This window comes from Hypanus sabinus, chromosome X2 (genome assembly GCF_030144855.1).
Source record: "Hypanus sabinus isolate sHypSab1 chromosome X2, sHypSab1.hap1, whole genome shotgun sequence".
Taxonomy (NCBI): domain Eukaryota; kingdom Metazoa; phylum Chordata; class Chondrichthyes; order Myliobatiformes; family Dasyatidae; genus Hypanus; species Hypanus sabinus.
The window spans coordinates 35,913,443-36,201,800 of record NC_082739.1 but is presented as its reverse complement, the minus strand read 5'-3'; the positions used below and the strand labels follow the sequence as shown (position 1 = coordinate 36,201,800).

Below are 288,358 nucleotides of genomic sequence, written 5' to 3'. Positions count from 1 at the left end.
TCCTCTGAGATTCTCCACACCAGTGTTCCGGAGGTCAAATTGCTGAAGGTGTTTAAGTAGGAGTTAGATCACCTTTTGAAAAGTTGGTAATTGAGGGCGGTGGGATAAAAAAGTTAACGCCGGGGACTGATGAGCTGCGATCAGCTTAAACGACAGGGCAGGCTTCAGCGACCAGGAAGTTTCCTCCTGCTGCTACTTTCTTGTGCAATCAAAAACTACAGTTGCTTTCAATTTTGAAAGTGCACAGGAAGTTTTTTTAAATTGTTGAGACTGATTAGGGTCGTTCTTTTACAGAGTTGGCAGTTAACATGAGGTCAGACAGTACATAGGAATGTGCTTCCAAGGAAGGGATTTGCCTGGGAGTAAGATTAAAGCCCAAACTGAATCCAACCTAGCCACAGCCAAACCTAAGCTGATCCAAACTGAACACTTCACAACAGCTTGAATACCTGCCTGTTTTATCGTAAATTTTCTATAATTCTGCGATTCAGCATTTTTCAGTAATTTGCACAACTTGGAAGCAGAATAGTTGAAAAATATACAGTGTATCCTGTACACATGTTGCCTGCAATCAGCACACCTGAAAATCCAAATGAACGGTCTCAGCCCAAGCCATCAGCTGCATAGATACTTCTGCAGAAACAAGAGCAATATCAAGTATCCCATCAGGCTTTGGGAGGATATTCTGTTGCCGAGGAAGAGATGTTGGAAACCACAGAACAAGGGGGTATATTGAAGGAAGGTCATGTAATGGACACAGGTCAGTCTCAATTGAGATCATAGCTGAGACAGCTATTCAGCCCTGAGGACTACCTCATCATAAACATCCCAAAGTCAGCTATCCAGACAAGCAGTAGAGGATAGTTGGGACCTTGTATCCTGTGAAAAAGCATTAGAGACATTGGACTCTGGCATAATTCCAGAGGGCTGGAAAACTGCAAATGTTACTCCACTCTTTCAGAAAGGAGAAGGCAGCAAAAAGAAAATTATAGATCAGTGGTTGGGAAGATGTTGGAATCAATTGTTAAGTATGAGGTGATGGAGTACTTGGAAACACAGAACGAGATAAGACAAAGTCAGCATGGTTTCCTTAAGGGAAAGTCTTGCCTGACAAACCTGTTGGAATTCTTTGAGGAGATTGCAAGTAGGATAGATAAAGGGGATGTAGTGGATAGTGTACATTTGGACTTTCAGAAGGCCTTTGACAAGGTGCCACACACGAGGCTGCTTACCAGGTTAAGAGCCCATGGTATTACAGGAAAGTTACTAACATGGTTAGAGCATTGGCTGATAGGTAGGAGGCAGCGAGTGGGAATAAAAGGATCCTTTTCTGGTTGGCTGCCAGTGACTAGTGGTGTTCCACAGGGGTCGGTGTTGGGACCACTTCTTTTTATGCTGTATATCAATGATTTAGATGATGGAATAGATGGCTTTGTTGCCAAGTTTGCAGATGATACGAAGATTGGTGGAGGGGCAGGTAGTGTTGAGGAAACAGGTAGGATGCAGAAGGACTCAGACAGATTTGGAGAATGAGCAAGAAAGTGGTGAATGAAATACAAATTGGAAAATGCATAGTCATGCACTATGATGGTAGAAATAAGTGTGCGGACTATTTTCTAAACAGGGAGAATATCCAGGAATCTGAGATGCAAAGGGACTTAGGAGTCTCTGTGCAGAACACCCTGAAAGTTAACTTGCAGACTGAGTCGGTGGTGAGGAAGGCAAATGCAATGTTGGCATTCATTTCAAGAGGTTTAGAATACAAGAACTGGGATGTGATGTTGAGGCTTTATAAGGCACTGGAGAGGCCTCACCTTGAGTACTGTGAACAGTTTTGAGCTCCTCATCTAAGAAAAGATGTGCTGGCATTGGAGAGGGACCAGAAGTTCACAAGGATGATTCCGAGAATGCAAGGGTTATCATACGAGGAATGTTTAGAAGGATGAGGGGGGATCTCATCAAAACCTTTCAAATGTTGAAAGGCCTAGACAGAGTAGATGTGGAAAGGATGTTTCCCATGGTGGGAGCGTCTAGGACAAGAGGGCACAGCCTCAGCATAGAGGGGCGTCCTTTCAAAACAGAGATGCGGAGAAATTTCTTGAGCAAAGGGTGGTGAATTTGTGGAATTTGTTGCCACATGCAGCTGTGGAGACCAGGTCATTGGGGGTATTTCAGGCAGAGATTGATCAGTTCTTGATTGGATATGGCTTCATAGGTTACGGGGAGAAGGCTGGGAACTGGGATTGAGGAGGAGATAGAAAAATGGATCAGCCATGATTGAATGGCGGAGCAGACTCGATGGGCCAGATGGCCTAATTCTGCTCCTGTGTCTTATGGTCTTATAGAAAAGGACATTAGGCAGATTATAAATTTCAAATGAACATTCTGATGATTCTGGAAACAAATAGCTAAAATAATTAGAAGCAATGCACACAAAATGCTGGAGAAACTCAGCAGATCAGGCAGAATCTATGGAAAAGAGTAAATACTTTGGGCCGAGACCCTTCCTCAGGACTGAGGAGGAAAGGAGGAGATGCCTGAATAAAAAGGTGTGGGGAGGGGGAAGAGTTAGCTAGAAGGTGACGGGTGAAGCCAGGTTGGTGGGAAAGATAAGGGGCTGGAGAAGAAAGAATCTGACAGGACAGGAGGGTGGACCACAGGAGAAGGGAAGGAGGAGGGGACCCAGAGCAGAAGTAATAAAAGTAATAGGCAGATGAGAAGAAATGAAAAGTCAGAGTGGGGAATAGATGAAGCAGGGGTGAAGGTGGCGAGGGATTTTGTCTTCTGGAAGAAGATAAGGAGATATCAATATTCCCACCATCATTTTGGAAGGTACCCAGACAAAATATAAGGTGTTGCTCTTCCAGAGTGAGGGTGGCCTCATCTTGGCACAAACAGAAGCAGTGGATTAACATGTCGAAGCAAGAAAGGGAATTGGAATTAAAATGTTTGGGCACTGGGAATTCCCGCTCGTGGCGGAGGTACTTGATGAAGCGGTCCCCTAATCTATAACGGGTCTCGCCATTGTAGAGGAGGCTGCATCAGGAGCACTGGATACAACAGACAACCCCAAAAGATTCGCAGGTGAAGTGTTGCCTTACCTGGAAGGACTGTTTGAGGCCCTTAATGGAGGTGAGGGAGGAGGTGAATGGGCAGGTGTAGCACTTTGGCGGCTTTCAGGGAGAAGTGCAGGGAGGGAGATTAGTGGAGAGGGGCGAATGGACAAGGAACGATCCCAGCTGAAAGTGGAGTGGGGTGGGAGGTAAAGATGTGTTTAGTAGTAGGATCCCATTGGCATTTCACAAGTATATGAAAAGAAAGAGGATAAGACATGAGAGAGTAGGACCAATCAAGTGTGACAGTCAAAAAGTGTGTATGGAACCGGAGCAAATAGCAGGGGTACCTAATGAATACTTTGCTTCAGTATTGACTATGAAAAAGGATCTTGGTGATTGTAGTGATGACTTACAGCAGATTGAAAAGCTTGAGCATATAGATATAAGGAAGGGGATGTGCTGGAGCTTTTGGAAAGCATCAAGTTGGATAAGTTGCCGGGACTGGATGGAATGTACCCCAGGCTACTGTGGGAGGTGAGGGAGGAGATCGCTGAGCCTCTGGCGATGACCTTTGCATCAACAATGGGGATGGGAGAGGTTCTGGAGGAGTGGAGGGTTGTTAATGTTGTTCCATTATTCAAGAAAGGGAGTAGAGATAGCTCAGGAAACTATAGACCAGTGAGTCTTACTTCAGTGGTTGGTAAGTTGATGGAGAAGATCCTGAGAGGCAGGATGTATGAACATTTGGAGAGGCATAATATGAATAGGAATAGTCAGCATGGCTTTGTCAAAGGCAGGTCATGCCTTACGAGCCTGATTGAATTTTTTGAGGATGTGACTAAACACATTGATAAAGGTCGAGCTGTAGATGTAACGTATATGGATTTCAGCAAGGCATTTGACAAGGTAAACCTTGCAAGGCTTATTGAGAAAGTAGGGAGGCATGGGATCCAAGGGGACATTGCTTTGTGGGTCCAGAACTGGCTTGCACATAAAAGGTTAAGAGTGGTTGTAGATGGGTCATATTCTGCATGGAGGCCAGTGACCAGTGGTGGGCCACAGGGATCTGTTCTGGGACCCCTACACTTCGTGATTTTTATAAATGACCTGAATGAGGAAGTGGAGGGATGGGTTAGTAAATTTGCTGATGACACAAAGGTTGGAGGTGTTGTGGATAGTATGGAGGGCTGTCAGAGGTTACAGCAGGACATTGATAGGATGCAAAACTGGGCTGAGAAGTGGCAGATGGATTCAACCCAGATAAGTGTGAGGTAACACACACAAAATGCTGGTGGAACGCAGCAGGTCAGGCAGCATCTATAGGGAGAAGCGCTGTCAACATTTCGGGCCAAGACCCTTCATCAGGACTGTCCTGACGAAGGGTCTCGGCCCAAAACGTCAACAGCGCTTCTCCCTATAGATGTTGCCTGGCCTGCTGCATTCCACCAGCATTTTGTGTGTGTTGCTTGAACTTCCAGCATCTGCAGATTTCCTCGTGTTTGCCTAAGTGTGAGGTAGTTCAAATATGATGACAGAATATACTATTAATGGTAAGACTCTTGGCAGTGTGGAGGATCAGAGGGATCTTGGGGTCAGAGTCCATAGGACACTCAAAGCTGCTACGCAGGTTGATTCTGTGGTTAAGAAGGCGTACGGTGTATTGGCCTTCATCAATCATGGGATTGAGTTTAAGAGCTGAGAGGTAATGTTGCAGCTATATAGGACCCTGATCAGACCCCACTTGGAGTACTGTGTTCAGTTCTGGTTGCCTCACCACAGGAAGGATGTGGAAACCATAGAAAGGGTGCAGAAGAGATTTACAAGGATGTTGCCTGGATTGGGGAGCATGCCTTATGAGAATAGGTTGAGTGAACTCGGCCTTTTTTCCTTGGAGTGACGGAGGATGAGAGGTGACCTGATAGAGGTGTATAAGATGATGAGAGGCATTGATTGTGTGGATAGTCAGAGACTTTTTCCCAGGTCTGAAATAGCTAGCACGAGAGGGCACAGGTTTAAGGTGCTGGGGAGTAGGTACAGAGGAGATGTCAGGGGTAAGTTTTTTTACGCAGAGAGTGGTGAGTGCATGGAATGGGCTGCCAGCGACGGTGATGGAGGCGGATACGATAGGGTCTTTTAAGAGGCTCCTGGACAGGTACATGGAGCTCAGAAAAATAGAGAGCTATGGGTAACACTAGGTAATTTCTGAGGTAAGGACATGTTCAGCACAGCTTTGTGGGGCAAAGGGCCTGTATTGTGCTGTAGGTTTTCTATGTTTCTATGTTTAACAGAATTTCCCAGTGCCAAACATTTTAATTCCCATTCCCGTTCCAACCTTGTGCCATAATGAGGCCACATTCAAAGTGGAGAAGCAACTCCTTATATTCCATCTGCGTAGCCTGTAACCTGATGGCATGAACATCAACTTCCCCTTCTGGTAATTTTTTTAAATTTTTCCTCCCCCTTCGCTCTCCTTCTGTTCTGCACTCTAACCTCTTAACTCTTCTCACCTCCCTGTCACCTCCTCTTGGTACCCCTCCTTCTTTCTCTTTTCCCACGGTCCACTCTCCTCTCCTATCAGATTCCTTCCTCTCCAGCCATTTATCTTTCCCACCCACCTGGCCTCATCTATCACCTTCTAGTTATCCTCCTTCCCTCCTGCCACCTTTTTATTCTGGCATCTTCCCTGCTTCTTTCCAGTCCTGAAACGTCTCGGCCAAAAACACCGACTGTTTTCTCATTTCCAGAGGTACTGCCTGACCTGCTGCATTTTTTGTAGTCTTCAATCTCTTGTCTTTATTCATCATGTTGGATCTGAATATTGTTCGGAGGTTGATCTGAATGTTGTTCCGAGTTTCTTCTTGTGGTTACAGTCATTTTATTTGGTATTTATAACAAAAAAATAACAGTAAAGCAGAGCAGCAGGTACAATAACTGACTATAAATTATTGTAAGTAACTACTCATTACTGTAAGAATGAGAGACCAATGAAAAGGGACCTTCACGTTAAGCTTTGTACTGAAAATAGGTAAAATTGGATAGATAAAGGTTTGATACATGATACAATGATACACAATACAATTTTGTCGAGGCTCTGAAACAAAGACAGTCTGTGGTTTACTAACACTATCATGCCACAAGATGACAAAAAATGAAATTACTAAAGATACAGAAGCAGCTATATTACAAACTGCAAGAAAATCAACTGAACGCTTAGACAAACTCTATACTCAGTGCCCACTTTATTTGGTACCTCCTATACCTAATTTGGGTGGTGGGGTGGAGATGCACCTCTGCCAAAGGAGGTGTAAGACGCTCCTTCCCTCCACTAGCCTGCAGGTCACCCTTGGGCAAGGTGCAATACCTGCTTAGCCAGCCACTCTGGGTCACGTGAAGCCATAAGAGCAGGTGGTGGGTGATCGTATGAGCAGCTGGTACATATCACAAGTCCTGATTATATGACCACTGACTCTTGGCAGACAATCTCTGAAGGGTATTGATAGTGGTTGGGGTCACATGTCTTGAAAAGACACTGCCCAGAAGAAGGCAATGGCAAACCAGTTCTGTAGAAAAATTTGCCAAGAACAATCATGATCATGGAAAGACCAAGTTTGCTCATGTCATATGACATGGCACATAATGGAAAAATGTACCTAATTAGGTACCTAATAATGTGGTCCCTGAGTGCATGTTCATGGTCTTCTGCTGCTGTAGCCCATCCACTTCAAGTTTGACGTGTTGTGTATTCAGAGATGCTCTTCTGCACAGCATTGTTATCACGAGTAGTTATTTGAGTTAGTGTCACCTTCCTGTCGCTTGAACCAGTCTGGCCATTCTCCTCTGACCTCTCTCATTAACAAGACATTTTTACCCACAGAATTGGTGCTCACTGAATTTTTTTTCTCTCATACCATGCTTGGGAAAATCTAGAGACTGGAGTGTGTGAAGATCCCAGGAGATCAGCAGTTTCTGACTCAAACCACCCCATCTGGTACCAGTAACCATTCCACGGTCAAAGTTACATAGATCATATTTCTTCCCCAGTCTGACATTTGGTCTGAAGAACAACTGAATGTCTTGACCGTGTTTGCATGCTTTTATACATTGAGTTGCTGCCACATGATTGACTGATTAGATATTTGCATTAATGAGCAGGTGTACAGGTATCCCTAATAAAGTGGCCACTGAGTGTATAAGCAATCATAAAGAAAATTAAACTACAAAAAATGACAGTTTGGACCCTAATCAAACAATCATGACAAGCTTTTTTTATAATTCAAGAATAAAATTTATTCATCATAAAAATATTATACAAAAGCAGAAACAATTTGCATTCAAAGCCCTAACACACCTAATGCTCCTCATCAGTTCAAATGATCCCTCTCCATCCTGTTAGCTCAAGGTCATCTGACCTACCAGGGTCATGTTCTTATTGGCTCTGGTCTAGGGCTACAACCAGCAATGTTCTATGGTCTCTGCCCCCAGCTTCATGCCTTTGTTCTTTTCAATTCTGGCTGGTTCAAAGCAGTCAAAGCAGGTCACTCAGACAGTGGGTAAAGATAACGAGATTACTTCTGCAAACCTGCTGGGGTACCCAATACACAGTTTATCTCAGGTTTGGCAGATCAGTAGCAGAAACTCCTTGTGTCCATGTTCAATTGCTCTGATTAGATTATCCTAGAGCAAGAATCAGTTCTCAAATAGTTCACAAGATGGGGGGTTACAGTGCAGCTTCACAAAATGCCAGTCTCAACCCCTCCATATCAGACTCCCAGCACCCTCAGGTAGTTGGGCCTGACAGTGAAAGAGACATTGGATTGTTTGGGGCTATTTGCCTCACTCTTCCTGCAGTTGACTCCAGCCACTGAAGAAATCTCAAACTGGTCACATGCTGTTCAATCTGCAAACTGACCGCTGTTCACAGCAGAAGACAGCAAAAGGTCATGTACTGGGAATTTTTGACCTAGGTGCCTCCACTGCCTGGCAGCATCACCCCTCTAGTGTTCTCATCCTTCCTGATGGATACAGCAAAGGGTTCTATGTGACACACAAACAAAACAGGAAAGAGTGAATAAACCTGCCTGAGAGTCCTGATGAAGGGTCTCCGCCCAAAACATCAACCGGGTATTAATTTCCATAGATGCTGACTGACCTGCTGAGTTCCTCCAGCATTTTGTGTGTGTTGCTTTGGATTTCCGGCATCTGCAGAAGTTCTTGTGTTTATGACCACAGGCTTAATGGGGAAGCTATCTGGCTCTCACCCATCAATTTATACCACACTACAGATATCTAAGTAGGGCAGTTGGATTTAATATCTGATTCCTTCCATAAAACCAATTTTAGAGAGTATATCCATCATGTACCTGTGTGATAACCTATTGAAGGACTTCACCTGGTCCAATGTGATCAAGCAAGCATCCATTGAATATCAAGCTGCTAATCCTAGAGAACATTAAGAAACTAAAAAGGGATACACAGGTTGAGGAATTGGAAAGGCCCTCGCTAACTCCAATTCAGAAGTGGGAAGCAACCCAGGAAAGCTTCAAGATGTCCTTCATCCTCAATTGTATTTGGAAAGCAAGAAAAAGCCAGAAGGAATTGTGTCAACTCCAGGCAGACTTGCAGCAACTTTGCCTTCTGCAGTCAAGTGGTGGGGGGGTGGATGTGAGAGAAGACCTCCGAGAGGTAAAGAACTGGCAAGCTGCACTCTGCATCTGGATCCTCTGAAAACATCTTCCAATCCAGAGTCCACTTTGCAGACCGAAACATAAAATTCTAGTTAGGCTTCATTTGGAGTTTATCATTCAGTCTGGTCACTCCATTGTAGGAAGGATGTCAAGGCTTTGGAGAAGGTGCAGAAGAGTTTTGCCAGGATGCTGCCTGGATAGGAGGGCATGTGCTACAAGGGGAGTTTGGAAAAACTTGGGCTGTTCTCTGTGGAGCAGCAGAGGATGAGGGGAGATCTGATAGAGATTCACAGGACTATGAGAGGCATAGATAGAGGAAAGATAGATAGCTAGTATCTTTTTCCCAATTTTGAAATATCTAATAGCAGACAACATGCACTTAAGGTGAAAGGGGGCAAGCTCAAAGAAGATGTATGGGGCAAATATTTTTACAAAGAATGTGGCTGTCTGGAATGCACTGCCTGGGATGGTGGTGAAAGTAAATACAACCAAGGTGTTTAAGAGGCTCTTAGGTACCCAAGAGCTTAAACAGGATGTCAGGTATTTCATTTCACAGTTTAGAAGCATAGTTCAAAAGAAGCTGACCTACCAATTATCTTTTGAGTGAAATAATTTAAATTTAAGAGACCTCTTGGAGAAGACCTGAGAGCTTGAGCAGGATTATAAAACAAAAATGATTTTGTGATGTACTCTGGTAGCAGACTATTAAGAGCGTTGAAAATGAGTAAGAGAGTTTTAAAATCAATTCCAAAATATACAGGAAGCCATTGCAGAGTAGCTAGAACAGGAGAGTTATGTTCCCTCATCCTGGTTTTGGTTAGCAGCAGCATTCTGAATGAGTTGAAGTTCACCAATAGATTGCTTTGGAAGGCCAGTAAAAAGTGCATTGCAGTTATCTAGTCTATTCAATATAAAGGCGTGAAAAAGTTTTTCAGCATCATTACCTGATAGAAACTAATATACCTTTGCAATATTTCTTAAGTATAGAAATGCTGCTCTTGTCACTGTCTTTATGTGGGATTTAAAATTCAAATCTGAATCAAGAATATCACCAAAGCTTGTTACTTTTGATTTCTCAAAGGGAGCCAAGTTTCTAAGTTTATCAAGAATTTTATCTCTTTTGGCTTTTGGACCAACCAAAAGTATTTCAGATTTAACTTCATTTAAGTTTATGAAAATATTGCTCATCCATTTGCTTATTGCAGCCATTCAGAAGTCAGAGAAGATAAGGTGTTAACATCATCAGGCTTAACCGAGATATACAATTGTGTGTTATTTGCATAACTGTGGAAATCAGGTTTATGCCCTCTAAAGATGTCTCCTAAGGGGAGCACGTATAAGGAGAAGAGTAGGGGACCAAGACAGCTCCTCTGACAACATCAAAAAGTATGTTGTATTGCTTAGAAAATTGGTCTCCAAGACAGAAAAATAACTTTAAGATTTATAAACAAAACCAAATAAGTTTGATAAAGAACATCTCTGTGACTGTTGTTTGCTCTAAAACCGGACTGAAACTTCTCTAGAGTATTGTTCTCATTCAGAAAGTTATTGTGTTGATTGACAATGACTTTCTCAAAAGTCTTACCTAGGAAGGAGAGATTTGATACCGACCTGTAGTTACCTCATACCTTACCATCAAGATTTGGCTTTTTCAAGTAGGAATTTAACAGCTGCAGTTTTGAATGCATCTAAAAAATTTCAATTTGAAGGAATGTGTTAATAATTTTCCAAACAGAATTGAAAAAAATATAAAAATTGGAAAACATGATAGGAACAGGGTTGAGACAGAAGGTAGACAGTTTACTCTTTATTAAAATCTTATACAGCTTTGAATCCGAAATATTTGTAAATTTTGACATGGTTGCTATCTTTTTTAAGAGGTTGGTTGTAAAGGTTGTCCGGTAACTATACTCTCCTTAATGCAGGGGTTCCAAACTTTTTTATGTCATGGACCCCCACCACTTATCGAGTGGTCCGTGAACTACAGGTTGGGAATCCCTGCCCTAATAGAAGTAATTTTGTTGATAAAAAATTACTGTGAATTCATCACACCTTCTGGCAGAAGCTTGACTGAGGATATTATAAGTTGGAGCAGGGTTATCTGTCGGTTTATAGTTGAGAACAATACTCTTGAATCACCACTATTCTCTGCAATAATCTTGGAAAAATGAGTTCTTCTTGCAGAACATATAGAAGCGTTAAAGGAGCCTAGTTTTTCCTTGAAAATATTATGGTGGATATCTAGTCCATCTTTCCTCCATTTTCTCTCAACTACTCTGCATGATCTCGAGTTTGCGGACAAAATTGTTTAACCATGGTGACAATTTGCTAAGTGATTTCTTTTTAACCCACTCTGTTGAATATATTTGTCAAGTTATTGTTGAAAGAATCAACCTTTTCATTTACTGAGCAGTTTAGGTCACGTGGGTCAGATAAACTTAGCAACTCAGAATTTAAATTCCATAGCAGCATAAGGAAACTTTTTTTTTACTGTAATTTCCTTTGTGGTCTTGATTCTGGGCAGAAGGCTATCAAAAATTCACAAAATGATCAGAGGTAGTGGTAGCAGACAGAGATACATTAATAATATTTAACACTTTTGTTATTACTAAATCAAGTTGATGGGTGGGCTGGGTGATGAGCTAGAAAAGATCTCTCCAGTAAAGTAAACTCATGAATTCAGCTGCCACATTTGAGAGATCAGTAATATGAATGCTGAAAGCACCAGAGATGAGAATCCTGTCAGAATTCAATATAATAGAGGATAAGAATTCTGAGAATTTGGAGAGAAAGCAGGCAATGGATTTAGGAGAGCAATAAATGGTAACGAAGAGGACAGGCTCCGCACTACAAGTTTTAAACATATGCACCTGAAAACTAGAAAAATTATTGACAGACACCCAAAATGTTTTTAGAACATGGTGGCAAGCCCTCCACCTTGTCCACTCTGACTTGGAACGCTGAAAATGTCATAGGCTGGGGGGACACTGTTCAGATAATTGGCTGTATTCATTTGGCTTTAACCAGGTCTCGGTTAAGAACATAAAATCAAGGTCTGTAGAGGTAATAAAATTACTTAAAATAGAAGTCTTGTTTGAAAGGGATGTCACGTTTAGAAGAGTTAGCTTAATCAGAGGAAACTGGAGTGCTGCAACAGGAGAGGTAGACTTTAAGTGTAAATGTTATTTCTGTTAACACCTTTAATAGGATAATTCAATCTGGGGGCCCTTCCAGTGGCAATGGTCTGAATAGGATGGGTAACATTTACAGACCTGGCGGACGGTGAAGAGGAAGTTGTTTGGGAAGTATCACACACACTATTGACTGTAAATGGTCGTACACATGGGCTTGTCAGAGTGCCATGGAATATGTTTTCAGACAGCGTCCGTGAGCCCAGGCTGTTTGGGTGAAGACCATCACATTTGAAAAACATGCGCTATCCCAAATTAGATTAAAATTGTGAACGAGACCAAAGTTCAGTGCTCTACATTGCATCTGAAGCCAATCATGCAGACTGAGGGGCCTGAGCAGTTAAAAGACCCAGAGCCGTGACCCAGTATGGGAATTGATCTGGAGATTAAAACATCCTTACCACTGATTTTTAGAAATTCAAAGAGACCTCTAAGGTCATGTTTGAGCAGTTCAGATTATTGCTGAACAATGTCATTTGTGCTGACGTGGATAATGATCCTGTTCATAGAGGAGTAGTCAGTTAGCGGGCAAGGGAGCTTGGACATTTTATCAGAGACCTTAGCGACGGGAAAAATCATGTTTAGCTTTGACTTGATGTTCCTGGTGATAAAATCACCGATTATCAGTGTTGTTGGAGGCAGGGCAAAGAATGCAGGACTGAAGGTGTCGAATTTAAATGCATGTAGCATTTGTAATAATGTGGACGAACTCGTGGCACAATTAGAGATTGGTTGATATGACGCTGTGGGCATCACTGAGCCATGGCTGAAAGAAGGCCATTGTTGGGAGTTTAACATCAAAGGATATACTTTGTATCAAAAGGACAGGCAGGAAGGCATAGGCAGTGGTGTGGCTCTGTTGGTAAGAGATGGAATTACATCTTTAGAAAGAGGTGACATAGGGTCAGAGAATGTTGAATCTTTGTGGGTGGAGTTAAGAAACTGCAAGGGTGAAAACAACATATGGGAATCATATATAGGCCTCCAAATAGTAGCCAAGATGTGGGGTTTAGATTGCAAAGGGAGCTGGGAAAAGCACATAATAAGGATAATGACACAATTGTAATGTGAGACTTCAATATGCAAGGGGATTGGGAAAATCAGGTTGGTGTCGGATCACAAGAGAGGGAGTTTGCTGAATGCCAATGAGATGGCTTTTTAGTGCAGCTCGTGCTTGAGCTTACTCGGGGAAATGCTATTTTAGATTGGGTGTTGTGTAATAACCCAGATCTTATTAGGGAGCTTAACATAAAGGAACCCTTCAGAGACAGTGATCATAATATGATTGAATTCAAACTGCAGTTTGAAAGGGAGAATCAGTATCGCAATGGAATAAAGGGAATTAGAGAGACATGGGAGAGGAGCTTGCCCCGGTGGATTGGAGGAGGATACTGGTGGGGATGATGGCAGAGCAAAAGTGGCTGAAGTTTCTGGGAGTAGCAGGATCGATATGTCCCACAGAGGAAGAAGTTCTCAAATGGCAGGGGTAGGCAACCGTGGCTGACAAAGAGAGTTAAGGACTGCATAAAAGCCAAGGAAAGGGCATATAAGTTTGAAAAAGTGAGTCGGAAGCTGGATGATTGGGAAGCTTTTAAAATCCAACAAAAGGCAACTAAAAACTATAAGAAAGGAAAAGATGAAATATGAGGGCAGACTAGCCAATAATATAAAGCAGGATACCAAAAGTTTTTCAGTTATATAAAGAGTAAAAGGGAGGTGAAAGTTGATATTGAAAATGATGCTGGTGAGGTAGTAATGGGGAAGAAAGAAATGGCAGATGAACTTAATGTGTACTTTGCATTTGTCTTCACTGTGGAAAACGCTAGCAGAATGCCAGAGCTCCATGAGTGTCAGGGAGCAGGAGTGAGTGTCATTGCTATTACAAAGGAAAAAGTGCTAGGCCAGCTCAAAGGTCTTAAGTCACCTGGACCAGATGGACTCCATCCCAGAGTCCTGAGAGAGGTTGCTGAAGAGATAATGGATGCATTGGTCATGATCTTTCTTTCAAGATTCACTTGATTCTGGCATGGTCCTGGAGGAATGTAAGATTGCAAATGTCACTCCACGCTTTAAGAAGGGAGGAAGGCAAAAAAAAGGAAATTATAGGCCAGTTAGCCTAACCTCAGTGGTTGCGGAAGTGTTTGAGTCTATTATTAAGGATGAAGTTTCAGGGTACTTGGAGACTAATGATAGAATAAATCAAAGTCAGCATGGTTTCTGTAAAGGGAAATCTTGCCTGACAAATCTGTTAGAGGAAGTAACAAGCAGGGTGGACAAAGGAGGGGCAGTGGATGTCATTTACTTGGATTTTCAGAAGGCATTTGATAAGGTGCCACACATGAGGCTGCTTTACAAGGTAAAATCCTATGGAGTTACAGGAATGATACTGGTGTGGATTACAGAATAGCTGTCAGGCAGGAGGCAACATGTGGGAATAAAAGGGGCTTTTTCTGGTTGGCTGCCGGTGACTAGTGGTGTTGCTCAGGGGTCAGTATTGGGACTACTATTTTTCACATTGTTTGTCAATGATTTGGATAATGAAATTGATGGCTTTATGGCAAAGTTTGCAGATGATATGAAGATAGGTGGAGGGGTAGGTAGTGCTGAGGAAGAAATGTGATTGCAGCAGGGCATGGACACATTGCAAGAATGGGCAAAAAAAGTGGCAGACAGAATAGTGTTGGGAAATGTATGATAATGCACAGCATAGTAACGAAACCCAGTTTTCCTCGGGATCAATAAAGTATGTCTGTCTGTCTGGTAAAAGGAATAATGGTGTGGACTATTATCTAAGTGGGTAGAAGGTTCAAACATCAGAGATGCAGAGGGACTTAGGAGTCCTTGTGCAAGACTCCCAGAAGGTTAATTTACATGTTGAGTCTGTGGTAAAGAAGGCAAATGCAATGCTGGCATTTATTTCAGTGGGAATAGAATATACAAGCAAGGAGATAATGCTGATTCTTTATAGAACACTAGTCAGGTCGCACTTGGAGTATTGTCAACAGTTTTGGGCCCCATCTCAGAAAGGATGTGTTGTCATTGGACAGAAACCAGAGGAGGTTCATGAGGATGATTCTGGGAATGAAGAGGTTAATATATGAAGTGCGTTGGCAGCTTTGAACCTGTACTCACTGGAATTTAGAAGAATGCAGAGGGAATCTCATTGAAACCTACCAAATGGTGAAAGGACTAGATAGGGTGGATGTGAAGAGGATGTTTCCTGTGGTGGGGTTATCCAGAAAACTAGAGGGAACAGCCTCAGAATTGAGGGTGACCCTTCAGAACAGAGGTAAGGATAAAAAAAATTTTAGCCAGAGAATAGTTAATCTGTGGAATGCTCTGCCACAGACTGCAGTGGAGGCCAAGTCCGTGGGTATATTTAAGGCAGAAGTTGATAGTTTCCTGATCGGTCAGGTATCAATGAATATGGTGAGAAGGCAGGTATATTGTTGAGTAGGATCCGGGATCAGCCATGATGAAATGGTGGTGCCGCCTCAATGGGCTGAATGGCCTAATTCTATTCCTATATCTTATGGTCTAATACATCTACTATATACAGACAGCCACAGCATAGTAAATTTCCAATTGTCCCATTCAGGCCAAAACATTTCATTGCTGTGGAGAATTTGTTACTCTTGTGGGATAAAGATTTAATCTCTGTGAAGGATTTCTTACTCTTGTGGGATATCATCTTTCCTGACAAGGGGGATCCCTCTACTTGACAGGTGAGACTTGTGGCTGTGGAACAATCTCAGGTTCTGGGGTATCCTCCATGGTTGTAGGAGTTAACTCTGAGATGACAGGAAGTGGTTCTGACAGCTCTGGGCACCTTTCTTCTCCTTTTATCTCTCTGGATTTACTTCAATCCCTTTTTCTTTCTCATGTTCCTTCACACCATATTAATCCTTCAATTGTTGCCTTTATGATCTAATCTTTCCTCTTTGTTTCCCCATCCACAACATCATCTGACAAATCCTCTGGTTTTTATATCTCCATTGACTCCTTTTTTATGGTCTTTCATTTATCTAGCTGGGCTTTGGTCTTTGCATACACTTTTACAAGCAGCTTTTTGTCTCCCCCTTGAAGATTCCGTCCCTTTATACTCACAGAATCTGAGTGCTTGCAACTTTCCTAAAGCTCCTTGAACTCTCTTCCAGTTTAAAACCAAACCTAATTTCGCCTGTTTAACAGATCAGAAGCTTTCTCAGATATGTTGCCTGCAAAAACTGTTGTAGCTGGACCACTGCTTTCTTCACTTTCATGATTCTTCTGAGCAGCATGGTCTTTTCTTGGTCCAATATAGTTTCCAACCAGAGGTACTGAGGTTGGCACCAACACCTGTTTGTCCTCTGTGGGACAAGGGTTCATGGTGTCTGGCATGGAGGCAATTATGGCATCACCCAGTACGTTCCTTAATTGCTTTCATATGGATTCATTGCAGGGGACGTGGCTTGCAAATGGTGGATGGATCTCCAATCAAGTTGTAGTTGTCTTAGCCAATCACATCCCCACAATGCTGGTCCTTCTGTTTCTTTACTACATACAAGCTCAGTGTGGCTTGTTGGTTGTTGTATTTCACTGTTACAGATGTCATTCCCACAGGCTTTACCTTTTCTCCAATATAAGTTCTGTAGGCTTCAGTTTAATATCTTTGAAGAGCTATTCAAATTCAACTTGTGCAATAATTGTAACAGCTGAGCCAGTGTCCAATTCCATTTTAATTAGCTTGCCGTTCACTTCTAGCATAAGCCAAAAACAAGAGAAAGTTGCAGATGCTGGAAATCCGAGCAACACACACAAAATGATGTTGCCTCAGTGGGCCAGGAAACATCTATGGAAAAAAAAGTACAGTAACATCTCGGACTGAAATCCTTCCAGATTGCTTATCTATTGTTAGTTTCCATATTGATTTCACATTGTAAATCTCAAGACTACCCAATCCCGCATCACTCTCACCATTATCAGATTTTTCATCAAGAGTATGCAGATAAGTGCTCTTTTTCAAACTGCAACTTGTCTTTTTTATCTTTTTCTCTTCCCGGAACAGTCCATTTATTTTTGTCTGCCTGACATGCTCTTTGGACGTAACCTACTTTCTGCAAGTTTCACTGTTAAATCTGAATTTGTTTGGCGTATGTGAGCCCCTGCCACAATGGAAACACGATTTATTTTACCAATTTGTGAAAGTTCTTCCAAATTGATATATTAATTCAGTTTCCTTTTCCACAAATGATGACCTTTAGTTTTCATTTTCAACTCTCATTATCACTGTATTGGAATTAATCACGCTAAAATCCATCCACAATTAATTACGTACATTTGAAATAGCAAAGTGACTTGCCTCTTTAGTACTCTGATGGGCACCCTTAATTTTCCAGCTTAATTTATTAAAAATTGATCATTAGCAATTAGTTTATTATTATCACATGTACTGAGATACAGCGAAAAGCTTCTGTTTGAATTCCAATGTTGGCCAGAAGAAACTGCAGTCTGATTAAGGACAGGAGAAGCAGACAAGTCAGTTGTCTTTGTTCCCTTCCATTTTTTGGACTCTGAAGTTTCTTGCTCTTGAATAATCTAATCAGGGCAACTGAATGTGGACACAGGAAGCTTCAGGTAATGATCTGCTAAACCTGAGATCATTCCCAAACAAATAGCGATTTATCATGTAAAGGGAAAGGACTCTGAATTGATCCTTGCTCTGGGACAATTTAATCAGAGCAATATACCTCAGGCTACATCCACACTAGACCGGATAATTTTGAAAACATCGGTTTCGCATAAAAACAATAGGCGTCCACACTATGCGTTTTTGGAAATATCTCTATCCACACTGAAACAGAGACTTTGGCAAATCTCCTCCTTCTGCGCATGCACAGGACACATCTACTGAAAACAAGCGACATGTTTGATGTCGAATCTCGCCGTAAAAGTGCGCGTTAGTGTAGTTACAGACTAGAAAAACTTAAAACGACGGACAGCTGTTGGCTCTCATGCAGGAGAACTTAAAACTAAAAAAAAAACAAATACTGGAGCATACGGTGGCAACAAAAAAGGAGTTCACGGACAGATTGACCCAGCTGACGACGAACATTGAAAAACTGGCTAACTCTGTTGCATTAATAAAGCTCCTTGTTAAATGTGCATCAGTGTTGTCTTGCATTTCCATACAATGTTACAGCAGGCTGTTAGACATCTATTGTCAGAGAAGTACTTACATAAATAGGTAAACCAACTTCATACGAGCAAGGACAGAAAACAGGGCAAAGTGAGTACAGTATATTTATTTATTCAGTAAGTTATGCGTCAAAGCATTTGGTGAGTACATTTCTAACTCTTCTGGCTTCAGTCTCGTTGCTGTCTGCTCTGAATTTGTTAGGTTGCGTTCAGGAAAACAATGAAATAGCGCACTGCCATCTGACAGGGTTTTCAGATTTCTCCAGTTACCCCGTCCTCACTGATCTGCCCGAGCAGTGTTTTCAAAAATACCCACCCTGGAAAGCATTTCTGAAAAGCTCCATTTTTGGGGGACGAAAACGCCATTTTAGTGTGGACGGAGGGTAAAAATGAAGAGAAAAAGCTTTGGTTACAGATTTATCCGGCATAGTGTGGACGTAGCCTGAGACCATTCTCAGAGGAGTAGCTACTTGTTACGTAAAATGCCAGACCTGCAATCTGTAATCTCGTTAGACTCTGTCTGCGTTGCCTCATTTAACTGGTTTGGACCAGTCAGAGCGTAAAGACACAAATACACGAGGCTGGGGTGAGCAGAGCCATGAAACAATGTTGGTTGCATCCCTGTGCAATAACCAGTAAGGAACTGACCTTGAGCCAATGGAACGGAGATCCAATGGTTCAATTGATGAGAAACAGTATAAAACTCAGGAGCTCCAAACACACAGGGGTGATAACTCTCCAGCGGCCAGAGACCAACCATCGCGGATAAGGAGGACCCCACAGACACGTGGAGATTGGGACCACGAGGAACGCCTGGCCAGTGTAGACTCCTTTCCCAGGTAATATCCTTTCCTCTTCATTGACTCTTCATCAACTGTCAGGGGTTCTAGAATGGAGTATACAGGGACAGTTTGCGAACCAACGTGCTTCTGGTTGAAACAATAAAAGTAACTTGTCAGTAACTACAGATTCTCTGTGCCTCACTGATCATTATTACAAGGGGTGATTCTTGTAACACCATCCAAACAGATCATTCCAAACACAAGTACGAGGTAGTACGAATGGAAAAGGAATAACAGAACGCAGAATATAGAGCTACAGTAACAGAGAAAGTGCAGTGCAGGTAGACAATAAGGTGCAAGACCATGATGAGATTGACAGTTCAAGAATTCATCTTTTTTACAGAAGAGGTCTCTTCATGAGTCTTTTAACAGCAGGAGAGAAGCTGTCCTTGTGCCTGGTGGTACAAGCTCTAAGGCTTTTGTATCTTTTGCCTGGTGAGGGAGGAGGGAAAAGAGAGAATACTGGAGTGGAAGAGTGGAATTTGATTATGTTCTCTGCTTTTCAGAGGCAACACAAAATGCAGACAGATTGGTAATGTTGCCTCAAATAACTGAGCAATGAATTAGAATGCAAAGCTATAAAATGGCCTGAGGTTAATCTATTTAATTAATAATTCACAGACAATAGGAAAATTAAAAATGTAATAATTCACATTTTTTTGTCGTGGTGTGCACAGATGTCACTGGTAAAAGACAGTGACTTTCTTCAGGCTACATACAATACATACTTCTAAATATACCCCTTTTGAATTACTCTCACTGCAATCTACAGCATGCAATTGCCCTTTAAGCAAGTCCTTCTAAATCAACTTAATCAACTGCAGATTTCACAATCTTCTGAAGGACTGGGCAGACTTAACTCTCAAGTGAGTGGGTACGGCACCTCTAAGTGGACAAAGGTTCATTGCCATGGTCAGAAGCAAGGCTGGTGGGGGTGGGGCTCCAAGCCAGGTTGAAACAGAGGAATGAGGCCCCCTCTACCCAGCATCTTGTTAGCAAATGAGCAGTCACTGGAGAACAAAATTAAAGACCTGAGGGGAAGAGTGTATCGGAAGGAAATGAGAGATTGTTGTGTTCTGTGTTTAACTGAGACGTGGCTTACTCCCAACAAGCCAGATACAGCAATCAGACCTGAAAGCTTCTCAATTCACAGGATGGGCCGAACTGCTGATTCAGAAAAGGCAAAATGTGGAGGTGTGTGTTTCATGATAAACTCTTGGTGGTACTCCAATGTGGTGGTTTTGTCAAACTTGTGTTCCCTTAACCTTCAACACCTAATGATCAAATGCCACACATTCTATTTTCCTAAGGAGTTTGCATCCGTAATCCTAACCTGAGTTTACATACCACCACCAGCTGACTATAATCAAGTGCTTGAGATACTATATCATGCCGTCTCCAAAGAATAATAAGTCTAGCCCAGCACATTTCAAATCATAGTTGATGACTTCAATCAGGCTTATTTGAAGAAATCTCTGCCCAATTACCATCAGCATATAACCTGCAGCACCAGAGGTCTCAACACACCAGACCACTGTTATACTAAGATAAGGAATGCCTACCTTTCCATGCCCAGACCACATTTTGGTAAATCTGATCACTTACCTGCCCTTCTCCTACCTGCATACAGGCAGAGGCTAAAGACCAAAGCTCCAGAGATTAGGACAACAGAGGTGTTTGTGGGAGGAAGAGGGGTGGCTGCAGGATTGCTGCAAGCTGGTGGACTGGACCACGTTCAACAACTCATCTGTGGACCTGAATGAATACACCGTTTTCGTCACGGACTTTATTAAAACAGTTGTAGACGAGGGTGTCACCACAAAATCATTCAGAGTCTTCCCCAACCAGAAGCCTTGGATGAACCATGAGGTCCACAATTTGCTGAGGACCAGATCAGTGGCGTTCAGGTCTGATGACCAAGAAAGTTGCAAGAGGTCCAGGTACGATCTCTGGAAAGTCATCTCACAGGCAAAGTGGCAAGTCTGGACTAAACTTGAATCAGTGAAGAATGCTCGGCAGCTGTGGCAAGGCTTGAATGCTATTACCTATTATAGGGTAAAATCAAGCGACATGGGCAACAACAGGGATTCACTTCCAAATGAGCACAGTGCCTCTATGGTCGCTTTGACTGTCAAAACATGGAGAAACCATCACATACTTCCACAGCCTCTGATTATCCTGTGGTTGCTGTGAACCCACAAAAAGCATCTAGACCGAGTATTAAAGACCTGTGCTGATCAACTGGTTGTAGTGTTCAGTTTGGCAGTATCTCTTATCCAGGTGCCTAGCAAGAACATGGTGATCTGCTTCAATGACTATCATCCAGTAGCACTTACATCAACAGTGATGAAATATTTTTTCAGAATCAGAATCAGGTTTATTATCACTGGCATGTGATGTAAAATTTGTTAACTTAGCAGGAATGCAATACGTAATATAGCAGAGAGGAAAAAAAAAAATAATTAATTAATTGATTGATTGATTGCAGTCTACGTATACTGAATAGATTAAAAACCGTGCAAACATCAGAAATACTGTACAGTAAACTATACTGTTTACTGTATAGTAAACAGTAAATGTACAGTTTACTGTACATTACAATACTGTAAATGTACTCACATTTTAAAAAGTGAGGTAGTGTTCACAGGTTCAATGTCTATTTAGAAGCTGTTCGTGAATCACTGAGTGTGTGCCTTCAGGCTTCTGTACCTCCTGTCTGATGGTAACAGTAAGAAAAGAGCATGTCCTGGGTGCTGGAGGTCCTTAATAATGGATGCTGCCTTTCTGAGACACCACTCCCTAAAGATGTCCTGGGTACTTTGTAGGCTAGTAGAGATGAAGCATATCAACTCCTGCTTGAGAAGTGACTTGAATCTACTCAAATTTGCCTACTGGAGCAACAGGACAACTGCAGATGCCATCTTATTGGCTCTTCACACAACACTGCTCCAATTCCATATTCAAGTTTGCTGACAGCACCATTGTCATAGGCTGAGTCAAGGGTGATGACAAATCAGTCTCAGCAAATGCACAACAGAGAAAGCTCACAATTCCAAGAGCAGACAAAGTTCAAATGTGACACAGGAACGCCACTGCCAAACTAACAGGGTTCAAAACCCACAATTGACATTAAGGGACATGACAGTGAATAGACAATCACTACCATTTTTAAGGAAAAATGTTGTAAATGCAGCAATTCTAAATTACTGAACACAAGAGATTCTGCAAATGTTGGAAATGCAGATCAGCACACAAAAAATGTTGGAGGAACACAGCAGGTCAGATACTGTGTGACCCACTGAATTATAAATTACTTTCCATTCATGGCTTAACAATAGTATTAGATCCAAAGATCTTTAGTTGCTGGGAAAAGTATCAGGCCTGATTTAGTATTCAGCAAGAAAAAGGACCAGAAGTTTGATCTAAAAGAGTGAACTTGCAAGGAATATGAAAGTGGACTATACATGCCTCTACAGGTATATAAAGAAAACAAGTTGCGCAACAGCAAATGCAAGTCTATTCAGTCAGAAATAAGAGAATTTGTAATGGACAACAAAGGATTGGCAGAGTAACTAAACAAACAAAGAACCAAAAATCTAATCAAAAGCAGGAACTAAAAGAAATTTGTATTAATTAAAAATAAAGTGCTGGAGTTATTAGTAGCATTGTTTATAGCCCAAAGTATTGTAAGAGATAGCCATGAAATAATGGATGCACTGGTTATCATCTTCCAGGTTTCTATAGATTATGAAATAGATCAGTGGGTGGTAAATATAAACCCTTTGTAGTTCAAGACAAAAGAGGGAGAGCAAACAGCCTAACAGTGTTATGGAAAATGCTCAAGACTGTTATGAAGAAAGTAATGAGAACATTAAAAAAACACATCTATGAGATTTTCAGACATTGTAACTGCACCACTGGTGGGATTCACTTCCGGGCTGGTCAATGGTCAAGTAGCTGATCCAGTTCAAGTCCTCACCCACACCAAATTTTACCACCTGTCTTTCTCCAATACCACAAATGGGGAAATGATTTAATATTGTCATATGTACCAAGGTACAGCAAAAGGTTTTGCATGCCATCCATAAATAACATTTCATCACATTAGCATATCAAGATAGAACAAGTTAAAACAATTTACAGAATACAGAATGAAGTGTAACAGCTACAGGGAAAGTGCGGGCTCTTCATCTCATGGTCTGAATATTTATTTCTTATTTTTTCTTTTGTATTTGCTCAGTTCTTCTGCACATTGGTTGTTTGTCCACCGTGTTGGGTGCAGTTTCTCAATTATTCTATTCTGTTTCTTGGATTTACTGAGTATGCCTGCAAAAAAAACACATCTCAGGGTTGTGTGTGGTGACATATATGTACACTGTAAATTTACTTTGAACTTTGAAGACAGCACAAGGCCATAATAAGGTAGAATGTGAGGTCAAAATTGTCAAAAAGACTGAGTGCAATCACTCTGTGTCCCTCACAACTTTATATACCTCTGTAAGATAATCTAGTCCTAGCCAGTCCAACCTCTCCCTATAACTCTGTCCCTCAAGCATCCTTGAAAATCCTAACTACATTCTGTTCAATTTAATAACACCTATCTTATGACAGGGTGACCAAATCTGAACACAATACTCTAAGTGAGACCTCACAAGTGCTCTATATAATGACACAATGCCCTCCCAACATTTATATTCAATGCTCTGACTTACAAAGGCTAGTGTGCCAAAAGTCCGCTTCACCATCCTATCTACCTGTGTCTCCATCTTCATAGTCCTTCTGTCCTACAACATTCCCCAGGTCCCCATTGTTCATTATGAAAGTCCTACTTGGATTTGACTTTTTAAAATGTAGCATCTCACACTCATCTGAATTAAAATCCACTTGCCCACTTACTCAGCTGATCAAGATCCACCTGTTATTTTTGATAGTTTCTTCAAAGTCAGTATTGTTTATTTAATTTGTTATTTGTACAGTTTGTCTTCTTTTGCACATTGGTTGTTTGGCAGTCTTTGTGTGTAGTTTTTCATTGATTCTATTGTATTTCTTTGTTCTACTGTGAATGCCTGCAAGAAAATAAATCTCACGGTAGTATATGGTGACATACACATACTTTGATAATAAATTTAATTTGAACTTTGTCCACTATACCACCTATTCTAGTATCATTTGCAAACGTTCTAACCATGCCTTGTACATTCTTATCCATTTTATTGATATAGATGACAGACAGCACTGGGCCCAGCACTAACCCCTGAGGTACACCAGTCACGGGCCTCCAGTCTGAGAAAAAACTTACAATCTCTGCTTTTTAACAACCTAATTGTCTATCCAATTAGCCAGATCTCCCTGGATTCCATGAGCTCTGACATGCCACAGCAGCCTTACTTACAGTTGGAACCCTACTGAAGCCTTACTGAAATCCATAAATGACATTAACCATCCTGCTCTCATCAACTAGTTTGGTCACCTCATCAATAAACTCTATTAAGTTCATAAGACAAGACCTCTCATGCTCAAAGCCATGCGGATCAACCCCTATCTTTACAGGTACGGAATACTCTCCAGTAACTTCCTTACCACAGATGTCAGATTTACCAGTCTATAGGTCCCAGATTTTTCTTTGCCACCCTTTTGAAATAAAAACACAACAGCTGCTACCCTCTAATCTACTGGCACCTCTCTCATGGCTAACAATGTTGCAGAAGTCTCAGCCAGGGCTCCCGTAATTTTTTCTCTAGCATCCCACAATTTTTTCCCTAGCATGGATAAACCTGGTCAGGCCCTGGAGATCTTTCTGCATTCGTACCTTTTAAGACATCCCACACCTCCTGTACTGTAATGTGGGATTATCCCCAAGCCCTACCCATTTATATTTCCTAATTGAAACATTTCATGTCTTTCTCCACAGTAAAACCTGAGGACCTTACTGGCACTAAGGGTGATAAGATAATTCTGGATAGCGTCAGGACCTTGTCCATCTTGTGCGTCCCCACACAAAGGTGCCCTTATTGTTCTTTGAGGGGGTATATCCTCTCTCTAGCTAATCCTTTTCCCCTAATATACTTGGAGTATCTCTGGATTTTCCTCAATCTTCTCTGACAAAGTTATCTCATGCTGCCTCCTGATCTCCTTATTGAGTACGATTCTGCATCCCCTAAATGCCCTGAGGGATTCACTTAATCGCAGCTGCCTGTATCTGATTCATACATCTGGCCAGGGTTTCAATAACCCTTGCCATCCAGGGTCCACTCCTACTGGCCTTTTCTTCAGTCTAACAGAAACATGCAGACATTGAGTGCCATCTCACCTTTAAAAGCTTCCTATTTGCCTGTTGTCCCTTTGCCCATGAACAACATGCTCCAATCTTTGCAAGCTCCCCTCTCATACCATCAAAATTTGCCTTGCCCCAATGTGGAACTTGGACTTGTGGGCTACTTCTGTCCCTTTCCATAACTGTTGTAAAGCTAATAGAACGAAGGTCACTGGTCCCAAAGTGCTCCCTAACTGTCACTTACCCACCAAGAGTAAGTCAAGCTTCATCCTTTTCCTAACAAAGCCCTCAAAGTATTCCAAGAAAAGAAAATGATCAAAATCGCCAGAACAGAAAAATACTTTATGTCCATAAAACCAGTCTAAAATTGATTCCTGTCATCAGATTCTGCAGTATCTGGTGGACCATTGGGCAGTTGTGACCTTCAGGACTTGACCAGCCTTCATAGGTAGAACCAATGCCTCCAATGACAGACAATGAAGCTTGCCACCCTGAGTACATTCTGAACACTGCAGATTTATACCTGAATGACAATACTTGTTTCATCCATGTGTTGTTAGATATGCAGGAACACTGTTCCATTAGCTAAAGAAAGGTAGGTGGGAAGCAGGAAGAGGTTTCCTTGCCCATGTTTGACCTGATATCAAGAGGTTTCAATATTAAGTTCCATCCTATGCTCCTACCAAAGGGTCTGCCCTGACAATAGAGCCATGGAGCACTACAGCATAGAAACAAGTCCTTCAGCTCATCCAGCCCATGCCAAAATATTATTCTGCCTAGTCCCATTGACCTGACAGGAATATACAAACACTTCATTTTTTGAATGTATCCCACTTACAAAGTACTCATTTGCCAGAGGACAACCTATCCCAATCCACCCTTGCCAGATCCTTTCTAATGCCAAAAAAATTGGCCATTTTCCAATTTGGAATTGGAACCCGAGGACCAAACTTATCTGTCCCCATAACCAGACAGGATATACCCAGGCCAGTGGTTATCTGCAAGGTATGTTTATCTGAATGTGACAGTGTAAGATTGTTGCTTGACTTCTCTTTGAAAGTCATACGGAACCAAAACAAACCACACGAAACAAGCAGCAGGAGCAACAACAAGAGGACAAACAACAACAAAGCAAACCCCTTATACCACCCTCACACACACACAGGCCAACTCTGGACCTCCAGTCCAGAATCTCAAACTTGTAGAATGGGGTCTTCAAATTTTCCAGTCTCTGACCAGAACTCATCCTCCACGTCCAGACTCACTGACTTCAGTCTTCGCCCTTTTGGGCTCATCGGCCTCTGAACTTTGACTTTCAGCTTTACCCTCCAGATCACTGATCTCTGGACATTGACCCCAGGACTTGCCAGTCACAGGTTTGACCTTCAGGTCTCAAACCCGGGACTCACCAATAATGGTTTTGACCTTTGGGCTTCTACTGACAAAACCTCTGGGGTTGACCTTCAAGGGGTGGGGGTGGTCACCAGACCTCGTGACTCTGACACTTACCAACCCCCTTTTGAACTAACTTAAGAAACCTTAATACTACCTCATACTACATTTCTCTCGCCCTCAACTTGTACTAAAATAATTATACCTATTTTGCCGTGTAAGTTATATACAATTTATGTTAATTTATACTTGCCATATATGTAAAGTACTGTGCGGCTGCATAAAGCTAATTTTCATAGCATTCATACCTTGTGTTTCTGTAATAGGCTCGGTCAATCAGACCTAAAAGACGTAAAACTATTTAAGTGTCCAGGAGGCGTGGTAATAAGTGTACAAGAACAACAAAATAACTTAAGCCTAATTTATTTTCATAAAATAGACAGCACAAATAACCACACCAAATACTACAAAGATTCCCACAAAGACTTCAGAGATCATGGTTCTCAGCCGCCACTAAATGTTGCCGTCGTTGGGGGAACTTTGAATCCTGACTTGTGAAATCATCCTGGGTCCGTCCAAGGCACCTATTGATCACGACCCTTGGTCTAGGTGAAGTCCCAAGAACTGAGTAAAATGTGCCTCTATAAATAGGGGTTATTCAGCGAGTTTTGAGAGAGATGTAGAAACAGATAAATTCTTTGGTACTTTTTTCTCATGCCTCTTGTGCTTGAGTCCAAAAGCTGTTAGCAAACATTTAACAAGCCTGTGGTGTAAAATTACAACCGCTATGACAAACACTTAACAAATCTACATTGTACAGACACCTTACATGCTGCAACCTCACAAAGAGTTGTGAGGTGTGTCACTTGGAGTTGTTCAGACTTTCTTCTAATATTTTTTACAAAATTTAATACACCACAACACATCCCACCCTTTTGAACATAAGAAACAGGAGCAGGAGTCGGCCATCTGACCCGTTGAACCTGCTCCGCCGTTCAATAAAATCATGGCTGATCTGACCATGGACTCATCTCCACCTACCTGCCTATTCCCCCATAACCCTCAATTCCCCTACCATGCAAAAAATCTATCCAACTTTATCTTAAATACATTTACTGAGGTAGCATCCATTACTTAAATGTCTGAACAAGCCAAAGGCACATAGAACTCTTCCTTTTGCTTAAAATGAAGAATACATATTCATTCCTCTTGGATGATTGAAAACAAATACTATCTTGAAAATTCAATAATCAACCTCAACTTTCACATTAAATGATACAGTGGTATGCAAAAGTTTGGGCACACCAGTCAAAATGTCTGTTACTGTGATTAGAAGATGAACTGATCTCCAAAAGTCAGAAAGTTAAAGATGAAACATTCTTTTCAACATTTTAAGCAAGATTAGTGGATTATTTTTGTTTTGTACAATTTTAGAATGGAGAAAAGGAAAGGAACATCATGCAAAAGTTGATTTGAGTTCTCAGATAACTTTTACCAAGGTCTCAGACCTTAATTAGCTTGTTAGGGCTATGGCTTGTTCACAGTCATAGTTAGGAAAGGCCAGGTGAAGTAAATTTCAAAGCTTCATAAATACCCTGACTCCTCAAACATTGTCCCAACAATCATCAGTCATGGGCTCCTCTAAGCAGCTTCCTAGCACTCTGAAAATTAAAAAAAAAAGATGCCCACAAAGCAGAAGGCTATAAGAAGATAACTAAGTGTTTTCAGGTAGCCATTTGTTCAGTTCGTAACGTAATTAGGAAATAGCAGTTAACAGGAACGGTGAAGGTCAAGTTGAGGTGTGGAAGACCAGGAAAACTTTCTGAGAGAGAACTGCTGGTAGGATTGCTAAAAAGGCAGATCAAAACCCCCGTTTGACTGCAAAAGATTTAGCAGACTCTGGAGTGATGGTGCATTGTTCTACTGTGCAGTGACAGCTGCACAAATATGACCTTCATGGAACAGTCAGAAGAAAACATTTCCTGCGTCTTTACCACAAAATTTAGCATCAGAAGTTTGCAAAGGAACATCTAAACAAGCCTGATACATCTTTGGAAATAAGTCCTGCGAACTGATGAAGTTAAAATAGAACTTTTTGGCGGCAATGAGCAAAGCTATATTTGGAGAAAAAAAGGTGCAGAATTTCATGAAAAGAACATCTCTCCAACTGTTAAGCACAGGGTGGATTGATCATGCTTTGGGCTTGTGTTGCAGCCAGTGGCACGGGGAACATTTCACTGGTAGAGGGAAGAATGAATTCAATTAAATACCTGCAAATTCTGGAAGCAAAATCACACAGTCTGTAAAAAAAAGCTGAAGATGAAAAGAGGATGGCTTTTACAACAGGATAATGATCCTAAACACACCTCAAAATCCACAATCGGCTACCTCAAGAGGCACAAGCTGATGGTTTTGCCATGGCCCTCACAGTCCCCTGACCTAAACATCATCGAAAATCTGTGGATAGAACTCAAAAGTGCAGTGCATGCAAGAGGGCCCAAGAATTTCACAGAACCAGAAGCCTTTTGCAGAAAGAATGGGTGAAAATCCCCCAATCAAGAATTGAAAGACTCTTAGCTGGCAACAGAAAGCGTTTACAAGCTGTGATACTTGCCAAAGGGGATGTTACTAAGTACTGACCATGCAGGGTGCCCAAACTTTTGCTTTGGAAATAAAAAAGTAATTTTGCTTATGTTACGAACCCACAGGTTTTATTTACTGTGGATTGTCACTTTAAAAGAGCACTTCAGTGAGGTAGGACTATGTTGCTGTTCACTGACAGACTCTCAGCTTGTTTACCTTTAAAACAAGGACACAGACAGTCACAGTCAGCAGTCAGAAGGAGAGAGGAACGAATCGGGAAAAGGTAGCAGCTCCAGCTTGTCGAAGCTGGGGAATTTGGAACTCTGCTGTACCCACAAGGGTATGTGTGGTTGTCACTTCGTATAATCCATAGGAGTGGATTTAGGAATGTCCTGTGGGACCACTCGAAGTTAACCCTTGCCTGGGTATGTTATGTGGTAACCCCTTGAAGACGACATCCCTGTGACAGATCACGTTGGTGGTAATGCGTATGTGGATTTGGAATGGCGCAATGGAGGATCTTCCACCACTTATATTTATTAATCACCATTGTGGAACTCGATGTAATTGCCTTCTCTCTGCATTTTACCTTGGATTACAAATATCTCTCTCCCATCATTTATTCCTTGGATTACTGATCTTTCCTACTACCATCTCAAGACTCTAAGCCTTGTTCCCACAAGCTCAATAGTTTGGGAGTTTACACACACATACACATAATATTCTTAATTTTTGTTTATCTTGGTGAGCAATAAAGTTACTGGCGTTAATGTCAAAACCAGATACCAAGTGGTGAGGCCCCATGTGATACCTGGGACTAAGGATTCAGATGACTAGATACCAAGAGTGAACTCTATTGTTCTGTTGATTCATTTCTAAATTGTTACAGTTCGTAACACTTAAAATATTAAAGAAACATGTCATCTTTAATTTTATGCCTTTTGGAAATCAGGTCACTTAGCTTTTCACAGGAACATAAATTTTGACCACTGTATGTCCTCATCCTTAAGAGGCGTTAACAACATTCTCTCACACATGGGCCCCCAATTAGTACAATTAGCTCATATCACATAATGTACATTTTCATTAAACAATAATATCATTTTATTGCTTGGTGGGTCTCATCAGAACACCTACATCCAACAAAACACATGACAAGCACTAAAACAGAGCAAAGCAACATTCCAGCAGGAACATTCAAAAGCAAAATCAGGGAGATACTTAGAAAAATTTTCATTCCCTCTGAGCGCGCGCGCGCACACACACACACACTCTGTCCTTGCACCACCAGGTTTATGTATTTTCACCCTGCACTGGAGGGGAAGACGAGTATGTCACAAACATCACCCCACCCCCTTCCCTGCGGAACTATATCGGCTCTATCAGCAGGTTCATCTGTGTCATCAGGAACAAAAGGTGCCTACACGGTACCCTGCAATCCCCAAATGACCGGAATATTCATGGCCCACTGAGCAAAATATACTTTATTCAAAAGTAAAATTATGTACAATAAACCATTCAATGACTTTCAGTCCTTTACAAATGTTTTCATTACAGTCTTTACATTCCCACACTTTTGCCACCCAGGTGGCCCTCTGTTACTGAGAGCAATAACGGTGAGTTTGTCGGCCACGTTTGTTCATTCTTGTTAGTGGCGAATCACTTTTCAAATGGGGATCGACATGGTAAACTCCAATGGACCGGTTCCAGATGTCCTTCCATAACTACGTTCTCCCGTTCTCCATAAGGAACGTCCCATAACAATATAAGACCACTGGTTTCATCGGGACAACCAGACAGCAAGTTCGTTTGCAACAGCCCAAGAGCTTCTTTGGTTTTATGCGTAAGGACAGTATGCACTGCTACAAGCTCTGCAAATTGACTGAACCCATCCAAGCCCTCCTTTTTTCAGAACTTGTTGGGTGAGAAGTTAAAGGCAGCAGCTTTCAAACAAGAGAAAATCTGCAGATGCTGGAAATCCGAGCAACACACACAAAATGCTGGAGGAATTCTGCAGGCCAGGAAACGTCGACTGTATTTTTTCCACAGACGCTGCCTGGGCTGCTGGGTTCCTCCAGCATTTTGTGTGTGTTGCTCGGCTTTCCAATAACGATGACCATCCTTCCATATCGCAGAGCGGTTGGTGAGCCAGGCGGCCCTCGCAATACGCTGGAGGAACTCAGCCGGTCAGATTGTGCGGTACTTTAGATTTCGACTGGAGTAACTTCAAGCGTGGATGAAATAGGCGGAGAGGACTCAACAACCAGTTCACAAAGTTTACTAATTCAGTCCAGTACCTTTGATGCTCAGAAATACACCACTTCCAGCTGACCACTGCACTCCGTTGTGCATCCCCTACCTTATGGGTGAGGGTCAGAGAGTACCCATCCCATAATAGGAAGATCATGGCGGAGAGATCAGAGTGCACCCCCGCCGGTGTTTCAGTCTCTACTAAAGCCCAGGAGCAGGCAAGTTGTTTCTAAAACGCAGTGTATCTAGTGGCAGCGTCGGGAAGCTTTCAGGAACAAAACCCAGAGGCATATTCCTTCTTTCATACTTCTGCCATAGGCTCCAGATTGCCGCATCATCTTTAACAGAAACTTGCAGTTCAAAGGGGAGGATTTCTTTCTTGACGAGGAGACAAGGGCCACGGCCTCCTCTGCAGCCTCAAAAGCTGATTGTTGCTGGGTGCCCCACACAAAATTAAATTTCTTTCTGGTCGCAGCGTACAAGGATCGTAGGAGCATAATTAAATCGGGTAAGTGACGCTGCCAGTATCCCGAAAGGGCAACAAAGCGTTGGGCTTCTTGTTTTGTCGTAGGAGGAGCAATGTTTAGGATCTTATTTCTGACCTTATCCGGAATTATTCTATCGCCCTTAGTTCCAAACGCAAATTTGCCAAAGGGTGTCGTGATAGAAGTTCCCCATTAACAAAACAATTCCAAAATGGTTTCAGGTATCTGGGAGATGAGCACGGACACAGTCCGTTGCCAATAGCAAGACGGAACTTTGTTCCTATAGCATCCGTAATCGTTACCCCATAACTCTGAATACCCACTCGCTCCCCTGTATATAGATCCGGATTCCCATATAACAAGGAAACCCAGCCCCAGGGCGATTCGCCGCTGCTCATTGTTTTTTTTTTGACCACCAAAGTACGTACGGCCTCAAGTCTCCCTCCGAGACGCCGGAAATATGAGTTGCCATTACAAGATCGGCGGTCCTGGAGCCCAGATCATACGACGGGCTGAGTAACTCACCGTCCAGGGTCCAGTTCGCCCAAGTCTGGATATAGCCGGGGAGCGTCCTGCTTTTTTGGATTAACATTATCTGGGCTCGATAATGCAACCCGCCTGGGCTGCACTTGCTCCTATATCACGGAGGAGTGTTACAGCCTCCGGAGGTTTTCCAGGAACAAGGGGACACATCGCTATCCACAGAGATAGAGTAGCGAGCAAGAACAGCTTGAAAACCACTGCCCACAGGGAGCGTACAGCTCCGTCAGTCTAACCAGTCCATAATTCAGCCAAGACCAATAGGTCCGTCATTAACTAACCTAGCTGACTCAATTCATGCACATTTTAAAAACTGCTATGAGGTTTCTAAATCCTATCGGCGGGTGAGCCGGCTAACGTAGTCTTTGGGCTAAATCCTGTAAATCAGTGATGGTGTAATTACGGATAGTGGTCTCAGTACTGCTAGGGACAGCCGCTACAGTTTGATTTTGTTCATCTTTAACTTTTACATGCCTGAGCGGGCGCGCGTCGATTATATTGTTCTCATCCCCATCCAAATCATCATCATCCCAGATTTCCCCTTCCCAGGTATCTGGGTCCCAATCCTGTTGGACCATAGATCGGACCTTTATATGATCCGTATCATATAAAGGTATCATATGAGCCGCTTTTACATTACAGGAGGCAACCAGCAAACTTGTTTTAACTTCAAAGCGCTCAGCACGTTCTTGCGATGCCTGTACCGTTTCGTTTGAGGTGGTGTTCTGAGAATTCAAATAGGCCAACTCACGCCATATCTTCTGATATGGGCTGGGTGAATCAGACCCAAACTAATTCCACTAATTCCAGTGTCCTAGAGATGTGGTAATCAGAGTACAAGCACAAAATAATAGCTTAAGCCTAATTTCTTATCATAAAACGGAAAGCAGAAACAAAATACACAAAATGCCACGTGATTTCAGGGCTCAGATTCTCACCAGCAGCTTGAGGTCGGTTTGTCGGGGAACTCCGAATTGTGAATTGTGAAAAGTGTCCGTCCTGGACACTCAAGAACCGAGTGATTTGTGCCTAATTAAATAAAGATTCAATCCACAATCATTGGAGAGAGACACAGAAGCAGATAAAAACCTTTGGTCTTTTGTTCTCAAGCACGAGCAGAATCCAAAAGCTATTAACAAACATTTAACAAATGTACGTTGTTTAACTTGTACAGACAACTTACATGCTGTGAGTTCACAAAGAGCTTGGAATTGTTCAGACTTTTATCTAATATTTTTACAAAATGTAATACACCACAAGACAGTAGCTATGCCAATGACAATAACCTTAAACGTCGATTTCTCAAACTTCGGTAGAAACATGGAAACATAGAAAATAGATGCAGGAGTAGGCCCTTCGGCCCTTCGAGCCTGCACCGCCATTCAGTATGATCATGGCTGATCATCCAACTCAGAATCCTGTACCTGCTTTCTCTCCATACCCCTGATCCCTTTAGCCTCAAGGGCCATATCTAACTTCCTCTTAAATATAGCCAATGAACTGTCCTCAACTGTTTCCTGTGGCAGAGAATTCCACAGATTCACCACTCTCTGTGTGAAGAAGTCTTTCCTCATCTCGGTCCTAAAAGGCTTCCCCTTTATCCTTAAACTGTGACCCCTCATTCTGGACTTCCCCAACATCGGAAACAATCTTCCTGCATCTAGCCTGTCCAATCCCTTTAGAATTTTATACGTTTCAATAAGATCCCCCCTCAATCTTCTAAATTCCAGTGAGTATAAGCCTAGACGATCCAGTCTTTCTTCATATGAAAGTAATTGGTCCCCTTGCACTCACCATTCCTCAATCAATACACACAAAATGCTGGAGGAACTTAGCAGGCAAGACAACATCTATAGAAAAACGTACAGTCAACGTTTCAGGCGGAAACCCTTCTGGCTCAGATTTCCAGCATCTGCAGATTTTCTGTTGCTTGTGCCCATTCCCCCATTTCTGTTTCCCTCCCTCACCTTATCTCCTTACCTGCCCATCAGCTCCCTCTGGTGCTCTTCCCCCTTCCCTTTCTTCCATGGTCTTCTCCCCTCTCCCATCAGATTCCCCCTTCTCCAGCCCTTTATCTCTAATGACTTCCCAGCTCTTTACGTCAACCCTCCCCATTCTCCTAGTTTCATCTACCATCTTGTACTTCTTTCTCCCCTGTCCCACCTTCTTGTTCTGATTTCTTATCTTTTTTTCCCAGTCCTGATGAAGGGTCTTGTCCCAAAATGCTGACTGTTTACTCTTTTCCATAGATGCTGCTTGACCTTCTGAGTTCCTCCAGCATTTTGTGTGATCCTTGGATTTCCAGCATCGCAGATTTTCTCGTGTTTGTAACCTTGAACTTGTTTCTCATCTACTTACAATAACCCTACGTGAACACCATTTTATCTTCTCCCTATTCCCCTCAACTGCTGCAGATTCTCCACTCACCCACTCAGTTGAGGCAATGTACTGGCCCATTACCAATAAATAACCCTGTCAGTGGGATTTCAGAGGGAGATAAAGTACTCAGAGGAAGCTAGTATAGTAGTGAAGAACATGCAAACTCCACACTGACAGTATCGGAGGTTAAGGTTGAACTCTCAAGTGGTGAGGCATTAGGTGTGTCGGCTGCATCACTGTGCCACTCACAATACAGGTCCACAATCCCTTATCCGTAATCCTTAGGGCCAGTTGCATTTCAGAATTCAGAATTTTTTGGATTTCAGAATCCCTCTTTATTTAACCTGTCTCAGTGCAGGTGGACTTTAGGACGCGGGGGAGCTCCGGACCTACGCACATCCGCCCATATACTTTAAATCATCTCTAGATCACTTATAATACCTAATACTTTATTGTTTAGGGAATAATGACAAGAAAATGTACATGCTCAAACAATGAGTGCTGGAGAGAGAACTTCCGGGTTTTCCCGATCCGCGGTCTTTTTAACATTTTCACAGTGAAATTAAACACAAGGTCACCAGTGAACACAAAATGTATAGTTAAATGTTTCATCAGCATTGTAAATTTGTTCAGGGCTAAGGTTTTCATCAGATATTATCTTGGCAAATTCATCAATGTAAGACGCCGCACAGACACACCACGATCAAACTTCTGCAATAACTCCACTTTCTGCATTATTGATAACAATAGATGCTTCCTTCTCTCCTTTCTCATTGTTACCCATCTGCAATTCTTTTTGACATTTTTCACTATGAAATTAAACACAAAGTCAACAGTGTACACAAAATATCAGCGAACAGCAAATGCACACATTACCAGTACGAGCGCTGGGCTACAACTGACGTCTGGTGGCCTCTGCTAGTGCTGCTACGTCACACCTGAGTGACGTCAGTTGTTGACACGGCAAAAACTTCTGTTTTTGGAGCTTTTCGGATAAGGGGTTGTGGACCTGTACTGGGTCAGCTCTCCTCGTTTTAGTACAAAAGTCAATACTGGCATTCCTTTCATCCTGTTTAACTTTGAATGGGGCTATTACTGCAGGGCTAGAGCCACATAGTCCGCACTATAAAGAAGCCAGGTTTCTTACTCTGAAAGACACTGGGGCAAATGGCTTTTCTTGATCTCAGTCGAGTAGTTTTATGGCCTTTATGTTCTGAGACAGACTTACTTATATTCAATCTTATTTTGTTATTCATCCAGGTTCAAGGTTTTCTGCTTCAGGAATTTATGTTCCAAAATGGATAATTTAATTGGTCACTCAAAATCACCCTTAGTCTGTAGATGAGTGGTAGAATCTGCAGAGGGTTGGAAGGAATTAGAGGAAGCGAGTTACAGGGGAAATTAATGGTGAATGGGGTTTCCCTGTGAGTTTGCATTTACTCGATAGGCCAAAATGATCTTTTACAGTATGTCGCAATAAAATGCAGAAATAGGAAAGCTCCGAGTGAGAATGATTCTCTGGAATTGCTTGACTCACTGTAGAATCCAGATAGGTGTGAAAATTATTATCTTCAAACCTCCCTTGAACTTCAATAATAGTCAGAAACTGGTGGAAGCTCACAGCAGATCCAGTGACATATGTAGAAACAGAAATAATTAACGTTTTGGGCCCAAGACTCTACCAGAATTAGGAAAAAGAAAGAAGTTAGTTTTCAATGGCAGACAGGTTGGTGGAAGGCAGGACAGAAAAAGAGGAATGCCTCTGATATTGTGATGCTAACTGGGTTAATGTTGGGAGTTAGAATCAGAACAACACATATAAAATGCTGGAGGAACTCAGCAGGTGAGGCTCCTCGTGTTAGAATGATTCTTCTTTGTCTGCTTTAATGCGTTGCTAATGATATGGCTGCGGGACTCTGCTAACACTGTTCCCACAACCTGTGGACTCACTTTCAAGGACTCTTCACCTCACGTTCGATATTTGTTGCTTATTTATTTATTATTATTTCTATTTTTTCTCTTTTTCTTTTCGTACTTGCACCATTTGTTGTTTGTTGTTGTCCGCCCTGTTGGGTGCAGTCTTTCATTGATTCTATTATCTTTCTTCTACTTACTACGCAATAATATGGTGACATATACAGTATGTACTTCAATAATAAATTGCCTTTGAACTTTGAAAAGTGAGACAAAGCTCAGATGGATTATTTGAAGAAATGGCTAGTTCGGATACAGTCAGACAGTGAGTTATCTAAATCTACAGAATTGAATTCTTCAGTGTATGTTGCCAGATGGAAGATTAGATGTTGTTCCTAAAGCTTGTATTGGGCTTCAATATTACCCTGCAGAAGGCCACAAAGAGATTATGAGTAAGCATGGGACAAAAAACAAAAGTGGCAGGCAACAGGAAATTCAGCAGGTGCTCCTCAAAATGATCACCCAGCCTCCATTTGGCTTCACTAGTGTAGCTGAAATTATATTGTGAACAGTGAATGCAATACACTAGATTGAAATAAGTCTTAGTGAATTTCTGTTTCACCTGGCAAGACTGTCTGAGTACCTGGCAAAGGGGAAAGGAAGAGCCAATGCACCTTTTGTGATTGCATGGGAAAGTCTCATACAACAGGGAGGGATGAAACATATCCTTTCCTGGAATGACACTCAACTTATTTCATTTCTTGGATATTTTCTGTTTTTATTTCAGTTGTTGGCCTCCTTTAAGTTTCCCGGGAAGATGGCAGGCCCACTGGTGAGAATTGGTGTGAAAATTGCTGAGTTATTCTTGTTGAGTGGATAAGGTTTTCTGCAATCTATTGGTCATTTGTAATGTTCATCCTAAATAACTAATAAATACACTAAACCAAGAAAAGGGTAAGTAAATTGCTGCTTCAAAAAGGGAAAAGATCTCCAGATTCAGGGAGTTTGAGGTAAAAAGCAGTAAATGTTAGAAAGATAAAGCATGTCTGGCAGAATTCGTGGAAGGAAAATCAGAGTTAACAATTCAGATTAATAACCTTTAATCCAAATTTGTTTGGGCTCCAGAATCATGGGAAAGGAGCAGATATTCTCAAGTCACACACCATACTGATGTAGAAAACAGTGCAGTTTCTCCAACATTGATGACTCTAAATTTTGAAATTCTCTACCCAATAGTCCATGGTTTGGCAGATTTATCATGAAGGGAAGAACTGCTGGGAAATGAATGTTGATTTTGCCAGTAATATCAGTGTGTAAGAGAGGAAACGGATTCAATCAGTCTCCCAACCCTATTCAATGCACAACTCACCAACAATTTCTCCAGTGCCACTAGAGTTCTTGGCCTGGAGTGAAACAGGGTGGTCCCCCAGGGACTGCAAAAACACGTGGCACCCTTTATAATGCAGCAGGGCTGGAGGGTTCCACCCAGGTAACTCACAGGAAGGCCAATGGCTCAGTGCCAGCAGACTTAAACTGATTACAAAGGCCAATTACCCAAGGCCAAGTACAAGGCTAATTAAAGGGGCCAATGGTTAGGTGTGCATTGATGGGCGAGGAGGGCAGTGCTGTCACGTGACAGTCAAGTCACTTTTATTGTCATTTCGACCATAACTGCTGGTACAGTGCATAGTAAAAATGAGACAACGTGTTTTCAGGACCATGGTGTTACATGACACAGTACAAAAACTAGACTGAACTACGTAAAAAAACAACACAGAAAAAAAACTACACTAGACTACAGACCTACCCAGGACTGCATAAAGTGCACAAAACAGTGCAGGCATTACAATAAATAATAAACAGGACAATAGGGCAGTATGGTGTCAGTCCAGGCTCTAGGTATTTAGGAGTCTGATGGCTTGGGGGAAGAAACTGTTACATAGTCTGGTCGTGAGAGCCCAAATGCTTTGGTGCCTTTTCCCAGACAGCAGGAGGGAGAAGAGATTGTATGAGGGGTGCATGGGGTCCTTCATAATGCTGTTTCCTTTACGGATGCAGTGTGTACTGTAAATGTCAATGATGGCAGGAGGAGAGACCCCAATGATCTTCTCAGCTGAACTCACTATCCGCTGTAGGGTCTTGCGATCTGAGACAGTGTAATTCCCGAACCAGGTAGTGATGCAGCTGCTCAGGATACTCTCGATACAACCCCTGTAGAATGTGATGAGGATGGAGGGTGGGAGATGGACTTTCCTCAGCTTTCGCAGAAAGTAGAGACGCTGCTGGGCTTTCTTTGCTATGGAGCAGGTGTTGATTCTCCACCAGGGGAACTACCAAGAAATTTGGTGCTCTTAACGATCTGTACCGAGGAGCCGTCGATGTTCAGCAGGGAGTGGTTGCTCCATGCCCTCCTGAAGTCAACAACCGTCTCTTTTGTTTTGCTCACATTCAGAGACAGGTTGTTGGCTCTGCACCAGTCCATTAGCTGCACCTCCTCCCTGTAAGCTGACTTGTCGTTCTTGCTGATGAGACCCACCACGACCCCTCCAATACAATTGGTATATGAATTAACAGCATAGCAGTGAAGTGAGTACATATTAGTGACTGAAAACTGAAATATGATGTAATGGAAGGAAATTTCAGCAAGCTGGAAGAAAAAAATGCCTAGGGAAATTTTATGATGACATTTGAAAAGGTTAAATGGCGAATCTAACATAAGTGAAAGAAAGAATGCACTCGAGCCATATCCCACAAAGCACAGAGTAGGATGTGACATGTTTTCAATTCCCTTTTCAAAAGTAATTAAAATATTTTAAATATGTTTGTAATTATAGATTATTGAAGTAGGACATTGCCACTTTAAATACGTCAAATATATGACAAAGTTTATGACTAACAACGGCAGCAATAACAAAACTAAGGTGTTTGTAATGAAAATCACAGTATATGTACAAATGATGTCATGCAATCAAAATTAATCAGAAACACAGTAAAATCTGCAGATGCTGGAAATCCAAAGCAACACACACAAAATGCTGGAGGAACACAGCAGATCAGGTATTATCTATAGAAATGAATAGACAGTCAACATTTTGGGCCTTCACTACAGTCAACCCTTCTTCACGACTGAAGTGGAAGGGGGAAGACACCAGAATAAAAAGGTGAGGGGAGGGGAGAGGAGGGAGGATAGCTGGAAGCTGATAGGTGGATAGGAAAGTTAAGGGGCTGGAGAAGAAGGACTCTGATAGGAGAGCATGGACCATAGGAGAAGGGTTAGCAGGAGGGGGTCCAGAGGGAGGTGACAAACAGCTGAGAAGTAGTAAAAGGCCAGAGTGAGGAATAGAAGAAAAGGGGAGGGGGACAGAAAACATTATTGTAAGGAGAAATTGATACTCATATCATATGTTGAAGGTGACCAGATGGAATATAAGGTATTGCTCATCTTGGCACAAGAGGGGGCCATGGATCAACATGTTGGAATGGGAATCGGATTTAAAATTTTTGGCCAGGGGAAGTTCTGCTTTTGGCAGATGGAGTGGAGGCGCTTGGCGAAGCGGTCCCCTAAATTTTCAACAGGCCTCACCAATGTAGAGGAGCATCTGGAGCACTAGACACAATAGACAACCCCTGTAGATTTGCAGGTGAAGTGTTGCCTCACTTGGAAGGACTGTTTAGGGCCATAACTGGAGGTAAGGGAGGAGATGAATGGGCAGGTGTATCACTTGGGCTGCTTGTAGAGATCAGATTTGACTTTTTAATCATTTTTAAATAATCAGGTTTAATATCACCAGCACATGTTGTAGAAATTGTTAACTTAGTGGCAGCAGTACAATATAATACATAATAATAAATGAAAAATGAATTACATAAGTATATATGTATATTAAATGGTTAAATTAAAAATAGTACAAAAAATAAATAATTTTTAAAAGTGAGGTAGTGTTCCTGGGTTCAATGTCCATTTAGGAATCATATGGCAAAGGGGAAGAAGCTGTTCCTGAATCACTGAGTGTGTGCCTTCAAGCTCCTGTACCTCTTTCCTGACGGTAACAATGAGAAGTGGGTATGTCCTGGGTGGTGGGGGTCCTTAATGATGGATGCCGCCTTTTTGAGGCACCACTCCTTGAAGATGTCTTGGATATTATGAAAGCTGGTACTCATGATGGAGCTGACTAATTTTACAACTTTCTACAACTTACTTTAATCCTGTGCAGTAGCCCCCCCCCCCCCATCCCCTATACCAGTTGGTAATGCCGCCAGGCTGAATGCTCTCCATGGTACATCTATAGAAGTTTTCAAGTGTTTTAGGTGACAAACCAAATTTCAAACTCCAAATTAAATATAGCCACTGTCTTGCCTTCTTTATTGCTGCATCAATATGTTGGGACCAGGTTAGATCCTCAGAGATCTTGACACTCAGGAACTTGAAATTGCTCACTCTCTCCACTTCTGATCCCTCTATGAGGATTGGTTCATGTTCCCTAGTCTTACCCTTTCTGAAGTCCACAATCAGCTCTTTTGTCTTACTGATGTTGAATGTAAGGTTGTTGCAAAAACACCACTCAACTAGCTGGTATATCTCACTCTTGTACACCCTCTTGTCTCCATCAGAGATTCTGCTAACAATGGTTGTATCATCAGCAAATATATAAATGGTGTTAGAGATGAGCCTAGCTACATAGTCACGGGTACAGAGAGAATAGAGCAGTGAGCATCCCTGAGGAGCACCAGTATTGATCACCAGCAAGAAAGAGATGTTATTAGCAATCCCCACAGATTGTGGTCTTCCAGTTAGGAAGTCAAGGATCCAATTGCAGAGGGAGGATACAGATGCCCAGCTTATCGATCAGGACTGTGGGAATGACGGTGTTAAACGCTGATCTATAGTCAATGAACAGCATCCTGACATAGATATTGTATTGTCCAGGTGATCTAAGGCTATGTGAAGAGTCATTGAGATTGGATCTGCCATAGAGCCATAGTGGCGATAGGCAGTCAACACCTACATAGTGTAGGTGCAGGGGGCAGGGCTTTGGGTTCCTGGATCATTGGGGCCTCTTCTGGGGGGAGATACAACCTGTACAAAAAGGACGGTTTACACCTGAACCCAAAGGGGTCCAATATCCTAGCAGGCAGGTTTAATAGAGCTGTTAGGGAGGGGTTAAACTAATTTGGCAGGGGGATGGGAACTGGAGTGATAGGGCTGATGAAGGGGAAAACAGAAATAAATCAAAGATAGTGTGCAACAGAGGTAATAGAAAGGACAGGCAGGAGATGAGGCATAATCACAGCCAGTGGGATGAGTTACGGGGCAATAGAGGTGTGGTGCAGTTAAAACAGAAAGCAACAAATACTGGATTGAAAATGTTATATTTGAATGCATGCAGCATAAGAAATAAAATGGACAATCTTGAAATTCAGCTACAGATTGGCAAGTATGACGTTGTGGCTATCTCTGAAACTTGGCTAAAGGACGGCTGCCACTGGGAGCTGAACTTCCAAGGATATACAGAGTATTAGAAAGATAGGTTAGTAGGCAGAAGGGGTGGTGTGGCTCTGTGTTTAAGAAATAATATCAAATCATTAGAAAGGGATTACATAAGATCGGAGGGTGTAGAGTCTCCATGGGTTGAGTTAAGAAATGACGGGTAAAAGGACTGTAATGGCAGTTGTATACAAGCCTCCAAACAGCAGCTGAGACGTGGATTACAAATTACAGCAGGGGATAGAAAAGGCGTGTCAGAAGGGCAATGTCATGATAATCGTTGGGGATTTTAACATGAAAGTGGATTGGGAAAACCAGGCCAGTACAATTTTGTTCGCAGAATTTGTTGTTGAGCATAGGGGATCGGCTGTGCTTGAATGGGTGTTGTGCAATGATCCAGGGGTGATAAAAGAGCTTAAGGTTTAGGAACCCTTAGGGAACAATGATAACAATATGATCGAGTTCTCTTTGTAATTTGAGAGAGAGAGAGAGAGAGAGAGAGAAGAGAGTATAGGCCATTAACTTTTTTTGCTGTTGATGTTGACGCTCAACCCAGCACAGATGGAAAGCATGCACGGGAGCCGGCTGGATTCAAACTCGGGACCTTCCGCCCCAAAGTCCAGCGCTGATGCCACTATGCCACCAGCCAGCGTTGAAATTTAAGAAGGAGTAGCAAAATTCTAATGTGTTGGTATTTCAGTGGAATAAAGGAAATTACAATGGCATAAGAGGGGAACTGGCCAAGGTTGACTGGAAAGAGACACTAGCAGGAAGAACAGCAGGGCAGCAATGGCTGGAGTTTCTGCAAAAAATGAGAGAAGTGCAAGACAGATATATTCCAAATAAGAAATTTTCGAATGGAAGAAGGATACTACCGTGGCTGACAAGTGAAGTCAGAGCCAAAGTAAAAGCAAAAGAGAGGGCATACAAGGAAGCCAAAGCCAGTGAGAAGATTGAGGATTGGGAAGCTTTTAAAAACTTGCAGAGGGAAATTAAGAAGGTCATTAGGAAGGAAAAGATGAATTATGAAAGGAAGCTGGTGACTAATATCAAAGAAGATACTAAAAGCTTTTTTAAGTATATAATGAGTAAAAGAGAGTTGAGGGTAGATATAGGACCAATAGAAAATGGCACTGAATATATTGTAATGAGAGACGCAGGGATGGCAGAGGAACTGAATGCGTATTTTGCATCGGTCTTCACAGTGGAAGACATCTGCAGTATACTGGGCATTCAGGAATATCAGGGAAGTGAAGTATGTGTAGTGAAAATTACGACTGAGCAGGTGCTCAGGAAGCTTAATGGTCTGAGGGTGGATAAATCTCCTGGACCTGATGGAATACACCCTCGGGTTCTGAAGGAAGTAGCTGGAGGGATTGCAGAGGCATTAACAATGATCCTTCAAGAATCGACAGATTCTGGCATTGTACCAGATGACTGGGAAATTGCAAATGTTACTTCACTATTGAAGAAGAGTGGGAGGCTGCAGAAAGGAAACTATAGACCTGTGAGCCTGACATCAGTGATTGGGAAGTTGTTGGAATCAATTGTTAGGGATGAGATTACGGAGTACCTGGAGGCACATGACAAGATAGGCCAAAGCCAGCATGGTTTCCTGAAAGGAAAATCCTGCCTGCAATCTTTTGAAGAAATTACAAGCAGGGTAGACAAAGGAGATGCAGTAGATGTGATGTACTTGGATTTTCAGAAAGCTTTTGACAAGGTGCCGCACATGAGGCTGCTTAGCACGATAAGAGCCTATGGAATTACAGGGAAGTTACTAGCATGGGTGGAGCATTGGCTGATCAGCAGAAAACAGAGAATGGTAATAAAGGGATCCTATTCTGGCTGGCTGCCGGTTACCAGTGGAGTTCCACAGGGGTCAGTGTTGGGACCATTGCTTTTTACAATGTATGTCAATGATTTGGACTATGGTATTAATAGATTTGTGGCTAAATTTGCCGATGATACAAAGGTAGGTGGAGGAGTGGGTGGTGTTGAGGAAACAGAGAGCCTGCAGAGAGACTTAGATAGTTTAGGTGAATGGAAAAAGAAGTGGCAAATGAAATACAATGTTGGAAAGTGTATGGTCATGCACTTTAGTGGAAGAAATAAACGGGCAGACTATTATTTAGATGGGGAGAAAATTCAAAACGCAGAGATGCAAAGGGACTTGGGAGTCTTTGTGCAGGATACCCTAAAGATTAACCTCCAGGTTGAGTCAGTTGTGAAGAAGGTGAATGCAATGTTGGCATTCATTTCTAGAGGAATAGAATATAAGAGCAGGGGTGTGATGTTGAGGCACTCGTGAGACCACACGGAATATTGTGTGCAGTTTTGGGCTCCTTGTTTTAGAAAGGATATACTGACATCGGAGAGGGTTCAGAGAAGATTCACGAGAACGATTCCAGGAATGAAAGGGTTACTGTATAAGAAACGTCTGGCAGCTCTTGGGCTGTATTCCCTGGAGCTCAGGAGAATAAGGGAAGATCCCATAGAAACATTCCGAGTGTTAAAAGGCCTGAACAGATTAAGTTATTTCCCATGGTAGGGGATTCTAGGACAAGAGGGCATGACTTCAGGATTGAAGGATGTCCATTTAGCACAGAGATGCAGAGAAATTACTTTAGTCAGAGGGTGGTAAATCTGTGGAATTTGTTGCCACAAGCATCTGTGGAGGCCAAGTCATTGGGTGCATTTAAGGCAGAGATAGACAGATAGGTTCTTGATTAGCCAGGGCATGAAAGGGTATGGGGTGAAGGCAGGGGAGTGGGGATGACTGGAAGAATTGGATCAGCTCATGATTGAATGGCAGAGCAGTCTTGATGGGCTGAATGGCCTACTTCTGCTCCTACATCGTATGGTCTTATGGCATATACATGTAGTGGGCCCACAGATTGCAACGAAATAACAAGACCAAAAATATATTTTGGGTATTCCCAAACTGTCCTGTTTAAAAAAAAACATCCGTTTCTTGCTAATGTAGAGGCAGTTGTACCAAGGGAGGTAAATGTAATTTATTTTAAAACTGGATTGGTGTTCACCCAGACAAGTATTCTGCCCGTGAGTGAGAGAGTTAGAGCTGGCAGTTTATTGTGGAGCTTCATCTGTCGGATATGGCCCAAGCGCAGAGAGGGAGAGGGGAGAGAGCCACACTGACACTAACCGTTTCTCGACTTCCCCGAATTTAAAGGAAAAGAGAGAAAACAATAAGGCCAACAGGGCCGTTGACTAAAGCTCTCAAAATGAAAGTTAATGACAACTCTGCGGGTACAAGCAATAACTAATTTTTAAATGAATACAACTCCGTTACGGCGTCTGTCAAAACGGTAGTCTTATTTCCTGGACAAGGACGAGGGTAAGCCTTCGCTGTGCTTTCGGCCAAGCCTCAGCAACACAAGACCAGAACGAAAAGAACGAAGAATACCAGCTTAATGCGACTATGAGGTTCTGCAATTGCGCTCGGGGGTACTCAGGAGCGCAATTGCGGAACCTGGCGCGCAGTTCGCCTGCGGTGGCGCAGAGCCCCTGCAGCAGAGTCCGTGGTTGTGACAGCATCCTAACCAGACTAGTCCCTCTCTTCAACAGATGGCCACACGTTAGTGATTTCTAGCTACTCATTGAAGAGGAAACCGGAAGTCCATGAGCCAGTCCTGATGGCGGATCAGAGGTGGAGAGGGTCAACAACTTTAAATTCCTCCGTGTTTTAATATTAGAGAATCTGCCCTGGGGCCAACGCGGTCTCTACTTCGTTGGAAGTTTGCTAAGTCATAAAACCTAAAGCTTTGACAAGCTTCTACAGATGTGCGGTGGACTGCGGTTTAACTGGTTCCACCACAGCCTGGTATGGAAACACCAATGCCCTTAAACGGAAAACCCTACAAAAAGTAGTGGGCACGAGGAAATCTGCAGATGCTGGAAATTCAAGCAACACACACAAAATGCTGGTGGAACACAGCAGGCCAGGCAGCATCTATAGGGAAAAGCGCAGTCGTGGATGCGACCCAGTCCATCATGGGTAAAGCCCTCCCACCATTGGCCACATCTACACAGAGCTCTGTTGCAGGAGAGCGGCATCCATCATCAGGGACCCCCACCATCCATAACATGCTCTCTTCTCGCTGCTGCCATCAGGCCAAAAGTACAGGAGCCTCGGGACTCACACCACCAGGTTCTGGAGCAGTTATTACCCCTCAACCATTAGACACTTGAACCAAAGAGGGTAACTTCATTCATCTTCCCTTGCCCCGTCACTGAACTGTTCCTGTAACCTATGGGCTCACTTTCAAGGACTCTTTCATGTTCTCGATATTTATTTATTTTCCTTTCTTGTATTTGCAGAGTTTGTTGTCTTTTGCACATTGGTTGTTTGTCCCTCCTGTTGGGTACCGACTTTCATGGATTCTATTGTGTTTCTTGGATTTATTGTGTATGCCCACAAGAAAACGAATCTCAGGGTTGTATCTTGTGATATACTTGTGTGTACTTTGATAATTAATAAATTTACTTTGAACAACCCGTGGCCTCTTTATCCACCCTGTTTGTAATGAGCATTTATTTAGTTGTAAAATCAGGAGGAGGCTATTCTGCCCATTTTATCTGCTAGATCTTTGAAAGAGCTAACCAACTAATTAACCTCTCCTATTTTGCAGTTTGTTTTTTTCAATTTCAGTTAGGTATTCAAACTTTGTCGTCAGTCATTATCAAAACTGTTTTCAGCAATGCTTAGCCATTATTTCTGCAGCACAATGAAGGTTCACTTTGTGCATAAAAATCAAGCTTCCCACAAATACATCACAGCGATTGTCAGAGAGCTGGAGTGTGGTCTTATTGTGGTGTTAGTACTAGAAGAAAGCCATTTGGCCCATCATGTTGTTGCTCCCACATTGTCTGAGCACTTTGATCAATATCCCTTGAAGTGAGTTTTACCCAGACGTTTTATACTTCCAAAGCAACTGAAAGGACACATGTCAGATTCCAGTACAAGTAGTTTTATTCTCCTACGTTGATACACACTTACACACTCAAACACACACATATGCACACTTAATCGTGCAGCGAGCCTAATTCATTAAGAGTTTGAAGAGAGTTAATCAAAGACTCTTACAAATTTTTATCGATGCACAGCAGAGAGCATTCTGACTGGTTGTAACACGCATGTTTTGGATCACAAGAGGCTGCAGAGGGTAGTAGACTCAGCCAGTTCCATCCTAAGAACAACTCTCTCCACCGTTGAGGACATCTTCAATAGCTGGTGCTTCAAGAAGGTAGCATTCATCATTAAGGACATCTCAAACATGGCCTATTCTCATTAGTACCATTAGGGCGAAGGTACAGGAAACTGATGAACCACACTAAACAATTCAAAAACAGCTTCCTCCAATTCAACATCAGATTTCTGATCAGCCCATGAATACTGTCTCATTATCTCTCTTGTTGACAAGTACAGTACTTATTTATTTTTGCAGCTTATGGTGATTTTATCTTTGCCCTGTACTGCTGCTAGAAAACAACACAATTCACAAGATCTAAGTCAGTGATGATTCTGATTCTGATACAGTATGAACTGTCTGTTCAAGTCCCAAACATATCGTTTACATTTGGGGCAATTGCATGTGCCTTCTCTGGGCTTCTACTGTTCAGAGTTCTCAGCTGTTCACAAAGGTAGGTCTCCTGCCTGAGGTGCTTCTCGTCCTGACTTCACTTGCTTAGTTGGAGCCCTCAAAGGCAGCCTTCGCTGTCTGTAGTCCTCCCTGGCTTTACTGGCTCCTGCCAAGGTTTTCCACTGCTGATAACCAGGGTAGAGTTATCACTGCTGTGGTTTGCCAAAGGAGGGCAATTACACCCCAGAAGCTTCTCTCCCTCAACCAATTAGATGGCGAGGTTGGAGTCACGTCAAAGGATGATGCATTTGGCACAATCTTTGACTGCAACCCTCTAAATATGTAGGGATGGGAAACCTGAGTTCCTTTCAGTCTGTCTCACTTCTATTTTTCTTTCCCTGCATTGATAATTGTGTTAAGCAGTCAAACACTAATCTTTGGTACCTGCATTGTGTCACCTATTCTTGCCATAGTATCACTACCTGTGAACTCAGACTGAATGTCTGACCCAATTGGATTTGTAGATTTGGATCTTCGGGACTAAGGTCAGCTTGGCTAATTTTCCCATAATTCCCAGATCCCTGTTCTGAGACCAGCTTGGCCACAATCACTCATCTTTGGTTGATAGAGTGTTTGCAGATTGAACCAAACGAGGTACCCCGTGTCTTTCCCAGGGATCCATTGGTGTCTTAGGCTTAGAATCAAACAGTTAGGTCTAACATTTTAAGCAATAATCAAAAGTTAAATATTGCCATTGGAAACATTACAGAAACTAAAAGGAACTAAAACTACAGCTTGTGAATCACAAGCTGCATTATCGAAACATTCAGTAACAGAAGTAACCATAGTGGCATTTTATTTTGTTGCACCTGGGAGTTACTTCTCTGTCCTGTCACCCTGTGATGTTTGCTTGTGGAACACCGTAATTCATTTTACCTCTCAGGTCAATTTTCTCTTTCGCCTGATAAATTTTGACTGTTAAAATGGTGAAGTACGCAGGTGACGTGACCGTGAATACGAAAGCTAAGTGGGAGAGGAGGGAGACCCATGGGTGAATTTAAATAACACATACAAAAAAAAACTGAAGGAACTCAGCAGGCTGGGCAGCATCAATGGAGAGAAATAAACAGCCGACATTTTGGGCTGAGGCGCTTCATCAGGACTCGAAAGGAACAGGGAAGAAGCCTTAATAAGAAGGTGACGGTGATAGGGGAAGCCAGCGGAGGGGAAAGGTAAACGGATGGGGGAGGGGGGATAAAGTGAGAAGCTGGGAGGTGAAAGGTGGAAAAGGTTAAAGGGTTGAAGAAGAAGGAATCTGATAGGAGAGTAGAGTGGACCATGGGAGAAAGAGAAGGAGGAGATGAGCCAAGGGGAGGTGATAGGTAGGTGAAAAGAGGTAAGAGGGGGCCCAGAGTGGGGCAGTGAAGAGGAGGGAAGAGAGAAGGGGAAGAATTACTGGAAGTAATTGATGTACGTGCCAGCAGGTTGGAGGCTACCCAGATTTTATATGATGCGTTGCTCCTCTAACCTGAGGGTGCCCTCATTGTGGCAGCAGAGGCAATGGACTGACATGTTGCAATGGGAATGGGGATTGGAATTAAAATGGTTGGCCACAGGGAAATCCTGCTTTTAGCAGATGGAACAAAGGTGCCCAACAAAGCAGCTCCCCAATCTACATCGGGTCTCACCATTGCAGAGGAGGTCACATCGGGAATACTGGACACAATAGGTGACTCCGACAGACTCACAGGTGAAGTATTGCCTCACCTGGAAGGACTGTTTGGGGCCCTGAATGGAGGTGAGGGAGGAGGGATATGGGCAGGTGTAACACTTAGGCCACTTGCAGTGATAAATGCCAAGAGGGAGATTAATGGGAAGGGATGAGTGGACAAGGGAATCATGAAGAGAGCAGTCCCTGTGGAGGATGGAGATTGTTGGGGGGATGGGTGGTAAAGATGTGTTTGGTGATAAGATCCCGTGGAAGATGGGGGATGTTGTGGCGAATAATGTGTTGGATGTGGAGGGTCATGGTAAGGACAAGAGGAACTCTATCCTGTTAAGGCGGCGGGAAGATGGAGCGAGGGTTGATATCCGGGAAATGCAGGAGATGTGGGTGAGGGCAGCATCAATGGTGAAGGAAGGGAAACCCCCATTCTTTGAGGAAGGAGGACACCTCTAATGTCCTCAGAGGTGGAAAGGAATGCCTCATCCTGGGAATAGATGTGGAAGAGGCAGAGGAACTGAGAAAAGGGAATAGCATTTTTACAGGAGACAAGATGGGAAAAGGTGTGGTGAAGGTAGCTGTGATAGGCAGTATTTTATATAAAAGATGTCAGTAAAAAGTTTGTCTCCTGAGGTGGAGACAGAGATTGAGAAAGGGGAGGGATGTGTTAGAAATGAATCAAGTGAATTTAAGGCCAGAGTGGAAGTTAGAGGCAAAGTTGATGAAATTGACGAGCTCAGCTCGGATGCATGAAGCAGCACCAATGCAGTCGTCAATGTAGTGGAGGAAGAGTTGGGGAGCATTACCAGGGAAGGCTTGCAACGTTGACTGTTCCACATAGCAAACAAAAAGGCAGGCATAGCTGAGGCCCATGTGGGTCACCTCCCAGCTTTTCACTTCATCCCTTCTTCCCCCACCCACCTACCTTCATCCTTCATCCTCAGCTGGCTTCACATATCACCAATTCCGTCAACTTTGCCTCCCAAGCTTGTATTCCTTTCCCTCCACCTATCTTCTTATTCTGGCTTCTTCACCCTTCCTTTCCCATCCTGATGAAGGCTCTCAGCCCAAAACATCGACTGTTTTGCATCATTTCCATCGATGCTGGCTGACCTGCTGAGTTCCTCCAGCATTTTTTATATATTACTCTGGATTTCCAGCATCTGCAGAATCTCTTGTGCTGGTGAATGTTTGAGCCTCGGTTCCAGAAATCGTCCCATCATTTGGTGAATTTGATTCCTTTTGTCTTGTCCATCATTTCCTTCATGTTTTGGATGACTCAGATAAAAGTCTAATGGGCACTTGCTAGCTGTGTTTGAACCAGATTTACCTCCTCCAGCAGGAGTTCTCTCCCTGTATCATACTGTTCAAAATATTACTCCAGAATAGGACAATGAAGAAGGCTAGCAAAAATTACAGTGGGTTCTTAATTAGCTTGGTACGTGGGCTGAGGAATAGAAAATGGAGTTTAATTTATCTTACTTAAAGATATAGCACAATAACAAATTCTTCCAGCCAAATGAGCCCATGCCATCCAATTACACCTATGTGACCAATTAACATAATAACCTATTTATATTTGGAAACTGAAGCACCAAGAGGAAATCCTCATGGTCACAGGAAAAACATACAATCTCCTTACAGGCAGCAGTGGAATTGAATCCAGGTTACTGTTATTGTAATAGTTTCATGTTAACCACTACGCCACTGTGCCACCTCATTTAGGTAAATTATGCTCAGTTTTTTTTAAACTCTGCTATAGCAAAGATATGCTTTGAAAAGATTGCAGAGAAGATTTGCAAGAACTAGTGGGACTGAGTTATAGGAGCAGATTGGACTGGCTGGGACTGTAGGAGAATGAGGGGTGACGTTATAGAGGTGTATGTTATCTGCCTGCACTTAACCAGTCTCCCTTTCGCTGCTGCTGGTGGGAGGTGCAGGAGTCATATTCAATCACCTCAGTGGCTCGTGGCTATTGACTCACTTTCGTCTGCAGCTTAATGTTTGATGTCCTCAGTGCTGAACACACTTTACTATTTGCTGGTTTGATCAAGCCACTTCAGCAAAACAATCTGTGGCTGTGGCTTGCTGCCTGCAGCCATTGACACAGCGTTGACTCAGTGGCTGTGGTCAGGGCCATCAGCTTCACTTGCCCCAGAGGCTCGTGGCTGTGGACTCACTTTTGGGGATTCTGCAGTTTTGATGTTTAATGTTCTGTATGTTACTTGTTTGCTTTTTGCCATTTGTGCAATTTTTTTCCTGTACATTTGATGGTCTTGTGCGGGGTTTTTCTTTAAACGGGTTCTGTGGTCTTTCTTTTGCTTTGTGATTGCCTGCGAGAAAACGAATCTCAAGATTGTATACCATATACGTACTTTGATCATAAATGTACTTTGAACTTTGGGCCATCAGTGCAATGGTTGAGGGGGCTACAATAACAATTTTTAAAAGACAGTTGGATAGGAAAGGTTTTGAGGGTTATGGACAAACACTGCCAAATGGGACCAGTTTAGATGTAGTCAGCATCGAGCTGTTGGGCTGGGGGGCACGGTTCTGTGCTGCATGACTCTATAACTCTATATCTGCCTAAGTAACTCACCTGGATTGATGAAAGTTATCTCCATCTTGTGATGTCAACCATTATGATTTGGACTGTCGCAGCAGGATGTGAGGCCTAATACATGAGGTAGTGTTGGTAATGTTGCGTATTGACACCCCAGTTCATAAGTGAATCTCTGATACAATATTTTCCCTCCATCACCCACTGTCCCCCTCAACCCTACTGACATCATGATCAATATTTAGGCCTCTATAGTGCAATTTAAGTCAGCACCTGTCTGGAAACCACACAAGGTGTGCTCATTTGGGTAAACAGGTTGTGAACCTATAACAGTTTTGCCCCTCTGCAGACACTAGTCCAGAGTAGCCCCAGTAAGCTTTGCCCCTTTCTCAACTGCAAGGTCATCATACAGCATCCATACCCCTTCCTGGATAGTTTCAACCTCAAGGGCTTTTTACCATGCTCTGTTACTAGGAACAATAAGAATCCCAACAACATGCCCAGGCCAGCCCTTCTGGTTCCTTTGCAGCTTCTGTTAAACCAAACCTTTGTTAACCGACAGCTGGAGATGTTGGCCTGTTTCTTACTCATCACTCATCCTTACATTCTTTGGCATAACTTAGGTCCTCCCTTACCTGCTCAATCATCCACTGTCCCTAGCTGCTGCAGAGGTTCCCATTCTGCTGCCTTCTCTTGTTTGATTTGACTTATGGCATTGCTGTGCTTTTGTGACACTGCCACCTGAATAATGCTAGCCTGCTTCCCAGTTAACTGGCCCACAGAAACCCGCTAATTCACGACTGTGCTCCACACACTGTGTGTGGCTGGATCATTAATTAAGTCTCCTCCCCTGGTGACTTTTTGGTGTTGGAATGGCCTCAGTCTCATACCTCTCTGTTCTGCTTCCCAGTAACCTACAGGTTAGCTGTACAGTAGGTATAACTCCTTTTAGTTGGGAAAGGCACATACTGGTAACAGGATTCCCACAGCCACAGGTACCAGTTCATGGTGGATGTTGCATTCACTACCTCAGTTTGATCACTTTGCACTTTTTTTGTTTCAAATTACGTTCTTTCTCGTAAAAGTTATGCAGAATTTATATTTGATTTCTGTTTCCTTGTGAATGCTGCCTATCGGAATGCTATGTGCCTGTGATGGTGCTGCAAGTAAGTTTTTCATTGCCCCTGTACACGCAGGTATAGACATGTGCATTTGACAATAAACTCAACTTTGATTTTTGTTTTTTTTTCAGAACTGGTGCATTTCAAAGGCCTGTTGTATTTTCAGGACAGATTGGTGGAAGTGCATTCATTATTGATTTTGGACCATTTGCAACCTCACAACTTAGAAATTCTCCACAATTTATTTTGCCCTGCCAACAGTGCTCTAACTCCAACCCTTTCTCTAGGCCATTGTTCTGAACACCCATTTATGGAGAATTCCACCAATTGTCCATGATCGCCATGGTCCTATAATAAAAAGTGGAATTCCCAACAGGTCTTTTGTACACTGCAGTGATCTTATCACATTCCACCTCATCAGGATGGCTAAACTACAAATATTCAGGATATCTCCACACTGGGCAAAAATACAATAAATGTGTATAACTGTATACACATTTATACAGTTGTGTATAATGTGTACACAACTGCGTCATCACTGTGTCACAGTGAATCCCATCTGAACATCCCAGAAAAACATCAAAGTAATTTCTGTTAGTGCCTTGGCTTAACATCTGGATTTATCTCTTAGTAATCTACTTTTTTATATATAAATCATTCCCTACTCTTTTCTATTTTTATTCTCAGAATACAAAGAAAACAGTTCATCCACGGTGCAGGTAAATAATAAGGTGAAAGGTCATACTGAGGTAGATTGTAAGATCAAGAATCCCGCTTCTTCAACTATGGAACTATTTAATATAATATTGTCACAGTGGGGTAGAAACTGGCCTTGAGCCTGGTGGTACGTGCTTTTTTGCATCTGTTGCCCGATGGAAGAGGGAGAAGAGATGATGTCCAGGGTGGCTGGGGTCTTGGACTATTCTGTCTTCTTTACTGGTGCAGTGAATCCACAGTAGGAGGCTGGTTTTGATGATGTGCTCAGCTGTGACCACAACTCTCTGCAGTTTCTTGCGGCCATGTGCAAAGCAGTTGCGATACCAAGCCGTGATACATCTAGATAGGGTGCTTTCTATAGTGCATAGATATAAATTGGTAAGGGTTAATAAGGTTACATCAATTTTCTCTGGCCTTCTGAGGGAATAGATGCATTGGTGAGCTTTCTGAGCCATTGTGTCCATGTGATTGCACCAAGATAAGGTATTAGTGATGATCACTAACTTGAAGGTCTCAACCCTCTCAACCTCGAGCCTTGTTGCACTTGGACTTGTATTTGCTTTCTTGTGGATATTGGTTGGGGCTTGGTATTCTCAGCCAATAGTGTTGGAGAGAGCGGTGAAGGTTCATTGTCAAGAGCTAGGAAGGAAACATGGTTCAAGGTCAAGGCCTCGAAACCTAGGATGGAGGTTATGTTGAGAGTACATGCCTTCGTTTGATTGACATAATACCACCCATTTTTCCTACATCCAACAGCAATTTATAAACTGAAGGGCTTACATTGTCTACCATGGAATGGTGTCCTGAAAATTATGGGTTCTATGTTTTGTAACTTCAGACCATTTAACTAACTCTAAGGAAGGCACGGGAGTCCAAAATGCGGGTCTAACTTTGTGTTTACTTCAAGTGAGGCTCGCGTGTATCACATGGTAGCATGATTACGTATGCAATTCACGTATTTATACAAATAACCCATAATGTTATTTAAACAGACAAGAATGCTTAATCAAATAATATATGTACAAGATTACTCAAATATTGTTGAAATATTAAATACACAACGTTCCTTCCTGCTTAGCTATGAGCTCCAACTCAGTGCAGAATGCATCTCAACTATATACACAGTATACTATATAATACAACCACTATATACAGATATGCACAGCATTGTAAATTTAAAATCGCCCATTCACATCTAAACATTTAATCACTGTGGAGGATTTCTTATTCTTGTGGGATAACGTCTTTCCTGACAAGGGGGATCCCTCTACTAGAAAAGTGAGACTTGTGACTATGAAAACAATCTCAGGTTCTTGGGCCTCCTCTATGGTGGTTATAGGAGTTGACTCTGAGATTGTAAGAAGGGGCTATGACAGGTCTGGACACCCTTCTTCTCCTTTTTCCTCTCTGGATCTATTTCAATCCCTTTCTTTTTCTTTCTCACATTTCTTTGCTCTTTCACACCTTTCCCTTTCTCATTCACACTGTTTCTTTACACCTTTTCCCTCCTTTTAGTTTGTGCATCTTGATCTTGGTAAGGTGCATTAAGTTTACTGGAGTATTCTATTAATCCTTCTATTGCTTCCTTTACGATCTGACCCCTTCTCTCAGTTTCCCCATCCACAGCATCATATGACGAATCCTCTGTTTTCTTATCTCCATTGACTCCTTTCTTTTAGGCCTTCCGTTCCTCCAGCTGGGTTTCGGTCTTTGTATCTACTTTTACAAGCAGCTTTTTGTCTCCCACTTGAAATTCACTCAATAACCTTAATGCACACTGAATAGATTTTCGTTCTTTATACTCACAAAAACCAAATGCCTGCAACTTTCCTGAAGCTCCTTGAACTCTCTTCCAACTTAAAACCAAGCCACATTTCACAAGTAATTGCCGAATTAACATATCAGAAACTTTCTCAGATACGTATGTATGCAATTCACAGGTTTATACATATAACTCGTACTGAATTATTAAAATGAACAAGAATGGTTAAACTAACAATATATACATACAAGATCATCAGGTCAGAAGACTGGATGATCTGCTGTCTACCTCATATGCAGAGGGGTTCATCCTGCCATTGAACTATGTCTCGCTTTGTTTCTTTTGCTGGCCCACATTTTTTAAATTTATTGAGGTAGAGCATGAAATAGGCCCTTCCGGCCCTTCAAGCATGCCATTCGGCAACACCCTCCCCTTTTAACTCTAGCCTAATCACGGGATAATTTACGATGACCAATTAACCTACCAACTGACATGTCTTTGATCTGTGGGAGGAAACCGGATCACCTGGAGGAAATCCACATGATCACGGGGAGAATGTACATACTCCTTATAGACAGCAATGGGATTTGAACCTGGGTCGCTGGTACTGTAAAGTATTCTGCTAACTATTGCATTACTGTGCCACTACAGTCATGCCTTCTGCGCAGCCTGAACGTTTTCTAGTAACATCAGCTGCTTTGCAGGTGAGGGCCATGACTTCAGGCTTCAACAGGTGTAGGCCAAGCAGAAATTGATATTTTTCATGGAAAACCAGATCACTAGGACACATGGGGTGAGAGAGGTGGAACATGAAACCATGTTCTGAACCAGCATCAACACAGGGCAGCACCATCTTCCTGGCTTCCCCTTCAGGGACAGTTCATCCATTCTGAAGTATTAACGGTGATATGCTACATGGATTTTTTGGTTGATGTCTAACGAATTGGTGAAGTGGTGAAGTGAGTACCCTGATCTGACCCAATACTGTGGTGAAAGCCTGCTGGATAAGGATCTTAGATATGGCCTTGTCTGTATTGTGTCAGGTTGGAAATCTTTTACCCATTCTCTTCATTCTCTTAAAATATCCATTATTACCTTGCTACAGGGTGGTAGAGGTCCAATGTAATCTATCTGTAAATTTGTCCAGAGTCCTTCTATGGGTGAGGTATGTTTAAATTCACCTTTGCTGGTGTACCTATCCAGATTATTTTGTACATAAATTAAACCATTGTCAATGTAATGCTGCAAATTCCTGTCCACCCCTGGCGACAAACCACATTCCTTACTTCTTTCCCCTCTTGTTCTGTTCCTAGACATTATCTCACTGATAAATGTTTTGATTCACTGCTGGGACATCTGTAACAAGCCTGGGTGTTATCCTTGATTCAGATTTGAATTTCAAATCCCACGTAAAGAAAGTGACCAGAGCAGCATTTCTACACCTAAATATTGCAAGGGTATGTTCATTTCTGTCATGTAATGATACTGAAAAACTAATTCATGGCTTTATATTGAATAGACTAGATTACTGGACTTCCAAAGCAATCTGTTGACAAACTTCAACTCATTCGGAATGGCGCTGCTGGACTCTTAACCAAAACCAGGATGAGGGAACATATCTCTCCTGTCCTAGCTACTCTGCATTGGCTTCCTGTATCTTCTGGAATTGATCTTAAAGTTCTCTTACTTGTTTTTAAAGCTCTTGTGGCGGCTCATTTCCTAGCGTATGCGAACCGACTCACAATTAGATAGCCTACGGGGGTTTGCGAGCACAGAGCTTTGGAGCCTCTTCGCCATGGGGGGCCGGTTGACAGAGGCTTAAAAGTGAGGCTGAAGTTTTCGAATAAAGTTTTTCCTTCGACTGCAGTTACCGACTCCGTGTCGTAATTTTAGCGCTGCTTGTAGCACACCGCTACAATTGGTGACCCCGACCGTCCAAACGATTTTTGGACCAGAAATGACCGACGCCGCCTCTGTTCATGCGGTTTCGTTGAAACTGCCGGGTTTCTGGACACAGCGCCCGGACCTATGGTTCCAGCAAGCCGAAGCCCAATTCCACGTTCGCCGGATCACCTCAGAAGACACCCGCTACTACTACGTGGTGAGCTCCCTCGACCAGGACACAGCTGCCCAGGTCGCGGAGTTCGTACAGTCGCCCCCGGCAGACGGCAAGTACACGGAATTCAAAGCCCTGCTCCTCAGGACTTTCGGACTCTCACGGCGCGAGCGAGCTGCCCGTTTACTGCACCTGGATGGCTTGGGCGACAGACCTCCATCGGCTTTAATGAATGAGATGTTGTCTCTGGCCGACGGACACACACCCTGCCTCATGTTTGAGCAGGCATTCCTGGAGCAGCTGCCCGAGGACATACGCCTGCTGCTGTCCGACGCGGATTTCAGTGACCCCCAGAAGGTGGCAGCCCGGGCGGACTTGCTGTGGAACGCCAAAAAGGTGAGCGGGGCGTCCATCGCACAGATCTCCCAGCCACGCTCCCGGCAGCAAACCAGTCCAGGCCCGGCCGCAGAGCCCACTAACCCCCGGCCCAATGACCACTGGTGCTTCTACCACCAGCGGTGGGGCGCAGAAGCCCGCCGTTGCCGCCCGCCCTGCAAGTTCCCGGGAAACGCCAGGGCCAGCCGCCGCTGATGGCTACGGCGGCTGGCCATCGGGATAGCCTCCTGTATGTGTGGGATAGCAGGTCGGGACGCCGCTTTTTGGTCGATACTGGGGCTGAGGTCAGCGTTTTACCTCCGACGGGTTACGACACCCGCAGCAGGGCACCGGGTCCCCCCCTGAGGGCCGTGAATGGCAGCACAGTAAGGACCTATGGCACCCGTCAGGTGCAGCTACAGTTCGGCCCCAGCCAGTTCACGTGGGACTTCACACTGGCCGCCGTAGCCCAACCGCTTCTGGGTGCGGATTTTTTGCGAGCTCACAGCCTGCTGGTTGACCTGCCCAGGAAGAGACTGGTACACGCCGAGACCTTTCAGACGTTCTCCCTGGGCGCGGCCCAGTTGCCAGCCCCTCACCTCGGCTCCATCACGCTGTCCGACAACGACTTCACCAGGGTCCTGGCGGAGTTCCCATCGGTTCTGGCACCGCAGTTCACAGCAGCCATGCCCAGGCACGGCGTACAGCACCACATCCCGACACAGGGACCACCCCTCCATGCCCGTGCTCGGCGGCTTCCCCCGGACAAGCTCCGACTGGCGAAGGAGGAGTTCCAGAGAATGGAGGAACTGGGGATCATCCGGCGGTCCGACAGCCCCTGGGCTTCCCCCCTGCACATGGTGCCCAAAGCGACGGGGGGCTGGAGACCGTGCGGCGACTACCGCAGGCTGAACGAGGCTACCACACCGGACCGCTACCCTGTGCCGCACATTCAGGACTTTGCGGCAAACCTGCACGGCGCCCGGATCTTCTCCAAGGTCGACCTTGTCCGAGGGTACCATCAAATCCCGATGCATCCTGACGACGTCCCCAAAACGGCTCTCATCACCCCGTTTGGCCTCTTCGAGTTCCTCCGCATGCCGTTCGGCCTGAAGAATGCCGCACAGACGTTCCAGCGGTTAATGGACGCGGTGGGACGGGACCTGGACTTCGCATTCATCTATTTGGATGACATCCTCATAGCCAGCGGCAGTCGTCAGGAGCATCTGTCCCACCTCCGTCAACTCTGCGCCCGACTGAGTGAGTACGGTCTTACAATCAACCCTGCCAAATGCCAGTTCGGACTTGATACCATTGACTTCCTGGGCCACAGGATTACTAAAGACGGGGCAACCCCTCTGCCCGCTAAGGTAGATGCGGTCCGCCACTTCCCCCGACCCACCACGATCAAAGGCCTTCAGGAATTCGTAGGTATGGTCAATTTCTACCGCCGCTTCCTCCCTTCAGCTGCCCGGATCATGCGCCCCCTGTTCGCCCTGATGTCGGGTCCGAGCAAGAACATTACCTGGGACGAGGAGTCCGCCGCCGCTTTCGTTCAAACGAAGGAAGCTTTGGCTGACGCCGCAATGCTAGTACATCCCAGAATGGACACCCCTACCGCCCTCACAGTGGACGCATCAAACACGGCAGTCGGTGGGGTGCTGGAGCAACTCATCGCAGGTCGCTGGCAACCCCTGGCGTTTTTCAGCAAACACCTGCGGCCACCCGAGCTCAAGTACAGTGCTTTTGACCGGGAACTGTTGGCGCTCTACCTGGCAATCCGGCATTTCAGGTACTTCCTAGAAGGCCGGCCCTTCACCGCGTTCACGGACCACAAACCGCTTACCTTTGCGTTTACGAAAGCATCCGACCCCTGGTCATCCCGCCAGCAACGCCACCTGTCCTACATCTCTGAATACACAACGGATGTCCGGCACGTCTCGGGTAAGGACAATGTCGTGGCGGATGCGCTCTCTCGCCCTACCGTTCATGCCCTTTCCCAAGGGGTAGACTTTGAGGCACTGGCAGAGGCACAGCAGGTAGATGAGGAGATTCCGAGTTACAGGACTGCAGTCTCTGGTTTGCAGCTCCAGGACTTCCCCGTGGGCCCAGGTGAGAGGACCCTACTCTGTGACGTCGCCACCGGCCGGCCCCGTCCGGTCGTCCCCGCAGCCTGGCGGCGACGTGTTTTCGACTCCATTCATAACTTGGCGCATCCCTCCATCCGGACAACTGTCCGGATGGTTTCCAGCAGGTTCGTTTGGCACGGACTCCGCAAACAGGTCAGTGAATGGGCCAGAACGTGCATGCACTGCCAGACGGCCAAGGTGCAGCGGCACACCAAAGCCCCACCGCAGCAGTTCCATCCCGCCCACCGGCGTTTCGACCACATTCATGTGGATATCGTGGGCCCCCTGCCAGTGTCGCGCAGAGCGCGTTACCTCCTGACTATCGTGGACCGGTTCACAAGATGGCCAGAGGCGGTCCCGCTCACCGACACCACCTCCGAATCTTGCGCCCGAGCCCTGCTCGCCACCTGGATATCCCGCTTTGGTGTACCAGCCCACATTACCTCCGACAGAGGCGCCCAGTTCACCTCCAGCCTGTGGTCAGCTATGGCCAGCCTTTTGGGGACTCAGCTGCACCACACCACTGCCTACCACCCACAGTCGAACGGGCTGGTGGAGCGTTTCCACCGTCACCTGAAGTCGGCCCTCATGGCCCGCCTGCGAGGAGCCAACTGGGCGGACGAGCTTCCCTGGGTCCTACTCGGCATTCGCACAGCGCCCAAGGACGACCTGCACGCCTCGTCGGCCGAGTTGGTATACGGCGCGCCCCTGGCCGTCCCCGGGGAGTTCCTACCAGCCCCAAGGGGGCAAGAGGAAGCTCCCGCAGCAGTCCTGGGCAGACTTCGCGAGAAGCTCGGTAACCTGGCCCCCATACCCACTTCACAGCATGGGCGGCACCCGACCTGCGTACCCAAAGACCTACGGAACTGTAAGTTTGTGTTTGTACGAAGGGGCGGGCATCGGCCGCCGCTGCAGCGGCCATACGAGGGGCCGTTTACGGTGCTCCGGAACAACGGGTCCACGTTCGTGCTGGACGTTGGGGGGAAGGAGGAGGTTTTCACGGTGGACCGCCTCAAGCCGGCCCATGTGGACCTGGCGCAACCGGCCGAGTTTCCGGCGCCTCGGCGCAGAGGCCGACCTCCCAAGCAGGTTCTGGCCCAGGCTGTGGACATTGGGGGGTGTATCGCCGGTTCTGGGGGGGGGTTATGTGGCGGCTCATTTCCTAGCGTATGCGAACCGACTCACAATTAGATAGCCTACGGGGGTTTGCGAGCACAGAGCTTTGGAGCCTCTTCGCCATGGGGGGCCGGTTGACAGAGGCTTAAAAGTGAGGCTGAAGTTTTCGAATAAAGTTTTTCCTTCGACTGCAGTTACCGACTCCGTGTCGTAATTTTAGCGCTGCTTGTAGCACACCGCTACACTCTCAATAGTCTGGCACCAGAGCACATCACAGAATCGTTTTTGCTTTATAATCCCTCAAGCTCTCAGGTCTTCTCCTGGATGTCTCTTAAATTTAAACTACTTCCCTCAAAAGATAATTGATAGGTCAGCTTTTTTGAACTACACACCTAAACTGAGCATTTAAATACCTGAAACTATAATGGATGCAGACTCACTTGACACTTTGAACACCAGCTCAAAACCTATTTATTTAACCTTGCTTTCAACTAACATTTTTTGGTTTTTTTTCATGGTAGCACTTTATCTGATTGTAAAGCACTTTGAATTACATTATCTATATGAAAATCTCTATGTTGTTATTATTATGTAATATATAAGAATGACCTGGATGAAAATGTGGGCTGACTGATTAGTAAGTTTCCTGATGACTCATAAATAGATGGAGTTGTGGATAGTGAAGACTGTCAAAGGATACAACATGATATACAGTAGATCAATTGCCAACATGGGCAGAGAATTGGTAGATGGTGTTTAATCCAAGTGTGAAGTGCTGCACCTTGGGAAGTTAGGTTTAAGGGGAACATACAAAGTATGTGTTAGATCCCTTAAGAACATTGATGTACAAAGGGATTTGAGATCCAATCCATAGTAAACAAGGAGGTAAAGAAGGCTTATTCATGCTTGCCTTCATTGGTCAGGGCACTGAATATAAGAACCAAGAAATTATGTTGCAGCCATTTTAACTTTGGTTTTGGCCACATTTGGAGTATTGTGTTCAGTTCTTGTCACCTTATTACAGGAAGTCTGCGGAGGATTTGGAAAGGGTGTAGAGGAGGGTCACCAGGATGCTGACTGGATTAGAAAGTATTAGTTATAAGGAAAAGCTATACGCATTTGATTTGTTTTCTCTGGAGTGTCAGGGGCTGAGGGGAGATCTGATAGAAGTTTATAAAATGTTGAGAGGCGCAGATAGCGTAGATATTTACAGTTTTTTTCCCCCAGGCTAGAAATGTTAAATACTAGCAAACATAGGAAGGTTTAAGGGAGATGTGCAGGGCACATTTTGTTTTTACATGGAGGGTGCTGGGTGCCTGGAACACGCTGACAGGGACATGCTTCCTGGTGGAAGCTAACATGACAGTGGAGTTTAAGAGGCATTTAGACAGACATGAACACGAAAGGATTGGGACAATACAAATTATGTGCAGGTAGATGGCATTTGGTGTCATGGTCAGCTCAGATATAGACACCATAGTAATGTAATGGTTAGCGTAATGCTATTACAGCTCAGGGCATCAGAGTTTAGGGTTCAATTCCAGCACCGTCGGTAAGGAGTTTGTATGTTCTCCCCCGACTGTGTGGGTTTCCTCTTGGTGTTCTAATTTCCTCCCACAGTCCAAAGATGTACCAGTTAGTAGGTTAATTGGCCATTGTAAATTGTCCAGTGATTAGTCTGGGGTTAAAGAGGTGGGTTCCTGGGCAGCACAGCTCATTGGGCCAGAAGGGCCTGTTCTGTGCTGTATCTCAAAATAAAATAAAATTTATAAAAATCTTGGGCCAAAGGGCCTGTTCCGGTACTGTACTATTCTATTCTATGTAGCACTTGTTCCGCTTGCAAGGATAAGTGCCAGAAGAGAGATCAGTGCGGAGGGGCAGACTCCCCACTGATCTCTCTCCTAGCACTTATCCTTGCAAGCAGAACAAGTGCTACACCTGCCCCTACACCTCCTCCCTCACTACCATTCAGGGCCCTGAGCAGTCCTTCCAAGTGGGGTGACACTTCACCTGTGAGTCTGTTGGGGTCACTTACTGTGTTCGGTGCTCCCAGTGTGGCCTCCGGTACATCAGTCAGACCCGATGTGGATTGGGAGACCTCTTCGCCGAGCATCTACGCTCTGTCCGCCAGAACAAGCGGGATCTCCCAGTGGCCACCCATTTTAATTCTATTTCCCATCCCCATTCCAATATGTCTATCCATGGCCTCCTCTACTGTCATGATGAGGCCACACTTAGGTTGGAGGAACAACACCTTATATTCTGTTTGGGTAGCCTACAACTTGATGGCATGAACATCCATTTTCAAAGTTCTGGTAATGACCCCCACTCCTCTCTCCTTCACCATTCCCCATCCCCTTTCTCCCCCTCTATCACCTTATCTCCTTGCCTGCCCATCACCTCCCTCTGATGTTCCTTCCCCCCTTTTCTTTCTTCCATGGCCTTCTGTCTCTTTCACCAATCAACTTCCCAGCTCTTTTCTTCATCCCTCCCCCTCCAGGTTTCATCTATCACTTGGTGTTTCTCTCACTCCTCCCCCCCCCCCCCCCCACTTTTAAATCTACTTTTTTTTCTCTAGTTCTGCCAAAGGGTTTCGGCCCAAAACGTCGAAGTACTCTTTTCCATAGATGCTGCCTGGCCAGCTGAGTTCCTCCAGCATTTCGTGTGTGTTGCTCGGATTTCCAGCATCTGCAGATTTCCTCTTGGTTGTGAATTAGCCCCAGGGGTTGTAGCTGCTGTGGCTGTGGTCAGCTGGATGGTTGTGTCTAATTCTCCGTAATCAGTCGTCAACCTCCATGAGCTGTTGGGTTTTCTCACTGGGCAAACCGTGGAATTATTGGTGAAGCTCTCGGGTGGAGAACTCCCTGCTTCAGCTATTTATTAGCTCGGCTACCTCACCCTCAGCTTGCCGAGAGAAGTCCTAAGGCCTTTAGGGTCTTGGGTTGGGGTCCTTTATCACTGCTACTCCCTACCATGCAATCAAATTCATGCTTCTGGTTCACGAATACCTGAGCATAGTATGCGAATGTCCCCTGCCCTCCTGGGTCATTTGTCATCGCCACCTATTGCTCACCAGGGCTGCAGACCCTATCCATACACTAAGAAGCCAGAAGGAGAGAAAAGATTAAATATGAAAGGAAGCTACCCAATAATATCAAAGAGGAAAAGCAAAACTGGATATCAGATCACTGGAAAATGTCACTAGAGGGGTAGTAATGGGGAGCAAAGAAATAGTGGAGACACTTAATAAGTATTTTGTGTCAGTCTTCACTGTGGAAGAAATGCAAGTGTGTCAAGGTGCAGAAATGAGTGTAGTTGCTATTACTAAGGAGAAAGTGTTTGGGAAGCTGAAAGGTCTAAAGGTAAAAAAGTCAACTAGTCTAAATGGTCTACACCCTAGGGTTCTGAAAGAGCTGGCTGAAGAGATTTTGGAGGCATTGGTAGTGATCTTTCAAGAATCATTATATTCTGCAAAAGTTCTGGAGAAGTGGAAAAATTGCAAATTTCACTCCACTGTTTAAGAAGGAAGAGAGACAAAAGAAAGGATATTATAGGCCAGTTAGACTGACTTCAGTGGCTGGAAAGTTTTGGAGTCCATTATTAAGGAGAAGGTTCCAGGGTGCCTGGAGGCACATGATAAAATAAGAGCGTTAATGGCATGACGAACAAGAAAACTGATACTATTGAATGGATTTGCCAGACATTTATAGAAGGGCTATGGGGCAGGCCCATTTAAGTCTAGATCTGATCCAGTGTGTCACCACCCAACCCTTTTAGTTGACCTCCAACCAGCCACAACCTGAACTCTAACTACAGGTGAGAATGCAGGCTATCTTTCAATCCAACAAATCAGTGTATTTGGCAAATGACCCCAGTGGATCTTCCTACAGGGATGTACATAAGACCATAAGACATAGGAACAGAATGAGGTCATTCAGCCCATCAAGTCTGTTCCACCATTCTATCAAGTTTGATTTATTATCTCACTCAACCTCATTCTCCTGCCTTCTCCCCGTAACCTTTGATGCCCTTTCTAATCAAGAACCTATCAATCTCCGCTTTAAATATACCCATTTATCTTGACCTCCACTACTATCTGTGGCAATGAATTCCACAGATTCACCATCAGCTAAAGAAATTCCTCCTCATCTCTGGTCTAAAGAGACATCCCTGCATTTTGAAGCTGTGCCCTCTGTTCAAAGACTCCCTCTCTATATGAGATATACTCTCCACATCCACTCTGTCTTGGCATTTCAATATTCAATAGGTTTCAATGAGATCCCCCACCATTCTTCTAAACTCCAGCAAGTTCAGCCCAGAGCCATCAAATGCTCTTCATACGTTAACCGTTTCATTCCTGGAATAATTCTTGTGAAACTCCTCTGGCCCCTCTCCAATGCCAGCACATCCTTTCTTTTCTCACTGTTACCATCAGATAGGAGGTACAGAAGCCTGAAGGCATACGTTCAGCGATTCAGGAACAGCTTCTTCCCCTCTGCCATCCAATTTCTGAATGGACATTGAATCCATGAACACTACCTCACTTTTTTAGTGTATATTATTTCTGTTCTTGCACGATTTTAATCTATTCAATATACAGAATCTGTAATCGATTTATTTATTTATTTATCTATTTTAACTTTTTTTCCTTCTATATTACGTATTGCTTTGAACTCTGCTTCTACGTTAACACATTTCACGACACATGACGGTGATAATAAACCTGATTCTGATTCTTTGATAAGGGGCCCAAATTGCTCACAATACTCAAGTGCATTCTGGCCAAATGCCTTATAAAGCCTCAGCATTACACCCTTGCTTATATATTCTAGTCCTCTCAACATAATGGCTAACATTGCATTTGCCCTCCTTAAAACTATCTCAACCTGCAAGTTAACCTTCAAAGAATAAATATAAGAAAAAAATTATAAAAATTGCATTGGCAGTAGCCAAAAAAGCTATTGCAGTTACTTGGAAATCAGATTCATACTTAACTATGGACCGTTGGAATAATGAAATATATAGCTGCATTCCACTTGAAAAAATTACTTATAATTTAAGAACTGAATATGATATATTTTTGAAAATTTGGCACCCCTATCTACAAAAGATAGGATTAAGTATATAGGTCCTTTGAAGATAAAATTATTAGTTATTTGGGAAAAAAATAAAGATATATACTAAAGTTATTTTGAACTCCACGGTACATGTGGGGATCCTCCGATATCCAGGCAATTCTTCTTTCTTTCTTTCTTTTTCATCTTTTTTCTTTTTTTTTTAGACGGGGATGTTAAGGGGGGAAGGGTTAAAGGGAGGGGGAGGGCTAATTTTCATTACTCTATTATTCTATTCATTGTATGGAATTCTCTTAAAAATTTAATAAAAAATATATTTTTAAAAAAGAATCCTACATGAGGATTCTCAAGTCCCTTTGCATATACTGAATTTTCTCCCCATTTAGAAAATAGTCTGTGCCTTTATTCCTTCTACCAAAGTACACTTCCCTACACTATATTCCATCTGCCACTTCTTGGTTGAGAGCTTCAAGATCCTGGGTGGTTAACATCACCAACAACTTGTCCTGGTCTAGCCACATAGATGCTACAATAAAGAAAACACACTAGTGCTCTTTACTTCTTCAGAAGGATAAGTAAATTCAGCATGGCCTCAATGACCCAGTGACCTTGAGATCTCTGCCTCGGAGGCTGGCATCAGGCTGTCTTTCAAGAGGGTGAACCTTCACAGGGTGACTGGCCCTGATGGATTACCTGGTAGGGGATCTGAAAACCTGTGCCAACCAACTGCGGGGTGTATTCAAAGACATTTTCGATCAGAAGTTCCCACCTGCTTCAAAAGGGCAACAATTACACAATGCCCAAGAAAAGCAGGGTGAACTGCCTTAAGTACTATTGCCCAGTAGCACTCACATCTACCGTGATAAAGTGCTTTGGAAGGTTGGTTATGGCTAGAATTCTGTCTCAGAGACTCCTGTCTCAGCAAGGACCAGGACCCACTGCAATTTGCCCATCTCCACAATAGGTCTATGGCAGATGCAATCTCATTGGCTCTTCACGTGGCTTTGGATCACCCAGACAGTACAAATACTTATGTCAGGGTGCTGTTTATTGACCAGAGCTCAGCGTTTAATGCCATCATATGTCACCAAAGGCACTCACAAATTTCTGGACATGTCCTGTGTGGAGCATTCTAACTGGCTGACTCATTGTATTGTTGGATGAAGACATGGACCCTTGCATCCTTCTCCACACCCTGTTAGCGATCCACAGTCTGCAAAGAAGCGGATGACCATCCCTTCCCCACCTCAATCTTTCGGAGGGCAACGTGCATTGGAGATGACATGGTTGACACAGACGTGAAGGGTCCTGTCCTAGTCCAAAACATCCACTGTTTATTTCCCTCCAAAGATGCTGCCTGACCTGCTGAGTTCCTCCAGCATTTTGTGTGTGTTACTCAATGTCATGGCTGTATTCTCCTGTTTATTCAGCTGTGGTGTTCTACCATCATGGCTAAACAATTGACCCTTAATTTGTCAAAATATAATTAAAGCTGAAGTTTGGATGCATTTTTATAAATTAAAAGCTAGAAACCTGAGAGGTTCAGATTTCTGAACCAATTAACTATTCGCTATTCCTTTTCCACTATTTATTTATTTTATATTTTATTGTAACTTTTATGTCTTGTACGATACTGCTGCCACAAATTCTACAATATGTATGTTAGTGACCTGATTACCTTTCTGAGGAACAACACATGATCAATGACGTCATGTACAGGAAGTATCTTAAAGCGTCTCCAAATATTAAAAAGTTTTTCAGAGTAAGAGGCAGAAGTTTGGTAGGAGCAAGTTGTTCAGCATTAAAGAGAATGTATGTGGCTTTAGTAAGATCTGTGTTGGATTATGGAAGTGCAGCATATGGATCAGCAGCTAGGTCTCTTATAAGGAAACTGGATGTGATTCAGGCTCAGGTTTTGAGAGTGTGCAGTGGGGCTTTTAAAACATCACCAGTATCTGCCCTGCAGGTAGAAATGGGACACCTATTTGGAATTGAGGAGGATGCAATTGATGGCGAACTACTGGGCTAATTTGCAGGGACACAATGATTCTCACCCTGCTAAAGGAGTGTTGCAGGAGTCCTGGGAAAATGGGAGGTTTTAGAGGGAAAACTTTAGTCGAGTAGGGAATGATATTGCTAGATCATGTGGAGTGTTTGATCTAAGGATAAGTCCTTCAGTAGTTTATCCAGTTGTAGCTCCATGGAAGCTGGTATGGCCTGACGTAGACTGGCATTTGTTAGAGGTAAAAAGGAAAGTATAAAACTGATTTGGTAAGTGCATTTAACTGTCATGTGATGGAAAAGTATAGTGATTATACTCAGGTCTATACAGATGGAGCTAAGGAACCTGAAACAGGAGAGACAGGGTTTGGGGTGGCTATACCAGCAAAAACAATTGCAATCAGCAGAAGAACATCTGATAAGTTAGTGGTGTATACAGTGGAGATGATGGTAGTGTTGTTTGCGTTGCGGTGGGTGGAGAAAGCTAGATTAGTCAAAGCGTTGATATGCTCAGATTCATCTTCAGTTCTAGCAAGTTTAAGGTCTTCTCACTCAAACATTTAGAATGTGAGTCCATCGCATACTCCGGAGCAGGAGGTGGCGGTAATGCACCATTAAGCTGGGTGCCAACCGCCGTAAAACAAGAACGAGAGAGGGAGACAGACAGAAGTTTCTGATCGTCTGAAACTTTTAAATGTTTGAGACCTTGTGCGTTAATAGTTATTTCTGGCGTTTTCGGTAAGGTCTTGGAAGTCGCTTGTTTGTGAAGGATTAACAATTCATTCAATCTGTTTATTTATAGCCTATTTTTAATCGTGCTCTGTCATTGGCTTGCGGAGGAGGAGTGGTTTAGCATTCTCTGACACCTTGCAAGCATTTAGAATAGTTTTTCGGCATACTTAATGCATTAAGAGTGTAAATCTATTAAAGTGAGTTTTGTTGGAGATACAAGAGACCGCAGATACTGGAAATTTGGAGCAGTTTTTTTTCTCTCCAGGAAGTCTTTGGTTTAACAGACTTAATTTGTATTTTCAAATTAGCGTAATAATGCTGGTGATTTGAGTTAAAATTCAGCTACGGTTTATGCAAAGAAAAAGCGCGTGGAATCGTCTGGAAGTTCATCTTTAAAACTATTTTCTCTGCAGGCCGAATTCATTCATCGCAGTCCCGCGAGAAAATCGATAGTGTGAAAGCCCAGGTAAGAGGATAGATTCGTTTTTTAAAAATAATGACTTTTATGGAGTGGAAAGGGGTTCTAGATTTTGTGTTTAGAAAGCTACAAATTGCCAACCAATAGGTCGAGAGAGAGAGACGCAAGAATGCACAGCAGTTTATTACGGTTAGTGTATTGGGTACCTCGGAAATTAGCTCAAATGCAGCGTGCAAGATGTTAGAGGAGTTTATAAACGGGAATACATGACCTGTAATTTTCCCGTTTGATTGAAGGCACGTGTGAATTTTCACCGTCGAAGAAAACTGCTTGTAAACTCACAGTAGCCGAGCAATCGAGACACGAGAGATTTTGGAATGTGAAGCATGCGAACTCAGGACAACATCTGTCAAGGGAAAGGAATTTTCAACAGCAGCCCATGTTCTGAGGAGGAAATATACGGGACAGCTCGCTTCATAGGAGGGCATGTGGAAATCTTGATGAATTTCTTGCCCCATAGCGAGATCCAACCCCTCCCCCTCCCCTAAGGGACGAGACCTGTCGCACCCTCCATTTAGCGATTCTGACTGGAGATAGTACTGAATTGTTGGAATGCGTGATAAATCACGCAGAAAAATGCTATCTTCGCGAGAGATGCAGACCAGAAAATAGGTTACGGATGTATTCTCACTCTTATTTATTTATCGAGATACAACGCAGAGTAACACGCCCCCCAGCAATTCCCTAAATTAATCTGAGCCTAATCATAGGACAATTTGCAATGACCAACCGGTAGGTCTTTGTACTGTGGGGCACCCAGAGGAAACCCACACGATCACGGGGAGGACGTTCAAACACCCGGAGGCAGTGGCGGGTATTAGTTTCCTGTACTGAAAAGCATTGTGCTAACTCACTAAGTCAAAGTAAAATTCATTATCAGAATACATACATGTCACCACATACACTCCCGAGATTCTTTTTCTGCCGGCACACTGAGCAAACCTATAAAACGGGAACTGTTAACAGAATAACTGAGCAACAAACTGTGCAAATGCAGATATAAATAAATAACAAGCATGAAAAAAAAACAAGATAAAAGTGTCCTTAAAATATTGTAGTTATCATCTTTTGTTCAAGGGCCTATGGTTAAGAGGTGGTAACTGTTCTTGATGGCAGCAGCAAGAAAAGACATGGTCTGGGTGTTGAGGATCTTTGATGATGGATGCTGTTTTTCTTTGGCAACATTTCACTTGAGATATTTTAAAATGTGATTTAGTGGTGCACATTGTAAGTTCTTCTACTTGCTGCATCAGTTACAGCGATGAATAGACACGACTGATGTTCAAAAGCAGGTTTAAAATGCCCAAGCACTCTGTCACCAATTTAACTGAGATCTGAGTTTTTCAAAATGGTGACAATGAGGGACTATCACTAGATACTTGCTTACTTGGCTTTTCACCAAACAGTAATCATCCTTTAGAGGTCTGCGAGGTGTGCACTGCAGAATTAATGTAGGCAAAGATATTTTTGGCAATTTCATCTCCTCTGTGGTACTTTTCACCAAGGTTCTGGTGCTTTGATGGCTCTTGTTGTGCCTGGTGTGGTTGGAGATGAGCACAGACTTGTAATTGACCTTCTGCCTTTATCCGGACCTCTGATCTATTCCTTTGGGCAGAGCCAACCACTGAAAGTATCTGCCCCTTCAGGACAATAGAGTTAGCTTGGAAAGGTAATATGCATCTTAAAACATAATAGAGTACAGCACAGGAACAGGCCCTTCAACCCATTATGTCTGTGTGTCAAACATCAGAATCGATTTTAATATCACCAACATACGTTGTGAAATTTGTTAACTTTGCAGCAACAGTACAATGTGATACATGATAATAGAGGAAAACTGTGAATTGCAGTAAATATATAATAATTAAATAGATAGTGTAAAATATAGGATATAAAAATCATGATGGCAAATTAAACTAATTCTCTTCTGCCTGTATATGATACATATCCCTCCATTTTGTGCATATTCATGTATCTTCAGAATCAGGTTTATTATTACTGGCATGTGTTGTGAAATTTGTTAACTTAGCAGCAGCACTTCAATGCAATATATAAGATAGAAGAAAAAATACTAATAAATAAATCAAATACAGTATACGTATATTGAATAGATTAACGCCTTATTTGCCTGACACCGGCCCCCTAGGCCTGAGTCGACGAAAGAAAGAAAAAGAATAGATTAAAAATCGTGCAAAAAAACAGAAATAATGTACATTTAAAAATTGAGGTAATGTTCAAGGGTTCAATATTAGTAATATATAAAACATAATAATAAATAAAGTAAATCAATTATGTATATTGAATTGATTTAAAAGAATGTGCAAAAACAGAAATACTGTATAATTACAAAAAGTTAGGTAGAGTCCATAGCTTCAATGTCCATTTAGGAATCGGATGGCAGAGGGGAAGAAGCTGTTCCTGAATCGCTGGGTGTGTGCCTTCAGGCTTCTGTACCTCCTACCTGATGGTAACAGTGAGAAATGGGCATGCCCTGGGTGCTGGAGGTTAATAATGGATGTTGCCTTTCTGAGACACCGCTCTCTGAAGATGTCCTGAGTACTTTGTAGGCGAGTACCCAAGATGGAGCTGACTAGATTTACACCCCTCTGTGGCTTCTTTCAGTCCTGTGCAGTAGCCCCTCCATACCAGACAGTGATGCAGCCTGTCAGAATGCTGTCTTTCTAGACGCTTCTTACATGCCAATATTATATCTGCTTCCACCATTCCCCCCAGCAGCCCATTCCAGGTACTTGTAAAAAGAAATTTGCCTTGCACATCTTTTAAGCTTTACCCCTCTCACCTTGCATGTGTTCTTGTCCTTGACATTTTGACCCTGGGACAGAAAAGATCTGACAGTCTACCATATCTATGCCTCTCGTAAACCTGTAAACTTCTATTAGGTTTCTCCTCGACCTCTGATGCACCTGCAAATTCAGTTAAAGTTTGTCCAAGCTCATGCCTTCTAATCCAAACAGCATCCTTCCTTCCTTTAGTGGTAAACTTCCTTCCTTTAGTGGCTTCACCATAGTTTTATTTGTCTGCATAATGACTTGCAGACTGTTACTGTCAATGCCCTGACCGATGAAGGCAATTATGCCATATGCCTGCCTTACGACCCTCTCTATCTGTGTAGCCACATTCAAAAAGCTGTGGACTTGGACCTTAAGATCCCTCTGTACATCAGTGCTGTTGAGGGTCCTGCCATTAATTGTATTGTATACCCTACTACATTTGACCTCCCAAAGTGTAACACGTCACATTTGTTTCAATTAAATTCCATTTGCCATTTTTCAGCCCATATCTGTATGGGCAGATATTCTTCTATATCCTTTGACAGTCTCCAACACTGTCCATCACTCCACCAGTCTTAGTCTGCCTGCAAGCCTGATAACAAATCCATCTCCGTTTTTATTCAAGTAATTTATATATATCACGAACAACAGAGACGCGGCACTGATCCCTGCAGAACACCACTTGCCACGGGCCTCCAGCCAGACTAGCATCCTTCCACCACTGCCTTCTGTGGGCGAGCCAGTTCTGAATCCAAAATCACCATGAAGAGTATTTCCTTATGACCCACATAGATCTGCATAGTCGTGGCAGTGGAAACCTTTCCTATTTACGAAGGTGCAGGTTATTAAGGACACGGGAGTGATGGATGTTATCAACAGTGGCAAATCCCAGTATCTGAGATACCATTTTCAGGGAAATTAAAGTATTTGGGATAATTCCATTCTGACTGTAGTGACTTGGTGACCTCTGTCTAAGGCATTGGGTGACATGCCAGCATGCCAGAGGTCTGCAGTGGCCAACTGGAAGGATCTTGTGGTGAGCATGTTAACAGCTGATATGACTTCACCAAGGACAGCAGACTGGCTAGACATACAGTTGTGACCCAGAGGCTTCCAGCAACATTTCTTACATCTCCATGGCAACAGCAAAACACGTGCCCGCACACATGCTGTTTATCAGAGGGTCCAGAAGGATGTGGAGTCTCCAAAGATTCTGTTGGATAGGCTTCTCACTGATGACCAACTTCCTGCTTCATGGCTCAAGATCCCCAATCTAGATGCTGGCCATGCTAAACCAATAACAATTAAGAATAGTCAATCTGAAGGCTATTCTGAAGCTGCACAGTCTGCAAAAAAGGAATAAAGGTGTGCAATGCTTTACAGTGTTAGCCACCCTAGTCATTTCCTGCTGCTATCTGTAATGAGTTTGTACATTCTCCCCGTGACTGTCTGGGTTTCCTCTGCGTGCTCAGGTTTTGTCCGACTGTCTAAAAACATAATGGCTTATAGATTAATTGGTCATTATAAGACATGAAGCCCTGAATTTTTGTACAGGTACTGAGAGCTCTGCTGAAGTTACATATAATTCATTTTATTAAAGTCAAAGTCAAAACTGAGTTTATTGTCATACACGTAGGAGCATTAAATAACTTTTTAATGCTATCTGAGGCAGGGACGGAAGGATATTTTAGGATATGTTATCATGCATGTTATAACTAACTGTGATTTGTGAATGCATGCTTTAATATTGTAAAGGTTAGTTTTATTTATCACACGTACATTGATTGAAACATCAAATACAGTGAATTGCATTGTTAATCTAATCTAATGTTACTTTAATTATATATTATATAAATATATCATTAAATATAGATTTTCTTAGTTGTGTTTGGAATCTGGAGCCATTATTAAGGTCGGTATTTATTGCCCATCACAAGGTGGTGGAGAAGTAGTACTCTCACAATGCTGGGGAAGACTAGCAATGCTGAAGCAAGGTGCTGTTTTGAGCGGATTCTGCAGGTGGTGCTGTTTCTGTGCATGAAGCTCTGGTTCTTCTTGATGCACCAGTCTCCAGATGTGAGGTGGACTTTGCAAGGTTAACTGGCTGGAACTTTGCTGTGTACTAAATTGGTGCCTAGATTGATGCTATGTAATCGGATTGCCTTATTTGTCTTAAGTTTCGTTTAGTTCCTGCGTCAGCTGCTAAAATAGGAGTATGTATTTAATGGAAGAGGCCCTCTCAGTTTGGCTGCACTCACACTCCTCTCCTTCACCCCTGAATTGGAAATCATATCACCTCCCAGCTTATCACATTAATCGCATTCTGCTTCCCCTCACCTGGATTCACCTATCACCTGCCTGCTCGTGCTCCTCCTCTGGCCACACCTACACCACGTACAGCAACCCTGAGAGCACATTGCATCTTGCATCGAAGTTCTTCCCAGTTTTTGACAGAGTTCACTGCTTCCATAGGTCCATTTTTTGTTTTACCTTGCTAATTTGCTCCAGCCAGTTCTTGTTATACATCTCAGCCTCTCCAAAACAGATCCCAGCACCTTCAGGTACTCAGACCTGATGACGAAGCGAGACGTTAGATCAATTGTCCTGGTGCTGGAGAGCATGGGCTCATTCTTCCTGCAGATGACTCTAGCCCCGGATGCCAACTCAAACTGGTCACAGATGCTGATTGATCTGCAAACTGACCATGGATACCAGCAGAATACAGTGATAATCCACGTGTACAAGGAAGTTTTGACAGTGCCTGCTGGTGTCACCTCTCTTATACTCATCCTTCCTGACAGATTTAGCAAAAACATCTATGGAACACGGAAACAAGATAGGAGAGAGTGGACAACCCTGCCTGACTCCAGACTGATGGGGTAAAATATCTGTCTCCCATGCATTAATCTGGACTGCAATACAGATAATCTGCTTAAAACAGTTCGATCCAATTTTGAATCCCCCCCTCCCCAAACCTATTTTCGAGAGCACATCTATTGTGTACATGTGTGATATCCCTTTGAAGGCCTTCTCCTGGTCCAAGCAGACCAGACAGGCATCCATCCCATTGTCCTGCATGCAGGTGATGGTGTCAAAGGCATCAAATATTTTACAGCCAAGCACAGCACAGGTTTAGTTTGGGTGGATCACCTGCCTCAGAGCTGATGCTACCTGGTTGGCAGTGGCTTGGACAGGATCTTATAGTCCACATTCAACAGTGAAATGGGTCTCCAATTCCTAATGTCCTTTGTCTCCCCTTTCTGCTTGTTGAAGAGGTAATGATGCCCTTCCTCATAGAGTTTGACACATTGCCAGCCAGAAGCACAGCAGTGTACACTTCTAGCAGATCTGGGCCCATCCAGTTCCAAATTCACGTTTATTGTCATTCAGCTGTACACATGTAACGAAACAGTGTTCCTCTGGATTAAGGTGCACAACACAGTATATATAACTCATACACAATACGTAAAGCAATATTACCGCAAATAAATTAACAAATAATAAGGTGCATTTATGACACATGTTTAAAAAGTAAAGAAGTATAACACTGCTGGCACCTCATACTTGATGAGACCAGTGTGGCGGCAGGGAGTTCGGTTGACTTGTAGTCTGGGGGAAGAAGCTGTTTCCCATCCTAACAGCTCTTGTCCTAATGCTACGGTACCTCCTGCCTGCTGGAAGGAGGTCAAGAAGATTGTTGGACAGATGGGAGGGATCAATGACAATGCTAACGGCCCTGCACACACAGGGCTCCTAATAAATATAGTACTGTATCTCTGATGGTTGGAAGACAGACCCCGAGGGTCCTCTCAGTGATCCTCACAATCCTTTGTAGGGACTTGCGGTCTTATGCCTTGCAATTCCCGTGCCAGACAGTAATACAGCTGATCAAAACACTGAAATGGTGCTGCTTGGGCAAACAGATGATGATGGCTGCCTTGAAGCCTGTGAGGACAGTGGATTGTTCCACAGAGATGTTGAAGAGAGATGTCCCACAGAGCAGAGTACAAATCTGTGATAAGTTCAAACTTCAAAGTAAAATTTATTATACCACATACAACCCTGAGATTCTTTTTCTGCGGGAATACTTAGCAAATCTATAGAACAGTAACTGTAAACAATAGACAACAAACAGATATAAATAGTAATAGAAAATGAGCATGAAATAACAAGATAAGAGTCCTTAAATCAGTGTAGTTATCCCCTTTTGTTCAAGAGCCTAATGGTTGAGGGGTAGTAACTGTTCTTGAATCTGATTGAGAGTGTCTTGAGGCACTTGTACCTTCTACCTGATGACAGCAACGAGAAAAAAGCATGGCCTGGGTGGTGAGGATAGCGCACCCAAGTGTTTACAAACAAAAGAATGGAATGGCCATGGGATCTCCTCTATCTCCTGTACTATGCAATTTATTTATGGACAGCCTTGAAACAAAAGCTTTGCTACAACAGACTTATGTCTGCGCAATGTGAATGATACATTTATCCTGTGGAAACATGATCAGGAAGTATTAGAGGCATGTTTAACACTTAAACAATCAGAACAAGACTATACAGTTTACCATGGAGGTAGAAAGTGAGGATACTTTGCAAATTTTAGATGTTATGCTAAAATAGACAGTAGGCAAGCTGGAGTGCTTACAGGAAAAAGACTCACACAGACTAGTACCTGAATTTCCAGTTAAACCATCTAAAGAAGACAAGACCTGGCATTGTTTGAAGCATGGCACTAAGAGCAAGTACCTTGTGCACAACTAGATCTGCAAAGGAGGAAGAGTGCAAGAAGATCAGAGAAGCATTCAAGAAAAATGGCTACCCTATGCACATAATTACAAAAGGAATTGAGTGCAACACAACACCACAGCAAAGACAACCTCCAGATCGAACGATTACTGTGCCATACAGTGGCAGCTTCACTGAAAAACTGAGGTGAATTTGCCAAAAGTATGGTGTCCAGTTAATAGTAAAAAGTGAGGACACAATTAGAAAAAGGCTAAGCAAAGAGGCACCTAGTAGACCTAAAGAACTGTGTCAGGGAGTTGTGTACTCAATACCTCTATCACCATGCCAAAAAGCATATATTGGTGAGACTGGAAGGCTATTGAAGACCAGGACAGCAGAACATCTGAGTGCCTTTTAAAAAAAAAACTTGAGAGTAGAACAAAGTGGGATTGCTGAATACTGCCTATCATGCTCTGTAGACCAAGGTTTGATAAGGCCAACAACCTTGGTGAGGAAGAGGATGCCTACAAGAGAAAGATAAGGGAATCACTGGAGATGGAACATATGGGGACCTAAATGTAGAGATGGCTCCAGTCTGGGACCACACGTTCCTCTTTCCTTGAGTTTTTACGGCGGTTGGCATCCACACTGTTGCATTACTGCTGTCTTCAGGATTTACTGTCCCTCATTGTCCATTCACTTGACTGCCTAAAGTCGTCTTTCCAGTCCCGTCGCCCTTAAAAAAAACTAAACAACCATTTCCTCCCCTGATCACTCTCCCCACATTCCAATAAACCTTTAACACTGTTCTCTACAAGTCCTATTTTGTGTAATCGTTATAGCATTTGTTTGTCTTTCCTGTGCAAATTTCCTGCATGAAGTAAGGATTTGTAAGATAAGTAAGAAACTACTGTTTCAGTCTCCTGACATAGATCACAAAACCCTGTCAGGTGTTTATTTATGATGGCCAGAGTACCATTAAGGTTGCTGTGCCCAATTCTCAGTCTACATATAATTACTTGTTCCTTCCACTTTACTCCCCTACTCCTTCCCATATCTACTCTGCTCTAAATTGAATGTAAATGTCTTCCTTGTATTGTTCTATCTCAATGCTGCTGCCACTGTTGATTTATCCTTCTCCACACTATGCTCTTCCTCTCTGATTTTGATAGTTTAATATTGACCTCTCCAGTTCCTTTTTTTGACTGCTGCTTTTGCCAGCTTATCTGCTGTCTCATTTCCCATAATACCCAAATGTGCTGGAACTCACATGATTGCGATATTTTTGCCTTGTCTAGCCAGTCTTGAATTTGCAAACAGGATTTCATAAAGCAGATCCTGGTGTCTTCTAGCTGTACCCACCTTAATGCTTGCAAGGGCCAATACAGAATTGCTACACATCACAAAATTACTGCAGTCACCCTGCTCACTCCATTCTAGTGCGAACAATATGGCAAACATTTCAACTGCATAAACACTCAAGCAATCTGGCGTTCTCTTGCTAATTTCCACTTGACAACTTGGCACAACAATTGCAGACCCTGTTGCACCCATTTCTGGATCCTTTGATACATCCGTAAAAATCTGTACTTCTTTATATTTACATTCCTTATACCTATGATATTCACTGAGTATATCAGCTGTTTTATTACTGCATTTGATCTTAAGCAATTTCCAAATCTACAGAGGGATTTTCTAATACCCAGAAAGGTCTGGCAGGCCACACCACACTTGGACAAAACTCTTTATCATATATATCCATATCTTTTGCTGTTTGCTCTCCTGTCCAGCCAACACTTTCTTTTTGTGTCCTTTCCTTCTCCCAGCATGTCTGCAACACCCTTCTTGTAGGATGGCTATCACCATGCCCCCTTGAGTTAATCCAGTAATTGGCCTCCAGCTGTTTATGTCGCAGCCCCAATGGCATTTCATTTGCTTCAACTTGGAGTGCACACACTGGGGAAGTTCTAACTGCTCCCAAACACACCCTTGGAGCCTGAGCTTGCACGATATCCAGTTCTGCTAACACAGATTTTGCTGCTGACCCGTATACAATACTTCCATAATCTAATTAATAATCTTATTAATACTACATAAATATATTTCAGTGATGCAAAATCAGCACCCCATTCCAAACCAGCAAGACACCTCGTGACATTTATCACATTTTTACATTTAACAACTACATATCTAACATGTTCTGTCCATGTTAATCTCAAGTCAAAGTGCACTCCCAAAAACCGAAAACTTTCAACTCTCTCCAGGTTACTTCCATACAGAGTCAGATTAAGTCCCCTGAGCTTTTTTCTTGTAAAGAACATGGTTGTTGTCTTCTCCACTGAGAATTTAACACCCCATTTGCCCCCCACTCTTCAACTTGATTAATTCCATCTTGCATTTTCATAATTACCGTAGATTCCGGACTACAGAGCGCACCTGATTAAAAGACGCACGCTCTAATTTTAGAAAGAAAATCAATTTTGTACTTGTACAGGCCGCACCGGATTTTAAGCCGCAGGTGTCCCACGTTGTAATATGAGATATTTACACAGAAAGATATTACACGTGAGGATTTTTTAACTTTTAATTAAATCCGTATGGTAACATAAACAAATACATATTGCAAATGCTTTTTTTCGAACAGTGCCTGTAACACAGCTACTTTTAAATATACATACGTATCGGTAACACACAAATTACGTTGCGTATACTTTTTTACTGAACAGTGCACGAACAACATTCCAATATCTCCTTAACGACTGGTTAAAAAATATATATATACTGCAGCCTACCAGGAAAAGTTATTGATCGCCTTCTTCATCTTCCTCCTGCGCACTAAAACCATCAAAGTCCTTCAGTGTCCGAATTGAACAACCTCAGGATCTCGTCACTCACTTCAGTCTCTTCGTTGTCGCTCTCACTTGAGCGCACGCGGTCCTCTTCATCACACAGCAGTCCAGCCTTTCGAAACCCGTTGGTGATGGTGGATGTTGTGACACGGCTCCACGCATTTAGGATCCACTGGCAGACTTGAGTTAAAGATGCTCTTCGCATGCGTCCTGTTTTGGTAAAGGATTTCTAGCCGCTCGTCATCCAAGCCTCCCACTCAACACGCAGCGCCACTTTAAATGCCCGGTTCACGCTGATGTCCAGCGGCTGCAAATACTTCGTGGTGCCCCCAGGAATCACAGCTGGAATTGAGTTTGTACTCTTGATGGCAGCTTTCACTGAACTTTCATTGTCAGCCGCTTAAAAATCACCATCGGTGGAAGCTTTAGTCCGGATGCTGTGCAGCTCAGAACACAAGTAAAATGCGTTCTCTCATGGCTACTTGTTTTCAGTGTGATGGACGAGTCACCTTTTTTTATTAACAGTCCGAGTGAGAGGCAGGTCAAACGTCAAAGGTACTTCATCCATATTTATGATATCATCTGGCCTGATGGAATTCTCCGCTATCTTTGTTTGAGTGAATGTGTGGAAGTTAGCAAGTTTTTCCTCGTGGTCGGGAGGGAGCTGCTGACACAGAGTCGTGCGTACCCTGACAGACAGGCCTTTTCGTCTCATAAATCTAAAACACCACGATGGCCCACCTCTAAAATCTTCGATTTTCATTTTGGTGGCGATTGCTTTAGCCTTCAGTCTGATCTGCACGGTGGAAACACTGCGGCCGCCTGCTCTCTGTGTGTTAACCCAGTCTTCAAGAAAGTTTTCAAGTTCGGGCCATCTGCTATGATTACCTCTGAAAGCTTTTGTCGTCTTTTTGCATTGACTCAGTTCTTCACGCTGGCGTCTCCACCGTCTCACCATCGATTCATTTATGCCAAGATTATGTGCAGCAGCTCGATTTCCTTCTTCAACCGCCAGATTGATCGCCTTTAACTTAAAAGCTGCATCATATGCTTTTCTTCGAGTGTTTTCCATGTTGATGAGGGTGAGTACAAATGACTGATTTACAATAATTTAATTGTGAAAGTGCGCTTGATTTATCGTACAATTTCATTGGACCTCTGTGAACTACTCTTCAATTTTATTGGTCTACTGTTACGAGGCAAAATGTTTTTGGCGACAATAAAAAAAACATGCATTAGCCGCACCGTAGTATAGGCCGCAGTGTTGCCACAGTGTTCAAAGCGTGGGAAAAAAGTAGCGGCTTATAGTCCGGAATTTACGGTATATGTTCAATATTTCTCCCTCTTTTCCACAAAGCCCCATCATCTGCAAACAATGACCTCCCCACCTCCGTTGGTATAGTTACGAATATCATTTAACAAAATGGAGAATAAAGTTGGACTCACTACCCTCCCCTGAGGCATCCGGTTTTCTACAACATACTGGCTTGATAGCACTGATCCTATCTTCACCTGAATAGTTCTCCTGTTTAAAAAGTCCTTAACCCAATTGAACATTGCCTCCCCCAATTCCCATTAAATGCAGCTTGATTAGGAGCCCCTCCTTCCATAACATATCATAAGCTTTCTCAACGTCAAGAAAAACTGCAACCACTGTCTCTTTATTTACTTGTGCTTTTCATATTTCGTCCTCCAGACACACCACTGGATCCATAGTATTCCTTCCTTTCCTGAACCCACTTTGATACATAGCCACCATACCTCTACTTTCTGGAAAGTTCACTAACCTCTCATTTATCATACGTTCCATAAGTTTACATATATGAGACGTCAATGCAATTGGCCTGTAATTTCCTGTCCTGCTGGCATCTTTTCTAGGTTTCCTTATTGGAATAATTGCCTCTTTCCAGCTCCCTGGTACTCTCCCTTCAACCCAGACTTTGTTATACACAAGCAATAGTTTCTCCAGACTTCCTTCACTCAGGTGTTTTATCATACTATAGCATATTTCATCTTTACCTGGTGCAGTCTTTCCTGTTCTATCTAGTGCCTTTCTTAATTCTCCCATGCTGAAAGGGACATCTTGCACACTGTCAAGGTTAGTTTTCCTACATAAAGCCTCCATACTTTCAGCGTTTGTTCCCTCTCCCTCTCCCTCTTCTTCCCTTCTCAGGCAAATTATCAGAACTATGTACCATAACAAAAGTACTTGCCAACAACTCTGCCTTTTCCTTATTTGTTACTGCAGTCACATTTCCTTCTACCAGAACATGGTACCTCCACTCTCTCCTGTCCCCTCCCATCCTTTTTATCATCCCCCACACCTCTCCTACTTGGGTTGTGATTCCAATTGAATCACGATACTTTTTCCAGTGTGTCCTTTTAGCATGCCTTATTGTCCTCCTTACCACTGCCTGAGCTTGTTTGTACTGAATCATATGTTGGAAGTTATGAGTTATTTTAACCAATTTAAAAGCCTTTTTTCTATTTCTCACTGCTTCCTTACAATTATCATCTGACCATGGTATTACTCTCTTCTTTGTTCCTCCTTTACTTTTAGGAATGGATTCTAATGCAGCTGATGTTATACCTTGCTTTAATATGCTGTCAAGTGTTTCTATGTCCATCTCATCACTAACCTGACTTAGATATCTATCACTTTTTTCCAGAAACTTCTCCCAATTGGCTTTCTCAAGGATCAATTTCCCACCTACCTCTCTGTGACCAATGAGGCAGAAATATTTATCTTGCACCAGATTGGGTAATGATCACTCCCTACAGTTCCTTCTTGGTACAGTAACCACTCACATACTGATGCAATAGAGTTTGATACTAATGTAAGTTCAAGCACAGATTCTTTACCTGTATTAACATCAATTCTATTACTACTGCCGTCATTTGGGTACACTAAATACTTCTCATCTAGCAACTCCTCTATTACTTTACCATTGATGTCTGTTCTGTCACTCCCCCATAATACATTATGTCCATTAAAATCACCACACCAAACAACGTTACTACTATTCTGCCCTTCTGTCTCCTCAAGCTTGTTTAACTCTAGCCTTTTGCATGGATTATAATAATTTACAATCACCAACTTTTTCCTTTCAGCCCATACTTTTACTACCACATACTCTTGTTCACTTCCTATATCTAGTATTCTAAAAGGAATACCTTGCTTTACATAAGTTGCACATCCTCCTCCTCCCCCCTTTCTCCTGTCTCGCCTTACTGCCTCATAACCATGTAAAACAAAATCTAAATTAGGTTTTAACAAGGACTCGTGGGTACACACAACATCTAGCTTTTCTCTCCTACTAGCTATAAACTGCTTGAAATCTTGTCCATTACTAATCAGGCTTATTGAATTTCATTGAAGAAGTAGCATTATTGGTAATATCAACCCACACATCCTGCCTCTTGACTGTACCCTGAGTTCATCATTTACCTCTTCCCATTTTAATCCTTCATACCCAAATGGTGCTCTGCAGCTTTCACGATAATCTGAATCCTTTCAGTTTTAGATTTGATCTCACAAGTTGCATTTACCACTCCTGCTATAAAGGTAATCAATTTCTTCTTCTCTATCCATGCATTCTTCTTATCTTGCCTTTCTTTAGCTGCCACTTGCTCTTTGCTACATCCTCCCTCATTTATTTTCTTCTGTCCTGCCAACTTGACTGCCTCAGCATATGAGACTTTTTCCTTCACCCTTATCTTCTGCACCTCCACCTCTTTTTTCACCACTTCACATCCCCAGTATGTTACACTACGGTTACAGCACTTTGGTCCCACTCCCTCTCCACATTTTCCATATTCATGTTTCCCACCACAACTTGCACATATTCTCTTTCCTTTACACACTTTGGCCACATGCCCAAAGTCTTGGCAATTGAAACACCTCATAGGTTTTGGTGTATATTCTCTTACATTGCATCTCAGAAATCCAAAATATAACTCCTTTGGAGGCACCTTATCCTCAAATTCTACCAGAACAGTTTCAATCTCCCTTTTCTCTGCTCCCCTCGTCATTCTTTTCACACTCTTCACTGAACTATTCCTCACCCTTAAGTTCTCCACTAGCTCCTTCATATTAACACTGAGGGGAACCCCAGAGATCACCCCCTTGCAACCATTGCCCCTTTGTGCTCCAACTCTTACAACCCTGGACACTGACTTTCCCAACATTAGTCACCTTCATTGCCTTCTCCATCTGCTCTTTAGTTTTACATCCCATCAGTAGGTTCCCATCTCCTAAAACTCTCATATGGTTTACTTACCCTACTTGCCCTCTGATGATTTTTGTTAGGTTAAGCGGACTGATTTTCTTTACTTCCCCCTTCGTCCTCAAATCTTACCACTACATTTAGCAATTTTGCCCTCAGGCCCTTCTCAACTTCTCTTCCCTCATTTTCTCATCCACCTACACTAGACCCACCTCCTTTCTTTCTCTTCCGACCCATCACCTTCCTATTCTTAGTCCCTCTTCCCACTCAAACTCCGTGCTGCTGCTGTCACCATCAGTCTCCCTCCCTGCCATCCTATCAGAGTTTGCCAGGAACCATGTACGAATATCGTTCCGGACCTATACAGGTCAATATTCCCACAGAATGTTCCCCACAACACCCCAGCAGTTCCTCAGCCCCGAGTCGAGTCGAGTCCAGTCCAGTCCAGCACACCGCCACTCGCTTCAACTCCTTACACCCCCAGCCACCCCACACATTCCTAAAGAGGGTTTGGCCTAAAAAATAGACCAAACAGAACAAGGCCAATTCAAACTAACCAATCAGGAATAGGCAATTTGGATCTAGCCAATCAGGATCGAGCATTAAGCCCTGCCCATGCCCTGCTCCTTTGAGAGAGCATATAAGGAGGTGTGCCTGACATACCTGAGGAAGATGGTTGGGTTTACCATTGAGATAGTGTAATCAGTATTTGTAAGTATGTGACAGCCAAAGGATAGAATGGATAGGTTAAATAAGTAATGCAAAAAGAGTTTTAAAAAAAAAAGGAAAAATGAGGAAAGACTACCTGCAACAAACAGATCCTGAAAACATTTAATACCTAGTCTTTTAAAAACTAAATCAGTCAAAGAAGTTAAATATAAATATAATCTTCATAAAACTCAGTTTTAGATATTTACAAATTAGAGACTTCTTGCGTTCTCAACTTCATACATTTCCTAAATGTCCAGATAAGAATCAAATTGATACCATTTTTACTCTGAAACCTTTTCATAATGGATCTATTTCTAATATTTAAACTATGTTGTTGGCAATGAGAAACATTCCATTAGACAAAATTAAAAACCTCTGGGAACAAGACCTACAGATTTCAATTGATGAGGATACTTGGAATGAAATTTTTAAACTTGTTCACATCTCTTCATTATGTGTGCATCACTCTCTTTTACAATTTAAAGTGGTTCATAGAACCCATATGGCTAAATATAAGCTCTCTCGTTTTTACTCAGATTTTTCTCCATGCTGTAATAGGTGTAATATCAAAGAGGCCTCTCTAATTCATATGTTTTGGTCCTGCCCATGACTTGATACATTTTGGAAAGAAGTATTTCAAACTTTCTCGAAGCTTTTTAAAGTAAACTTTAAACCCAACCCTCTGACGGCCTTGTTTGGCATTGTTGGAAGAAATTATTTTATTCTTAAGCCAAATGATTTGCATATTTTGGCTTTTATTTCTCTTTTAGCCAGAAGAGTTTTGTTGCTTAAATGGAAAGATGCCGCTTTGCCTACTCATGCCCATTGGTTGATTGATGTTATGTCATGTTTAAATCTAGAGAAGATTAGGTGTTCTATTTCTACACCTAGACAAGATTTTTTCACATTATGAGGACCTTTTTGGAACTACTTTCACAATTTTTGACTTGTTCAGCAATGATGATGGCTATTATATGTTTGAATTTATGTCTATATGTCCAAGATTTTTTTCTTTTTTTTGTTACGGGGTTTTGATTAAAGTGGGTGTTGTTGATTAGGTTCATGTGTTTCCTAATAACCAACTTGACCACATATTGCTGATAATAACTAATGCTGTTTATTGTTCATAATTTGTGCACAGTGAGAGTCTGGGCAATTTCCTGTCTAGTTGTTCAGTAACCGCCTTTGTTGCGATAGCAGGAAAAACAGGTTATTCTCTGAAATGCAGGTCTTGTTACTTATTATAGCTGGTATTTATCTGGACCCAGAACCTTGAGAGTGGAAAGACAATTCTTAGTTATACAAGCTTTTTTTTAAATGGACATAGAAACTCCGATTTAGTTCCAGTAAACAATTATTCCTATCCATAGAGGCTGCCTGGCCTGCTGAGCTCCTTTGGCACATTGTGTGTATTGCTCTAGATTTCCAGCATCTGCAGTATCTAAAAAAATAATTAAATGCTTGTTTTCTGCAATGCGTTATGACTTACTGGCATTTGTGTTGTATTTAAAATAAAATATTAGAAGCAATTGTTTAACCTATGTTTATTTCTCATCCTCATGCCTTATGTGGTTTGCTGTGTGACTCGTCTTGTGGAAACTGTTCCCCCTCCCATTTAGCCCCTTTCCCAGCAGTTCAGCAAATAACAGTCTCAGATTGTCCTTGTTAGAAAGAGGAAAGAACTTGCATTTCTATCGTGCCTTCATGCGCTAAGCTATTTTGGGGCAGTGTACAGCAAGATCCTACAAACTGTCCTGTAGTATTGGTCCAATTGTCAGTATTGCTGATATTGACTAGGTGATTTTTGTTAGTCAAGTCATATCTAGTAGTCTCTGCCTGCAGTCCCAGTCTGGTTGATTGCTTAATGCAATATCAGAGAAGACATCCTGGTCCGTGCCAGATCCTAGCACAAAGAACCATTTTCCCTCTTAATTCCCCTTTCACCCTGCCACTTGTTCTCTCTTTCACATTCCCATTGACACCCCTTCTGGTTATTCTGCCACTAAAGGGTAATTTACAGCAAGCAATGATTCCAAATGGTAGCATCCTTTGGAACATTGATGTGCAGAGGGACTTGGGTTGGTAGTCCATAGCTCTCTGAAAATGGCAACATGAGCACAGCATGGTAGTGTAGTGGTTAGCACAGTGGTGTGTCGGAGTTCAGAGTTCAATTCCAGCACCATCTGTAAGGAGTTTGTACGTTCTGCCCGTGAACACGTGGATTTCCTCCAGGTGCTCCTGTTTCCTCCCATAGTCCAAAGATAGATCTACTGGTTGGTAGGTTAATTGGTCATTGTAAATTGTTCTCTGATTAGGCTAGGGTTAAATAGGTGGGTTGTTGGTTGGTGTGACTCGTTGGGCCAGAAGGGCCTGTCTGTGCTGTGTCTCTAAATAAATAAGTAGATAAGCTGGTAAAGAAGGTCAATGTCATACTTGTCTTCATTAGTTGGAACACTGAGTATAAAAGTTGTCAAGTGATATTGCAGCTCTATGAAACTGGTTTGGCCATATTTGGAGTATTGTGTACATTTCTGCTTGCCCCATTACTGGAGGGATGTCGGGGCTTTGGAGTGGGTGCAAAAGAGATTAGCCAGGATGTTGCTTGGATTAGAGAACACTAACTATACGAAGAGACTAAATAAACTGGAATTGTTTTCTCTGGAGCATAGGAGGTGGATTGGTGACCTAATAGAAGTATTTCAAATAATGGGAGACATGGGTAGGGTAGATAGTCATTTCCCAGGGAACAAATGTCAAATACTAGAGGCGTAGCTTTAAGATGAGAAGGGATAATTTTAAAGGAGATTTGAGGCAAATATTTACATAGTGGTAGGTGCCTGGAAGGTGTTGCCAGGGTGATATGATGGAAGCAGGTATACTAGCAATGTTTAAGAAGAGTTAAAATAAGCACATGAACAGTCAGGAAATGGAGGGATAAAGAGCATATCCAGAAATAGTGACCAGGAAAGAAATTGTGAGCCAGAAGGCTTGTTCCTGTCCTGTTCTATATTCTTTAATACAGCAGCAGAAATAATGTAAGTCAAAAGTATGAAAGCTGAATGGCAATAAGCAAAATCTAATGGCCTCCCTCACCCTCGTATGTTGCAAAATTTTATTTTCCCATCATTGTTGGGTTCAATTTACACTTTCCAAATGCATAGAAAATATTAGCCTTGTACCTTCTGGTTATTCTTAAATATAAGCGATTCTGCAGATGCTGGAAATAACCTTCTGACTTTTGTTGTCAATCTGCAGGTTTATTGAAGAACTATGGGACTAGTGAAAGTGAGGCACTAAGTGTTAATCACTCAACAGTGTGAGACCAGTTGCTGAGTTTGAAAACTGATAGATGCCAAGGTCATGATAGTCTTAATTCCAGAGTTTTGAAGGAGGTTTGGGAATGCTTTCATTATCTTCTTTCAAAGTTCCACATTCTCTGGAACTGTTTCTGTGGATTGGGGGGGGGGTCAAATGTGACCCTAATAATATAGGATGCACACAGAGAAAATGGCCAACTGCTGACCTGAAAATGAGCTCCTATCTAAAGCTCTGCTCACACTTACAAGAGCAGTTGAAATCGTTGTATCAGTGGGAACAGCAGACAGGGATGCACTTGAGCTGAAGTCAGGAATGAAAGTGAGCGTGAACAGAATTGTAATATCACATTGGTTGGTAGAGTTAATGCTATTAAGATGATGATACTACCTAAATTCTTATATTTATTTCAAGCATTACCAATTTTTATTCCTAAAGCGTTTTTTTTTGATACTATTGACTCTGAAATATCTTCTTTATTCGTGGCAGGACAAAAATCCTAGATTGGGTAAAAAATATTTACAGAAGCCTAAGAAGGAGGGCAGCTTGGCTTTACCAAACTTAAGATTTTACTATTGGGCAGTCAATATACGGTATTTAATATTCTGGACACAAGAATGGACTATAGCTACTTGCCCACAATGGGTACATTTGGAATGTAAATCTGTGCAAGATTTTTCACTAATTTCAATCTTAGGATCTTCACTTCCTTTTTCTTTATTCAAATTGAATAAACAGATAACTAATCCTATAGTCAGATATACATTACGAATTTGGTTTCAATTTCGTAAATTTTTTGGTTTGAATAAATTTATTTGATCATGTCCTATAATATCTAATTATTTTTTTCGGCCTTCATCTATGGATCAAGCTTTTCTTGATATAACATGTTTTCGTGATCTGTTGCTGGATGATAACATTATGTCCTTTGAACAGCTATCTAATAAATATAATTTACCTAAAACCCATTTTTTTAGATATTTGCAAGTTAGAAATTTTTTGTATAATGAGTTACAGTCTTTTTCGAAAGAATGTCCATTGGACATTACAGATAGAATTTTAGCCCTTAATCCTTATCAAAAGGGTTTAGTAGCCATCATTTATAAGATGGTCATGAATTTACAGTTAGATGTATCAGAAAAAATTAAGAAGGAATGGCAAGAAGAGTTGCATTGTCCTATATCTACTGAGCAATGGGAAAAATTTTATTATTGGTAAAATCGTCCTCTATTTGTGCTAAACATGCCCTAATACAATTTAAGGTTGTACATAGAGCTCATATGTCTAAGGATAAACTGGCTCGATTTTATTCTCATCTTAACTCAACCTGTGATAGATGTCATTCTGATGTTGCTTCATTGACTCATATGTTCTGGTCTTGTCCTTGTTTACAAACTTATTGGAAAGATATCTTCAGTATTATTTCAAAAGTCTTAAATATTAATGTTCAACCGCATCCTCTTACTGCAATTTTCAGTTTACCAGTGATGGATAATAATCGTTTATCTGCTTCATCTCAACGAATGATTGCATTTGTTATATTAATGGCTAGAAGATCTATTTTATTGAATTGGAAAGAAATTAATCCTCCAACTGTATTTCAGTGGTTTTCTCAAACTATTTCTTGTTTGAGTTTAGAAATAATTAGAAGTGTGGTTTTTGATCCTTCAGTTAAATTTGAAGAAACTTGGAGACCTTTTATTCAACATTTTCACATGAGTTGAATTGTCTTTTCCTAAACCTTACTTATATTATCCTTAATCAATCGGATGGAGGTTCGGAGTTATTGGCACTACTGAATATGTACTTAATATTATTCAATGGCCCATGTTGGTTAGTGGGTTTTTTTTGTTTTTTTTTCTCTCTTTTTTTTGGGGTTTTTCTTTTTTTCTCTTTTTACTTCTTTGTTCATTATTGTTCTGGGTTTGAGAGGTTATATATTTTTATTATTACATATCTGAATGTCTATTTAAACTATTAATTATGTACTCAAACATTTTGTATTCACGTTTCATTTATGTTTGTTTAAAACTAATAAAAAGATTTAAAAGGAATTGTAATATCAAAACAGAAACTAGCCTGGCTGAACAAATTGTGTTCCTGTTGTGGCAGGGGCTTTTAACGGTAAAACTTGCAGAAAATTCGGACATATACAAAGAGTATGTTGGGCAGACAAAAATAAATTGACTGCAGGGGAAAGAGTAAAAGATTAAAAGTCAAATCAGTTTTAAAAAGGGCATGATGAGAATGACACAGGACTGGGTAGCCTTGAGATTTATAGAAAAGCAAATGGCTTGTATCAGAAGTGAACGGCAAATTAACTCAAATGGAATTGAATACTGGCTCGGCTGTTTCAGTCATTCCACAAAATGAGTTTGAATGGCATGAATTTGAAGCACGTTAGACAAATAGGTTCACAGAATAGGCAAACAGGTTTAGGATTAAACTTGATGCTGGGAGGTGTGAGGTGCTGTGTCTCTCCTTGTTAATTTTGCCAAAATGCATTAGGCTGCAGATGCTGAAGTTAAACACAAATTAAATGATTAGCTTTAGTTGTCACCTGTACATCGAATGCATGTCAATGCCCGACTGTCTTTGGATGTGCTGGGGGCAGCCCGCAAGAGTTGCCAAGCTAGTGATGCCAGCGTAGCATGCCCACAACTTGCTAACCCTTACTAACTCGTACATCCTTGGAACATGGGAGGAAATGGGAGCACTCAAAGGAAATTCTCACAGTCGCGAGAAGAACTTACAAACTCCTTGTAGACAGCAACAGGAATTGAACCCCAGTCACTGGTGCTGTCAAGCAATGCACTAATTGCTCTCCTACTTCGCAACCAAAAGCATGATAGCAACAATTTGGAGCAACAAACAATCTGCTGGAGGAACTCAACGGTCAAGGAAATGTGAGAAAAGGAAGTGTTGATGTCTTGGGTTAAACTCTGCATCAATGACATAGTTTCAGCCTGAAGTAGTGAAGATTCCTTTCCCCTTTCAGATGCTATCTGTCTTGCTGATGAGTACCTCCAGCAGATTGCTTGTAGAACAAGGAGAGATCTAGTTTTATCTTCTAACAGTATTGAAGGAGATCTTTTGAACATCACAACCAAAGATTAAATGGAGTGGTTCTAAAGCAGGGGTTCCCAACCTGAGGTCCACAGACCCCTTGCTTAATGGTATTTGTCCATGGCATAAAAAAGGTTGGGAACTCCTCTGCTCTGAAGGGTGAGCAGGAATGGATCTTTGAAAGTGACGCTGCATATCCAGAGAATGCTTAGTAAAGCTTTTGGTATCTTGTGGAAAAACAGAAGGATTATGGTGAACTTTCATAAAATACTCATTAGGCCACAAATGGATTAGTAATCCAATTCTGGTTGGCACCATTTAGGAAAGTTATGGAGAGGAAGCAGGGAAGTTTTAAAAATAATTACAGGGCTGAGGATTGTATTGAAGTGGTTGTGTCATACCCTGGTAACCTAAAAGCCTGGACTAACAATCCAGAGATGTGAATTCAAACACACCATGGCAACTGTATAATTTAAATCTAGTTTATACTTTCTCTCCACTGATGAGCATTTGTGTGTTTGAACAACCCTTGGAAGGAACATTGAAAGCGGCAGTAGCAGGGAATCTATTTGGAGGGTGGAGGACTTCAATGAGCAACACCAAGAATAGCTTAATAGCATTATCACTGACCAAGTAGCAAAGTTCTGATGGAAACAGAACATGCTGGAAACACAGCAGGTCGCGCAATATCTGTAGAGAGAAACTCTTCAGGTTATTGGCCCATTAAGACTGATGGTCTTCATTATCTATTGAAGAATTGAAGCAAAGAATTTTATCTTCATGTGAGGTTCATCTTTAATTCAATGTGCCACTCTGTATGCCAGAAACATTCTCAAACAACTTCATTTCATAATAGCAATCAAAGGAAAATATTGTAGGTAATGGAAATATGAAATTAAAATGGCAAATACTGAAAGTTATGAAAGACCATTGACCCTAATCGTTAACTTCTGCCACACAGACGTTGCCCAACATACTGAGAATTTCCAGCATTTTCCGTTTTTTTTTTTAACTCAGCTAGTTAAGTTTTGTACATATGATTTAGATAGCTTTTAATGCATATGTGGGTGGGGTTCAATCAGATGCCTCTGTGTGGTGATATTAAATTCAGACGCCTACATTTCTTAGAAATTTACTGACTCAATCTGCAAGTTAACATTTAGGAAATCATGTACAAGGGCACCCAAGTCCCGTTGCACTCCAATTTTTGAATTTGCTCCCCTTTTTAAAAAAAAGTCTGTGCTTTTATTCCTTCTATGAAAGTACATGACCATACACTTCTCTGCACTGTATTCCATCTGATACTACAAGACCATCAAGTGTAAAGCCAAAGCCACACAGGAATGGCTTAATAACAACAAAATTAATGTCCTGGAGTGGTTAAATCAGAGTCTAAACCTCAATCAATTGAGAATTTGTGGCTGGACTTGAAAATGGCTGTTCACTCGTGATCCCCATGCAATCCGACAGAGCTTGAGCAGTTTTGTAAAGAAGAATGGGGTAAAATTGCAGTGTTCAGATGTGCAAAGCGGATAGAGACCTATCCACACAGACTCAATACTGTAATTGCTACCAAAGGTGCATCTGCTAAATACTGACTTGAAGGGGGCGAATACTTATGCAATCAAATATTTTGTTTTATATTTGTAATTAATTTAGATCACTTTGTAGAGATCTGCTTTCACTTTAATACAAAACTTTTTTTCTGTTAATCAGTGTCAAAAAAGCCAAATTTAATCTACTGTGATTCAGTGTTGTAAAACAATAAAACATTAAATCTTCGGGGGGGGGGGGGGGTTGTGAATACTTTTTATAGGTACTGTATAACATGAAACGAAGTGGTCCCAACACCAAGCCTTGTGGGTAACCACTAGTCACTGGCAAACATAGAACATTACAGCACAGAAACATTTTTGCCGAACCATTTTTCTGCCTTGTCCCACTGACCTGCACCTGGCACATATCCATCCATACACCTCTCATCCATGTACCTGCCCAAGTTTTTCTTAAATATTAAAAGTGAGCCGGCATTTACCACTTCTTCTGGCAGCTCATTCCACACTCCCACCACTCTCTGTGTGAAGAAGCCCCCCCTAATGTTCCCTTTAAACTTTTCCCCCTTCACCCTTAACCCATATCCTCTGTTTTTTCTCCCCTATCCTCAGTGGAAAAAGCCTGCTTGCATTCTAGAATACCCACTCTAGAATAGCTGATCCCCTAGTGTGCTCAACCAGAAGCTGCTCTAAAAAGCTATCTCATCGGCACTCTAGAAATTGCCCCTCCAGTAAACCAGCTCCAACCTGATTTTCCCAATTTACCTGCATATTGAAGTTCCCTTGACTATTTCAACATTGCTCCTTTGGCTTGCATGGTTCAGTGATGCCTATAACATCATACCTGCTAATCTGCAAGGTGCTGCAAGTTCATCTACCTTATGTACCTGCGCACATTCAGATACCACACCTTTAGTCCCTTTTCGATTTTGTCCATCTTTTACCTTGCAACTCATCCTGTTGACTGCAATTTTGCCCGATCAGTAGCCTCTCCTCACTACACATTACCTCTGTAAACCAGCTACCTCATCCTCAGCACAATTATCTGTCTTTCCTGTGACACTTCTTCCATTGAAATTCAATCAACCACAGATAAATCCTTTATTCCCATTTTTTTTGTCTCCTGCCATTCAACCAATCTTCAGTCCATGCTAGTATGTTTCCTGTAATGCCAAGGGGTCCTACCTTGTTAAGCAGCCTCATGTGCATCATGTTGACAATGGCCTTCTGAAAATCCAAGTAAACAGCATCCTTTGTCTATCCTCCCTGTTATTTCCTCAAAGAATTCCAATAGATTTAACGGGTAGATTTCCCCTTAAGCAGACCATGCTGACTTTGGCCTACAGTATTTTATCACGTGCCTCAGCCCGAGTCCGAAAGGAGATCAGTTTCCGTGTGTCGCCAGTGAGGAGGCACTACATGAGGCTTGCTGTTAAGAGAGGCAGAAAGAGACTTGCAAATTCAGCTCTCCTTTTTGCAAGACTGCTAACCAGTGGAGGAAGCTGAAAGTGAGAGTGTCGAGCACTACTCACTACAATACCACACTGGACGCATCACAACAACCATTTTGACAACAATGGAACAAATTAAGACACAATAAACACATAATAGATTTTTAAAAACACAAGAAAACACTGATGAGGAAAAAGCAACTAGGCAGAGCCCAACAGATTCACACAAACTTTTAAAAGGTAAAGTACACAAATGAACACGTGCAAACTGACACGTGTGGCCTCACGTATTTCTCCACATTCAAATCATTCACAATCTCTTTACAGGGAAGAGGGATCAAATGACCACCCCCCCCCCCCCCCATGACAATGAGTGCAAATGAACTAGCCACCCCCCAGTTCCCACTGCTGACGAACATTAGCCGATCTCCTTTGCAGGGAATCCTGAATGGAATGCGAGGAATCTGATGGAGGACAAAAGGAGCCCTTATCAGGAGAGGACTTGACAAATAACCCTTCCTCCTCAACAGTCTCCGTTTCTTGCTTTCTCCACATTGTATAGAGGGTGGTGGAGGGAGCCCCATTTACCTGCTCCTCCGGAATCCCAATATTGAGCAATGCTTAAAACATTTCTTTATGAGACAGGCAGAACCCCCCACTCCCCGTCTGCTTATCCAACTTCCACAGTGGGCTGCGTGCACCCTCTTCTACATACTCTAAACCTTGTAATAATTGGTTCGTGGTACTTAAAGGATGGCGAACAGCTGGTGGTATTAAAGACAGCACTACCCCTTTTATTTGAAAAGCCATGTCCATGTGTCCCACCATTCCAGAAGTTAATTCAATATCCTCTGGTGGGATACCACTATTACGATATATTAAGAGCCCACTGGCGTAGAACTTTAGTATCCTCCATTCTGCTTAGGGTTTTAAATTCCATCTATTATGCTGAACCACTGCCATTACCGGATCCCATAGTAATGCGTTTTGCTCAGAGGAAGCAAGCAGTGTCCTCGGTGTTATTGATTATGTTTTGGGATAATAGGCTCCCTAAGGCACCCATCTCTATTATATAGGCTTGCTTTGGTGGTATTCTCATCCCATATACTCAATAACCACACGGTCAAAGACACCCCAACCTTTTGTCTGTACCTATCCCCTAAACTTGCTAATTCCTTAGCAGAAAACTCTCTGATCAGTCTTGAAGCTGCCTGTTCTTAATCCTCCTAACCCGCCCCCTCCTGAAAGGAAGAAGCCACGGACTGATGCCCCCCCTCCCCCACCATGGTGCTTGTGGGAATACATGATCACTGGCCTAGCCCGCATTGGTTCAAACTCGCAGGGGAGAGGGCAGTCACCTTGAGGATTAAACTGAGGGGTCCACGCTACACTCTCTCTCGCACATTTTCATGATCCAGCCCAAACATCTCCATCCCCAGCTCCACCATAGGATCGTGGCTTGAACCTTAACATGGTCATGCTGCCAACCAGCTCAGCATGCAGCATCTGAGTGCTGCAGCTTCATTAGCTGATAAGCTATCTCTATAATTCTTATCTAACTTTGCAGCCCTACCCTGAGCCATCAGTAGTGATTCTCTGAGAATAATACAGTGCTGACTGAGATCATCCAATTCATTCTTAAGACTCACTACCGTTTTATACTGATACCTTACAACTGCTGCAGACAGCCAGAATGCATGCTGTAGGCTATCCTTTCTCCTGTGAAAACCCAATAATTAAGTATGGAAACAATGTGGTGTCCCATTTCAACTCCTGTGAAATCTATTTGGTCTGACCAATCTTCCAGCGTCCTATAACCCATCAGTAGGTTAGCAAGATTTAAGACCATAAAATATAGAAATAGAAGTAAGCCATTTGGCCCAGCAAGACTGCTCCGCCATTCAGTCATGAGCTGATCCAATTCTTCCAGTCATCCCCACTCCCCTGCCTTCTCCCCATACCCTTTGATGCCCTGGCTAATCAAGAAACTTTCTATCTCTGCCTTAAATACACCCAATGACTTGGCCTCCACAGCCGCTCGTGGCAACAAATTCCACAGATTTACCACTCTCTGACTAAAGTAAGTTCTCTGCACCTCTGTTCTAAATGGACGTCATGCCCTCTTGTCCTGGACTCCCCTACCATGGGAAATAACTTTGCCATATCTAATCTGTTCAGGTCTTTTAACATTTGGAATGTTTCTATGAGATTCACCCCCCCCCCCAATTCTCCTGAACTTCAGGGAATAAAGCCCAAGAGCTGCCAGACGTTCCTTATATGGTAACCCTTTCATTCCTGGAATCGTTCTCGTGAATCTTCTCTGAACCCTCTCCAATGTCAGTATATCCTTTCTAAAATAAGAAGTCCAAAACTGCACTCAATACTCCAAGTGTGGTCTCACGAGTGCCTTATAGAGCCTCATCATCACATCCCTGCTCTTGTTTCCTATACCTCTAGAAATGAATGCCAACATTGCATTTGCCTCCTTCACCACCAACTCAGCTTGGAGGTTAACCTTTAGGGTATCCTGTACAAGGACTCCCAAGACACTTTGCGTCTCTGCATTTTGTATTCTCTCACCATCTAAATAATAGTCTGCCCATTTATTTCTTCCACTAAAGTGCATGACCATGCACTTTCCAACATTGTATTTCATTTGCCACTTCTTTGCCCATTCCCATAAACTAAGTCTCTCTGCAGGCTTTCTTTTTCCTCAACACTACCTGCTCCTCCACCTATCTTTGTATCATCAGCAAATTTAGCCACAAATTTATTAATACCATAGTCCAAGACATCAACATACATTGTAAAAAGCAATGGTCCCAACACTGACCCCTGTGGAACTCCACTGGTAACCGGCAGCCAGCCAGAATAGGATCCCTTTATTACCACTCTCTGTTTTCTGCCAATCAGCCAATGCTCCACCCATGCTAGTAACTTCTCTGTAATTTCATGAGCTCTTATCTAGCTAAGCAGCCTCATGTGCGGCACCTTGTCAAAGGCCTTCTGAAAATCCAAGTACATCACATCTACTGAATCTCCTTTTTCTACCCTGCTTGTAATTTCCTCAAAAGAATTGCAGTAGGTTTGTCAGGCAGGATTTTCCTTTCAGGAAACCATGCTGGCTTTCAACTATCTTGCCTTGTGCCTCCAGGTACTTCATAATCTCATCCTTAACAATCAATTCCAACAACTTGCCAACCACTGACGTCAGGCTAACAGGTCTATAGTTTCCTTTCTGCTGCCTCCCACCTTCTTAAACCATGGAGTAACATTTGCAATTTTCCAGTCATCCGATACAATGCCAGAATCTATCGATTCTTGAAAGATCAGTGTTAATGCCTCTGCAATCTCTCCAGCTACTTCCTTCAGAACCCGAGGGTGCATTCCATCAGGTCCAGGAGATTTATCCACCCTCAGACCATTAAGCTTCCTGAGCACCTTCTCAGTCGTAATTTTAACTGCACATACTTCACTTCCCTGACACTCTTGAATGCCCAGTATACTGCAGACGTCTTCCACTGAGAAGACTGATGCAAAATACACATTCAATTCCTCTGCCATCTCTGCATCTCTCATTACAATATCTCCAGCATCATTTTTATTGGTCCTGTATCTACCCTCAACTCTCATTTACCCTTTATATACTTAAAAAGGCTTTTAGCATCTTCTTTGATACTAGTCACCAGCTTCCTTTCATAATTCACCTTTTCCTTCCGAATAACCTTCATTTCCTTCTGCAAGTTTTTAAAAGCTTCCCAATCCTCAATCTTCCCACTAGCTTTGGATTCTTTCCATTCAAAACGTCCAAAGCCCTCACTATTATCTGTTCAATCTGGGACTCTGTATCACTCAAATGGGGGGGGGGTCCTCTCTTTTAAATAACCTCTTAAAGAAGTGCATTTTTGCTCAAATAGCCATATCCTGCTCACAGCACCAAAATGTAACACTGAATCAGGTTCGCAGGTGAGACAGAAAACACTGACTACAAATAAGTAAAAATTCAACTAAACACTGATGTTCCCCAAGTTACATCACTACAAAGCTGAATATTCAACCAACATACTTAGCTAAAAGCATATGCAGAGCATACCTTCCCAATGGCTATGTGCACCACTTACCTTAAATAAAGATAGAGAGAGCAAGCCCCCAGGATATTTGAAAAAAGATACCAGGCAGCTAACCAATGGGGAAAAGCAGCTGCAGTTTCTAAACTAGCCAATCACAACAAAGCAACTTTTGATAGGCAGAATAAGCCATACCCCCCATAGGACAAATTATTATAATTATTTTATAAGTAACATTGTTGTATAAGCAATATTCATATAAAAATATACACACAAATTATGTACAATTTTTAAAGGAATTTTTGCACAATTCAAACTAACTATAGTTCATATTGACCTCTTTCAGTTCTATTTTTCACTTTCATGTTTTTGCCCATTCTTGCTTGTTGTCAATCAGTTTGGGGTTTGATGTTCTTGTTGCTCTTTCTCCATGTGGGCTACCTGTTAATTTTTTGTGTGTGAGAGGAGATTGAGGGGTCACTGTTATTTTCCTTGTGGGCAATTATGTCAGTTTTCCCGTCAAGGGAGGGGATTCGGGGTTCACAAGTTTTTGGTTTTTTTTTCTTTTTCATATGGGGGGATGTTGATGTCTTTTGATGTCTTCTTTCAATGACGTCTATGGTTTTTCTGTATTTCGTGACTACCTGGAGAAGATGAATCTCAGAGTTGTATTCTGCATACATACTTTGATAATAAAATGAACCTTTGAACAATTAAACAAAAAGAGTCCAAAAATACCATCAAAGTGGTCATAGTGTTCCAAAACTGTAGTGTCAGGGCTTTGCTTTTGGTTCAACCATCACTGTGTCTTCATTGTTACCTCCTTGTATCGACATACATTGCTGGTTTCCAGTATGTGTAGTTTGACTTAGCTCTAGTTTTGGAGAACAGTAATAGCAACTTATGAAAAAATATTCATCCGAATGCTACTTGCTTTAAAATAAATAAGTGACTAAATAAATATATTTATAGGATCTGAAAGACCCTGCCTTGTATTTGAATATGGCTTGCATAGATTTTAAATTTGTTGAGAGTTCATTTAGTTTCCCAGTGATATGGTACAAAAGTAGAGGAGGGGTGAAGAAATGGAATTTAAAGAGGCAAAAGTACCCATGTAAGATTTTGGAGAAATCTTGTGGAACAGAATATTTTGTTCAATGAAATATTTCCACTGACTCTGTCATTGTAGTGGTATTATTGACTGTAAAGAAGATGCTGGAAGGAAACTTGACCTGCATAGCCCTGAGGTGCTTTTTTTACATGTATTGGCTGAAGTCAAGCTTATGGAACCGCAAAGAGTAGATGAAGTCTTACTGTTATTAATATTTCTTTCAAGGTGAAGCGAAGGTGGAGTACATAATTCATTATGTGGCTTCCTCCAAAGTTTGAATTTTACTGGACTGAGTTAAAAGAATGCATCGTCTGCAATATTGAAAGCCAGCGGTACACAAAAATGAGGAAGTATGCAGACAGTGGAAATCCTGAGCAACATACACTAAATGCAGGAGGAACTCAGCAAGTCAGGTAGCGTGGGTTCAGTCGATATTTTGGGCCAAGACACTTCTTCAGGGCACCAGTTTTGCTATGTCAAGTACCTCCAATCCATCCTCCAAAAGTGGGACTTCCCGGTGGCTAAACATTTTAATTCTAATTAATTTTAATTGTTGGTAGAATCTCAGGTGGTGACGAGAGGGTGTACAGGAGTAAGATATGCCAACTAGTGGAATGGTGCTGTAGCAACAACCTGGCACTCAACATCAGTAAGACAAAAGAGCTGATTGTGGACTTCAGGAAGGGTAAGATGAAGGAACACATACCAATCCTCATAGAGGGATCAGAAGTGGAGAGTGAGCAGCTTCAAGTTCCTGGGTGTCAAGATCTCTGAGGATCTAACCTGGTCCCAACATATCGATGTAGTCATAAAGAAGGCAAGACAGCGGCTATACTTCATTGGAAGAGATTTGCCATGTCAACAACTACACTCAAAAACTTCTATAGTTGTGCCATGGAGAGCATTCTGACAGGCTGCATCACTGTCTGGTATGGAGGGGCTACTGCACAGGACCAAAAGAAGCTGCAGAAGGTTGTAAATCTAGTCAGCTCCATCTTGGGCACTAACCTACAAAGTACCCAGGACATCTTTAGGGAGTGGTGTCTCAGAAAGGCAGCGTCCATTATAAAGGACCTCCAGCACCCAGGGCATGCCCTTTTCTCACTGTTACCATCAGGAAGGAGATACAGAAGCCTGAAGTCACACACTCAGCAATTCAGGAACAGCTTCTTCCCCTCTGCCATCCGATTCCTAAATGGACATTGAAGCTATGGACTCTACCTCACTTTTTGTAATTACACAGTATTTCTGTTTTTGCACATTCTTTTAAATCAATTCAATATACATAATTGATTTACTTTATTTATTATGATGTTTTATATATTACTTTTTTTTCTCTCTGCTAGATTATGCATTGCATTGACCTGCTGCTGCTGTTAAGTTAACAAATTTCACGTCGTATGCAGGTGATAATAAACCTGATTCTGATTCCCATTCCTATTCTGACATGTCAGTCCATGACCCCCCTCTTGTGCCGTGATGAGGCCACCCTCAGGGTAGAGCAGCAACACTTGTATGCAATCTGAGTAGCCTCCACATGATTGCATGGATATCGATTTGTCTTTCCAGTTTTAAAAAAATCTTCCCTCCCCTTTCTCTCTTCTTCTATTCACGACTCTGGCCTCTTACTACTTCTGAACTTCCTGTGGTTCACTCTTCTTCCTCTCCTTTTTACCTTTCCTACCCTCCTGGCTTCACCTATCACTTTCTAGCTAGCCTCTTTCCACCTCTTTTTACCTCTTTTTATTCTGGTGTCTGCCCCCTTCCATTTCAATCCTGAAGAAGGGTCTCAGCCTGAAACATCAATAGAGGCTGCCTGACCTGGTATGTGTTGGGCCTGTTCAATGTTACATTCTGAGCTTATGGGTTGCTGTTTTAATATTTCTAAGAATATTTTGTTGCAGGCAAGCAGCCATGGAGAATGCTGTACTAGAATCAAGTACCCTTTCATCTGATCAGCATGTGGACCACCAGGGCAACAGTGAAACTACTGTTAAGGTAAAAATGGCAGATAGAATTCATTGACCTTTATTTTGTTAACCAATATTGTCTCCAAAAACAGAATTAACACCTGAATTAACCTGAATTAACAGAATTAACTCTGTGCAAAGGTCCGGATGAGCGTTATTGAGACAATGAAAAATAATTGCTGTCAGTATTCTGTTCAAGATCGTTTAGCTTGACCTAATCACATTACACTATTAGCACTAATAAAAGTTACTGAAGGATTAACTCAAAGGGTGCCTATGTTATGATGGTACTGTAAATATAGCAGCTCTGGGTAGTCAGCAGAAAAGATGTCAGGCCGTTCCCCCCCCCCCATTCTCTCTCCCTCCCTCGCTGCTCTACACCACACATTTGATGACTCATTCAATGATTCCACCCACAATGACTCATTCTTAATAACTTCCCAAAAGAGCATTTAATACGCCAGTTAGACCATGAACCTCAAATTTAGAATAATACTGCACTGTACGATGTTGTGCTGACATTTTAACCCACTCTAAGATCAATCTAACCCTCCCCTCCCATATAGGCCTCCATTTTTTCTATCATCCATGTGCATCTCTTAGTCTATTAAATGCCCCTAATGCTTCTGCTTTGACCACTACCCCTGGCAGTGTGTTTCATGCACCCACCAGTCTCCGTGTGTGTAAAAAAAAAACAAATTTAAATACCTCTGACATCCCTCCTATACTTTCCTCCAATCACCTTAAAAGTGTGCTCCTTTGTGTTAGACATTTCTGCCCTGGGGAAAAAGTCTCTGCCTGTCCACTCATTCTATGTTTCTTAAACAAGAGAAAATATGCAGATACTGGAAATCCAAAGGAACACACACAAAATAGTGGAGGATCTCAGCAGGCCAGGCAGTATCCATGGAAAAGAGTAAACTGTCAGCATTTCAGGCTGAGACCCTTTTCCAGTCCTCCTGAATGTGTATGTATTGCAATCTCTGCTTCTAATCATCTTGTACATCTCTATAAAGTTACCCCTCATCCTCTTTTTCTCCAAAGAGAAAAGCCTTAGTTCATTCAACCTACCCTTATAAGAAATGTTTTCCAATCCAGGCAGCATCCAAGTAAGTCTCTGCTGCACCTTCTTCAAAGCTTCTATATTCTCACCACCCTCCTCTATGCCAGCGAGACCTGGACAGTCTACAGCAGTCACGCTAAAAAGCTCAACCACTTCCACTTGAGCTGCCTCCGCAGACTTCTCCACGTACGATGGCAGGACAAAGTCCCAGACATGGAGGTCCTGGAGCGGGCTAGCACCCACAGCGTCTACACCCTCCTACAGAAAGCCCAAGCCAGATGGGCTGGCCATGTCATCAGGATGTCTGACAGTCGACTACCAAAACAGCTGCTGTATGGAGAGCTGAGCCAGGGCAAGCGCTCAGTTGGAGGGCAGAAGAAACGTTTCAAAGACTGCCTGGAAGTGTCCCTCAAAGACCTCAACATCAGTCCCAGTAGCTGGGAATCGCTTGCTCTGGACCGCCCAACCTGGTGGAGCAGGACCACTAAAGGAGCGTATGCAGCAGAAAACCGATGCACCGCAGAGGCTCAGAGGAAACGCACCACGCGCAAGTCTCGAGCTACCTCCACTTCCACTGCAGCACCTACCCTCATGTGTCCCACATGTGGGCGAGCTTTCAGGGCCCGGATTGGCCTCACCAGTCACCTCCGGACCCACAGTCACAAACCCTCCACCTGACAGAAGTCGTGGTCGTCTTCGACTCCGAAGGACGAACAACAACATATTCTTTGTTGCAGATAGTTTAATTAACAATTCAAATTCCCCCAGTTCCTTTTGTGGGACACAGAATCTTGTCTCTAAGAGAAGCTCTACTGCTTGTGAGGAAGCTTCCAGAGACTGCCTTTGCCATTTCCATTTGTATTAAAAGTACATGATATATAGCTGCAAGAATGTCATGAATTTCAGGGATTTATTATTTGGCATTTAGTAAACAAAATTACTAGAAAAATACACTCATTGCTGAGCAGTGCTCTTGTCAAAGTAAATATGATGTTAAAGTATGTATGTATCACCATTTTCTATCTTAGATTCATTGTGTTTATGTGAGATGCACTGAAACATAAGACTAGCAAGGTATGGGCCTTCTGGAGTCGCCCTTCTCATTCAGCCCTGTCTTTAAATGAGGTCATGGGTGAATCTTTACCTCACTGTCACTTTCCTGCACTAATTCACTGTCACTTGATCGCTTTTAACATTCAAAAATATGTTGTTTTCTTGAATGCACTCAATGACTCATTCTTAGCAGTTCCATTGGGTGTAGAATGATAAAAAGTCATCCAGCTGCTGATGAAATTTTAAAGAATTTTCCTGAATGAACAATGAATGATCTTGACATATCATTTTTGATTTCTGGCCATTGGTCAATTCTCAATTCAGTCAGTATATTGTCCTCTAGTAGCATGTGGTCAAACACGAGAGTTTCTCCAGATCCTGGAAATCCAGTGCATCACATACAAAATGCTGGAGGAACTCAGCATGCTAGGTAGTATTGATAGAGGGGAATAAACAGCTGACATTTTGGGCTGAGACTTGTATTTTCGATAGTGACACCTTATCAAATGCTTACTGAAAATGTGAATACTTAACACCCACTACTCTGATCAGTTATGTCAGAACTTCAAAGTCAAAGTTCTTAACATATTAGTCAAATATATTGTAATCTCTCTCAATTTTGGAGGCACAAGAAGGGCTGCAAATCTTGGAATCTGGAGCAACAAGCGAAAAGCTGGAGGAACTCAGCAGGTCAGATAGCATCTTCGTCCATTTCCAAACACTGTCCTTTTTCCTCCACAAATGCCACCTGGCCTGCTGAGTTCCTCTAACCATTTGTTTGTTCTTCTTTAATTTTTCCTACTACAGACCTACTACTACTGATTTGTAGTTTTCTTTCTCTTTCTTTTCTTAAATAAAGGGGTTATATTTTGTATTTTCCATTTTGTGGGAACTGTTTTAGAACCTCTGGGATGTTGGTAGATGTCAGCTATTCTTCCAAGCATATTGTTGGCTAATGTACAGTCACTCAAGAGCAAAATATAGGACCCAAGAGCAAGATTGCTGTATTGGAGTGAAATGAGGGATTGCTGTGTTCTGTTTCACTGAGATATGGCCCACCCTCAGTACCCTGGACAGGAAGTTCCAGCCCGAGGGGTTCTCAATCCACTGGATGGACCAAACTACCGATTCAAAGAAGACGAGATGTTTTGTGGTGCCCAGACGCAGTTATGTTGCCGCAATCCTGTTCTCCCTACCTGGAATATCTAATAATTAAGTGATGACCATTCTACTTGCAGAGTGAGTTCTCTGCCATGATCCAGACTGCATTTACATACCTCTAAAGGCAAGTGTTAAGCAAGCACTGGATGTATTGAGTGTCGTGATTCACAAATAAGAAACAACTCACCCTGACGCCTTTCACATCCTTGCCAGGGATTTCAATCAGGCTAGTTCAAAGAAATCTTTGCCCAATTGCCATCAGCATATCACCTGCAGCACCAGGGGTCCCAACACACTGCTACATTACTGTCAGGAATGTCTTCGGTTCCTTCCCTAGATTGCATTCCGGGAAGTTTGATCATCTGCAGTCCTCCTCCTACCTGCATACAGGCAGGCCAAAGAGCAAGGTGCCAGAGTTAAGGACAACAAAGACATGGCCGCATGGGACAAAGGAGTGACTACAGGATTGCTTCGAGTCGGTTGACTGTGTGATGTTCAAGGACTCTTCAGAAGACATGAATGGATATGCCATGGTTGTCACTGGACATTCAAGGACGAGTGTGTCCTCATTAAGACTTTGCCCCAACCAGAAACCCTGGATTAACCGAGATCAGGAATCTGCTGAGGGCCATTTTGTTGGCATTCAGGTCAGGTAACCAAGGCAAGTACTAGAGGTCCAGGTATGACCTCCAGAAAGCCATCTCACATGTGAAGTGGTAGTACTAGAGCAAACATGAGTCACTGGGGGATGCTTGACAGCTGTGATAGGGCTTGAATGTCATCACAAAGTAAAACCAAGCCACATAGATGACAAGGAAGTTTTAATCCCAGGTGAGCTCAATGCCTTTTATGTTCACTTTGACCGTCAAAACATGGTGGCACCTTCATGAACTCCCACAGCCCCGATGACCCTATGATTTCAGTCTGAGGCCGACGTGAGAGCATCCTTCAGGAGGGTGAACCCACGGAAAGCATCCAGTCCAGATGGGGTACCTGGCTGATTACTGAAGATCTGTGCTGAACAACTGGCTGGTGTGTTCACTGACATCTTTAACCTCCTTGCTTCAAGCAGGCTTCTATCATACTCGTGCCCAAAAAGAATGTGGTAACCTGCCTCAATAACTATCACCCAGTTGCACTTGCATCCACAGTGATGAAGTGCTTTAAGAGGCTCGTGATGAAACATATCAACTCCTGCCTGAAGAGTGGCTTGGGTCAGCTCCAACTGGTCTACCAGCACAACAGGTCCTCAGCAGATGCCACTTCATTGGTGATTCACTCAGCCTTGGAACATCAGGACAGTGAAGATGCATACATCAGGATGCTCTTCATTGACTACAGTTCTGCTTTCAACACTATTATCCCCTCAAAACTAATCAATAAGCTCCAAGACCTAGGCTGCAGTACCTCCTTGTGCAATTGGATCCTTGATTTCCTCACTTGCAGATCCCAGTTAGTTTGGATTGGCAACATCTCCTCCACAATCTCCTTCCACATAGGCTTCAAGGCTGTGAGCTTAGTCCGCTGCTCTACTTACTCTATACCTATGATGCTGAGGCTAAGTACATACCCAATACTGATGCATATCCACAAGAAATGAAACCTTTTTTCTTCCACAAAAATCTTTGAGGCAGGCATTCAACTCTGTCTTTGAGCATTTTTTGAATTACTGGTAGCTCAAGTAATGTTTCAGATTATTACTTGTGGTTCTGGTCAGGTCACTGGTTTTCACCATGGCCTCTGCTTTCATGCACACAGCTTGCAGGAATTTTGTACCTGACAAGTGCAGGGGAAGATATGCTCCAAACATCATCATCTTGCTGATATTCACACTATGTCATGTTATCCATCATGACTGACAACCATGCAGCTGCGTACTTAAAGAGTTCAAAGAACAAATTTGCTCAAACCAATCTCTCCATTCCACTCTCCAAATCTTGAAGTCTGTCTTATGGTGAGCTGCCAATCCTAAGGATGTAGACATTTATCATGCTACAGATCTCAGTGATGCTGGATTAGAGTGTAAAATTGGTATTTCTCTTGTAGTTTAACTGTTTTTGCTCTTGCTCATATTTTTTATGATGGCTTATATACTGTATGTGTAATTGCTCAGTGAATTTTCTAGAAATTGTAGTATAGCTGATTCTGTATTTTTGTAGGACTGACTTAGTCTTTTCTGCAGCCATGCCACTTGAATCAAGCTATTTCATGGGTTATTTGTTACCATGGAAGGTCTTGCATATTTTTGGTTTGAGCTAGTTTTTACTATAGGCTGAGCACCACGTCTTTGTTCTTACACCTAATAAACTGCATAACCAACAAGTTTTATGCCTGCCTTGACTTCTGGAGAACCTTTAGACCACAGATTCACCAAGATCCAACAGTGGTTTCTGTGATTTCTGCAGACTACCACTTAAAACATAACCTCTCCTGCCTTGCCATTTTTAGCTTAATTTATTAACCATTTATTTCTACTGGCTAGTTCAAACAATTGGTTTTAGTTAAATGTGCATAGTGAATTGTAAATTAGTAAGAAAACAAAGATAGAAAATAGTAAATCTCAACAATAAAAATTAACTTGCTGAACCAAAAATAAGTAAAGGAATTTTAATTCTCAGTGTTTAAAAACCCCCATGCACTTGCATCCCAAACACAAACTCCATCAAAATTTACGCAGTAAACTCTGCACAAACATGTTGTGCCTTATATCCCCACATTTCACAAGTTCTAAATCAGCTGACAGTACCTTCAGTTAACAGGTTCCAGGAGGTTACCAAATTAACATTTTTTTTATTAGCCATAGCATTGCAGTTTACCTTTGTAATGGTACAGAAAAACAAACAATAAAATTAAACTAACATTCCCATTCGGAGTCAGGTTTATTATCACAGATGTGTTGTTTAATTTAATGTGGTGTGGCAGCAGTACAATGCAAGACATAAGAAATTACTATACTATACAACAAAAATAAATAGTGCAAAAGACAAATAGCAAGGTAATGTTCATTGACTATTCAGAAATCTGATAACAGAGGTGAAGAAGCTGTTCCTAAAATGCTTGTGTGTGGATCTTCAGGCTCCTCTACAAAACCCCACCAATGAGGAAAGGGCATGATTGATACCAGCATCCTGAGGCACCACCTTTTGAAGATGTTCTTGATGGTGGTTGAGGGTTATGCCCGTGCTGAAGCTGGCTGAGTTTACAGCCCCCAGCATCTTAATCTTAAAATAATCCTTCGCCAAAGGCTGTACTAAGAAGGTGTTCCTAAAGCACTGAGTGTGTGTCTTTGTTGGTAGTAATGAGAAGAGGTCATGTCCTGGATAGTGAGGGTCCGTAATGATGGGTGCCACCTTTTTCGGGCATCGTCTTTTGAAGATGTTCTTGATGGTGTGGAGCCTAGTTCCCATGGTGGAGCTGCCTGAGTTTATAACCTTCTCTAGCTCTTTTTCAATCATTTACATTAATGCCTCCATACCAGATGGTGATGCGATCAGTCAAGCTGCCCGTTATGGAGTTTAAAATCCAACAGAATTTCTACTCCTTATCACTGTGCATTGGCTCTTCTTGGCACATAGTAAAGGGACAATAGGTTAAACAATTGGAACAGCAGCAGATCCAATCATTTAATGACACACTCAGAGTACAGATCTGACTTTAAACATGCTGAGCATTTTGCAGGAGCTTTAGGTTCAGGGAGGCTGCAACTGATGGCAACTCTACCAACTTAGAGGAGGACACAGCATCAGTGACCAGCTACATCAGCAAGTGCATCGATGACATCACTGTGTTCAAGACCATCACTGCACACTCTAACCAGAAGCCATGGATGACTGCAGAGGTGCTTGCGCTGTTGAGGACCTGTGACTCCGCCTTCAGAGCAGGTGACAATGCAGCCCTAACAACAGCAAGGGCCAAACTGTCCTGGGCCATCAGAGGGGCAAAGCGTGCACACGTCAGCGAATCCATAGTCACTTCCAGGACAGCGGCGACACACGGCGCATGTGGAAGGGCATCCAGGACATCACCAACTACAGGACAACAACACCTGACTGTGCAGGTGATGCCTCCCTCCCAGATGCGCTGAATAACTTCTACGCTCATTTCGAGGGGGAAAATGATGTGGTGACGAGGAAGACCACTCCTCCTCCCAATGACCAGGTGCTGTGTCTTACCGTGGCTGATGTGAGGAAAACTCTATGCAGGATCAACCCACGGAAGGCTGCTGGACCAGACAATATTCCTGGCAGAGTGCTCAGAGGATGTGCAGACCAGCTTGCAGATGTTCTCACTGACATCTTCAACATCTCCCTGAGTAATACCATTGTTCCAACATGCTTCAAGGCCATCACCATCGTCCCCGTGCCGAAGAAGTCTTCAGTGTCCTGTCTCAATGACTACCGTCCCGTTGCACTCACATCCATCATCATGAAGTGTTTCGAGAGGCTCATCATGAGGCACGTCAAGACCCTGCTGCCCCCCTCACTGGACCCCCGGTAGTTTGCGTACCGTCCCAACCGCTCAACAGATGACGCCATTGCCATCGCCTTCCACCTGACCCTCACCCACCTGGACAAAAAAGACACGTATGTTCAGATGCTGTTCATAGACTTTAGTTCAGCATTCAACACAATCATCCCTCAGCACCTGATTGGAAAGCTGAGCCTAGTGGGCCTGAACACCTCCCTCAGCAACTGGATCCTAGACTTCCTGACTGGGGGACCTCAGTCAGTCTGGATCGGGAGCAGCATCTCCAACACCATCACACTGAGCACGGGGGGCCCCCAGGACTGTGTGCTCAGTCCATTGCTGTTCACTCTGCTGACCCACGACTGTGCTGCAACACACAGCTCAAATCACAGCACCAAATTCGCCGATGACACAACCGTAATGGGTCTCATCAGCAAGAACGACGAGTCAGCTTACAAAGAAGAGTTGCAACGGCTAACAAACTGGTGCAGAACCAACAACCTGTTTCTGAATGTGAGCAAAACAAAAGAGATGGTTGTTGATTTCAGGAGAGCATGGAGTGACCACTCCCTGCTGAACATCGACGGCTCCTCCATTGAGATTGTTAAGAGCACCAAATTTCTTGGTGTTCACCTGGTGGAGAATCTCACCTGGTCCCTCAACTCCAGTTCCATAACAAAGAAAGCCCAGCAGTGTCTCTGCTTTCTGCGAAGGCTGAGGAAAGTCCATCTCCCACCCCCATCTGCACCACATTCTACAGGGGTTGTATTGAGAGCATCCTGAACAGCTGCATCACTGCCTGGTTCGGGAATTGCACCGTCTCGGATCGCAAGACCCTGCAGCAAATAGTGAGGTCAGCTGAGAAGATCAGCTGGGTCTCTTTCCACTATTACGGACATTTACACCGCACATTGCACCCGCAAAGCTAACAGCATTGTAAAGGACCCGACGCACCCCTCATACAAACTCTTCTCCCCGCTGCCATCTGGCAAAAGGTACCGAAGCATTCGGGCTCTCACGACCAGACCGTGGAACAGCTTCTTCCCCCAAGCCGTCAGACTCCTCAATACCCAGAGTCTAGACTGACATCTACACCATTTATTATTATATTGCAATTTGTCCTCTACTGTGCCTATTGTCTGGTTTATTAATTATTGTACTGCCCTGCACTGTTCTGTGCATTTTATGTAGTCCTGTGCAGGTCTGTAGTCTAGTGCAGTTTTTATGTTGTTTTACGTAGTCAAGTGTAGCCTTGTGCTGACTCACATAGTCTAGTGTAGTTTTTGTGTTGTTTCATGTAGCACATGGTCCTGGAGGAACATTGTTTCATTTTTACTGTGTACTGTACCAGCAGTTTATGGTCGAAATGACAATAAACTTGACTTGAATGTGTTGATTACTATGGGAATTTCCATCTTGAAAAGTTAAATTTTTAATTTTGTTTTGCAGGAAAGTTCCTCTGATGAAAAAGTTGTTCAGCAATGGTATATTTTTTGTATTCAATACAGTTCGAAATGATTTTGCTTGATATGCTGTCTACCATGTTTGTTGTGTGTAAAACCATATTTGGTTGGGTGGAAAATGTTAGGGTCTGCATCACAAAATTTCCTATATACAGCCACGTACCAGCATTTCAAGTAAAAGAAGATAACTAAACCAGTTAATCTGTTCCCCTCCATTGGTACCACAGTGTTGCTACATATCTACTGTGTTCCAACTGCATCCCCAGCCATTACTCAGTTGTTTTCTGTTTGGGCAAATCAAGTGGGAGCTCCAAGGAATCTGTACAGAGAGATGGGGTTAGTTAGATTGGTGACAAGGTGGGCCAGAATTGTTAAGCTGTCCTATGACTTGGATCCCAAACACCGAGATTCCATCCTTATCGTGATGGAGGTTCCCAAGACGTGCCACAATTCTATAACTGCAATAGTCACCTAACTGCAGCTTATTTAAGGCACTGTTTAATTTATTTTGTAATCTCTTTTATTTCATTTATTTTTGTGATATCTGCCTTTTCCCACTCCCCAAGCAAGATTAGGCCATCAGGGTAAAGAATATATTTTAAAAATGTAAAGTCTTTTTTCTCTCTCCTGCTTTCACCTTCTGATGCTTAATAAATAAGGCTAAAATTAAGGCTTTTATCTCTTACATAAAATCTACAGTTGATGTACAGCTCTTTAGCAGACATCTTCATACCTTAACAAAAGTCTTTATTGTTTTACAGTGGTCATGCTGAGCAAGAAACATCTGAGTAAGTGTTGAAAGTGGTAGTAGGTTCTTTAAGTCTCAAGACTATTTATTGTCATTCTTCAGTACTCGAGTGGAAAGGAGAACAAAATGATTGTTACTCCAGATTCGATGCAGCACAAAAATACAATAAGCATAATAAAGGCACAATAAATATGAATGTAAAATCATTTCTATAAAATACAATGTATAAGTAATTATTGAGCCTGACCATATGTACATAAGATTAGATTATATACATAGACAGATTGTATGCCCATAAAGTATGGGTGTTGTGGGTTAATGGGTGGAGGTGTTTGTTTGAGGAAAGTAACTGTTTTGTGTGGATCCACTGTCGACCTTCCCCACATGGGAGTGTGACAAATGGTTACATGCAGGGTGCAACATCAGAACTTCCTGTTAACAAATAGTTTAGGTTGGTCTCTTTATATATTTTACAGTCACATGTTGGTATAAATAAATATTTGGAAAATAGTTTAGAGTAATATTCAGAGCCTAATTATTACTGTCTACTTTGATTACAGGGAAAAGATTCAAATATTCTGCAAGCTCCTGAAGAAAAGCATGTGGTAAGTATAGAAATGATACACTTTTGTTTGTAAGGGACAATGGGAGGCTTACAAGTTTACTCAACTAAGGCAGAGGCAAATATACACGAGGTGCCAATGGAGGAAGTTACCTACAGGAAATTTAGGGTCAAAATTCACTGACGGAATTGTGCTAGGCTTACAGAACAAAATAATCCTGAGGTGTAGGACATCAGAATCGGGTTTATTATCACTGAAATATATGTAAGAAAATTTGTTGTTTTGTGGCAGTAGTACAGCACAAGACATAAATTACAAGTTATAATGATAGACAGATAGATACAAAGCAAAAGAGGAATAGCAAAATCATGTTTATGAACCATTCAGAAATTTGATGGCAGAGGGAAAGAAGCTCTTAAAATGCTCAATGATGGACTTCAGGCTCCTGTACCAACTCCCTAATTATAGTAATAAGAAGGAGGTATAGATGGATAGATACTTTATTGATCCCAAAGGAAAATGTACATGGGCTATCAGCGGCATCGACAGAACTCTACCAAGAGGCATTTCTCACAGGTCAGCAGCGGCCATTTAAAAAGGGAGCTTTGAGGGTGTTTGTCCATTGTACATGGCCTATCAGTGGCGTCAACAGACCTCTACAAACTAAATAAAGGTACAGAAGGAATAAGCGGAGCAGCCATTGTCGGGAGCAGGCCAGTGGCGAGAGTAGAAGTGAACAGGCTTTGGTTCAAAGGAGGCTTCGGCTTGGAGGAGGTGTCGGCTCTGTGTAAAGTGTCTGTTAAAGTTTTTTTTCCCATCTCTCACTGTACCATTTAAATGGATGTGGTGTGCTCTTCGTGCCAGATGTTGGAGAACTGGGAGACCCAGAGTCTCCTGGGGAACTACATCTGTGTGAAGTGCATCCAGCTGCAGCTCCTTGAAGACAGTGTTAGGGATTTGGAGCAGCAATTGGATAATCTTCGGCTTGTATGGGAGAGCGAGGATATAATTGATCAAAGCTACAGGGATGTAGTCATCCCAAAGTTGCAGGAGGCGAGTAGCTGGGTGACCATCAGGAGAAATGTGAATAGGTAGTTAGAGCAGAGCACCCCTGTGGCCATTCCCCTCAAAAACAAGTACTGTATACTCCTTTGGATAGTTTTGTGGGGGATGACCTCCCGGGAGAATGCCATGACGACCGGGTTGCAGGCATTGAGCATGGGTCCGTGGTGCAGAAGGGAGTGGTAGTGATAGGGACCTCAATAGTCAGGGGAACAGACAGGAGATTCTGGGGACGTGAACGGGACACCCGGATGGTATGTTGCCTTCCAGGTGTCAGGGTCAGGGACGTCTCAGATCGCGTCCACAACATTTTAAAGAAGAAGGAGGAGCAGCCAGATGTCTTGGTACATATTGGTACCAATGACATAGGAAGGAAAAGGAATGATGCCCTGAAAAGAGAATTTAGAGAGCTAGGTAGAAAACTGAGAAGCAGGACCTCCTGGGTAGTAATTTCTGGATTGCTGCCTGTGCCGCACACCAGTGAGTGATTTGGCAGGTAAATGTGTGGCTGAGAAGCTGGTGCAGGAGGCAGGGATTCAGGTTCATGGATCATTGGGATCTCTATTGAGGAAGGTATGACCTGTTCAAAAGTGACAGGTTGCACCTGATCTCGAGGGGTCCAATATTCTCGCGGGCAGGTTTGTTAGAGCTGTTGGGGAGGGGTAAAACTAACTTGGCAGTGGGGTGGGAACCAGAGTGAAGGGACTCAGGCTAGGACGGATGGTAAAAAGGTAAACATAGCGTGCGGTCAGATTGTCAGGAAGGGCAGGGGTGATGGGACTTTGTTGGAGCCACCAGGCTGAGTATCAAATCATTGATACAGAATCAGAAAGGATAGCAAATATGGAATATGGTACTCAAGGTGTTGTATCTAAATGCACATAGTGTAAGTAAGTGGATGATCTTGTTGCAATATTACAAATTGCCAGGTATGATGTTGTGGCCATCACTGAATCCTGACTGAAGGATGGTTGTAGTTGGGAGCTGAATGTCCAAGGTTACATGTATCGGAGGGATAGGAGGGTAGGAAGAGGGGGTGGTGTGCCTCTACTGGTAAAGAATGGAATCAAATCTGTAGAAAGATGTGACTTAGGATTGGAAGTTGTTGAATCCTTGTAGGTTGAGTTAAGAAACTGCAAGGGTAAAAGGACGTTAATGGCAGTGATATACAGGCCTCCCAACAGTGGCTGGAAGGTGGACCACAGGTTTCCAACAGGAAATAGAAAAGGCAAGTCAAAAGGGCAATGTTATGGTAGTTATGGGAGATTTTAACATGCAGGTTGACTGGGAAAATCAGAGTGGTAATAGATCTCAAGAGATTGAGTTTGTTGAAAAGATAGCTTTTTAGAGCAGTTTCCCATTGAACCAGGGGTTCAGCTATACTGGATTCAACGTTATGTAATGATGGCAACGTAGTCATTCATGGCTTGGGTCTCGGGTGGGTAGCAGAAGAACAGACAACACAGTTGATCAAATTTAATGATCTTGCTTGGATGACGACTATGTGGAAAATAGATCTTGCATTCTCAGAATGTCTGGAATAACCTCAATGTGTTAAATGAAGTTCAATCATTTCTGTCAAAAGACTGATTTCAAGTTCCTAAGTACATAATTCAAATTGTCATACTTACACTGTTGGAGTTGTTGCCTTCCAGCTGAACTGTTAAAGCATAAACTCAATGTGTCTTGGATGGATGTAAAGGATGTTCTGGCTCCTGAGTTTAAAACTCAAGCAAACTAGCAGATTCTGACAATATTTCACGGTATTAACTAACATCACTAAAATGTGATCTCTCGACACTATCTCATTGCTGTTTTAGACTCCTTTGCAAAGAGCACCCATTTGCCACACTACGATGAATATATATAACAGTACTTAATTATCTTGACTGTGGAACATGCTGCATAAAGGAAATCTTTCTTATTGTGCTTTCTTATCCATTTGTTTGATGTTCTTTTGTTTGGTCTTCTGTTCCTCTCCAGTATATGGTCACTGTAAAGGACCTTCAGTGAAGAAATGTTACCAGAACTAACTTGGAAGCAGATTCCCTGAACTTAGGCTAAGAAGTGGTTGGATGCACAATGCTGGTACATTTTGGTGCTCCTGCCTCACAGCTCCAGTGACCTGGCTTTCAACCTGACCTCTGGTGCTTTGTGTGGAATTTGCACTTTCTCCATGACCTTGTGGATTTCTTTCAGGTGCTCTAGCTTACTCTAAGATCCTTAAGACATGTTAATTGTTTGCTGAATTGGCCGTTGTAGATGACCCTCCAGTATAGGTGGCTGGTGGCAGCATTGTGCTGTGTTAATGGATTGTATGAGAGACTAGGTTCTGGGGAAGTAAGGAGGGAATGGAATTGATGAGATTGTTCTGAGAGTCAACATAGTCTTGTTGAGCTAAATGACTACCTACAGTAGATAATAAGGAAATATGAAATGATAAATATGAAAAATACCATGAATAAACACTCCAAGGGGCTATTGTGTTTTTCTTGGTAATTATTTCCAAAAACCTTTTCTTAGTTTTTAAGCAGTGTTCAGGTAAATGGTCCTACTGTGGTCTACATTGAATGTTGATTGGATTTTTCCTTAGCATTTGCCATGGAGCTGTCTCTGCAGTAGAATCCAGTCAGGACAGTGGTGGAAATAGCAACCAATTTCAGCAGTAAGTGATCTTTGTGTATTTTTTTTACCAGCTAAAGCTAATACTCTGTCTTACTCTTGATGCTTCTTGAATGTGCATGTGCTTGTGAACTATGCTGTACTGTACATTAATTAATGTGTATACAGAATTCTGTTGGCCATTCTGCCCAGAGTGATTGTAATCTTTCCCATAACTCAGTATTTTTCCATATATAGTGCATTCCAATTAATTGGACTTTCAGTTTATCGGGGAAGCCGATTGTTTGGGACAACCCTTAAGAACAAAAAATAATCAAGAAAATAGCCAGGATTCCTCCCTTGTTTACTTGGGACACTATGCCAGTTAATTGGGACGGGGGACTGTTGCCGAACATTTGCTCATTAATGCACTTGTATGACCGTTAGACACTGCGGAGCAAACAGTTTTTAAATAGCATCAGCATCAGTTGAGTGTGCTTATGCTGTCCATTTGGGCCAATGTGCTGATTCAAAAAGCACTCATGTCCGCATTCCTCAACTCCGTTCTATCCCACTTGGTTCAATCACTTCCCATTTACATCCACGACACTTCAGATGCTCTCGATCTCCTCAACAACTTTCAATCCTGTGGCCCTGACTGCCTGGTTTTCACCATGGATATCCAGTCCTTCCACACTTGTATCCCCCGTTAAGAAGACCTCAAAGCTCTCCACTCCTTTCTCAACAAAAGTCCCAAACAATTCTCAGTACCCTCCTTCCCCACCACCACCACCAGTCTCCATCTGTCCGAACTGATCCTTGCCCTCAACAATTTCTCCTTCGGCTCCTCCCAGTTTCTCCAAAGGGTAGCCATGGGCCTCAGCTATGCCCGCCTTTTTGTTTGCTATGTGGAACAGTCAAGGTTGCAAGCCTTCCCTGTTAATGCTCCCCAACTCTTCCTCCACTACATTGTCAACTGCATTGGTGCTGCTTCATGCATCCGAGCTGAGCTCGTCAATTTCATCAACTTTGCCTCCACCCTCCCCTTAAATTCACTTGGTCCATTTCTGACACTTCCCTCCCCTTTCTCAATCTCTGTCTCCATCTCTGAAGACAAAATTTTTACTGACATCTTTTATAAAGTTACTGATTCCCATGGTTATCTTGACAATACCTCTTCCCACCTTGTCTCCTGTAAAAATGCTGTTCTGTTTTCTCATTTTCTTTGTCTCTGCCGTATCTGTTCCCAGGATGTGGCTTTCCTTTTGCTTTCTTCAAAGAATGGGGTTTCCTTTCCTCCACCATTGATGCTGCTTCACCCACGTCTACTCCGTTTTCCAGACATCTGCACTCAAACTATCTCCCCACTGCCTTAAAAGGAATAGACCCCCCATCACTCTTTTTGACAAAGAAGAATCCTGCACCAGCTGGGGAGTGGGATGCTTGAATGAAGCTGTTCCGTAACAGTTTGGCAACAGAGTTATTCGTGGCTTGGGTCTCAGGTGGGTAGCAGAAGAACAGACAACCTCAGGAGGAGGTCAATCACGCAGTTGTGTGGTCTGAGGCAACAGAGTGTTGGCATCCCTTTTACTGAAAGTGATGACTAACTTGTGGTATTCCTGCAGGAGTTTGGTGAGGTCAAGGTTTCCTCCATTTCCATCAATATAGGGTAAAGTCCTCTGAGATTGCAGGCAGGTGGGTCCCCAACTCAGCAGTGAACTGGATGACCAGTTGAAGAGAGGGTCGTGAGTGGAGAGCCAGGGGTGACCCAAGATGAGAGGAGTGCTGAGTGAGTCGATCAGGAGGAATTGAATAGACACGCGACGCTCTCCAATGGTCATCTGCACAAGCCATGTGCACCCTCTAACCATCCCAGACCCCAAGGACGTCTGTCATGGCCATTATGCAGAAGGGGTGCAAGACAGGCTCAGTAGGGAGTCCAAGTCGCACGCATAGTCAGATCCAGAAAGCTGCCTGTTGCGCCAGAATCCACCAGAGCCAACAGGGTGTGGAGGAGTACAGAGAGACTGAGGTAGGCTATGGTGCTGGAATGAAGGGCTGGGGGAGCTTACCAGATAGAAGGCCCCTCATCTCTACATGGTGGTGCCGTTTTCCTGGACGCCATGGGTATTTGATGCGTGGGTGCTTGCAATAAGTGCACAAGTTGTTTCCCCAGCAATGCTCACACTCTTGGGGTGTTAAGGGAGCTCTCCCTAACTGCATGGATTCTGAAAGCATTACTGATGAGGGTTCTGCGGCCTGAAATGGAACTGGGGTTCTTGATAATGCTCTGGAGGGTTGTTCCAAAAGACACTTGTCAACACAGGGCCAGAGTGATGAGATTTTCGAGGTTGATGGGCATCTCGTGGGGACACAGCTCATCTTTCAAGCACTCCAAGAGGCTGTGTTGGTAATGGGCCAGCAATGCTTCTGCATTCCCATCACACTCCGCTGTGAGGGTCTTCCACAGACCCTCCACAGTGTAATCCAGCACCAAGCATGAGCTTTGACGCAGGTGAAGTATCTGATCCACTGTCCCAGTTCCACTTCCCAAATGGTCAAAAACTGGCGCATCTCAGCGGTGAATTCCTCATATTTATTGTAGATGGTGCTTTATTGTCCCAGTTAGCGGTGGTTTAGGCCAGAACTTGCTCCGTTGAGATGCAATCTTGGCATGGTCTGTAGAATACAGGGATGTATGAAGCTTGAAGTGCAAGGTGCACTGGGCCAGGAAGTTGCAGCATCAGGTTGTTGATTCCTGTTAGCTGGGTGGAGACTGGGAGGTGCCTCCCTGTGCAGGTCTGATAGGCATTCTTGGCTTCTGACTAGTGCCTGGTTTCTGACAGAAATTTATTTCTGGTCTTCTTTACCTGAGCTGGGGAACTGGTATTTTTAAGTATAGACAGCCCATGATTACATAAAGGTTCAGATAGCTGTTAAAGCTGGTTACTCAAATTGAAAGGACTGTTGGCTGAGATAAAAGTAGTAACACTGGTTTATAGAAATTAGTACAGATCTTAGTCAGACTTCAGTCAGATTGAGATATTTAGCATAGCTTTGTACTACAGTTTCAAAACATGCCTTATCATAGGAACTGCTGGATCACAATAGGCAAACTAGAAAGTTTCAAAAAGCAATTTAATTAAAAACTAATATTCAGACTTCTGGTATCCTTTTTGTTTAATTACAGGAGCATACAAATGTACATCAGGATCCTGAAAGAAAGTATCTGGTGAGTATAAAAATGATACGTCTCTGTGTGTGTGAGGGGCAATGGAATAGATACAAGCCACATATACGTAGAGTGAGGCACTATTTGCACCAAGAGAAGTGTATAACTTTACTGGACTACAGTATTGACAGTCATACATATGTAAGTGTTGACAGAGGAAATCAACTGCAGAATACTTTATGCCAAAATTCCCTAAAGGTATTGTGCTAGACTGACAGAACAATAATATCCTGAGGTGTAGAATATGCTTATCCAAGATGGTACGCATACGGGGAGATGGGGAAAATTACTTTGAATCTGTTTCAAATTAAACCCAGCTTCATGGGTTGCAAGTTTTCTGTCTGCTGTTCAGAGGAAAATTTGACATTAGTAGCCCCAATTCAAACACAAAGCCCACAGAAAAAAAGCCAATTAGAATTACATTCAGTGACCTTACAGACCAAAAAGTAGCTATTGAATAAAGGTATTTGCTGTTAATTTTCCCCAGTAATTTTTTTTCAAAAATCTTTGGTTTTTAAGCAGTGTTTAAGATATTTAATCCTACTCTGGTTTATAATGTGTGCTGGTTTGATTCTTTTTTTCAGTAATTGCTGTGGAACTGACTCTGGCATAAATCTCAGCCAAGGCAGGAACTCCAACCAATTGCAGCAGTAAGTGCCTTTGTATTTGTTATTAGTTAGCCTAATTAGTTTGGGAGAAAGAGGGGATGGGAGCATGGAAAAATTCAGAATTGAAGGAAAGGAGAAAAAATGTTGGCCTGTCTTTTTCTTTCAAAAGATTCCGCATAGGTACGATTAATATTTTTTCCTTTACTGCATTTTGTTTATACTGTAATAGAAACACAGAAAACCTACAGCACATACAGGCCCTTTGGCCCACAAAGCTGTGTTGAACATGTCCATACCTTAGAAATTACCTAAGGTTACCCATAGCCCTCTATTTTTTCTGAGCTCCATGTACCTATCCAGTAGTCTCTTAAAAGACCCTATCATATCCATCTCCACACTGTCGCCGGCAGCCCATTCCACACACTCACCACTGTGTTTAAAAATTTACCCCTGACATCTCCTCTGTACCTGCTTCCAAGCACCTTAAAACTGTGCCCTCTCGTGTTAGCCATTTCAGCCCTGGGAAAAAGCCTCTGACTATCCACACGATCAATGCCTCTCATTATCTTGTACACCTCTATCAGGTCACCTCTCATCTAGTGAGGTCTGACTAGGGTCCTATATAGCTGTAACATTACCTCCCAGCTCTTGAACTCAATCCCATGGTTGATGAAGGCCAATACACCGTAAGCCTTCTTAACCACACAGTCAATCTGTGCAGCAGCTTTGAGTGTTGTATGGACTCAGACCCCAAGATCCCTCTGATCCTCTACACTGCCAAGTGTCTTACCAGTAATATTATATTCTGCCATCATATTTGACCTACCAAAATGAACCACCTCACTCTTATCTGGGATGAACTCCATCTGCCACTTCTCAGCCCAGTTTTGCATCCTATCAATGTCCCGCTGTAACCTCTGACAGCCCTCCACAGTATCCACAACACCCTCAACTTTTGTGTCATCAGCAAATTTACTAACCCATCTCCCCACTTCCTCATCCAGGTCATTTATAAAAATCATAAAGAGAAGGTGTCCCAGAACAGATCCCTGAGGCACTCCATTGGTCATCGACCTCCATGCAGAATATGACCCGTCTACAACCACTCTTTGCCTTCTGTGGGCAAGCCAATTCGGGATCCACAAAGCAATGTCCCCTTGGATCCCGTGCCTCCTTACTTTCTCAATGAGCTTTGTAAGGTTTACCTTGTCAAATGCCTTGCTGAAATCCATATAGACTATGTCTACTGCTCTACCTTTGTCAATATCCTCAAAAAATTCAATCAGGCTCATAAGGCACGACTTGCCTTTGGCAGAGCCATACTAACTATTCCTAATCTGTAGAAGTACTTTTGTTTCATGTCACCAGTGCTACATGTAGAGCAGGATCTAGACCTTGAATGTATCTGGTGTTGCCTTGTCCTCCAATTCCAATCACTGCCATCTCTGTTGGGAATCCCTGGGTTGAAGCATACATCTGTTCCATTACTGAGTCTCTGATGCCCCCCCCCCCCCCAGCCCCTGGGAGCGCTGAGTAGATTTGGAACACTGGTTGGTGACATTTTGCCAGCCCCTCTTGTAGTATTAACCCTGTTGGAGTATTAATCATCTAGTGGTTCATAGGTGGTTTATATTTCCAAATGCATGACAAGTATATGGAGTGGGTGCAAGTATTTTAAGTACAACAGTGGTAGCTGCTTGAACCCCTTTCCTCTATATCTGTTTTGTGGTTATTTTAATAAGAATATATTGATTTCAGTCCTTGAAGTGGGCTTCTTTGAATCTGCATTACATGACATTTGGAAAGCCATCTTTTCCCATTGATATGCCCTTTCTCTGGCCCTAATGGCATCTTGTCACCTCTGCTCACCAGGCCCAATAGAAGGAGCACTGCAGAATAAACACAGTGTCAGTGACATAAACACATTCATTCTGTATAGAGGCAAGAATCTGAATCAGATTTATTGTCAACTGACTTAGATGATGTGAAATTTGTTGTTTTGGAGCAGCAATACATTGCAAAGACAAAGCAAAATTACTATAAATTATAAAAATTAGTGTAAAAAATTATGCATTTCCTGGGTTCATGGATGATTCAGAAATCTGATAGAGGGGAAAAAGCTGTTTCTGGATTGTTAAGTATTAGGTCCTCAGATTCCTCAAGAAGGCAACATCAATCACTAAGGATTCATGCCAACTGGGACATATGTAACCTCATTACTACCACCAGGAAGAGGTTACATATGTCCCAGTTGGCCGGAGTCCCTAGTGACAGACATTGCCTTCTTGAGGCATCTCCTCATAAAAGTACCCTTGATGGTGGGGAGGGTTGTGCCTGTGATGGAGCTGGTTGCAAGGATTTTCTTTTAAACATTCCCAAAAGAGTGGCTTGTTGGAAGAGAACTTTAATATGTAGCAGCTGACATAGGATTAATACCCCTCTCCCCCACCATGTACTCATGTTAGATACAAGTTACATTGCTTAACAAAGTTTACTGAGGTATGTGCTTTGGCAGATTCTGTTGCTAGTTTTGAAACTGCAATATGTTTGAAATGAGTGTGTTCTGTTTCTTAGAACTTTGGAAGACCGCAATCGTCGAGTTTGGTATGTTTACATAAAGATATATCTTCAAAAAGATTTGTCTGCAGAATAAAAATATTGGTGCAAAAATTGATCACATGCACTTTCTATGTTCTGAATCCCTAGGTCTGAGCCATCATACCAGTGAAAATAACAGTAAAAGATGAGAGAGTATGATTGAGAATTGGGAAGGGCTGCGGAGAATCCTCAAGTGGTTGTGTGCAGCAATTCGGCTTCCGTTTGTATTTGGTTTATGATGGCAGGTAGTGGTGATCCTAAACAACAGATCTAACCATGCAAGGCTGCATCATCACCCCAACATCGACTTCCTGAGGAAAAGTGTGTTTGAAGATCAAGACTACAAACTACAGAACACTCATAGTCCAGCAGGCAGCTGTGACCTCAGAAGTGTATATAATTATGAGCTGGATGGTTTGTAGCTGTTTTGAAATGTTGGTTGTTCCACTTTCCACATTTGCAGCCAGTGAAAGAGGTGCTGTTGTGCCTTTTTCATCACACAGCTGGTGTGTGCAAGCCACGTGAGGTCCTCAGTGATGTAGATGCTGAGGAACTTGAAGCTGTTAAGCCTCTCAACCTAAGATCCATTGCTGTCAATATGGATCAGCCCGTCTCCATTCCTCCTGTAATCCACAACCAGCTCCTTTGTCTTTGCAACATTGAGGGAGAGGTTGTTTTCTTGACACCACTGTGTCAGAGAGATTACTACTTCCCTGTACGCCATCTCATTATTGTTTGAGATGAGGCAAATCAATGTAGCGTTGTCAGCAAATTTAATTACAGTAGTTCCTGATGAACCTCTGCTACTGTTGTGTTATATTTACCTGGGAGTTAACCTGGCTCTTCAATGCCACTGCTCCTTTCCATCTCTAAACTCTCTCATCTGTGGTGCTATATCTAATCATTTGCTGCTATTGTTACAATAAAAATATATTTTAAAATGTTTTCAATTACTTTCCAAACAATTTCAGACTGATAAGGTTCAAAGTACTTATTATCAAAGTACATATATTATATATTTTTTTCTATTCCATGCTATTCAACTAATCATCTACCTTCAGCAACCAGCCTTCATTACAGAGCACCATTACCATCACACTTTAGCATTCTATTCACAGGTTTCTGTCAAGCTGTCAGTGTCCTCTGCCTTCTCGTTTGCTGTGGGTCTTTTTCCATCAACTGTGATCATGTCTGGTGTGACGGCTAGTGTTCATCTCTTCCGTTCGCTGTAATTACACTGTTACTGGATACACTTGATCTCCCGCTCTGTGGAGTAACAAGAAGGTGAGTCGTACAATTTAACCTGAGTCCAGTGTTTCCACTGACTGCCTCACCGAGTCAGCACAGACACGAGTGTCATTTGTTAACAGTACCACCTGTGGTCCTATCTATCGGGGAGCAAACCCCGTTTTTTCAGACAGCAGCCTCACCGTGACCTGGTCACCTGACTGTGGGGGGACTATCTCCTTTCCCTGCTGCTCTCTCTCATTAGCAATACACTGTTTTCCTTGGTCCTTTATGTCTCCATGTAATCTTACTAAACTGGCAGTTGTAGTTTCTTTCTATCCACCTGTAATTTCTGTCTTTGTTCTTCCACTGCTCACCTCACACTGATGCCTGGCCACACTCATTCTCTTTCTGGTCCTTACTATCCCCTTTCTGGTGAGCCTTTACTGTAATCACCTCAGGCAGCTGCACTACCTCTAACAGCTCCTGACTGTGATTGACCCCTATGCTTGGGACCTCCTGACATGATTCCCACACATCTCCCTGTCTCTCCACTCTGCTTGTGGCTGCTGTCTCTCTGTGGGCCACGTCAGCTACTTAGCAGGCCACACATATTCACTGTATATGTCTTGTCCATGTTATTTCTCCCTTTCCTGACTCTATAGTGGCCCTACTTCCCTTAGGATGTCTGTTCCAAGGATAGTACCCTCATTATTCCAGAAATGCACTGGAAGCTGCCCTCAGGGGATTTTGAATACATGGAGCTGACTTCTCTCGACCCTCATTGTTTCACCTCCTGCACCGGCAATGTAAATTGCGTCTCCAGTCACAAGCAAGGATAGATCTGTTATCAATACTGATGAACAGCACTGGTAAATACTGAATCAAAGTACTCATTAAATACTTCTGCTACCTCCTGCAGCTCCATGCATGATTCCACTATTGCTCCTGATTGGTCCTATTTGCACACGGCTCATCCTCTTGCTCTTCACATACTTGTAGAAAGCCTTGGGGTTTTCCTTAATCTGCTCACCAAGGCCTTCTCATGGCCCCTTTTAATTCTCCTGATTTCATTCTTGAGCTCTTCCTACACCCTTGTAATTTTCTAGAGCTCTAACAGTACCTAGTTTCTTGAACCTTTTGTAAGCTTTTCTTAACTAGATTTTCTACATCCTTTGTACACCATGGTTCTTTAACCGTACCATCCTTTCCCTTCCTCAATGGAACATACCGATGCAGAACGCCATGCAAATGTTACCTGAACATTTGCCACAGTTCTGCCATGCATTTCCCTGAGGACATCTGCTCCCAATTTACATTCGCAAGTTCCTGCCTAATAACATCATATTTATCGTATTTCCCCCACCCTAATTAAATGTTTTCCCAAATTGTCTGCTCCTGTCCCTCTCCGGCGCTATGGTGAAGGAGATAGAGTCGTGGTCACTACCTCCAAAATGCTCTCCCAGTGAGAGATCTGACACCTGACCAGGTTCATTTCCCAATACCAGATCAAGTACAGCCTGTCCTCTTGTTGGCTTATCTACAGATTACATCATGAAACCTTCCTGAACACACCTAACAAACTCCACACCATCTAATCCTCTTGGTCTAAGGACATGCCAGTCAATATTAGGAAAGTTAAAATCACCCATCACAACAACCCTATTGCACTGTTCCAGAATCTGCCTCCTTGATGTCTCTGTTACTATTGGGGGCGGTCTATTTAAAAAAAACACCCAGTAGTATTATTGCCCCCTTCCTATTTCTGACTTCCACCCACAATGACTCAGTAGACAATCCTCCATGACCTCTTTTCCTGCAGCCATGACGCTATTCCTGATTAGCAATGTCACACCCCCACCTCTTTTGCCTCCCTCTGTTCTTTTTGAAACATCTAAAGCCTAGCACACTCAGCAGCCATTGCTGCCCCTGAGACATCCAAGTCTCTGTACTGGCCACAATGTCACAGTTCCATGTATTGATTCACGCTCAAAGTTCATCTATCTTTCTTATTATACTCCTTGCATTTAAATAGACACATCTCAAACCATCAGGCTGAGAGCATCTTTGCTCTAATATCTGCCTTTCCTTCCTCACAAACTCCCTACAAGCTGTCTCTACTTCTGCACCAACTGTCCCATCCTCAGCTGCTTCACTTCGGTTCCCACCTCACTGCAAATCTAGTTTAAACCCTCCCCAATAGCATTAGCAAACTTCCCTCCCAGGATATTGGTTCCCCTCCAGTTCAGGCGCAACCCGTCCCACTCGTACAAGTCACCCCTTCCCCAGAAAAGGTTCCAATGATCCAAGAACTTGAATCCCTGCTGCCTGCCCATCTCCTCAGCCACTCATTTGTCTGCACTATCTTCCTGTTCTGACCTTCCCTAGCTCGTGGCACCAGGAGTAATCCAGAGATTACCATCTTGGAGGTCCTGCTCTTCAGTCTCCTTTCTAGCTCCCTAAATTTACTGTACAGGACCTCTACCCCAGTACCCTGCACTGACTTCCTTCTCCCTTTACCTCTTGGTGTTCAACAATCTACTCCACGAATTCTGCACTCTGGGTGTAACCACTTGCTCAAAAGTCGTACCTATCAATTGCTCTGCCTCCTGGATGATCTTAAGTTCATCCAACTCCAGTTCCTTAATGCGGTCTTTCAGGAGCTGGAGTTGGCTGCACTTCCCGTAGGTGTAGTCATCAGGGAGACCTTCAGATTCCATGAATTCCCATGTCCTACAGGAGGAGCATTTCACTGCCACATCAGCCATCCTGCATGCACTGTACAATGGGCAACCAAGATCAAATCAGCAATAACAAAAGGAAAAACTAACCCTTCTAACTTGTCTCTTTGGCCTCAGCCTCTTCTAGTCGAAGTCTCTTGAGTCAAAGCCCAACGCTCCTACTCTCACTGCTAGCCGACTCCCAACAATGGCCTTCCCCCTGCTTGTTCCTTCTGTACTTTTATTTACTTCAAGGTGCTCTGCTTCTGCCACTGATTGGGCCTCCAGAATGTCCAAACACCCAATAAACTCAACTTTTATACAAGCTTCACCAACCTGCGAGTAACCTTTTCAAAGTGCTCCGCTCCTGCCACTAACTGGGCTTCCAGAAGGGATCTCAATGATCCAGAAATCTGAATCCCTGCCCCCTGCACCAGTTCCTCAGCCATGTATTTATCTACCAAATCATCCTATTCTTACCCTCACTGGCACATGACACAGGCAGCAATCCAGAGATTACTACCCTGGCGGTCCAGCTTTTCAGCTTTCTATCTCCTAACATCTCTCCAGGATTTCCTCACCGTTCCTACCTATGGTCGTTGGTGGCAATATGTACCAAGATTTTTGGCTGTGTACCCTCCACCTTTCAAATGCAGTGGACCCAATCCGAGACATCCCTTACCCTGACATCTGGGAGACAACAATTTATTGCATCCATAGAAACTCATCTCTATTCCTGTAACTGTGGAATCTCCTATCACTACTACAGTCCTCTTTGTTTCTCTTCTGAGCCTCAGTGCCAGAGATCCAGTCGCTGCAGCTCCCCCAGGGAGGCCATCCCCCCCAACAGTATCCAAAACAGTATACAGTACTTATTATTGAACGGAACAGCCAAAGGGATACTCTACAGTGGCTGCCCATTTCCCTTCCTTCTCCTGACAGTCACGCAGTTATTTGCCTCCTAAAACCCAAGGGTGACTACCTTCCTGTAGTTCCTATCTATCACTTCCTTAGTCTCCTATATGAGCCAAAGCTCATTGAGCTGCAGCTCCAGTCTCTTAACATGGTGTGTAAGGAGCTGCAGCCGGATGCACTTCCTGCAGATGTAGTCATCAGGGCCACTGGAGGTCTCCCTGCCTTCTAAATCCCAGAAGAGAAGCATCCCACTATCCTGCATGGCATCTCCACTGCTCTAACTACAATAGGAGAGAAAGACAAACTAAACAAAAAAAAAGTCACCTACAGCCTCTGCCTTTCCTTGCCGAAGCATCTATGAGGCATAGCCTCAATTCCCTTCCCTAACACTGACCCACTCATACAATGGCCATGCCGCTTAAATCTAACTTTTTTATTGGGCCTTGCCAAGATCCTAATGATGGACCATCCAATGTCTCCTCGTGATGTGTGATGCACCGAATGTCCCAACTGTACCCTCTTGCTTCGTTTAAAATGTCTCTCTCACTACGCATACTCCAAAGTCTCCTCGTGATGTATGGCTGGGAAATTACAATTCTGATTGCAGAACATAGTATTTTGTCTACCTGCATTCCACTTTCTCAATATCAGTTACATTTTATCCTGCAATCTGTTCTCCTCTCTGCTATTTCTATGTATTTATGTTTGGAATTAGCTGTCTGAATGGTGTGCAATCATGAGCTTTTCACTGTATATTGGTATATGTGAGTAATAAACCAGCTATCACTCTGTTTCTGGAAAATGTCAAGAATCTAACACTAAAAGCCAAAGGAACAAGAGTAACCTATACCCATACCAAAACTGTAAAATCTCAATTTATTGCTCATGATAACAAACAAGAAGCTCCGAGATTATTATCCGCTTTCTATTTTTTAGATAAGATAGATTCTGTTAGTAGCATTTTGCTTTGAACTGTGGAATCCAGCGTATGCAAAAATGAGGCACACTACTCTGCACAGTGAGGCAATTCTCTGTGCCTTAAAAAGCCACAGAAGAGTACGACTGCATAAGCTGCCCTCCTTCCCTATCAGACATCTATTGCACCATCTGCAGGAGAGTGTTGTTTTCATGTTGCCTTAATCAGTCATCTTGGAATGCAGAAAATGAGCAAATGCAAGCCATCCACAATTCCAAGGGAATGACTAAGAAGACTATTAATACAAGCTTCCCTATTAATTTTAATTCCACACCTTCTGTATTTTATAAATACATTGCAGTAAGGGTTTCTATTAAAATCTGAAAAACTCAATTTGCTATGTCGGCACAATCTTTGCTGATTTGATCTGACATAAATGACGCATTCCACTATATATTTCTATGTACATGTGTTCAAGTTTAATTGTCATTCAGCCAAACAAAACAGGGCCAAGGTGCAAAACACAGTACCAACAGTCATACACAGTACAAGGCACATATAGGATAGCAGTAACATACAGTCACACAAAAAAATAGCTCAAGTCCCTGAGTCCATGGATGTTGCAACAATCCGCAGTCAAACACAATACACCTTGTCTTCTGCCAAGTGAACACTGGGGGCAGCACTGATTCCAGCAATATATGCAGTGCCACACAGCCTCTGGCATTCCCATAGAGCACCCGACTCTGATGCCTCTCTCCTGGGCGGTTGCAAACAAGTGACACTGTGGCTCGAGGCCTAGTGCTCGCTACGACCGACGCCATGCAGCTTCCCTGCCATTCACCAATAAACCAATGAATTGCACTTGCAACATTCCACACCACAAATGTCCAACAGTATCCAAAAGCAACTAAAACAATTACTCACTGTTAGACTGCACACTTCCTTCACGCACTGATGCCTCTCTGTCACAGTCAGCATCATGGTGTGCTCAAAGTCCAGCTCCTTCAGTTTCTCCGCCAATGAGCAACTCACTGATGGAGTAGACCTGCAGTACCTTAAATTCTTAATGTCCAGCAGGATATTGCGACTGCAAAGAAAATGTTAAAATGCTAATAAAGACAATAACACTTTTGATGGACCCAATAGACACTGCTGCATCCAAATGCACCACCATTTTACCAGAAGGACAAATAAAGCTGATCTATATTTATTTCCAACGGGCTTTTTATTTCCCATTAATTTCCTTATTATTCGGTATCACTGCTCATGCTATTTAATTTTGTTACTTTTACAACAATGCCAGGTGTAAAGTTTTGTTAATTTGCACTATGATGCTCACTGGGGGCTCTTCATTGCTTTTCCTTTCTCATTTGCTTTATCGCTCAAGTTAAGGAGTCATTGTGTAGTAGAATTCTGTTAAAAAAAATGCTCATATAATTTGATAGCTTGCCACGCTGCCGAAGCTTCAGATGCACCACTCTAGCACTGATGAACCCACCTTTTTAAAGACAAATGAGATGCAGTTATTGCTGGTTCTGGCAAACTTGACCCTATTCTCTAAATGAGCAAACCAAATACTGAGTCAAATCCCACAGTAAGTCTGGAATTCTCACATTTCACTTTCAGAGTTACCGGTAAGTAGTTTACAAAATTAATCCAACTTCTATTTAATCAATTAGTTGTTCAGAATCACTTTCCTTCAGAGATATGTAAACTGGTGTTTTATCTAATGCAGGGGGTATAGTGACACAGTAGATGAATAAACATGAGTAGACAGGGAATTTAAATACACTTAATTAAAATCAATCATGAATTAAAAAAGTAAAACCAAGGGACTTTGACCTACTGGTGGTCATTTTTTCCTAATTCCAAATGAGGAAGAAATTTGCTGTATGCCCTCATTAAAACTCCAGCAGTAATTTAACTGCTCTCTCACAATTTAGGATACATTAATTTACATCAATAATCACTGCAGTGGCTCTTTAGTGGTGCAGACTATTTAGCGAACATGCATCCGAGTAAGGAAACCACTGATACATATTTAAATTATATAAAGTAAGTTTGGGCATATTTAAAGCAGAGGTTGATATGTTCTAAGTTAGTAAGGGCATCAAAGGTTATCAGGAGACAGCAGGCGAATATATAGAATAAATGGCAGAATCCTTTGGAGCATTGATATACAAAGGGATCTAGGGATACAATTCTACAGATCTCTGAAAGTGGCAACAGATGTATCTAATGTGGTGAACAATCATATGTAGGCTATGCATAGATGTTATGGTTAGTTTAGCCAGGGTCAGGCTACCACTTAGCTTAAAATAGGAGCAAAATGGTAGAGTAGTAGTGTACATTGCTTTACAGTACCAGCAACCGGGGTTCACTTCCCATTGCTGTATGTAAGGAGTTTGTATGTTCTCCCTGTGGAATGTGTAGGTTTCCTTCAGGCACTCTGGTTTCCTCCCACATTCCAAAGACATAATGTTTGGTAGGTTAATTGGTCATTGTAAATTGTCCTGTGATTAGGCTAGGGTTAAATTGGGGGTTGCTGGATGGTGCAGCTAGAAGGGCACCGTATCTCAATAAATAAAAATTTAAGGATACTTATGTGAGAATGGTGTTCTTGGACTACAGTTCAGCATTCAACACCATAATTCCATCCAGGCTCGACAGGAAGCTCAGAGACCTCAGCCTTGACCCTGCCTTGTGCAGCTGGATCCTGGACTTCCTGTCAGATCGCCGGCAGGTGGAAAGAGTGGGCTCCCTCACCTCTGCCCCTCAGCACAGGTGCCCCTTGGGGCTGTGTCCTAAGCCCCCTCCTTTACCCATGACTGTGTCGCCACCCACAGCTCCAATCTGCTAATTAAATTTGCCAACAATACTACATTGATTGGCCTCATCTCAAAAAATAATGAAGCAGCCTACAGAGAAGTCATCACCCTGACTCAGCGGTGTCAAGAAAACAAACTCTCCCTCAATGTCACAAAAACAAAGGAGCTGGTTGTGGACAACAGGAGGAATGGAGACAGGCCAACTCCTGTTGACATCAATGAATCTGGGGTTGAGAGGGTGAACAGCTTTAAGTTCCTTGGCATAATCATCACTGAGGATCTCACGTGGTCAGCACAACAGCCTCTTTCACCTCAGACAGTTGAAGAAGTTTGGTATGGGTCCCCAAATCCTAAAGACTTTCTACAGGGACACAATTGAGAGCATCCTGACTGGCTGCATCACTGCCTGGTATGGGAACTGTACCTCCCTCAATCGCAGGACCCTGCAGAGAGTGGTGCAGACAGCCCAGCGCATCTGTAGATGTGAACTTCCCGCTGTTCAGGACAGTTACAGAGACAGGTGTGTAAAAAGGGCCTGAAGGATCATTGGAGACCCTAGTTACCCCAACCACAAACTGTTCCAGCTGCTACCATCCGGGAAATGGCACTGCAGAATAAAAGCCAGGACCAACAGGCTCTGGGACAGCTTCTTCCACCAGGCTATCAAACTGATTAATCCACAATGATACAATTGTAGTTCTGTGCTATATTGACTGTACTGTTGTACATACTATTACAAATTACTATAAATTGCACATTTAGATGGAGATGTAACAGATTTTTATTCCTCATGTATGTAAAGGATATAAGTAATAAGGTCAATTCAATTCCCTCACTCTAGCATTATCACCAGGCCAAAGGAGCTACTGGTTCACTGGTTGGCATAAGGCTATGCAAGAACAGCACCAGTCATATCTGGTGAAGCCACAACACAGGATTTGTTGAGTGCTAAATACCAAAAACTGAATGCAATGATCAGGGCCAAATGGTCACATCACCAATGTCTCTGGCATATCTGTGAATGATAATGGACATATAAACAGATAACAGAGGAAAACACCATATCCTAAATGGAGGATACTAAAGATAGGGGTGAAGTATTTGCAACCACAGAGCAAAAAGAAAGTGCCAGGTGATCCATTTTCAGCTTCACCCTGGTACCCCACCATCTCAGAAACTAATCCACCACCAATTTGATTCACTCCATGTGATTACAGTAGATAAGATACAGCAAAGGTAATGCAATCAGATAACAAGGCTCCAGAAGTAGCGGTTCCCCTATCCAAACTGTTAAAGTACAATATGAGAAATTGCTCAGGTATGTCTCTCATGAAAAGCTAGACAAAAAGTCAGTCCAGTCAAATCATTCAGCCAAATGCTGTATGCTCATCAATAACCTATTCTTGTTCAGGTATGTTTTGCTGGGACGTCAGTTTCAGAGTTTTTGGTCTAAATATGGACTAACATTCTGAATTCTAGAGATAAATTGACAGTAACATCAAGATTGTATTTGACTGAGCAGAGCATCACAATATCACAGGGAAACTTTTCTTCTTGATGCTTATGTTTTCTCTGTGGGCATCAATGAGAAAATTCTGCAATTCTTACTGCCAGGACAGCAGTGATGATGTTTTACAATTCCAGAGACTCAAGTTTGATTCTAACCTCAGATGGTACTAGTGTAGATTTTTTCTGTGACCACATGGATTTTCCCCAAGTGCTCTGGTTTTTCCCTCCGCATTTCAAAGGCAAACTAGTTGTTAGACCGATTTACATTAAGAATTCATCCAAGTATAGGGTTGCAGTTGCTGGTGAGAAAATTAGGCCGATGTTGATAAACGGGTATGAGGGAAAAAAAGTGCAGGAATGGTGTTGACAAGACTACTCAGAGCTAGTATAGACATAATAGGTCAAATGGTCTTCTTAATCATTGGAAAATGCAGAATAAAAGGGAAATGTGTGAAACTTGCACAAATGAAGATGTGTGTAATAGTGAAAAACAAAATGTTAACAAGGTTGTTAATTTTTTTTCCACTAATGATCTTTTGTGAGTAATAATAGTCACCGATTATTGTTTTGTGTGTGTTTTGTGTTATCAATATGTGTGAGACAGGACATGCTTTAAACACTTAAATATTGGACAAACACAGGCAGACTGAATAGCTAGCTGAGCATTTTCTGATACACCCCTGTATTAACAGTCCTATGACAGTAAATGACCGAGGGACTTTGGCCAGTAAGGGTTCTCTCGTGCATTGTAATATAAACCTTCCTGTTTCCACTGACTTTACTCTTTAGTCTTTTAATTCCTCACAACTTGTTATGGTTGGCCAGATCACTGACAGTCCAAGCAAAAGAGGGGTCCCAAAAATAGCAGGCACAAAACTGGCAAGACTACATTTACTACATAACACTCATGGTTCAGTTTGATTAGTCATAATGACTCAAATTACCAGATGAATGAGTAGCCTTTGGGGTACTGCAAGTCTGTGTCTTTATTGATGCTCTGCTGCACATTTGAGTGCTTGGTGGGGGGACACCGATGCGTTTTTGCTGGTGGGGGGGATCATTGCCTTGCTGCTACTTGTGCATGGGAGGAGGGAGCTGGGGTTCTAACATTTAACTATCATTCATTCTTTGGGGCACTGCTGTTTTCGTGGATGTTTGTGAAGAAAAAGAATTTCAGGATGAATACTGTATACATTTCTCTGATATTAAATGTACCTATTGAACCATAAACATCACAACATCATAGTTCCCAGTACTGATCAATTCCCTAAGTTCATCACCCTTACTCATCATACTCCTAGCATTAAGATACTTACACATAATACTCATAGCTTTAAGATACATACATCTGTCTTATTGTATCTAGTACTTTCTTCTGCCTGTTCTTCCTGGTCATGACATCTACCTTACTCTCAATCCTTCCTCTTTATGATATGGTGCTCTGGTTCCAATCCACTGCCAAACTAATCCCATAAACTACAGATCACTAAATCTCATATCAGTGATCATAAGACACAGGAATAGAATTAGACCAGTCGGCCCATTGAGTATACTTCACCATTCCATCATGGCTGATTTATTACCCTCTGAACCCCATTCTTCTGCCTTCTTTGTGTTACGTTTGATGCTCTGACTAACCAGGAACCTATCAATCTCTGTTTTAAGTATACTCAATGACTTGCATGGCCTCCAAAGCCGCCCATGGCAATGAATCCACAAATTCACCATCCTCTGTCGGAGGAAATTCTCCGTTTAGAAAGTAGTCTGTACTTTTATTCCTTCTACCAAAGTGCAAGACCACACACTTCCTTACACTACATTCCATCTGCCACCACTTTGCCCATTCTCCCAATCTCTCCAAGTCCTTCTGCAGACTCCCTGCTTCCTCAAAATTACCTGCATCTCCACTTATCTTTATATCATCTGCAAACTTAGCCACAAAGCCATCGTCCATCATCCAAATTATTGACATATAACGTGAAAAGAAGCTGTCCCAATACTGACCCCTATGGAACACCACTTGTCACTGGCAGTCAAATAGAATAGGCCCCCTTCATTCTGACTCCTTGCCTCCTGCCAATCAGCCAAACTTCTATCCATGCTGGTATCTTTCCTGTGATACCAAGGGTTCTTGTTTTGTTAAGCAGCCTCAAATGCAGCACCTTGACAAAGGACTTCTGAACGTCCAAGTAAACAACATCCACTGACTCTTCTTTGTCTATCCTGCCTGTTATTTCCTCAAAGAATTGCAACAGAGGTGTCAAGCAAGACTTCCACTTAAGGTAACCATGCTGACTTTGGCCTCCTTTAACATATGCCTCCAAGTACCCCAAACCCTCATCCTTAATAATGAACTCCAATATCTTCCCAAGAACCTGGTCTACAGTGGCACTCAAAACTGTGGTTCTGCACAATGGCGTTTTCCTGTTTGTGAGACTTGCCAGTCGGCCATGTTTTGGTATGTCCACGTTCAACCAGAAGTCGACCTTGAGTGGCCCCGAAGGACATGAATTCTCGCTAGTGTCACAAACTGAAGCATAGTGGAAGCTGGAACATCGAAGACAGCTTGAATGGCTGTTGAAGGGCTCTGTGCTCAGTAATCAATCAATCTCTCTCAATGGAGAGAGAGAGAGTTTGCTGCCGATTCTTAAGTTGGGGAATTTGAAATAAAAAGCAATGTTTCAGATTGACTAACATCAAAATAGTGAATGTTTGTCTCCTCTGTCACTGTGGAAGGAGCAATATCTACCTCTCCCTTATAAGTGAGAGAGTGTCTGTGGGATGTTGATATGTTGGAGTGAACAGTTAGTTTCTGATGGACTGTAGCCCATGGTCTCTCTCTGGGGGCTTTCCTGTTGCTGGCATGATGGGTGGTGGGAATGCTGATGTTTTATGCTAGAATAAGTGGGGGAGGGGAGGGTTGATGCTGCTTGCACATGGGGGGAGGCAGGGAGGCTTTGGGGTTCTTACATTATTTTCTGTCATTCATTCTTTGGAGGTTTTCTTGTTTCAAGGATGTTTGTGGACAGTAAGAATTTCAGGTTGTATATTGTACAGTATATGTTTTCTGATATTAAATGGAACTATTGAAATGGTCATGTTCCACAAGGATCCATACTGGGACTTCAATTAAAACCTGACTGAGTGGGCTATGGAATTTGCAAACAATGTGAAGATTGGTAGTGTTGTGGATAGACAGGATAGAGATCAGTTCAAGATATGGGCAAAAAATGGCAGATGGAGTATAACCTAGCCAAATGTGAAATGTGAAGCACTTTGGGATATCAAATGCAAAGAGACAGCAGCATATTGTTAATGGAAAGATTGTCAACAATTCTCACGTGCAGAGGGATATTGAGGTCCAAGTTGTTGATCCCTGAAAGTGGCTACACAGGTTGATAAGGTGGTTAACAAAAGGTAACATGCTTGCCTTTTTGTAGTTAAGGAATTGAGCTGAAGAATCTGGAGGTTATGTTGTAGTTTTATAAAATACTAGTTAGGCTGTATCTAGAGTATTGCATTCCACTCTTTCAATGGTCACATCATTGAAAGAAGGATGTCAAAGCTTTGGAGAGAGTTTACCAGGACGAGGTTTACCAGGACGCTGCTTAGAATAGAGGGCATGTGTTATGAGGAGAGGTTGGACAGAGTAGAAAGCCTGTATCTGGTTTCCCAAGGTTTAAATGTCTAATACCAGAGGACATGCATTTAATGTGAAAAGGGCAAGTTCAAAGGAGATATACAAGTCAAGTTTTTTTTTACTCAGAGAGCAGCAGATACCTGGAATGTGCTACCAGGGGCAGATGTGGAGATAGATACAAATGAAACATTCAAGAGGTTCTTAGCTAGGTACATGAACGTGCAGGAAATGAAGAATATGGACATCTGTAGGGAGAAGGAATTAATTTAGTTGGGTATTTGATTATTAATTTCATTAGTTTGGCATAACATTGTTGACAAAGGGCCTGTTCCTGTTCTGTACAGTTCTATACTCTATACATAGAACAAAAGGAAAGAGAATTAAGAGTGGCATAACTAAAAACATTTTTAAATAGCTTATGCTTTGAATCTAGAACATAGAAGAAGGAATCTTAAACATGATCAAACGGCAAAAGTTTTCAGGGTGGAGAATAAAGGACCTTTGTAAGTAAAATTTGGAGAGACTTCCCCACTTGGAGCCCTCAGCTTTGTGAAACTTACCAGCATTAAAAACAACTCAGAAACATATTTCACTATTCCTTCCACACCTGTCATTCACCGCCTTTTTTTCAGCCAGCGAAATGGAAACTGGGCTCTGTAGTTTCAATTTACCCGAAGTCACGGCTGCCTTTGAGTTGTATGCTGGGATGTGTAGGCGTTCAAACTACATTTCCCGTCGCTGTGCTCCATGCGCACGCGCGGAAATGGATGCTGGCCAGGCCTTGAGTGAAAAGCTCTCGACCTGCGGGGAATGAGTGAGTATTTATCCGTTTAACTGGCGGTACGAGGTCAAGTGGATGGTTTAAGGATGGGAGGGTAGAGAAGAGTGTTATTAAGAGGATTGGAGCATACAGGTTATGTATTTAGTCACTGGTGGAATCTGGGGCGGGGGTTGACGGCTGGTGCTTGGGTCATTGTCCTCTCTCTCACTCTCAGGCATCTTTCAGGGCTGTGATCTATCCCCTTACTCTGCCTTTCCATTCCTTCTGTACATTTATTTATTTACATTAAACAACGGCTACTATGGTTGGTTGAGAGAGGGAGAACAGCTAGTTAAATTATTCCGAAGGGGAGAGGGTTGGAAATAGGATTTAAACGTAGTTTTTAAAATATTTAGATGTGAGAAAGAGGCGTCTGCTCGTTTCACTGGTGCAAAAAAATTATGTTTCTTCAAAGAAGGGACATGAAACAGATCAAAACACTGGCAGAGCAGTATTGAGGTGTCCATTGGTATCTGTGAACCGTTTTTGATGTTTGTGCGATGGTGTGTCATCTTTTGTACAAAGTGGTAGAATTCTGGTGCTTTGACTTCGATGTTTGGAAAGCAGATGAGGTCTGATGTAGTTTTTAAATTAACGCAGTTTAATAAAATGTATATTTTTGTCAAATGGTATAAGAGTATATCTTAGAAAAATGAAACTTAATATTACAGCCCATGGTTAAAATTGCCTAAGTTTCTTAGATCAGTGTTGCAGTGACAAAATTCTTCAACTGTAACAGTTTACCAGAACCATGCAGAGGTATTGGCATACTGTGGGTATTCAGTGTCATTCATAGTGTCATAGAGCACTGCAGCGTAGACACAGGCCCTTCAGCTCATCTAATTTGTGCAGAACTGTGTAGTTCCTGTGATCCACACCTGGACTGTAGCCCTCCGCACTCTTATCCACGTACTTATCCAAACTTCCCTCAAATGTTGCAGTCAAGCCCACATCCACTTGCACTTCTAAGTGAAGAAGTTCCTCCCAGGGTCCCCCGCAAATATTTCAAATTTCAAGGTAAATTCATTATCAAAGTATGTAAATGTCACCATATACTATCCTGGGATTAATTTTCTTGCAAGCATTTACAGCAGAACAAAGATACACAATAGACTCAATGGAAAAACTACACAAAGAATGACAGCCAGTGTGCAAAAGACAAACTTTGCAAATACAAAACAAAAATAATAAATAATTAAATTCAGTTAAATAAATAATGATACTGAGAGCATTAATTGTAGAGTCTTTGAAAGTGAGTCCATAGGCTGTGGAATCAACTCAATTTTGAGGTGAGTGACGTTATCCACTCTGGTTTCAGACCCTGATGGTTGAAGGATAATAACTGTTCCTGAACCTGGTAGTGTGGAACCAAAGGCTCCTCTACCTTCTTCCTGATGGCAGCAGTGAGAAGGGAGCATGGCCTAGATGGTGAGGGTCCCTGATGAATGCTGCTTCCTTGTGCTCACCTCAGGCTTTTCCTTTGATGGACTGGGCTGTATCCACCACTTTTTGTTGTTTTTTTTTTGTTCTTGTGGACTGGTGTTTCCATATCAGGCCGTGATGCAACCAGTCCAGATCCTCTCCACTGTAAAGTTTTAGATGACATGCAGAATCTGCGAAAACTTCCAAGAAAATAGAGGTGCTGCTGTGCCTTTGTTAAAATGGCACTTGTGACCTTGTCCCAGGACAGATCCTCCGATACGATAACAGCAAGGAATTTAAAGTTACTGACGGTTTCCACCTCTAATGACCTAATGAAGACTGGCTCATGAAACCTTGATTCCTTCCTTCTAAATCAGCTCTTTAGTTTTGCTGACATTGAGTGAGTTGTTGTTGTGGCACCATTCAACTAGATTTTCAGTCTCCCTCCTATATGCCAATTTGTCACCACCTTTGATTTTGCAAACAGTGGTGTTGTCAGCAAACTTAAATATGTCATTGGAGCTACATTTAACCTCAAGGTCATTAAAAATAAAGTGAGTAGAGCAGGGGGCTAAGCACACAGCATTGTGATGCATCTGTGCTGATGGAGATTGGGGATGTGTTGCCAGTCTGTACTGACTGTTTCACCTTTCAACCTTAACTTATAGTTCTAGTCTCACTGAACCTCAGTTGGAAAAGCTTGCTTGCATTTACCCTATGCCACGCATTATTTTGCATGCCTTTATCAAATCACCCCTCATTCTCCTACACTCCAGAGAATGAAATCCTAACCTATTCAACCTTTCCCTTTAACTCGGGTGCTCGTCTTGGCTACATCCTTTTAAATTTTGTATTTTTTCGATTTTACTGATATTTTCCTGTAAGTAGGTGACCAGAACTGCACACAATACTCTAAATTTGATCTCACCAACATCTTGCACAACTTCAAAATAGCATCCCAACTCCTGTACTTGATACTTTGATTTATGAAGGCTCATGTGCCAAAAGCTCTCTTGACAACCCTATATACCTATGACACCACTTTTACATGGATTTATGGATCAATATTTCCAGGTCCCTCTGTTCTACCACATTCCTCAGTGGCTTGCTGTTTGCTGTGTATACCCTACCCTGGATTGTCCTCCCAAAATGCAACACCTCACAAATGTCTGCATTAAATTCCTTTTGTCAAGCAACAATGGACCCAGCACCAATTCTTGGTGAGAGAGGGAACCATCTATTACCACTCTCTGATTTCTCGCTAAGTCAATGTTGAATGCACTTGAATATTTCATCCTGAATGCCAAGCAACTAAAACTTCTGAACCAGCCTCCCATGTGTAACTTTGTCAACAGCCTGACTAAAGTCCATGCAGTGGAGCCTTTTCTTCATCAACTCTTCTGGTAACTTCCTCAAAAACTATAAGGTTGGTTTGACACGTCCCAGCACACACATAGCCATGTTGACTATCCCTAATCAGGGCCTATCTATTCAAGTTCAAGTACTTATTTATCCTGTACCTTAAAATGCCTTCCAGTACTTTACCCACTGCTGACATCAGGCTCACCGGCATATAATTTCTGGCTTATTCTTAGAGCCTTCCGTGAACTACGGAGTAATATAGGCTATATCCTCCAGTCCTCTGGCACCTCATCTTGGCTAAGGATATTTTAAATACCTTTGACAGAGCCCCTGCAATTTCTGCAGTAGCCTCCCATAAGGTGTGAGGGGGACACCTTGTCAGGCTCTGAGGACTTCGCCATCCTAGTTTGCCTCAAGGCAGCAAGCACCTTCTCTTCTGTAATCTGGATATATACAGCTGTTATTGGTTGTGTTATGCCCCTGACTCAGATCTTCCAAACCAAAAAATTGATTTCTCCTATTCACGCTTTGCTCAAGTAGTCATTTCATTTTGTCAAATGCAAACTATACTTGTAAAATAAATTAGTGTCTGTTGCTTTAGTTACTCTGTTACGTATGTGTAGATATTTTTGAGAACCGGGAAAGCATATATTGCATTCAGCATTACAGCTACAAATACAGCAGGCCAAGATGAAATGCCTGAAGCAGGAGAGAGCAAAGCAGCTGGTGAGATGTAGGAGGAGCCTGGCCTGGAGTCACCACACAGTGCCCGGAACCAAGTGCTGGAAATTCCCACCCCAGGCCTCCAGCATGCCATTGGAGGGAGTGGCTGTAGTTTAAGGAGAACATAGTCCATATCATTAAGCAGTAGCCAAGGTAGATGTCGATAGACGACGCCAGACCACGTTAACTATTACTGTCAGCTTTGTTACTGAGAGGTTTGAACTAGTGGGGAAGAAAGTCAGCAAAGCCCCCTAAACAATGAACCGTAGGACAGCCAAAATGCACAAGCTATGTCAAGAGCTCCCAGTCCAGAGGGAGAGGACTCTGGACAAGTGAAGAAGAGACACCACCATTTGGCAAACTGTCTTCATTGTGAATCCCTATCTATTCACCAAGCAGCTGCCAGAAAGAAGGGTCTTGCCTTTAAACGTAGACTGTTTATTCATTTCCATAGATGCTGCCTGACCTGCTGAGTTCCTTCAGTGTTTTTTTGTGTGTTGCTGGGACAGAAGTATGGTGGTCACCTTGCATACTCCAAACAATAGATGGATCTTCGCCTTCAGAACTCCCTCAGCAACTCAGAGAGGGAGCGGGAGCTAAGACACCATAGCACCTTAGTAAGTCCTTCTCCTGTGGTTGAGTTCAGTGGCAAGGAGGCCAACTGGAAGGAGATCCAGGAAACAGTCAGAGCAACCAGAGCCAGTTTTGCCCCTGGTCCCAGGGAAGTACCCTACAAGGTGTACAAGCACTGCCCTAAGCTCCTACAGCTACTTTTTTTAGGGTTATCTGGTGTGGGGGAAAGGTCGCAGACCAGTGGAGGTATGCAGAGGGAGTCTGGATCCCCAAGGAGGAAAACTCCAAGGGCAGTTTAGATCCATCTAGCTGCTCAGTGTGGAGGGGAAGATATTTTTCAGTATTGTTTCTTGTCGCCTGACTGAGTTTCTCCTCAAAAGTGGCTACATTGATACATCTGTACAGAAAGGAGGGATTCTCAGAGTGCCAGGGTGACTGGAACACACAGGCTTAGCTGATTAGGAAAGTGCACAAGGAAAGGGGGACCTAGTCGTACTATGGCTAGACCTTGCCAATGTGTACAAGTCAGCAGTAGCAGGACATTGCATTCGTAATGGCTATAGAATTGACTTACACAGCACAGATCTACTGTTCCGAGCCAATGGCTTTGGGACCATTCGATTGTAAACAAGGTGGGATAGCGGAAACCTGATTGGATGAAGACTAACTAATCAGGAGGGATGGATGACGGAGGTATAAATACTGCCAGACAAGACATGCCCAGGCATCATCCCTGATGAAGGTGGCAGAGTTTGTTATTGAAAAATAGGTTAAAATTGATACCTGTAACCAGCTGGAAGCACGAGAAGAGTTTATCCGATGTACAAATCATTACTACATAAGCTGGTAGAGATTATGTTGAACCAACGTCATGTTTCGAGGAAGATAAAGGATCTTGTCCTGGACTATTACGGGAAGATTGAGTGTCTTTTCAGAAATTGCCACATCAGGCTGGCATCAGCTCAAAAAGAGTATTATAACTAGATGTACAATCTCAGTGGTCCTCTTCTCCCTGATCATGAATATGCTGGTAAAGTCAGCCAAAGTGAAGGGTAGAGGCCTTCTGACTTAAGACAGACATGAGGCCGCCCCCAATCAGAGTCTTCATGGATGACCTCCTGGTGACAGCTACATCAGTCCCAGGCAGTAGATGGATCCTCCAGGGAGTAGAAAGGCTCATCGCATGGGCAAGGATGAGCTTTAAGCCAGAGAAATCATGGTCTCTATTGTTAAAGGCAGGCAGGCATGAATAAATTCTGTTTCTCCTTGGATGGTGTTGCTTTCCCATCCATTTCTGAGAAACCAGTCAAGTGCCTGGGGAAGGTCTTTGACTGCAGCCTAAGAGATGCAGCTGCTATCCAGAAGACCACCAAGGAGTTAGAAGTCTGGCTCATCTGTGTGGACAAGTCAGGCCTATCTGGCAAATTCAAGGTCGGGATCTACCAGCATGGCATCCTCTACCACATCCTCTGGCCAATGCTAATGTGAGAAAACCATGTCAACAGTTGAGACTCTTGACAGAAAGATCAATGGCTACCTTCGAAGATGGCTGGGCCTCTCAAATAGCCTGACCAGCATTGCTCTATACGGGAAGAGGAATAAACTATAGCTTTCCTTTAGTAGCTCATTGTTTCCCTTACAAGAGGTTTGCTGCTGTACAGAGGTTCCAGTGACCCCAAAGTCTCGACAGTAGGCACGCAGGAAGTGGAAGGCCCAGGACACGGTGGAGATGACAGAGCCATGTCTGAGGCACAGGAATCTGGTAGGGACAGTGGCATCTCGTCAGTCAGGGATTGGGCAGCTTCCCTTCAACCCGCTTTGTCAGGGCCCAGGGCAGGGACGGATACAAGCTGGTCCAGGAAGAGATGCAAGCAGCTGTCGAGGAAGTGCATATCACCAGAATAGTAAGAATGGGGAGCAGGGAGCTTGGACAGGGTGGAAGGATGCGCTGAAGTGGACAATATCCTAGTTCAGCATCTGGCAGGCGGAACCCCTGCGCATCCAGTTCGTGATCCAGGCTGTGTATGACATCCTGCCTAATCTAGTGAACCTTTTTGTTTGGGGCAAACACTTAACACCATGATGTCTTCTTGCCCTGGCAGAGTGACCCTGGAACACATCATCAGCAGCTGCCCAAAAGCCCTGGGAAAAGGCTGCTAGTGCTATGACCAGGTGCTGAAGGCAGTGCCAGAAAATATCTCCTCAACCATTAATAACGGTAAACTCATTCACCAACCCAGAAAGCCCATAGCCTTTGTCAAGGCTGGAGACCAACCACAGCCTCAGTGCAGATCATCAGCAGGTTTGCTTGTCACAGTGTCTCACTGGCAACTGAAAGTCAATCTTCCCTGACTTTATTGCTTTATCATCACTGAGGCCTAACATGGTCATTCTGTTAGAAACCTCAAAGCAGGTGGTCATGGAGAAACTAACAGTGCCTTGGGAAGACCAGATTGAGGAGACATTGGAGCAGTTTTGAGCATAAAAATGCTGAATACCAGGAGCTGGTAGAGCAGTGTCAGAGACAGGGATGGAGGCTAAGTTGTGAGCCTTTAGAAGTGGAGTGTAGAGGTTTTGCTGACTGCTCACTCTGCAGGATCTACTCTCTCCATGGCATTGCAGTGCTGCAAAGTAAAGAGCCATCAGGACTGTCACAGAGGCTGCTGATGGCTACAGATCAAGAAATGTGATCTCTGGATCACTACTGCTGGGACACAAGCCAAGGCCTGATCAGCCCTGGATGGTCTGGGCAAGGGTGTCTGATTTTGAAAAACCCAAACACCTGATGACCCCAGGTTCCATTGCTGATGATGTATCCCAGCACATCCTAGGATGTTTCTCAAAATCATACAGAGTTCTATAAGCTACTTGATTGCTGAATATTGAATGTGGCAATAAGCCTTAAAAGTATGCAAAATGTTCATGAACTTCTTTTTATTGGGAAGAGTCATTCTTGCTGAGGCAGGAAACTATTGAAGATGCATTACAGGTTAATGTTGTTCAGGAACAAAATAGTGACGATTTCTGTTACTCTGGTAAAGAGCTCCAAAGGTACATGTGGCCATGTGGCTATAAATGTCACAAAGGCTTCTCGGGCTTCCAGCTGGGTACAGGTATCGATTTTAACCTATACCCATGTAGAACGTTACGTGTGTTGATAAACACATTGTGCAATTGTATCGATTTATAAAGTTTTGCATATTTCATTTGGCTTTAACTTTGGATGGAGCAGTTTTTGCGGTTGGGGGGGGGGGGAAAGAAACATTTTGGTGAATCATTTCAACCTTCAAGTTTCCATGCTGTCACAGAATTTCAACCAGTTTGAAAACAGCTCATCTGTGTTTACCACTTATTTAAATCTTCTGTTAAATATTCCTGATTGCAAAGAAGTTTGAAAAAAGGTGCTTCAGAAATTTTGTTTTCCTTCAACTGTGACACCACCTTGCAATCACTTGACTTTACAAAGGCAAAATGTTGAGCCTTGGAACTGCCTGCTTTCTATAATTATTGCAATCTCAATTCCACTTTTTAAGGTCTCAGCAAGCATCGAGTCCTTACAATTAGTATATTTGATTATTATTGTCACATTTACCGAGCTGGTCTTCCGTATTGTTCATACAGATCAATTCATTATGACAGTGTAGTGAGATAGTACAAGGTAAAGCAATAACAGAGTGCAGAATAACATGTTACAGTTACAGAGAGAGTGCAGTGCAGGTAGACAATAAGACAGAAAGTCATAATGAGGTAGATTTTGAGGTCGAGTCCTTCTCATTGTACTTGTTTAATCACCTTTCAACAGTGGGATAGTGGTATGTGCTTTCAGGATTCTGCCCAGTGAGAGGGGGAAGAAGAGAGAATGCTTGGGGTGAGTGGGGTTACTGATAATGCTGGCTGCTTTACTGAGGCAGTGAAGCATATATAGCGTCCATGGAGGAGAGACTAGCTTCTGCAATGTGCGAAGCTGTATCCACAACTCTGTAGTTTCTTGCAGTGACAGGCAGAGCAGTTATCATACCAAGCTGTGATACATCTGGATGGGGTGTGATTAAAATTATATTGGTGAAGGTCAAAGGGGACATACCAAATTTCTTTAGCCTCCTGAGAAAGTAGAGGTGCTGGTGAACTTTGTTGGCTGTGGCATCCACGTGGTTGGACCAGGACAGGTATTAGCAATGTTCACTCCTAGAAACTTGAAGTTTTCAACCCTCTTGACCTCAATACTGTTGATGTAAATGAGAATGTGCACTGCCACCCTTTCCGAAGTCAATGACCAGCTCTTTTGCTTTGCTGACATTGAGCGAAAAGTTATGTGACACATGACACCAAATTACCATTACTGTACGTCATAATTGAAAAGAGAATGGAACTTGCAGACAAGGAGACAAATCAATTGTCATTGTCAGAGTGGCCCTGACTTTGTGTGTAGTTGTGCTGTAATTTGCTTTGGAATGCAAGGGAAACACAGTAGAATAGGTCACACTGTGAGTTTACTTTGCTATTCAATAAGACAGTTGCTGAATATGTGTCTTGTCCAGTTTTCTACTAGGTTTCCCTAACTTCTGATTTTAATTGCTCACTTTTTAACTGAATATCCATTGAGGTGGTAAAGAATTCCAAGCATTGCAATCATCTGTATGTTGAAATGCCTATTTCGGTCCTAAATATGTGATCTTTATTGTGAGATATCATCATCATTATGTGCCATGTCGTATGATGTAGGCGATCAGGGTCTTGACCATGATTGGTCTTGGCAAATGTTTCTGTTCTACAAAAGTGGTTTGCCATTGCCTTCTTCTGGCCAGTGTCTTTACAAGACGGGTAACCCCAGCCATAATCAATACTCTTCAGAGATTGTCTGCCCGACATCAGTAATCGCATAACCAGAACTTGTGATGTTCACCAGCTGCTCATATGACCATCCACCACTTGCTCCCATAGCTTCACGTGACCCTGATCGAGGGGCTAAGCCATCTGATTATGAGATAGCATCTGCTAATTCTAAGCTGTTCAGCCAGAGAAAGCACTGATTTCCTCCCCCCCCCCCCCCCGCCCCCGCCCCCGCCCCAAACCACTTGAAATCAATATTTGTTGAGAGTCCTCTGAGTCCTGGATCTTTAACCTCTCATTCTTCTAAAGTCCAGTGAATAAGCCAATCTTAAAGTGACCTCAGAGTACAATCTCCATCCTTATAAGGAAGCATAGATTCAATGGACTGATTGAGTTTTGATGACCTGAAAAGAGCTGAACCAAATCAATAGGATAGTAGTTAGAGATTAGACAGAGACCCATCTTGTGATGATGTGAATGGAATTTAGTTAATTAACTCACTGCACCTCCCCCTAGTTCAACCGTTGTGCACTATCAGAATTGATAACCAGCACGGGATGGAAAAGGTTTGTATTTCTATTTGGAAATCCCACAACTGTGCCACTCATTTGACAACATTTTAGGGTACTGTTGGTGGCCCATAGTCCTGATGCCAAATGTTAGAGCACATTTAGGCTTGGGCAACATTACCTTTCCACCGGAAAACCAAACTCAGTCAGAAAAGATTCTCCATCCACACTAATACCACCGCGCCCCCCCCCCCCCATTGCAGCTTAGTCTATTTAGTTGTTAATTAAAACTACAACCATGGTGTACGAGTCAGTAATTTGATAATATAGCTTAATTCTTGCTGTTGAAGAATTTGATTATTTTCAAACATGAAAAGAGATTTGTTTTTGCAAGAACACTTTGTCTCCAACTGATAGTCCAATGGGTGTTTTAGTAACAACTGGAACTCCCGTCATTGTCACCACATAATGTACTGGGGTTTCAACTGTAGTTTCAAATACTATCAATGTTTGGTAAAATTGAAAAACCCACAGACAATTACAGCACCTTTCTTTCTTTCAGTTAGTAAAAAATTTACCTGAAGAAATACAGGGAAATATAACTGAAGTATCATTTAATAATAATGAAACCTGTTGGTTCGTTGCTGCCCCAGTATTTGTCTCTTCATGGCTTTCCCTGCCTGATCACTTCCAGCAATTAACTTTCAATAAAGGTGATGTAACTGCATAACTACAAACACTTGGATGTTATGCATTTGTAAGTTATTGACATGTGTAAATTGTATTCTTAAAGAAATACTGTGGTTGGCATTGCAAATGTGCTGAAAAATAAAATGAAAAATCTTTTAAACATGTTTTGTCAGTTCAAAAGAAAATCAAACCACAGTTTTATGTGCAAAAATGGTGACTTTGCTTACGAGCTTTGGTGATTGAGCCGAGTCTGACAAACAAGGTGCTACTAAACAAAGTCAGATGAAATCTATTATTGCCCTTCCAAACTTCTGCATAGTATAGGTAGAAATGCCTGAAAAGTCAACTGAATAAATTTACTTTTAATACGTGTTAACCTTCTTTCTCCAGCTACTCATTCTTTGTCTGTGATTTGTCTGATTCATCCATTGATATCCTCTCATCAGATGACAGAAAAGACAGCAAGCTCCCATGATGAAATCCTGCTGTGAAGGTGATTTTGCTGTGGTGTACAGCTGATACTCCTCTGGCCATGGCGGATAGTGTCAGGACATTCCTTCTGGATGTTGTGAAGGTGGGTGTCCTCTGTTAAATTAGACCTATTCTGAGATACCATGTCCAGAAGAAAGTTCCACACAGTCAAATCTTCAGACTTGATATAGATTATGTTTTCATTGTGTGTATTACTCACTCACAATTGTCCTTGAGGAAATAGTGGTAAATATTCTCTTAACCATGCAATAGTTTGATCGATCATTTGGGGGGAGTTACAAGCCACTTTAATGTAGGTGAAGGTCAGAAAAGAAACTGAAAATGCTGGAAATTTGAAGTAAATAAAAAGAAAGTAAAATGCTGGAAATAGTAGTCAGGTCACATCTTCAGTCTTTCTTTCTGCTGATGCTGTTGGATGTGCTAAGTATTTCCGACCTTTTTCTGGTTTTACATTGCAGTGAGTGGTTACATATAGGCCAGACTGAGCAGACACAGCAGGTAACCTTCTATAGAGGGCACTGGAAACCAATAGGTTTTGGTGACAATTTCATAGTTTCACAGTGTTGTGATGGAAAATAACTGGTTCTTTGAGTCTCAACAGTAGAGGCCTGGACACACACAGTTTTAATAATAAGGAATTTATTTACAAGGGGAAGTCGGGTCAACAGAAGCAACTACAATACACAGGAAGCAGTGTGGGGACAGGGTACGGTTACACATACAAAGAACAAGGGAAAAGCACTACAACAGCTATCCCCCTTGACCTGGGATAGCTGCGGCTGCCTTACCAGGACAAACGATAGACCTTCCCAAACATAAATTAATGCACTTACCTTCAATGAGGTGGTCTGTAAGAGAGGGCAAGCCAAGGCCAAGTCTCACCTTTTAAAGCATGGGGCTGGGTGAGATAATCCAATTAAGGTGACCAATAATTTAGGTGTGCATTGATTAGTTGGCAGGGACCAAATGTTGATTGGCATGTGGTGTGTCCTCCGACCAGCCAGGTGGCAGTGCATCTGTCACATGGCCAGTATCTCTGGATATACACAGTCACAGTCATTATTTTAGATTTTTTTTAACTTAAGTAACTGCCATTTTAGATGTGTATAAAGTTTACAACAAAGGCTGTTTTTGAGCAACCTACCATATTTTGCAGTGGGATGTGTTTAGATCCATTTTGTGCACAAGTGGAGCTAGAAATTACAGTACAATACATATCCTTGGTATGCCACTTAACTAATGAATTATTTTGGAATAAAGCGTCTGGCTGCTGTATTTAACTATGTGACAACCATAGTCAAATACAGGAACCAGAGGATACCACATGGTCAAATTGATGAAACAGACCATTTGAGCTCTATTTTGCTGTTGCTAAAAAAGGAGGAATATTAGCCAAGATAACAGAGAACCTATTTAACAGCATCTTTCATGTCTTTCTGATGAGGCATATAAGCTGTTGGTTGACATCTCATCTGAGAAGCAGCACTCTCAGAAATGCAGCAAAATGTTGGCTTAAAGAGGGTCTTAAGGGTATATTTTTCATACAAAGACTAGTTGGTGTCAGGGATGAGCTAGCAGAGGAGGCAGTAGAGGTGTGAACAGTAACAAGATTTAAGAGGCGGCTGGACAAACACTTGATTAAGCAAAGCATAGACGAATATGGAATGAATGCAGGTAAGTGGGATTCTAATCGATGGGTAAAGGGATGGCATCGATACAGTGGGCCAAAGAGCCTGATTCTTTGCTGTCCAACTCCATGACGATAGCATGTGCTCAAGTCTCAAATGTGTGCTGAATCTGACTAAATGAACAGCTATTCTGCCCATTTTGACCCCGAGAAAGACTGTTAGAATTTTTTCACTAAGCTGTCACAAATGTTCCTAATCTTGTCTTCACCCAGCTGAGTTTCGCATCCTAATATTTTTATTGAATTTTACATATATTTCACATATACAAATAAACAATAATAATTAAACGAAATAGTAAAACATGTCCTCATGTTTTCACAATCATCAAAAGAAAAGAAATATAACATTTCACATACTTCACATATTTAACAAAGAAATAAAATAAAAACACATCAGAAAAAAAAAAGTGGAAGCACTTAACAACAGACAGCTATTTCAAAATGACTGAGTACCTTGACATCCAAGAAACTCCAATAAAGGTTTCCACACATTTTCAAATTCTCCTGCCCTTCCTCTGGTTATGTATGTCAGTCTCTCCAATACAATACAAGATGCCATTTCCTTCACCCATACATGTATGGAAGGTACATCCATTTTTCTCCCAGGTAAAGCTATCATCCTCCTGGCCTGCAGGAGTCCACAGTCAATTAAAATTGACTGTTTTGAACTAACAATAAAGTTCTTTGCATATATACCTAGTACACACATTTTTGCTTTGTGAGGCACCTTTACTCCAACAATCTCAGATATAGTCTGAACAACTGTTTTCCAGTAATTTTAAAATTTTGGACAGTCCCATACACAGTGAAACAGAGTACCCTTTTCTTCTAAACATTTAACACAAGTGTCCAGGATGTCAGGGGACCAGTGGTTCAGTTTGACTGGGGTAATATAAGTTCTCATTAACCATTTGTATTGTAATATCTTCATTCTCGTGTTAATTGATTGTTTTGGGGCTTTTAAGCATGCCATTTCCCACTCAGTTTCTTGTATGTCTTTTTGAATATCCAGTCTCCATGCCTCTGGCCTGTCAATGGTTGCATCCTAATTTTAATTCCTTTTCTTGTTGTTATTTTTGGTTTCCACGTCCAATCTACTGATGCAGGTCAAACCTGAAGCAATTCTGGTTCTCATGTAACTCCTTCATTGGAGTTTATTTGATAGGGATGTGAATACTGCTGGCTGCATCTGAGTAGCTTGTCAGATGATTTTAAGGCTAAATTTCTTTCATTAAAGGGCATATTTGACCCAAGTAAGCTTTTGTGACAATTTGGTACTTTCATTAGTACATTTACTAATATCAACTATTTTAGATTTCAGATTAATTGAATTTAAAAACTGTAAGTTCTTATGTGCAGAGACCATGTCTCTGAATACTCTGGTAATGTCTGTCTCTGGTAATGTTACGACACTGCCACTCCTAGTAGGAATTTTAAGGTGATCAAAATATTTGAAGGAAGTGAAGATCAGATCATTTCACATGAAACTACTGGGGAACCTTCAGTACCAAAGTAATTCTTAAAAATTATTATGTACATAATTGTATATATCAGTTTATGCTTATTTTCCTAGATTTTTCATATTTATCAGTTTCCATTCAGATAATCACAGTTCCTCAATTTATGTCAGTTGCAAATTGCTGAGTTAGTTATTGGCATCGTCAACTCAGCCACAGTGCCACAGTGTCATATTGATGCATCACAAGATACATTTAACATCATTGTCTTTAATATGAAAGGCTTCCTCATTCAGGAGAGAAGTAACAAAAAGGTTAAGAACTCTCCTATCCCACCTGCTTTTTCCTTCAGGGGATAGGGGATTCTGTCTTTGGAATACGAACAATTTCAAAGCTTGATGAACGGATTCACCAGAAGCGAGAAGAACAAAGAAAGAAGAAAGAACAACGTAGTGCATTGGCACACCGCAGAGCTCAAATAGAAGAGAAGAGGGAAGAGAAGTGAGTAACCACTGGCTAACTGTTACCAAGGCCATTAAAATATAAAATGTGGAGAGATATGCAAGTTTGAGGGATTGAATGTACTAAAGTACCAGAGTTCTGTGTTGATGTATCCATCAAACAAGTGCAATAAGAGTAGAAATGTGAACTTTATCTTTCTTTAAATGGGTAGAAATTGCACATTTCTCTGCAGTTTCACTGCACACACAAACGATTTTTTTTAAACAGATAAGAGCAAGCTTGAAATGTAGAAATCTAATTGTAAGTTGCTGAATTAATAATTTAAAGTGAATGTGCTAATTTGTCTGTGGTCTTGTGAAAGATGTGGCATGGATATAGAGCTTAAAAGCCCTCATGCAGAATAAAATATACACCTTAAGTAAAACATTTCTTGACAATGAATGCATTTCATGAAATGCTGATGATGAAAAGGAGAAAATGAATAGATATCAATAACAATGAGTAATACGGTCTCAGTGGAGCATTAGTACTGGCAGGAACTGACTTGATTCATTCATTTGGAATTGTTAAAAGGACAACACTTTTTTTTTCATGAGCTATTAATTGTTTTTAAACTTTTTCCTCAAAGGTACAAAATATACTTAAAAAGTGGGGAATTGTTAAATGATGTGTTGGTTAAAAAGTAACACTGGGGAAAATGCAGATAAAAGAACTGACAAATTCCATGAGAATAGCAATATGACTAAACATCTGAATAAGAAGGATATATCATTATCAAAATATCCGAGGAAATTGTCATGAAACAAAACAAAAATTTTGAACAGTTAATTAGCGACGATGCCTTTAACTGGTGTGTCAGTTGAAATGTAAATGACCTGACTTCACAATCACTGGGATTAGTAAATTGTGTGTCCCTAGAGGTGAGTTTCACTTCTTTTTCCCAGAGTCAGTTTAGACCTAATCAACTGTTGTTGAGGGTTAATGTTAGTCATCAGAGTGATTGAACATTCCATCTCATTAAAGGAGAGACAAAAGCTCCACAAGATATGCACTCAATGGCCATTTCATGAGCTACAGGAGAAGAACTTAATGGGGTCTTCTGCTGCTATAGCCCATTCAGTTCAAGTTTTGTCATGTGTGTTCAGAGGTGTTCTTCTGTACATCACTGTTGTAATGTGTGGTTATTTGAGTTACTGTCACCTTCCTGTCAGCTTGAACCAGTCTAGCCATTCTCTTCTGACCTCTCTCATTAACAAGGCATTTTTGATCACAGAACTGCCACTCACAGGATGTTTTGTTGTTTTATTGCATCATCCTCTGTAAACTCTAGACAAAGTTGTGTGTGAAAATCCCTGGAGATTTGCAGTTTCTGAGATACTCAAACCACCCCGTCTGGCACCATCGTTTATTCCACGATCAAAGTCACTTAGATCACATTTCTCCCCCATTCTGATGTTTGGTCTGAACAACGACACAACCTCTTGACCATGTCTGCATACTTTTATGCATTGTTACTGCCATATGATTGGCTGATTAGATAATTGCATTAATGAGCAGGTGTACATGCTGTACCTAATAAAGTGGCCGCTGAGTGTAAATCAATACGTTTCCCTTTATCTGATATTCCCTTCATTCGGTGTGATTATCTAGCTTTACTTAAAGGTTTGCCTCCACTGACTGTAGCCAGCTCAATACAGAAACAATGCAGTTGACTTATTCAGCCATTCAATGAAATGGTTTCACCGGGTTCAGTTTGCCTTGGAGGCTTGTTAACATTAACACAGATATTTATTTTGTTTTCCAGTGGTGCTCTGGGTGGGGATTTGGGCACATGTAGCCAGTTGTTCCAAGCACCCCATCCTTTACAGTAGTCTTGTAGCCAATGAAAATACTTCACCTGCTATTCAGTAATCATTTGGGGATACAGAAACAAGCTAGCAATCACATCCCACGTCTTATTTGTGAGTAACTTCAACAGAATGTGTGGTGTTATGTTAAAGTGGTGTATTATGAGGAGGAACAAAATGGCAACAGTTTTGGTCATTGTGACACAGCAGGAGAGAAAGTTTGAAAGACTTAGCCATCCAATGTAAAAGGAACTTGGAACAGCCCAACCTGGAACACAGGGAAGAGTGAGAGTACAATTGACTACTTCTATCTCTTAAAATTAGTCCAAATACATCAATATCAGAGGAATGTAATTTCTTCCATTTATTACAATGTGTCGTTTAATGCACAAGTTCAATTCAATAGGTTTCAATAGGTACATTTAATGCAGAGAGATGTATACAATATACATCCTGAAATTCCTTTTCTTCGCAAACATCTACGAAAACAAAGGAATGCCCCAAATAATGAATCTATATACTACTACAAGTCTCATGCTCTGTCTGTCTGTTTGTCACCTCCAATTAGCGCAAACGGTGCATTACAGCGGCACTCTTTTTGGCTAAATCGACTTAAAATGCGCTAACTTACAGAATGCAGGCAAAGCTCAGGGTTATATATTCGTATAAAATTGCTCATTCACCAAAATCAGGTGAAATGCCTTTCACCTGAGAGCTGATCCGCCATCATGGAAATCGGGACGCAACACCACAACACATGCGCACGGCCAGCCTCAGCAGTTACACCAACTGGAGCAAAAGGGCAGGGCAGCTCTATTTCGAGCGGTCACATATCACCATCAGCATGTGCGGGATTGGGACAGATCTAACTGCCACCCATCAATAAGAGATCATTAAATCTTATTGTAATGACGTACTTCTTTTTCAAAATTTTTATTAGTTACTGCATAAAGAAATACTGAGTACAAGATATAAGTCAAAAAAAGTACCAAATACATTGTATTAAAAATACAGTTGCAATCACAAAACCCTGTGTTCATAAAAATGAAATTAAATTGTAATATTGGAATCTAATTTTGTTATACAGAAAAAAAATCTAAACCCACTACCAAAGTCAGAGCTGTTAGGAAAAGCAAGAAAAAAGGGAAAACAAAAACCCTTATCATATAATAAAATATATTATTAGCCACCATCTGTACTTTTACAACAAATCAAAGGTTTTGAAAATAACTCAAAAATGGTCCCCACAATGTATAAAAGTCTTGAGTAGATTCAAAAACTGAACATCGGATCTTCTCTAAATTTAAGCATGACATAACATCTCGTAACCTGTAATGACGTACTTCGAGACACCCATGAGACCCTTTGCTGCAGTCAAAGGACAGCAGTGACTATATCACATCCATTTAGGAGAGCACCAACCACATCATCAAGAGTAATCAGCTTCCTTTGGTATTACTGCTTCGTATCTTCCATCCTGCATTAGGGCAAAAAAAACATAGCCTAATTACGCCGCGTGGAAAGAGAAGGGGGACATCATGGTCGAGAGGTGACACCAAACGTCATCGGGAAGCTGCAAGGAGAGGGAGAGAACAAGAATCGGCTGAGGACAGGGCCACACGACTCCAGCATCAAAGAGTCAGGACAAAGAAGATGAGAGAAGAAGAGACAGAGGAGGAGAGGCATGCACGTCTCCCCAATGACGACAACAACAGGCACAGGAGGAGGAGAGAGGAAGAGATGAAGGAGCTGAGAAATGCACATCTCCAAGATCAGAGACAAAGAACAAGCAGCAGAAGAGATGGTGCATGAAAGGACTGCTCGTCTCCAGAATGACAACGAGAGTCACAAGGGTGGCAGATCAACCAGAAATGTTGCCATCAGAAGTGACCTTCGTTAAACGAGGAGGAGCTATATTTGCCTTGCTATGCATCTCTCTTCTTTAATAAACTGGTTTTTCTTCTTCAGTTTCCAAAGCAAAGCAATACCAATAGCATTCAAGAAAATTTAATGTTCATTCTGGTCACATTAGACTGCTCGACCTTTCTCTCAAAGAGTGCCCCAATGGGTCACCCCGTTGTCTAGTGACAGTTTAAATGTTAGAACCCCAAAGCTCCCCCAGCTTCCCCTTCCCACATATAAGCAGCAGCAAAGCAATGACACCCCCCCCACCAGCAAAAAGCATCAACGCCCCCCACTGAGCACTCAAGCGTGCAGCAAAGCATCAACAAAGGCAGACTTGCAGTACCCCAAAGACTAATCATACACCTGGTAATTCGACATACCACAGTCTATCTGTCTGTCTGTCTTGCTCTAACTCTCTCTCTTTCTCTCTCTCTTACTCTAACTCTCTCTCTCTCTCTCACTCTAACGTTCTCTCTCTCGCTCCACAAAATCCTGGAACCCTGGAGGCGCGCTAGTCTTCTAGGCCTGCTGATGATTCTTAAGTGACTTAAATACTACATTAAAATAATACCTAATTGGAACATGGGGTGATTGAATTAAAATGATAAAATGGGAGCTGAGGGCACTGTGGCAGTAGAAGTGTGACACCTGCATATAAGCTAGCATTCTAGGATCCCGTGCTACCAATCTATTTCAGAATAGCAGTGGTTAGCAACTTGCCTTTTCCATTAGGTTAGAAATGCAGATAAGCTTCAAGGCTGAGTCATACGGGGGAAAGGCAACTACAGCGAAGAAGTTGGAGTGGGCGCTGGGAATTTGATGAGCAGCCCTGGGTTGGTAACAAAGTGCCACAAACTCCAGGGATATGGAGAGGCTACATGGAGTACTGATTGAAGTAAAGATTTGGAATACTTTGCTAAAAACAGATTTGGTTACGGTGTTGGCAAAGAAGATTGAAATTAAATATAAAATCAAGATGGGGAACAAATAAATGCAATGAGATTGAGTAGCCGCATTCAGAGAACTAACAGAGATATAGTTTGAGTAGCCTCTATTGAAATGTTTATGTTCTGAATGGTATGCCAGGGCCATGTAGATATGTAGGCCTGTCTGCAGGATGAAGGACTCTCAACACTAATGAAGAACACCCTGCTTCTGTGTTCCAGTGAGCCCCGAATAGCAAACAGGATTGTGCAGTGCTGTGCTTGGAATGGAGGGATATTCTGGGTAAGTAACTTAATTTAACTTACTGTCAGGTCCTCCTAAAAATGGGGAGTTTGACAGTACTAAAACCACTTATCCTTCAGCAGTTTCAGATATGTTTTGTTTTGGGTGGCTTAGGAGCCTCCTTTCATATAAATTATCCAAAGTTCAACATGTTTGTGCACCTACATTTTCCACTTAAACAATTCAATTGGTAACCATCCGTAGCAACCCTCTGCAGGTGATTTGTAAAGGGTGATTATTCTACTCATTAGAGTAATAGTAAACTTAATTATAGCATATGATTACAGCTTTCAGTGTTGTAGTTTGTGATAGTAGCTTTGGATTTATTCCTGGATGTTACCATGGTAAATAAGGATAGTTTTATTACCTATCCTAATTGCCTGCAATGAAGTAATTCTGAGCCACATTTTCAAAATGATGATGTCAGGGTGGGAAAGAGATGAAAGAATAAAATCGATGAATAGAGGGGGAAAGTGGCTTTATTCTTTTGTTGAAGTGGCTTGAAGAAATTCAGTGGCAGTGTCGGCCTCTTTCCAAGGATATTGCGTCTGAAGTAATGTGTAGTTCAAATTAGAAAAGGTTAAACCACAGACCATAAGACAGAGCAGAATTAGGCCTTTTGGCCCATCGAATCTGCTTCCCTATTCCATCATAGATTATGAATTATCCACTTCAACCCCTTTCTCCTGCCTTCTGCCTGTAACCCTTGACGCACTTACTGATCAAGAACCTATCAACCTCTGCTTTAAACGGTTTGTCCTCCACAGTCATTTGTGGCAATGAATTCCATAGTTTCACCACGCTCTAGTGAAAGAAATTCTTCCTCTGTTCAAAAGGGACATCCCTCTATTTTGAGGCTGTGCCCTTTGGTCCTAGACTCCCCCACCAAAGACAGCATCCTCTTCACATCCACTCTATCTAGGCTTTTCAATGTTCAGTTGGTTTCAGTGAGATTCCCCCTTCACTCTCCTAAACTCCAGATTTGTAGATAAAGGACATCAGACTTTCTGTTGCTTTTGTGAATGGAATGATGTATTATTTTGTGACGAGAGATTTATAGAATTCTATATTATCTTGTGGCTAAAGTTTCAAAAGTACATTTAATGTCAGAGAAATGTATACAATATACAGTCAGCCCTCCTTATCCGCGAGTTCTGCATGCGCGAATTCAACCAACCGCAAATCAAGAAAGCCCAAAAGTGCTCTTCCAGCATTTGTTGTTCTGGCATGTACAGACTTTTTTTCTTGTCATTATTCCCTATACAATGCAGTATAACAACTATTTTACATAGCATTTACAATGTATTAGGTATTATAAGTAATCTAGAGATTATTTAAAGTATATGGGAGGATGTGCGTGGTTTATCATGGATCGGGACGGAAAAAAATCGGAAGTTCTCTTAGTAAGTCAGAACGGGTACATCCGGTATTATTTAGTGTCAGTTAGTCAAACGTTTGTCTTGGTATATAGTATATATTTTACCTTTCTATGCATATAAAACGCTTAAGAACATATGTTTCAGCGCCAGGAGGATCAAAACCCCAAAACCCAATAAATAAACCACTGCGTTGCTTAGTAATAATTGTAGCTTTCATTGGGGCAGGGCCTTTCTCACTGTATCCTTTAAAATTGTTCCGATTGTTGACCGACGTAGCCTAACGCTTTTCCAATGACTGATGGCGTTTCACCTCTTTCCAGTCGCTTTATTATTTCCACTTTATTTTCAATCGTGATCGTGGTTATTTTCGTGAACAGAAACACTGTGGATTCAGAGCTTCACTGCTGGGTCCTAATGTCCAGCGGACTGAGACAGGTTAAATAAGGTCTGCGGTTCCGCTGGGTCCTAAGGTCCACCGCATTGAGACACGCATAAGCAGCAGCAAAGCAATGATCTCCCCTCCCCCACCGGCAAAAAAAGCATCGTGCCCCCCACCACCACCGAGCACTCAAGCATGCAGCAAAGCATCAGTAAAGACACAGACTTGCTGTACCCCAAAAACTACTCGTTCACCTGGTAATTCGACATACTCCAGGCTCTCTCTCTCCCCCTAATAAGGGAAAAAGAGGTGTCCCTGTTTCACAGTGAGAGGGGAGACCTAACAATATGTCTCTAAGCTGCTGTTCTTTATTAAAGCTATTGTTACTTTGTTTTCAATTTTCTGTGATTGGTGTTGTGGAGGGGGAAGTCTGCAAATTTGGGCTGTTGCCAAAAGCAGAACATGGATATCTTTCAACCAATGCATCAAGTTAAATTTCTGCAGTCCAGCCACAACCAGTTGGGAATGGCGCTAGAGAGTTAAATAGTTCCGCAAACATCCCCACCCACTGCAGAGCCCACCTTGAAACAAGACTCACATTACAACTGAAAATGCTGGAAACACTTGGGCACCATCAGTGGAAAGAGGAAAAAATTTAACGATTCATTTCAGAGACCCGTAGTCATTCTCAACCACGGTTACTAACTGGAAGATGCATGTCCAATTCCTCCTGAGATCGTCACTTAAAGAAGCCAGTCTTAATCCAGTTCAATTTTCTTCACATTTTATTTAGAGATACAGCACAGTAACAGGCCCTTCCGGGCCAACAAGCCTATGCTGCCCAGTTACACTCATGTGACCAATTAACCTGCTAACCCATATGTCTTTGGAATGTGGGAAGAAACCAGAGCACCGGAAGAAACCCATGCATTCACGGGAAAACATACAAATTATTTATAGACAATGGTGGAATTGAACCTGGGTCGCTGGCTCTGTAATAGCTTTATACAAACCGCTACGCTACCATGCTGCCCCTTAATATCAAGAACCCCAGAGCACTGGAAACAACAGAGGCTTTGGAGCCAAATAACATCCAATTGAAGATCTTTGCTCCAGATGTAGCTGTCCTTGCAGTTAGGCTTTTTCCAGTACAGTGATAGTGTCATTGAGTGGCGACTGCTTGCATGGAGCTCCAATGGGAATCACCAAATATTTCCATGTAAGACTTTTGAGAGCCATGTATCTGTTCTCTATCTGCTTGATATTCTGTGTGCGTGTTTATTACGTTTATGATAACTAGTCACGTGAGTGGGGGTGTGGTAAAAACGAAGGGAATAAGTTGCATATTCTTGCTTATTTCGTGGCAATTTTTAGCTTGGGACTGGCGACAGTCGTATCTTTTCTGACCGCTGAATAAGCTAAATATCATTTAGGTATTCACTTGGGTAGGGTACGCTTAAGTTTCATTGCTTCAAGATTGTATGCTAATTGCTAGTAAAGGATTCAACTTCTGAAACAATCATTTGGAGCAACCATTGGAACTAGGGGCATGTCATGCAAGTATACCAAATCTGTCTGGGGTTGCAAGCAGTGGCAGTTGTTTGGTTTTGCAGCTACAGCTGAAATCCAGTCACAGCCATGGGTTTTTCAATAAGCAGCATCATTTTAAGATGTTTTAAAAAATATATCAATATGCAAAATTGCCAAACCTTGGACACAGGCTCTGGTCACGAATGTAGTTCCCCTTTGAGGAAGCAGGGATGCTACAAAATCGTTTGAAACACAGAACGGGCAGAGAACAGGACTGCTTTAAGTCGGTAGACTGGACAATATTCAGAAATTCATCTCCGAATCTAAATGAGTACGTCACAGTTGCCATCATCTTCATCAAGACAGTGATGAAGTGTGTGCCTTCAACAGCATACCAAGCATACCCAAACCAAAAACAGTGGATGGGCCAGGAGATTCGTAGTTTGCTGAGGGCTAGATCTGTGGCATTCAAAACTGGTGATCCAGAAATATACAAGAATTCCAGGTACAACTAGAGTGAAAAAACATTTGCAATTGAGGTTAGAATTGGATGCATGTCAACTCTGGCAGGGTTTGCAGGCCATTACTTCCTACAAAGTGAAATCTATCATCATGAATAGCTGTGATGCTTCATTGCCAGATGAGCTCAACGCCTTTTATGCCCGCTTTGAAAGGGAGAACAAAATTACACCTCTGCAAATCCCTGCAGCATCTGGAGACCTTGTGATCTCTGTCTCAGAGGCTGACGTCAGAACATCTTTCAAGAGGGTGGCCCTGATGGTGTACCTGGTAGGTGCTCTGATAACCTGTGCCAACCAACTGGTGGGAGTGTTCAAGGACATCTTCAATTTCTCGCTGCTGCCAGAGGCTTACACCTGCTTCTAAAGGGCAACAATCATACCAGTGCTCAAGAAGAACAGGGTGAGCTGCTTCAATGACTGTTGCCCAGTGGCACACACATCTACTGTGATGAAGTGCTTTGAGAGTTTGTTCATGGTCAGAATCAACTCCTGCCTAAGCAAGCATCTGGACACGCTGCAAATTGCCTACCGCCACAATAGGTCTACGGCGGATGCTGGACAATAGTAATAACCTATATCAGACTGCTGTTCATTGATTACATCTTAGCGTTTAACACAATCATACCCCTCAGTTCTAATCAAAAAGCTCCAGAACCTGAGCCTGTGTAGCTCCCTCTGCAACTGGGTACTTGACTTCCTCACTAGGAGTCCACAGTCTGTGCATATTGGACATCTCGCTGACAAACAGCACTGCTGTACCTCAAGGATAGGTGCTTAGCCCACTGTTCTACTGTCTCTACACTCACTTCTGTGTGACTGGGCACAGCTCAAGTACCATCTATAAATTTGCTGATGACAAAACTATTGTTGAAAGAATTTCAGATGATGACAAGGTATAGAGGAATGAGATAGATCAGCTGATTGGTGTTGCAGCAATAGCCTTGCATTCAATGTCAGTAAGACAAGGGAATTGATCATAGACTTCAGGAAGGGCAAGTTGTGGGAACACACACCAGTTCTCATCGAGGGATCAGAATTGGAAAGAGTGAGCAATTTCAAGATCCTGGATGTCAACTTCTTTGAGGATCTATCCTGGGCCCAACATATTGATGCAATTAAAAAGAAGGCATGAGAGTGGCTATATTTCATCAGTAGCTTGAAGAGGCTTGTTATATCACCAAAGACACTTGCAAATTTCTACAGATGTACTGTGGAGAGGATTCTAACTGGTTGCATCAGTGTCTGATATGGAGGGTCACTGCACAGGATCGGAAAAAGCTACAGAAAAATGTAAACTCAGCCAGTTCCAACATAGGCACTAGCCACCCCAGCATTAAGGACATCTTCAAAAGGCCATGCTTCAAAAAGGTGGCATCCATCATTAAGGAGCCCCATCATTCAGGACATACCCTCTTCTCATTGCTACCATCAAGGAGGAGGTATAGGAGCCTGAAGATGTGCGCTCAGTGTTTCAAGAACAGTTCTTCCTCTCCACCATCAGATTTCCAATGGACAATGAACCCATGAATACAACCTCACTATTTTTCCCCTCTCTTTTTGCACTACTTATTTAATTTATTTTTATACATACACTTACTGTAACTTATAGTTTTTATTATGTATTGCAATGTACTCCTGCTGCAAAACAACACATTTCACGACATATGCCAGTGATATTAAACCTGATTCTGACTTTACAGTGGGAATATTGCCCAGGTATATCCTATTCACAAAATCTGAACACATTTAATTTAGGTGTCCAATCAATCTACTCTCAACTTTCAGCAAAGTGATGGAAATGGTCATTGACAGTATTGTATCCATGCAATATTAACACAACAATAGCATGCTCACCAGTGCCTACTTTGATGGGCTGAGTTCTGGAGATGAGTTGAGAGTATTTCCCTTGACAATAAGACCACAAATGACTAAATGTTGCAGCAAGTAGCTCTGGCAGAGTGGTTGTACTTTGTACGATGAGAAATTGTTGTTGGAAGTCAGCCAGAGGACATCACCATAGTTCCTCAGAGCGGTGTCCTGTGCTGGACCATCTTGAAAGAATGGAATTAGCAACAAAAAAACCAGTTGTAACTTTTATTAAGGTGGATATTTACGGTAAGTATCTTAAATTCCGGTTAAGATAGTGCTACTGAATGTGTGTGACAGCTCACTGGTCGTTTTCTTTTTAAAAGGCAAGGAATTCAACTAAAAACATCTCTTTGGAAGTAAATTGTGTTAAATTATTGCCACAAACAGTGAGGGGATGAGAGGTAGTTCGGGGGATGAGCTAAGATAGTGTATTGTAGAATTGATGCAGATAGAGTGAGCCATTCATAGAGGAGAAGTTGGGGCAGAGTACCAATGCCCATACAACTGGTCTGGGTGTGAGGTTGGATCGCTCTGGTGCCAAGCTGATTTGAAGTGCTTGTGAGTGGCTTTGGGAGGGGTAGCGAAATCTGGGCTCGGAGCGAGTTGCTGGGCGGTGTGGTCTAGGCCCCGATTCCTTCGCAGTAACCAGGTTCTAGTGCGAGGTATGATCTGCTATTTAGACAATTTGAACACCAGCCCAGATTGGAGGTGAGAGCTGATTTCGCTCACTCTCCATGATGTTACTCCTGTCTCTAGGGTGCTGAAGCCTTTTGTTGTTCTGTTCTTTGGTCAATTTAAACATAGACCCAGATAAACTGAAAAGACAGGACATCGGGATCCGAAGTGAGGGCCGATTATGCTCGCTCACTCTCACGGTGGTCAATTCTCTCTCCATGGTGCTGAAACTATGAAGTCTGCCCCAGCTGCTGTGCTCCATGCCCACTAATATGATAAACTAATAAACGAGGCTTTGGGCCTACTCTGGGCTGCTCCGGGTTTCGAACCTGGGGATTCAATTTGGTTCAGAATGTTATTGTTTGCAATATCGATGCTTTTTTTTTCCCCCTTGTGCATCAGGTATTGGTCTTTTATTTTTATTTTTTTCTTTTATTGACTTTCGGGTTTCTTGCTTTGTGGCTACCTGTAAGCAAATATATTTGAAGTTTGTATAATTTATAAATGCTTTGATAATAAATGTACTTTAGATCTTGAATCTTTGAATATTTTACACAACACTGTGCTGTTGTTTCCAGTAACATCTATTTCATTTTCTTTCTTTACAGATGAGTATCTTTGTCTTTTACCGGGTCTTTATCCCTCTGCTTCAGGCCATCACTGCACATATTATGGGTAAGTAAATAATACAAAAGTGAAATTCTTGAGTTATAGCATCCCATGAAAACAAAAATTCTTTCAAATACCCCTAGTTGGTTGTTCAGTTAATGTATGAAATGGTGTGAACCAGATGATACACCAAAAAGATCCCATGTTACATAGAAACAAGGAAAACCCACAGCGTAATATAGGCCCTTCAGCCCACAAAGCTGTTAATCTCCCGGCTTTGAATTATGTTTGACAAACCTTATTGAATTTTTTGAAGAAGTTACGAGGAATGTTGACGAGGGTAAGGCAGTGGATGTAGTCTATATGGACTTCAGCAAGGCCTTTGACAAAGTTCCACTTGGAAGGTTAGTTAAGAAGGTTCAGTCGTTAGGTATTAATGCTGGAATAATAAAATGGATTCAACAGTGGCTAGATGGGAGATACCAGAGAGTAGTGGTGGATAATTGTTTATCGGGATGGAGGCCGGTGACTAGCGGGGTGCCTCAGGGATCTGTTTTGGGCCCAATGTTGTTTGTAATATACATAAATGATCTGGATGATGGGGTGGTAAATTGGATTAGTAAGTATGCCGATGATACTAAGGTAGGAGGTGTTGTGGATAATGAGGTGGGCTTTCAAAGCTTGCAGGGAGATTTATGCCGGTTAGAAGAATGGGCTGAACGTTGGCAGATGGAGTTTAATGCTGAGAAGTGTGAGGTTCTACATTTTAGCAGGAATAATCCAAATAGAATATACAGGGTAAATGGTAGGGCATTGAGGAATGCAGTGGAACAGAGAGATCTAGGAATAACAGTGCATAGTTCCCTGAAGGTGGAGTCTCATGTAGATAGGGTGGTGAAGAAGGCTTTTGGAATGCTGGCCTTTATAAATCAGAGCATTGAGTACAGAAGTTGGGATGTAATGTTAAAATTGTACAAGGCATTGGTAAGGCCAAATTTGGAATATTGTGTACAGTTCTGGTCACCGAATTATAGGAAAGATATCAATAAATTAGGGAGAGTGCAGAGACAATTTACTAGGATGTTACCTGGGTTTCAGCACTTAAGTAACAGAGAAAGGTTGAACAAGTTAGGTCTCTATTCATTGGAGCGTAGAAGATTGAGGGGGGATTTGATCGAGGTATTTAAAATTTTGAGAGGGATAGATAGAGTTGACGTGAATAGGCTGTTTCCATTGAGAGTAGGGGAGATTCAAACGAGAGGACATGATTTAAGAGTTAGGGGGCAAAAGTTTAAGGGAAACACAAGGGGGTATTTCTTTACTCAGAGAGTGATAGCTGTGTGGAATGAGCTTCCTGTAGAAGTAGTAGAGGCCAGTTCAGTTGTGTCATTTAAGGTAAAATTGGATAAGTATATGGACAGGAAAGGAGTGGAGGGTTATGGGCTGAGTGCGGGTAGGTGGGACTAGGTGAGATTAAGAGTTCGGCACGGACTAGGAGGGCTGAGATAGCCTGTTTCCGTGCTGTGATTGTTATATGGTTATATATGTGAACTATTTTGTTGGGAAGGGTAGTATAAGCTGTGATTTAGATGCAACTGAAATACTAATTGCCCACAATCTAACAGAATGTAACAATTGCCCAAGGAATTGAGTTCTGTTCTTATCAAGGTTCAGCCAGGAGGTAGTGGATAGAATGTAACCTCACTAAGGTGCGTAAAGGTAAATTGGGGTTCCTTTTTCCAACCTTTATTACTGTGAATGTTGGAAGGTGAAGGTTTATATTAGATTATTGTTATATACACCCAGTTGTAAAGAAATGTCTTGCTTGCTTGAAGCTCACAGGGCAAACAGCATACATTGATACAAATAAATAGTGACAAGCACAAAACAATGGAATGGGTGCAAAGTTCAACAGAATAGTGCAAAGAAAAGAGTGCAATCTGACTGGGCTCCAGTTGGCTTAATTACATGAACAATTGCCTTGTGTGTGAGTGAGCCAAAGCTCACATTATTAGGAGGAAAAAGAACCAAAGGTCTAAAGTAATATTTGGAATCTGAAATCTGATTCTATTTCAAAGCTATTGCATAAACTCTTTGTTTACTTAAGACTCAATTTTAAATTTCAAGGTGCAGTGTCATGTTGATAACATAATTTGATCTGTTTGATTAGTCCGTTTTGCACCTAAGTGGGCAGGAGAGAATATCAGTTAACTCTGTGCCGACCATTAAGGTTTTGCAAAACTACTTAGTCTTGTACATACCCCTGTTCTGCACATTTGCAATAATATTACCATTTTCTAGGGCAGAGAACATACTGGAAATTAATTTGTATGTTTGGATGACAGTTTACAATTATGTCAAAGAATTAGATGAGGTGGATCACAGATTTAATCTAGACACATTTTGGCTATCCTTTCCAGTATTTTCACAAGCTGGTCTACGCAACACACAAGTGTTAACTCGTGCTCTGTACTTTGTTGAAATTGTGCTTGTTCAAATATATTTAAAATTCCAGCAACATTGCTACATGATGTTTTGTGGACTATTGTTCCAACATGTTGACCTGACCAGTTGAAAGCAAAAAATGTGACTGGGTGACCAGGAACAAGGTAGGAGGGAGGTGTATTTTTGCAGTCCATAAAGGCAAATGGAAACTATATTAACTTAATTTCTTAGTACTTTAGAGAATCAAAAGTGATTATGATTTCTGTGTGCATTGGAAGAAATGTTTTTAATGTCTTGTATGTTGTTCTTTCCCACTTCATTTACTCAGTTTCAATTTGCACTGCTTCCATTTCACAGTTCTGTTGTTTCTATACTTCCATGGGATCTGCTTTTGTTTCACCTCCTGTCCTTCAAACATCCACAAACCAAATGTTTTGCCTCAGGCTGTTTTCGTGGTTAATGTGAAATCACAGTTTTTATCAGATTGGAAGGTGCTCTTCTTTAACCATTTATGTAACTGATGTTTCTTTTGCTTGAGCAGGAGATCCCTCATTACATGGAGATGTATGGTCCTGGGTGGAATTTATCCTGAACTCCACCTTTAGTGCTTTTTGGATACTGCCTCTGTTTGTTCTCAGTAAAATAGTGAATGCCATCTGGTTTCAGGTAAGGACCTAGTACTGAAGCAGATTTTCACTGAAGATTGTTTAGTTATCATCTTGAGGACTGATACTCCATGGTGTGTTGGGCATTTCCTGAAAAGGGTTTTTCCCCATCTGGGCATATCAAGAATTTGATGAAATGTTCATTACTTCGATAGATAAGTGTAATCTCTAATAGAGTCTGGGAAGATGGACATCATCCTAGATAATACAGCTAGCATTTGAATCGGCAAAATGACTGTAACAACTTGCTGGCTTCTTTGATAGCACTTCCCAATTCCAAAATCTGTTAGATTCAAATAGTTTCAAGATTGTTTAATGTAATTTCCTGTATACGAGTGTCAGGAGAATGAAATAATTGTTACTTCAGATCCAATGCAGCACTAAAAAACACAAAAGATGAAGAACACAATAATAATAGAAAAAATACACAATAAATATAAGTACATAAAATAGTTTATGTACATTTATTTTATGTCCATAAAGTGACGTTTGGCTGTACATAAGGTGACTGATGGGAAATAATAAAGAAGTGGTGGAGATGTTCATCAGTTGTATTGCTTGGGGAAAGTAACTGTTTTTGAGTCTGGTGATCCTGGTGTGGATGCTACATAGCCCCTTCCTCATGGGAGTGAGACAAGTCGTCCATGAGCAGGGATCTTTCATGATGTTCCTGGCCCTTTTCCAGCACCTTCTGTATAATGTCTGATAGTGGGTTGGCTGGTGCCAGTGATGTGTTGGGCAGTTTTGACGGCCTGTTGTAGAGCCTCCCTGTCGGCCGCAATGCAGTTTGTTTGGATGCTCTCTACTGCTCATCTATAGAATGACGTGAGCATAGACGTGCAAAGTTCAGCTCTCTTCAGCCTCCTCAGAAAGTAGAGGCATTGGTGGCATTGCTTGTGGAGGATGTGCTCTGGGACCATGAGAGGTTGTACGAGATGTGCACTCCCAGGAGTTTGAGACTGCTTGCAGTTTCCACTGCTGTGCCACCAGTGCAAGGCAGAATGTGAGTGGTGTGAGTTCTTCTCTGTAGGTTGTCTCATCATTGTTGGTGATAAGCCCCACCTACTGTCATGTCAGTGAACATGACAATGTGATTGCTTGGGTATTTGGCCATCCAGTCGTATGTAAGCAGTGAGCTCAGCACACAGCTCTGGGGGACACCCATGCTGAGAATATATAAAAAATATCGATTTCTTCCCCACGTAATCATCAGCTTCCCTAAGATTTTACCACTTGCCCAGACAAAAGGGTAACAACCTATGAAGTGCAGGATTTTTAGGATGTGGTGGGGAGGTGGAGACAGTAGCAGGAGGAAACACATAATCACAGGGAGAATTTGCAAACTCTGCAGACAGCACCAGAACTCAGGATTGAACCCAAGTATCTATCGATAGCAGTGAGGCAGTAGCCGTATAACTGCACCATCCCTGAAAGGAGTGGAACTCGCAGTTGTTGATTTAAATCACAAGCCAAACTCACTTGGAAATTTATTCTGTCATTCATTATTACTCAGTCAAACTTCCCTGCACATGGAATTAATTTCAACATGGACTGCTCTGATTAAGGATGGCAACTCACTTCTACCTTCTTGAGTGGCTAACTGTAGATTGTAAATGTCAGCCCTAATCAAAGAAAAGTTCTGAACTTGAAAATACAAATTTCAGACATTTAATTGATTAAAAAGAAGAATTCATGAATTGTGGAATTACTCAGCAGGTCATTTACACTCTGTTGGGAGAGGATATTTCAGTTCAATACCCTTTCATCAGACATAAAAATGGTGAAAATGAAAAATTGCTATGTTTCATGTACCGAAAGCAACTGTAAGAATACACTTTAAGCAACATTCCTAACGTCTCTGAACAAAACAAAATGTCAGTAGATTTAATTCTCCAAAACTCCTTGATTAAATTTACTTTGGGCTGGAAAATTTTATGGACATTTATGATGGGTATGGAATATATCTTTGATCCCACATTGATTTATTTGCCCAATTTAGAAAGTAATTTGTCCCAGCAAGAATGCATTGTGCTAACCCAAGCTAGAATTGGCAGACCCAAGTCCTGGTGTTCATTGGCTGAAATGAAGCTTTGGCTTTAATTTATTATAATTCCACAGTTAATTAGAGCTAAGTGTTGCCAAGCATCCTATTGCTTGGGTAGTTGAGCCATCTTTACTTTTCTTAGCATAAGCTTGCAGGATCATTTCAATTCAGCATATGAGATGTAGTAGGTAATAATGCCCATTTATCCTGCTCCGGAAGTCATTCATTTCAGATAGTCCTCCATAATTCTACCTTCATTTGCTAGGTTCTCAATCTCTTGATTCTAGTAGCATTCAAAATCTTGTCTACCTGTGTTTAATATACCTAATAGCAAAATTCACAATCCCAGTGGTCCAGAATACCAAATTCACAGCTTTAAATAAGTAAATATAAGCCTTGTTTCAGCTTAGTGCCAGAATGTAAGAAAGTTAGCACTGACTGGTCTAGATGTAATAATAAATACTTGATCTTGAGTGGGAAATTATTGTTACAGCAGCAACATTTTAAAAACACATTTAGCAATGATAATATAATATTAACTAATAAAGTATTGAATAATAATTAATTTACCAATGTGCAATAATAAGGTACAAAATGATAAATCAGCAACTATTGTACTATGACGTGTATACAGGACTCGTCACAATCCTCTTCCTCCTAAGATCAATCACCATCTCCCTGGTTTTTGCCACATTCAGGAGCAGGTGATTTCTCTCGCACCACTCCACAACCTTGTCCATTGTACTCCGACTCCTGCCCATCTCTGATACATCTAACTGCTGCAGAGTCATCACAGAACTTCTGTAAGTGACAAGACTCTGATTTGTACTGAAAGTCTGAGGTGTACAGTGTGAACAGAAATGGAGACAGGACAGTCCTTGTGGCGCTCCAGTGCCAGTCACCTCTACATTGGACAGAGAGCTACATAGCCGTACAAACTGGGGTCTATCTGTCAGTAATCCAGGAGATAGTGGATTTGTCTATGCCCATCCTTTGCAGCCTCTCACTCAGAAAAAGTGGCTGGATTGTATTGAAGGCACTAAAGAAATCAAAAAATATGATTCTCACAATGCCACTAGCATCATCCAGATGAGAGTAAGCTCTCTGCAACCGGTAGATGATGGGATCATCCATTCCCGCATGAGGTCAGTAGCAAACTGTAGAGGGTCCAATGAAGATCTCACCTGCAGTCCAAGGTAAGTCAGGACCAGCCTCTCCAGCACCTTCATCACATTAAGTTCAGATGGAGACACCTTCTTGGGTACAGGAACCAAGCATGGAAGTCTTCCAGAGCACTGGTATCTTTTCCTGACTCAGATTGTAAAGGTGCTGCAAATACCAGCAGCTGGCTTGCACAGGCCTTCAGTACCCTGGGGCTGATACCATCTAGGCCACCAGCCTTGTCTTGATGTAGTCTCTCCAGCTGTTTCTTAACCTGACCTGCAGTCACAGTCAGGTGAGGGAGGGTGAGCATCCCCCTGGAAGCAGGATACTCCCAGGCTGAGGGGGTTTGGAACACAAGCACTCACCAGAGAGGAGGGAGTGAAAAATGCATCTATATTGCATCACTCTAAATTCAGCAGTAAATTCATCTAGTCTACTTATCTTCACCACATCAGACAATTTATTCATCTCTCAAAGCTATAAAATGTTTGTATCTTCTTAGGCCAGTTATATAACTTCTTGTTATATAAAAAAGCAGTAGCCAATATTCCCTGCTTTTCGCCTTACAGCATTGCGGTAAGATTTTTATACTCCAATCTATTTGCAATGAAGGCCTATATTTTATTTGCTCCTCTGTTTGCATACAGCACCAGCATAATTATCTTTTGAAACCTCAATTTATTGGCCAAAAAAGGATAGCTTCTCTGGTTGTCAGTCCCCACTGACTGGATACCAATGCACCAAAGACATGCAACAATTAGGTTTTCCAAAAAGGAAAACCACCTTAAAGTCCAGTTTTCTTCCAATAAAATAGTTCTTGTGTGTGGATAATGATAGCAAAAATGCAGCAGGACAAACCATTTGTGAAAAAGACAAATATAACAGTGAAACAGTCAGAAATAGTATCTATATTTTGTTAGGATTAATTTAAATATCTAAAATACAATTCTGAACAGATTACAAACATTGCCTCACCTTTTTTTGTTCTTTTTTCACTACTTATTTATTTCTTATATTTCTTCTTGTAGCCTTCAGTAATTTTTAGGTACTGCACTGTACTGCTTTCACAAAACAACAAATTTCATGACATGATAAACCTGACTCTGATTTTGATTCAGTCACCCCAGAGAGATGGTGATTTCCTTGAACTTTTGCCAAACTAGTGGATGTTGCTTAGTGGTGGGAAGAAAGGTTGATTTACTGCTACATGCTGTTCAGTTAAATAGAATCCTGATAATGAAATTCTATTTGATTAAATGATTTTTAAGAACTATTTCTTAAGAATTAAAGAATAACATAAGTTAAAATTTATATTACTTATTCATTATTATCTAATCCTAACTAAGCCATTTAAGCTCAGTTCTCCAGAGCTTTTAATCTGGGGTTATATTGCATGAAAGTTATATTACTGGCTTTTAGGGCCTACTATTTCTGACAGTATAAAGCAACAATGTGATATACCTGTATGTCCAGCTGCTAGGTTGGCATGGGATTATTTAAAAAATGAAATGGAAAAATTGGTAACCTAGAATTAAAGCTGGAAAAATTGGTAACCTAACATTAAAGATGGAGAACCTCTGGAAATGCAGAAGAGCTTAAACAGTTTGTAAGTGAGTTGATAGTGCACATTCAGACATCAGAATCTTGGGAGGAGGCTGCTAAGCTACAGAAATGATTGAGAACAAGTAATCTTGGTTGTGGGAAGATGGAAAATATGTATAGTTAAGTTTATTCCTTACCATTCATTGCTCAGTCACAACACTAATGCAGAAAAACTTGATTCTTTATAATAAAAACAGAAAATGCTTGAAACATTATTTAGGTCTGTGACCTGAAATGTTAAATGCTTCTCGTTCCACAGATGCTGCTTGACCTGCTGAGTGTTTGTATTTTTCTTTAAAGTTTCTGGTATCTGCAGTTTAAGTTAAATTATCTGTAACATTGCTTCACATGTTATAACTTTGTCCTCTATTTTACAGGACATTGCTGATCTAGCATTTAAAGTGTCTGGAAGGAAAGCACAACCCTTCCCCAGTATCAGTAAGATTATTGCAGACATGCTCTTCAATCTGCTTCTGCAGGCCTTGTTCCTCATTCAGGTATGATTGGATCAGAGGTACAATGCTGGATTAATAAACAGATCAGACTCCAAGCCGAGCATGAGTGTAGTTTTCTTTGTCGGCATAGAATTGTTTTATTTTTGACTATGCCCTGTTTAATCTCCTGAACCATGTGCTGATGTATTGATGAAACTCAAACTGTCTGCTGATGAGAAATATTTCTCACAATCATCTTTTTGATCCATTCTGTCAGTATGTCTCAATTTCTTTACACAGGTGTATACTGGCATTTTTCTGTACAACACAATTATACTTTATTATGAAACTGATAAATGTAGTCTTATTGGTAAGTTACAACCATCGGGGAAAGAAATACTTTGTCTTCGGGACACACAACAGAACTCTCCAACCAATAAATTATTTATAGAGTCATAATTGCTGTGTAACATAGGAAGTTCAGCAGTCAGTATAAGGAGAACAAGCTTCCACATTCAACAACTTAGTTCTCTAGTTGAGGGGTTTACAGTGGCATGCAAACGTTTGGGCACCCTGGTCAAAATTTCCGTTTCTATGAATGGCTCAGCAAGTAAAAGATGACCTGATTTCCAAAAGACATAAAGTTAAAGATGACACATTTCTTTAATATTTTATGCAAGATTACTTTTTATTTCCAACTTTTACAGTTTCAAAATAACAAAAAAGGAAAAGGGCCAAAGCAAAAGTTTCAACACCCTGCATGGTCAGTACACCCCCTTCGGCAAGTATCACAGCTTGTAAACTTTCTGTAGCCAGCTAAGAGTCTTTCAATTCTTGTTTGTGGGATTTTCGCCCATTCTTCCTTGCAAAAGGCTTCTAGTTTTGTGAGACTCTTGGGCCGTCTTTCATGCATTGCTCTTTTGAGGTCTTTCCACAAATTTTCAATGATGTTTAGGTCAGGGAACTGTGAGGGTCATGACAAAACCTTCAGCTTGCGCCTCTTGAGGAAGTCCATTGTGGATTTTGAGGTGTGTTTAGGATCATTATCCTGTTGTAGAAGCCATCCTCTTTTCATATTCAGCTTTTTTACAGACGGTGTGATGTTTGCTTCCAGAATTTGCAGGTATTTAATTGAATTCATTCTTCCCTCTACCAATGAAATGTTCCCCATGCCACTAGCTGCAACACAAGTCCAAAGCATGATCGATCCACTCCCGTGCTTAACAGTTGGAGAGGCATTCTTTTCATGAAATTCTGCACCTTTTTTTCCTCCAAACATACCTTTGCTGATTGCAGCCAAAAAGTCCTATTTTAACTTCATCAGTCCAAAGGACTTGTTTCCAAAATGCATCAGGATTGTTTAGATGTTCCTTTGCAAACTTCTGACGTTGAATTTTGTGGTGAGGACACAGGAAAGGTTTTCTTCTGATGACTCTTCCATGAAGGTCATATTTCTGCAGGTGTTGCTGCACAGTAGAACAGTGCACCACCACTCCAGAGACTGCTAAATCTTCCTGAACGTTTTTTGCAGTGAATCGGGGGTTCTGATTTGCCTTTCTAGTAATCCTACGAGCAATTCTCTCGGAAAGTTTTCTTGGTCTTCCAGACTCAACTTGACCTCCACCATTCCTGTTAACTGCCATTTTTTAATTACATTACGAACTGAGGAAATGGCTACCTGAAAACACTTTGCTATCTTCTTATAGCCTTCTCCTGCTTTGTGGGCATCATTTATTTTAATTTTCAGAGTGCCAGGCAGCTGCTTAGAGGAGCCCATGGCTGCTGATTGTTGGGACAAGGTTTGAGGAGTCAGAGTATTTATAAAGCTTTGAAATTTGCATCACCTGGCCTTTCCTAACGATGACTGTGAACAAGCCATAGCCCTAACAAACTAATTAAGGTCTGAGACCTTGGTCAAAGTTATCTGAGAGCTCAAATCTCTTGGGGTGCCCAAACTTTTGCATGGTGTTCCTTTCCTTTTTTTCCACTCTAAAATTGTACAAAACAAAAATAATACACTAATCTTGCTTAAAATATTGAAAAGAATGTTTCATCTTTAACTTTATGACTTTTGGAGATCAGTTCATCTTCTACTCACTTAACTATTCAGAGTAACAGAAATTTTGACCAGGGGTGCCCAAACTTTTGCATGCCACTGTATATTGGCTAAGACAAAGAAGCAAATAACCCTACCACGTTTGAGATAGCACTGTGCAAATTTTAATGCCCATCTGTGGAGGGAGAATGATCGACATTTTATGAATTAAATATTAGGAAGAATGATTGATGGAATTTGATGCTACCTGCTGTTCAGTTAAAAAATCCTGATGGTGAAATTCTAGAAAATGAGAGCACTTGCAGCAGTCAAGCACTTGTTTTGCAGTGGATTGGATGTTGCTGAAGTTGGTGGAGCAGGTCTCATACCCACAAGTCAGATAAGAGTGGAACCATCGTCTAGTAAACAGTTGAGTGTTTGAATTATACTGATGTAAAAATAAACTGGAATTTTTAGTAATTCAGTACCTTCTGCTCGAAAGCTGGAGGGTAAGATGGGTTATGGAGTGGTACTTTTATTATTAACCTCTGTTTCTTTACTCTAGGGACTGATTGTGAGTCATTTTCCTATTGAAATTATTGGACAGCTGGGCAGTCTGTTTCATATGTCAATGCTGTATTCCTTGTACTGCTTTGAGTATAAATGGTTCAACAATGGTAAGTAAAGTTTGTGCCACTGAAGTCTGATAGTATGTTGGGTGTAATGTAATGGCATGAAAAGGAAAAGGCAAACTTGATCAGTGAGCCCAAGTGTGAAGTTTCTACATACTGTACCTTGTTACCACTGCCAAAACCCCAATCAACTACATAACCTGCCTGTAGGAAAAGGGAAAACAGGAATATATTTATTTACTTAGTGAAAGCATACTGGGAAAAATTCTTATCTGACAATGCTGGCCATTAAGTAAATCCGAAAGAGCACCTAAACTGAAGAGGGACACCACCTGTCCTGTTGTATTGATCACATTAGTAATTCCTTGTAAATGATCACTGACCACTCACTTTTTCCTCATATCTAATTTGTGCTCATGCTGCTTGGCACTTCCTCTGCAAGATCCCATTACAATAGTAAAATCAGTTCACTGGATGAATGATAATTTAAGACAAGCCTGGTAACACCAACAGCTGGCCTCTGTAGCATTTTTTAACAGAACTAACACAGCAGACCGATAGGGAAGGCTGAGGGAAAACGCATGATGCAATTGCTTAGTAACCAAGTCACTCACAACTGAATAATGGTCATTGTGGTGAAAAGCCACTTGCAGGCTACAACCCAGCAAAACTACTGAGTAGATAAATTTTATGTCCCCATTGGAAGAGCAGCGGTTTAAAACTAGACTATCTGAGGGTTAGTTTTTCTAAGCCCATTATCAGTAACAAGCTCTTATTCATAGAGGTACCATATTGTATATATGCTTAAATAGATTCATCTCCCTTCAGGTCACCTGCTATGCCACAAATGTCCCAACTGATGCATGCTACCTGAGTATGACTAATAGTAATTAATATAAATCTCTTGGATACACCATGTCATGAAGGTCTAAGATTAGATCCTACAGCCGATAAATATTGGTAGCTGTGTCCTTTTGTCCAAAATAAATTTGAGGCATGTTCTCAACCTTAAAGGAAACCTAGGCAATTGGTTTAACCTTCACAGTACTGGTTGGGAACCGATGTGGATGCATTATTTTTCCTTGGTCCGTGACTAACATGAGGAGGTACAGGTTTCCCCCACCATTTGAAGGTAGAGTGTTCCTATGAAATGGTTCGTAAGCCGGAATGTCGTAAAGTGAAGAAGCAATTACCATTTATTTATATGGGAAAAATTTGTGAGCATTTGCAGACCCAAAAATTCACCTACCAAATCATGCCAAATAACACATAAAACCTAAAATAACAGATCATATAGTAAAAGCAGGAATGATCTGATAAATACACAGCCTATATAAAGTAGGAATACTTTTCTGTAATTATCGCAGCACTGTCCACCGCAGCGAAAATCCCACGCAAGCGCTCTCGGCAGAAAGACTCGGAGCAAGCGCTCTGGGCAGCACTTGTGGCAAAAACACTCGGCGCAAGCGCTCTCGGCAGAAACACTTGGCTCAAGCGCTCTCGACAGCACTCGCGGCAAAAACACTCGGCGCAAGCGCTCTCGGCAGAAGCACTCTTTCCAGTAACCTTTAAGCTATGAAGCTGCCAAATCATACCAAATAACACACAAAAATACACAGCCTATATAAAGTAGAAATAATGTATGTACAGTGTAGTTTCACTTACCGGAATTGGGAAGACAGCGAGCACACTGATGATGGTGTGTTTGGCTGAGTCGTCGGAGGTTGGGTGGTAGGAGGTAGAAGAGACTGGGGTGTCATCTCATCGTCATCTGTTTCAATCAGGGCAGGCAGGTCACCTTCTATGTCTGCCTACCTCGATGTTGAAGATCGAGTTTTGTCGTCTGCTGTGGCTGATGTGGAAAGCTTGAAAAACGACAGTATGCTTGACTGCTTAGCCTCGCGCATTTTTCTATCATGCAGTTCTTTGTACGCACTCAAACCATCCTGCAAATATGCCCTAAACCTACGTACCCTTTCAAAATTAAAGTCATACTTTTCTGCAATCATTGCAGCGTTGTCAATCACAGCGAAAATCTCACACAATTGCTTCACGTTCCGTTCCTGGACGACTTCACTTTCGGGCCGTTCGCTACTGCGTTCTGTTTCGATTGTTATCCTTCCCTCTTCATCAACTCTTCATCTCTCAGTTCTTGGTCATGGGATGCCAAAACCTCTTCAACATTATCTACGTCAACTTCCACAAACCCTTAGCCAAACTCACTATATCCTTACTTCGTTCACCATGGTCAAAACGCTTTATTACGTCTAGTTTTACACTAAGTGTAACACCCTTACGAGCTCTTTTAGGCTTTTCCAATACCTTAGAACTCATCTTGCTTACGGATGCACAAAATGCATTAAGCACAGATGCTCACAGACACGTGTTTAAGCAGTGCTGGCTAGAATGCAGTTCTGGGGGAGGAGCTTGGCTGCCTTTTTTCGTAACAGTGAAAACACCTTCTGTTAGCAAAAACAGGTAACTAATGTAGGTCTTTCATAACAGCGAGGTGTCGTAAAGTGAATATTCAAAAAACGGGGGACACCTGTAGGTAGGTACAAAACTGCACGACTCCATTCAGGATTATACAGAATACAGTTTGCTTATTAGCAATGTAAAATATGTATTTCAATAACATGTTTTCTTTTCTCCCCCCACCCGGAACATTTTTTGTGGGATGCTCCTGCAAAAATTGATACCCTTCCTTACCCCTTATGCACAGATGTTGATGCAATTATTGACATCTTCCAAATGTCCTTACAAATGGTACAGAGAAAATTTAGTTATACCTTTTTGTGAGTTGCTGTAGTTTATGCTTGTGCAATTTTCCATGCCGTGACAGGAAGGTGAAGTTTTAATGTAATGTTGCATGTGAAAATGTTGAGCATATTTGAGTGCAGTAATAAAATGTTAATCTGATGACTAAGTCTTTGAGGAGGCATTTGAAGACACAATCTTCAAATGTAGTAGCAAAGAGGTAACTTCTGAGTCACAACTTGTGGTTTCTCTGACCCTCAGTTTCTTAATAACTTGAAATCTGAAAAACAACCAAATCAATAACTTGGGGGAAAAATGCTGATTCCATTTAAATTTATGAGAATTTATTTTTGAGGTATGTTTTATTACTAGATGGGGACAATATTTGATGAACCCCCACCCACTTCTGCTCCTATCTTTTATGTTTTTATCAAGCAAAGTGAAAAGGGTTGTTAAGTTGATTCTTGGGATGAAAGGGTTGACTATCACAAGAGGGTGACCATGTTGTGCCTATACCAGGAGTAGAGCAGAATGCAAGGTGATCTTATTAAAACACAAACTTCACAGTGTGAATTCTATGATATCTGGAATTAAAAGGCATAGTTTCCCAAAAAGGCTTCAAATGGCTCTGTTTATTATCAAAGAATGTATACAGTATACAACCTGATGTCTGTTCTTCATAGACATCCACAAAAAACAGAAGAACCCAAAAGAATGAATGACTGAGAAAACATTAGAACCCCAAAGCCCCGTCTCACCCCTCGCCTGCACAAGCAGCTGCAAAGCATCAATGCATTAATCTCCCCCCTCCATCCATTTCAGCAAAAAGTATCAGCGCCCACCTCCCACCAAGCAATAGCAAAGCACCCAAAGAGAGACCATGATCTGCAGTTAACAAAATCTATTGCTTATCCAACAGTTTGACAGCCACAGGCTTTCTCTGTCACTAATAAGGGACAGAGAGATGTCACCCATTGCCCAGTGAATGGGGAGACTAGCAGTCACTACATTGTTATAGTCTGCTGCATTGTTTTTTTATTCCGAGATTCTCCAGACTCAAAATCTTAAAGAGAGAGAAAGTGGTTGTTAGACTAGAGACACCCCCCCCCCCCCCCCGTACATCCATCACAGCAAAATCCTGATGTTCCTTCTCCCGCAATGCCTCAGTCAGCAACACTGGCAAGGAATCGGTTGTCCACAGAGCCACGCCCCAGAGGGCCCATCTTCCATGTCACGCCTGGAAAATGTCGGAAAACAGCCAGTTAGTCCAGGAGTAGGAACTCATCACCGTGAAAGACCTGCAGTTTTGAGTGCCTTTGCAGATTGGGGACCTTGATAGAACCCCAGCCACCTTGAAAAGGGAAAAAACAGGCATTAAAAAGCGGAATTTAAGCTGTTTCTGCAGATGAACTCAAAGAGGCAGCCATTTGGCACCATTTTAACTGCGCCCCAGTGGGGATTGGGGGTTGCCCATTACAGGAGATGAGAACTTCCTTTTATGAGGGTTGTGAATACTTTGGAATTCTGCAACCTAGTGGTTGTAGAGACAGAGATATTGAATATATTTTTGGCATACATTGACAGATATTGAACTTCAAAAGTATGAAAATATTGTGGGTAAATTAGTATTGTCAATTATTGGATCAACTTTGAGCTTACTGAATGATGGAGCAGGCTTAATGTGCCAATTGGCCTATTCCTGTTCCTGGTTCCTATGTAAACCCAGCTGAAGGCCCTGACGGTGCTAACATTGTGGCAGGAAGGTCTCCGAATCTGGGCATTTCTGGTCAAATGTACTTGTTGTAGGTTCATGAAGGAAAGTCTGTGGCTCATTAGCCTTGTAATAATCTGATATGGAGCATCTGTAATTATTTATAATAAGATAATAAATGGATTGTTGTGAAGCATGTTGGACTGCTGTATCGACTAACATGATCTTTGAGGTTCTTCAGTTTCAATGCCTTTAGTGTATATTTTAAATGCAAAACATTATCTTGAGATATTTGTTCTTTCTCTGTTTGTATAGGGGTGGAGATGCATCAGCGCTTGTCCAACATTGAAAGGAATTGGCCCTATTACTTTGGTTTTGGATTACCCTTGGCTATTCTCACTGCTCTGCCCTCATCCTATGTGATCAGGTTCGTGCTATACAAAAACTGTCTCTCAGTAAAAATAGATGAAAAAGTACAAGTTCTTTGACATGAAGAACCTTACAATTTGCTACTTGGGCTAGGTTAAAGTATTGTATAAAACTGTGGCTGCCTGTTTTAGGAAGCTTGTCAAAGCCATTAATGGGGTGCATGAGATTTATGAGCTGAATATGGAAGGTGAGGAGTCTTCAGTTATATGAAGAGGTTGGAGAAATTGGGATTATCTTTATTAAAATTATAAAGATCTTTGTAACTATAACTAAAAGTAGTGTAAATGGTAAGTGGGTCAGTAAACCAAAGAACACTGATTTAGGGTAATTATCAAAAGCCAAAGTTGAAACGAGAGAAAAATATATGTAACTAGTTATAAGACGTAGGCTGTCAGCAGATTGAGTCTGCTCTGTCATTCCACCATGGCTGATTTATTGTCCTTCTCCACCCTATTTTTCTGCTTTCTCCCTGTAACCTTTGACACCCTTGCTAATCAAGAACCTATTAACCTCCTCTTTAAATATACCTGATGACTTGGCCTCCACAGCTGTCTGTGGCAATGAATTCCACAGATTCACCACCCTGTAGCTAAAGAAGTTCCTCCTCACCCATGTTCTAAAGGGATGTTCTTGTATTCTGAGGTTGTGCCCTCTGGTTCCAGACTCTCTCAGTAGTGGAAACATTCTCTCCGTATTCACTCTGTCTTGGTCTATGGAGGCCTTTCAATATTTGATGGGTCTCAGTGAAATTCCACCTTTGCTCTTCTAAACTCCAATGAGTTCTGGTCCAGAGCCATCAAATGTGTTTCTCATACATTGACCCTCATTCCTGGGATTCTTTTTGTGAACCACCTCTGGACCCTCTCTAATTCCAGCACATGCTTTCTCAGATAAGGGGCCTAAAACTGTTCATAATAGTCCAAATGTGGTCTGACGAATGCCTTATAAAGCCTCAGTATTACATCCTTGCTTTTCTATTCTAGTCCTCTCAAAATAAATGCTAAGATTGCATTTGCCTTCCTTACCATCGACTCAACCTGAAAGATTGGTTAAGGAGCTACAGCTGTAATTCTCTAAAGAGAAATGAGTTCATGAATATTGAAAATTACAAAGCTTTGAGAAACTGATCAATAACTAATTGGATGGCTGTTTCTCAGAGTAAGTATAGGCCAAATGGGCTCCTTCTTGAGCTGTAAATTCCGAGATTCATTAATTTGCATTCTTTTCCAACACACTGTCAAACACGAAAATCTATGACCTCTTCTTACTTTGGAAACTCTTGCATACTTTCACCTCAGTGGTTCTTTTTGAAGTCCTGGATGTGTTGATGCTTCCAAGTTCTGTACCTTTTCTTCCAAGACATCTATTTGAATCTCACCTGGTTTACCTCCCTGCTCCTCAGATTCTGCTTGTCATATTCCAAGCTAAACCTAGATAAAACTGATGTCCAATTTTACTCAGCAGGCCCCAGCACAACCCCCATCTAGCCACTGGTTACAACCATATCTCTTGCCCATTGTTTTATCATTTATCATTTGTGAAATTTTGACATCTGTGCAAGCTTTGTCCTCCCCAGCACACAGAGCCACAAACTCCATCGCCTTTACACCTGTGAAGCTTCTCATGATTTTATAACCTTCACATTTGCTTTTTCCATTGGTATCTACACTAGTTTTCTATCCTTAGCTGTCTGTGAACTTCAGCTCATCCAAATATATATTGTGTACACTTTCATTCCATTCTGGACCACCCAGTACCCATGTCCTCATTGTCACCTCCCAGTCTCTCAACACCTCAGATTTGAAACTGAGCTTGTATTTGTACCTTTGCATGCTCCCCTCTCCTGTGCATGTTAGTCCTATGTAGTTCCTTCCCTAGTTTGCTAGTAATACTGACTGCTGCAGAAACCCTGAAAATTAGGGATAACGGGGAAAGAAATCAAAAAGATTCAGGTGGTAAGGAGACAACACGTATGAAAATTAGACAAGTGAGTATTCAGGGAAGAGGGGACACAGATATGGAGATTCAGAGTTACAGAAAGAGAGAAACATTTCCTGGCTAAATAAATCAGATTAGACTAGGGTGGATTTAAAATTTATTTTATTTAGAGCTACAGTAACAGAACTTTCTGGCCAAATGAGCCCCCGCCACCCAATTACACCCATGTAACCAATTAACCTACTGAATTGCACATCTTTGAAATGTGGGAGGAAACCAGACTACTAGAAAAAAACCAATGTGGTCAAAGGGAGAACATACAAGCTCCTTACAGACAGTGTCTGAAAAGTTTAGTGTTTGGATTGGGCCCAAATGTTGAAGCCAGTATTGTAAGTGTTGCTGCTAGTCTACTTCATGTGGAAATAGTATTCTGCCTGGAGCAGTGTATTAAAATGACCACTTTGCAACAGAGTATTTCTTTTTGTGTTTTACAGTGGCTGTTTGTTCTCCATTCTGTTTCCTCTGTTTATAATAAGTGCAAATGAAGCAAAAGTCCCAGTGAGGTCATTGTGAGTATACTTTGATTCTATTCTCTCTTCGCTCCTCTGAAGCAGTCCAATATTTTGAGGTTCACTATTAGAGGTTGAATTAAAGAGAAAGGTTAAGAATTTTCTGTAATCCCACAAGTATGACAGCAAACAACCTTCCACAGGCTGAGTGAAATTGATGGTGATTTGAGACTGTCTCCCAGATTTTGCTCCTCTACCGTGATGTTTCAACACTTTTCATCGCCAGAAGCATGAAGGTGGGACAATAAGAGTGATGTTACTTCACCTGATTGGAGATTTTGAATCTAGCTGTGCCTGATGACAATTATCACATGCTCTCTCTCATCAGGATACATTATCTATTTTACAGAGCTCCAGCCTTGTCTCTCTGTCCGCAGTTCATACATTTCCCTCCACACCTAGTGGGCAGAGTAACGTATTTCAGGGGTGATGCCTGTGGCCTTGGCAATTTGTACTAACAACAGATGCTTATTTTCATAGTATCTGTTCTATCTCACCCTGATAAAGTATATTGCCCCAGTGTTACGGGATAATGTTAATCTACCACAGCATTGCCACATCCAAATGCACAGCAAGCTCCCTTTCCAATTAATCTATTGATGCCACTCAGTTGCCTGGTTAGTCCTCCTGTCTTGTCAAAGGCTACGTAAGCTATTCAAAAGTAGGAAGAAAATTATTAGATTTTGAAATGATTCAGGATTCAAATTTATTTATCATACGTACATGGAAACATACAGTAAAATGCGTTGTTTGCATTAACAACCAACACACCCAAGGTTGTGATGGAGGCACCCAGCAAGTGTCTCTCATAATCCAGTGCCATCATAGCATGCTCACACTGCTTGGCTATACGCAACAAGTGACAAAACAACAGCAAAACAAGCACAGTCCTTCCCAACCATGCAAACCCTAGGACAGGCTGTCTTCAGCCTCCAGTTGACTCTGATTCACAGATACAGGTGTCCCCCGCTTTGCAAAAGCTCGCTTTACACCACTTCGCTTTTACGAAAGACCACATTAGTACCTGTTTTCGCTAACCGAAAGAAATCCGAAGAGGATTTTCACTTTTACAAAAAGAGGCGCCCACTTTAAACTTGTGTTTACCCTGAGAAAGACTACCATGACCCTGAAGCCTTGCGCGGGCAGGTGTGCGCATGTGGTATGTGCTGATTTTTTTTTCTCTACAAACTGGTTTTTGGCCAAATCTTCCCGATTCTGGTAAGTGAAACTACACTGTACATACATTGCTTCTACTTTATATAGGCTGTGTATTTATCATATCATTCCTGCTTTTACTATATGTTAGTGTTATTTTAGGTTTTATGTGCTATTTGGTAGGTTATTTTTTGGGTCTGGGAACGCTCAAAAATTTTTCCCATACAAATTAATGGTAATTGCTTCTTCGCTTAACGCCATTTCGGCTTACAAAAGGTTTCATAGGAATGCTCTACTTTCGGATAGTGGGGGAAACCTGTATTGATCTGATATTTCAAAAGATAAGTAATATGAAGACTTAGCTTTAATTGCATCTACACTGAAAAATACACCGTAACATAGGAATTTCTTTGACATGGGTAGCTAAGAATATCATAAACAAGAGAAAATCTGCAGATGCTGGAAATTCAAGCAAAACACACAAAATGTTGGAGGAACTCAGCAGGCCAGGCAGCATCTATGGAAAAGAGTACAGTTCACATTTCGGGCTGAGACACTTCAGCAGGACTGTTGTTTGGATTAATCTTGTGTTCGAGCTCTCTTTCTGCTAGGTTACATTCTTCAAGTGCTCATCTTGGTGCTTTGCGTGTATCATGAAAGTTCCACCGCCTTTTCAGTTAGTTCCAGATTCCTTCCTACATCTTGGGTGAAAACATTCTTCTCTGCTTACTTCTAATCCTCCTTTTAATACACTAAATTCTGTAAAATTCCTGACATTGTTACAGTTTGTCCTGCTGAGCTTATTTTGAATCCAGCTTACTATGATGTTTTACTACAATGTCTCTTGCTTTGCTTATCAGTAAACCACATAGAACTTTGTCAAATATGTTGCTATAATAAATCCCCACCATCTCCACATCAAAAGTTCTATTAACTGCACCAAGCAAATGTATACTGACTGGTTGATTAACTTGTGGTTCTGCTAACATTGATTTATACTGTCCCTCAGAATTTTTAGCATAACTTCATTAGGCAGCCTGATCTGTAGTTAATTAAATTATTTTCTCCCTTTTTAAGCAACAATATTGCCAATAGGAATACTCCAGCACTGTACTGGTAACAAAAAGCAATTGTAAATCAATAATCGGAGCCTTTGTTAGTTCCTAAGAACTTCCGATACACTTACTGATTTATTGATTTTTGAAGATGCAGGACCCCTTACTGTGACTCTATTGAGTGGAGGGGATGGGTGGAAATTTGTTTGGAGAATGGGGAATTGCTTTATAAACAGAACTGATTAAAGTTCTTTGCTCTTATCTCATTCCAGTCATTTTCAGCTGCATCTCTTCTCCTTTGTGATAATGCTCAGCAACAAACTCTTTCACAAGACCGTTCATATTCAAACTGCCATGATAGCAACAACGTCATCAGAGCATCTGCCATCTCCTCATCCGTCCCCTGCCAAACAAAGGCCAACGATGCAACAGTAAACTCCAGTTCAGGACACTTTGTTTCTTGGCATTTTGCACAAGGTACACCTCCTACCTGTCCTATGAAGGCAGGACAGTTTTCAAGGAGGCTTTGAGTAGCCACGTTTTGCTTGTGTGTATATGTACCTGGCAGTTCCAACATCCGACGTAAGAATTTGTCCTCCTGCTGTGGAACTGGGAGGTAGAAGATTTGAACTTCCATCAGATTTTAATGTGGTAAATTTTATGTGAAAAAGCATTTTATAGAAGATGTATGAGTGAGACAGAAATTGCAGCGAATACTCTGACTTGTGCCTAAATGTAATTTTTTTTGTGTACACATTTGTGCCAAGTATGTGACTTCCAGAATACAGTGCTACGTTTTATTGTTGCTTTGAGGGAATTTTGGGAGGGGAGTTGGAAGATGAGAGGAACTGAGTATAGGACAGTAAAAGTGTAACTGTCCAGTATTAGTCTCAGTCCAGATTACCATTAGGGATATCATAATGGAACTTGTGTTCTAGCTCAACATTAAACCAATAATGATAATGGTAAATGTATTTCTGATCCTCTTGAATTAGTGAAGCCTGATTATTTTTTTTTTGGAAAAATTATATTTTGAAGAAGGGAGAATTGTGTACTACAATGGACTTTACAAGATCTTGCTCCTCAACTGAAAGTGAATTGTATTCTTAATGTAACTTTTTTTTCTCTGCTGATGTCCTCAAATCTGCTCTGTTATGGGTAGGATAGATGTTCACACCACTGACTATTGGATCTATGGCTAAGTCACTTACTGACATGCAAGCTCAGTGAAAGTAAAGTTAATTTGCATTAATCTAAGACTAGGAGAAGACACCGAACTGTTCCATATCTGACATGCCTTCTGTAAACTGTACCAAAGAGGGTTAGGTCTCTTTTGCTGAACTCTACCAGATTGGATGTTTAATTTTAAGTCTATTGAATGATGAACCAAAAATCCTTTGAAAAGTAACCACAAAATGTGGGGAACCCAGAATTTGTCACAAGTAATGTTCCAGGCAAGTGATCCTGATCATAAGACCAAAATTTTTGTAGCAAGTCCATTGAGACAGCCTCTTTCAGCTTATAAAACTAAACTATTCACATTAAAAAGTCAAATGAATAAAGTTTTATTTTTGAGTCTACTTCATGCTAAACAATGCGGTGTTGAAGAATACAACTTGAACAAAATGTAGGAAATTTGGTGACTGGAACATGAAAGATCAGGTGCCCTCTTCTCCCAGCCTATCCCCCAAATGGTAATGTCATGCTTTGCAAACTAGGAAGTTTTGTTCATTCATGTGCTTTTTGACATTGGCCTTTATTTCCTGGTTTGGTTGCTGTTCAGTGGGCTGTTATATCTCATCTAACAGATATAGGTTTATGAATCTGGCTAAGGTATTTCTTTATTAATGATTATCCTTTGGTTGATTTTCAATAACTAACTTTAAAAAGAAAATTAAAAGAGCAAGCTACATCTGTAATGAAGTGCCAGTATAAGTTGGCTGTCGAGTCCTTAGTGTATATATCTGATATCAAGGAATTAGAGTATCTTTATGTCAGGTAGGGGAAGAGAAAGGGAAATATTGAAGAGCTAGAACTGTCTTTATCCTAATTGGAAAATGGCACTGGTGAACAAGAGAGAATCCAGGATCTCTTCAAAAGTATAAGAAGGATCAAAGATAGACACTCTGGGTCACTTTATTAGGTACAGGAGTGAAACCTGGTGGTCTTCTATTGCTATAGCCCATCCACTTCAAGGTTCAACATGTTGAGAGCTCAAAGATGCTCTTCTGCACACCACTGTTATAATGGGTGGTTATTGGATTTACTGTCACCTTCCTATTAGCTTGAACCAGTCTGTTATCTTGTTTTTCACACCATTCTTTATAAACTCTAGAGACTGTTATGCATGAAAATCCCAGGAGATCAGCAGTTTCTGAGATACTCAAAGCTCCCCATCTGGCACCAACAACCATTCCACCGTTAAAGTCACTGAAATCATACTTTTTCTCTATTCTAATATTTGGTCTGAACAGCAACTGAATCTCTTGACCATGCCTGTATGCGGTTATGCATTGAGTTGTTGCCACATATTTGGCTGATTAGATATTTGCATTAACGAGCAGGTGTACCTAATAAAGTGACCACTGAGTGTACTTGTGATCAAAGCCATCATGTATGAAATCGGCTGCTTGTGTCAGTGATGCGGGCAGTTATTGATTAACAGAATAATCTACTGCATTGTGTATATAGAGGGCTGCAGATTGAAGCTAATTAAAGTTACTGTAAAATTAGTTTTGGGTTAACTTGACTCAAGTCTTGGCCATACTTGTTCCCTGACCTCCAATTCCACATGACTTGATGTGACAGATTTTTCTATTAAATTGCTTTCCCATCATCATCTTAAAAAGTGATGGCTGTTTGGTGAGGGATAGGGAGCTACCTAACCCAGCTCCCAACATACAACCAGGTCACTAAACATATATGAAGTAGAAAGACCATTCACCTATCCAGAAAGACATTAAAGGTCTCTGCTAAATGTGATTCAAATGTTGCAGGGCATTCATTTTCACTGTCTTACCACAAGTGTATCACAAGTAGATCACGTTACAAAAAAGAATTTCCTGGAATGAGTTCTATTTTTTTTTCCCTTGTCTGGTATGAACCCATCCTGCCTTGTCAGTTTAGAGTTTAAAATTGTTCCACGTCTTAGTTGCCATATGTGCTTTTGTAAGGTTGTTGCTTGTTATTTCTCCTTGTTGAAAAGCTATTTCTCTAGCCTTTCCACCTAACTGTTCTCCAAACATGGCTTTCTGAATACTTTGCAACGCCAATGAACAGAAGTCAGCATTACAGGTGGAGGCAACTAATTTTAATTAGTGGGGGCGAAATGCTTTTGATCATGTTCTAACACTGAGATTTAATGCATTTGGTATTTAAAACTTATATTTTATGTACCTCTCAGTGCCTCTATATCTGTCCTAGTGATTGGCCAGTGACCAAGTTCAACAGACTCCTGTGGCCCATTACAGAGACATTGGATATAGGTTACGAACAAATATGGGAATGACGATAAGGATTTTTCTTCTCCTCCCCCCTCCCGCCTGCTCTGAGATTGGAACCAGCAATTACCACAAATAGTTCTGCCAATAATACGTGTACCAAGGAAGGAGAAACAAATGTGTGGAAGAGATTTGTTATTTTGCCCATCTGAGATACTGTGCATCGCCTGTTCTCAAATGAGTAATATGAAGCTTAATATGCAGAGTTAGCTCAGTAATGATGTTAGTGCATAATTCTGTAAAGAAAAGTTTTGAATAGTATAAACCTCAACATCAGAGGCAAAATCATAACTAGTATAGTTGTGTCTTAGTTATTTTGCACTTTGTTTATTTGATCTATGCTGTTCATCAAGCTGGTTGCTTAGTTATTACCAAGCTTTCTTAACTTTGTGTAGAATAAAAAAAACGGAAGGCCATTCTCAGGTGCAGACTGCAGCAAAGGGCCATATTAGAATAAAAACAAGTTTGCATTGACACTCTCAGATGTTGATTTTTTTTCCCCTTACTCATATTTCTTTCCCCCTTTTAATGCGTCCATCACTTCCTTATACTGAATGCTTCTCTGTAGCTGACACTGTGGGACTTCTGTATGAACTTCTTAATTACATTTTACAGCATGATTCACTCCAGCCTGTAGCTTAAATATATTCTTCATTATTATTCAATGTTTAATTAACAAATTAGTTGATCCAAAAAAAGACTGCCTTGGTGTGATTAGTATATCTTTGATTAACAGCAGCCCTCCAAGCAAAGTAGGTTTGGTTTTGGTTTATAACAATTGCATGTGGTCTTCACTTCCAGAGATCACCTGTACTGAGAATGAAGTTACATACAGCTGTAACTAATTACAGGTGAAGAAACTTCAGAATGTCATTGGTCCTCATTCTTCCTCACCTTTAACCCCCCCCCCCCCAACCTCAGCCCATTTGGTCCATGAGTGAGTGAAGTTGATGGCATTGTAGATTTCTTTCCTGTAAAGAATTAATCTGTGGGAATTGTAACAGCATTCACTTTAATTTACTGTGCAGTGATCATGTCTTTTGTCTGCTGAAGAAAAGCATTAACAGTGAATGTTTCTTCTAGACTGTTGCATCTGCCTCACAGCATTACTGTTTGATGTAATTAATTGCACATAACTTGGATTCTTGTTTGCGATTTATCATGCAGTTGAAACACCATCTCTAAATGTGAATTGTTAAGCTGTGAGGTTCTAGTAATTGATGGATTATTGTGCTGTCCTTCTACATCTGTAAAAATGTATGTTTTAACTTTCATCCTTGAAGCTTAAAAAGGTTCAACTAGATGTTGTCAGTTCAGATTCCTTCACCTTACCACCGCACCCACCAACCCCCAAACACTGCTATTTCATTCATCTACTTCCATTTCTGATGTTTTGTAACACAGATTGCAGCTATCAAATTAAACTTGCTGCACTGACTGATGAAATCTTTCAGCAGTTAAAATACTGAGGGCTGGACAAAGCTAATGAAATATTTCTTAAACCAAGTCCCACCTTTTGAGGGGCCAAGTCAGTCAGGGTTACTGTTGCATTGATGCTGGTTCCATGTGACATGTTTAACACTATGTATATGCAAGATGTTTAAAGATGAGGGGTGGGTTCAGGGCGTCACCTCTTCCCAACGTCCACCACCTGCAGCAGGGATCACTGAACACTAACTGTTACTCATCTCGGTGCAGGTCTAGCAATCGGTTCTGCTGCCCTTAGTTACTTGGCTGTAACAATGTCAACTGAGTGGTTAGTCAGAGGTGGGGATATATCCACAATGATAAATACCTTTCCCACAACAAACCAAAAAAGGGATGTTAAATATGTGGTCACAGTTGTGCTGAAAGACTGAGTTAAAATGTTTCCTTGGCAAGCTGCTTGTACTTATTTCTATGAAGGACAATATTAAACTATTTCTAATGTACATTTATAAATTTCATAAAGCATGTTGCTTTCAAACTACAGGAAGCTGAAGCTGGTTAACTTTAAAATAAAAACACGTCTTAATGTGTGGTGTTTTGTGAACTTGTATGAAGTTATACAAGTTGTTTTACATTGTATGCTTTTGTAATGAGGATAGATCCTTGGCAACTGTCAGTCTGAGGATTTCACAAACCAGTTTAGTTTACTTGTCAATGTACGTACCACTGAACATGGAAATAAAGGCACTTGTACCAGTTGGAATCACAATTTCTGAATAAGAAACTGAAGAGCAAGAATGTGCATTTTTGGAACCTGCAGGGAAAAAAAAAGTTGTAAATGGCACCAGCCAAGTTAGGGACAGTGCTTCTATAACTTTCATACAGGACACTCAATTCATCACCTTAGTAATGTCAGAAGTTGAGAACAATCTATGACCAGTAGTTCAGCCCCTTGTCAAAGGATTTCTGAACAAAGTGAGAGGCTGCTAAACAAGATAAGAGCCCATGGTATTACAGGAAAAAAACTAGCTCGGACAGAAGACTGGCTGAAGGCAAAGAGTAGTGGCTGATGGCTAGTGGTGTTCCACAGGAGTCCGTGTTGGGACACTACTTTTCACATTAATCTGTTAAAAATCTGTATGATGAAATTGATGGCTTTGTGGTTGAATTTGCAAATGATAGGTGGAGGGGCAGACATTGTTGAGGAAGCAAGAAATCTGCAGAAGAACTTGGACAGATTAGGAGAATGGGCAAAAAAGTGGCAGATGGAATACAGTGTAGGGAAGTGAATGGGCATGCACTTTAGTAGAAGGAATAAAGACAGACTATATTGTAAATGGGGAGAAAATTCAGAAATTGGAGGTCAAGGGAATCCTCATGCAGGATTCCCTAAAGGTTTACTTGCAGGTCGAGTCAGTGGTAAGGAATGCAAATACATCGTTAGCAGTATTTTCAAGAGGACTAGAATATAAAAGTAATAATGTAAACCTGAGCCTTTATAAATGCCAGATCACATTTGGAATATTGGGAGCAATTTTGGGCCCCATATACAAGAAAGAATGTGCTGCAGTTGAAGATGATCAAGAGGAGATTTATGAGAATGATCCCTGGAATGAAAGGGTTAATGTGAAACCTACTGAATATTGAAAGGCTGAGACAGTGTGGATATGGAGAGAATGATTCCGATAGTGGGAGAGTCTAGGTCCAGAGGACACTGCCTCAGCAAATGTGGATGTCCCTTTAGAACAGAAATGAGGGATTTCTTTAGTTGGAGAGTGGTGAATCTGGATTTCATTGCAATAGATGGCTGTGGAGGCAAAGTCATTAGGTATTTTTCAAGTGGAGACTGACAGATTCTTGATTAGTAAAGGTGTTAAAGTTTACAGGGAGAAGGCAGGAGAATGGGGTTCAGAGGGATAATAAATCATCCATGATTGGGTGGCTTAAGGGTTCAATGGGCCGAATGGCCTAATTCTGGTCCTATGTCTTATAGTTTTTGTACATTAATATACTTTATTAAAATGATTTAGTCCAAGAAAGAATGAATAATTTTAAACAATTACCTTGATGAGAAGACATTATTATGGTAAAAATAGGAAATATTTGGAGTATTACATTTGTATCACCATCAAAGAATTAACATGAATCAGTTTCACTACAGAATTCCAGCACACGTAATATATTATGCCAGCAGGACTCATGCCACATTAATTGTGTGACAGAAGAAAAAAATGTTTAGATGAGATATGGTAACACAAAAATTCTGGAGGAACTCAATAGGTCAGGCAGCATCTATGGAGATAAATAAAAAGCAAATGTTTTGGGCTGAGACCCTCATGCCTGAACCCAGGCCAAGAGCAAGGACATAATAAAGGAAAAGTAACAAAGTTTTATTAACATTACACAAAATTTGTTTTCATCTTTGGCATGTCAAGTACAACCCCATTTTCAAGCCGACTTTTAAACAGACTCTATTCAAAAGAATACAGGAGATATTCAAATGGATGCAGCAACACTTTAGACTATTTATTTCCTTGATTTAGTGTAATCAGACCACACAATAAAATATTTGTATATAGCAGCCCCTTTTTGGTTCTGCATCCAAATGACTTATTAATCCACAAAGAAGTAATGTGCAGTGAAAATTTAAAAATACAGAAAGGCGGAAAAATAAAATAAACAGAAAATGCTGGAAAAACTCAAGCAGGTCAAGGTGCATCTATGAGAAAAGAAACAAGTGCCTTTGACCTGAAAGATTAATTCTGTTTTTCTTCCTACAAATGCAGCCTGACCTCTGCTGAGCATTCCCAGCATTTTCTGCTTTAATTTGAGAAGTAATACCAACTCTGGATTTGGAGTATTCATTATTGGAGTAAAATCTATTCAGTAGCTTTTCAAAATCTTGATGAGAGTAGAATATTTTCTACCCAAACACCTTTGACTGATCATGGTAATCTCTGAAAGGCAATAGACTAACACGCAGGCATATGTCTGAGAAGGAACAGCTACAAGGAGTAATGGCACACTGACAGAATTAAGATAAAAACAGTAAGTTGAAAGGTAGGAGTCAGATGTAGCAATCATGGGTTTAATATTTGTATTATAAGAGAGGTGCATCCTGTGTTTTAGCATACAAACACAAAAAGCAGATTTTACAATAACCCAGACTCCTGGTGTAACAATCTACAGTGGTATGCAAAAGTTTGGGCACCCCTGGTCAAAATTTCTGTTACTGTGAATAGCTAAGCGAGTAAAAGATTACCTGATTTCCAAAAGGCATAAAGTTAAAGGTGACACGTTTTTTAAAATATTTTATGCAAGATTACTTTCTTATTTCCATCTTTTAAAGTTTCAAAAGAACAAAAAAGGAAAAGGGCCTGAAGCAAAAGTTTGGGCACCCTGCATGGTCAGTACTTAGTAATACCCCCCGTGGCAAGTATCACAGCTTGTAAATGCTTTCTGTAGCCAGCTAAGAGTCTTTCAATTCTTGTTTGGGGGATTTTCACCCATTCTTCCTTGCAAAAGGCTTCTACTTCTGTGAGATTCTTGGGCCATCTTGCATGCACTGCTCTTTTGAGGTCTATCCACAGATTTTCGATGATGTTTTGGTCAGGAGACTGTGAGGGCCATGACAAAACCTTCAGCTTGTGCCTCTTGAGGTAGTCCATTGTGGATTTTGAGGTGTGATTACGATCATTATCCTGTTGCAGAAGCCATCTTCTTTTCATATTCAGCTTTCTTACAGACAGTGTGATGTTTGCATCCAGAATTTACAGGTATTTAATTGAATTCATTCTTCCCTATACCAGTGAAAAGTTCCCCGTGCCACTGGCTGCAACACAAGTCCAAAGCATGATCGATCCTCTCCCGTGCTTAACAGTCGGAGATGTGTTCTTTTCATGAAATTCTGCCCCTTTTTTTCCTCCAAACATACCTTTGCTGATTGCAGCCAAGAAGTCCTATTTAAACTTCATCAGTCCACAGGACTTGTTTCCAAAACGCATCACTTTGTTTAGATGTTCCTTTGCAAACTTCTGATGCTGAATTTTGTGGTGAGAACGCAGGAAATGTTTTCTTCTGATGACTTTTCCATGAAGGTCATATTTGTGTAGGTGTCGCTGCAGAGTATAACAGTGCACCACCACTCCAGAGTCTGCTAAATATTCCTGAAGGTCTTTTGCAATTGAATGGGGGTTTTGATTTGCCTTTCTAGCAATCCTACAAGCAGTTCTCTTGGAAAGTTTTCTTGGTCTTCCATTTCTTAATTACACTGCAATTTCTTAATTACATTACAAACTAAGGAAATGCTTTGCTTTCTTCTTATAGCCTTCTCCTGCTTTGTGGGCATCATTTATTTTAATTTTCAGAGTACTAGGCAGCTGCTTAGAGGAGCCCATGGCTGCTGATTGTTGGGACAAGGTTTGAGGAGTCAGGGTATTTATAAAGCTTTGAAATTTGCATCATCTGGCCTTTCCTAACGATGACTGTGAACAAGCCATAGCCCTAACAAGCTAAGGTCTGAGACCTTGGTAAAAGTTATCTGAGAGCTCAAATCTCTTGGGGTGCCTAAACTTTTCATGGTGCTACTTTGCTTTTTTTTCACTCTAAAATTGTACAAAACAAAAATAATACACTAATCTTGCTTAAAATGTTGAAAAGAATGCTTCATCTTTAACTTTATGACTTTTGGAGATAAGTTCGTCTTCTACTCACTTAACTATTCAGAGTAACAGAAATTTTGACCAGGGGTGCCCAAACTTTTGCATGCCACTGTACCTTGGCATTATCTTGCACTTTATTATTTACCTGCACTGCACTCTGTCAGTAGCTTTGACACTTCATTCTGCATTGTTATTGTTTTACCTTGTTCTAGCTCAATGCACTGTATAATGATGTGAGCTGTATCCCAAGCAAGCTTTGCACTGTATCTCAGGACATGTGACAATAATAAACCAATACCAATTTCTTTGGTAACATAAAATCACAAACCAGATGGAGTTCAACCCAGGTAAGTGTGAAGTGGTTCATTTTGGTAGGTCAAAAATGATGACAGAATACAGTATTAATGGTAAGACTCTTGGCAGTGTGGAGGATCAGAGGGATCTTGTTGTCTGAGTCCATAGGATGCTCAAAGCAGCTGCACAGGTTTACTCTGTGGTTAAGAAGGCATACGGTGTCTTGGCCTTACTTAATCGTGGAATTGAATTTAGGAGCTGAGAGGTAATGGAGCTATATAGGACCCAAGTCAGACCCCACTTGGAGTAGTGTGCTCAGTTCTGGTCGCCTCCCTACTGGAAGGGTGTGGAAGCCATAGAAAGGGTACAGAGGAGATTTACAAGGATGTTGCCTGGATTGGGGAGCCTGCTTTATGAAAACAGGTTGAGTGAACTCGGCATTTTCTCCTTGGAGCGACAGAGGATGAGAGGTGACCTGGTAGAGCTGTACAAGATGATGAGAGGCATTGATCGTGTGGATAGTCAGAGGCTTTTTCCCAGGGCTGAAATGGTTGGCACAAGAGGACACAGGTTTAAGGTGCTGGGGAGCAGGTACAGAGATGTCAGGGGTAAGTTTTTTACTCAGAGAATGGTGAGTGCGTGGAATGGGCTGCCGGCAACGTTGGATAGGTACATGGAAATTACAAACCCCATTTCCAGAAAAGTTGGGATATTTTCCAAAATGCAATAAAAACAAAAATCTGTGATATGTTAATTCACGTGAACCTTTATTTAACTGACAAAAGTACAAAGAAAAGATTTTCTATAGTTTTACTGACCAACTTAATTGTATTTTGTAAATATACACAAATTTAGAATTTGATGGCTGTAACACACTCAACCAAAGTTGGGACAGAGTTAAAATAAGATTGAAAAGTGCACAGAATATTCAAGTAACACCGGTTTGGAAGACTCCACATTAAGCAGGCTAATTGGTAGCAGGTGAGGTATCATGACTGTGTATAAAAGTAGCATCCATCAAAGGCTCAGTCTTTGCAAGCAAGGATGGGTTGTGGCTCACCCCTTTGTGCCAAACTTCGTGAGAGAATTGTTAGTCAGTTCAAAAGGAACGTTTCCCAATGCAAGATTGCAGAGAATTTAGGTCTCTCAACATCTACAGTATATAATATTGTAAAAAGATTCAAAGAATTCAGAGACATCTCAGTGCGTAAAGGGCAAGGTAGGAAACCACTGTTGAATGCGCGTGATCTTTGAGCCCTCAGGCGGCACTGCCTAAGGAACCGTCATGTTACTGTGACAATTATAGCCACCTGGGCTCGGGAGTACTTCGGAAAACCATTGTCACTTAACACAGTCCGTCGCTGCATCCAGAAATGCAACTTGAAACTACTACGCAAGGAGGAAGCCATACATCAACTCTATGCAGAAACGCCGGCGAGTTCTCTGGGCCCAGCTCATCTCAGATGGACCGAAAGACTGTGGAACCATGTGCTGTGGTCAGATGAGTTCACATTTCAGCTAGTTTTCAGAAAAAACAGGCATCGAGTTCTCCGTGCCAAAGATGATTGTTATCAGCGAAAGGTGCAAAGGTCAGCAGCTGTGATGGTATGGGTGTGCATCAGTGCCCACGGCATAGGTGAGTTGCATGTATGCGAAAGTACCATTAACTCTGAGGCGTATATTAGGATTTTAGAGAGACATATGTTGCCATCAAGGCGACATCTCTTCCCGGGACGTCCATGCTTATTTCAGCAGGACAATGCCAGACCACATTCTGCACGGGCTACAACAGCGTGGCTTTGTAGACACAGAGTGCATGTGCTTGACAGGCCTGCTGCCAGTCCAGATCTATCTCCTATTGAAAATGTATGGCGCATCATGAAGAGGAGAATCAGACAACGGAGACCACGGACTTGAGCAGCTGAAGTCTTATATCAAGCAAGACTGGACAAAGTTTCCAATTGCAAATCTACTACAATTAGTATCCTCAGTTCTAAAACGATTAAAAAATGTTATTAAAAGGAAAGGTGATGTAACACAATGGTAAACATGCCTCTGTCTCAACTTTTGTTGAGTGTATTACAGCCATCAAATTCTAAATTCGTGTATATTTACCAAATACAATTAAGTTGGTCAGTAAAACTATTGAAAATCTTTTCTTTGTACTTTTGTCAGTTAAATAAAGGTTCACGTGAATTAACATATCACAGATTTTTGTTTTTATTGCATTTTGGAAAATATCCCAACTTTTCTGGAAATGGGGTTTGTAGAAAAACGGAGGGCTATGAGTAAGCCTAGTAATTTCTAAGGTAGGGACATGTTCGGCACAACTTCGTGGGCCAAAGGGCACGTGTTGTGCTGTAGGTTTTCTATGTTTCTAAGAGGAAATCTGCAGATGCTGGAAATCCAAGTAACACATACAAACTGCTGGAGGAACTCAGCTGCCCAGGCGTCATCTATGGACGTTGCTAACCGAAACCCTTCGACAGGACTCCTGAGAGCCTCCAGCAGTTTGTGTGTGTCTGTCCTTTGGTAACATGCCTGTACAGCCATATCACCAACCTCCTCCAACTCTATTGAATCCTTCATTTCCATCACTGCAATTGACACATCCCCACGATTTACACTATCTCGTACAAAGAAAGTCACACAACAAAGATTTTTTTTTAAATTTTAATCCCAAATAGGGGATTGCTTCAGTTATAGACAAATGATCTGCTGCTGGACCATGCACCAAGGTCTGCATTCCTAAAGGAAAAGCAAAGCAAACAATACTAGGGTACCAGTTTCACTTTGCATAGTATTGACACTCATTTTTATGGGACTGGAACATTAAAAATAGGTGTTAATTGTATAGGAACAGTTGATAAGAATTACATTAGTCTCTGCACTCTGTCTTATCTCTTTATAAACAATTAGTCCTTTAGTTCCAAGCATACATGCACCAGTTTACAGCCTGTCATTCTCAACTTGCATTTCCTCTGCATTGCTTTAAGTGTCAAAATGCTTCATGAGGTAGCACAAAGAATTGACATTTAAAAGTTGTAGCACACCGATCAGAAAATCTGCAGATGTTGGAAATCCAAGCAACGCACACAAAATGCTGCAGGAACTCAGCAAGCCAGGCAACATCTATGGGAAAGAGTAAACCATTGACATTTTGGGATGAGACCCTAGGTACAGAGGAGATGTCAGGGGTAAGTTTTTTATGCAGAGAGTGGTGAGTGCGTGGAAAGGGCAGCCGGCAATGGTGGTGAAGGTGGATATGATAGGGTCTTTTAAGAGTCTTTTAAATAGGTACATGGAGCTTAGTAAAATAAGGGCTATAGGTAAGCCTAGTAATTTCTGAGGTAGGGACATGTTCGGCACAACTTTGTGGGCCAAAGAGCCTGTATTGTGCTGTAGGTTTTCTATGTTTCTAGGTGAAGTCTGTTACAGAAGGGCAGTTATTCGCTACATCTAGATTTCACTGCTAACCGAGCTGAAGTCTCCCTGCTCCAGTGTTATCGATGCAATTACAAAGAAAGCATGACAGCGGCTATATTTCATTAGGAGTTTGAGGAGATTTGGTATGTCACCAAAGACTCTCGCAAATATCTACAGATGTATCATGTAGAGCATTCCAATTGGCTGGAATAGGGGAGGGGGGCACTGCACAGGATCAAAAGAAGCTGCAGAAAATTGTGAACTCAGTCAGCTCCATCGTGGGCACTAGCCTCCGTAATATCCAGGACATCATCTAGGAGCAATGCCTCAAAAAAAAAAATTGGCATCCATTATTAAGGACTCCCATCAACCAGGGCATGCTCTCTTCTAGGTGCTGTGGATAGTATGGAGGACTGTCAGAAGTTACAGCGGGACATCAATAGGATGCAAGATTGGGCTGAGAAGTGGCAGATGGAGTTCAACCCAGATAAGTGTGAGGTGGTTCATTTTAGTAGGTCAAATATATTGGCAGAATATAGTATTAATGGCAAGACTCTTGGCAGTGTGGAGGATCAGAGGGATCTTGGGATCCGACCGCTATGCCGATTGATTCTGTGGTTAAGAAGGCATACAGTGCATTGGCCTTCATCAATCGTGGGTTTGGGTTTAAGAACCAAGAGGTAATGTTGCAGCTATATAGGACCCTGGTCAGACCCCACTTGGAGTACTGTGTTCAGTTCTGGTCACCTCACTACAGGAAGGATGTGGAAGCCACAGAAAGTGTGCAGAGGAGATTTACGAGGAGGTTGCCTGGATTGGGGAGCATGCCTTACGAGAATAGGTTGAGTGAACTTGGCATTTTCTCCTTGGAGCGACAGAGGATGAGAGGTGAGGTGATAGAGGTGTATAAGATGATGAGAGGCATTGATCGTGTGGATAGTCAGAGGCTTTTTCCCAAGGCTGGAATGGCTAGCACGAGGGGGCATAGTTTTAAGGTGCTTGGAAGTAGGTGCAGAGGAGATGTCAGGGGTAAGGTGTTTTTTTTTTTTTACACAGAGAGTGGTGAGTGCATGGAATGGGCTGCTGGCAACGGTGGTGGAGGTGGATACAATAGGGTCTTTTAAGAGACTCCTGGATAGGTACATGGAGCTTAGAAAAATAGAGGGCTATGGGTAACCCGAGGTAATTTCTAAGGTAAGGACGTGTTTGGCACAACTTTGTGTGCCGAAGGGCCAGTATTGTCCTGTAGGTTTTCTATGTTCTTTCTATGTGCTATCATGACCAGGAAATAAAAGATGTTAGAGCAAGAATGTGGGGAGGTGGGGGGGGGGGGGGGAAGGAGTACAAGATTATAGGTGAAACAGAGAGAGTGGGAGGGGTGAAGTAAAGAGCTAGGAAGTTGGTGAAAGAGATAAAGGGCTGGAGAAGTGGGAGGAGACCATGGAGGAGAGAAAAGGGGAAAAGGTAACAGGGAATTGTGAAGGTGGGGGGGGGGGGGCAATTACCAGAAGCTTGAGAAATCGATGTTCATGCCATCAGGTTGGACGCTACCCAGACAGAATATAAGGTGTTGCTCCGCCAGCCTGAGTGTGGCCACTGGGAGTTCCCACTTTTTCTGGCATAGGTGCTCTGTGAAGCGGTCTCCCAACCTAAGTCAGGTCTCACCAATATACAGGAGGCCACACTGGATACAGTAGAGAATACCAATAGACTCAGAGGTGTAGGGGCAGGTGTAGCACTTGTTCTGCTTGCAAGGATAAGTAACAGGAGGGAGATCAGTGGGGAGGGGCGAATGGACAAGGGATCCTTGCCACAAGTGGAGGGGGTGAGGGAACGATGTGCCTGGTGGTGGGATCCCGTTAGAGATGGCGGAACTTACAGGGAATTATGTGCTGAATGCAGAGGCTGGTGGGTGGTAGGTGAGGACAAAAGGACTCCTACCCCTGGTGGGGTGGCTGGAGGATGGGGGTAAGAGGAAGCATGCACAAAAGTTGAATGAGAGAAGGATGGACTGAAATTAGAGCCTCTGGAAAAGTCATATGTGGTTGGAAGATGGGTAGCAAGGAGGGGCATTTGCAGAATGGTCATTATGCCTGAAATTTGGTGACCACATTGGAAACACGTAGATTTATGTTGTATTTGCATTTCCGGACAAGATTACAGAGACCTAATGCCTTTGAAATAGTAATTAACGTCCATTTTATTGCACCTTGGTAAAATTTGGCAGAGTTGATGAGTTACATTTGCCAGGATTGTTAATGTTTTGAATGACTTGCAGACTGTTAACAGTGAAGAACACTGTAGATAGAGTAAAATGCCATGTACTTAGTAGATTCTGAAAGTCTAATTTAATTTGAGTCCATTGTAAAATGTCCGAAATTGTACAAGAGACATCAACTGCTCAAAGTTTGTATTTATTTATTCAAAGTTCTTCACAAACTCTGGCTGGAACTATATTATCCAGAGAACAAATAGTCATATGACACAATCCTTATAAAGGGGTGACAGTCTTAAAGAAATGCAGCACACACACACACACACAATGCTGGGGAAACTCAGCAAGTCAGGCAGCATCTACAGAGGGGAAAAAATGTCAACCATTTAATCTCCTCCATAGATTATGCTTAACTTTCTGAGTTCCTCCAGTATTTTGTGTGTGTTGTTCAAGATATCCAGCATCTGCTGAATCTCGTGTGCTAATTGTTTTATTATTGTCACACGTACGGAGATAAATTGAAAATCTTTGCTCCTATGCCATCCAGAGAGATTGTTCCATACATAAATGCATTGAGGGAAGAATGAAGGGAAAAATGCAGCATGTAGTACTCTAATTACACAGAAAATGCAGTGCAGGTAGTCAAATAAGGTGCAAGGGCCAAGATGAGGTATATTGAGAGATTAGACATCCTGTATTATATGAGAGTATTCTCACAGAAGGATACAACCTGCCCTTGAGCCTGGTGGTATACACACTCAAACTTTCATTTTTTCTGCCCAATGGTTGGGAGGGGTCTTTGACTATGTTAGATGCTTTCCAAAGCTAGGGGAAAATGTAGACAAAGTCAATCCATGGGAGGCTGTTTTTTCATGATAGGCTAGATTGTGTTCACAACTTTCTGCATTGTCTTGGGCACAGCAGTTGACTTTTCAAGCTGTGATGCATCTGGGTAAGATGCCCTCTATGGTTTATCTATAAAACTTGGTGAGCGTCATTGGGAACATACTAACTTTCTTTCACTTGGTCCATTGTTGAGTAAATTCAATTGGTCCATTTCTGACACCTCTGTCACCTTCCTCAAACTCTCTTTCAATTTCTAGGGACACGTTTTCTACAGATACATTTTATAAACCTACCAACTTTCACAGCTATCTTGACTATACCTCTTCCCGTTCTGCCTCCTGTAAAAATGCCATTGCTTTTTCTCAGTTCCTTCATCTCCACTGCATCTGCTCAGGATAAGGCTTTCTTTTCCAGAACATCAGAAATGAACTCCTCCTTCGAAGAATGGGGTTTCCCTTCCTCCATCATTGATGTTGCCTTCACCTGCATCTCCTCCATTTCCCAAATATCTGCGCTCAGACCATTTTACAGCAGCCTTAACAGGGAAAGAGGTCCTCTTGTCCTCTCCTGCCACCTCATGAACCTCTGCATCCAACACATCATTCCCCACAACTTCCAGCATCTTCTACCACCAATACATCTTTACCTCCTCCCCATTTTCTGCAGGGAAAACTTCCTTTATGATTCCCTCTCCACTGATCTCTCCCCTGCAAGTAACAGAAGTGCTACACCTGCCCATTCAGAGCCCCAAACAGTCCTTCCAGGTGAGGCAACACTTCACCTGCAAATCTGTTGGGGCCATCTACTGTATCCAGTGCTCCTCATGCAGCCTCCTGTACACCGGTGAGACCTGACATAGATTATCAAGCATCTTCGCTCCATCTGCAAAAATCAGGATTTCCCGGTGGTCAACCATTTTAATTCCGATCCCCATTCCCATTCAGACATGCCTGTCATGATGAGGCCACTCTCAGGTTGGGGGAACAACCCCTCATATTCCATCTGGGTAGCCGTCAACCAGATTACATGAACATTGATCTCTCCTTACTTCTGGTAATTTCTCCCCTTCCCTCTTCTTCCAACCCCCACCATGTCTTCCTTCTTCTCTTTTCCTCACTAGCCCACCACCTCCCCCGGTGCCCCTCCTCTTTCCCTTTCCTGTGGTCCATTCCCCTCTGCTGTCACATTCCCTTCTTCTTTGGCCCTTTGCCTTTTCCATCTATCAAATTCCAGCTTCTTACTTCACACCCCTTCCCCACTCACCTGGCTTCATCAATCATCGTTCAGCTTGTACTCATGTTTTTGCTGTCCACGTTCTTCTACCTGGTAGATATGGTGGGTTTGAATTGTGCTGTCTAAGGAGTCTTGTTGAATTGCTGCTGTGCATCCTGCAGATGCTATCGTGGCCTCTTTTAGAGTATGAGTGGTCGTGGATGGGTGCCTTTCGAGTGGACTGCTATCTTTTTATATCGGACAAATGTAATAGGTTGGAGATCTTGGTTATAATTTTCCGTCCTTCCTAATTATGCCAAGCCCTCAAACACATCAAAGGTGAAATAGTGTTAAATGGAAATGCTACACCCAAGTTTAGCAAAGCCCATCCACTTCCTTATATTGATCCGTGATAAAGTAGCCAGTGAGCTAGATCAGCAAATCGAGCAGATTGCCATGCCACCCTGCCATCAGGAAGGAGGTACAGGGGCCTGAGGAGTCAGGACTGAGGACTAGGTCCAGGTACAGCTATTACCCCTCAACCATCAGGCTCTTGAACTAAAGGGGATAACTTCACTCAACTGCACTTGCCCCATCATTGACATGTTCCCACAACCAACGTTATTTTTTGTATTTCACAATGCTATCCTGCATTGTTCAGAATGTCAACACATCCAGAAGATGTCAGGACCAGTGCCTCTCCATCCCTGGGAACGGCCTGCATTGCCCTCGCAGAGGATACCTGTGGATTTTGCCAGACCATTCAAGGGCACAAATTTCTTGGTAGCAGAGGGTGCAGCTACAAAGTGGCCAGAAATGTTCCCAATAGCCTCCACTACAGCCTCACACACTGTTGATGTGTTAAGAAGTCTGTTGCAAAAAAGATTCAGTCATTTGCTCAAAATGAATGGAATAAGACATATTACATCTGCACCATACCACCCAGCTACGAATGGCTTGCTGGAAAGGTTTGTCCAGAGTCTCACGAACACATTGCGCACAATGTCAGCAGAACACAATACACTGATACTGAATCAGAAGCACGCCAATTTCCTCCTTGTATATCACAAAGCAGCACCCTCCACAAGCAAAAACTCACCAATTCACGAGCAATGTTGTCCTTGTGGTCACGCTTGGATCTCCTCAAATCCACTCACAGAAGGAGTATGCAGGACAAAGAGCTGAGACGAATTGAAGGCTCCTCAAACAAGCAGGTTCAATGTTTCACTCCTGGACAAGCAGTCCTGGCCAGGGGCTACAGAGGTGATCAAAAGTGAGTACTTGGAAAGATGAAGGACAAAACTGGACCTCTCTCTTGCACAGTGGAGACTGCATCTGATATCATCTGGAGATGACACATCAATCAGTTGAGGAGAGCAGAGTCAATTATGAAGAAGAATGGAGTCCAGAAATGTCAGAACCACTTCCTGCAGTATCAGAATCAGCTCCTACAACCACCATGGAGGAAGCCCAAGAACCTGAGATTGTTTCACAGTCACAAGTCTCACCTGTCAAGTGGAGTGAACACCCCCCAGTCAGGAAAGATATTATCACACAAGAGTAAGAAATCCTCCACAAAGATTAAATCTTTAGGCCTAAATAGAACAATTCAACTATGCTGAGGATGTCTTATATAGTAGTTGTATTATGTAATATATTGTGTGGGTGTATAGATGCCTTCTATTCTGCTATATTGAGCTGGAGTTTATAACTAAGCAAGGAGAAATGTTGTGTATATAATATTTCAGTAATTCCCAGTCCCTTGTCTTTCTTTTAATTAGTTTAATGCTTTGGAGTTACAAAACATAACATACACCTCAAGGACGGCAGTGGTCCAAGAAGGCAGCTAATCACCACCTTCACAAGGACAACTAGATGGACAATTAAATGCTGGCTCAGCCCGCAAAGCCCAACTCTCGAATGAATAATTAAAACTGTCAACAATTTGCCTGATCTTTGTAACTATTTATTTGTGATAAAACACCCAGAAGTAACTTTTATCAGCCTAATTATATCAAATCTATTCTTGGGCCTAATCAGAGGTGCTAACATTCAACTGGAAATAGATTCTTATTTACACAGGACTTCATATCAGGTCCATAACGTTTCCCTTACATTCAAGGCCAAACTCACTCTGGACTAATCCGGGGTGGGGGAAGAGAGAGAGAAGTGTGGCTGTCTGCAGTCCTCCAGCATCCCGTGAGGCCCCGCTCCGCGAGCTCCTCCTCCCTCCATTCACTCTCCGCTGTCTGCAGCCCCGCCAGAATGACACGTACCTCTTTGTGCTCTCAATCCAACTTGATAGTAGAAGCGGGAAATGCAGACTGACGGTGGAATTGGCCAATCAGAGAGCGGAAGGGAAGACACTCCAGAAATCGATTGGACGGGAGACGGACGCTTCCGGCATTGGGGTAGGTTGAGGTGGCGGTGCAGCTTCAGTTGGGGTTGCATGGAGTGAGCGCGGTGTTGGTCAGGTAAAGTGGGGGATCGGGGCCGTGGATGGGTGTGGGATTGAGCGTGGGTGGGTGCAGGTTTACTATCGGGTCCCACTACTGTCGGCTGAGGGCCTGAGATAGACGCCGGCGTGAACCGATTTGTGCCGTAGTCTTTCGGTCGGCCTTTTCTATCCTGTTCATGCGCCGGACGTACCTTGAATCCACTACTCTCTCCTTGCAACATTTATCCCGACCACCGCGTTCTCTAGTTACTCTGTTCCCCAACCTTGCAAGCACTTTTTTTCTCCCCTCTCCTGATCCTGACCGTTGCTCAGTGAACTTTGTCTTGGTTCCTCTTGAGTTTCACTTCGCATACATTCCCTTTTCCGTTAAAGGAAAGATGACTCGTACCATAATCATTCCATCTTTGTCTAAAGCTGTGGAACTCCTCTATCGAAGTTTTTCCTTATTAACCTTGTCGTCCTGACCAGTCCGGGTATCTGATCTTAAAAATGCTCCAATCAAAATTTGATTGTCCACCACCAGGAATCCCTCAAAAGAAAAGTCAAATTAGGGTTAAAGATGCTTTCATACTTGATCATTTATATTTTTAAAATTTGCTTTCTCAATATGAACTTGAATATTTCACTTTCACATTGCTGCATCTATGGATTATGCTGTTTTTAGCTTGTAAATGACCTTGCATTAGTAACTAAGCCCTGACTGCCTTAGCTGTTGTCTTCAAATTAAGTGGTGCCCTGGCAGAGGAGTGTAAGGATTGAGTTTCTGTTTCTAAATTATAATGAAAGAATGTAATTTTATCACATTGTTGTCCATTATTTATTCCTCAACCAGCATAGCCCAGTAAAAAAAAACACAAGTATTTGCTATTTAGCCTTGTTGCACACAAATTGGCTGTCCATTTTCTACATAGTAATGAATAGCCAAGATACTTCATTGGCTGTTAAACACTTTGGGGTGTGACATTGTGAAAAGTGTTGCAATATCTTCTAAACAATTTGACATTGCATTCTAAGTGAATTCTCCTACAGAGAAGGTGTGGATTTGATGAAAGGATACACAATCTTTTGTGTAGCCCTATCCAGTTTGCAAATACTGGAATAATTTGGGAATGAAGCCTTATTTAATAAAAAATGAAAGCAGATTTGAAGTGTTGGACTTCAATGTTATTTCAGCTTTCAAAAGTGAAAGCTTTCCATGGTTCCTTGTTTAATGACTGGAGAAGACGAATTTCAGGATTGTATACTGCATACATATTTTGATAATAAATGTACTTTGAACTTTAAAATCTATTACAAGATATTTAATTAAACAATATGACGCAAGTTGTAGGTGGTTAAATGCTTTTTGTAATGTGATATGTTTTAAACAGCCATATTTTGTGTATTTCTCATTTCTCTTTTGGTCCTTTGTAATGTCCTGAAAGCTAATGATTAAAGATTAGATTAGTTTTATTTGTCACATATGCATTAAAACATACAGAGAAATGGATCAACAAAGTACAAGGATATGCTGGGTCAGTGTCATCAGGCTTCTGGTGCCAAGATAGTATAGCCACAATTTCCTAACTCTAACCTGAATGTCTTTGGAATGTGGGCAAAAACCAGGGAGTCTGGAGGAAACCCACGTGGTCACCAGGAGAATGTACAAACTCCTTATAGGCAGCAGTGGGAATTGAACCCTGATCATACAGCTAGCATCATAAAGCTTTATATTAACCACTACGTCACTGTTAAGCTCAGTTATCTGCCAAATGGAAAATGGGCTGCCAGCACTTTGGTTTATATTTTTGTACAAACTTTTTGTTCTGTTTTTAAGAACTCCATTTTAAAAGTTTTCAGAAAAATAATATTTCATGCACAGAAATACTTCAGATGTATATTGACTATTGTAGGGGAATGTGGCAGCCAGTTTGCACAAATAACATGAAGCAAATCACTGCTTCTGAGTCTATTGATTTTTATTATTGTTGGGGTCATGTTCTAGTTATCATTCTCAAATAAAATGCCTATCAACCATTCCTAATTGTCCTTGATAGAATGGTGGTTAGCTAGCCTTTTGAGCAGCAGGAGACTTCCCCTGAGTGTATTCCCATAATGCTGTCAATGAAGTGATTCCCGAATTTAAATCCAGTAATGATGGATTGAGATGTTTCCCAGTTCAAGGAGTATATGTGGTGGAGTTCTTGGGTGGCTGTAGCTCTTGTTCTTGGTAATTAACGTTGTAGGCTTAGGAGGTGCTGTTGGAATAGTTGAGGTCAGTACCTACATTTTATTTCATCAATGGTACATGTCTAACCACTGTGTGCCAGTGATATAGGGAATGTTAGTAGGTGTCTTAATCTTGGATCAGATTAAGTAGCTTGTTGAAAGTAAATGTATTATTGTATCAAGGTACATATGTGTCAACATGAGATTCATTATCTTGCGGGCATACTCAATAAATCCATAGAATAATAACCATAACAGAATCAATGTAAGACCACACCAACTTGAGCATTCAACCAGTGTGCAAAAAGATGAAAAACCGCAAGTACAAAAAAAAAGGAGTAGCTATAAATAAATAAGTAATAAATATCAAGAACATGAGATGAAGAGTCCTTGAAAGTGAGTCCATGGGTTGTGGGAATATTTCAAAACAAAACACACAAAATGAGGAACTCAGCAGGCCAGGCAGCATCTATGGAAAAGAGTAAATAGTCGATGTTTTGAGCCGAGACCCTTCATCAGGACTGGAGGGGAAGGGAGAAGAAGTACAAGGTGGCAAGTGATAGCTGAAACCAGAGGAGGGGGGTGAAGTAAAAGCTGGGAAGTTGATTGGTGAAAGAGATAAAAAGCTGGAGCAGGGAGTCTCTGATAGGGGAGGACAGAAGAAAGGGAAGGGGGTGGAGCACCGGGGGAGGTGATGGGCAGGTAAGGAAGGTAAGGAGATGAGTTGAGGGAAAGAATGGGGAATGGTGCGGTGGGGGGCAGTTACCAGAAGTTCGATGTAATCGATGTTCATGCCATCAGGTTGGAGACTGACCAGGCAGAATATAAGGTGTTGCTCTTCCAACTTGAGTGTGGCCTCATTGTGGCAGTAGAGGACGTCATGGACTGGCATGTGGGAAGTAGAATTGAAATGGGTGGCCACTGGGAGATTCTCCTTTGTGTAGGTGCTCAGCGAAGTGGTTTCTCAATCTACATTGTGTCTCACCAATATACAGGAGGCCGCACCAGATACAGTAGATGACTCCAACCAGCTTGCAGGTGAAGTGTCACCTCACTGAAAGGACTATTTGGGGCCCTGGTCTCTCACTACCATTCAGGGCCCCAAACAACCCTTCTGGGTGAGGTAAAGGGGTACTCGACCTCTAGTATACTCTTGATTTGTTCCTTGGGGATGTTAGTAGATGAGTCACTTGGTACAGATACTTCCTCTTGGTTACCCCGGTATTTATTTTACTGGTTCACAAATATTGGTCAATGTTTCTGTTTAATGTCCAAGATCTCCAAGATATTGAGCATGTTGAGTGAGTGACGGTAAAACCATTCTATGTCAAAGGTAAATGAAAATAATAAAATGCAGATACTGGAGATCTGAAATAATATAAACCGAAACACCCAGCAAGCCAGGCGCTGTCTTTGGGCAGGGCATACAGGCTTCTTACACGTGATGTCGGAAGTGAACTCTGAACTCTGAGGCCCCAAGCTGTAATAGTGTTAAGCTAGCTGCAGCGTTACTATGGTGCTGCATGTTGCAATTGTCTGCTTCATTTCCTGAGGAGATGTGAATGGAATCGAACATTGTGCAATCATCAGAAGCGGTCCTTGAGCCTGATGGTACATGTTTGTATCTTCTGCCTGATGGGAGGGGATGAAAAGAGACTATCTGGGGTGGGAAGGGACTACTGAGGCAACGAAGAGTGTAGAGGGGATTCTGATTTCTGTGATGTGCTGAGCGTTGTCCATAACTCTGCAATTTCTTGTGGTTTTGGCCAGAGCTGTTGCCATGGTGCATCTAGATACGATGTTTTGCATAATACTGAGATAAAAATTGTTGAGGGTCAGTTTGGACACGCTGAATGGCCTTTGCCTTCTGTGGAAGTAGAGGCACATTCTTAGCATTGACCCCTACATGGTTGGATCAGGTTAAGTTTTCGGTGATGTTTATACCTAGGAACTTGAAGCTCTTAACCATTGAAGTGGCTCCATTGATGTAAATAGGGCCATATATGGCATGATTTGACAAGTCTTATAGTGTGAACTAATCCATTTATTTCTCTTGCATGCTTGAGGTTCTGTGTCATGCCTTCAACAGCTTGACATGTTACTTTTGAGTATGCCTCATGCTGCTACTGGCATGCCCTTCTGCAGTGCTCTGAAGCGAGATTGAAATTTTTAAGTAAATAGGAGTAAAAGAGTGTTGAGGGTAGATATAGGTCCAATACAAAATGACACTGGAGATATTGTAATGAGAGATGCAGAGATGGCAGAGGAACTGAATGCGTATTTTGCATCAGTCTTCACAGTGGAAGACGTCTGCAGTATACCGGACATTCAAGAGTGTCAGGGAAGTGAAGTATGTGCAACTGAGAAGGTGCTCAGGCAGCTTAATGGTCTGAGGGTGGATAAATCTCCTGGACCTGATGGAATGCACCCTCGGGTTCTGAAGGAAGTAGCTGGAGAGATTGCAGAGGCATTAATGATCTTTCAAGAATCAATAGATTTTGGCATTGTATCGGATGACTGGAAAATTGCAAATGTTACTCCATAATTTAAGAAGGGTGGGAGGCTACAGAAAGAAAACTATAGACCTGTTAGCCCAGGCATGGGCAAACTACGGCCCACGGGCCATATGCCGCCCGTTAAGCTTTTTAATCCGGCCCGCAGAACTTGATGAAATTATATTAATAAACCTTGTTAACGTTTTTTCCCCCCCGCAATTCTGGCGTTTTCCCAATAGATGACGCACTCTATATACATTTGTGGCGACCCATTTCCTGGCACATCCGAACCGGTTCACAATTAGCCAGCGTTCCAGCTAAGGGTGATAGCCTGCGGGGATTTGCGAGCACAGAGCTTTGGAGCCTCTGCGCAGGGGGGCAGGTTGAGGAAGGCTAAAAATTGAGGCTGGGGATTTCGAATAAAGTTTTTTTTCTTCGACTGCAGTTACCGACTCCGTGTCGTAATTTTAGCGCTGCATGTAACACACCGCTACACATTGACCTTTGTTGAGGTGCAGCGTATTACTCCACATTTGCGCTTTACTCTTTGTTCGGCTCGACCTATTTGTGTGAACAGGCGTTCAGCGTCATGAACATCAACAAAGCCAGCCACAGATCCAAGTTAACTGACCAACACCTCAGATCCATCCTGAGAATTGCCACAACAAAACTAAATCCAGACTTTGATACGCTGGCTAAAAAGGGAGACCAACAACACTGTTCCCACTGAAATTAAAAATAAGTTTCTTCGTTGTGTTATGTAAAAAATGCATTTGAAAATATTTTTTTCAATAAGCCTTACATGTTACATGTCATTTCTGTTAATTGATGGACATGAGTAGTGCGCAGGTGCACGTACGTTCTCAAAATAAAAAATGCGCTCCAGATCAAATAACGCGCTCCGCAGACTGGCGCGCTGTCACTCTTCTGTCTTTGTGCTGGTCGTTGTTGAGTTTTGGCACAGGGGACAATTGAATAAGAAGGAGCAGGACAAGTAGACCTGCATCTCCTACCGTTTTTGAAATAAAGACAGTCAGGAGGAGAGTGATGATAATATCTTGAAGGATAACAGAATTTTCAGTGCTTTAAAATAATAACTGTTACTATTTTAAAAAGCTGTATTTTATTCATTTAATTTTCAGTGTTTTAAAAGTTATTTCAATAAATAGCTAAATACCATGGGACTTCAAAGACAGATATTTTGTTGTAATGCATTTGTTCATTTTCAATTGAAATTAAAGTACATGTTTTCTACTTATCCTATGATATTTTATTTTCTCTTATGAGGTGTATTACCAAAACACTCCGTCCATCTGCTCCTGGTCCGGCCCCCCTGTCAAATTTTAGAACCCTTTGTGGCCCACAAGTCAAAAAGTTTGCCCACCCCTGTGTTAGCCTGACGTCAGTGGTTGGCAAGTTGTTGGAATTGATTGTTAGGGATGAGATTATGAAGTACCTGGAGGCACAAGGCAAGATAGTTGAAAGCCAGCATGGTTTCCTGAAAGGAAAATCCTGCCTGACAAACCTACTGCAATTCTTTTGAGGAAATTACAAGCAGGGTAGAAAAAGGAGATTCAGTAGATGTGATGTACTTGGATTTTCAGAAGGCCTTTGACAAGGTGCCGCACATGAGGCTGCTTAGCTAGATAAGAGCCCATGAAATTACAGAGAAGTTACTAGCATGGGTGGAGCATTGGCTGATCGAGATCCTGTTCTGACTGGCTGCCGGTTACCAGTGGAATTCCACAGGGGTCAAGTTGGGACCACTGCTTTTCATGATATATGTCAGTGGTTTGGGCTATGGTATTAATGGATTTCTGGCCAGATTTGCTGATGATACAAAGATAGGTGGAGGAGAGAGTAGTGTTGAGGAAACAGAGAGACTTAGACAGTTTAGGGGAATGGGCAAAGAAGTGGCAAATGAAATACAATGTTGTAAAGTGTATGGTTATGCACTTTGGTGGAAGAAGTAAATGGGCAGACTATTATTTAGATGGAGAGAGAATTCAAAATGCAGAGATGCAAAGGGACTTGGGAGTCCTTGTGCAAGATATCCTAAAGGTTAACTGCCAGGTTGAGTCGGTGGTGAAGAAGGCAAATGCAATGTTGGCGCTCATTTCTAGAGGTATAGAATATAAGAGCAGGTGTGTGATGTTGAGGCATTCGTGAGACCACACAGAGTATTGTGTGCGGTTTTGGGCTCCTTATTTTAGAAAGGATATACTGACATTGGAGAGGGTTTAGAGAAGATTTGCGAGAATTATTCCAGTAATGAAAGGGTTACCATATGAGGAATGTCTGGCAGCTCTTGGGCTGTATTCCCTGGAGTTCGGGAAAATGAAGGGAGATCTCATAAAAACATTCCAAATGTTTAAAACCTGAACAGATAAGATATGGCAAAGTTATTTCCCATGGTAGGGGATTCTAGGACAAGAGGGCTCAACTTCAGGATTAAGGACGTCCTTTTAGAACTGAGATGCAGAGAAATTACTTTAGTCAGAGGGTGGTAAATCTGTGGAATTTGTTGCCATGAGCGACTGTGGAGGCCAAGTCATTGGGTGTATTTAAGGCAGAGATAGATAGGCTCTTGATTAGCCAGGCTATCAAAGGGTATGGGATGAAAGCAGGGGAGTGAGGATGACTGGAAGAATTGGATCAGCCCATGATTGAATGGTGGAGCAGACTCGATGGGCCAAATGGCCTACTTCTGTTCTTATATCTTATGGTTTAAACCTTGGATTGATCATAATGACATCATGAGGAATATCCCAAGCCATGAAATTAGAGATTTTGGTGTTGTACGTTTATGCTTCCATTGATAGTCCAGTGTTGAACTACCACATTTGTTTGATACTGTCCCAGTTCACAAAATCTTACTGCTACACAGCATGTAATATGTTGATAAGGATGGGATTTTGTATTCTCAAAGGCTGTGCAGCAGTGATTTCTACTGATGCTGTCACGGACAAACACTTTTGCAAGGTGAAGGGAGATCAAGAAGGTTTATCCTGCTTGATATTGTCATGGTTTGCTGAAAGTTAGGGCGTTTGGGATTTAATAGTGGTACTACCAGCCATCCCCTGGTGATGTCCATAAGACATAGAAGCAGGATTAGGCCATTCAACCCATTGAGTCTGTTTCACCATTCCATCGGGCTGATTTATTATCTTTCAACCCCATTCTCCTGCCTTCTTGCCATAACATTTGATATTTTTTGAATTTTCCCCTGTTTAGAAAATAGATTGTGTCTTAGTTTCTTCTACCAAAGTGCATGACCATACAATTCCCCACACTATATTCTGTATGCCACTTTGTAGCCCAATCCCCCAATTTGTGGAAGTCCTTCACATACTCTGCTTCCTCAACCTTGCCTGCTCCTCTACCCATCTTTGTATCGTCCGCAAACTTGGCCATAAAGGCACCAATTCCTTCATCCTTCATGACATATAACATAAAAAGAATCAGTCCCAACACTGACCCCTGCAGAACACCACTATTTACCAGTGGCCTACCAGAAAAGGCTCTCTTTATTTCCACTCTGTCTTAGGCCTTTTTTAGCATGTGCCTCCAAATACTCTGAAGCTTTATCCTTAATAATAGACTCTAACATCTTTACAACCACTGGAGTCAATGGCCTATAACTTTCTTCTGCCTTCCTTCCTTCCTTCCTTGAAGATTAGAGTGACATTTGCAATTTTACAATCCTCATGAAATATTCCAGAATCTAGTAATTCTTGAAAGATTCTTAATAATGTCGACACAATCTCTTGAGCTACCTCTTTCAGGTCCACATGGGTTACCTACCTTTAGATTTCTCTGTTTCCCAAGTATGTTCTCCTTAGTAATAGCAACAACACTCACTTCTGTCCCCTTACATTCTCGTATTGCTGAAATTCTGCTAATGAAAACTGCGGCAAAATACTTATTCAATTCATCTGACATTTTTGTCCCCCATTACTACCTCTCCAGCACTGTATTTCAGCAGTCCAATATTTACTCTCATCAGTGTTTTAGTCTTTATATATCTAGAAAAAAACTTATTGTATCCTCTTTTGTATCATTGGCTACATATTGCATCTTTTCTCTCGATGGAACCAGCCTTCTGCTGGTTTTTGAAAGCTTCACAATTCTCTTCCTTTGCTATATTATATGCGCTTTTTTTGCTTTTGTGCAGTTTTTGACTTCCCTTGTCAGCCATGGTTGCCTCATGTTTCCTTGAAAATACTTCATTTTTGGAATGTATTTTTCCTGTGCCTTCGTATTTCCCCAGAAACTCCAGTCACTGCTGTTCCCGTCATCCCTGCTAATGTCTCCTTTGAATCAACTTTGGCCAGCTGCTCTCTCATGCCTCTGTACTTTCTGTTACTCCACTGTAATGCTGGTACATCTGAATTTTAGCTTTTTTTGGGATGAATTCTATCATGATGACTGTCTCCTAGAGTTCAGTTACCTTAAGCTCCCTAATCAAATCTGGTTCGTAACGTAATACCCAATCTAGTATTGCTATTTCCTCTAGTGAGCTGAACCACAAGCTGTTCTAAAAAGCATCTAGTAGGCATTCTACAAAATCCATGTCTTGTGATCCAACACCAACCTGATTTTCCCAATCTACTGTATCTGCATATTGAAATCCCCCATGATTATCACAGCATTGCCCATTTTACATGTCCTGTATGTAAATCCTATCAGGGTCTTTACCTGATTTCATTTTTTACCAACAGAGCCACCCCGCCACCTCTGCCTACCTGCCTGTCCTTTCAATACAGGATGTATCCTTGGATAGTAAGCTCCCAACTATGATCTTTCAGCCACAACTCAGAGTTGCCCACATCATACCTACCAATCTAGCTGCACTGCAGGACCATTGACCTTATTCTGTATACTGGGCACATTCAGTCCTGTATTCATCACCATTTTTGATTTTTGCCCATTGTTGCATTTACTTGGAGCCTCCGCCTTTGCTTGCCCAAGCATGTTGAGTCATAGCCAGCCCACTCCAAACACAGGCAACTCCGCTTACACTTCCTTTCTTTTTATTGATGCTGTGCTGATTGCAGCCTACCAAAAGAGCCAAAAGCACCCAAGCTCTTTTTAAACCTTGTACCGAGTTACCGTGAGCCATGTCTCACACTGATTGTAGTCCCCTCACCAGAGTACACTGCTTTCTTGCAATTTCAGTTTTTTCTTCAATGTTGTTCAATATGGATAAGCAAATTCATCAGCTGGTGGGAAGGTAGGTGGTAACCAGGAGATTTCCTTTGGTAAGGTTGGCATGCCTTTAGGGCTTGATATCATTGAAGTCTTGTTAGCCCATTTTGGTGGGGGGGGGGAGGGGGATTCATGATTCAATTGCAGTGGTGAGCCTGGAATTGCACATATTCTAGAAGGGGTAGGAGGGGCTTATTTCCTATTCTGGAAGATATTTGCAAATGGATTTTTGGACTAGTAAATTTAGTTAATTGTTCAGCTTGTTAGTCGTATAAATCCAGACAAATCATGGAACACAAGATCTGTTTATACTTTATGTGTGATAAAATCTTTATTGTTCATTTAAATGAGACAGCATAATGAAGTCTTGTAATGAAATGTTACTTTTAACAGCTATTAGTGTAGTGTTAACCCAGGACACATTAATTTGACTAGACTATGTTCAAAATATTTCCAGTCAAACTGATGTGTTAATTATTACTTGCAATACATGAATAAGAGTAAGAAGTTCAATCTTATAAGAAAAGTAAGAAGTTCTGAATGTTGAGGACAGATAGCCGTTTTGCTGCCTGCACTGGTGAGATCTGTGACAGTGGCATTTCTGTACCAAAATAACAATTGTTACTAACTAGTTAATGCATTGAGCTTGAGAATGCCTTTGCTTGCTGTGAGTTCCAGATTTCTTGAATTTTTGTAAGGGGTTTCCATTTTGTTCTGTGAATGAATTGAGCTGCCAATTTTAAAACATGAAAGGTTTTTGATTTTTCTGAATTAATGCACTGTAATGTTCTAGAATTAATTGGAAATATTGCTGAAAATTCTGTGCACTGGATGTGTTGATCAGTGGAAGATACTAGCTCAGGCATGGGCAAACTACGGCCCACGGGCCATATGCGGCCCGTTAAGCTTTTTAATCCGGCCCGCAGAACTTGATGAAATTATATTAGTAAACCTTGTTAACGTTTTTTCCACGCAATTCTGACATTTTCCCAATAGATGACACACTCTATATACATTGACCTTTGTTGAGGTGCAGCGTATTACTCTACATTTGCGCTTTACTCTTTGTTCAGCTCGACCTATTTGTGTGAACAGGCGTTCAGCGTCATGAACATCAACAAAGCCAGCCACAGATCCAAGTTAACTGACCAACACCTCAGATCCATCCTGAGAATCGCCACAACAAAACTAAATCCAGACTTTGATGCGCTGGCTAAAAAGGGAGACCAACAACACTGTTCCCACTGGAATTAAAAATAAGTTTCTTCGTTGTGTTATGTAAAAAATGCATTTGAAAATATTTTTTTTAATAAGCCTTACATGTTACATGTCATTTCTGTTAAGTGATGGACATGAGTAGTGCGCAGGTGCACGTACATTCTCAAAATAAAAAATGCGCTCCAGATCAAATAACGCGCTCCGCATACTGGCGCGCTGTCACTGTTCTGTCTTTGTGCTGGTCGTTGTTGAGTTTTGGCACAGGGGACAATTGAATAAGAAGGAGCAGGACAAGTAGACCTGCATCTCCTACCGTTTTTGAAATAAAGACAGTTAGGAGGAGAGTGATGATGATAATATCTTGAAGGATAACAGAATTTTCAGTGCTTTAAAATAATAACTGTTACTATTTTAAAAAGCTGTATTTTATTCATTTAATTTTCAGTGTTTTAAAAGTCATTTCAATAAATAGCTAAATACCATGGGACTTCAAAGACAGATAGTTTGTTGTAATGCATTTGTTCATTTTCAATTGAAATGAAAGCACATGTTTTCTACATATCCCATGATATTTTCTTTTCTCTTATGAGGTGTATTACCAAAACACTCCGTCCATCTGCTCCTGGTCTGGCCCCCCTGTCAAATTTCAGAACCCTTTGTGGCCCACAACTCAAAAAGTTTGCCCACCCCTGTACTAGCTGAACTTAATGGCAATCTGGTGTTACACCACAAGGTGCTGTGATATCATGCATTTGTCACAGATTTGAACTTGACTGCATTTAAAGCTACTATTATTTTGGACAGCAAACCGAGAACGTTATTGTGCTTCTCGCTAGCCTATCTCAGTCTGTATTTGACCAGGAAGAGCTTGATTAGGTGGCAGAAACATTCTGCTCATCAGTATTGCAGTCCTTTGTCCAGATAAAGAAATGCGAAACAGACTTTCCTCTGTATAACACTCTGCACAACATGACTATCTTGGGGAATAAGCTAATACCTAAGTTGTTAGTTATTGTTGTAATATTAAAGACTGTAGCCAATTTGGTTTAATGCATCGCTTTATTACCCACAAAACTGGTGTCCTACAAAGGATGCATCCTTGGCCCTCTACTCCCTATACACTCAACAACTGCTTGGCCAACCTCTGCTGTACATCTATCTACACCACTGTAGTGGGCTGAAATTCAAATGATGATGAGTTGGTGTACAGGAACAAGATGGTGTCTTAAGCACAATCTTTCCCTCAGTGTCAGCAAAACAAAAAACCTGATCATTGACTTCAGGAAGGGGTTGGTGCACACACTTCTGTTGACATCAACTGTGCTGTGGTCAAGAGGGTTGAAAGCTTCAAGTACCCAGCAGTGAACATCATCAACTAGCCTGTCCTGGTCCATTCACATAGATGTTATAGCCGTGAAATCACACTAGCACCTCTTCTTCCTCAGGGGCCTAAAGAAATTTGGCGTGGCCGCTTTGACCCTCACCAATTTTTATTGGTGGACCATAGAAAACATCCTAGCCAGATGGGTACATCTTAGTATGGTATCTGCTCTGTCCAAGACTGAAGAATCTATAGAGCATTGCAAACGCAGCTCAGCACTCCTGGAAACCAGCTCCCCTCCACAGACTCTGCCTACTCCTCTCTGCCTTGGTAAAATAGTAAGCATAATCAAAGATCCCATACACCTGGGCATTCTCTCCCGCAAGTTACAAAAGAATGTCCTACCAGGTTCATCATGGCTAATCCAATTTTCCTTTCAGCCCCAATCTCCTGCCTTCTCTTCTCCCCCCCCCCCACCCATATCCCTTCATGCCCTGACTAATCAGGAATGTATCAACCTCCGCCTTAAATATACATAAAGACTTGGCCTTCACAGTTGCCTGTGGCAAAGAATTCCAGAGATTCACCACTCTCTGGCCAAAGAAATTCCTCCTCATCTCCTTTCAAAAAGAACTCTCCTCTATTCTTGAGGCTGCATCCTCTGGTCATAGACTTTCCCACCATAGGAAAGATCATCTCCACATCCACTCTATCAAGGCCTTTCACAATTCAATGGGATTCAATGAGGTCACCCCTCACTCTTCTGAATTCGAGTGAATGCAGGCCCAGGGCAACCAAGTACTCTTCATATGACAAGCCATTCAATCCTTGAATAATTTTCGTGAACCTCCTTTGAACCCTCTCCAGTTTCAGCACATCCTTTCTAAGATAAGGGGCCCAAAACTGCTCTCAGTACTTCCAAGTGTGGCCTCATCTGTGCTTTATAAAGTCTCAACATTACATCCTTGCGTTTATATTCTAGTCCTTTTGAAGTGAATGCTAACGTATTTGCATTTGCCTTCCTCACCACAGGCACAACTTACAAATTAACCTTTAGGGAGTCCAAGTGCCTTTGCACATAATTTTTTTTATATTTTCTCTCCATTTAGAAAATAGTCAGCCCTTTATTTCTACCAAATTGCATGACTGTACACTTCCCAACACTGTATTCCATCTGCCACTTCTTTGCCCATTCTCCTAATCTAAGTCTCTGCCTCTGCTTCCTCAAAACTACCTGTCCCCTTCACCTATCATTATATCGTCTTCAAACTGCAACAAAACCATCCATTCCATCATCTAAATCATTGATTATATAATGTAAAAAGATTCAGTTCCAATACAGACCCCTGTGGAACACCACTAGTCACCGGCAGCCAACCAGAAAAGGCTCCCTTTATTCCCATGCTTTGCTTTCTGCCAATCAGTCACTGCTTTGTCCATGCTAGAATCTTTCCTTTAATATCATGGGCTCACAGCTGGTTAAGCAGTCTCATTTGTGGCACCTGTCAAAGGCCTTCTGAAAATCCAAGCACACAACATCCACTGATTCTGCTTTGTCTATCCTGCTTGTTATTTCTTCAAAGAATTCCAACAGATTGTCGGGTAAGATTTTGTCCTTGAAACCATGCTGACTTTGGCCTATTTTATTATGTGCCTGTAAGTACCCTGAGACCTCACCCGTAATAATCGACTTTTAACATCACTAAGATCAGAATAACTGGCCTATAGTTTCCTTTCTTTTACCACTCTCCCTTCTTGGAGTGATATTTGTGCTTTTCCAGTCTTCTGGAACCATTCCAGAAGCTAGTGATTATTGAAAGATCATTACTAATGCCTCAATGATCTCTTCAGCCACCTCTTTCAGAACCCTGGAGTGTACACCATCTGGTCCAGGTGACTTTTCGACATTCAGACCTTTCAGTTTCTTAAGAACCTTCTCTCAAGATATGGAAACAATGCACTTCATGCCCACTGACACCTGGTACTTCCACAAATCTGCTAGTATCTTCCACAGTGAAGACTGATGCAAAATAATTACTCAATTCGTCTGCCATTTCCTTGTCACCCATTACCACCTTGCCAGCATCATTTTTCAGTGGTCTGATATTCACTCTCCCCTCTCTTTTACACTATGCATCTGAAGAAACTTTTGGTATCGTCTTTAATATTATCGGCCAGCTTACTTTTGTATTCCATCTTTACCTTAATGACTTTTTTAGTTGCCTTCTTTTGGTTTTTAAAAGCTTTCCAATCCTCTAACTTTCAGTGAATTTTTTCCTCTACTTCTGCCCTGTTTTTGGCTTTTACGTTAGCTTTGACTTCTCTTGTTAGCCACGGTTATGTCATCCGTCCTTTAGAATACTACTTTCTCTTTTGGAAGTACATATCCTGTGCCTTTTAAATTGCTTCCAGAAATTCCAGCCATTGCTGCTCTGCTGTCATCCTTGCCAATGTTCCTTTCCGGTCAATTCTGGCCAACTCCTCTCTCATAATCTGTAATTCCCTTTACTTCACTGTAATACTGATATTTGAGAAGGAGAAGCTAAAGTCAGATATATCAGGGCAAATTTGATCATATTGATCACTTGGCCTTAGGGGCTGTTTTACGTTAAGCTGTCTAATAAATTCTGATTCATTGCACAACACCCAATCCAGAATAGCTGATCCTCTAGTGGGCTCAACCAAAAGCTGCTCTTCAAAGCCATCTCGTAGGCACTCTAGAAATTACCCCTCCTGGAATCCAGCAGCAACCTGATTTTTCCCTAACTACCTGCATATTGAAGTCTCCCGTGATTCTGCCTTTTAACTTAGCACCTAACTTCCTGAGCTCCCTATACAGAACTTCGTCACTTGTCCTATTCATGTCATGGGTACCTACACGGACCACGACTTCTGGCTGTTCACCCTCCCACTTAAGAATGCTGAGGTCTTGGCCTGAGGTACACTGGACCTTGGCACCCAGGAGGCAATATATCATCCGGGAATCTTGTTCTCGTCCACAGAACCTCCTGCCCTAACTAATGGATCCCCTATCACCACAGCGTGTCTCTTCTCTCTCTCTCCCTCTCCCCCTCCCTCTCTCCCCCTCTCCCCCTCTCTCCCTCTCTCCGTCCCCCACCCCCACCCCGCCTTCCAAATCATAGAGGCAGACTCGGTGCCAAAGTCCTGACCACTGTGACTTTGCTTTGTTGGGTCAACCTCCCCCCATCAACAGTATCCAAAATGATATACCTGTTGTTGAGGGGGATGGCCAGAGACATACTCTACATTGGCTCCTTAACCCCTTTCCCCTTCCTGACTGTTGCCCAGTTTCCTGTGGCCTGTCCCTTGGATGTACACCGGAGGTCTCTCTGCCTTCCCACATCCCGCAAGAGGAGCATTTCAGTATCCTGCCTGTCATCTCTACTGTCCTAGTTGAGCAAATATAAAGAAGAGAAGGAAAAAAAACTTGAGTTTTTCTTTCCTTTACTTTCTTTGACTGACCCTCTAAGAACTAAAGCCTCAGCATTCTATGACAACATCCACTTAGACATTGGCCACTGCTCTTGCCCTTGTCTTCCTTTACTTTGCTTTTACTAATCAGTCACAAGATCCAATTGGTCAAAGGTCGTTTTTGCTTCTGTGACTCACTGCTGCCTTTTATTTTCGGGCCGTAGACCTGATTGAAGTCCCCCTTCTCCAAACTTCTGATGTCCAGATTGGCTGCTGGTCAAAGCTCTGTTAGTAATGTCCTCAATGCTGGGGAGGCTACTGCCCATGGTGGAGCTGACTGAGTTTACAACCCTCTGCAGCTTTTACTGATCCCATGTGTTAGCCCCTCTGTACCAGCCAATGATGCAACCAGTTCAAATGCGCATCTGTAGAAATTTGCCAGTCTTTGGTGACATACCCCAAGTATCATTAAACTCCCAATAAAATATAGCCATGGGCATGCCTTCCTCTTAATTGCATCAATATATTGGGCCCAGGTTAGATCTTCAGAGATGTGGTGGTGTTAAGGGTTATCAGCTGTTGTAAGCATTAAATTACAAGTAAGTTACTATGAATATATATCAGTGAATACTTTTTTCCATTTGCTCAGGGTAAGCGAATGCAGCAGCTTTCATTCCAGGCCCATTAAAGATACAATGGTCGATGAGTTCATATACAATTACGATAATTTTTAAAAATCAATGCAATAAAATGCTGTTCTTTATACCAACTATAAAAGTTGTTTGAAATGTTCTCGGCATACACAATCAGAAATAGTTGGAGAAAATACAGTGTAAAGTAACCAGAATGTTGTATTCATTTCAAGGGTTATATTAGGGTATTGCCAAAATCAGGTTTGTATTCCTTGTGGAATTTAGAATGTTAAACTAAGATATCATTTTCAAGTTATGAAGGAGAAACTGAAAAGAAAAATAGAAACTATTTCTTTTGAGTCAGGATTTGGGTGTCTTAAAATGAAATGCCAACTATCAGCAGTGATTAGGGTGCATAAAGGGGAAGTAATTTGGGACCTACTTGTAAGTGGCAATTCAAGCCCAGTCGGTTTTTAATTTTAGATTATTGAGAAAAGTTTAGTTGACTGAGAAATTGGACACAGGCAAGGGCAAGTGTATGGATTTGAGTTGCAAATAACCATGGTGTTAAATCGATATTCATCAGTCTAGCTGTAGGTCACATTTTACTTTTATGAAATATAATAAAAATTGGTAAATGTCAAGGGCAAAAGAATGTTTTAAGTACTCATCGACGTCAGAAGAGGAAAAAGCACTAGAATGGGAGAAAGCACCAATAGGTCTTTAGCCCTGATCAACTGCATCATAGTCCCAAAGATACTAGTTGCATTAGTTATGATTGCCAAAAAAAATCCTATTTTCTGGAAATACTCCACTGAATTGAAAAGAAACACCCCTCAAGTTCTGAAAGGGTATGAACCTAAAACTAATTTTCTTTCTCTCACTGCAGTAATTAAAATAGAAAATGCTTGAAACATTTAGCAGTGGGAAGAGCAGCAGAATTAATGTTTCAGTTCTCTTATCCCAGCAACATCTAATGTTGGGTGTCGTTGAAATCAATGTCTAAGTAAATGACTGCAGATCGGTTGGAAAGTCATGTCAAGACACAGCTTTATAAAAGAAGAATTAAGTTTGAGTTTACTGAACAAATACGATGGTGCACAAAACCTGACAGTATAATGATAAACCTCAGCAGGACTGAAGTGCAAGGCTCCCACAGCACTGCAAGGGACAGTGAATTGAAACAAAGATGGATAGATGAGTTGAGTTGGCAAGCATTTAATGAGTGGATGTCTTGGGGGATCACATCCGCATTCTCAGCAGTTAGAATTTATAATAATGGCTTGCTGAAGGGACTGAGCATAATGTTGTTGGATTTTATAATGCAATAACTTTTGTATTGCATCATACATTGTGTAATATAGTATCAGATTATACTAAAGCTGATGGGAAGATAACATGAGGGCACAACAGGTAAATATGTGAGTGAAAAGATAAATGTAGGGGAGAGTGAAATTATCCACTTTGTTCAAAGTTCAAGTTTATTTGTCATTCATTCATACATGGATGCTCATGAACACAGTGTTACTCCAGGTCCAAGGTGCAAAATACAGTACCAACAGTCGTATACAGCCCAGACACATTTTTGCACATATAACATAGTAGTAAAATACAGTCACACGAAAAAAATAGCCCAAGCCCTGAGTCCATGATTGTTGCAACAGTCTGCAGTTGAACACAATACAGCTTGTCTTCTGCCAAGTGAACACTGGGGGGGGCAGCACTGACACCAGCATGGACGCCGTGCCTCTGGCATTCCGGTAGAATGCCCGTCTCCGAAGCCTCCCCTGCGCAGCTGGAAACAGGTGACATACGGCTTGAAGTCTAGTCCTCGCTACAACCGAGGTCATGCAGCTCCCCTGTCATTCCTTCATGATGTTACTGGCACCTTTCTGTATATATGACCTGGAAAGCAGGTAGGCTGGTGTCATTGATGCATTGGGCAGTTTTGACTTTCCTGTTTATTGTGGTGTGGTTTCTGTACCTTGCAGTGATACAAAGTGTGGAAAGATGCTGGACTGATACCTAATTGGAGCATATGATCACTAGTTGGTGTTCAGAGAGACCTGAGTGGACATTTTCATTCATGCAAAGGAAATGAAACTCACGCTTTCTGAAAAGAAGATCTTTGTTAACCATTCAGCTTTTGTTGTGGTTGCAGCTGGAATAATGTTAGTTTTGTGTTGAATTAAGCATTTAAACGAAGCAGGCCATGTCATAAGTATTCTACTTTCTCTCTGAACTAATCCACACTCATAAGATAAAACCAAGCTTAGAGAGAGGTAAAGCAATTCCGTTGTTTAAAAAAAATCCCATTGGGTTCTTGCAGAAACTCTTTCCATTAGGATTCATTTGAGTATTTATTGCTCAGTTTGTAGGCTATTTACTCAGTTACGTGCTGTACATTCAAAGGTAAATTCACAAAATAGAGTACTGGAGTTTAACTACCTTTCCAACTCTGGGAACTAAGATAATTCTAGGAACATGTCGGAGAGAGATTGAAAGTCTGTTTGAATGGTGCCACAACACCAACCCCTCACTCAATGTCAGCAAAACCAAAGATCTGATTATTGACTACAGGACAAGGAAATCAGAGGTTTTAATGAACCAGTCCCTGTCAGTGGATTGGAGATGGAGAGGTCAATAACTTTAAATTCCTAGATGTTGTCATTTCAGAGAATCTGTCCTAGGCCCAGCAAGTAAGTGCAGCTATAAAGAAGGCATAGCAGTGCTTCTATGTACTTAAAAGTTTGTACAGATTTGGCATGTCATCTGAAACATCTACAGAAGTTTGTCAATGCATAGTATAGAGCATTGTGACTGGTTGCATCTCACGGCCTGGTATGGAAACACCAATGTCCATGAATGGAAAAGCCTAATAAAAGTAGTAGATAGAGCCCAGTCCATCGCAGGAAAAGCCCTCTCCACCACTGAGCACACCTACAAGAAGTGCTGGCACAAGAAAGCAGCATCCATCATTAAGGAACCCCCACCACCCAGGCCATGCTCTCTTCTCACTACTGCCATTGGGCAGAAGGTACAGGAGCCTTGGGTCCCACTCCAGCAGGTTTAGGAACAGTTATTACCCTTCAACCATTAGCCTTCTGAACCAGTGTGGATAACTTCACCCACCCCAACACTGAGCTGATAACTGAATACAACTTATGGGCCTACTTTCAAGGATTCTACATCTCATCTGCTCAGTATTTATTTATTTATTATTGTTTTAATGCACGTTATTTTCTTTTGCACATCAGTTATCCGTCTGTGTGTAGCCTTTCATTGATTCTATTGTATTTCTTTGTATCCACTGTGAGTGCTAGAAAGATTAATTTTGGTAGAATGTGGTGATTATATATGTACTTTGATAATTTACATTAAACTTTTAAGGTTAGTTCTTGTTGACATGTTGAAATGAAAATCTCCTCTCTGTAGTAGTCCCACATGAAATGTGTCTGACAAGTCATAGATGTGACCTTAGAGTCCCAAATTCTGCACAATACCTCTTTCAGTCCAGAGGCTATTGGCTAGTCAGAGTAATATAATGAAACGATGGAGCAGGCTGCTCTTGAGTCTGAGGTGCAGAAAAGTTGTTCTGCAGGGAAATTTGCTGAAGCTGGATGCTTCTTGGAAATCCTGAATATTACACAGTTGTCTAAAGTAAAAAACATTTCCATATTCCAGTTTGAAATCAACTTTAGAAACTTTAAACAACCTTTCTAGGGAAAGTATTCATCTATTTTGAAGCCTGTTGCTTTTTTTTTGTTTTTATGGTTTCCTGATGGATGAGTTTGCTTCACAGTTCTTGTGTTTCCTTTCCAGTTTCATGATTTGTCAGCTGCCTACACCAGACCAAAGATGACAAAGCTGGGATTCCTGCGATTGTCCTATGAGAAGCAGGATACTCTGCTAAAGCTGCTCATTCTGTCCATGGCAGCTGTGCTCTGTAAGTGGGACTGAAAAAAGAAGTTCTTGAGTGGGTACTGTTCTTAAAGTTCGGTATGCATTCTCAGCAGACCATCTCTTACTGCAGAAACCTGAAACTCTCTTGCTCTCTTCTCTCTTAAAACTGAAGTTTGTTCCCACCTAACTGCTATTTGGTAATTTTTCTTCTTCCTTTAATAACTGTGCTGGCTTTTCCAAGTGCTTGTGAATTTTCACTTTAGAATATCTTATTGTTAAATTTAGTCTGTGTCCGACTTTATCTTGTATAGCTAATCTGTAAGATTCTTGGGCAGTAGTTATAAAATTAATCTAACCTGTGTAAATTATAAGCTTTGCTTTTATCCAAATTTCCCCTCAGTGAGTGGGCAATTGCTCCAATTCATTTTTGGGTCACTTAGAAATCTGACTCTAGATTCAGCTGCACGATCATCACAACTTCACCATTAGCATAAGTTGCTGTGTAGGCACACATTGAGTCATGTAATTCAGCATTATTTTCCTTCCCCTCTCCTCCTGCCTCCTGAGGTTTTAAGAGTGTCTTTCAGCACTGCAGTGAGTAAAAGAGCCGCAGACAAAGTTGCAAGTACTGCCTGCCATTCAGCTGCAGTAAATAAGATCCAGCTGTTCAACAAATAAAATCCGAGCACTTTGAGATGACCTTGCTGAAAGGTGCCAGTACAGGCTGAATCATAGTGTTGAACTGGGGTAAAGTGATTGAGAAGAATGAACAGTGAAATGTATAGGGAGCAAGTCAGTGCCAAACAGACCTTATTTTTATCGAGCTATTTTGTATAACAAAAAAGAATTTTAAAATTTGTTGATTTTTTTTGTTAAAGATATTTTCTATTAACTGTTAATTTTTAAAGTTTCATTTAATTTGGTAAGAGAAAAATTTGTCTTCAAGACAAGTTATTCCTACATATTGAAAATAAACTTGTATAAAATCAATTCATAAGCATCTTGTGACCATTGCCACTCTCTGATACTGTGCAAAGATCTGAGATAGCCATCATTAAAAAGAATATTTGTCGTATTCGTGGGCTTCTGACATAATCTCAGAAGTGATCAGTGGAGAGGGTATGCAAATTCTTTCTAGGAACATTTATTAAATTTCAGTAATGAGTCATTTTCTTTCAGTTGCATATCAAGTTCAAGTTTAATTGTTACTCAGCCATACAAATGAATACTGCGAAACTAAACGGTCTTCCTCCAGGGCCAAAGTGCAAAGCACAGAACCAACAGTCACACACTGCACACTGTATATACAGCACATATTAAGATAGCAGTAAAACATGTGACAAAAAAATTAAAAGAAAATAATAATATAGCCCAAGTCATGGCCTGTAGATTGATGGTGCATGGAGCCACATTTATGAACAGCCCATAGCAGTTCCTCATAATGCAGTGCAGTAGCAGACAAATGCAATCCAGTTTGTCTTTTACCGAGTGAACACTGATGGGAGAGCCCCAAAACCAGGGCAGAATCTGGCGGCACACAGCCAGCTTCAGCATCTGCTTTCCCATCACTGTATGTTTGTATCCAGTTGATATACCTGACCTTATGTTGTTCATTCTCCAGACATCAGAATCTTTGGCTTTCATTATAACCTCCGGTAATCCCTGATCCGGATCACCGGTAACCCCTGTTTCCTTATATGTACAGAATGTCACGTTTACTGAAACACAATGTTTAGAATAAGATGGCGTAAGTAGTGTCACAAATCAATGCTATTTTAGTCTTTGGCTGAGGCTAAAGTAGTTTTATTTATTTTAGAGGTACAATAGCATAACAGGCATGTGCCACCCAATTACACTTGTGACAGTTACCTACTAACCTGTGCGTTTTTGGAATGTGGGAGGAAATCCACATGATCATGGGGGAGAATGTACAAGATCCTTACAGACAGTGGTGGAATTGAACCCCGGTTGCTGGCACTGTAGCCCTGTTAAGCTAGCCTTAACCTCTACACTACCATTTCCTCAGCCTTGGTTAATTGAACCTTGAAAACTGTTTTTGTAATTGTCAAGCTATGCAGCAAATATGGCAATTAAAGTTTAATTAAAGGGAGTTTAATGATTAGTGTCATAGTTATTAATGATTTTATTTATTTATTTATTTATTAAACCAATAGGCATGTTGGGTTGGCTATGGCTAAAGCTCCATTCCAAGTTTTCTTTTCTGGCTGCTTCCCAACAACTTAAGATATTCAAAAGATCTTAAAAGAACTAGTGCAGAAGTTCATTGCAATCCTGACTCATAAAAAGAATGCGTAGTTGACATATGAACATAAGTGGTTTTGTAGAAACTTAAACTGGTTCTTTGAAACAAAGTGAAATTGGTTGACAATTTCAGTCAGTGCTTCTTAGAGCTATACATATGTGTTGAGATTTGTAAGAGTATTGGAAAAAATGAGTCAAGTGGTTTCAGTTATTAAATAATTTGTACACTTTTTTCCAGCATTCTCCACCAGGTTATTTTCCGTACTGAGGTTTGAGAGTGTGATCCACGAATTTGATCCGTAAGTACAGCTGGCCCTTGTAGATTTTTAAGCTTCAAATTTCACCATACTTAGGTTTTTCTTAGTAACTGTATCTTGAAACGCTTCACCTTTTTAAGCCAAACTTGTTAATGAACAATAGTAGCTTTAGTACATTAATCACCATTACCCCTCATATCAAGGATGGAAAAGGTGACTTCTCAGCCTTCGAGTTAGTCCTTTACTTTGGATTTGGATTATTGAGCTGAGTAGGAGGGAATGTGGTTAGGGGGCAATCAAACTCTTGTATTTCTGTTGTGCATATTATTATTGATAAAAATCATTTGAAATTGGGACCACCCTGAAGTATCACAATACTTCATTTATTTATTCACTGTGACATGGGTGTCACTGGTAAGACCATCATTTTTTCCCTATCCCTATTGTTTCCATTAGATAATAATGGTGAGCTGCTACCATGACTGCAGAAGGTATGCTAGCAGTAGTGTGGCATAGAAAATTCCAAGATTACTTAATGAAGTGTTTCAATTGGTAATATGACATGCCAATGAAATGTTTAAAAAAATTGCTTTAGAAATTTATTAGCTCCAGTTCATAAGACTTTGTACATCTTTGTACAGAGAATGTCCTGCTGATTGGTTTGCACTATCCCAATTGTCCAAACAATCCTATTCACATACTTCAACAATGTCATGTGGAAGTGTATATTTTTCTCTTCAACTGTATGTCCAATTCCCTGTGGAATTTTCAGCCAGTGCAATTCAGATTATAACCGTCTGGTCATTTTGCAAATTTTCCTAAACCGGGATCATCTGGTGACGTATCAACTTGCTGGTGGAACCAGCATCTCTCCACTTTAATCCATCAAAAACCTATAGCATATTGAACACCATTCTTAAATCAACCCACGATCTTTCCTGAAAACAGTTCTAGTCCAGATAAAGTGACCTTCATTTCTTTAGTTCTTCTTTATAGATGTAGTTATTTCTAAACTGCATCCAGCTTATGCAGGTGTAAAGCTATTGATGGATGGTAGTCTATCAAAATAATTTATCTTACTAATTGAGGATCAGGCAACTTACTGAAAACTTATTATGAATCTGCTCAAACTTCACTTAAAATGCCATCTTTTAGTTCAAAGTAAATTTATTATCAAAGTACATGTATGTCACCATATACAACCCTGAAATTAATTTTCTTGCGGGCATTCACAGTAAGTACAAGAAACACAATAGATTCAACTGAGGACTTCACCCAAACAGCCAGTGTGCAAAAGACAGCAAGCTGCGCAAATAGCAACAAGAAATAATAGCAATTTAAAAAATAAGCAATAAATATCAAGAACATGAGATGAAGAATGTTTAAAAGTGAGTCCATGGGTTGTGGGAACAGTTCAGTGATTGGGCGAGTGAAGTTATCCCCTCTGGCTCAGGAGCCTGATGGTTGAGGGGTAATAACTGTTGTTGTGCCTTCTTCCTGATGGCAGCAGTGAAAAGAGAGCATGGCCTGAATGGTGGAGGGCCTTGATGGATGCTGCTTTCCTGTGACAGCAACCCCATGTAAATATGCTCAGTGGTGGGGAGTACTTTACCTGTGAAGGACTGCATTGCATCCACTACTTTTTGTAGGCTTTTCCATTCAAGGGCGTTGGTGTTTACATAGAAGGCCTTGATGCAACCAGTCTCCACTGCACATCTATAGAAGTTCCTCAAAATTTTAGATAACTGCCAAGTCTTTGCAAACTTCTAAGGAAGTGGAGGCGCTGCCATGGTTTCTTCATAATGGCAATTCGTGCTGAACCCAGGACAGATCCTCTGAAATAATAACACCGAGGAATTTCAAGTTGCTGACTTTTTCCACCTCTGACCCTCTGATGAGGACTGGCTCACGGACCTTTGGTTTCCTCTCCTGAAATCAATAATCAGCTCCTTGGTCTTGCTGACATTGAGAGAGGTGTGGTTGTTGTGACACGATTCAGCCAGATTTTCAATCTCTCTCCCATATGCTGATGCACCACCACCTTTGATTTGGCCATGAACAGTGACATAATCAGTAAACTTAAATATGTCATTGGATCTGTGCTTAGCCACACAGTCGTAAGTGTAAAACAAGTAGAGTGGGGGGGGGAGGGCCTAAGCATACAGCCTTGTGGTGTACCTGTGTTGATGGACATTGTGGAAGAGATGTTACCAAGTTGAACTGCCTGGGATCTGCAAGTGAGGAAATCGAGGATCCAATTGCACTAGGAGATATTGAGGCCAAGGTCTTTAAGCTTATTGATTAGTTTTGAGGGCATAATTTGAATGGCTAGTTGTAGTCAATGAAGAGCATCCTGATGTATGTATCTTCACTGTCTAGACCAGGGGTCAGCAACCTTTACCACTGAAAGAGCCACTTGGACCCGTTTCCCACAGAAAAGAAAACACTGGGAGCCGCAAAACCCGTTTGACATTTAAAATGAAATAACACTGCATACAACGTTTTTTTTGCCTTTATGCTATGTATAAACAAACTATAATGTGTTGCATTTATGAAATTGATGAACTCCTGCAGAGAAAACGAAATTACATTTCTGCATGCAACAAAAACATTTTGAACTCCGAAAAAAGTTACTTTTAAGTAAAATACTCAATGTCTATTTGAGTCCTTCTTGTATTTATGAAAAACGCCGAACTTAAATTTTCCGCCAGCAGCAAACCAAAAATAACATCAGCCAGCTGTCAGCCTGAAAAATAAAAGGACTATTTCACTGAACAATGAAAAAATATGAATATACATAAAATAATAGGCAATTAAAATATTTATCATACTTGGTTAATGGGATTTCTGCTCCTGGACCTCAGCGCACAGCGTCTGCACATCAGGGCTGTATGACGTCACCTTCATCTTTACACAGGATCGCAAGCTGTCATCTGTGAGGCGTGCGCGATGTTTGTTTTTAATAAAATTCATGTTGGAGAACACCTGCTCACATACATATGTGGATCCAAAGATCGACAGGACTCCAAGCGCATACTTTTTCATGTTTACATAAATGTCGGGCACAGCATTCCATGTTTCAAACACAAGTTGGTCCGGATTTGGAAGGTTTTCAATATCACTCCATTTGTGATTCTGAGCAAGAACGGCCTTCTGACGGGCAACATCTTCAAGGTCTGCTGTCAAGCGTCTAAACTTGGACACCCATATGTCTTTGTCGGCTATGTCGGCCAGTTCCATCTCAAGATCAGGTTGACTCACACCTGCCAATGCAGTCGTATTCAGTAGGGAAGGATCGATGCTTAAGGGAGTGACCGGGAAGGATAATGTGTTTTTTTCCTCTCTGAACTCACAGAAGCGTTTCCCAAACGATGTTTGCATTGCGATGATTGCAGAATGTAAATACTCCGAAATTATCATGTCGTGACCTTGTTTGAACTCTCTCAAATTGGGGAAGTGAGACAAAGTGCCTTTCTGTAAATCTCTGGCAAGCACTGTCAACTTGCGCTCGAATGCCAAGACATCCTCCAACATGTGCAGGGCTGTGCGTCCTTTCCCCTGAAGAGCTGTGTTCAGCGTGTTCAGGTGCGCTGTCATGTCTACCATGAAGTGTAGCTTTTCCAGCCACCCTGGCTGTTCCAGCTCAGGAAAGTTGAGCCCTTTGCTGCCCAGGAAAGTTTTCACTTCTTCCAGACACGCGACAAAGCGTTTCAGCACCTCCCCTTTGGACAGCCACCGGACTTTGTTGTGCAGCAGGAGATCAGAATATGCGCTTTCCATCTCGTCCAGTAACAAACGGAATTGACGGTGATTTAAACTTTTTGCCATTATTTTATTGACAATCTGAATGACAACATCCATTACTTCTGTGCATTCCGGAGGAAATGTTTGAGCGCACAGTGCCTCTTGGTGCAAGATGCAGTGAAAAGTCAGCAGCTTTCTGTCCAGCGACTTCTGCAGTAAAGCCACAAATCCCTTGTGCGTTCCCGTCATATTCGGAGCCCCATCAGTAGCTACTGACACCAGATGGGTGGTCTTTATTCCTTTGGCTCTTAAACAATTCAAGACAGCCTCACAGATGTCCTCCCCCCGTGTTTGGTCTTTTAGAGGTATCAACTCAATCAGTTCTTCCTGTGGCCCGGCAGAGTTTACATACCGGCAGAACAACGCTATTTGTTCAATATCGCCTTTGTCTTTAGACTCGTCACAGGCAATCGAGTAGGCCACAGCTGAATTGATGTCTTTAATTTGCTGTCTTGTGATGTCTTCTGCCATTTTTATGGTTCTGTCTTTGACAGTCTTTGCAGAGAGGGGCATATCCCTGATTTTCTGCACAATTTCACTCTTGTTTTTAAAGTCCGTGAATAGATGTTCTGAAATCTTAATGAAAGATTCTTTTATATATTCACCATCTGTAAACTGCTTCCCGTGCCTGACTATTTCCTGAGCGGCAATATAACTGGCGTATGTCGTTGATTTTCCTGACTTCATCCATTTCTGGAAATGATTTTTGCTCAGATCAACCTTCCGCATCAGTTCCGAAACGGCTTTTTTTCTCTCATCTCCATCCGGATATTTTTGAGCAAAGGCTGCGTGTTTACTCTGGAAATGCCTTGCGACATTTGACTTTTTGTTGTTTGCTAGTTTCTCATTGCATATTAAGCATACCGGTAAACCAGTCTCGTCAACAGTGAAAGCAAATGAATCTGTCCACGTATCATTAAACGTTCTGTTTTCTTCAGTCACTTTTCTTTTTTTAGAATTCTCCATAGTTGGCTTACCTTGGATCGAAAAATTAAAGAAATCGCGCACTGGCGGGTGTCAGGTATTGGCAGTGGTGACGTATATTAATAGCGATAAAAACACGTTGCAGCGGTGTGTTCAGGCAGTCAGTAAACTGCAGTCGAATAACTTTATTCGAACTAAACAGCCTTGCTTCTAAGCCTCCCTCAACCCAGCCCCCATGGACGCAGATGCTGCAAAAGACACGTACTCACAAACCCCCGTAGGCAATCTCCCTTAGCCGGAATGCTGGCTAATTGAGAGCCGTTTCGGATGTGTCAGAAAATGTGTCGCCACACTTACATTGTACAAGATCACCATAATCTTCAAATTTAGAATTACATTTCAAAAGCTAACAAACTAACATAAAATACATTTTAATTAAATACTGACCAATTATTTCCCAAAGCCACAGGGAGCCGCAGCACAGAGGTGAAAGAGCCACAAATGGCTCGGGAGCCGCAGGTTGCCGACCCCCGGTCTAGACATTCCAGGGTTGAGTGATGAGCCAATGAAATGGCACCTGCCGTGGATCTGTTGTTCCAGTTGGCAAACTGGAGAGGATCCAAATCGCTTCTCAAGAAGGAGATAATCTGTTTCATCACCAACCTCTCAAAACATGTCATCACCATGGATGTAAATGCTACTGGACGATGGTCATTGAGGCAGGTTACCATGTTCTTCATGAGTCTTTAGAGACATGTTGCACTACATGGTTTTGTATGCTTGAAGCATGTCATCAACCCATTGCACGTAGTTCAGTGTTCTGCCAAGAAAATTTTCGGCAACATCCTTGAATGCCATCCATCTGATATTCTCTGGTCCCACTAGAAGTTATTTGAATTGCCTGTCATTGATGACCTGTTTCATTTATGGACCAACAAAAATGCCTTCCTTAATCTTGGCATCAGTTATTCTGGGAAATATCTGTCTCAAATATCGCAATCCTTTGTGGAAATTTTTGTGCCTGGTGATAGCAGATTCCATCCTGGCAGTCTTGAACCCATTAGTTCTGCTTTTGCCTTTGACAAACCCAAGTCTCTGACCAGGTCATTTAACTCAGATTGAGTTATCAGATGAGGCTCACCCGATATAAGGAGTACAAAATCGTATCAGTATCAGTGTCGTCATCCAAACCTGGCTCGTCCATCATGACATCTTTGTCTGCCTCCTCTGGACTCCATGTCTCTGCGTGGCTCAGTACTGGAAGACCATCATCATATGACACAGGTCTCATGACTGAAGGGAGATTGGGGTATTCCATGGATTTCCTGTTTAGCAGAGAAACCAGCCACACTGGTCAGAAAGAAATAACAGTCTGTTACATGATCCTTCTGCTCTTACCATATCATCGGGACAGCGAACGGCATTGACTTCCAAGTACCTCTGAGCCAAGCGCTAAGATCAATTGCATGTATTGTGCAACAAATGTGAAGAGCCCAGGCTTTGTCTTGGTCGCCAATTTTACACCCAAGTTAGAGCTCATTGGCTATCTTAATAAGAGGAGTCGTGTTCTGTCTTTGAGATTTAAGCCACAAATATAACAGAAAGTATCACTGCTGTTGCAACATTAGTAAGACATCTTGCTATCATAAATACTCCTGAAAATACAATTACTTTATTATAACGAGTACGCATAATATGCTATGCGCACAGAGCAATCTTATTAATGTGATCATGGAGTAATATACATGTGAATGCAATACATAGAACGGTGTGTGCATGTGATGCTTTTATAGCCTGACCTGCTAGCCCAGGCATCTGCCCTGCCTAAGCAAGCCTTTGACCTTTGATACGTTTGTACCTGTACAAGATAGGAAACTTTTCAGCTTACATTGTGGGCAACATTTTAATTGATTTGAATTATGAATTGAAATAGTATATATAGTCGATTTGAAAAAAACAAAAAGGTGTAGGAAATTCCAGGGTGATTTTCATGACTAGCAGTCCAAAATCTACAAGATACACCAAACAGTATTCAGGAAGCAAAATCTTTGTTGTCCAGTGTAATTGAAGCCTACTTGATGCAGGTGGGTACATCAGACTGCCGAACTGGGTGGTTAAAGATACCAGTGAATACTCCAGTCAGTTGATTAGCACAGCTTGTCAGTATTCGGCTAGGTAGCCCTTCTGGGCCGGATGCTTTCTGTGGGCTCGCCTTCCTGAAAGACGCTCTCACGTCGGTCTCCAAGACTGAAATCACTAGGTCATCAAGGGCTGTGGGAAAACCACCATGTTTTGATGGTCAAAGTGTGTATAAAAGTTATTGAGCTTATCTGGGAGCAAAATCTTGTTGTCACCTATGTCATTTAGTTGCGCTTTGTAAAAGGTGATAGCATTCAAACCCTGCCACAGCTGTCAAACATCCTTTTGTGATTCATTTGGTCCGGAGTTGCCACTTTGCACATGAAATGGCTCTCTGGAGATTGTACCTGGACCTCTTGTGATTTACTTGTTCATCAGACCTGGACATATTGATCTGTCCCTCAGCAGGTTGTTGATCTCATGGTTCATTCAGGGCTGCTGTTTGGGGAGATTATGAATGATTTTGTGGGGAACTCGTCTACGACTGTTTATAAAGACCGTGACATCTGTCATTCATTCAGGTCCTCTGAGTCCTTGAATACACCCGTAATCCACCGACTCAAAGCAATACTATGGCCACTCCTGTGGTCACCTCTTCATTGTCAGTTCTTCTGGAGTCTTGCTCTTTAGCTTCTGCCTGTATGCAGATAGGATGACAGCCAAATGATCAAATACCCCAAAATGCAGTCTAGGGACCAAATGGTAAGCATTCCTTATGATAGTATAGCAGTGATAGAGTGTGTTGGAACCCCTAGTGCTGCAGGTGATACGTTGATGATAATTGGGCAGAGATTTCTTCAAAACAAGTCTGATTGAAGTTCCCAACAATGATTTGAAAAGCATCAGGGTAGGCTGTTTCTTATTTGCTGGTGGCAGCCCTCAATACCTCGAGTGCCTGCCTAACATCTGCCTTTGGAGGTATGTTAATATTATAGGCCAGACATTTGGTCAGCCTGCCTTGTACTTCATTGTTATGCTGTGTTTCTGTTTAGTTCATTATTTTTGACATGTGGTATCCGTGATAATTATTGTTTGGTTTTGTTAGCTTTGAGAAGATTTTGGTGTGCTGCTGCCTTGAGTCATTGCAATCTTGGCTTGTTTTTCTGTCAAATTGCTGTAATTGATGTAAGCCTCTGAAGTGGTTGTATGTATTGGGAAAGTTATTATGTTCTTGCTCCCTGCCACCCTCCCCTTAAATTTTGAAACATTCTTTAGGTACTTCAATTATCGCACCACTCGCTTCCTCACTGAAGAGGGTTTCTACAAGTTCCATAATTGGTTTGATGATCGAGCATGGTATCCACTGGGCAGAATTATTGGAGGAACAATATATCCAGGTCAGTATGATTCTGGTACTTCAAACAGCTGCTACTTTATCCCTGAATGTGTGTGTTATAGTGGTTTTGTTATTCACTGTTTATTTAGCATCAAAGATGCTGTAGCTTAATTGTCCTGGAAGCATTGGAGCTTGACCCAATAGTGGATATTGAATTAGAATTTACTTAGATCTTGCATCCATCCCACAACGAGGGAGTAAAAATCTTTGCATTATGACGCCATTGCAATGTACAGACATGTGAACTGAGAAGTGTAATGGTTTGTAGGAAAAAAGCTATCCTGTAGCCTGTTGGTCCTGTCTTTAATGCTCCGGTAGCGTTTGACAGACAGAAGCAATTGAAACAGTTTATGGTTGAGGTGACTGGTGTCCCCGATGATCTTCCAGGCCTTCTTCCTGCTATAAATCTCCTCAGTGGAGGGAAATTCACATCCACAGATCTGCTGGGCTGTCCGTACCAGGTGGTGATACAGCCAGTCAGGATGCTCTCAGTGGTGCCCCTGTAGAAGGTCGTGAGGATTTGGGGGCTCATGCCGAACAACTTTAGTCGCCTGAGGTGGAAGAGATGCTGTTCTGCTTTTTTTTTGTCTCAAAGCCCGTGTGTACAGTACAGTTGAGATCATCGGTGATGTGTGTACCGAGGAACTTGAAACTACTCACCCTCTCAACTGCAGACCCATTGATGTTGATAGGGCTGAGTCTGTCTCCGTTCTTCCTGTAATCCACAATTAGCTCTTTTGTTTTTTGGACATTGAGGAGAGGTTGTTATCCTGGCACCACTGTGTTAGGGTGTCAACCTCTCATCTGTAGGTTGTCTCATTTGAATTTTTAAAGTATCAAGAGAGTACAGAGAAAGGAGCTTCCATCAGTCTGTTTAACTACAAGAAAATGAACTAGGCAGGCTAATTGGTCTGAAGTCCCCTGGTCTAATTCCATACTTCCAAAGGTCAAAACAGAAGTGGTTGTACAGATGTTGGTGACCTTTGATGCAATCTGCAAAAATTCTTGAAGTCTGTCAACTACATTTACTTTGTGTGAGACTGACAGTGTTTATTTATTTCCAGGTCTTATGATCACATCTGCTGCTCTCTACCATGTGCTGCACTTCTTCCATATCACGGTTGACATCAGGAATGTCTGCGTTTTTCTGGCTCCTCTCTTCTCGTCCTTCACGACTATTGTCACTTACCACTTAACAAAGGAACTGAAGGTAGGAAATGAACTGGTAAATGTGCACTGCTGGAGACTAGAGGTCCACCAAAACTTACTACGGGCACTATTTAAAATTAGAATGCTAGCAATGGCAATGGTGTTATCAAAAAAATATTAATTCTATTAAAGGAGAGCTATTTGACTACAGGATCTCTATCTTTATTTCCTATTGACTTGTAAGCATTGTAGAATTTTTTTTGGGTGGATATCACTGGACAGCAAATTTTTTCAAAAAGTGTTGCTTCAGAAATTTTTTGTGGTTAAGATAGACCGCTTGAAGCTGAACACAAATATAATTTCAGACTTTGTATCACACAAGAATTTGGAGAAACAAATTAACGTTTATTGAATGTAATGCGTTTAATTGCATAACAGTGCTGACGCTTTGTGGTAGCTCAACCAAGTTATTTTAATTGATGACTTTCACTTGTACTCGGTGTCTGAGGCTTCTCACTTAAGTGTTCAACAATAATCAGGCAGCACTGATGGATTCCTGTTGCCCTGATACCGTTTCTCCATGACCGCAATGTCCAGGTGAAACCTTTCACCATGCTCGTCACTGACAGCGCCAAGATTTGCAGGGAAGAAGTCTAAATGGGAATGCAGAAAATCATGGTTTTGTATGCTTGAAGCATGTTGTAACCAGCTGCACGTAGTTTGGTGCTCTGTGGTTGCCAAATATTTCAACAACATCCTTGAATGCCTTCCAGTCCCACTAGCAGTTCTTAATAACCTGTTTGATTTGTGGACCAACAAAAATGCCTTGCTTAATCTTGGCATCAGTTATTCTGCGAAACATCTGTCTGAAGTCAGAAATTTTTGTGCCTCATTATGGCAGTCTTGAACCCAGTAATTCTGCTTTGTGCCTCTGACAAACCCAAGTTTTTGACCAGGTCAGTTAACTAAAGGTGGAATTATCAGATGAGGCTCACTTGGCATAAAGGGTTCAAAATCAGTATCAATGTCATTTTCCATTCCTGACTCTTGCATCATGGCATCTTCATCTACCTCCTCTACACTCCATGTACTGGTGGCTTCGGTACTGGAAGACTGTCATACTGCAGCACAGGTTTCAATGGATTTCTTGTTTTTAACAGAGAAATTAGATACACTGATCAGACAGAAGTAGCAGTCTGTCTCATGATCCTTCTGCTCTTGCCATACGATCAGGACGGCGAACAGCACTGACTTCCGAGTACCTCTGAGCCAAGCTCTAAGATCAGCAGTGCACATTGCGCAACAAATGTGAGGAGCCCAGACTTTGTCTTGGTTGCCCAAAGCAGAGCTCATAGGCTTTCTTAATAAGGGGAGCCATGTTCTGTCTTTGAGATTGAAGCATATACTTGCCACAATTATAACAAAGTATTGCAGCTGTTGCAACATTGGCAAGACACTTTGCTGCCACAAATACTCCTGAATATACAATTACTTTATTATAATGAGTACGCTATGCACTTAGAGCACGCGCATCAACATGATCGCAAACCGATATACATGTAAATGCAATGCATAGAACGGCGTGTGTGTGATGTTTTTATAGCCTTTCTAAAACCTGTCCTGCCGCGCAGCATCAACCCTGCCTAAGCATACCCAGGTATACCTGGACAAGGTCGCAAACTTTTCAGCTTACATTGTGGGCAATGTTTTAATTGACTTGAATTATGAACTGAAGTGGTGTGCAATAGAGAAATTTAATGGGGATTTTCATGAACAACAGCCCAAAGTCCATAAGATATACCCAAAAGTATTCAGGAAGCAAAATCTTTGTTGTCCAGTGTAACTTGCTTTCAATATTTGTGGTGGTATATTTGCAGAAGATTTAAAGACCATCCCAAAAGTGGCTCTTAACTGCTAATACTGGCACTACTTAGTTTACCTGAGAGATACGCCTGAAATTTGATGGAGGTGCTTAAAATCAACAAGGTCACAATGTTAGCTAGTCAATCTACATGACCTGCTCTAGGACAGAACACGTTACTTAAGGAGTTAAAACTTCAGATGTTTTAGCATTGTTATCAAATGATTTCTTGTTCCTGAAGTTCCATGGTTTAAAAATTACATCTAATCTGTGAGTTGAAAAGCCACACCAGCTATAGCAAGGTCTATAATATGCACACTTAATACTGGCACAGGGTGTGGATTGTGTTAGATACAGGTGTTTTAAATGCAAGGTTCTTTTAGAAGCCAGAACGAGTCCTAAAACTTGTTTCACCATCTTTTTATTAAGAGTTGATAGAACAAAGACAGGAACAGAACAGTGACAAGGTGTCACTGCTACTTCAAGAGAGAAACTAAAAGATAACACCTAGCATAAAACAGCTACTGTTATACCCAAAAATGAGAATTTCCATTCAAATCTGTAGATAAGAATAAACCAATTAGAAATAACTTAGTCAATACTGCAGTAAAAATTAACCAATGAGAAAATACTCATTCACTTAATGAAAGAACAAAGAAGTTTTCAGAATTATGCCTTATATACCCACGTGAGACATAATAAACTGTTCTGAATATAAAGGCAACTTAAAATACAAGCAGATAATCAATTTTTAAACTGCAAAGGAAATGATTATTAAATTAAACTGTCAAATCCAGCAATTGCTATGAGTAAAAAATATTGGAAATGCATCAAGTAATATTCACAACTGACGAGTAGCCTGCTTTAACACAGTATTGAGATGAATACTTTGATGAGATTGAGTAAGTTCTATATTAGGAACAAATAACTATTTCTGTCTAAAGCAACTATTTGCAATTAACTACTGCTTGAGACACAGGAAACATTACCATATAGACAGATTTGTGCAGTGGAGATAAGTCCCTGAAATTTGTCAACGAATCTCTCACCTAAAGTTTAACACATTTTCTAATTTTGGTTCAAGGTTAAAGTATTTGAGATAATTTTTTAAAGAAAAATAATCTGTGCTGCATTAATATGATTGTGTTTCAGGATGCTGGTGCTGGCTTGTTAGCTGCAGCTATGATTGCTGTAGTTCCTGGTTACATCTCTCGGTCAGTAGCCGGCTCCTATGATAATGAAGGTAAAGAGCAAATTCCAAGTGTTCATTGTGTTGGATAAATTGGTTTAATTAATCTTATATCTGCAGCAATTGCTACAGTGCAAAGAAGTAATCTAAACCTTAATGCTAATGAACTACAAATACCTCTAGTGTTAAAGCATACCTCCAAATTCACAAAGCAAATTGGTAAGATGGTGTATTATCCCTATTTCCACCCCACCCTGATGTCTCTGTCTTTACCCTTGTCTCTGCTCATCTCCTGCTGAAACCCTCAGTTATATCTTTGTTACTTTGTTTCGAGGAGCTTGGAAAAATGAGATTAGGTCAGATGGGAATCTTGGTTGACAAGACTAGATGGGCTGATGGACCAGTTTCTGTACTATCTTGTTCCCCTCAAAATATAACTTGTAAATATTCCCTCACCGGTTTTCTTTGATCTATTGCTTGCATTTTGTGCTATTCACCCATTATCACTAGGTTGCTTCAGTTTTAAGATTATTGTTCTCATTCTCAAATTATAATTACCTCGATTGGAAGGACAGATGAACAGGTACTTGGATCAGTGTTTTATCCAAAGGCCAACAGTTGCCGTCTATGCCAGATCAAGTAGAATTTTGCCTAGGTATAGAATATTTTAAGGTTTCAAGGTTCCTGTCCTGGTTATACCACCTCCATCCCCCACCAGGAAGGGCACAAAGTTCTCTGTTTCTTCCAGGACACCAGACCCAACCAGTTCCCCTCCACCTAGCGGAATGACCTCACGCTTAATAATTTCTCTTTTGGCTCCTCCCACTTCCTTCAAACTAAAGGTGTAGCCAATGGCACTCGCATGGGTCCCAGCTGTGCCTGCCTTTTTGTCAGCTACGTGGAACAGTCTATGTTCCAAGCCTACACTGGTGTCCGTCCCCCACTTCTCCTACATTACATCGATGACTGTGTTGGAGCTTGTCGACTTTTATCAGCTTGGCCTCCAACTTCCACCCTGCCCTCAAATTTACCTAGTCCACTTCCGACACCTCCCTCTCCTTTTTCAATCTCTGTCTCTATTTCTGGAGACGGCTTATTTACTGATGTCTATTATAAACCCACAGACTCTCACAGCTACCTGGACTATACCTCTTCCCACCTGGTTACTTGTAAAAACACCACCTCCTTCTCTCAATTTCTCCATCTCCGCTGCACCTGCTCTCAGGATGAGGCTTTTCATTCCATAATGAAGGAGATGTTTTCCTCTTTCAAGAAAAAGGGCTTCCCTTCTCCATTATCAATACTGCCCTGAACTGCATCTCTTCCATTTGCTCTTGTCCCATCCTCCCGCCACCCTACCAGGGATAGGGTCCCTCTTGTCCTCACCTACCACCCCACCAACCTCCATGTCCAGCATATGATTCTCCAGAACTTACGCCATCTCCAACTGGATCCCACCATCAAGTACATCTTTCCCTATCCCCCACTTTCTGCTTTCTGCAAGGATTGCTCCCTATACGACTCCCTTGTCCATTCAGTCCTCCCCACTGATCTCCCTCCTGGCACTTATCCTTGCAAGCAGAACAACTGCTACAGCTGCCCCTACACCACCTCCCTCACCACCATTCGGGGGCCCCAAACAGTCCAGGTGAGGCGAAACTTCACCTGAGTGTCTGTTGCGGTCATATACTCTGTCCAGTGCTCCTGGTGTGGCCTCGGGTGAGACCCGACATAGATTGGGAAACTGCCTTGCTGAGCGCCTACCAGGTCTGCCAGAACAAGCGGGATTTCCCAGTGGCCACCTATTTTAATTCCACATCCCATTCCCATTCCGATATGTCAATCCATGTCCTCCGCTACTGCCACGATGAGGCCACACTTGGGTTGGAGGAGCAACACCTTATATTCTGTCTGGGTAGCCAGATGGCATGAACATCGATTTCTCAAACTTATGGTAATTGCCCCTCCATCCTCTCCTCTACCATTCCCTTTTCTCCCTCTCACTTATCTCCTTGCCAACTCATTGCTGCTCTCTGGTGCTCCTCCCCCTTTTTCTTTCTACTGAAGTCTTCTATCCTTTCCTATTAGATTTCCCCCTTCTCCAGCCCTGTATCTCTTTCACCAGTCAACTTCCCAACTCTTTACTTTATCCCTCCCCCTCCCGGTTTCAACTATCACCTTGTGTTTTTCTCTCTCCCCTGCCCCACCTTATAAATCTACTCCATTTTTTTTCTCCAGTCCTGCTGAAGGGTCTCGGCCCAAAATGTCAACTGCTTACTTTTTTCCATAGATGCTGCCTGGTCTGCTGAGTTCCTCCAGCATTTTGTGTGTGTCACTTTGCAATTCCAGCATCTGCAGATTTTCTCTTGTTTTTTGATAATCAAGTTCTGTTTCCTGGATCTTTGGTGTGGTCTTGAGTTATTATGTTAAACGAAGAATGCCAATGAAAATGGATGTGATTTGTTTAAGTTGCTGGTTAAATTAGTTTACTGCCTTTTAGTAATGTGATGCTTTTCTGTACAGGGATTGCTATCTTCTGCATGTTGCTCACATACTACACTTGGATAAAGGCTGTGAAAACTGGCTCCATCTACTGGTCTGCAATTTGTGCAATTGCCTACTTCTACATGGTAAGCACTTAGTTGAACTCCAAGACAGACAGACAGAGCTAATTCTGTCCCAAAACTTGTGCAGATATTTTTTTTTATATAAACGTTATTGAATGTTGCAGCAGGACCTGTGTAATCACTATTTCAAATATCAGTCTTTTTGTTGATACTTTTTAATCTCATAATATACTATCTCATTCATTCATACCTTTGGTCACAGCTTTGTTAAAACACTACCAGGAAATGGCTGAAGCGGCTTTGTTATTTTGTTTACTGTTCAGAGGGGGAAGGATGGATTCCATCCCAATGTATTGCTCTCCCAGCTGAATAAATAGGTCAGAGTTCATAAAGCACTACAGCACAGAAATGGGTCAACCTAGTCCATGCCAACCTGATATTCTGCTTGGACCTATCTAGCTGCAACTGGACCATATTCCTTCAAACCCCTCGCATTCATGTAAAAATCATAATTGAACTCACATCTACCACTTCTGGTAGCTTGTTCCGCACTCACACCATCCTCTGAGCTTTCCCCTAATGGTCCCCTTAAATATTTCACCACTTAACCTAAACCTATGCTCTTGTCTCAACTAATCTGAGGGGAAAATGCCTGTGTATTTACCCAGTCTGTAACACCCCCCCCCCCCCCAAAATGTTGACTAGCTGTACAAGATTTCCCTCATTTTCCTGTGCTCTAGTCCTAACCAATTCAACCTTTCTCTGCATCTCAGTTCCTCAAATCCTGACGACATCCTTGTCAATTTTCTCTGCACTTTTTCAAACTTATTGATATCTTTCCTTTAGTTAGGTGACCTAAACTCCACACAGTTCTAAATGTGACCTCGCCAGCATCTTTTACAACTTCAACATAACATCACAATTCCTGTACTCAGTGCCATGATTTATGAAGGACCATGTGCTGAAAGCTCTCTTTACAACCCTATCTACCTGTGATGCTACTTTTACAGAATTATGGACCTGCATTAAGACAGTAAGACAATGGAGCAGAATTGGGCCATTTGGCCAATCAAGTCTGCTGTACCATTCTATCATGCCTGGTTTATTTTCCCCATCAACCCTCTTCTCCCCAAAACCTTTGCCACCCTTTGTAATCCAAAGCCTATCAACCTCAGCTTTTAATGTACCCTATCATTTATCCTCCACAGATTCATCACTGTCTAGCTGAAGAAATCCTTCCTCATCACTGCTCTAGATGGCCATCCTTGTCGTCTGAGGTTGTGCCTTCTGGTCCTAGACTCCCCCCACTATAGGAAACAACAGCCTCAGCATGTCCACTCTATGCCTTTCAATAGTTGGTAGATTTCAATGTGATCTCCCTTCATTTTTCTAAAATCCAGTGAGCAGCTGATTACCCTAGCACACCTAGAGGTGTGTTACCCTAAGCACGGCTAACGCACACTGAACAGGCACTTCAGTATATCCAATGGATGAGTACAATTACTAAACTGTCCATGAACCAACACAAGCAGCCAGGCACTGCTTAATTGTGTGATATTCCCAGTTAAAATATATTTCTTGTTTTAAATTCTGGTAACTTGGTTAAGTGTAATGAGTAGAGTTATATTTATCACAAAAATTAACAGGCTAGAAATGAACTTGCACCCGTTTTTGTTACATTAATCCCAAATCCGTATCCTGCGCGCGCGCACACACCCATGTAAAATTCAAGATGATGTAACACAAGCATGTTTCCCAGATCTCTTCATTTTATGGGACACCTCAGATTGTGTAAGTTTTGTTTGTCCTCCCAAAGTGTAACACCTCACACTTGTGTGCATTAAATTCCATTTCCCATTTTTCAGCCTATTTTCCCAGCTGATCCAGTTGATATCCTTCCACACTGTCCGCTACACCCCCAATCCTGGTGTCAAAACACTTTGATGATTGACATGATAAATCATACTACTTCATGGGTTTCTCAATGATATGGAGTTCTGCTTTAGTTTTTAGAAGTAAACGACAGCATAATGCATTTATTTTTAGTTTAATTACTAATAATGTAAGTACAACCTACTATTGAAAGAATGACAACTGACTTCTCTGTGGCAGTTGTAGATATATGGGGTGTATGTTTACAATTTACAGAAATCGTGCGAAGGTGTGATTTCTTCCTGCACAACTTTAGCTATGACAATCATTGATGCTTTTCAAGATAAGCATTTTCACCAGTTCAAACATTAATTTTACAATGACCAAAATTTTGATTCTAAGTCATTTTAATGTATTCATATAAATAGGTGGCAAAATTCTGAACACAGCTACTACAAAAAAAACTGAAGCAATTTTATTTGCTGTTCATTGTTTGCATTTTCTTTATCAATCATGTATTGGAAAGCAAATTGCGGATGACTGTCTAATTTCAAACTTTTCTGAAATAATTTCTTTATTAATATTGATTGATACTTTGTGCCTGGAGATCCAGTGTACTCCAGCAACCATTTTAAACAAAGAAGCCAGCAGGACATTCTGTGGATACTATCAGATATATAACTGGAATTCTACGTTGGAAATCTCCAGAGTGTATGCTGTCAATCACATAGAAATTGTATGCCTACAAAAGTCAATTTATTTTAGTATCTGATACTCACAGCCTTGGATCAGAATGTCCTTGATGGGCCAAATGGCCTAATTATGCTCCTATGTCTTAAAACACTAGGTAACCCCTCGTTAACCTTTGATTAAATTTAGCTTGACAGTAACTATCTCACATGGAGGGACTTTTAGTTGTCAGATTTTCTCACTTTGGTGTATTTACTATATGTATTGTTTGGCGAGCTATTAGTCACACTTGGTTTATTTTCTTCCCAAAATAACACAGTGCTTAAAAAGATTTCAAAAGGGAGTTGATTGAATATTTATGAATTTTATTGGTTCCACAGAAAGGGTGAGGAAGTCACTGGTCTGATGGCTCATATTGCTGCCACCTGTATTCTATGCTTGGAGCCTGAGATGGTTGTTGTCTTTGCTGTCATACACCTGGCAGGTTGGAGAGCTTCCTTGCACGTATAGAAAAGGTTATGAAAATCAGCTGTGTCACTTTGTGATTGATGTAAAAGAACACTTCATTTACAGTCTTGGTGCAGAAGCACACAGTTACTGAAGGTTCCCCGCTGCCCTACCCTTTACAACCTTCTGTACTCCCATGTCATGAAAAAAAAATTAAGCCTGTAATCTCACTTATCACATTACCAGCATCTGAATCTGACTATTGCTCACTGTGTGTCAGATAATCTAGCTGATGAAACTTTGAAGGGTACTTCATGGACATTTTTAGGTGTAAAATTAATTATTCAGAGCTTAACCATATGTAATGAGATTGGAAATGGTAATAACACAGGCCCTGATACAATATCCAATATCATATTTAACAAAGGCATTTAAGAGCCGTTCAGTGACCTAGCTACTAGAGTTTCTGCTTTGCAGTTCCAGTGATTCAGTTTCTGAACTGATTTATTTGTGTGGAGCCTGTATAATTCCTTATGACCAAATGGGTGTGTCCTGGGTCCCAAAGACATGCTGGTTAGTTGGTTAATTAATTGATAATTACCCTTCGTGCAAGTGGATTGTAGGAGAACCAGGTAAAGTTGGTGGCTGTGTGAAAGAAAAATAGAGAAATAAGTGGGGGAATGGGATTGCACCAGTGCAAATGTGTACATGTGCAGATCTGTCTATGCCATTAAAATTAGTATTAGAAATGTGGAGATTCTGAGAATATATTGGGCTGCTTTGGAGCTATGATGTATTCCAAAAAGCGTTTATGTTTTGATATTTTATTGAGTCTTGAATTAGTCATTCATAGATCAACTAATGATCAAGGTAATGAGATAACCATATTGCACAAGTGCCATTCAGTTCAACTATTTTGATCTGTAACTTGAAACAGATGCATGGTTTTTGGTGGACAAACAGAAGTTAATTTACTGTCTGTAGTTAATGTTCTAGAAGTGTTCATGCCTATTTCTTTTTGGTTATGCTGAAATTTTAACCTTGGCATGTTTTTTTTATATCTCTCAGGTTTCCTCTTGGGGTGGTTATGTATTCCTGATTAATCTGATCCCACTTCATGTACTTATCCTTATGTTGACTGGACGATTTTCTCACCGGATCTATGTTGCATACTGTACAGTATACAGCCTAGGGACTATCCTCTCCATGCAGATTTCTTTTGTGGGATTCCAGGTTTGTAAAGATACTTCCTTTATTTAAATTTATAGTAAGTTCCACAAAATTTGAACAAGCTATAACTTAGCAGTCAGGATAGTGTGATGTACAGAGAGGCTCCCTGTTGGTGGGGTTTGCATTCCTAGAAAACAGCCGGTATCAATTTTCTGTAACACAAAGTTGCATCATTTGCTCATGCCTTAAGAAATGCAAGCTATAAAAGAATTTTGTACTAGCTTTTTATTTCAATATCAGTTCTGTGAGAACAAATTTTATTTAGTATCTCAAAATTTGGGTTAGTTATTTCTGAATTTTGTACGGGCAAATTTCCATAACTAGAAAACTATAACATAAGGTTTGCCTGTACTGCTAATTTGGACCAATAAGCTAAATCATTTTGGTAGAGAAACAACAAATGAATTTCATATCAGTGTCTATTACTCACTATAGTTAATGTTGTAAAAGTGGCCATACCTACGTGGTTTTGACTATGTTATAATTTTAACCTTAGCATGTTTGATATCTCTCAGGTTTCTTCTTGTTCATCGAGGTGTAGGAACAGAAGTAGACTCCTCAGATTGCTTCAGTCTTTGATTAGATACTTACTGATCTTGCATTTACTTGGCTTTGATCCAAATATATTGATGTTCTTCCAAACATAAATTTATTGGTCTCCAAACTTGTCTTTTTTTTCTTGATTTTCAGAATCTATAACATGCAAAAGCAAATTCAGGATATCCACTAAGCTCTGTGTGTGGTGCAAAATATCTCCTGATTTCATTTCTAGATACCCTAGTCTTAAAATTAGATCTAGGTAATCTTGATCTAAATTATTTCTTTGCAAATACCCATTTCAGGTATTTGTATGCACTTAATTGCAGGTTAAATATTCAATTCAAATAAGCATCTTGCGCAGTGACTCCTCACTCTTTAAATCATTGTCACAGCAGTTATAAGATGTTCTCTCTCTCTCTTCTAATAATTACCAGGCTCTGGGTACATTTACTCTAAATATGTTACAGTTTCAGCTTTAACTTCTGTTGTCTCTAAAATTGCACTCACCAGAAAACAGATCACTGCCATTCACCAGTAAACTCCATGGTACGATATTGGGTACAGTTTGTGTGTTGGATACGACAAGGCCATGTACAGTATTGCTGTGAGAATCTGATAAAGGAAAGCTTTATGAGTCTGCTTTCTTGTCCCTCCACGCAGCCCGTCCAATCTTCGGAACATATGGCAGCCTTGGGTGTCTTTGGTCTGTGCCAAATTCATGCCTTTGTTGACTATCTACGCAGCAAGTTGAATCCACAGCAGTTTGAGATCCTTTTCAAGAGTGTCATCTCTCTGGTGGGATTGGTTGTTTTGTCTGCAGGGACCGTACTGATGCTTACAGGTGCAGTATTACTGTGTATATTGCTTCTTATCTCCTTCCTTTGTTCTCTCTTTACATCCACCAACTCACTGGCAGAAACCTCAGGCAGAAGGCTATACTCAGTGGCCACTTCATTAGGTACAGGAGTGGAACAATTTGGGGTCTTCTACTGCTGTAGCCTATCTACTTCAGGATTTGACGTGTGTTCAGAGAGGCTCTTCTGCACACCACTGTTGTAACAAGTGATTATTTGAATTATAGTCACCTCCCTATCAACTTGAACCAGTTTAGCCATTCTCCTCTGACCTCTCTCATTAACAAAGCGCTTCCACCCACAGAGCTGCTGATCACTGGGTATTTTTTTGTTGTTTGTTTTTTTTGCACCATTCTCTCTAAACTCTATAGAGACTGGTGTGCAAGAAAATCCTAGTTACTGAGATACTCAAACCACCCCATCCAACACCAACAATCGTTCCATGGACAAAGTCACTTAGATCACTTTACTCCTCCATTCTGATGTTTGGTCTGAACAACAACTGAATCTCTTGACCAAGTCTTCATGCTTTTATGCATTGAGCTGCTGCTGCATGATTAGCTGATGAGATATTTACATGAATGAGCAGGTGTACAAGCTTGCCTAATAAAGTGACCATTAAACGTATATGGCGGCTTAGAGTATAGGAACCGGCCCTTTGGTCCATAATGTTGTGCCGAACTAATTTTAAATAGTAATCAAATGCAAACTAATCTCCTCTGCCTGCAAAGTGTCCATATCTTTCAAATTCCTGCACATTAATGTGCCCATCTAAGAGCATCTTGAAAGCGTCGATCATATTTGCCATCACCGCCATCCCAGACAGCGCATTTCAGACACCCACTGTTGTCTGTTTTTTTAAAATAAAACATGCTCCACATATTTCCTTTGAACCCCTCTCACCTCAAACGCATGCCCTCTGGTATTAGACATTGCAATCTTGGGGAAAAAGATACCGGGTGTCTACTCTGTGTCTCATAATTTTATGAACCTCTATCAGATCTCCCTCCGCCTCTGCCACTCCGAGAAAGCAATTCAAATGTGTCCAACCTCTCCATGTTGCACATGTCCTCCAATCCTGGTAAAACCTCTTCTGCATCTTCGATATCCTTCCTGTAATAGGGTGACCAGAATTGAATACTGCACTCCAGGTGCAGCCTAACTAGAGTTATACAAACTGCAACATGACCGCCTGCAATTCCTCAAATAATAAAGGCAAGCATTCAATATGCTTTCTTCACCAGCCTATCAAACTGTGCGGCCACTTTCAGGGAGCTAGGCAACTGGGCTACCTAGTTTTCTATATTCTCTCTTCAGGATCTCATCCCTTTTGTTACCTGTATCGTTGATACCACAACTTCCGGCTGCTCACCCTCCGCCTTTAGACTTCTGTGAACCCAATCCAAGGCATCCCTGACCCTGACACCTGGGAGGCAACATATCATGTGGGTGTCTCTTTCATGTCCACAGAATCTCCTATCTGCTCCTTTAACTATGGAATCCCCCTATCACCACTGCACTCCTCTTCTTCCCCACCCCGCCGCCTCCCTTCTGACCCACTTGCTGTGGCTTCCCTCGGGTAGGTCAACCCCACAGCAGTATCCCAAAGTGGTATACTCATTATTGAGGGGAATGGCTCCAGGGGTACTCCGCAATGTTTGTCCATTCCCTTCCCCGCCCCTCTTCTGACAGTCACCCAGCTACCTGCTTCCTGCAACTTAGGGGTGACTACCTCCCTGTACCTCCTATCTGTCACCTTATATGAGACGAAGGCCATCCAGCTGCAGCTCCGGTTCCCGAATATGGTTTGTAATGAGCTGCAGCTAGATGCACCTCATGCAGATGTAGTTATCAGGGAGACTGGAGCTCTCCCACATCTCACACAAAAATACACCCCACTGACCCTGGATTCGTTCTCACTGCACTTGCTATGCACTAAAAACTAAGATAGAAACTTGCCTAGAGCCCCCTCACCTTAAATACATGCCCTCTGACATTAGGCATTTGGACTCTGGGAGGAAAAAAATACCAGCTGTCTACTCTATCTATGCCTTTCATATTAAACTTCATCAGGTCTTGATGATGCTCATTGGGTAATCTTTGCCTTTGCTACAGAAAGCCATTTGGCTGAAGCAGACCGTCTTGTTTCATGCTGTTCATTTATGGAAATTCATTGCGTGCTGATGGAGGGTTCAGAAAATTTGTAACATTTTGGACTGGGTGTTGGGTCTGGCCCTCCTATTCTGTGCCCATTCTCACCTGGCCTGAGTAAAGAGAGCTGAGCCGTTCCCCGAATGGGGTTTAGTGTGGAGGCCAGACTTTAATAGTCTCTGTCTAAAGCCTTTATAAAGCCCCTGGCCATCCCATCCAATTTGGAGGGGATGCTCTTCTTAAATGCTGTCAGTGACCCTGCTTCCATACCACGCTCGGGCATTGTGTTTCAGTTGCTCACTGCTTTCTATGTGAAAAATGTCTCCTTCAGATCCCTTCTAAATCTATGTCCTCTCGTTTTATCAAACTGATAGGATAGACTGCTGGAAACTTTTCCCAATATCCTTCAATTTTATATAGCTCAATCATGCTCCTTCTTGACCTTCTCTGCTTCTGGGGAAGCCATGCCTATTGTTTTACCTTATGATAGACAGGCTCCCTCCTAGCTAACCCTATCACCTGTATGTACACATCTGATTAGTACTTGAGATTCAATCGCTCACAGTTGGCATATCCAGTCAACTCCAACCAGTTGTATTTGCTCCTTCATTTCTTACTTTACCTTTGCTATGCCTACATCAAAACAGATTGCTTTATGATTATCAATTAGCATTTATAAATCTTGCGGTCAGTGATCATGTCTGACGGTTCCTGTTGGTTATTTATTTGTTCCACAATTTCCTCCTTTACTTGTGGTTTTGGAAGACACAAGACAAGGCACAGGAATGGAATTAGGCCATTTAGCTCGTCGAGTCTTCTCTACCTTTCCATCATAGCTGATTTATTATCCCTCAAACCCCTTGTCCTGCCTTCTTCATGTACATCAACTCTATTAAATCTCTATTGACACACAAGCATGTTTCCCAATAAGTAAACATGTTTCAGTGAGTGTCCGGCAACATCAATAAATTCAATAGAAACACAATTATGACCGTGAAATTCCAAACCACAATAATGTATGAACATAAAAACAATTCAATAAAGCAATATTCAAGTTGTAACCTTTGTCACTTTTACTAATCAAGAACCAATCAACCTCCACTTTAAATGTACACAATGCCTTAGCCTTCATAACCGTCTGTAGCAATGAATTCCATAGATTCGCCACCCTCTGGCTAAAGAAATTCCTCATCTCTTCTGAAGGGACATCCTTCTATTCAACTTATGATACAAAGAATAAATGTTTTGAGATTGCTAAAAACCTAAAACACATCTTGTAACAATAAACTACTTGTTTTCTCACTATAACTAGGAAAATTGGTTTCGTTGCAGGCAAGATTTCCCCATGGACTGGCCGTTTCTACTCTTTACTAGATCCTTCCTATGCAAAGAACAACATTCCCATTATTGCCTCTGTCTCTGAACATCAGCCCACCACCTGGTCTTCATATTATTTTGACCTGCAACTCCTTGTCTTCATGTTCCCAGGTATGCGTGTTTACAAAGTTATGTCAAAAAATCTGCATATTTCTTTTGGGTGATTATGTAAAGCGGTTATGTAAAGTTCCATCCTGAAAGCTTCCTTGGGCTAGTTTTCTCTTTCTGATGATAGCTATTGGTTACTTACCCTTTTCTCACTTTGCCTTTTTTTTAAAATATCAACTTGCTGTTGTAATTCTGAGGTGGTAAATTAAGTAAACTGAAGTTTGCAGGGCAGTATAACACACTGGCCTATCCACACTTTTTTTTATATAATGAAATTGGCTATTTATCAGAAAAACTTGTGCAAACAAATTGCACACCATGTAGAGTAAAGAGCCATTTGCAAAAAAGCGCTAGATCCTTTTTCATTTGCAGTTGTTCAAAATAAGCTCCTTTTCTTTAAACGGGCTGATTACCATTGGGCGGCTGTGCTAATAATTTATATATTTCTACTAACTTATTTTCAGGTCTCTAAGATTAAGTTGAGTATAAGATTTGGAATTTTAATTTACTTGTATACTGATTTCAGCTGTATAACACTATGTCTTTGCTAATGTTAGTATGTTAATATAGGATTACTTACAGCTGTTAGATTTACATAATTTGGCCTGAAATGTATTAAACCCATTTTCAGCTATAATGATCAGACTGACTGTCCTTAAAATGCTTGTGCTCTGTAAGCGGGCATCTTTTTTCTTTCTCCATTATTCCAAAATGCTGCCCATTGTGCCTTAGAGTTTTGCATGGTACTTTATATTTTATTCATTTGAGAAATGAATGAGTAGAAGAATAGAATGCATTAGTTACTTTTAATTACTCTTTAGGGGCCATCTTCCTGAATCACTGTTTGGTGTAGTGAAACATACTCCCAGAGTGCTATTAGATTTTGTTTATTGGCAGATCTGTGATGAGATAACATTGCTATCTTGGGGACAGTGGTGTTCCTTTCAGCCTTCTAGCCTTGGCTTACAGGTGCTAAAGATGCTTTATAGTTATTTTTATACTTTGTATGGAACTTTAAAAACTTGCTAGACTACTTTTATGCTCTTTCTAGTCAGAAATGCCTGTAGGCAAGACATGGAAATTAAAATTGTTTTCATTGAGTTTTGTTGTAATTTTGCATCATTCAGTTTTTTGGTTGGCAATTTCTCATTACTTTTTCTGAAATCTTGCTATATGTAAATTTGGCCACCATTTTTCCATACATACCACTTCACCAGAACTCCCCCTAAGATTGTCTATTGTTTCTGCATTCTTATTAACTGGACTCTTTATACGTTCAGTATTATTTTTGACTTGATTTTAGCTACTGACTTTGCTATCACAAAGGCTGCCTACTTCATCCTCTGTAACATGGCATTCACTGTGACTCTGCTCATCTCCACCTTGAATCTTATTTCTGCACTTCCTTACTCCTATATTCTTCTTGCCAGTAAAGAAATCCTTGATCCATGGCAATATATGCCCAATCCCATTTGCTGTAGTATTAACCTTGCCGCCTTCTGAAAGACCGTATCGGCCGTACACATATTTTCTTGGTACAAGCTTGTCCTGTTTTGTTTCTCTGTGTAAGTTATGAAATGGGGTCTTCAGCAAATTTGGTTGACTTGTGTTTGACTTGAGGCATTTTTGTGCTTTTCACCTGCAGTTGGTTTGTACTATTGCTTCAACAACCTGTCAGATGCTAGGATTTTCATCATCATGTATGGAGTCACTAGTATGTACTTCTCAGCTGTGATGGTAAGAATCACTCCAACCTTTTGAATATTAGTATCATTGCCACATGAACCACTGCCATTGGGTTTTAGTAACACCTCATGTAGAATGCTTGAAGTGAACTATGGTAACTGAATCCAGCTTACTGTGCCTGTTGTGGAGTTGGTCTCCCTTCACATTCCTGCATCAATCAGTTGAAGTGTCTTCCTTTGTTCACTGATTTATTTTAATACCTGCAAAACAGCACCCACATGCAGTTCCAGTATGACTTAAAATCACAACTTATGCTTGATATAATAATGACTGCATAACTGAATGTGACGGGTATCACCGATTGTGATATTACATCTTGCAGATGAACATTCTCTTGAACAATATATTTTTAACCCAGCAGGGGTAAGACCCCTGTCCTTGGGTTAGTAAAAGCACAACATCCCTTTTAAATCAACCAAACATTCAGTGCAGTCCTTCCAAAAGTCACTTGTACTCAGCATGGCCTGCTTATTTTTAAAAACACAAGTCTGAGTTGTTTAGTAGGAGAGGGACATTTTATTACTTTTTTTTACTATATTCTCCCTTTCAAGGTGTGCATAAAAAGCATTGAACTCATCAGGGAGTTGAGCATCATTGCCATTTAGGCTTTGCTTAACAAGATTTGTTCTATAAAGATCGATAAACGAATATAGTCCACAACTTTCAAAGATACTTATTTTGCAATGTTAGAGATTTCCTGTCCCTTTTCATTCATGTGAGAAATAAACGAGCCATCTGTTTGCAACTGTATTCATTCTCTGTCGTCTGAATCATTACACTTCAGTTTACTTAACTAATAAGATGACATATCCTAGACCTGTTGACTATAAGCTAAATAGTTTGTCTGTGTTTTCTAAAAATAGTCTTTGCACCAGCAGCCTGTGAGAAAATCTGTCATATTTGATATGGCCAATTTAATTTCAACTTCCCTAATGTGGTTAACCCAATGTCTCCTTGGTTCAGAGGCAGCTAGGGTTGAACAGGAAATGCCACATCCCGTGAACAGGTCTGTGTGAAATTCAATTGCTTGTGTACATCCTGGGGTCCATCAGAGGTACCACTTTGTGTTTGAGGCATGAATGGATAGGGTGATGTCTCTGATATTGGCAATGATCTCCATGTGGCCAAATCCAAACCACTCTGGTTCTGACGAAAAGATAGAAAGCATATTGAACAAAAGCCGCTCTCCCTTTCTGTCAGTTGTTCCCTCTTGTTTCTTAGATTTGCATCAGTTGTAGAAGTAAGTGGGCATTGTGCAGAGTCTACATGATGTTACGTATCCATGGAACATTTTTTTTGCAGCAGTCCAAATTAATAACCCACAATATTTGTGCATTTAAGTGAATGGCGGTCAGATCTTGTATATCCCAACCACTGATTCATCGTCTTTGCCTGCAGTCTGCCCTGATTTTAGTGGCATGGTGCTTGCGATGACCATCTTCAGCCCGTCTTTTGTTGTTAATTTGCTCATTTATATTACACAGGTTCGGCTTATGTTGGTTCTGGCCCCGGTGATGTGTATTCTATCGGGAATTGGTGTCTCTCAAGTCCTGTCAACTTACATTAAGAATTTGGATATCAGCCGTCCAGATAAGAAACTGAAGAAGCAGCAGGATTCTACTTATCCAATCAAGAATGAGGTATGATTCCCCCTGGGTCGCTCGGCTTCATGTTCTATTTGTTCGTTGCATTAAATGCTAAAGTGCTAAATTGTTCCAATAGTCCAGTAGATGAAGTACCAAGTTCAAAAGAGCTTTGGGGGGGTGGTTGGGGTGATGCACACTCCTATTTATATCAGTGGTGCTAATGCTGGGAGCTTCAAGTTGCTCAGAGTGAACATCACCATGTCTGGGTCCAAACACAATGCCATGGCTGAGAAAACTCACAGGAAGAATGAAGAAATTTGGCATGTTCCCTTTCACTCTCACCAATTTTATCAATGCACCATAGAAAGCATCCCATCTGGGTGCGTCAGAGCTTGTTATGGCAACTCCTCTGCCCATGACTGAGAAACTAGAGTTGTGGACACATCTCAGCACATTACTGAAACCAGCCTCCCCTCCATGGACTTTGTCTCACAGCTTTGGGAAAGCAGCCAGCATAATCAAAGACCCCACCCACCATGGACAATCTCTCTTCTCCTCTCCCCTCCCCTGTTGTTCAGAAGATAAAAGCCTACCAGGCTCATGGATAGTTTCTGTCCTGCTGTTATAAGACTAGTGAACAATTTCCTCGTATGATGAGTTGGCTCTTGACCGTACAATCTACTTTGTTATGACCTTGTACCTTATTGTCCACCTGCACTGCACTTATCTGTAACTGTAACACTTTATTCTGCTCCTTGTACTACTTCAATGCCCTGTTGTAATTAATTAATCTGTATTAACAGTGTACTAGACAAGTTTTTCACTGTACCTTGTATACATGACAATAGTAAACCAATTTACAACCATGTATTGAAATGGTGCAATTATCACAATCAAAGCAGCAGATAGGACAGAGTTTTGGCAGAGTCTGTGCAGTACTGACAAAAGATATGCATTGGTACAGGTGCCATATTTTGGAAAAGATGTTAAATTGGCAGTGCCTCGCCTGAGGACATAAAGCATACCATTATTGTGTTTTGAATTGGGGAAGGCAGGAGAGGGAGGTAGATATCGATAATATGTTCTAGTATGTGAAGCAAACAATCTGAGAAGCAAGGGCACAAGTCTGGGTATATTATTGTTAGATGAATGCACTTGAGTCCCATAATTTACCAATTTCACACTCCTTTCCTTGCATTTACAACACTCAGCAACATCTTGGGAGTCCACTTTGCTTTTCAGTGCCACACCTTTTTTGTTATTACAGCTTACATTTTTTACAGGAAGCATTGTAGCAGCTCACTGTGACCCTGGACATTGTACTGTGTTTGATAATATGAGTGCATTAAATATATAACCAAAACCAATCATTCTGTGAAATGCTCTCAGCCACAACCGATGCCTTGATAAACGCACCATAACTCCAAAGTATACTTGCAGTTTTTTCTAGTCATCTGCAGATAAATGACCAAATAATTTCTGTTGATATTGCCTCCTGTTCTTTGTTGAAAAATAAACTTCTCGATTTAAGGGGAGCCAATGCAAGAAGGCTGTGAAGGTTCTTTTACAGACGACAGTCGGCCCTCTGTATCCGCGGGTTCAACCAACCACGGATCGGAAATACTATACAAGTATCCCCGCTATCTGAAAGTAGAGCGTTCCTATGAAACCTTTCGTAAGCCGAACCCAAAAAAATAACCTACCAAATCATATCAAATAACACATAAACCTAAAATAACACTAACATATAGTAAAAGCAGGAACGATATGCCAATAGTAACATCGGCAGCTTTCAAGATTCTTTCCCTCTGCTTGTAAATAGTACGAATGGTGGACACAGGCAAGTTCAACGCACGTACAATGTCTTTATTTCGTTCACCATGATCGAAACGCTTAATTACGTCCAGTTTTACACTAAGCGTAACATCCTTACGAGCTCTCGTAGGCTTTTCTGATACCTTGGGACACATCTTGCTAACGGATACACAAAATAAATTGAGATAAAGCACTCTCACTGCTCAGGGTGCTTGCTGCCTCTATAATGGCTCACTGCTAAACAAACACTGAATGCTATTTCCACTTTTCGTAACAAGCTCTCTTAGGCTTTTATATAAAGGATTTGAGCATCCACAAATTTTGGTATCTGTGGGGGGGGGGGGGGGTCCCGGAACCAATCCCCTGTGGATACGGAGGACCGACTATATTATTTTTAATTCAGATATTAAGGGAATGAGAGATTAGGTGTGAGTTCAGAGGAGCAGGCACGAGGGATCAAATGGTTTGCAGCCAATTTGATAAAGGAACACGATAGTAAGCAACAGTGTTTCTAAGTTCAGGGGAGAAAGTCAGTCCCAGTTTTTTGGAAAGTGTGTCAGAATTGGTAAATGACTAGCATAAGTTCCACCCAAGGTAGAGCAACATGGAAACAGAAATAGAAAATGTTGAAAACATTGCATGTAAGGAAGCACCTGATGTTTCAGGTCAAACACCCTTATCTGGATGTTCATGCCTTTCTGTGAGGAGTGTTATGAGGAGAACTATGAGTTGGTTCTGGTTACCTCATGATAGGAAGGATGTGGAAGCTATGGAGAGGGTGCAGAGGAGATTTACCAGGATGTTGCCTGGATTGGAGAACAAGTCGTGAAGCAAGGTTAGCAGAGCTGGGACTTTTCTCTTTGGAGTGTAGAAGAATGAGAAGGGACTTAATAGAGGTCTACAAGATTATGAGAGGCATAGATAGGGTGGATAGTCAGTACCTGTTTCCTAGGGCACCAATAGCAAACACCAGAGGGCATATGTACAAAATTAAGGGAGGGAAGTTGTACACAGAGGGTTGTGAGTGCCTGTATTGACTTGCCAGGGATGGTGGTGGAGGCTAAAACATTAGGGGTATTTAAGAGCCTCTTGGACAGGCACATGGATGAAAGAAAAATGGAGGATTATGGGGTAGTGTGGGTTTAGTAGTTTTTTTTTAGGGATTATATGGGTCAGCACAACATGGAGGGCTGAAGGGCCTGTACTGTGCTGTAGTGTTCTATGATCATTAGGTACATTAAGTCAGGGCTTCTAGCATTTTGGGTGTTACTTCAACATGAATTGCAGCCTTCAACAAAGGAAAAGAGCACATTGAATTATGGGGATGTGGGTGAGGGTCTGCAATGATTGTAAGCAATTGATGTAATCCAGAGTACAAGGATGTTCACCATCTTTGCCTGTAATCTGCCCTGATTTAGGTTGCAAGTGGAATGGTGCTTGTGATGACCTTCTTCCTAATTACCTACACCTTCCATTCTACCTGGGTGACCAGCGAGGCGTACTCATCCCCCTCCATCGTTCTGTCTGCTCGTGGAGGTGACGGAAGCAGGATAATCTTTGATGACTTCAGGGAGGCTTACTACTGGCTGAGGCACAATACTCCAGAGGTATGGTCACTGAGTTTGTATCACTGATACTTTCAGAACAAACAAGATGCCATGCAGCCCCATCAGACTAAGGGCTACCGTGTTATGATATCTATAGTCTCCTCTTTAAACTTCTTGTCTCCAATTTAGCTGGGGTAGAATGTGTTTTGTGTAGAATATAAACCTAATGATAATAGTGTTGTAACTAAACCCATGATTGTTCAAATCCCACCTTTGGCAAATTTTGAAACTGAATTCAATAAATATGGGGAATTTGGTGATTGACCTTTGAAAACAGAAATGTATAATAAAAGTTGTTTCCCTTCAGTGAGGGGAAACTGTCATCCCTTCCTGGTCGCTGCTCTGCAAGTGACTTCATTGCTTCATGTTGTCAGGCCAAATGGAAATGTATTGTTAATAGAACAAGTGTTTTTTTTTAAGGTGGGCTTGCTTTTTGATTCTGATCATAATTCTCTAATATTTACCTGATTATTACGCATTATTCCATCTCCCTGGTGCTGACATAGCGGCAGTTAGTGGTGAGAGGCTGTTTCAGAAGAAGGCTTGAATTACCAGTAGGAATAGTTTCTCTATTTAAATGTTTACATTCTTCCTTTTGGATTGTGGAGCGTACGTTGTATCACATCGGTTAGACTGGTATTGAGCTAATGGAATGGTTGGCTTCCTGTCAGAGTTGGCTTGCTTAAATCTTCTCCTTTTCCTCAGGATGCCAAGGTGATGTCGTGGTGGGATTATGGTTATCAAATCACAGCAATGGCCAATCGAACCATCTTGGTAGACAACAATACCTGGAACAACACTCACATCTCCAGAGTTGGGCAGGTGGGTCTCTTTGTAAAATGTAAATTCAACTTAGTTTGAAGGGGACTTGTGTTTTTTTTGAAGTGCTATCTGGGCTGACTTTTGAGCTAAGTGGACATTTTGCCGACTTCCAATGTCGTCTCTTTAAGCAGTGCAACTCTGGACCTCCCTCTAGTGTTGAAAATAAGCAGTGCATCTCCTAGAAATTAAAGTTGCAGATTCATTAATTTTCTCTCCCCTTTGCTGGAATCATTAACTAGTTCTCTGATAATTGAAAGCACAGCTGAACATTTCAGTTTTCTCCATAGGTCCAAAAGGCATTTAAGTGTTCTGATCAGCCCGTCCTGATGAAGTGTCTCAGCCCAAAACGTCAACTCTGTGTCCTTTCCATATACACTGGCTGGCCCACTGAGTTCCTCCAGCATCTTGTGTGTGTTAGTCTGGATTTCCAACATCTGCAGAAGCTCTTGAGTTTATCTGTTATGTGGTTAGCTCAGTACCCTAGGGCAGAAAGCATCAGATGTGATGCGCTTGTAGGTTCTTGATCATTTAGATTCAGTCGGCAATTAAATACCATAGTAGTGCTATATAGGAACCATTTTTCAGAATAGACTTCACACCTTCAGGTGGATCTAGATCCTAGATCCTATGGCACTATTCAGAAAAGATGATATTGGAATCACATTTATTTTCAAGCAACATAACCTGACTAATTGCTGCTTGTGATAGATCTCTGGAAATATAATCCATGGTCCTGCCTTACAACTCACTGTTTTTTAAGTCCTGAGACTGAAAGATATAATGTTTATTATATAATATAATTAAATGTTTCTCATTTAATCTGAATTTTCTGCACCTTCAAATCTCTTATATCTAGAGCTTCTTCATGTACAGAATTCATTACTCAGAGGCAAGATTATATGTCTGCTTTCTATAGCGAATTTGTACTGTTCAATTAAAACCTCTAATTTTTCAGCCAGCAATTTCTGAATAGACTGAAGATCTAAAATGATTTTGTTGCTCTCATTCTGGTGTATTTTTATAATTGATTTTGGTTTGAAAAATTAACCATTGCTTGTAACAAAACGGAAATTCATGCCTCAACTTTTCCTTACTTTGCGGTGATATTAGCTTCCAATTAAATGATTAGGTATAAGCCCCTGGGTTGCTCTTTTCTATCTTGCCACCTCCTCCCTGCCCCTTGTCATCTCCAAAATGGACATAGGATTCACCAATGGCCTCTGAACTCAACTCTTCCTGAAATAAGCTAAGCTACCCATTCCTAAGTTGCTTACCTACCATTCCTATTGAACTAGCCCAGTAGTTTTAGTAACATTATCCATATGTAAGGTCTAGCCCTTCTCTCTCCTGCCAGTGTCCATTGTTAAAGTGCTAGGTACTTTCAAATTGAGTGAAATTCTGGACCAGTAATGAGTTTTTAAATTATGTAAATTTGAGCGATGAAAACTTTAAAAGGGGAGAGACAGTGGCCTAAAATGTTCAATGACCCAGAAGGGGTATTACATATTTCTGGGAATGATGTTGGGTTTGAAGCTAAACTTGAGGATAGGGGGCTGGAGTTAGAAGCGGGACTGAGCCTCATGGCAGGAGAGGGGTGGAGAAGAATTGGGCACTTCATCAACCGAGAACGTTTGAATCCATCGTGTTTACAGAAGAGGAGTGACAATGAAGGAAGAGAGTGTTGGATATCATAGAGCACCTTCAGAGCCTTGAAAGTGGAAGGGTGCTATTTGCAGATCAGAGTAAGAGTTGCTGCTGGGGCTTTGGCAGGGGGTTTCAGGTTTAAGTGTCCTGGCTGGAGTTATTGAAAATCTGGCATAGTATTAGGAAAACATAACTTCCTGAAGGATGTGGTCCAACTTCAGCATGCTGCAAAAGGAATGTTGCATCGTGAGTGTTGTACCGTGAATCTGATTTTCAGATCATAGCACAGTGCAAAATGTCAAAATACTCCAAAGAATTCAATATAGAATGATAACAGAAGGGGCCATTCAGCCCATCAAGTCTATGCCAGCTTCCTACATTCCCATCGATAGTGCTGCATTTATTTCTCTGTGACCTATTCTTTCTCTCATGCCTACCAACACTTCTAAAGTAATAAAGTGATGGAGTGCACCAGCAAAGAAACAGGGCCTTTGGCCCATCTGGTCCATACAGGCTTGGTCTTCTGCCTAGTCCCATCCACCTGCTCTGCGCTAAACCCCTCTCATCCATGTATCTATCCAAACCTCTCTTTAAATGTTAAAATTGAGCCTGCATCAACCACCTCTGCTTGCAGCTTGTTCCACACTCATACCATCCTCTAAATGAAGAGCCTTGCCCTCAGATTTCCCTAAATCAATTTCCTCTACTAGCCTCATCCAACCTGAGGGCTGAGAATCAAACTGCACTTACCCCAAAAAAATCTACCATTCACCCCTTTAAAAAAAAGATTTCCTGCCACCCTACTACAATAAGGGAGAAATTTAGCAAAGCCTGTTAACATACAAGTACACCTTTGATACAAAAGTCATTTGGAGCATCCTGCAGGAAGCCATGAGGTTACAGGGAGCACATACCATCATGCAGGAGAGCACTGGAGATCAGATCAAACTTGGGTCCCTGAATCTGAGAGATAGCAGTGGCTGTGCTGCTCTGATGTCCTTGCTCGGACGTAACTGTCTCAGACTCCTGCCTCGGTGACTGCATGGATGATGAGAAGCAATCTTGGAGTCGATACATACCATTAACTTTGAGCATATTCATCCCTTCTAGGCAATGGCTTCTCCAGAGGAGAAAGCCTATGAGATCATGAGGGAGCTGGATGTAAGCTATGTTCTGGTCATTTTTGGAGGCCTCACGGGATATTCATCTGATGGTAAGGCGTTTTTGCTTTTCAGTATTCCATGTTGCTAACAAATATATGGATGGCCATTTCACACTTGCATTTCCTACAATTGGAACAAACAGGCATTGGCACAGCACTTCAGTTGACACGTGCACATTGCTCAAGAATCTAAATGTGGAAGTTTGCTAATTGAGGTTTCTTTTAAAATTTAATTATGGTTAACAGTCTCCACTGCAGGTTATGTTGACCATTCTTTGCACAATTGTCCCATTATCTTTTTCTAATGGTCATTCTCCATTCGCCCCATGACAGACATACAAAAGAACGTAAGAAATAGAAGCAGGAGTCAGCCATCTAGCCCGTTGAACCTGCTCTGCCATTTATTAAGATCTGGCTCCACCTACCTGTCTTTCCACCCCCCCCCCCCCCCCCCCCCCCCAAGGCTTCCTTATAATGGAGGGTATCTTATATTTACTTGATATCTAAATTTACTTGGTATCTATTACGATCCACTGTACAGATATCATGAAAAGGAGCCTAAGTTTATACAGCCCTTCTTCAGGTGCAAGTTATCTCATTGTGGTGCCTAACTCTTTCGTTCCAATTTTAGTATAAAAGCGAGCACTAACTAACTCTTGACCTGTGTAGGTTTCAGGGTGGGATGCACCAGCTATAAAGAGGGATTTACTGGGATTTACTCTCAATGGCCACTTTTAGTAGCTGCCTTCTCGACCTAATAAAGTAGCCACTGAGTGTACTGTCTGGTCTTCTGCTGCTGTAGCCCTTCAGGTTCAATGTGTGTCTGTTCAGAGATGCTCTTCTGCACATCACTGTTGTAACACATAGTGATTTGAGTTACTGCCACGTTCCTGTCAGCTTGAACCAGTCTGGCCGTTCTCCTCTTGACTTCCCTCAGTAACATGGTGTTTCTGCCTACAGAACTGCCACTCACTGGATGCCTTTTTAGGTTGTTTTAGCACCATTCTCTGTAAACTCGAGAGAATGTTGTGCATGAAAGTCCCAAGAGATGAGCAGTTTCTGAGATACTCAAATCACCCATCTGGCACCAACAATCATTCCACAGTCAAAGTTACTTGGATCACAATTTCCCCCAACCTGATGTTTGGTCTGAACAACAGCTGAACCTCTTGACCGTGTCTGCATGCTTTTATGCATTGAGTTGCTGCCACATGAATGGCTGATTAGATATTTGCATTCATGAGCAGCTGTACCTAATGAAGTGGCCACTGAGTATATTGTATTTGCTTGATTTCAGGAGATCCCTAAAAAATGTAAGTGTCATTGAATTACTTCAAATTGTCATCCAAAATAAAAACAGGAGCTGCTGAATATTAAATGGGTGACCTGCAGCTGTGAGGCTGGTTTCATGAGAACTGATGTCAGGCATTACTCTTGCTTTTTTATATTAGATTCTGATCTGAAACTGGTTCAAAGGTTAATTTATTATCAAAGTATGTATTTAGTATACAACTCAGAGATTCGTCTTCTCCAGATAGCCGTGAAACAAGGAGAACTATGGATTTGCTCAAGAGAAACATCAAATGCCGACCGCCTCTGTCTGACGTTGGAGTAGCAGTAATTTTGTGCTGCTCTTAGTTTTCTCTCTCTCCCCCCAGTTTAAATTTTGAATTTAAAATTTTTAATTGCTGATTCTTGAAGAGGAGTAATATGTCTATGTCTATGAGCAGTGGGAAGAATCTGCATGAACCTACTGACAAAGGTAATGGAAAAGGAAAAATGCCGAAGGAAAGATCTGATGAATGCCATCATGGGCTGAAGATATCGTTCAGACACTTGAGTTCAATTCAAGATCAGAATAGGGCAATTAAAGATCAACGTGAAAATAATAATGAAATGAAGTGATTCCTGGGAAAACTTAAAGATGTGGAAACTCAAGTTACGAAACATGAAGAGGAATTGAAGTTAACTAAGCAAAAATTGTCTGAAACCACAACACGTTTGGAAAAATATCAAAATAAGATTATAGACCTGGAAACTAGGTTTCGCTGAAACAATATACGAATTGTTGGATTGCAAGGAGGAGCTGAAAATGGAGACTTAACGGTTTACTTTGGTAAGCTCTTTCATACTCTATTTCCAACTATTTTATCACAGCCGCCTGCTACTGAAAGAGCACATAGAGCGTTCACTTCGAAATTTAAGGATTCAAGCAGGCCAAGATTTATTCTGGTTTGTTTTCATCACTTTAAAATTAAAGATCAAATAATGTGACAGGCAAGATAACAGAGTTTTTAGATTCAACGAGTCTGAGCTCCGTTTTTATGAAGATTATCCAAAAGAAGTAATGGAACAAAGATCAAGATTTGCTTTGGTAATGAAACAAGCATATGATAAGAAACTAGTTCCCTCTTTGAGTTACCCGACAAGAATGAAAGTTTTTCCTCCTAATTCTTCTCCACGCATTTTCTTTGACCCAAAAGCCGTGCTGGATTTTGTTCAGGCTATTACCTGTCACCGTTACTGACATTACTACCGAATGAACTATCTGAAAAGCTGTTTGATTATCTGTATATTGTTCACATTTCGAAAAGATATATGAAGGTTATTTGGATATTTCATTGAGAGATTAATAAAAGAAGATAAGAAAACCTGCTCATTATTGTATCCTATTGTATTTTTTTTGGGGAAGAAGATTTACGGTTCAAGTTTGACTGTTTAAATGGCGAATTAGATATTTGACTGAAAAAAGAGGATAAAAGGATTTGTTCCTTTTATCTAATATTTGGTTTGGTGTTTCTCTTTGTTCTTTCTTAATTTACTAACTGGTAGTTTTTTCCTACTAATAGGGTTTTTATTTATTTATATGTGTGTGTGTATATATATATATAGTGATGTGCTACACACAGCGCTGAAATAGCGACACTCAGTCGGTAAGTCGTTTCGAGACTAGTTTTTTCATACTTTGCGGCGCTGGTATTTAAATCCCTAGCGCTTGTCCTCTCCAGGCGGAAATGACGTTGGAGGTGCATTACCAAAGTCTCCCCCCGCGCACTGGCTATTTGTGAGCCGGTTCGCCTGCGCAGAAAGTGGGTCGCCACATAACACCCCCCAGAACCGGCAATACACCCCCCAATGTCCACAGTCTGGATCAGCTTCTGTTTGGGAGGTCTGCCTCTGCGCCGCGGTGCCTGAACCTCCACCAGCTGTGCCAAGTCCACATGGGCTGGTTTGAGTCGGTCCACTGTGAAAACCTCCTCTTTCCCCCCAATGTCCAGAACGTACGTGGACCCTGTTGATCACCCTGAACGGTCCCTCATATGGCCACTGTAGCGGCGTCCGGTGTCCGCCCCTTCGTACAAACACAAACTTACAGTTTTGCAGTTCTTTGGGTACATGGGTCGGGGTCAGTCCGTGCTGTGAAGCTGGTACAGGGGCCAGGTTGCCAAGCCTTTCGCGTAGCCTGTCCAGGACTGCTGCGGGTTCTTCCTCTTGCCCCCTTTGGGCTGGTATGAACTCTCCCGGGACGGTCAGGGGTGTGCCGTACACCAACTTGGCTGACGAGGCGTGCAGATCCTCTTTGGGCGCTGTACGAATTCCAAGCAGGACCCAGGGAAGCTCGTCCACCCAGTTAGGTCCTCTCAGGCGGGCCATGAGAGCCGACTCAAGTGACGGTGGAAGCGTTCCACCAGTCCGTTCGACTGTGGGTGGTAGGCAGTTGTGCGGTGCAGCTGCGTTCCCAACAGGCTGGCCACAGCCGACCACAGGCTGGAGGTGAACTGGGCGCCTCTGTCGGAGGTAATGTGGGCCGGTACCCCGAAGCGTGTTACCCAGGTTGCGATCAGTGCTCGGGCGCAGGAATCGGCAGATGTGTCGGTGAGCGGGACCGCCTCTGGCCACCTCGTGAACCGGTCTACCATAGTTAGGAGGTACCGCACTCCTCGGGACACTGGTAGGGGGCCCACGATATCCACATGAATGTGGTCGAACCTACGGTGGGTGGGTTCGAACTGCTGAGGCGGGGCTTTAGTGTGCCGCTGCACCTTGGCTGTTTGGCACTGCGCGCACATTCTGGTCCATTCAATGACCTGCTTGCGAAGTCCGTGCCACACGAACTTGCTGGAGACCAGCCAGAGGGTTGTCCGGATAGATGGGTGCGCCAAACCGTGTATGGAGTCGAAAACCCGCCGCCTCCAGGCTGCCGGGACGATGGGGCGAGGTTGGCCGGTAGCCACGTCGCACCGGAGGGTCCTATCACCTGGGCCTACGAGAAAGTCCTGCAGCTGCAAACCCGAGACTGCGGTCCTGTAGCTGGGCATCTCGTCGTCTGCCTGCTGCGCCTCTGCCAGTGCTGCATAGTCCACCCCCAGGGACAGGGCCTGGACAGCTGGTTTGGAGAGTGCGTCTGCCACGATGTTGTCCTTCCCCGAGACATGCTGGATGTTCGTCGTGTACTTGGAGATGTAGGACAGATGTCACGGCTAGCGAGCCGACCAGGGATCGGACACCTTCATGAACACGAAGGTCAACGGTTTGTGGTCCGTGAACGTGGCGAACAGCCTGCCTTCCAAGAAGTACCAGAAATGCCGGATTGCCAGATACAGTGCCAACAGCTCCCAGTCAAAAGCACTGTACTTGAGTTCGGGTGGTCGTAGGTGCTTGCTGAAGAACGCCAGGGGTTGCCAGCGCCCCTCGATGAGCTGCTTCAGCACCCCACTGACTGCTGTGTCGGATGCATCCACCGTGAGGGCGGTCGAAACGTCCGTTCTGGGGTGCACCAGCATCGCGGCATCTGCCAAGGCTTCCTTGGCTTTAATGAAAGCGGCCACGGCCTCCTCGTCCTAAGTAATGTCCTTGCCTTTACCCAACATCAGGGTGTACAAAGGGCGCATGATACGGGCTGCTGAGGGGAGGAAACAGTGGTAGAAGTTCACCATACCAATGAACTCCTTCCTGCAGGCCTTTACTGTGTTGGGCCGGGCAAAGTGGCAGATCGCGTCTATCTTGGCGGGCAGAGGAGTTGCTGGTAATCCTGTGGCCCAGGAAGTCAATGGTATCGAGACCAAACTGGCATTTGGCCGGGTTGTGAGGGTGAAATCACTCAGGAGGGAGTAGAGCTGGCGGAGGTGGGACAGATGCTCCTGACAACTACTGCTGGCTATAAGTTTGTCGTCCAGATAGATGAACGCAAAGTCCAGGTCGCGTCCCACCGCATCCATTAGCCGCTGGAACGTCTGTGCGGCATTCTTCAGGCCAAACGGCATTCGGAGGAACTCGAACAGGCCAAACGGGGTGATGAGTGCTGTTTTGGGGATGTCTTCAGGGTGCACAGGGATTTGATCGTATCCCCGGACGAGGTCTTTGGAAAAGATTCTTGCCCCATGTAGGTTTGCTGCAAAGTCCTGTGTGTGCGGCACGGGGTAGCGGTCTGGAGTGGTAGCCTCGTTCAGTCTGCAGTAGTCGCTGTATGGTCTCCAACCCCCGGCTGCTTTGGGCACCATGTGCAGGGAGGAGGCCCATGTGCTGTCGGACCTCCGCACGATCCCCAATTCCTCCATCCTCTTGAACTCGTCCTTCGCCAGGCGGAACTTTTCCGGGGGGAGCCTTCATGCGCGGGCGTGGAGGGGTGGTCCCTGGGTCGGGATGTGGTGCTGTACCCCGTGTCTAGGCATGGCTGCCGTGAACTGCGGTGCCAGAGTCGATGGAAAGTTCGCCAGGATTCTGGTGAATTTGTTGTCCAACAGCGTGATGGAGTCCAGGTGTGGGGCCGGCAACTTGGCTTCACCCAGGGAGAATGTCTGGAAAGTCTCGGCATGTACCAGTCTTTTCCCTTGCAAGTCGACCAGCAGGCTGTGAGCTCGCAAGAAGTCCGCCCCCAGGAGTGGTTGGGCCGCGGGTGCCATAGGTCCGTATCGTGCTGCCGTTTGCAGCCCTCAGGGTGGGTCCTGGCTTCCTGTTGCGGGTGTCGTACCCCTTCGAGGGCAAGACGCTGATTTCTGCTCTGGTGTTGACCAAGAAGCAGCGTCTCGACTGTTTGTCCCAGATGTACAAGAGGCTGTCCTGGTGGTCTGCCGCCATAGTCATTAGCGGCAGCTGGCCCTGGCCTTTGCAGGGCGGGCGACAACAGCGGGCTTTTGTGCCCCACCGCTGGTGGTAGAAACACCACTGTTTTGGATGGTGGAATGGATTACAGTTCCATGCTACTTCTCAGAGCAAAACTAAAGGCGTCTCTATCTTTATTAAATCTAATCTATTTAGTCAAGAGGATATTGAATCAGATTCTAATGGTAGACTTCTAATTGTTAAAGGAGTGATTTGTAATAGAAAGGTTGTTTTGGTCGATTTGTATGGTCCTAATTTAGATTATCCTTTTTTTTTAAAAAAAAAGTATTTGCTTTATTGCCAGATTTAAATGAATATATGTTGATAATGGGTGGGGATTTTAACTGTTGTTTAAATCCTATGATTGACAAGAGCTCAACTAATCAACGACTTCCATATTGTTCTGCGTCAGTTATTTACTCCTTTTTGACCGATTTTGGGTTGATTGAGTTTTGGAGGCATTTGCACCCTGATAACAGAGAATATTCCTTTTTTTCGCATGTCTATAAAAATATTTGAGGATTGATTATAATTGATCCCCACCTTTTGCCTATTGTTAAAAACTGTGAATATGACACTATTGCTATATCTGATCATGTGCCTTTGAGGTTGTCGTTTGAATTTGATGATGTCATTTTTGCCCATCCACCATGGCGCATGTCTCAGACTTTATTGCATAACTGATTTTATCAGTTTTATTGAAAGCCAGATAAAATATTTTTTTCTTTTTAATGATATAGGAGGTATGTCCAAATTAATTATATGGGATACATTTAAAGCATTTTTACATGGTCAGATTATTTCTTATTCAGCCAAACTTAAAAAACAGACTAAAGCAGAATTAGATAAAATTTCAAAGCAAATTAAAGATTTAGATAATGTCTTTGCAACTTCCCCTAATATTGACTTATTTTAAAAAAGGGTGGAACTTCAATCATAATATAACCTATTATTAACTCATCCAGTTGAAGGTTATCTGCTTAAGTTAAAGAGCCAATTTTATATGTTTGGAGATAAAAATAATAAACTACTTGAATCTCAATTAAAATCGGCTGGAGCCAAAAGGCAAATTTTGAAAATTCGTAGAAAGGATGGTACCCTAGCTCAAGAATATTAAGAAATTAATAAGATTTTTCAAGAATTTTATACTGAACTTTATAAATCTCAATGTCCAGTAAATTCTTCTGGAATGAATGCTTTTTTATGAAAGATTGCCTTTCCTAAAATTTCTGCTGATGATCAAAAAACTCTTGATGCCCAAATCACTGAATCTGAAATTCATAAAGCTATTTTTTCAATGCAATCTGGTAAGGCCCTGGGACTTGATGGTTATCCTGTAGAATTTTATTTTAAAAATTTGGAAAATTGCTTTCTCCACATATCTTAGAGATGTTTTAAGATTCTTTTGTGAAAAGTGATTTACCCTCTACTTTTTATGAGGCTTCTATTTCTTTAATTCTCAAAAAGGATAAAGATCCTACCGATTGTGCCTCATACAGACCTATTTCATTATTGAATGTTGATGCTAAGATTCTCTCAAAGGTAATGGCCAATCGGTTGGAGAGTATCTTGGGTAAAATAATTTTTAAAGATCAAACAAGCTTTATAAAGGTTTGTTAATCTTTTTCAAATGTTCAGAGACTATTTAACATTATATATTTGCCCTCTTCTAAAACTCCACTATGTGTTGTATCTTTGGATGCTGGAAAAGCATTTGATCAAGTTGAATGGAAATATATATTTAATGTTTTGGAAAAATTTGGTTTTGGTATTAATTTTAATAATTGGATTAAAATGATATATAAAGCTCCTATTGCTACTGTTGTCACTAATAACTGTAGGTCCCCTGTTTTTCAGCTATCACGGGGGACAAGACAAGGTTGTCCATTAAGTCCTTTGTTACTTAATTTAATATTAGAACCCCTTGTTATTGGCCTTCGTGAAGCCAAAAATATTCATGGGATTTTTGTGAATGAGACCATGCACAAGATCTCTCTTTATGCTGATGATTTATTGGTATATATGTCTAAGCCTGAAGAATCTATTCCTGCTTTGCTAAAATTATTTGACAAATTTGGAGAGTTTTCAGGATATAAAATAAATTTTAGTAAAAGTGAATTACTTTCTTTAAATGGATCTGTCTCTATATATGATAATATTCCTTTTCAAGTTATGGAATCTTTTAGATTTTTAGGTGTCATAATTACTAAAAATTATAAGGATCTTTATTTCAGAATATTCCTTTTTTTTTGACTAAGAAGTTTTTTAATCGGATTGATTCTATTATTCTATCTTTCATTTGGGATGATAAAAGACCAAGAATTAGTAAATGTCATTTACAAAAGTTGAAAAAGTATGGAGGTCTCACTTTGCCTAATCTAAGAATGTATTATTGGGTTGTTAATTTGCAATATATGTCCTTTTGGTTATATTGGGGTGACAGGAATGATCGGCCAATTTGGGTAGACCTGGAACTGATAGCTGTGAAACAGTTTTATTTAACTTTGTTATTAGGAGTTGCTCTACCTATACAATTAGCTAAAGCTGTTAATTTAAACCTATATCCTGTGGTTAAGCACTCTTTACAAATTTGGCTCCAGTTCCGCAATTATTTTAAAAAATTTAAACTTTGTAGTATAATTTATCGTAATTACTTTTTTAAACCTTCCTGGAGTGATTCAATTTTTCTACTTTGGAAAAATAAAGATTTTTTTTTTGGATTTATTTAAAGAAGGTAGATTGATGTCTTTTGAACAATTAGTCGATAAATACTCTCTCATATTCACACTTTTTACAATACCTTCAAGTTAGACATTTTTTACAAAAATATTTAAGTAATTTTCCTTACATATTGGAGGCTGACTTGTTAGATACTAATATGAATATGAACCCTTCGATGAAAGTTTCTATTGGAAGAATTTATAATTTATTATTACAATAGGATAAGCATCCTTTACTTAAGATTAAACATGATTGGGAGAAGGAACTCAATTTGACTTTTATATGGGAGGATTGGACGTGGATCCTGAAGCTGGTTAACTCTTCTCGATGTGTGCTAGTCACTCACGGATTCATTTTAAAATTGTACGTTGTTACCATTTGATGAAGGGGAGACTTTCTAAAATATTTCCCAATGTTGACAAGTATTGTGATAGATGTAAAACTGAGATAGCTACACTGACACGTTATGTTCTGGTCATGTTCTATATTAAAACAGTTTTGGAAGTCAGTCTTTTTGACAATTTCTAAAGCACTCAGAATCAACTTACAACCTAATAAATTGACTGTGGTTTTTGGAATAATTCCTCAAAATATCCATGGTATTTCTGTGTCTGACCAATATGTTATTGTGTTTGTTACATTGATAAATGGAAGGATATATCAGCTCCTACTTTGTCACAATGGTTCTCTCAAGTGATGCTGTGTCTTAGCTTGGAGAAAACTAGAAGTTGAACCTTTGAAGCTTTATTTGATTTTGAGAAGAGATGAGGCTCATTTGCTCGTTATTATCATTTCAGTTAACTGATAGATTTCTTCCACAATCTAAGTGTAATTTTTTTTTGATATATCTTTCTTGTTGGCGGTTTGATGTTTATTTTTAGAAGATTTCTGTATGACACATGGTTCCGGGGTTGTACCCCTCAGTGGTTTTTTTTCCCCTCACTTTTCTTGCTTAGTAGGGTTTTTTTAATTCACAAAAAGTTTCAATCTTTAAGATTTTTTTTGAGGCATTGTAAGTGTTGTTACTTCGATGTACCTGTGTTATTTTTGAATAATAATAATAATAATAAAAAGATTTGAAAAGAAAGAGAAACATCAAACACCACCTCCCCCACTGCACAAAAAAATCATGCAAACTGTGCAACTGGGAACAAGAACATCAAATCCCAACTCCCTCCCGCTCAAAAAAAAAAATCCCAACTCGTGCCAAACGGCAACAGGAAAGAATGGGCAAAAACACTGAATTTAAAAAAGCAAAGCTGAAAGAGTCCACAGTCTAATCCATAAATCACAGAACTTTGGTAATATCCTCCCATTGCATTGAAAGAGAGAGAGAGAGAACATTCAAACTCAGAAAAAATGCTTGCTCGCCTTCTGCATTCGGAGAGGCCTCGGTCCAATATATCTGTTCGAGTCTGCCCATAATCTGGAGCAACATCTATGCTTGAAACAATCTGACTTAAATATAAAAGCTAATAATTTAGAGAAATGTCTGGCAAAAAGGGTATAGCCTTTGCCTTGCTTTGCACAATCCCAGGATGGCATTATTACTGGCAAACATTGCATGCTGTAAGCCTTAAAGACTGTTAGACCATAAGACCATAAAACATAGGAGCAAAATTAGCCCATCTGGCCCATTGAGTCTGCTCTGCCATCCAATCATGGCTGATCCTCTTTTTTTTCTCCTCCTTAACCCCAGTTCCCTGCCTTCTCCCTGTAACCTTTGATGGTATGTCCAATCAAGAACATGTCCAATCTCTGCCTTAAATACACCCAATGACCTGGCCTCCATAGCTGCATGTGGCAACAGATTCCACAAATTCACTACCCTTTAGCTAAAGAAATTTCTCTGCATCTCTGTTTTGAAAGGGCGCCCCTCTATCCTGAGGCTGTGCCCACTTGTCCTCAACGCTCCCACCATGGAAAACATCTTTTCCGTATCTACTCTGTCTAGGCCTTTCAACTTTCGAAAGGTTTCAATGAGATCCTCCCCTCATCCTTCTAAATTCCAGAGAGTACAGACCCAGAGCCATCAAACACTCCCCATATGATAACCTTTTCATTCCTGGAATCATCCTTGTGAACCTCCTCTGGACCCTCTCCAATGCCAGCACATCTTTTCTAAGATGAGGGGCCCAAGGCTTCACAATATTGAAGGTGAGACTTCACCAGTGCCTTATCAAGCCTCAGCATCACATCCTTGCTCTTGTTGCTGTACTTTGGAACTGTAATTTGACTTGGTTCAACAATGTCAACCCCAAAGCTTTCATAGACAACAGTACCTATGTCCTCCTGCTTCTACCATCAAGCCTCGTTGGATTGACTTTGTTGTTGCTTAGTCATGGTAGGCATTCAAAGCTGAGATGAGCATTTTATCCCAAATCTGGTCAATTAAAGGGCATCTCCTACATCTCCTACACTTTTACTTTGCAATCTTTCATTATTGTCGAAAGCTCAAACTACATTCATACTTTCAACGAGGATTCATTTCTCAGAAATCTTCTTTCTTGTAATTTTAGCATGTTCAGTTTCATTGGCATTCTGTGTACTAGCAATCAGTGTATCTGTATCCTTCAACTTTTCCCAAGCCTGTCCTATTTTCTGATTCATTTATTTTTTTCATCATTATTGAAAATTCATCTAACGACGACCTCTCTGCCTTTTTTTCTACATTAATCTTATTTTATCTGGTATTTCCCCTATGCCTGACTCTCCCTCCTTCAGAAGTCTCTTAAAAACTCATCTATCCAGACCTGCCCTCACTGTGATCCTTATCAAAGATTATTATTTCCATTTATTTCCTTTCAAATAAGATCATAAGACATTGGAGTAGAATTAAGCCACTTGGCCCATCGAGTCTGCTCTGCCATTCCATCATGGCTGATTAATTATCTCCTGCCTGCTCCCCACAACCTTTGTTCAAAGTAAATTTTATTATCAAAGTACACGTATGTCACCATATACAACTCCGAGGTTCATCTTGTTGTAGGCATTCTCAGCAAATCTATGGAATAGTAACTATAACAGGATCAATGAAAGATCAACTGAAATGCAGAAGACAATAAACTATGCAAATGAAAATACAAATAAATAGCAATAAATAAATGAAAACCTGAGATAAAGAGTCCTTGAAAGTGAGATCATTGGTTGTGGGAACATTTCAATGATGGGATAAGTAAAGTTGAGCATACTTTCCCTTTTGTTCAAGAGCCTGATGGTTGAGGGGTAGTACCTGTTCTTGAACACAAAGTACACTGCAGATGCTGTGGTCAAATCAACATGTACAAATAAGCTGCTCAGTTTAGTAACTTTTCTGGTTATAAATTGAATTTTAATAAGAGCGAATTATTTCCATTAAATATGCAATTTCCAATTTATAAACATTTACCATTTAAAGTTGTTACAGATTATTTTACTTATTTGGGTATTAAAATTACTAAAAAAAACATAAAGATTTATTTAAAGTTAATTTTTTACCTTTTATTGACCAAATTAAGCAACTTGCTATCAGGTGGTCTCCATTATCTTTGTCATTGGTTGGTCGAATTAATGCTATTAAGATGATGGTATTACCCAAATTCTTATATTTATTTCAAGCATTACCAATTTTTGTTCCTAAACCTTTTTTTGATATTATTGACTCCAAAAAATCTTCTTATCTGTGGCAGAATAAAAATCCTAGACTAGGCAAAAAAATATTTACAGAAGCCTAAGAAGGAGGGCGGTTTGGCTTTGCCAAACTTGAGATTTTACTATTGGGCAGTTAATATACGATATTTAATATTTTTGACACAAGAATTGACTATAGCTGCTTGCCCACATTGGGTAAATTTGGAATGTAAATCTGTACAAGACTTTTCATTGTTTTCAATTTTAGGATTTTCACTTCCTTTTTCTTTATCTAAATTGAATAAACAAATAACTAATCCTATAGTCAAATATACATTGCAAATTTGGTTTCAATTTCGTAAATTTTTTGGTTTGAATAAGTTCATTTTATCAAGCCCTATAATATCTAACTTTTTTTTGGCCCTCTTTTATGGATCAAGCTTTTCTTTTATGGAAAACAAAAGGTATAACATGTTTTCGTGATTTGTTTTTGGTTGATAGCTTTATGTCCTTTGAACAGCTATCTAATAAATATAATTTACCTAAGACTCATTTTTTTAGATATTTGCAAGTTAGAAATTTTTTATATAATGAGTTACAGTCTTTTCCGAAACTATGTCCATTGGACATTATGGAAAGAATTTTAGCTCTGACTCCTTGTCAAAAGGGTTTAGTAGCTGTCATTTATAATATGATCATGAAAACACAGCCAGAAGTATCAGAAAAAATTAAGAAAGAATGGGAAAAAGAACTTCATTGTCTTATATCCACTGAGCAGTGGGAGAAAATTTTACTATTAGTCAATTCGTCTTCTATTTGTGCTAAACATGCCCTAATACAATTTAAGGTTATACATAGAGCTCATATGTCTAAGGATAAACTTGCTCGATTTTATTCTTATGTTAATCCAACCTGTGATAGATGTCATTCTGAAGTAGCTTCATTGACCCATATGTTTTGTTCTTGCCCTTGTTTTCAAAATTATTGGAAAGATATTTTCAGTATTATTTCAACAGTTCTGAATATCAACTTCCAACCGCATCCTATTACTGCAATTTTCAGTTTACCAATGGTGGATAATAGTCATTTATCCTCCTCATCTCGACGAATGATTGCATTTGTTACATTAATGGCTAGAAGATCTATTTTATTGAATTGGAAAGAAATTAATCCTCCAACTATATTTCAGTGGTTTTCTCAAACTGTCTCTTGTTTGAGCTTAGAAAAAATTAAGTGTTTTTGATCCTTCAGTTAAATTTGAAGAAACTTGGAGACCATTTATTCAACATTTTCATATGAGTTAAATTGTCTTTTCCTAAACCTCACTTTTATTATCCTTAACTATTTGGGTGGAGGTTCGGAGTTATTGGCACTACTGTATGTATCTAACATTATGCAATGGCCCATGTTGGTTAGTGTTTTTTTTTCTCTTTTTTTGGGTTTTTTTTTCTTTTTATTTCTTTTGTTCATAAATACTATGAGTTTGGGAGGTTATATATATTATATATTTGAATGTCTACTTAAACCATTAACTATGTACTCTCAAACTCTTTGTATTCATGTTTCATTTATGTTTGCTTAAAAATTAATAAAAAGATTTTAAAAAAAGATGTACAAATAAGCTGGATGAACTCAGCAGGTTGGGCAGCATCCGTTGACTGCTCATTTCAACGGATGCTGCTCGACCTGCTGAGTTCATCCAGCTTGTTTGTACCTGTTCTTGAACTTGGTAGTGCGAGTCCTGAGGCTCTTGTACCTTCTACCTGATGGCAGCAGTGAAAAGAGAGCATGACCTGGGTGGTGGGGATCTCTGATAATGGGTGCTGCTTTCTTATGACAGTGTTTCATGCTCAATGGCTGGGAGGGCTTTACTACCACACCCTGACTAACAAAGAACCTGGTTTAAATATACTCAATGACATGGCTTCCACAGCCATCTGCGGCAATGAATTCCACAGATTCACCACCCTCTGGCTATTGTTCCCCTTTAACAGGGTTGTTTGGTGGGATTGACAGGTGAAGACTTTGGGTTACTTGGCAATATCCTCTGCTATTAAAGCAATAAAGCAGGATATTTGTAAATATTTTTGTTAAGGATTTCCAAAAATGTGTTCCAAGTTATCTTAAGATGGTTGTTGAAATTATACTGGAGATTCTGAAGAAACATAACTAATGTTTTTAAGCTCCATTTAGTATCTTTGAATTCTCCCACAGACATAAACAAGTTCCTGTGGATGGTGAGAATTGGAGGCAGCACAGACACGGGCAGGCACATCAAGGAGCATGACTACTACACCCCGACAGGAGAGTTCCGTGTGGATAGGGAGGGCTCTCCTATCCTGCTCAACTGTCTGATGTACAAAATGTGTTACTATCGTTTTGGTCAAGTCTACACAGAAGCAAGTGAGTACAAGTAGCATTTGCGTTTTAGTGTGGTGTCACTGCACAGAATTAAGAGATCTGAGCTGTAGTTGCACAGCATCGGAAACAAGCCCTGCAGCCTACTGAGACTGCAACCACCATTAAGCAACTATTTACATTAATCCCATTTTATTCTGCCCTAAATCCCATCAACACTCTCCAGATTCCACTTCTACCACAAAATCACGTGCACAAGGGATGCTTTGCCATGCACAATTAACCCACCAACCCCATCACCTGTGACAGGAGGAACCAGGAGCACCCATGGGGAAGTTGCGCAGGGATGGAGACTGAGTACACGCAGACAACACTGGAGTTCAGGATTGAACCCAGGTCACTGTGCTGCCCAGCATCCGCTCAGTTGTAAAAATTAAGCCTGACTTGCCTGAGCAAGACAAGTTAGTTTAGAAACCAAACCTGGCACACATGCAAAGTTGGGTCCCATGGACTCACCAGTGTGTCAGGTCCTTAATCTGACACTACTGTTATCTTGGCAGTCAAATATAAAAGGAGAAGCTGATGCTAGAAATCTAAAACAAAAACAAGAAATGGCGGAGGAAACCAGCAGGTCATTCCGCAACTCTGTTAAGTGATTTTGAAATTTCCTATGGGAAACCCCTTGCCTGTTCTGCTGAGTGTTTTCAGCAGTATCTGTTTTGTTCAATCAGCAATTGAATTTGAAACAGTCGTCAATGCAAATTGTGCTGAGATTCTAAAGAAGACTAAAGAAAATTACCAATAACTAGTTAAGTGGTGTAATTTAAACTGTAGATGTTGGTTGGATTATCCCATGATGTTGTTTACAATGTTGTGTGGAATCTTTTCTATCCACTGCACGAAATCAGACAGGCTCTGTCTGCAGTGCTTTATTAGAGAGATAGCACCTCTAGCTATGTGCTAGTACCTCACTGCTATACAGCAGTGATGGGGACACAAGAGGATAATAATGCTGGGATCTGGAGCAAGGAAACTAACTGCTCGAGGAACTCGGCCGATGAGGCAGTATCAGTAGAGGGAGTGAAAGTCGACATGGGTGTGGTCCTCCCTTTGTCTCCTCCCTCCTCCACTCACTCCATCTGCCCATCACCTACATTCTCCTCTCACTGTGCCTCTGTTCTGATGTGTCCTCTCTGCCTCCTTTAGTTGATTCCCTGCTCCACCTTCCTCTATCAGATTCCATCATCTGCAGCCCTTTCTTCCCTTGAGCTATCAGGCCTCTTCAATTAGATCCACCTATCACTTGCCAGATTTTGCTTCGCATCCTCCTTGTCTCTTTACTCGCTACCTTCTCTTCCCCCACCTGACCCAACAATTTTTCAGTCCAGATGAAGGGTGTCCTTTCATTTTCTTCCGCAGATGCTGAGTTCCTTTGCTTTTATTCTGGAGTAATTATATACAGCAGGAATGGGGAATTGTAATTGTGGGAGTGGAGATCACTAAGCCAAGGTTACCACAAGTGGAGGACCCAGACAGGCCTTTGTAGTCTGGTGCTGTTCATAGAGTAATACCACATGGAATCAAGCCTTTGGCCTAACTGGCCCATGCAGACCACAGCATCATCTCTGATGGTTCCAGTTGCCTGTGTTTATAATAGCATAGTTTATTTATCCATCATCACCAGATGATCACAAAGTAGAAAACAGTGTCGAAGCATTCAGTAGGTCAGGCAGTAGCAGTGGAGAAAGAAAGTGTATCAGATCAGAGGCCCTTCATCAGAAGTAGAGACTAAAGTTGGCAAGATAATGATTGTTAAAAAGAAGTGAGAGAAATTGAAGCAATCATACAATCTTCACTGTAGAGAGAGAAAAAAAATTGTTGCCTGAAGTATTTGATTTTAAGATGAGGTGTGATTCCTCTTTTCTTTCTTTTTCAATCTTTTTATTGAGTTTCATATAAATATAAAAAAACATAACATAATAATAAATAGGTTATGAATACAATAGACTTAAGATTACATTAATAATAGGATAATAATATCCTATTAAACATCAACAACAAAAAAGTACATTAATCAATCAAGTCTATATAATTATATATGAAAAAAAACAAAACTAATCATCAAAAGAAAAAGGAAAAAAAAAATTAAAAATGTGTGAAAGAAAATATATATATGAAACAAACACTAAACTAAAACTAACATGGGCAATAATAACAGTTTATAAGTATATGATAGTGTCAAAGAACTCCGGAACTCCATACCTGAACAAGAATAAACAAAGAGAAGGTCTGGGAAAGGCCAAATTAATTCACATGAAAATGTCGGATGAGTGATTCCTCCTGTTTGCATTACACATTGTTGGAACGTAGGCAGAAAACAGGCAACAATGTGGGAATCACTGAGGGAATGATCCCTTCAGAGGAAGATTCTCCATTGGAAATTCTGAATGCGGGTAGTGAAAGTTATGCTGGATGAACTGCTGAATATGGAGGCTTAGAACATAACACACGGGGGAAAGAAATATGCCATTCGGCCTATCGAATCTGCTCCACCATTCCATCATGATTGATTTATTATACCTCTCAGCCCCATTATCTTGTCTTCTCCCATTGTGCTTTGACACCACTACTAATCAATAACCTAACAACTTCCACTTTAAACATGCCCAATGAGGTGGCCTCCACAGCCATCTGTAGCAATGAATTCCACAGATTCACCACCATCTAGCTAAAGAAATTCCTCCTCTTATCTGTTCTAAAGGGAGGTCCCTCTATTCTGAGGCTATGCCCTTTTGGTCCTAGAGCTCTCTACTATATCTTGACTTTCCAATATTCACTAAATCAACTTGCAAGTTAACCTTTAGGGAATCCTGTGCATGCTCTCCCAAGTCCCTTTGCACCTCTGATTTTTGAATTTTCTGCCCATTTAGAAAGTAGTCTACGCCTTTATTCCTTCTACCAGAGTGCGTGACAGTACACTCCTCTACACTATATTCCATTTGCCACTTTTTTGCACATTATCTGAATCTGCCCTTCTGCAGACTCCCTGCATCCTCAACACTACCTGCCTCTCCACCTATCTTTATATCATCTGTAAACTTGACCACAAAGCCACCAATTCCATCATCCAAATCATTGACATATAACATGAAAAAAATGGTCCCATCACTGACCCCTGTAGAACACTACTTGTCACTAGCAGCCAAACGGTAACAGCATCCTTTATTCTCACTCTGTCTCCTGCTAGTCAGCCAATCTTCTATCCAAGTTAGTCATAGAAAAAGTACAGCACAGAAACAGACCCTTTGGCCCATCTAGTCCATGCCAAACCATTTAAACTGCCTACTCCCACCGACCTGCACTGGAGCCATAGCCTTCCAATACATCTATCATCCAATGTATTATCCAAACTTCTCAAGTATCTGCTCTCACCTCCCTTTTACTTTTATATACTTCAGGTATCCTCCTATATTATTGGCTATCTTACCTTCATGTTTCATCTTTTCTCTCCTTATTGCTTTTGTAGTTGCCTTCTGGTGATCTTTCAGTGCATCCCTGTCCTAGTTTCCCACTAATTTTTGCTGTATTATATAGCAAAATATAGAATATCATATGCTATATTAGTGGAATGCAATATACAGACAAGGAGAATCCGTCTGCGTTGTGGCTAAGAGGAGAGGGCATGAGAGAAAACAGTGTGATGTAGAGACAACTATGGTAAAGAGGAATCTGTGATTATGAAAGAAAAACGTCTGAAATGCACCTATGTGAAAAGTCATGTCAGAGCAGATAATAAAATAAATTTAGTGTACCTCCTGGCATAATTAAAGCCCTGAAACATGATGCTGATAGAGGAGTAGGGTGAAATCTGAAAATGAATCAGAGGTATCCACATTGGTGATGTTGTCATGGAAAAGGTTCTAGACCGATCTGGCTTTTGCTCAGTAATACCTTTGTTCTGATGGTGTGTCTGATACACAGTTTCACAGTGTTGTCTGAAAGTCAGGATAAAAGCACCTTTTTGGTTCCCCATGCTAGGATCTGTGTTGAAACCAGCAATGAACAGTCTACATTGAGATGTTAACTAGCAAGGCATTGTCTTTCCCACAGAACGCCCACCTGGATATGACCGAGTGAGGAATGCTGAGATTGGCAACAAAGACTTTGAGCTTGATGTTCTGGAAGAGGCATACACTACGGAACACTGGCTGGTCCGTATATACAAGGTGAGTGCTGAAAGTAGAAATGTAATCTGAGGTATTCCTGTGGTTTCAATTTATTGTGGGATTTTGAATCTTCAGAACAATAGTCCTACTTCAGAGATGAGCTTATGTTGGATCCTGTGAAGCTCTGAGTCACCACACAACAGCCTCAAAATTGCCGCAGCTCAGCTGTGCCAGGGTGTATTTTCACTCTGCTAATTGAATTAATTTTGCCCTACATCTCAGTCATTGTTGAGTGTGGGTGTTCAGGCTTCTGTAGTACATCCCCGATGGTAGTAATGAGAAGAGGGCATTTCCCAGAGAGTAATGTCCTTAGCAGTGGATGCTGTCATATTGAGGCAGTAGCTCTTGAAGATGCTCTCAATGGTGGACACAAAATTTGTCCAAGGATTTGGCTATATAAAGACACTTCTAATGCATTTATGTCTATTTCTGGGTGACATTTTGACTGAGATGGTATCCTTGAAATTGCTGGGCATGGGAAGTCAAGGAAGGTTCAATAATTGATTTCCTGGACGAGATAGTGTAATTTAAAAAATCCTCTCCAACCCCTTGAATTTGTTGATCAAGGTATTTATCTGTTGTATAATAATGTGACCTCTGCTTCAGTCAATGCCAGGATCATCTCCCTTTTGCAACCATGAAGCTAACCAGTATTATATTGCAGAGATCCGTTACACTCTGGGAGAAAAGCACCCAGTAACCCTGTGCATTTCCCCAACCTGTCAAATTACAACAGTCTAGCAATAAGCTTACTGTCCTGCCTTTTAATGTTATGAAACTCCAGCAGGCTATCTGTAAATGTGCATTGTTATTAAGTGACCAGTGTCCTTGAACTCATCAGTTGATTGGTCGTCATTACAGAAACCCAATTGTGATGTAAGGAGGGGGTCTCATCACTGATTGGTTATGTGGCGAATTCTGTGCGTTGTCTTGAATTTTCATTAGCATTTGCATTATGGTTATCAAAATTAAATTAACTGTAACTGTCTCCATTCCTGATGTTGTTCAGTGCCAGTCTTCCACAGGTTATGAATTGCTCATAACTTGGAACAGTTCACGTGTTAGAATTGTGACCACAAACCAAATTCCCCCACGACAAAACGCCTGCAGCCTCTGGCAAATCCCATCAAGCTCTCAAACACTTGTTCACATGTATGGCCTGGACTTGAGTCGGGCATTTATAAGCAGGGAGGACCTGTATGGAGATGCTTTTTCAGGCATTCAACAATTGTGGGTTGATAAAAAGAATTAATATAGAAAACTGCAAGCATTAGAAAACCAGTCCTTGTCTCTGCTCTACATTAGCTGCCCCCTTTACATCACCCTAAAATACCGTTCTCTTGCTTAGTCTGTTTCTGGGTAAAGAATTCTAAATCCCCTTATTCACAGTTCCTGATTTCTTTTTAATAAGCTAGCCTGTTGCAAATGGTGGAAGATTGTCTCTAATGCTCAGCACACTTACTTTGCCAATTGTCTTGCCACCCCTTCACAGGTGAAAGATTTGGATAATCGAGGTCTCTCAAGAACATAAAGAAACAAAGCAGCCAGCCATGAGTGAAAGCAGCACTGAGGCCTTGTCCTGTGAAGAAGAGCTGTATTTTTTTTATATACACTAGTCTGGGAATAAAGGAAGAAAGGAAGAAAACAGTTTGTTTATATGTTGCTTCCTGTCTGCAGCAATCTGTCTGAAATGTCTAATTGGGTAATGAATGATTGGTGGGTGAGAGACCAAAACATTACATTGACTTAAGTTCTACAGTGGTCAAATAAAGGGTTCAACTGGACTCGGCTATACTTTGTTTTGTGTGTCTTATTTCAAGGTTGGTAGGATTCACTGCAGAGTGTTTGGTTCTAGGGAGCAGGAATTCTAATATCTCAACAGCCCACTATAAAGTTTATATTCACTTAGTGAACATCATCCTCACTGTGCCGGTCTTTCTGTCCAAACTGAATGATCACACTTCATTAGGCAAAGGATGCTGAGGGCAGTTGTTGGGTAATTATTAGAGTCATAGAAAAATACAGCACAGAACCTTTAAACTGCCCACTTGAGCTTGGATGCACCAATTGTGCTGGCAGTTCATTCCACAAAAGCTTCCTCTCATGATCCCCTTAAACTTTTCACCTTTCACCCTTAACCCATGATCTCTAGTCATAGTCCCATCCAACCTCAGTGGGGAAAGCCTGCTTGCATTTACACTATCTATACCCCTCAATTTTGTATACCTCTATCAAATCTCCCCTCAGTCTTCTATGCTCCAAGGAATAAATTCCTAACCTGTTCAGTCTTCCCGTACAACTCAGGTCCTTCAGTCCCAGCAACACCCTTGTAAATTTTCTCTGCACTCTTTCAACCTTATTCACTTCTTTCCTGTAGGTCGGTGACCAAAACTGCACACAATACTCCAAATTAGGCCTCACCATTGTCTTATACAACTTCAACACAACATCCCATCTCCGGTACTCAATACTTTGATTTATGACACAGTCCTCCGGTCATCTACTAACACTCTCTGACTTCTCCCACAAAGCCAATGTCTAATCCAATTTACTACCTCATCTTGAATGCTGAGCAACTGAACCTTCTTGACCAACCTCCCATGTGGGACCTTGTCAACTACCTTGTAGACATGTAGTAGACAACATCCACTGCCTTGTCTTCAACTTTTTTGGTAATTTGCTCAAAAAAACTCTTAAGATTGGTTAGTCACGACCTACCACATACGAAGCCATGCTGACTATTCTTAATCAGTCCATGTCTATCCAAATACTTGTATCTGGTCCCTTAGAATACTTTCTAATAAGTCACTACTGATGTCAGGCTCGCTGGCCTATAATTTCCTGGTTTATTTTTAGAGCAGCAAACAACATTGGCTATCCTCCAATCCTCTACCTGTCACTAAGGATGATTTAAATATCTCTGCCCCTGCATTTTCTGCAATTGCCTCCCACAGGATCCAAGGGAACAACTTGTCAGGCACTGGGGGATTTATCCATGCTAATTTGCCTTGACAGCAAACACCTTCTCTGTAATCTGTATTGGGTCCATCTCCCAAGTAAATAAAGATGCAAAAAAAAATCTATTTAAGATCTCCCCCAATTCTTTTGGTTCTACGCATGGATCACCATTCTAATCTTCCAGAGGATCAATTTTGTCCTTTGAATTTCTATTGCTCTTAACATATCTGTATGTAAAGAGGGTTTCTTCTTTTTGTTAACTAGCAGGAATGCTAATTTACTGATAACGAGAATGGTATTCCTTTGTAAACCAAATGGGGATTAATGTTCTTTCTTCTGAGTCTGTAAGCTTTTGTTGACTGGCTTTTGGGCAGATCGGCGCGAGGGGGTTACATTGTGGGGTGCTCGTCCGGGGTTGATTTCTGTGGAGGCTGTGTGATCACCCTCTTTAAATTGTGTCTGCGGCGAAGAGCTGGTGTGCCTTCGTGGGTGTGCGATTGCTGGTTATCGCTGTGTGTGTGTTGGGTGGGGTGGTTGCTGTTGGCTGACGAAATGGTGGTGGGACCATGGGTTGTCCGTACTGTTTGGAGATTGAGGAGTGACAGGTTGGGATGTTTCAGCAGTGGTGAGCTCCGCCCGGTTATTGGAATAATGTCCAGCCCTAAAGGGGCGGAGGCGTGGGCGGAGCGGACCTCTCAGTTGTTGGGTGAGTGGCAGTGCTTGGCTGAGGAAAAGCGACAGGGACGGGCTGGTGACTTTGTTAGAACTGTCGGGCACAATTACCTCGAAGTGACCGCTGCCAGTTCTGGGAAAGTGTGGGAAAATGCGTGTGGTTCGACTGGAAGTCAAATGCCGCAGCTGGGGGGCTTATCATATCCGTGGCAGGAGATTGGTGGGAAGTTTTTAGGGTATCCCTTTTTGCCTAGGGGGGCAGATAAATTGCTTGCGGTGTCAAGGGGATCAGTTGTTCCGTTGATTCGAGAGGTGTCGGGAAACTTAGAGGAGGCCCAGTGGGGGAACAGCTTGGGGTCTCTGGGGGAGCACGTTCCCAGCAATGTACCAAGGAACTCCTGAAAGGAGCAGACCCTATTCCTGAAGGCTTAGAGGGGCCACGCACACAGATGTTGTTACGGATGGATGGAAGTCAAGTTAAAGCCATCCTCGGCACCGGGGCGCCGGTGAAGTTGCTGTACAGTTTGTTTTATAACCGTTATTGGAAGCATTTACCCTTGACAACATTGAGGACACTGGAGATTCGGGGTACCAGTGCCGGTGATTATCCAGACGACGGTTGTTGGTCAGTGAAAATGGAGTTCTTAGAGGCAAATGTGGAGGAGACTGAGGTTCAGGAATCGTTAATGCTGATGTGTCCGGACCCTGTTGAGATGGGCAGCGTTTCTGTTCTAGAGAGAACCAATATCCTGCTGGCGCGCTTGGGAGCCTGCCCGGAGGAGGCGGGTGAGCGCTGTTTGGAGGCATTGTCGATGCACCCAGAGTTTCGAGCTGCTTGTGCAGACGTGAGGCCGATACCGAATTCAAACAAGAGCCAGTGGTGGTACGGCCTGGGGGAAGTATCTGAGGGGGAGACCCTCTTAGTGGACGCTGCGAAATACCACGAGAGAGGGGAGTTGACTGCTGAAGACACCTCGGAGAGAGAGAGGTTGCGGCGACTGGCCCCTGAAGCCATGGAAGACGTAGTGTGTGTGGATTGTTTTGCGTTGAAGAGGCGCACTGTCAGTGACCAGAATATGGCCCTGAGGGCCGGAGAGGCGATGGCCTGTCTGAATGGTGCGATGTGGTTTAAGGTGCTCGATCTGAGGAGTGGATGTTGCCAGATCCCGATGAGTGGGGCCGACAAGGACAAGACGGTCGTTATAAATTCCCTAGGAGTCTTCGGGTCCGAAAAGATGCCACAGGGCATATCTGGAGACCTTGCAACCTTCCTGCGGGGCAGGTGGAAGACCATAGGGGATATGGAGGCGTTTGGAGTTTTGGTGTATGTGGATGATCTCTTGGTATTTGGATTTGCCTCAGGAGAATATGAAGTGAGGTCGTTGCAGGAGCAGCTGAGAACTACCGAGTTAAAGTGTTTTCGGGACACGTGCCAGGGCTGGCGAAGGTCGCAGCTCGTGAGTGACTGTCTCTACGGAACCAAGTTTGAAATGAAGACGGAGAGACTGGAGAAAGTGATCTGGAACCATTCGGAAGACTTACAAGTTGGAGAGAATGAAGAAAGTTGTCTGACTGAGGGTAATAGCAAACTGAGAACCCGGAGAGGGGAGTTTGCGGAGGTGAAGAAATTACAGACAAATCTCAGAAGAGAGAAGCGGAGGCTTGAAGGGAACCTGAAGGTGACCATCGACAGTTCAAATGAAGTGCAAAACCTGAAAGTTGATCTGGAAGAAGTCATGAGGAAGAAAAAGCTGGAGAGAAGTGCAGTGAATACTGAACAGGAGGCTGAAGAGACTACGGGAGCAGTGCAGGCCACATGTTTCCGTTTGGAGAAGATCAAACAGCAGCTACCGATCACAGGAATGAGGAAGAATTCAGATTCGATGGATGATGTGCTGGATGTGTGGTACATGCTGCCTTTTGCTGACTTTCCCTCGATTGAGGAAGAGACCTTTGGCCCTTCTCCCATTGAGTCAGGTGTAGCAGGGAGGGTTAGCTGTGTGCAGTGTGGGGCATGAGTGAGAGGTTGAGAGAGGAGTTGGTAGTGGGCCCAAGGTATCCCCAGTTGTGTCCGAGCCTGAAGGGTTTAGGTGAGGGGGTACGGAGGTCTCAGAAGGGTTAGGGAACTCCCAGATAGTTGGCCTAAGTAGCGCCTGAGGAACAGGGTGTGAGGGTTACTGTGTGGGGAGGAGATGTCACTGTTTGTGCTTGGGTTACGGTGTGTTGGCAGGAAAGGTGGCGAGTTATTTAGTAGTCATGAGGACATGACTTTTATTTGGTGGAGGGAGAGTGTAAAGAGGGTTTCTTCTTTTTGTTAACTAGCAGGAATGCTAATTTACTGATAACGAGAATGGTATTCCTTTGTAAACCAAATGGGGATTAATGTTCTTTCTTCTGAGTCTGTAAGCTTTTGTTGACTGGCTTTTGGGCAGATCGGCGCGAGGGGGTCGAGAGAGAGGACGCAATGCTCTAAGCTGGGCAAGGATCGGACCCCAAAGGGGGGTCCGAGGCCGGGAGATTCTCCGAGGAGGGGGGAGGATGAAGCTAGATGTGCTTGGTTGACCACTCGGAGGGTCCTGAGCTGTTTGGAGAGTCGAAGAGTTCGGAGGGTCCTGAGCTGTTTGGAGAGTCGAGGAGTTCGGAGGGGATCGAATGGTGGCCAGAAGACTTCAGTAATTGAGCTCCAACGGCTGTGCACGAAGTGGTTTGGACTTTGATAAGTTTGGCGCCTTTTCTTTAATTTTCTCTTCATATATACTGTATCGTTATTAATCCTTTAGTTATAGTAACCTTTATAAAGTGTACTCATTTAATCGCATATGGTGTACTGTCTGTTTTTGGGTGAGGTGGGGACATCACACAGCATCCACACCAACTGATTACCCAGTTTGGCGGGGCCGAAGGCTGCTCCCCCTAGACAAGAACGAGCTGAGCCAGCCTGAGGCGACCCAGGGGGTTACATGTAGAATTCTCCTTTGCCTTGTCTGCTAGTACAACCTTATGCCTTCTTTTGGCCCTCCTGATTTCTTATACTCCTCATTTGTTCCGACCTGCTATGCACTTTTTTCTCCTCTTGACCAGGGCCTCAGTATCTCTTGACAACCAAGGTTCCTTAAACCTATTATGACAGGCGCACACAAGCTTTGTACTCTCAAAATTTCACTTTTGGAGGCCATACTTACCAAGTATGTACACCTTTGCCAGAAAACAGCCTGTCCCAATACACACTTGCCAGATCCTTTCTGATACCATCAAAATCGGCCTTTCTCCAATACAGAATCTCAAACTGTGGACCAGACCCATCTTTTTCCATACTTACTTCGAAACGATGTATAATGGCATTATGATCACTGGATCCCCTACATAAACTTCTGTCCCCTACTCAGTCTCATTCCCTAATAGAAGTATCACACACTCTCTCTTTTGGACTTGTATGTACTGATTAAGGAAACTTTCCTGAACCCATTTGACAAACTATCCCATCTAGTCCTTTTACAGTATGGGAGTCCCAGTTAATATGTGGAAAGTTGACATCACCTACTATAGCAATTTTGTGTTTCTTGCAACGGTTTGCAATATCTTAAAAATCTGTTCCTTTAAATCCCATGGACTGTCAGGTGCTCTGTAATATAGCTCCATTAATGGGGTCATACATTTCTTGTTCCCATGAAGCCTCATTAGACGAGTTCACCAGTGTGTCCTGAGAGCACTGCCATGACAATCTTCCCTTACTGGTAATCGCACCCGTCCCCCTTTAATCCCTCCCACTCTCGCATCTGAAACAGCAGAACCTTAGAATATTGAGCTGCCAGCTCTGCCCTTCCTGCAACAAAAACTCGTGGCTACAACATCATAATTCCAGATGTTGATCCATGCCCTGACCACATCTGCCTTTCCTACAATATTTCTTCATTGAAATATACACAGCAGGACACCAGTCACACCATGCTCAACCTTCTGATTCCTGACTTTTGAGGTCGTAACATGTTTCCACTTTCTGTTCTGGCACTGGTTTAACCCCACTCCCCGGTGCAGCACTAGCAAACCTTCCTACTAGGATATTAGTGTTCCCTCCAGTTCAGGTACAAACCATCTCTTCTGTACAGATCCCACATTCCCTGCAAGAGCCCAATGATCCAAAAATATAATGCCCTCCCTCCAACACCAACTCCTTAGCCACATGTTAAGCTGTATGATCTTCCTATTTCTGGCCTCACTAGCACGTGGCATAGGGAGCAATCCTGGAGGTCCTGCCCTTTAACTTAGCACCTAACTCCCTGAACACCCTATGCCAAACCTAGTCACTCGTCCTACCCATGTCATTGGTACCTACATGGGCCATGACCTCTAGCTGCTCACTCTGCCACTTAAGACTGCTGAGGACTTGATCCGGGATATCCAGGACCCTGGCACCTGAGAGGCAACATACCATCTGGGAATCTTGTTCTCGTCCTTTGAACCTCTTTCTGTTTACCTATCTAACAAATCCCCCATCACCACAACTCATCTCTTCTCATTCCCCACCATCCCTTCTGAATGTCAGTGCCAGAGACCTGACCACTGTAACTTTCCACTATTCAGTCATCAGCATCCCCACCCCCCCCCC

At 41.8% G+C, this 288,358-nt stretch overlaps 2 protein-coding genes and 2 long non-coding RNA genes across 6 annotated transcripts; 2 read left to right on the top strand and 2 right to left on the bottom strand.

The window, feature by feature from the left end:
- Positions 1-98,826: 98,826 nt before the first annotated feature.
- Positions 98,827-136,588, bottom strand: LOC132385245 (uncharacterized). The gene is made up of 4 exons (XR_009509123.1): positions 136,468-136,588; positions 128,855-129,017; positions 123,241-123,415; positions 98,827-99,323 (listed from the first exon to the last, which is right to left on the bottom strand). It is a non-coding gene; the product is annotated as an uncharacterized LOC132385245 (long non-coding RNA).
- Positions 136,589-136,645: 57 nt separating this feature from the next.
- Positions 136,646-189,194, top strand: ei24 (EI24 autophagy associated transmembrane protein). The gene is made up of 11 exons (XM_059957247.1): positions 136,646-136,721; positions 147,283-147,410; positions 150,825-150,973; positions 155,853-155,913; positions 162,875-162,941; positions 165,862-165,986; positions 171,173-171,292; positions 173,830-173,941; positions 178,680-178,791; positions 181,226-181,300; positions 183,783-189,194. The coding sequence occupies exons 2-11, from the start codon at positions 147,369-147,371 to the stop codon at positions 183,943-183,945; spliced, it is 1,026 nt and encodes a 341-aa protein (XP_059813230.1). The 5' UTR covers positions 136,646-136,721; positions 147,283-147,368; the 3' UTR covers positions 183,946-189,194.
- On the bottom strand, positions 177,266-203,977 carry LOC132385244 (uncharacterized). 3 transcript variants are annotated; one of them, XR_009509122.1, is made up of 4 exons: positions 203,742-203,977; positions 202,192-202,600; positions 189,163-189,252; positions 177,266-177,890 (listed from the first exon to the last, which is right to left on the bottom strand). It is a non-coding gene; the product is annotated as an uncharacterized LOC132385244 (long non-coding RNA). The 3 variants fall into 3 exon arrangements; XR_009509120.1 differs by lacking the exon at positions 203,742-203,977 and adding an exon at positions 203,226-203,360; XR_009509121.1 differs by lacking the exon at positions 203,742-203,977 and adding an exon at positions 203,208-203,349.
- On the top strand, positions 203,497-281,912 carry stt3a (STT3 oligosaccharyltransferase complex catalytic subunit A). The gene is made up of 18 exons (XM_059957242.1): positions 203,497-203,566; positions 223,887-224,010; positions 226,468-226,528; positions 234,569-234,690; positions 235,754-235,899; positions 238,852-238,942; positions 241,412-241,518; positions 245,533-245,697; positions 246,895-247,075; positions 250,572-250,727; positions 252,370-252,461; positions 253,955-254,110; positions 257,290-257,478; positions 258,184-258,300; positions 261,055-261,157; positions 275,753-275,941; positions 280,007-280,122; positions 281,615-281,912. The coding sequence occupies exons 2-18, from the start codon at positions 223,923-223,925 to the stop codon at positions 281,651-281,653; spliced, it is 2,118 nt and encodes a 705-aa protein (XP_059813225.1). The 5' UTR covers positions 203,497-203,566; positions 223,887-223,922; the 3' UTR covers positions 281,654-281,912.
- The last annotated feature ends 6,446 nt before the right edge of the window (positions 281,913-288,358 follow it).

Coding starts and splice junctions, on each gene's coding strand:
- ei24 (XM_059957247.1), top strand. CDS start 147,369: ATGGCGGATAGTGTCAGGACATTCCTTCTGGATGTTGTGAAG. Junction 171,293..173,829: donor AGGCCTTGTTCCTCATTCAG/GTATGATTGGAT, acceptor TCTTTACTCTAG/GGACTGATTGTGAGTCATTT. Junction 181,301..183,782: donor AAAGTCCCAGTGAGGTCATT/GTGAGTATACTT, acceptor ATCTCATTCCAG/TCATTTTCAGCTGCATCTCT.
- stt3a (XM_059957242.1), top strand. CDS start 223,923: ATGACAAAGCTGGGATTCCTGCGATTGTCCTATGAGAAGCAGGATACT. Junction 224,011..226,467: donor GTCCATGGCAGCTGTGCTCT/GTAAGTGGGACT, acceptor ACTTTTTTCCAG/CATTCTCCACCAGGTTATTT. Junction 241,519..245,532: donor CAATTGCCTACTTCTACATG/GTAAGCACTTAG, acceptor TATATCTCTCAG/GTTTCCTCTTGGGGTGGTTA.